Source organism: Lagenorhynchus albirostris, chromosome 17 (genome assembly GCF_949774975.1).
Source record: "Lagenorhynchus albirostris chromosome 17, mLagAlb1.1, whole genome shotgun sequence".
NCBI lineage: Eukaryota > Metazoa > Chordata > Mammalia > Artiodactyla > Delphinidae > Lagenorhynchus > Lagenorhynchus albirostris.
In genome coordinates this window covers 5,496,244-5,784,601 of record NC_083111.1, presented here as the reverse complement: position 1 = coordinate 5,784,601, position 288,358 = coordinate 5,496,244, and the positions used below count along the sequence as shown (strand labels likewise).

At 43.4% G+C, this 288,358-nt stretch overlaps 1 protein-coding gene, 1 non-coding gene and 1 pseudogene across 8 annotated transcripts; 1 reads left to right on the top strand and 2 right to left on the bottom strand.

Moving 5' to 3' along the window:
* Positions 1-6,338: 6,338 nt before the first annotated feature.
* On the bottom strand, positions 6,339-6,443 carry LOC132508456 (U6 spliceosomal RNA). Its single transcript, XR_009536595.1, has one exon. It is a non-coding gene; the product is annotated as a U6 spliceosomal RNA (small nuclear RNA).
* A 72,217-nt stretch (positions 6,444-78,660) lies between these two features.
* On the bottom strand, positions 78,661-208,006 carry FAM110B (family with sequence similarity 110 member B). 7 transcript variants are annotated; one of them, XM_060128064.1, is made up of 6 exons: positions 207,857-207,994; positions 176,013-176,108; positions 155,141-155,190; positions 140,331-140,825; positions 134,933-135,021; positions 78,661-80,482 (listed from the first exon to the last, which is right to left on the bottom strand). In XM_060128064.1, exon 6 carries the CDS (start codon positions 80,141-80,143, stop codon positions 79,031-79,033), a length of 1,113 nt encoding a protein of 370 aa, XP_059984047.1. In that variant the 5' UTR covers positions 80,144-80,482; positions 134,933-135,021; positions 140,331-140,825; positions 155,141-155,190; positions 176,013-176,108; positions 207,857-207,994; the 3' UTR covers positions 78,661-79,030. The 7 variants fall into 7 exon arrangements, 6 of the variants coding, with proteins under 6 accessions (XP_059984047.1, XP_059984046.1, XP_059984048.1 ...); XM_060128063.1 differs by lacking the exon at positions 140,331-140,825; XM_060128065.1 differs by lacking the exons at positions 140,331-140,825; positions 207,857-207,994 and adding an exon at positions 205,035-205,100.
* Positions 208,007-256,996: 48,990 nt separating this feature from the next.
* LOC132508291 (mitochondrial intermembrane space import and assembly protein 40-like) lies at positions 256,997-257,402 on the top strand (annotated as a pseudogene).
* The last annotated feature ends 30,956 nt before the right edge of the window (positions 257,403-288,358 follow it).

Below are 288,358 nucleotides of genomic sequence, written 5' to 3'. Positions count from 1 at the left end.
TCACATTCTCCTCTTTTCTTTAGGGAAACAGCCTACCGTATAAATTGAAAAATTGTTCTTACTCATTTCCCCTTTTTTCTTTGCCTCTTTTCCATCTCGTGCCTTTGGTCTCTGGTTCACTGGAATTTGAATTTAGAAAACTGACATTTTACTAGATTTTATTCTTGCGTTCACAGATGACCAAAGGAGTCTCTCTCAGTCTCTATGATTCTTTCTCAAGAAAAGTCCTCTTTTGCTGTAGCTGGCCCATTGCAGACTCTGCCAGGAGTTCAGAGAAGGCAATTTTCAACGGCCCTCTGTCAGTTCGCCTTCAGAGCACCTTGACCTTTATCACTGCTTGTACATTTTCCTCTTAAATTTGGATGGAAATTTTAAACAGCAAACTTGTTAAAGCAAACTTGTTAAAGACCCTGTGTGCAGCTTTGAGTAAAGCCCTCTAATCTTCACCTTCATAATGAGATTTTCTTTGTGAGATGAAGTTTCTACTTTTTCACAAAAGCCCCTATTTTTTATGCCAAAAAAAAAATAAAATCTAAAGAAATGTCCCAGCTAAGGAAAAGCCTCAGTGTGACCCCGTTTTCCCTTATGTGATGTAGTGTCACTTAATGCTTCAGCCCATTTCATATCTCAGATAAACAATATCCCATCTTTCAACTTTTAATCTCTTTGTTCAGCCCGGTCCGGCCCGCTGGTACCGTGTGAGAGAATCTGGCTCATCATGTTCAAAATGAGCTGAAAGAAAAGTGCTTATGACGGAATGTGCATTTTCCTACAGCAAAAATGAGAAAGGGAAAAAGCCGTAATAAAATTAATTGTACGTATGGCTAAGAATCTTGCTGCCGAAGTGCTTAGCATTAGAAATTCTTTAGACAGCTCAGCTCTGCGAGGAAGAGGGATTTTTCCCTCACATAGCTTTAAATATAATTCAGTCCCCGTCAGCCCTCTGAAGCTTCCAGAAGCACATTAAAAACGGAAGGTTCCTGGCGCGCACCTCAGCTCCGTATTTTCAAATGCTAAACTCTGCTTCGGAGCCTTTAGAGTACAGTCAGGTTAGGGGAGCTCATTATGAAAAGGTTAAATAGGTGAAAAAGTTTAAAGGTGATGGAAAAGGGAGAGGGGTACGAAACAGTGACCAATGAGATGCTAGGATTATTCATAAAGAACTTTTCAATCTCTCTCTATAAAAGGTAAATGTGGTGGCATTAAATATGAGTGACTAGCCTCACGATTAAAATAGGACCTTTCTCTATCCCGGTGATTTAAGGCCTTCCAGCCATTACCACGTGCGTCTTCCCAGTGTTTCTGCGAGGGGGACACGGGAGGTTCTACCCCCTTCTTACAGCTGGAGAAGTGAAATGCACCCCACAGGTCTGCTTGTCAGTCCATATTTTGGCTCTCACAGTTAACTCTGTCATAGCCCTGTATTTCCTAATCACTGGTTTGCAAGCAGCCCTGGTCTAAGGTAGTTTCCTCAAGACCTTGAAAGAAAAGAGTTTTCATAAAGCCAAACTCATTCCACTTGAAAAACTGACCTCTAAGTTGCACTTATGTCCTTTTCGTACTTACTTGGTTCTAGGAAACAAACAAACAAAATCTCTAAACATTACAAAAAAAATTTACCGGTCCTGAAATCCCAAAGACTATTTATTGATGCCTAATCTCCAAATTGGAATAGCAATACTGACTTACCTGACAATCGGAAGTAAATAATGAAACACATAGAAAAATACCCACACGTATTACCATAGGTAATGCTTTTCCTATGGATGTTTCTAAGGGCCTGGTTGTTACCTAGTGGACTCTTGTGCTGCCCGTGGCTACTGTATGCTAAGTCAGGTTGTGCCCCCGCTCAGAGGACTCCAGGCCCCAGGTACTCTCCCCGACTTCTCCTGTCACTCTGCCCATCTCTCTCTGCGCCTGCCCACCGCATCCCCACCCTCTTCCCCGTTGGTCCACGCGTGCTCCTCCTGTATTACCTGTTCCTCCTTCTGGAAGCTTCCTCCCCTGCGAGCTTCAGGGCTCGTTCCTTCTTTGTTTGAGGTCGCCACTCAAATGTCACATTCCTAACTGTTCTGTCTAAAACCCCAGCTGCCCTCCCAATGCGGCCGAGGCACTTCCCTCTCTCTATATTTCTCCTTGGCACTTACCCCTATCCGATTCGCTTGCATTTTCCTTATTCATTGTCTAGCGCTGCAGTAGGACGTAAGCTTTCTGAGGGCAGGGAATTGGGTTTCACTAGTGGGATGCCTGGGGTGTAATAGCACCAATCAAATATCTGTTCAGCAAATTAGTATATGAACACGGTGTATGGAATATTACAAGTAGCATGAAAGCACGAGCAAAATAAATGCATAGTGAACAGATAAATTAAGAACTGTCATTGAAAAGGTCAACAGAACTAAGGTATAATTATCACGTGAACAACATGATGATTACAAATAAGATTACAAATTGGGCTTTCACTTTAAGAAAGATCTTTGTGCCTCCCACTTGATATAAAGCCTTCACTTTCAGTATTTCACGTGTCTTCAGAATGTCTCTGGGCGGTGGACCAGGAGCTTTTTTCTTATTTCCTTTATTTAATTGTCAGAGTTCCTTAAAACGCTAATCGAGTCATCCAGATTGTGGCCTTGATTTTTCCCTTTGTTTCTGTTGCGGACACAGGCCGGTTGGTTCTTTGTAAAGTGAAAAGTGGCCTCGTCAGGGACCCAGGTGATCTTTACAACCTCTTGATCAGAAACTTGGATTCCTGTCTCAGGGTTCAAGGATGGTTTTCCTCTGCTGGGGGCTTTCCACATCATATCACTGCATCCTCTGAAATCAGGCTGATCCTTTCCGCCGGATATAAAGTTAGTGAAAGTCTCTTTGTCGACAGAAACAAGCTTCCGTTTCAGTTTTACAAAGGCCAAAGTCAGAGCGAAACAGTACAGAGGCATCTGAATGAATATTATGAGAGAAACAGAGTCTTGCCTGGGTCTCCTGAAGGTAGAAGGATGAAAATTACACTAAAACAAAGGTGCAGACGACACTGTTAGTGGACACTTCCTTTGGTGACCGTGCTAAGTGCACGTGGTCAGCGAGGGACTGAAGCAGCGTGGAGATACCAGGCAGATGACGGGGCAGCTGCGGAGTCTCCAGGCCAGAGGGAACTACTTCATCTTCAATGCTGCTAAACAGCTTTGCTCTCCGAGCATCCTTTCTGGGGCCTGTTTTCTAAAATACCCACATGAGGCCCTGGCGACTAAAGTAAAACTCAAATCATTTGACGTCACTATGTTCTATCAGAAGACACTATTTTTTTCCCAACTCGATACACATTTTCTTCTGCATTTGTTGGGTTTGTGGGACTAAAGGGTTCATTCCAAGCCACGGACACAAGAGAATGCAAACTTGACTATCTGCTGTTGCACATTTGCAAATTTTGGGGGTTTACAAGCAACTCTTTCTTTTCCAATGTACCTTTGGTTATTAGATATTAGAATAAATAGACCTGGATTGAATGTACATGATTTAATGTTCTGGGACATTATGACCTGTTACAAAGAAAGCAAGCTGGTAAGAGGTAGATCTTCAGCTCCTAAAGGGCACAAAGTGTACCCAATGCAGGCTTGTCTCTCAGAGCGAAAAACAAATAATAAAGGTGTGTCTTCAGTGAAGAATGAGTGTGATTCCCTTTGAGAACAGTGAGAGTGAGGATGGAGACTTGGAGGGAGGGAAGGAGGGAGGATATGGGGGAAACGGCCAGAGAGGAGAGGCCTGTGTCCAGGCCGGGGCTGGCCCGCCTCAGGGAGGCTGATGGAGCAGCAGCAAGATTCGACCTGATGGAATTCCATCACCCTCCATGAGTAAGGGGACAGTGCCACTTGCCACCTGGGCAGGCACGTCCTGGACCTGTTGTGTCCTGTTAGAGGAGAAACCAGAAGCCCCAGTCTGTTTCACTCGTCACTGGGGCTATTCTGGGAACCACTGGCCTCGAGGAGCCCCAAGATGAGCTTTATTCCAGGAGTCAGGACTTAGTGTTTTCAAGGTTACCAAAGGCAACTCCTTCTCCATTGGGAAAGCATAGCCCTGGTCACAGGGGCCTGAGTGGGAGGTAATGGTGCCCATACTCAGGCTTCGTCTATGAGAACTCGACGAGGGGAAAGACACATGCAGAACATGACCCACAAACGTAGAGATCTGAGCGAGCGCGTGTGTGCTTGTGCGTGTGCGTGTGTGTGTGTGTGAGATTGAGAGAGTCAGAGTCAGAGATGAAAACAGAGACACCTATAGTGCTTAAGATTTGGTTTTTGATAAACTCAAGTGTTTCAGGTTCCTGCTTCTCAGTAGTACTCAGACCAGAAGTAAGACTCAGATGCAACGCTGCCTCCAGAGGTTTACCTGTCGTTGCCTGGTGGGCTGATGTCTTCTCACTTCACACATTCATTGTCTTCCCTTGGTAGAAAAAGCAGGGCAACCAAACTGGCTTGACAAAAAGCTAAACAATGAGTTACCTGGTCACCTACAGCGGGAGGCCCAGTTTTCCTTTATCACAGCGCTTATCACTGAGGGAAACAGTGCAGATGGGCCCTTGAGAGTTTCCCATTCTGTGAATCACCGCTCACAGACATTTTACTAAGTGCCAAACTCTTCTCTAACTGCTTTACACGTGCATCCCATGATGTAGAGCCCAGGACAGCCCCAGGAGCTCTGCTTTATTATCCCTCCATTGAGGAATTTGGGATCAAATGTGGGGAACTGCCTTGTCCGAAGTTCCACAGGCGGTAACTGGAGGGTCCAGGCAGTGGGGCCCCAGACACCGTGCTCTTAGCCACCATGCTGAAGGGCTTCTCCATCTTAGTAGTGTTTAAAAAATCAGAAAGCATAACTTTGGAAAGTAAAACAACCTTGGAGTGTGTAAAGAAAATGCCAGTGTCATCCCCCAGCTATTCTAAGTTAACCTGTGACAATAGATCGGTCTGTCTCTTTCCATACCATTGTCGACGAAAAATTAATCAGTCAATCTAAGAAAGAAAAGGAAAAATTTATTTGAGCCAAATATGAGGATTGTAACCCGGGAAGAGCATCTGAGAAATCTGTAAGAACTGTTCTGCCCATTAGAAGTCAAGGCACAGTGTTTTGAGACGGAGGACTCAAAATAGTAAATGACGTATTAATGACAGTTTACGCAATCCAGATCGAAGCGTCATTGTGGCCCCTTACAAGATCAAGAAGGAATGTCATTTTTTTCCCTTGACTTAAATATCACTAATGTTTTTGTCAAATTTGCTTTTCTTTATTTTCTTTTACTTTTTTAAAATTGAAGTATAGTTGATTTACAATATTGTGCCAATCTCTGCTGTGCAGCAAAGCGACTCAGTTATATACATATAGACATTCTTTTTTGTATATTCTTTTCCATTACGGTTTATCACAGGACATTGAATATAGTTCCCTGTACTATACAGTAGGACCTTGTTGTTGATCCATTCTATGTATAATAGTTTACGTCTGCTAATCACACATTCCCAGTCCTTCCCTCCCCCATCTCCCTCCCCCTTGTCAACCACAAGTCTGTTCTCTATATCTGTGAGTCTGTTTCTGTTTTGTAGGTAGGTTCATTTGTGCCATATTTTATTTATTTATTTTTTAAAATAAATTTATATATTTATTTTTGGCTGCAATTTTTGGTTGCGGTGCACAGGCTTCTCATTGCGGTGGCTTCTCTTGTTGGGAGCACGGGCTCTAGGCGCGTGGGCTTCAGTAGTTGTGGCACGTGGCCTCAGTAGTTGTGGCTCGTGGGCTCTAGAGCACAGGCTCAGTACTTGTGGCGCACGGGCTTAGTTGCTCTGTGACATGTGGGATTGTTCCAGATCAGAGCTCAAACCCGTGTCCCCTGCGTTGGCAGGCAGATTTTTTTTTTTTTTTTTGCAGTACGTGGGCCTCTTACCGCTGTGGCCTCCCCCGTTGTGGAGCACAGGCTCCAGACGCGCAGGCTCAGCGGCCCTGGCTCACGGGCCCAGCCGCTCCGCGGCATGTGGGATCTTCCCGGACCCGGACACGAACCCGCGTCCCCTGCATCGGCAGGCGGACTCTCAACCACTGTGCCACCAGGGAAGTCCCTGCCGTATTTTAGATTCCACATATAAGCGACATCTTATGGTATTTGTCTTTTTCTTTCTGACTTCATTTAGTATGATAATCTTTAGTTGCATCCATGTGGCTGCAAATGGCATTATTTCGTTATTTTCTGTGGCTAATATTCCATTGTATATATGTTCCCCATCTTCTTTATCCATTCATCTGTTGATGGATACTTAGGTTGTTTCCATATCTTGGCTATTGTGAATAGTGCTGCTAAAAATATGGAACTCCCCGTGAATTTGCGTGTCATCCTTGCACAGGAGCCATGCCAGCCTCCTCTGTATCGTTCCAATTTTAGTGTATGTGCTGCCGAAGCTGACACAGGACTGTTATGTTTTAAGGAGTTGTCCTGTTGATGCTGGGAGAACGTTGCAGTTGAGCAGGTTATTTCTGCCGATGGAGGAGGTTTGGTTGATGTATGATGCAGATACATAATGCATAGTTGGAGGGAGAGAAGAGGCCAGAGGACAGAGAAAAATTCTTCTGTTTAAATTTTCTTGTCTTGCCATAAAATATGAATTTTATTCCACACCATCTTTACTCCATTTCTTTCTGCAGATGCCCAAATGTAAGAATTTTGTTTTCTGTCTTTGATTTTACAGAATGAGATGACATGAGACACATTAAATCAATCTTTGCCTTTTGACTTAGCAGAAATAATATGGATATTATTTCTAGTCAATAATCATAGATCCAATTCATTCTTTTGAATAGCTGAGGAACATTTTTTTAAGGACAGAGGTGTGTCATAGTATATTCAGTCACTCTTCTACTAATAGAGATTAAGGTGTGCTAGTTGGTTTTTTTTTTTGTTGGGGGTTGGCTTTTTTTTAAACCACTGGAAACAACACTGAAAAAAATTCTTTGTACATGTGTCCATAAGTACTGAAATATTTGTTTCTATATGTGGAGCCCACAAATTGAAATCATTAGGTCAAATAGTAAGAAATTATCAGGGTAAAATTTTAATAGATATTGACAAATTTATGGTAATGATGTCTATTTATTTTAGTCCTTGTTCAACTCTTCTTTCTATTTCAAAAGGTAACTGAAAGAAGTTTTGATTCTAGAAGACTCTCCCATCTTGTTCTTGGGAAATGAGCAAACAGATATGCTATTGTGAAAATATTTGGAGTATAAAAAGTATTAGTAAGTGTTGGCTAACTACTATACAAGCAACCCCAAATCTCAAAGACTTAACCAAGAACTTTTATTTCTTACTCATGTCACAATCCAATGCCGCTCAGTAGGGGACGGGAGGAAGGGAGATGTGACATGTTGTGCCCCATGTCGTCACTCAGGACCCAGTCTCCTTCTATCTAAGGCTCCACCCACTTTTAGGTCCTCTGAATTGTCTCCATTTAGTCAGTGAATAGAAAACAATAAGAATTGGGAGTAGGAAGACTTTGTGTGCTAGGCTTGGAAGTGGAACACATCATATTCCACTGGGTAAGAGTCCATTGACCCAGGGCAGCTGGAAAAGTACCCCAGCTGAGTGCCGAGAAAAAAAGTGTGCAACATGGGTATTGTACTTCATTTTCAACCGCGATGGGAGTGAAAAGAGTAGTTGTGAGAAAAGGCTGGAGAGTCGTCATGGTAATCAATAATGAAACCTGCAATAGGATGTAATTTACTAGTGGCCGAAGACAACAGAGGAGATTTTTTTTTCTTGTTTATCGTGCTTCACTTTATTGCGTTTTTTTACAAATTGTTTGTGGCAACCCTGCATTAGGTTTATTGGCGCCATTTTTTCCAACAGCATTTGCTCAGTTCATGTCTCTGTGTCACATTTTAGTAATTCTTGCAATATTTCAGACTTTTTCATTGTTATATTTGCTATGGTGATCTGTGATCAGTGATCTTTGATGTTACTGTTGCAAAAAGATTTAGACTGGCTGAAGGCTCAGAGGATGGTTAGCATGTTTTAGCCATGAAGTATTTTTTAATTAAGGCATTTGCACACTGAACAGACTACAGTATAGTGTAGACAGAGCTTTTACATGCCCTGGGAAAACAAAAAACCTGTGACTCTCTTTACTGCAGTGGTCTGGAACCAAACCTGCAACGGCCCCGCGGTCTGCCTGTATATGTAATAAAAGGAAGTGTGAAGATGTTTGTGTTGGCTGATTTAGGTGAACATGAAAGGGAAGGTGGGCTAGATGGTGCTAGTGTTGAGCTGAAAGTCTAGACATAAGCTCCACATCCTGGCTCCACCATGAGTTCTCTGGGCAAATCACTCCACTTCTTTGGGTCTCGAGTTCTTCAGCTGGATATAGACTTGGAACAGAAATAGGTAAACTCTAAGATGTCTCACTACTCTTAACAGATTGACTGCTAAAATATGTCCTTTTTACCCATTTAGGTTGTGATATTATTAGCTTTTTGAACAAATTTGGAGACATACACTCCAAAGTTACAAATAACAGTACACAGTCCAGTTTGTCATGTTTACTTCTTGTCGTTTGTAAATTTAAAACACATTAGTTCAAGGGTTAAAAGGACATTGTCTTTTCAATTTAGCTTTCTACTTTAGTTTCTGATCATAATACCTACAATTTATTGAGCACTCCCTCTGGGCCAAGCCCTTTGCTTAGAATATCCTTAGAAAAACTATCAGCGGTAAGTGCTGTCATCCCCATCCTCAAGATGAGGGAATTGAGGAGGGGAGACTGAGTGGCTTGACTTAGCGTGCCACAGAGCGGGGTTAGGGGACAGGCATGTCTAGACTCCCTTTGACTTGGAAAGAGTTTTAACAGCTAACGCGGAGTTACTGAAAGTCCAAGGTGGTCTTTCTATTTCTGAGTATATTTTCTCATACGTGTGTTTATTGTCTCTTGTATTTTTCATGAGTATTTTTTAAATCTACAAATGTTGCTATTCTCGATGCTATTGTTTATAGATGTTTATCAAGTTCCTCACTCTTCTTCATGTAATATCCAATATCAATCAATTTCAGGGATGCAAGTAATAATCTTACTTAAATCATGACTCTAGATGCAAATTTGAGAACCCTTTATAAAATCAGAACTGACTGTCTAAATGAAATTGGAACTGATCATCTTAAAAGTTTAGCAGACAAAAATTCTTGAGATAGGAATATAGATTCCATTGCTTTGCTTTTCCTAACCAAGTCATGTTTTTTTAGTACTGGTTTATTTAGTCTGATAACATTTCCAGAGGAATAATGATCCTAAAGAAAATGGAAGCTTTGGTTTTTTCTTAAGGTTTTTTTGTTTTTATGTGGACGATTTTTTTTAAAGTCTTTATCAAATTTGTTACAACACTGCTTCTGTTTTATGTTTTGATTTTTTGGCCACGAGACACGTGGGGTCTTAGCTCCCCAACCAGGGATCGAACCCGCACCCCTGCATTGGAAGGTGAAGTCTTAACCACTGGACTGCTAGCGAAGTCCTGAAGCTTTGGTCTTTATAGTTATGATTCTTTTGAGATACTCCCCATGTACATTTAAAATTGTTCTATAGGGAAAGTGAAAGTGTAGTTGAATATTTCCAATAAGTAAGAAAATGTTAGATGCTTTTTAAAGGAGTCAGTGGATTTTGCATAACCAACTAACTAACTTTTATTTGTATAGTTGGATAATAATATATTGGTATTTTGAATTCTGTTGAAACAGAGTCGCCAATATATTCATTCTTTCTAAAGAAGACCCTTGTTCATACTTTACCACATTTAAGAGGTAAATTTATGGTTAATTTTCTGTGTAACTAATTGCTTTGGCTTATTTAATTATTGATGCACAAAAGAAATGTTCATTTTTCTGCCTTTAGAGACACCCCAAGTAAATTACTCTATAAACGTTGAATTGCCCAAGTATTTATTATACGTTTTTTGTAAGTTTACTTAAAATATAAATATTAGCTACAGGAAGATGTATAGTTGACCCGTATACCCTTGAGCTCACATGTGAAGTTCATTTTCTAAAACTTTCAGAGGTTGCAGATTTAATCAGCCTTCCGCTATAACATTTTCTACGGAGATTCATAATCAGCTGTACCATAAAGTACATCACATAGTTCTTGAAACTAGGCAGAGTAAGAACAGCTTAAATTGGAATTATGTCTTTAGTTGAAATATAGTGTCCAGAGTCTAATTAGTGTCATTAGAATGTGGGGTTGGGATATACACTACGACCACTGTCTGCTGTTAGTGCCCAGACTTGCTTTCCAGGTCATACATCCCTTTGATTCAATCTCTTTCTTGCCCAAAAAGGGAGCTGGCCAAGGAGCTGTTTTTACTGTCTGTTTTCCATTATCACAATCACACAACCATAAAGAACTAAGATAAGAAACGTTTCAACCCTAACAGTGTCTCAACAGTGAGCTACTGAATTGCCATGTTCATTTGTTACCTGGCATGAGACCTTCAGATTACTTTACTATCCTTTCAAACTAGTAAGGATTGTGTTGTTGAAGGAAAAAAGGCGGTCTTGTACATTTTGTTTCCCCCTTGGTTAAAAGCACCGATACCAGCAATTTGTATCAGTTGGGAAAGAGAAGATTAAAATTATATGGGGTCATGGAGGAGACAAAATCAGCTTACAATCGAAATTGCGAATTCATGGTTCTCTCCACACATTTGTGAGGTGCCTCATTCCCAGACTTCCAGTCATCACCTCACTGCTGATGCCCACCTGGCTTCACGCTGAGGTCTGACGGGTATTTGTAAATACAGATTTAAAAACATGAATGAAGTTCTGGGTCCAATGCGAGGCACTATAAAACCTGCCAGGGCTTCCCTGGTGGCGCAGTGGTTGAGAGTCCGCCTGCCGATGCAGGGACACGGGTTCGTGCCCCAGTTCAGGAAGATCCCACGTGCCGCGTAGCGGCAGGGCCCGTGAGCCATGGCCGCTGAGCCTGCGCGTCCGGAGCCTGTGCTCCGCAACGGGAGAGGCCACAACAGTGAGAGGCCCGCGTACCGCAAAAAGAAAAAAAAAACCCTGCCACCATGTGGGAAAGCCTACATTTGTCATCAGAAAAAAAAAATAGCCCCTTCTTCAACAAGTACTCTTGGTAAGAATCTTTCTAAATACAGCCTTTTTCTTCAGCTCACCTCAGAGTGACAACTTTTGTACTTTTTTAAAATAGCATTTACTAGAAGAAGAAGAAATAATCAGGGATAGAGTTTTCGTTTGTTTGTTCTTGTCCTTCTCTCGGTCTTTGGATTTGGAAGAGCCAAGACTTGGAGAGTTAGAGATTGTCAGGTGAGGTGGGGTGATTCGCCAGAGCCTACGTAGGGCATCTGGTAGGCGCAGTTTTCAGCCGTCTGAGAAGTGGAGGGAAGTGGGAATCGTGAGCACAGTGGTTACAGAACGTCGTCCCCCGTGAGCTAGAGCCGCCTGGCATCACCGAACTCTCCCGTGCCGAGTGTCCAGAAGCCGCCGGCAGGACGAGGCCGGCAAGCACAGCCGCAGTGCCAGCTCCGTGTGACCACCTATGAGATGGGGGCGCAGGGTGCACTTTGCATCAGAGACCTTAATGCGTCTGTGTCACCAGCAAGAAGAATACGTGGGCCCGGGAAGCAGGTGGAGGAGAGTTGGCCCTGCTTACCATCACTTCCGGTGAGCCGCTCGGGAAATTTGTGCTTCCTGTTCCCGCAACTCCAGGTTACAGAAATTTAGAGAGCTTGGCTCTTAAAACTGGATTATTTCCACTGGAGGATGCAGCCTGTGTCCCATTGAATTGTAAGCTGCTGCTGCCTCCTGGACACTTCAGACTCCTTGTACCACGGGGCCAACAGGCAAGAAGATGCGTCCGTGTCCTTGGTCACCAGGAGGAGGGAGGGCTGCCGTTGCACAGCAGAACACAGAGAGACACACTGGCATCCCGTGGTCCCCTTGGGTGCCCTTTTGTACTGTTGGCCAGCTTTGCTGGTAAATGGCCAAGTGCACAGCCCTGGCCTGAGAAGTACGTGGGACCCAGGGGCTGAGGCCTCTCAGGGATGAGAGTCTTGGTCGTGCCATCAGGTAAGCCGCCGAGAGTACCAGAAGTTCTAGTTGAAGGTGATGGAGTCCAGAATGGAGGGTGGAAGAGGGAAGAGGATGAGGTTCAGTTGCAGCCCCGAGACCAGCGGTCCCGGCGGGGGCTGCAGTTCATGCAGCTGCCCTTCCTCTTCCTCCAGAACCCTGAAGGAGCTGCTTCTCAAGCTGGTGTGAAGCAGTAGATCTAATGGTGCATGTACTGCAGAGGACATGAAGGGGGACCACCCGGATTGCTTCTGGAGGGAGGACTTGCCGGCCAGTTATCGGCAGACAGCCTCCAGATGCCACAGCTCCTCCAGAGTTCGCTCAGCTCTAGAGGCGCCTCCTTCTTCTGGATTCTGCTTCCCCGCCCTCCCACCTCCAGGTGACGATCCCCAGTAAACGTCCTGCTTGCCAGTCTCCATCGCAGCATCTGCCTCTGGGGACTCCACCAGTGGCATTTAGCACATCCAAATGCTTTTAAGTGTCTCTGGGGAGGAGTTTGATTTCAAACGGCACCTGACCATTACGCCCTTCACGCTTCCATGGAAATAACCATGCAGACAAAGCAAAGAATAAAAGTGCACAACATTGATAACCAAACTCTTACCATGTTAGGAACTTGTACTGACTGCAAGGCCAATGAGACTGGATGGAAACGTTGGGTTGGTACAGTTGAGAAACCTCGCGCGGTTTCCTTGGGTAAGTGTGGCAGTGGCCGGTGCGAGTGATGCACTAGCGTGGTCGTGGCACGGTTGTGTGGCTCACTGACATCTCAGCCAACTGTTCAGGTAAATTACTAAACTGTGAAAACGAGTACCTCACTCAGCCTTGCCTTGCTGAACGCTAAGGGCTGGTTCTGCTGCGGAATTTAGGGAAGGTACATGGAGTGGGTCATTGGGTCCCAGTAAAGGCTCATTCCTGGGGGGAGGGGTGTTGTTGCAGATCCTTTTGAAGATTTAATAAATGCTTTTGAGCTCAGCCATGGACAAAAGTACACACTCACCTACTTTTACATAAAACTGAAGTTTGTCTATGATTCTGCCAGGGATCCACGGATCCTTGCTTAAAGAATGCCGGCAATAGGAATTTGATCATTTTTTAAGTGTAATTTTCCAATAACAGATATTAATAAAAGCTGATCCTGAATTAAGCAATAATCTATCAGATGCTATTTTTCATTTGATATTTTTGTCTTTTTCTTGGATTCAAATCCTGACTCTGCCATTTACTTATGGTATGACCTCGGGCAAGTCACTTAACCTCTCAATGCCTCCGTTTCCTCAGCTATAAAAGAGGTGTGATAATCCTTCCTGCTTCATAGGGAGAGTGTAAAAATAACTGACAATCCAAGCTTAAAACAACGTGGGCTCCTAAGCTCTCCCAGGCTGTCGCCTCCGTTGTGGCTGGTGGTGGGTTGTGCAGCCGGCTGCCACTCCTTCTTTGTCCAAGTGAAGATAAAATGCACTTGTAAATTTCTGGTATGTGACAATTTGTAGAGAAAAGGCAATTTTCAATTCCATACTTCACTGCAGGGTTCTGTTGTTCAGGACAGCATAGTAAATAGGACTTGGTTTCCATGGACACTGTGGAGGGAGGTTCTGCAAGGCGGTACGCGTGGTACCATAAAGTACCTCGATGCAATACCAGAAAGTCCAGACTTACTGCGCTCCGCTCGCCACGGTGCAAGTGAAATGCTTTTACACAGCGATGTTGCAGGTTTTCTGAAATCCAACTGCACGTAGGAATTAGCCTAAGTCTTCAAAGGTTACATGAGGCATTAGAAAGGATTTAGGTGGTGGCTTGTTTATTTAATACAACTTCTAAGAAAAAGAAGCCCTTTCTTAAATTTGTCCTTGGGATAATGTGGAAGGAAGCTAACACAATATAGATCTTTTTTTTTTTTTTTTTTTTTTTTGCGGTACACGGGCCTCTCCCGTTGCGGAGCACAGGCTCCGGACGCGCAGGCTCAGCGGCCATGGCTCACGGGCCCAGCCGCTCCGCGGCATGTGGGATCTTCCCGGACCGGGGCACGAACCCGCGTCCCCTGCATCGGCAGGCGGACTCTCAACCACTGCGCCACCAGGGAAGCCCCACAATATAGATCTTTTGATTGAAGAAAATCAAACAGAATCCGGTTGGTAAATGGAAAGAAGTGGAGATTGGCTATAATATTAATAAGATGTTCTTTGATTTTAATTATTTATTTAGTTCTCCTCCCCCTGAAAAGGCTTAACTAGACATGGTCTATATAGGAACATTTAGAAATAAAATGAGAGTTTCCAAGATCTTCAAGATTAAGACCACAGAGAAAGAAACGGCAAAGAATACCATACCCACATTTAACCTCCAGAGGGAAATGGAAGAGACAAAATTTCTGTAATTGGATTTTCTCCAGAACACGTCAAGAGTACTTGCTTTTACAAAAATGTTCATGGGTCATTAATCATAACCTAAGAACCGTATCACACCTGAAAACCAAAAGATCCTCCTTTGGCCGTGGCCCAAATGAATTCCAAACAGCATAGAACGTTTCGTTTTCAATTCCCCACGTGCTTATTATTGACACAGCTCTGAACATCTCCAAAAATAAATCCCATTTACCCACACGGCAAGCACTTTCACCCTAGAACATTTTTTCCTTGGCATCAATAGCAAAACCACACTCTCTTCAAGTGTTCCCAACAGATAGATCCCTTGGGACATGAAACATCAGAAGTGGACCAAGCCCTTCCAGAATGTTCTGGCACTAAAGCCCTGAGTGCCCAGAGCCATGGCAGGATATCAGCTGGAAGACACCCCTTCCCTACCTTCTGAGGTCCTGAGAGCATCCTGATGCTTTCTGAAGAGTTGTGCCTACATGTTAGGGTCTCCAAGGACCCCTCCAGAATGTTTATCCAATTCTACAAAGACATCATCTAAGCCACGGGGAGTTTGGCTCTGACCCTTTATTCTATACCCCTCGCAAGGGACAGGGATTTGGTAGAGGCAGAGGTATTTGAACCTTCCCTTGACAAGCCTGTGTGTCCAGAGTAGCAGCTTCTTACAGTCACATTTTCTGTATTTTTTAAAGCCACGTAGTTTAAGCTTGTTTCCCCAATTTTTGTCTGAGATGGTGCCTACACTCTTAAGATGGAGATAAAATAAATTACATGGAACATGAAAGTGTATATTTTAGAGAGACCTTTATATTTTAGAGTAAGAGCATAGTTTTGTAGTATTATCTTGAACTTCTAGAACTTTCTGTAGCTATTTTATAATCATAAATATTTTACAATCATCTTAATTAGTAATTCCTCTTAATAGTTGGACCAACCACTTATCATCGGCATCTTGTCCTTGTGCGAACAGCATGTAGAACCAGAAATAGAAGTTGTGCCTTTAAGCTTTCTCCTTGCAATTTATTCCGTTATGCAGGGGTACCTCAATGTGTCGCATCTGCCCACAGATCATCACAAAGCTTCTCCAAGAAGGTCTTTTCATTCCCCAAACCAGATTCCCCTATAGGGAGGCAGTGATGAGAGACAATGTCAGGACTGCCCATTTATGTTTAAATGCTATCTTCACAGGAGCCTGTAAACGAAACCTCATGGGGTTTCTGGCTGCAAGCAGCTGGAATTTACAATGCTCGGGTTCAGGTCTCTTGATAAACAAGAACTAGGTATGTGGAGCAGCCTGGCTACACTGATTTGTAAGATCAGAAAACACCCAGCCCTGCAGTTTGAAAAATGATGCAATGCTGCTCCCCCAGACAAGGGTTGTGGGTTTATGACCTGTGCTGTCTGTGCTCAGTGTATTTCCACAGATGGCACAGAGCAGCAAAGGAGGTTTCTTCTCTCCAGCCCAGACAGACAGAAGTGATTTCCTTCTCCTTTCTGGTTGGTAACCTAATGGTTACCAACTGGTAACCATTGGTCTGGTCTGGTTACGTCAGACCAGTCTCTAGCCTAGCATGTTTCACAACCTTTCACGTAAGGACGACAAACAGCACTTATTTCACTTCCCAAGTAAATGTGAATCGCCCCCTAGTCCCATCAAGGGAGGTGTTGCACTTTGGTGCCCAGTCGTATTTAAATGAGCCTTAGAATCCTCAGCTGCGTAGCTAATATGGGTCACGATATTGATTCCTTTGGTTTTGGCTGTGAGTGGCTTTTTTATGAAAAGCATTGACTCAGCTGTTCAACTCAGCTGAGCTACTTTACATGCTCAGAATGTGTTGCTGTTGCTGCTGAGTAGTGAAAATCAAAGAGGATCCTCTAGTCATTGCAAGTCTATTCAGATTACTGTGGAGGTTTGAGTTCTGGGAAAATAAAAATGATTGCTTTCATCACCGTGGGGTCTGGCCCCATGCTCCCGCTCCACCACAGAAGCACATTTTTTTTTTTTTTTTTTTTGCGGTGCACGGGCCTCTCACTGTTGTGGCCTCTCCCATTGCGGAGCACAGGCTCCGGACGCGCAGGCTCAGCGGCCATGGCTCACGGACCCAGCCGCTCCGCGGCATGTGGGATCTTCCCGGACCGGGGCACGAACCCGCGTCCCCTGCATCGGGAGGCGGACTCTCAACCACTGTGCCGCCAGGGAAGCCCAAGAAGCACATATTTTGAGGAAAGATTTTGCCATATGTGATTTATTATAAGCTTTCAGGGAGGGTGTTTATAAACCTTTCACTGACCACTTTGGGACCACCCTTCTCTTGCACAGGTAGCCAGCTCAGCCGTGAAGATGAGCTGCTGGTGACTTTCTTTGGTTGTGTCTCTTTTTGATAAAAAAGTTGATCAAAAATTACTGATTAGTCAGGGTGCAGAGATCTTGATAAACATGATTCCACGGTGTAAATAAGCAAGCAAAAAACACCAGACTATTCACTTTTGGGATGCAGATGGTGAATTCCTTAGGGTCAGAGATGGCTGGGTCAGTAATAGTTCGGTGGATACCGGAGGGTTCAATGAGCATCTTTATCCTTGACATCATGATCAAGCTATTAAGTACTAGTCTTGGGACCACTAGTACTAGTACTCTCTGAGACGCTAGTTACCATTAACCATTCTTTGGGAATCAAGCAAGGGCAGTGACTTCTTGCAAAACATGAAATGAGAGTATTCTGTAGGTGGTGTAATTGACTAAATGATATCAGGTCCTCTGGGAATTCATTCGTCTCCCTTGACTGAGCACCGGCCTTAGGTCCTCAGGGACTTAACAATAGGTAAATAGTTGGTCTTGGAGAGGCTCATTTGCTCTTTCTTATCATGGAGATCACATCCTTGAATGCCAGAAGGTTTCCCACTGACAGTTCCCAATATAAGGTTCAGAAAAGTCCAATCTCAAAAATATATACACGTTCCAAAACCTACACAGAAGTGATGTGCTTCAAATTGCCGCAGGGCTGGACGGCATAGCCTGGCATAGGTCTGGGAATGCCTTCACTTTATCTGGAATATAGCAGATGCTCCAGCGTTAGGATAATTGTTTCTAACTGACTTAAAAACAATAGCTGCGCTACAGTAATCTGCCCTGCTGCAGTCCAAATATTAGCAGCCATTTATTGGAACGACCACAGGACAGGCACTGTGGACAGTTTTACATACAGCATTTATTTTAATTGTCACAAAACTCTGGCAGTTAGATGTTATTCTATCCATTTTATAGAAAAAAAAAGAGAAAAGTTAAGTCTCTGGCCTATACATAGCTAATAAGTATACAGTCATGTTCTGAATAAAAACTGATCTGATTCCAAAAACAGGACTTTTATGCTAAACTTGTGCTGTCTGATATGGAAGCTATGTGACCAATAGCCACCAGTGGCAGCTGAGCCCTTGAACTGGGAAATGTGGCTGGTCCAAGTTCAGATGTGCTGTACACACTGGATTCAAAGACTTAGTATGAAAAATCTATATGTAGTATCTCAATAATTTTATGAATTGACATTTATTAATGTTGACATGATAATATTTTGGATATATTAGGTTAAATAAAATGCATTATTAAAATTAATTTCACGATAATCAGGGGACTTCTATGCTTTTCAGCCCTCTCCCTGACGGTGTTTTATTGTGGTCAGCTGAGTTTTTACTCCTTAAGACTGAAACCGAACCACCATTTTAAGGCATCTTCAAAAACCTCAGCGAATTTTTCAGATCAGACACCCTGCTCTGTTCAAAAAACCATAATCCTGAACCCTTGCTGATACCACCTGGGGAGACAGGCAATAAAGATCGGTGAGACACGTTCGCTTATTTCTGAGTTGGACATTCTGTCTTCAGAAGCATCTTTAAGCTGATTCTTAGAGAAAAAGACACACCCAGGATAAGGCACGGCAAAAAAGCATCACTCTCCAGATTCCAGGCCAGTTGTGTCTCTCTCTTCTGTCATTGCTTTTATTGTGCGAGGAGTTTGAGTTTCTTTATTCTCATAATGCATATTTTTGCGTGTTGTTTATTATTGTTGATCAGATAATTTAATCTTCTTCCAAATTCAACCACAGAGGATGAATCCAAGACTTCTAATAATAATGAATCCCCCAAGTTCCGTAATGGATTATTTGCTCTTTACTAACAAGGAATGTGGATGAGGCAACTGAATCTGTCGTATTGCAAACCAGTCCAGACCAGAGACTCACCAGCATGGTACAAAGGACCAAATTGCTAGGTGACTTTCTAAGTCCACGCATAGTAATCAACTATTTTCTAAATAGGAAAAGTGGTATGTAATAAATCAATAACTTAAATCTCTTCATTGCAGATACTCTACTGGGTATAACTCCTCTCTTCCCTATATTCCCCTATTATCACTGAGGAGGTTGAGAGAATCTTTCCACTGGTACAGAAGGACCAACTTGGAGTTTGCATTGATCCTTTGGTTTCCCCTTGATTACTTCCCAGGGAGACGACAGAGACACAATATGTTCCTATATGCAGCACGTTATAATCACAATCTTTACTCTTCACTTGTGTTTAAGGAGCACTGCTATCTGTTTTCCTTCTCAAATAATCTGAAGGATACCAGATACCATTAGAGTAGCTTTCTTGTCCTGGAATTTGGCAGGATGCCTTTGAGTTCCACCTGAGAAAATGTGCCGCTCACTAAGAGAGCTGTTTCCAAATATTTGAGTCCTTCAAAGTGGCTTCCGTCTTTACCTGACGCGCGTGTGCGCGCGTGTGTGTGTGGGGGGGCAGGGGGTAGTCAAGCAACAAAGCAAAATTCATCACTGAAATTTACTAGGGCACACAACCCATGCAACAATTTACAACACTTTTATAGGAGAAGGTTGACAACCAAGAAACATGACAACACAGTGTTACAATGAATATTTACAATGCGGGGTGAAGTACCTGCCTGGGAGGGACGTGGAGTTTAAGAGACACAATCTGTGAAAACCAGGAGCTGTCTTGGGCTTCTGGTGCTCACAAGAACGAGGGGAAGGGCGTAAACGTAACTGTTGTGCTTTTCAGCTCACACGTGTAGCTCAAAATGTTCAGACTTGCACAGATCAGCCCCCTGTGCTCATCCCAGTCTAAGAGATTCCACCAGAAGTTACCATTTTAAATAGTCCCTAGAATAGCTCTAACTACGCCCTCACCTAGGGATCAGAGAGCCCTCTTGGGACCAAGGCAGTGGCTCCTTCTTCTCTGTTTACTTTTCTCTCTTCTCTCCTCCTTTGGTGCTGAGGGTGCAGTTAGAGAAAGGGAGTTTTCCCAGGTATATGCTCTTAGCATTATGATATAAAGAAATTTTATAACTTTTGCAACAATATAATGTACTGCAGTAAATAAATTAGAACAATTACATTACAAGCCTTTACTTCAAAGTGTGTATATATTAAAATGATTCCATACGAGTGTACTAGTTATAACACTTTCTTAATTTCTTCCCAAATATTAGAGTTAATAAATATGTTTTTTAAGTTTGAAAGCAAAATAAAAGAAAAATTATTTTTGAGGCTATCAGGATTATCAGCTCATAGTTACATATCTTACCTTTATTTAAAGACTGGATTATTACTCCTCATAGAGGTAATGCCTATGAGGCTATCAAAAAGGTGGACTTTAAAAAAAGGTGGATGATAACCTCAAAATTACCGTCATCGTACTTCTAAACAGTATTTTCTTAATTAATACTAAAGCAACGATGGTATTTACAGAGAATGTAGTTAAAAGCATGGGAGATGGATCCAAACTGCCACATGCTGGCACTCACTTGCTTAGTTTGTGACCTCTCTTTGCCTCAGTTTCCTCATCTGTTAAGTGGGGATCATAAGAGTGTCTACCTCATAGAGTTGTTGTGAAGATTAAGCGTGTTAATACATTTTCTGAGCTTGGAACAACACGTGGTAGATGCAAAAATGCTCCGAGTATATTGCTGTGGTTACTTGTAAACCTGGTGGTAAAGTGAAAACAGTTGGAAACCTCCTAAGATTTAGTGGCAACCCATCTGCTAAAATCTGATGCTAATTCATCTGCAGTGTTACAGGCTTCTTTGTTTCTACCAAAAAGTGCTAACCAAGTACCTATCCACGGATATGCAAAGTAGACAAATATTTGGGAAAATCTGAAAAAATAAGGAGCATGAACTAACCTGAAGTTTAGTCATTGCCCTCATGTAAATATGGACCTGTATTGACTGTTACATTGGGCACCTAATGAACATCAGTGTTCTAGGTAATTTAGAAAATATAATTTCAATATTTTATTTCTGAAAATTCTTCTTCCTTGGTCTGTCTCTGATCTGACACAAAGAAAATAAGTTTGCTCAAGAGATATGATAATAATAAGTGGAAGACAGAAGAACTTTTGTTGATTAATTTAGACAACAAATAAAAATATGAAGATAATTAAAATAAAATCATAAAAGCTCTCCACTCTACAATATAAGAAAGAGTCTCTAAAGCCCTGCTTAATTTTTTCTGTCATGTAGAATATCCAGATGCAATAAAAAGAGGAAATTTTCTAGTCTCTGCTTTTGTGTACAAATTTTATACTTTCTTTTTTCTGTACTCTAAATATCATCAATTAAATCACTTTCCCCAGAGCAAATGTATACTTGCCTTAAATTCAACAGAGCTTAAGGTTTAAAATAATGAACAGCATATGTAACAATTAAAAATAAAACAGTAATTTATCATATTTTATTAATGAAGATGACTAGGAAATGGCTTCTTATGAGAGAAGAATTTTCCATTCACTGCAAAAATCATTTTTGAAGTAAGATAGATTCCCATGCTATGTCTACTGAGGAAAATTTTAGCTGTAAATGGTTAGGCATTTTATAGTTTAGTATTGTTTATGAGAAACAGAACTTTAGAGTCTTTGGGATTTGGGATGATAGAAATATATTTAAATAGAATTTTCCTTGTATGCCCCTATGGGAAGAGGAGGGATGAACCTAAGAGCAAAATACCAGTTTGTTTTTGATGCTATTTAAAGTAATAGTCAGGGACTTCCCTGGTGGTGCAGTGGGTAAAACTACACTCCCAATGCAGGGGGCCTGGGTTCGATCCCTGATCAGGGAACTAGATCCCACATGCATGCCGCAACTAAGCGTTCGCATGCCACACCTAAGGAGCCCGCCTTCCGCAACTAAGACTCGGTGCAACCAAATAAATAAATAAATATTTAAAAGAATAAAGTAATAGTCAGGGCTGTTCTATAACAAATTGTAACAGGACCTACTTCCCCAGCCCCTGGGCGCACCCAGCTTCACGACTCTTTCTTGTAGGATGGAAGGAGGTCAGTTTCCCTCTGACCATCCCAGCACTCCCCCTGTATACCCTGCCTGCCATACTGCCCCACCGCCAACGTTCTCTCTTGCTTCGCAAGGCTCCTCTCCTGCTGACAAAATTGAATTTTTGTGAGTACTTAAGCTACACTAAAAACCAACAAAAAATATTAGAATTCCATTTGCTAAATCTGTTTCTTATGTATTTTGCTTCTTTGCATATCAGCTCTAACCTTGGCTGTATTACGTTCATACTCCTGAGTGTGATGCATTAAATTTTCTGGAACAAATTGTCCAAGTTTCCTCCCCTGAGTTTACCCCCCTCCCCCCGTTTCCAGCTTTATACTATTCTTTCTCTTTCCTAAAAGAGAATTAAGTTGACTCCCAGGTTATCTTGCGGCAAACCAAGTCTTACTATCTTTACCATTTTTCTATTTATCTCACTCATTTTTCATGCCTCCACCAACCATCAGTAGCAGAGTTTTATCTCTGGGACAGAACCCTCGTGTTGACACCATCCTTTGACCCAGACCAGAGAAGTTCCTGTCGTGGACTCCATGCTTTAGGGAGCCTTTCTGCGGCTCCTCTGGAAGTGCCCCTCACCATGGGGTGAGGGATCCAGGGGGGAGCACGGAACATGCAGACTCCAATCTGTGCCGCCTTCTAGAACTTTGACAGCCGTACGCGGGCACCTAGGACCCTGGAAATCCTTGCCCAAAGCCACTTCCTGGGACTCCACAGATCTCCACACTGGGACCCTGCACCCCAAGGTAGAGCTAATCTACCGAGTGGCCGCAGTTTGCAGGGGCTGTGGGCAGTCTGGACTGAGATATCCACAGTCCAAACTGCCCACAGCAGGAGGCTCCCCTTGTATGTGGGATGAGGTCAGAGTGGGAAGGGAAGAGCTAAGGGCTGCAGACCTCCTGGGCTCTCTCATAGGCACAAATCTCATTGCAGAATTCCAAGGGGCACAAAAATTATATTTGACCGGCCTTTCCAGGTTATGAAGAAATACTTGTCAAAATAGGAGTCTAGAACAAATTTTATCTAACAATTTATTACTTTGATTTAGTTCTTCTACATATTTAATCATATGGTATCTGGTCCTCCTGTACTCTGTGTATTCTGACTTATATTCCCATTTTCTCTTTTATTTCATAGATCCTCCTTTTTTAAAAGATAATTTTTCCCTTTCTCTGCCTTTCTCTGTGCTCCATCACGATCATCCCAAATGCCATTTTTTTCCTCTTACCTCTTATCACAATGTACCTGTTCCATCTGCCTCATTCTAGAAACAGTTTCTGATAAATCTACGTACACCTGGCCAGGTCTGCAACACTGAGCCAGCTCCTTGGGTATGAAGTGGTGTCTCATTATTGTTTTGATTTACATTTCCCTAATGATTAATGATGTTGGACAGCTTTTCATTTGCTGAGTGCCATCTGTAAATTTTTGGAGAAATGTCTATTTAGATCCCTTGCCCATTTTTAAATTGGGTTGTCTTTTTATTATTGAATTATAGAAATTCTTTATAAGTTGTAGCCATAAGTCCCTTATTAGACATATGACGTGCAAACATTTTCTCCCATTATGTAGGTTTTCTTTTTACTTTCTTTATTGTGTTCTTTGAAGCACAAATTTTCAAAATTTTGATGAAGTCCAATTTATTTTTTCCTTGGTTTCTTGTGCTTTTGTTGTCATATCTATGACACCAATGCCTAATCTAAGGTCACAAAGATTGGCAACAGTTTTCTTCTAAAAGACTATAGTTTTGGCTCTTACATTTAGGTCTTTGATCCATTTTGAATTAATTTTTGTATTGGTATGAGGTAGGGCTCCAATATCATACTTTTGCATGTGGATATACAATTACACCAGCAAAAATTCCCACATTGAGTTGTTTTGGCACCTTTGTTAAGAATAAGTTCATCATAGGACTTCCCTGGTGGCAGAGTGGTTAAGAATCCACCTGCCAATGCAGGGCACATGGGTTCGAGCCCTGGTCGGGGAAGATCCCACATGCTATGGAGCAGCTAAGCCCGTGAGCCACAACTACTGAGCCTGCACTCTAGAGCCCACGAGCCACAACTACTGAGCCTGTGTGCCACAACTACTGAAGCCCGTGTGCCTAGAGCCCATGCTCTGCAACAAGAGAAGCCACCGCAATGAGAAGCCCGCGCACCGCAATGAAGAGTAGCCCCTGCTCGCTGCAACTAGAGAAAGCCCATGCGCAGCAGCAAAGACCCAACAGAGCCAAAAATAAATAAAAAGATAAATAAATTTATATAAAAAAATTAAGTACCACATGCTTAATTAAAAGAAAAGAATAAATTCGTCATAAATATGTGAGTTTAATTCTGGACTCTCAATTTTACTCCACATATCTATATCAGTACCTTATCCTGGTACCACACTGTGTTGGTTATCTTAGCTTTGCAGTAATAGGGGAAGTGTGAGTTCTTCATCTTTGTTCTTTGTCCTGATTGTTTTGGCTATTCTGGGCCTCTTACATCTCCTATCATGAATTTTAGGAGCAAATTGCCAATTTCTGCAAAAAATCTAACTGAGATTTTTTTTAATACTAAAAATTGACTTTTATTTGCCTTAAATAGTTGAATTCTTTCTGTATTTATAAGTCTATGAAACCTTCATTCTAGAAATCATAGAATAAAATTTCCTAAATTGTGACAATCATTTTAATTCATGATTTGAAAATAAAGCCATAATATTGTTTCATTTAAATATTATATATATTTCTTATCCCAGTTTTGCAAAATAATAAAATGATATTTCAGTGGCACAATATTTTATATTTTTCAATGTGTATATTTTATCATTCAAGCATGCTCTTCACAGTAGCATTTCTTTTTTATTGAAGTGTAGATGCTGTACAATATTATATTTTACAGGTATACAGTATAACGATTTGCAATTTTTAAAGGTTACCCTCCATTTATACTTATTGTAAAATATTGGCTATATTCCCCATGTTGTACAATATATCCTTGTAGCTTATTTTATACCTAATAGTTTGTACCTTTTAATCCCCTACTCCTATCTTGCCCCTTCCCCCTTCCTTCTCCCCACTGGTAACAACTAGTATGTTCTCTATATTTGTGAGTCTGCTTCTTTTTTGTTATACTCACTAATTTGTTATATTTTTAAAGATCCTACATATAAGTGATATCATACATTATTTGTCTTTCTCTATCTGACTTATTTCACTTAGCATAATGCCCTCCAAGTCCATACACATTGCTGCAAATGGCAAAATTTCATTCTTTTTTATGGCCGAGTAGTATTCCATTGTATATATATACTACTTCTTCTTTATCCATTCATCTGTTCATGGACACTTAGGTTGCTTCCATATCTTGGCAATTGTAAATAACTCTGCTATGAATATTGGGGTGCATATATCAAACCACCCAATTAAAAAATGGGCAGAAGAACTGAATAGACATTTTTCTGAAGAGGAAATACAGATGGCTAACAGACATATGAAAAGATGGTCAACATCACTAATCATCAGGGAAATGCAAATCAAAACCACCTATTGGAATGGCTATCATCAAAAAGAACACAAATAAACAAATACTGGCAAGGATGTGGAGAAAAGGGAACCCTCATACACTGTTGGGAATGTAAGTTCGTGCAGCCACTGTAGAAAACAGTATGGAGGTTTCTCAAAAAACTAAAAATAGAACTACCATATGACCCAGCAATTCCACTGCTATCTAGCCGAGATTTTGATAGGCATTACATTGAATCTATAGATCAATTTGGGATATATTGTCACCTTAACAATATTAACTGTTTTGATCTGTGAACATGGGGTATCTTTCCATTTATTACGAACTTTTAAAATTTCTTTCAATGATATTTTATAGTTTTCTAAAATACAGAAGTGTTTTATTTTTTGTTAAATTAATTTCTAAATACCTTATTTTTCTTGATGCTATAATAAATGGAATTGTTTTCTTAACTATATTTTCAGATTGCTCATTGCTAGTATATAGAAATATAATTGATTTTTGCATATTAATTTTGTATCCTACAAACTTGCTAAACCCCTTTAGTAGCTCTAATAGATTTTTGTGAATTCATGAGAATTTTCTAAATACAAAATCAAGTCATCTGGAAATATAGTTTTGCTTCTTCCTTTACAACCTGGAAGCCTTTTATTTATTTATTTATTTATTATTTATTCACTTATTTTCTTGCCTAATTTCCCTGACTAGAACCTCCAGCACAACATTGAAAAGAAATGGTGAGAGTAGACATCTTTACCTTGTTCCTGATCTTAGGGGAAAGCATTCAGTCACTCACCAATAAGCGTGTTAGCTGTGGGTTTTCATAGATGTCCATTATTGGGCTGAGGAAGTTTTCTTCAATTCTAGTTAAGTGTTTTTCTCATGAAGGGTGTTGGATTTGTCAAATGCTTTTACTACATCCATTGAGGTAGTTTTTGTCCTTTAATCTGATAATGTGATGTATCACATTGATTGATTAACTCAACCTGTGTTCCTGGGATAAATCTCAATTGGTATGGTATATTATCCTTTTTATATATTGCTGTTCAATTTGTTAGTCTTTTTTTATGAGGATTTTTGTGTTTATATTCATAAGAGATATTGGTCTGCAGTTTTCTTTTCTTGCAAAGTCTTTGTCTTTTGCTGTCAGGATAATACTGGTCTCATAGAATGAGAATAAGAATGAGACTCCTTGCTTTTCTATTTTGGGGATGAGTTTGTGAAAAATTATGTTAATTCATCTTTAAATGTGTTGTAGAATTTACCAATGAAGCCATCTGGTCCTAGGCATTTTTTTTTCTGTGGGAAAATTTTGATTACTAGTTCAATCTCTTTACTTGTGATAGGTCAATTCATACTTTTTATTTTTTAATTGAATCAGTTTTTATAGTTTATATCTTTCTAGAAAATTTCCCATTTCATGTAGTGTATCTAATTTGGTGGTATACAACTGTTCATAGTATTCCCTTAGAGTCCTTTATTTCTGTAAGGTCAGTAGTGATGTTTCCCTTTTTGATTTCTGATTTTTGTAGTTTGAGTTTTCTCTTGTTTTTGCTTAGTCAGTTCAGCTAAAATTTTGTCAATTTTGTTGATCCTTTCAAAGAACCAACTTTTAGTTTCATTGATTCTATTTTCTTCTATTCTCTATTTTGTTTATCTCCACTATACTCTTTGTTACTTCCTTCCATCACAGCTTGGGATTTCCTTTGCTCTTCTCTTACTATTTCCTTCAGATGCAAAGTTATATTATTGATTTGAGATCTTCTTTTTTTTTTTCGGCCGCACTGCACAGCATGCAGGATCTTAGTTCCCTGACCAGGGATCAAACCCAGGCCCCCTGCAGTGGAATTGCTGAGTCCCAACCATGGACCACCAGGGGATTCCTGAGATCTTCTTTTTTGAATATGTTTTAATTTCACTACTGTAAATGTCCCTATGTGCCCTGCTTTCTCTTCATATCATAACTTTTGGTATGTTATGTTTTTGTTTTCATCAATCTCCAAGTATTGTCAAATTTCTCTTACAATTTCTTCTTTGACCCTTTGGTTATTTAATAGTGAGTTGTTTATTATCCACATATTTGTGAATTTCAGTTTTCATTATACTATTGATTTTTAGCTCCATTCCACTCTGGTCAGAGAAAATACTTTGTATGATTTCAATCTTTTAAAATTTACTGAGGGTTCTTGACCTCACCCTATGAACCTCTTCATCTGGCTGTTGATTCCTGTGCTTTAATATCCTTGGTAATAAACCACTAATCTGATGTCAATTATGCAACTTCAGCCTTCAGGAGGACAATATCTAGCAAAAGCCGTGTGGCTGACAGGGTCTTGGTCTTCCGGCCTGGTGTCAGGCCTGAGCCTCTGAGGTAGGAGAGCCGAGTTCAGGACATTGGTCCACCAGAGACCTCCTGGCCCCACGTAATATCAATTGGCGAGAGGTCTCCCAGAGATCTCTGTCTCAAAGCTAAGACCCAGCGCCACCCAACGGCCAGCAAGCTCTAGTGCTGGACACCCCATAACAAACAACTAGCAAGAGAGGAACACAATACCACCTGTTAGCAGAGAGACTGTCTAAAATCATACTAAGTTCACTGACACCCCAAATCACACCACCGGATGCAGTCCTGCTCACCAGAAAGACAAGATCCAGCCTCATCCACCAGAACACAGGCACCAGTCCCCTCCACCAGGAAGCCTACATTGGCCACTGAACCAACCTTATCCACTGAGAGCAGACACCAAAAACAATGGCAACTATGAACCTGCACTCTGCAAAAAGGAGACCCCCAAAAAAGTAAGTTAAGCAACATGGGAAGACAGAGAAATACGCAGCAAATGAAGGAGCAAGGTAAAAAATGCACCAGACCTAACAAATGAAGAATAAATAGTCTACCTGAAAAAGAATTCAGAGTAATGATAGTAAAGATGATCCAAAATCTTGGAAACAGAATGGAGAAAATACAAGAAATGTTTAACAAGGTCCTAGAAGAACTAAAGAGCAAACAAACAATGATGAACAACACAATAAATGAAATTAAAAATTCTCTAGAAGAAATCAATACCAGAATAACTGAGGCAGAAGAATGGATAAGTGACCTAGAAGACAAAATAGTGGAAATAACTACCGCAGAGCAGAATAAAGAAAAAAGAATGAAAAGAATTGAGAGCAGTCTCAGAGACCTCTGGGACAACATTAAACGCACCAACATTTAAATTATAGGGGTCCCAGAAGAAGAAGAGAAAGAGAAAGCATCTGAGAAAATATTTGAAGAGATTATACTTGAAAACTTCCCTAATATGGGAAAAGAAATAGTCAGTCAAGTCCAGGAAGCACAGAGTCCCATACAGCGTAAATCCAAGGAGACACATATTAATCAAACTATCAAAAATACAAAGAAAAAATATTAAAAGCAGCAAGGGAAAAGCAACAAATAACATGCAAGGGAATCCCCATAAGGTTAACAGCTGATCTTTCAGGAGAAACACTGCAAGCCAGAAGGGAGTGGCAGGACATATTTAAAGTGGTGAAAGGGAAAAACCTACAATAAAGATTACTCTACCCAGCAAGGATCTCATTCAGATTCAATGGAGAAATTAAAACCTTTACAGACAAGCAAAAGCTAAGAGAATTCAGCACCACCAAACCAGCTTTACAACAAATGCTAAAGGAACATCGCTAGACAAGAAACACAAGAGAAGGAAAAGACCTACAATAACAAACCCAAAACAATTAAGAAAATGGTAATAGGAACATACATATTGATAACTACATTAAATGTAAATGGATTAAATGCCCCAACCAAAAGACACAGACTGGCTGAATGGATACAAACACAAGACCCATATATATGCTGTCTACAAGAGACCCACTTGAGACCTAGGGACACATACAGACTGAAAGTGAGGGGATAGAAAAAGATATTCCATGAAAATGGAAATCAAAAGAAAGCCGGAGTAGCAATTCTCATATCAGACAAAATAGAGTTTAAATTAAAGAATGTTACAAGAGACAAAGAAGGACACTGCATAATGATCAAGGGATCAATCCAAGAAGAAGATATAACAATTGTAAATATTTATGCACCCAACATAGGAGCACCTCAATACATAAGGCAAATGCTAACAGCCATAAAAGGGGAAACTGACAGTAACACAATGATAGTCGGGGACTTTAACACCCCACTTTCACCAATGGACAGATCATCCAAAATGAAAATAAATAAGGAAACACAAGCTTTAAATGATACATTAAACAAGATGGACTTAATTGATATTTATAGGACATTCCATCCAAAAACAACAGCATACACTTTCTTCTCAAGTGCTCATGGAACATTCTTCAGGATAGATTGTATCTTGGGTCACAAATCAAACCTTGGTAAATTTAAGAAAATTGAAATTATATCAAGTATCTATTCTGACCACAACCCTATGAGACTAGATATCAACTACAGGAAAAAACCTGTAAAAAATACAAACACATGGAGGCTAAACAGTACACTATTGAAAAACCAAGACATCACTGAAGAAATCAAAGAGGAAATAAAAAAATACCTAGAAACAAAAGAAAATGAAAACACAACAACCCAAAACCTATGGGATGCAGCAAAAGCAGTTCTAAGAGAGAAGTTTATAGCATTACAATCCTACCTCAAGAAACAAGAAACATCTCAAATAAACAACCTAAACTTACACCTAAAGCAATTAGAGAAAGAAGAGGAAAAAAACCCCAGTTAGCAGAAGGAAAGAAATCATAAAGATCAGATCAGAAATAAATGAAAAAGAAATGAAAGAAACGATAGCAAAGATCAATAAAACTAAAAGCTGATTCTTTGAGAAGATAAAGAAAATGGATAAACCATTAGCCAAACTCATCAAGAAAAAAAGGAAAAAGACTCAAATCAATAGAATTAGAAATGAAAAAGGAGAAGTAACAACTGACACTGCAGAAATACGAAGGATCATGAAAGATTACCACAAGCAACTGTATGCCAATAAAATGGACCACCCGGAAGAAATGGACAAATTCTTAGAAAAGCACAACCTTCGAGACAGAACCAGGAAGAAATAGAAAATATGAACAGACCAATCACAAGCACTGAAACTGAGACTGTGATTAAACATCTTCCAAAAAACAAAAGCCCAGCACTAGATGGCTTCACAGATGAATTCTATCAAACATTTAGAGAAGAGCTAACACCTATCCTTCTCAAACTCTTCCAAAATATAGCAGAGGGAGGAACACTCCCAAACTCATTCTATGAGGCCACCATCACCCTGATACCAAAACTAGACAAAGATGTCACAGGAAAGAAAACTACAGGCCAATATCACTGATGAACATAGATGCAAAAATCCTGAACAAAATACTAGCAAACAGAATCCAACAGCACATTAAAAGGATCACACACCAAAAGGATCAAGTGGTGTTTATCCCAGGAATGCAAGGATTCTTCAATATACACAAACGAAACAATGTGACACACCATATTAACAAACTGAAGGATAAAAACTATATGATCATCTCAATAGATGCAGAGAAAGCTTCTGACGAAATTCAACACGATTTATGATAAAAACCATCCAGAAAGTAGGCATAGAGGGAACTTACCTCGACAAAATAAAGGCCATATATGACAAACCCACAGCCAACATTGTTCTCAATGGTGAAAAACTGAAACCATTTCCACTAAGATCAGGAACAAGGCAAGGTTGCCCACTCTCACCACTATTATTCAACATAGTTTTGGAAATATTAGCCACAGAAATCAGAGAAGAAAAATAAATGAAAGGAATCCAAATTGGAAAAGAAGTAAAACTGTCACTGTTTGCAGGTGACATAGTACTATACATAGAGAATCCTAAAGATGCTACCAGAAAACTACTAGAGCTAATCAATGAATTTGGTAAAGTAACAGGATACAAAATTAATGGACAGAAATCTCTTGCATTCCTATACACTAATGATGAAAAATCTGAAAGATAAATTAAGGAAACACTCCCATTTACCATTGCAACAAAAAGAATAAAATACCTAGGAATAAACCTACCTAAGGAGACAAAAGACCTGTATGCAGAAAACTATAAGACTCTGATGAAAGAAATTAAAGATGATAGAAACAGATGGTGAGATATACCATGTTCTTGGATTGGAAGAATCAACATTGTGAAAATGACTGTACTACCCAAAGCAATCTGCAGATTCAATGCAATCCCTATCAAACTACCAATGGCATTTTCCACAGAAGTAGAAAAAAAATTTCACAATTTGTGTGGAAACACAAAAGACCCCAAATAGCCAAAGTAATCTTGAGAAAGAAAAATGGAGCTGGAGGAATCAGGCTCCCAGACTTCAGACTATACTACAAAGCTACAGGAATCAAGACAGTATGGTACTGGCCCAAGAACAGAAATAGATCAATGGAACAGGATGGAATCCCAGAGACAATCCCACGCACATATGGTCACCTTTTCTTTGATAAAGGAGGCAAGAATATACAATGGAGCAAAGACAGCCTCTTCACTAAGTGGTGCTGAGAAAACTGGACAGCTACATGTAAAAGAATGAAATTAAAACACTCACTAACACCATACACAAAAATAAACTCAAAGTGGATTAAAGACCTAAATGTAAGGCCAGACACTATAAAACTCTTAGAGGAAAACATAGGCAGAACACTCTATGACATAAATCACAGCAAGATCCTTTTTGACCCACCTCCTAGAGAAATGGAAATAAAAACAAAAATAAACAAATGGGACCTAATGAAACTTCAAAGCTTTTGCACAGCAAAGGAAACCATAAACAAGACATAAGATAACCCTCCGAATGGGAGAAAATATTTGCAAATGAAGCAACCGACAAAGGATTAATCTCCAAAATATAAAGGCAGCTCATGCAGCTCAATATCAAAAAAACAAACAACCCAAGCCAAAACTGGACAGAAGATCTAAATAGACATTTCTCCAAAGAAGATATACAGATTGCCAACAAACACATGAAAAGATGTTCAACATCACTAATCATTAGAGAAATGCAAATCAAAACAAAATGAGGTATCACCTCAAACCAGTCAGAATGGCCATCATCAAAAAAATCTACAATCAGTAAATGCTGGAGAGGGTGTGGAGAAAAGGGAACCCTCTTGCACTGTTGGTGGTAATGTAAATTGATACAGCCACTATGGAGAACAGTATGGAGGTTCCTTAAAAAACTAAAAATAGAAATACCATATGACCTAGCAATCCTGCTACTGGGCATATACCCTGAGAAAACCATAACTCAAAAAAGAGTCATGTACCACAATGTTCATTGCAGCACTATTTACAATAGCCAGGGCATGGAAGCAACCTAAGTGTCCATTGACAGATGAATGGATAAAGAAGATGTGGCACATATATATAATGGAATATTACTCAGCCATAGAAAGAAATGAAATTGAGTTATTTGTAGTGAGGTGGATGAGCCTAGAGTCTGTCATACAGAGTGAAGTAAGTCAGAAAGAGAAAAACAAATACCGTATGCTAGCACATATATGTGGAATCTAAAAAAAAAAAAGAGGGCTTCCCTGGTGGCGCAGTGGCTGAGAATCTGCCTGCCAATGCAGGGGACACAGGTTCGAGCCCTAGTCTGGGAAGATCCCACATGCTGCGGAGCAACTAGGCCCATGAGCCACAACTATCGAGCCTGCGCGTCTAGAGCCTGTGCTCCACAACAAGAGAGGCCGCAATAGCGAGAGGCCCGCGCACTGCAATGGAGAGTGGCCCCCGCTTGCCGCAACTAGAGAAAGCCCTCACACAGAAATGAAGACCCAGCAGAGCCAAAAATAAATAAATTAAAAAAAAAAGAGGTTCTGATGAACCTAGGTACAGGACAGGAATAAGGATGCAGATGTAGAGAATGGACTTGAGGACACAGGGATGGGGAAGGGGAAGCTGGGACGAAGTGAGAGAGTGGCATGGACATATATACACTACCAAATGTAAACTAGATAGCTAATGGGAAGCAGCTACATAACACGGGGAGATCAGCTCGGTGCTTTGTGACCACCTAGAGGGGTGGGATACGGAGGGTGGGAAGGAGACGCAAGAGGTAGGAGTTATGGTGATATATGTATATGTATAGTGGATTCACTTTGTTATACAGCAGAAACTAACCCAACATTGTAAAGCAATTATACTACAATAAAGATGTAAAAAAATAAAATAAAACTTACTGAGACTTGTTCGTAGCTTATTATATGTGCTGCCCTGGAGAATGTTTCAGGTGCACTAGAGGAGAATGTGTATTCTGCTGTTGGGTGGAGTGTTCTATAGATGTCTGTAAGTTCTAGCTGATGTATAGTTCAAGTCTTCTCTTTCCTTATTGATCTTTTGTGTGATTGTTCTATCCATTATTGAAAGTGGGACGTTGAGTCTATGTTTGATTATAATGTGTCTTAGTGGGAATCTCTTTGCACTTATCAGTCTTGAAGGTTTTTGAGCTTGTTGGATGTGTATATTTATGTTTTTCATCACATTTGGGAAGTTTTTTGCCCTTCTTTCTTCAAGTATTCTTTCTTCCCCTTTCTTTCTACCCTTTTCTTCTGGAACTGACATTAGGCATATGTTGGGGTGCTTGGTGGTTTCTCATAGGTCTGTGAGGCTCTGTTTATTTTCTGTTCAGTCTTTTTCCTTTCCTTTCCTCAGACTGGATAATCTAAATGGACATATCTTCAAGTTTGATGATTCTTTCTTCTGCCTGCTGAAATCTGCTATTGAAATCTTCTAGTGAATTTCTCATTTCAGTTGTACTTTTCAACTACAGGACTTCTAGTTGATTCTTTTTTATCATTTCTGTCTGTTTATCAGTATTCTCTATTTACTGAAACTTTGTTCTCATATTTTCCTTTATTTCTTTAGGTATTGTTTCCTTTAGTTCTTTGAACATATTTTAAATATTTGATTTAAAGACTTTGTTTATGTCCAATGTCTGGGCTTCCTCATGGGCAGTTTCTGTTGATTGATTTTTCTTCCTGTGCATGGGCCAAACTTTCCTATTTCTTTGCCAGTCTCATATTTTTTGTTTAAACTGGACATTTTAAATAATACAATGTGGTGACTCTGGAAATTAGATTCTTCCCACTTTCCCAAAATTTGTTGTTTTGGTTGTTTGCTGTTGTTTGTTTGTTTAGTGACTTCTGAACTAATTCTGTAGAGTCTATATTCTTTGGCTGTCCACTGACATATCTGCTTGGCTAGCATATTGGTCAGCTAATGATTAAACAGGAATTTCCTTTAGAACCTGGAATCAGTAATTCTTCCATTCTTTTCTGAGAGGTTCTGTTTGTGTTGGGTCTTGCCTTCAACAGTCATCCAGGCACTTTGCAACTCTGCCCTGGCTTTCACACCTTGCTTTTGCAAAAGCTCAAGGTTAACCAAGGTGAGAGCTTAGGGTTTTCTCTGGTCTTTTACGAGCATGCACACAGCTCTGTGCATGCATTTGGTGCTAAAGATATACGTGGCCTTCTAGATTCCCAGGAATATGTTTCAGCCTTTCAAAGCTCCCTATGGACATCGTATGATCCAGCTTTTCTTGTTAATCATTTTGTTCAGGATTTTGTTTCCCTCAACTATTATTTGCTGCTTCAAGCAGCCATGATGTTCAGTTGCTTCTGATTGTTTTCAACAAACGTCCATGGGGGGAAAGGCTCATGTACAGGTTGAGCTCTAAGTCAGGTCAAATAAAGGTAACCTTGCAAGTGGAATAGTACAGGGAAATACCACATAGGTTAAACAATGGTGATTCTCTGCGAATAGGTCTTAAAGGAGCTCCACCAGCCCCACACCACCTCCAGAGGCTGCCAGGTTGCTGGTTTCCACCGTGATTCCTGGCTGTTCATTTTCAAGACTCCCACAGAACTATAGAGGGGAAAACGAGGACAGGGCAAGTGAGAACACCACAAAGCTCACTATTCTCACCGAGATTTAGCTCTTTTACGTGAATAAATGCTCCTCAGATTGCTGCAAGCTTTGGTTAATTTCCAGAGTTCGGAAAAAGTTGAGTCTGACAAGTTTTGCTGGCGTTCTCATTGCTTTTATGGAGGAGAGAATTTTTGGAGATCTTTACTCTGCCTTTTCTGTTGGTGTCCTCATCTTCTCTGATTGTGATGGAAATAACACTAAATCTGGTCTTTTCTAGAAAATGTATAAGAAAAGCTCCTTCTTAGTCTTTCTTGTTTCCTCTTTTTAGGGAAATTAAAAAGTATCCTTCTTTTAAACCTCTTAACCATACTTGGGAGGTGTTCCCCTTCCTTTTCTCTTATATTTTTTCCTATGTCGTCTGAAGCCAGGGACATAATAACCCCACGTCGCACACTTTTGCTCCCTCCTGTTATTTTTCCCCATGGTACCCATTTACCTCTGGCCCTGGTTTTGCAGCTGTCTCTCCCCAGCCCCTGCCCTTCAAGGTTCCTGCCCCTGCCCTTCAAGGTGCCTGTGCTGTTTGCTGGAATTCACCAAGCCAAGGCAAGAAATACTTCCAGATTGTGTATCTCTGAAATCCTGCTGATCTCCAGCTGCTCCTGGAGTTCATAACTTTATTTCATTCTCCCTCTTCCTAATTCATCTCGGTTCTTTCTCAAGGGCAAAGGCTTTCAAACTGGAGTCTGCAGAGCTTGGGATATAGAGTATGTGGGGATGGGGGAGGGAAGGAAAGGCCACGGGGGTGAAGATTCAAGACTCAGTCACTCTGATCAGATCTGCTCAACTTTTATCTGTTTCAGTTGCTTAGAACTCCCTGGAAGACATCTTTTTAACAAAGTTCTCCCTGGCAAAAGAAAAAAATTGAAAATGATTTCGCTAAGGAACACAACCCCATGGTTGCATCGGAAACTGATAGGATTCAGAGTCTAATAACATTAAGGGAGAAACCACCATTAAACAGTCCCTATTTCATAGGACAAACTTAAAAACCACTGGATTCTCTAGAACTCCACACATGAAAGCTCAGCCTTTTATTTTATTGATGAGAAAACTAAAGCCTAGAGAAGGTTAAGTGACTTTTCCAGGGTCAGATATTGGTGTAGCTGGAGCCAGAAGCTAAGTCCACAGGGCACTGGCAGAGGTGGGGGTGTCTCTGGGTCCTCAGTGCCCTGTGTATTTCTTAGCCTCCCTAGTTATTAGCACATGAATGCGTGCTAATGCGTGCTAATTAGCACATGAATGCGACCCCCCCTCCTCCCAACGAAGGCCCTTCCCACTTTAGCTCACCATAGGGGCTCTGCTCTCCTTCCTCTCCAGTCCCCATGCCTTCTTCGGCTAGCCTCCCGTGGGTTCAGAAGTTGGCAGGAGACCCTCTTATAAGTACTTGTTTTAATCAGCAATGTGTACCTTGACTGTCTCAGTGTCTCTGAGTTCAAATCCCTAAGTGCCTATTTGCTCAGGCTAACCCACGGATTAGCCACCCTCCAACCTCCCTAGTCAGTTATCTGGTCCAGGAAATTGTAGCCATGCAGTTGGGTACCTAGATCTGCCCTTCACTGGGTTGTGAAGAAATTCAAAGAGTGGCAAATAAGCCAAAGAGTGATGACAAAGAATACCTACCAGAGCAGCCATCTTTAGTGTGGTCTCACAGACCAGTCAACATTGGTTCCGAGGTCCATAAGTCTACTGATAAACGATTGGTCTGTTGATGAATATTGTACTTATTAGGGTTCTCAAGAGAAACAGAACCAATAGGATGGGTATATATAAGAAGAGATGAGTTATAAGGTGTTGGATCACATGGTTATGGACACTGGCGAGTCAGAATCTGCAGGATGGGCCTTCGGGCTTGAGACTCAGGATAACTGATGAAGTTCCAGTCTAAGGGTCACCTGGAGACCAAGGAGAGTCGATGGTGCTGATGAGATCTGAAGGCAGTCTACTGGGGAGTTCCCCCTTACGTGGGAAGGCTGGTCTTTTTGTTCTATTCAGGCCTTCAGTAGATTGGATAAGATTCATTCACATTATAGGTCACAGTCTGCTTACTCAAAGTTCACTGATTTAAATAATCTCACCCCAAACACCCTCCAAGTTAACCCACAAAATAAGCATCACATGTACTTTCTAGGATCACGTCCAAAACAGCTCAGATGCCACAGAATGAAAGTGATTTGACAGCCTCCCTTGGTGACTCATTTCAGTTCACTTCTTATTTAGCCCAAATCATTCTTGCTTTTCTTTACCTAAATCTTATGAAACTTCACATGCATGGATGTGTCATGGAGTGCAAAGGTCCTGACGTGAAGAATGAAGATGAGACTCACGGTGGTGCCTGGGGCAGAGTAAAGTGGTTGTGTCATCTGTAGACTTCCTTGATGAAAGGTCCTCTAGGCTTTCTGGCAGTTAACCAGTGTCATATTTTGACCAGTGGCTGAGTCAGACTGATTCAGTACATTCTGTAGGGTTGGAAATTCCTGATTACTTATTAACTTTTACATGAAGAAATTCAATAATAAAGAGACTACCAACTAACGTGAAACATGGTGAGATTCCTCACTAAAGAATGCCTCATTTGGCTGTCTCCCCACTCCCCCTTGGAAAGTCACAACAACCTGTTCATCGTCAGTGATATATAAGCTATAAATATTAAATAATGCCACAAGACATAATTCATAGAAATGTGATATCTTTTAAAGCATGTGGGTCTATTATATAAGTACTAAGTGTTACTCTTGTCACTGTGAAAAGAAAAGAGTTATAGAGTTGGGGTCTTTCTTGCCCAGAGGAAGAAAAACAAATCTTCTCTGAGAATGCACCTTTGTATATGAATGCCATAAATGCAAGAGTTCTAGCATCAGGTTGTAAATGTCATGTACTCTAAGCCTGGAAAAGACACACTCATGCTTGATACCATAACCAGAGATCTCAAACCAGTAATGTTTAGGCATACTGCCCCTCCCATTCCTGCAGGGAACCCAAGGATCATTTCCTTTTGCAACCTGCAAATAGTTTATTTGTCAGCATTCTTTTAAAATAACACAACTTTCAAGATCCCACCTGCATCTTAGGGCTTCTAGGCAGAGCTGTGCTTCATCTATTCCATAGTGCTGAAGGGCATCAATATATTTTAAATTATACTAGAAAGAATATAACGTGGAATTCATTTTTGAAGTTATGTCTTATCCAGTGGCTAGTACACTACTGAAATAGTGTCATGACTACCAAGTTGTGTTAGGCAATGTTTAGGGGAAAAAATGAGCAAATAAAGTCTACTAAAATAGCTATTCTCTTGGTACAGTGGAGCAGGTGATGCGATAAAACTACAGAGATAACAATGCCTGAAGCAGCAGAGACCAATAGAGTCATAAAAAGCTGATTACCTGTGTACAAGATCATCTTCTACCTTTGCTTTTGACAATCCTTTTGAGTTAGAACCTAACTTTAGGGTTTTCTAATATCGCCTCCAAAATTGCTTTTATGTCACGTTCATGTATTGTACGATGAGGAACCATCTTAGGAAGTAAATTATAAGCAGGTTAAAAAAAAAATCTACTTTGAAGGAGTTAGAATCACATTAAACCCAGTAGATGTCCCTTTCTTTTTTCTTTTAGATTATTTAAGTTAGCAATATTAGCTAAGCTACGTTTTAGAAGTTTGAGCATGTTGCCCTGTTTCCATTGTTTGGTAAGGCCTCAGGTCACCAAGAAGATTGCTAGTAGACATTCTCCTCTCCCCACCCCGCTGCCCACCAACTCCAATTATGCGACATCTATTGATTATAAAACAATAAGTGTTTTGCTCAGTTCAGTAATCGTCGTTGAGCTTGTACAATGAGACCGTAGGCAGATGTACAGTAAGCTAAACAAGTCTTGTTCCTCAAGGAATTCCCAGTTCGGTATCAGAGAAAGACCCATATATGGATATGTGCCATGTGACCTGGTCTGTGCAGTGACGGCTCCAAGCACTGAATGCAGAGGAGGGCAGCTTAACCAGCACCGGTGAAAATGATGGAGCACCTGGCGAAGCATCGAGCTCTGAGTTTTGTGTTTCATAACTCGGCCCATTAGTGGTTATGATATCAACTTATTTGGTCATAACCAAAACAAAACGCTTTTTAAGTAAAGAAAAATAAACTAGGAACATTTCACCTCCCTTCTCACCTTCCTTTAATCCATCTCTCTGAGATGCAAATTTGATGTTTATCTTCCTGATTAAACTCTTCTGAGTCTCCCAAAGCCTGCCTGAGAAGGTCTGAATTCCTCCTTCTGGCCTCCTGTTCTCTGGCTCTCCTAACTTTCCAGCCTCATGGCCTGTTACTCACCTTTCTTGTCCCAGTTCTCCAGCCAAACTCAAACTCTACACGTTTACCAGTTGCCCTAGGATGCTCCTTTGCTCTTGACGATATCCTAATCATCTTACAAGACCCAGTTCAGGAGTTTTCTCTTTTGTGAAAGCTTTCTTCCCCTTCCATGCAAAGTGATCTTTCCCTCCTTTGTGTTATCACTGTAGCTTAGTCATACCTTTTATTGTAGCAGTAAGTGTTGTCTTGCAGTTACCTGTCTATATATCCACACCTAGCCTCTAAGCACCCTAACAGAAAAGAAAATATCTTCTTTATTTTTACCTGCCTGGCAGGTAGAGAGCAGTAAAAAAGAAACGTGTGATGCATTACAAATGATTACTCTTTTTGCTCCGCAGTAGCAATTAATTCAGTGTCTTGCAATTATTTATTTACATTATCCACTCCAATTCCAGTCTCAGTATCTTGAGGGCAGAGACTATGCCTTAAATATTTTATCTGACTAACATATAAGATGAATGAATAAACAGATGAGTTAATTTTAGAATCTATCAATAATAATATTTTATATCTGTAATGACTGTTAAATTTTCCTAATGAGAAGACTTGCAACAAAAATACTGCATTATTTGAGAAACATATAGCAAGAATGTTGCTGGGTGAAAGTTATCAACTAAGGTGATATTGCAAGAATAATAATAACCCTGTCCCCCCCCACCCCCACCCCCATAGAATATTAACAAATGATGATCTGGAATAGATGTGGTGTCACATATGCTGGAAGTAATCAACAAATGAATTAAAGTGAGAATTTAGGGCACACGGACTCTTGCAAAGTGACTTCTATTTGGTCGTGTCAGCCCTCTCAGGGTTTGGGGGACATCTGAGTCCTGGAATGTCAGGCCCATCTTGCCGGTCATGGCAATCTAGAAAGGAAACCTACGCAAACTAGGTGCCCCGATGTGAGAGCGGTTTCCTCGCTCTTGGTACGGTGTTCCTTCCCCTCACCAAGGCTCAGCCCTGGAACTTCTAAAGGATGCCCACAGAGCTCCGAGGCTCCCTGTTTCCTGTCCTCACAGGGCTCTTACCTACCAGGGCATCGCCCCAATGACTAGATGTCGAGTAGCGAACACTCCAAGCACTAAGTTCTCTCTTTCCAGTTCCTTTTCATCAGCGCACGCATTGCAGTAGTTCAATGACCCCATGGGCCCTGCAAGCCATTTACAATCCATCACCCCCTCGTACGTCCACTTCATCCATCGCCGGCTTCCAGTCCATGGCTCATCACTATAATAGATCTCCTGGATATGCTCTCAGTGCCCTGGACGATGGGTCAGTAAACTGAGCCCTCAGGCCAAATCAGCCAGGTGGGCAGGTTTTATAAACAGTGGGATCGGCACGCAGCCCCCCTTTCATTTACGTACTGCCCCTGGCTGCCTTTGCACTAAAGTGGTGAGCTGAGGAGTTGCGACAGACACTGTGTGGCCACACAGCAAGCCTGCAATGCCTAGATTTACGGTCTGACCATCTACAGGAGGAGTTTTCTAATCTATGCCCAAGACCCTCTCCATCACATTCACTTGGAAGAACCCCACTTCCCGTCCGCTCCTTACCCGCCTGTTAGCAGCAGAATGGGCTGAACAGAAACCCATGCCGAAGCCAGATGAGCTCAGCTGACATTTATGGCCAACATTTTCAAGTAAGCCTTCAACACCGCCCTGAAAATCAGCTTTAACTACCTAGTCAGCTAATTCTTCCACCCAGAGATTACTACTTCACATCTTCTCTTTCCTCAAAACTCCAATTACCCCTTTTCTCTTCTTATTCTTTTTTTTTTTTTTTTTTTTTTGCGGTACGCGGGCCTCTCACTGTTGCGGCCTCTCCCGTTGCGGAGCACAGGCTCCGGATGCGCAGGCTCAGCGGCCATGGCTCACGGGCCCAGCCGCTCCGCGGCACATGGGATCTTCCCGGACCGGGGCACGAACCCGTGTCCCCTGCATCGGCAGACGGACTCTCAACCACTGCGCCACCAGGGAAGCCCTCTTCTTATTCTTAAATGATAATGTTACTTCTTAGTTCACTTAAAAAGTAATAACTATTAGGAGAAGAACTAGCCTGTCTGTCCTCCATCAAATCTACCAGCCTACTGACATCTCTGCCCATTGTCTGTGTACCCATCTCTTACGATGCTTGAACTCTGTGTACTCCTGTCGGAGGCCAACCACTCAGCGTATGTGTTGGATGTCACCTACACGATGACGTCCATCCTGTAATTATTCCCTCTCTTTCCTAGTTCATCCGTTTATTTTTCTGTCCTAGATCATAACTATCAACAAACATACATACTAATTCCCCATTAAAAAAAAAATGCACTTCTGAGGGTCTTCATCACGTTCAGACTCAGCCCTAACCCTCTGTGGCCTTGTAACCATCCATCTCGAAAGCATTGTGTCTGCAGACCCCCCACCTCCTTGTCTTCAATTCTCTCTTCAGTTCCTTCCACTCCAGCCCCACCCATGCCTCCAGACTGAAAACATAGTTGTCAAGGTCCCAAGGTCATTGTACTCAGCCTCTGGGGAGCATATGATGTAGGGATGCCTCTTGTCCCCCGAAAGTCTTTCTTCTTTTGGCTTCAGGGCACTGTGACCTCCTCAGCTTCACTGCCAAGTCCTCTCCTCCATCGCTAAACTGCGGAGCATCTCCTAAACTGCGGAGCATCTCAGAGTTCAGTGCTCAGCCCTCATATGTCTTCTTCATCTAAGCTCATTTCCTGGAGAGTCTCGCCCTGTCCCATGGATTTGCAAACCATCAATATTCAAGTGCTTGCGAAATGCGTATCTCCAGCCCAGAACACTTCTCTGAACTCTATGTCAACGTCTCTGATACGCATCTCAAACTTCACAAGGGCATAGGAAGCCCCTCCCCAGCACACTCCTTCCTCCTGTCCCATAAATAATAACTCCATTCTTCCACTTATAATCCTACAAATATCCCCATCCCTACTATTCATCTCTCCCCTAATGTCCAGTCCCTCAGCAAATCTTATCAGCTCCTCCTTTGAAATAGATCCGAGTCTGACATCTTCTTGCCACTTCTGCCTCCGTCTTCTGGCCTGAGTCTCTGCCATCATCTCCTGCCTGGTCTTCTTTGCCCCTCCTCTTGCCCCTTGTCCCCCACTCTGCCTCGCCCTCCCCCCACATCCAGTTCTTCCCATAGCAATCAGAGGGATTTTATTTTAAATATAACTCTGCTATGTCATTTCTAGGCAGTAGATTTTCCAGTGGCTGCCCATCACGCTGAGAAGAACCCAAAGTCCTTCACATCACCCAGGATGCCCCTCGTGCTCTGACCTCTGTCTCTCTGACCTCATCAAGTCAGCCTCACTCGCTCCATCAGCATTTTTACTGTTCCTTTACATCAAGGTTCTTCCTTTCTCGAGGCTTTCACACTTGCTGTTCCCGTGGCTTGGGATACCCCTCCAGAGAGCTCCTCTGTGTGGCCTGTCACCTTAGCATCACCACATACATTCTGTGTCAAATGTCACTTCCTCAGAGACATCTTCCCTGACCACCTGTCTCTCTTCTCGCAGACCATCCTCCACTCCCCCAACTCTGCTTTGTTTTCCTTCAGAGCTTCTATCGCTGTGGCCATGGCATTACACATTTATTTTTTATTGTCTGGATTCTCCCCTAGAACATAAACGCTATGAGGTTAGTAGCTTTGTCTAATCAGCACAGTATCCTGGGCCTAGAATAGTGCTTAACACGTAGTAGGCTTATAGCAACCACTTTTTTGAATGAAGAAATACAGTTTTTTATATCTAATTTCATGTCCTTGTAATTATCATAAGGAGAGGAACGAACTTCTGAAAACTTAAAGATCAACAAGGGAAGAAATGATTCCACTCTGTGAAACAGTGAAATGCAGTTTTAATCATGACTTAATGATGTTCTATTAAAGGGCCGTTAAATCTCTACATTTTACTTTTATTTTGGTTTCCCCATTGAGCCCCCTGTGATGAGGTAGAGATCCTTTTCCTGATTATGTTTGTAGATACCAGAGGACTTGACCAGGGCTTATGTTAGGAAAGAGGAAAGAACTATTGTTGAAGGTTAGGTGAACTGACTTGTACCACATAACACAGTGGGGAGAATGTGTTCATTCAGGATGTGTGGCCACCATAGGAGAGATGTAATCTCATGACTTATCCCAGGCCTAGTGGGGATGACACGTGCTGACAGTGTGTTCCTTTTGCAAGAATGCATATTTTCTCTCAAACATCCATTGCGGGAGTGAAGAGCTCCATGGAGCTTCTAACTCCCATCACGTTGTAATTCACCGAGGTAGAGTTCCCTTCATAAGAGGCCTCCGTGGTCATCCTTTGCCCTGTATAGACCAGATATTCTAAATAGTTTTCATCTTCTGCTTCTGATAAACATATAATTGCATAACAAACAAAAGTCAACTGACAGTTTCAATAATATGAACCTTTTAATAAACACTTATTGAGCTATAACAAAGAAAAAATGATATATTCAGATGAGAAAAAAACCAGCCATCTGAAGAAAAGCATATACTAATTATGCGCATTCAAGATTTTACTTTAAAAATAGTTAAAAAACCAACATATCTAACATACCATTGTAAAGCAATTATACTCCAATAAAGATGTTTTTAAAAAAAACCAACATATACATTTGATTATCTCATATTCCTATATCCTAGGCTCCCCTTTGCATTCTTTTCCTGCACAGATACTTTTCACCATCATGATTCTGATACACACACCATCTCACCGCTTCTACATTAGCAGTGATACAGAGGTAGCCAGTATAAGGCCAATAGAAAATGAACTACAGTTCTGATTGTATCCCAACAGGAAAGAAGATATGTTTATCATTTCCCAGTAGGAAGTCAGTTCTATTTCTCTGCATAGCTTGACAAGATTATAGTATGTCTTTTCTCTCTCTATTAACTTAATATCAAAATAACGGTAACTCAGAGTTAAATAAACAGGAATAGACTGCTAATGTCAATCAAAATATATGCCAATCCCACTTCTGCTGTCAGTTGCATGGAACTCAAGTTCATTACCGAAAGTATTTATAATTTTCTTTCCTCATTGTCTAAATCAGAAAGAAAAAAAAATGCCAGGCTACAACTTTTATCATATCATTTTATTTCAAGAGTTATCTTCTTATAATTTTCCCCTTACTGTCCTCATCCAATCGACCCCCCCCGCCATTTTTAGCAGTAAAGTTACATGTGAAATAAGTGATATACTGCTTATATTTACCTGAAAATGAAAATATAAATCTATTTGTGCAAAAATGATTCCTGAACTCATATTTCCAGACTCAGAAACCTCCCATTTAATTTGCAGAGCTAGCCTCAGATTAGTTTTCCTCAGAGATACATTCTGTTGCTTTCCAAGTTGAAAAACATATTCTACATGACGAATGTTTCAGTGCTGTTACTTCCTTAGCAACATAAAATGGACTTTACAAGAGAAGGAGCCTGATTTACTGATGACAGCTGTCTCTGTGGGGGGCATTGCACCTGTACTTAAGATGCTCCTTCTAGGAGGCTTCTATCAAAACAATGAGTAAAGCAGTGACACTCCTGAGGGAGTTACTGGATAAAGACAGAAACCATAAATTGGTTCCCAAGGCCACAAGCTGGCCTGTGCTCCTATTAGGACATCTATGAATTCTTCAACTGAAAACTTTCTTCATCTGGGGTAGGGGGTCATATGGTTTGTGGTGAGTACAGGGCTGAGATTTAAAAATGGACAGGAGCAGTGGTAGCTTAGATACTTTATTGCACATTGGGCATTTATGCATGTGGGCACAGAAAGAAGAGGTTGACAGATCCTGTGCTCCTGGATCCCATAGGGAGTTGGCAAAGGGTGAAGGGAGAGAAATGGGGCCAGTTATGTATATTCGTATAAATGTATCTGACCGTCTGTCTCTGTTATCTATCTATCTATCTATTATCTATTAAAGAGCGTATACCCCCATAAGATTTGTTTATTACTGAAATATCCTTAGAGAATACATTACCTAGAAAAAAAATTTCCGCACTCAGGGCTTGCACTTCTTATATTTAAGTTACATATTTGTAACTATGAGATTAGTTAGATAATGACTTTGTTGCTTAAAGTATAGCCAGATGCTTTTTAGTTCTAATGCTGAAAAAATGTGTGGAAGAAAAGATAAAAATTCAACTGTACCCTGTGTCCAAATTGTTCTCCTGTTTTTACTGTTTCTGCCTAAGACCCTTGCCTTATCCTCCCACTTTTCATCCTTTCCGGAAGCCTCGTAAAAGGAAAGAGGAACTCCAGACTTTGTCCTGTGCACTGTGGGGGCTACAGCCATTAGCTGTAGTGAGGGCTTAAATTAAGTGGTATCTAGTAAGATCTTCTAGAATCTCATACTCTTCCTAGGCGTAGCTCCTTGAAAGCGCCCACACAGTTAACATGATGTTTTGGAAGAGTCATTAAAATCATGTCTTCCTATTTGGTTCCATAAATCTGGGGGAGGATGGAGCCTACAGACAATGGCTAAACTTAACTTATTGTATTAAATCGCATCTATGTCTTAAATAATACTACATCATAGATGCCATGTATAAATCGCTTTTCTTCTTGATCTTCCAAATTTGATACAGTAAAACCTATTATATGATTTATTAATTAAAATGCACCTCTTATGCATTCAAGCCTCCTAGAAGCCTCTCACAACAAGTAGAAGGAAAAGAAAATGAAATCAGACTTTCCAGTTGTTGTTACGTTATCCAGTCTGATAAAGAGGTCTCCATGGAATCTACACCAGCAGAAAAAAGCAACAAACAAAAAGAGCTACTGTAACGTTATAACCCAAATCAGCTGACTAGCAACTCCTTGAGATTCTGGGACAGGGAACACAGATAGCCTTGGCTTCGTTCTCCTGAGGACAGTATTGGTGCCCCTGCTGTTTAAATCTGGTCTACATTCATTGGTTAGAAAAATTAAATAGTAAGTTCATTTGCTCTGGCATGTAAATATGTTACAGCAAAACGACTGTGGTTAGAAACAAATTAATTTGGGTTTTAAAAGTAAGCTTTCTCTGTTATGTTTTTATCAAGAAAAAGAATCACCAAAGTGATAGAGCAGTAAACACAAGTGTGAAAATAATACCCGGAAGTCAAATGAGCCACGTCAGTCTGTGAGTGTACCATGAGCTTAGGAACAAGCCAGCTACCAGAAGATTGAGATTGATTGCTTATAATCCAGGAATATAGAATAAAATCTATATTTTTGAATACAGACTAGTGTCCAAGCTAAGGTTCTGTGTGGGGTTCTTTTGGTCTGAATGTATGATTACTAGAGTGAATTTTTTTTTCCCAGAGAAATATTGGTTTATAAAATGCTTTCAGCTAACTAAATGGTCAGGCAGCTCCTAAAACAGTTGCTTTGTGCAGCAAGTGCTAATATGACACTCTCCCTCCAGAGAGTTTACTTCTGAAAAGGAGTCCCATAGAAACATTTAACAACCTATTGACTATAATTCGCAATTAACAATTCCTATGATAAATGGTAAATATAAGTGCAGTTCCCTTAATTCTTATCACAAAATCTACAGATGATGGGATAGAATATATGAATATTTAACAAGCAGTTCTTGTGGTTGAGGGTTGGAGGCTTGGAGTGATTTGCAGTGTTTAGCTATGTTCTTGGTGTAAATAAACCCACCGTGGCTGATTTCAAGCTACCGACATGACCTCACAGATGGTGGAGCTGGGGAGAGGTGTACAGTGTATAGTGATCTATCAGCTTCTATCAGCTTTCCATAGATTTACATATCAAACCTGGACCAATGGCTCGATCCCTATTCCTACTGCTACTAACTCAGCTTAGGTTTTCTCTCCCGAACTGCCAAAAGTGTTTCCTAATCGCCCTCATCATCTTGCTTCTCCAGTTCATCCTATGTAGTCTCACTAGACTAACAAATCTGGAAGGAAAGGACCATATGAAAGCTGCTGTGTTGCCAGTATTTAGGGTATACCCAGTACATTGTAGGAACGCAACAACGTTTGTTGAATAAATGAATGAGTAACCATGCATTAGAGTAATCTCTCTAAACAAGTCACTGTTTGTGCCTAAGACTCATTTAAAAATATTCTTTCGGGCTTCCCTGGTGGCGTAGTGGTTGAGAGTCCACCTGCCGATGCAGGGGACGCGGGTTCGTGTCCCGGTCCGGGAAGATCCCACATGCCGCGGAGCGGCTGGGCCCGTGAGCCATGGCCGCTGAGCCTGCGCGTCCGGAGCCTGTGCTCCGCAACGGGAGAGGCCGCAACAGTGAGAGGTCCGCGTACAGCAAAAAAATATATATATATTCTTTCAGTAGCCCCGTCTATTGCCTACGAAGAAAAGTCCTGCTTTCTCTGCATCCAGGAGCCTCCATGGCTCGGCTGAGCTTCTGCCCATCACGTCTGACCATCTGGGCTCCTGTGCAAGGGTCCTGCCTGCAGAAGTGCACGCCCTTCCCTGAATGTCTCCCATGCTCTTCTGTCTTAATATTCTCGGTCCCGCCAATCATCTTCCTCCTTAACTTTCCCCACCCTCATCTCCCAAGGGTGTTACGAATCACTAAATTAAGGGAGTGATTATTGTGGCCTGCACTTAATGTTGATGCAAATCACAGTGCTCACCTCTAAGCTTTGCTGAAGACCCGTTTTCTGTTTCCGTCGGTAATCTAACTGTGCCTTTGGGGAGTGGGTGGAAACCCAGTGTTTCTATTGATACAAACACTGCATTTCATCTTTCTAAAATGAAACTAGATTCAAAAACTGTGATTTTCAAAACAATGATTTATTACCTCAGAAAATCCTCCTTTGCAGTAGCTTTTAGTCTTAAGCTTAATATAAAATACTCCAAATGATGTGTTTTATGTATTTTTTATGGTTCCATCGCTTTATAATAGATACCATGAAGAAAGTCATCACCAAAACGTAAAGTTAATATTCATAGGTAAGGCTCCTAATATTAGAATATGGGACAAATTCAAGAGGGCTTTCGTGCCTGAGGTCTTGGAATCAGGAGTCTAGATAATAAAGAAGTAGGAACAAATATCAGTAATATTTTAAACAAATGGAATACTAGCAAATATAGAATTGCTGTACTTGTGTACTTCACTCATATCTTTTAGAGTTATTTAAGAAATATTAATAATTTTAGTTCCATTTATAATTATTTAGTAGGCTTTGAGAGATAGATTTTATTCCCAATATTTTTTTTCTGTAACTTCTTTTCTAAAAACAGGAATTTTAATAATTTTAGTAGTAAGTTGAAATCTGAATTTGAAAGGGCCAATTGTAGTTCAGGATTTGGAAGATAAAATGTTTAAATGAGCCTTACGCTTAGTGTAACACGTATTCTGCTTTGATCCGTTTTGCAGTAATACCTCAGAGCAAATAAAACCAGCTGTGTAAATGGAAAATTCAAATTAGATACATTTAGAACAGCTGCTGGAACCAAAGAATCCATTTGCAACTCTATTCTGTTCCTTCCGTTACTGAATACAAGCAAATGGACTGGCAAATAAAACTTCATGAGTATCTGAAGTCAGGACACCTCTAATTCATGACAAACACTAATATAATACAAAGGTTATTATTTAGCAGAGCTAAAGGGTATCAAAAAACAAGTTGATATAGATTGATAGATAGATATGATGGGTTATTGTATAATACTATGAATATAAAATATTATCCTGAGATATACAGTAAACTACAAAGAATTTTTTAAAATTATATCTGTTTATTGTTTATATATACCTGTACGTGCATGAAAAGTATTTTGACAGTTCATTTAACATTGGCCTAAGAAGTCTTGTAATTGTTTACCAGCTAAATTGCAAATTTTATTCATTAATTCTAGCTAAATAATCTGGCTATAACAAGTAAAGGCAGGGTTAACTTAAGATTAGTACTATAATGACAGAATGATGTCATTTCCCTATGAAACATAGAATGTTTGAGAGATTAGTCTATACCCTTAGCTTTGAGAAAATCTGCATACAAGGTCACTCCTTGAAAGTAGATGAGATGTCTTGATACAGGTGAGGTCATTGGTCACAGTTGGCCCCAGGCCTGCAGGAACCCCTTTTCAGCTCACACAAAGATATATGGAGCCAACCCCAGAGAAGCCCCAGGTTCTCCCTCCTTCATCAACATCCTTTGAAGCCACAGGTATGAGCTAAGGGAGGTGGCACTCTTACTCATCTTTCTTGGGCCCTCTCCCTACTCTGGCATGATCCCCTACTGTACCATTTCCGTGGCACAATGGATCGCTCCCAGGCTCTACCTTGTCACAAATCTCAGCCTATGACGGGCAGGCTGGTCACTCTGTTACTTGATCGCCCATTGTCAAGTGCTCAGTCTCTATTGGGGCCCAGCGGCACATGGGAGTAGCTAGTCAAACAGTTCCTGCTGCAGAGGGCGGGCCTCACTTCAGAACTCTAGGGCTCTAGGCTGCAATACTTTACCTGGGTGCTGCTACACACAGGCTCCTCCAGCACTGCTGGGTCTGCTGGGCCACAGAGCCTGAGTGTCAGAACCTAAACCTACAGCGGTGGTCTCCCTTGCTTTGGGCGTCACTCAGAATAGGCCCCCTTCAAGTCATCTGATAAAGGGTGGGAGCAGCAGTCCCAAGTAAGGGGTATGTTGCCTACAGATCCAAGTGATACGGGTGCAAGATGCAGCATCTCGTCCTTTACCATAAGGGGGACGATCCGGTTTGCCCAGAACATTACGCCCCTTAAAACTTTACAATGCTGCCGGCCACTCTGTAGTAATCAGTTGTATCTCCTACTCTTTGGCACCCTGTTGCTTACTAGGGCACCCAGAGAACCTGGCCCTTCCTGTTTACCATGTTCCATCAGCACAGCACCCTCATTGTAGAGGACTAACATGCCACAGAAATGCACCTTAATATTAATTATGCTAGGTGCTAGTACAATTAACAAGATTTATAACTCAGTAGGGTTATAACTCTTGTTATAAATATATATAATATTATATATTATATATATTTATAAATATATTTATAACCCAATAATTTATGATGTAAGCTGCCTCAGGACAATAAGAAAACAATCACTGAATTATAACTACCTAATTTATGATTTTTAAGAACTCTGTGTTTTTTAAAACATTTTTCATCTACTACATACACAGTTGTCTTCCACTCTCAAAAAATAAACGGCAGTAAATTTTTTTGACATCTTATTTCTCTTGCCAAGCAAAAACAATGTCGCTTATTAATTCTTTTGTCAGAAATGGAATTCTAGCCTGTATCAATACAGCTGGTACACCAGAAAAGCTACTCACTTAAAATATAAGAAACGTGTTTTTAGGAAGTATTTTAAAATGAACACTTACATAAGGCACATGAAGCTCCGGAGACCTCATGTCTGACTATAGTTCCCAGGCTTGGAGGGAAACTGACGCAGCAAAATATCTAACTGATGCTTTCTATGAAACTGTGGACTGTTACTACATATTCTTCTGGAATTGTTCCTATGAACACATCTCAACAGCCGTTTGGGAAAACTTGATTCTTTTCTTCCAGGAAATATTTGAAGACGGTCGGTCCATTTAAAAATGCTTGCATTCACATGTGCCAGGGACCCCGGTAAGCAGTGGGAAATCATTTCGAGAATACCTTCACTACTTTGCATGTCTGAGAACACACCATTTCCTCTGTAGTCCTCACTAGCTCCCCAATTAATCTATAAATATAATAGAATTCTAATCAGAATCACTGGGAGATTTTTGGAGAGTGGAGCAGAATTCTGAAATTCAACTAAAATAAGACATGCTCAAGAAGTGAAGAAGGTTTAGAAAATAAAAGTGTGAGCTTGTCTATCAGATACTGAAATGTGAACTTGTAATTACCAGCCGCCGTTTATTAGACACGCACTATGGTCAACTGGCTGCTGACCTGCAGGGACATTGACCACTGTGAGTCCCGATAGACCGACACATCTTGGGTGGACCAGCCAGTCGTCTGTGCCTGCCATAGAGGAGCAGCAACTTGTCCCCAGTGGAATATACACGGGTGTTCTGTATTTGGAGTTATCTTCATTCCCTGTTTCTGCCAATACCACTGTCCCTGATTTGCTGAAGACTTTATTTTCTATCATGGTAGCCCGGACAACATTATTTTTGACCAAACAACTTACTCTACTTCAGTAAGATTACTTCAGTAAGACTGTTGATGTTCACGTGATTTACCAGTCTTACCACAGACCCTATGACCCAGAAGCATATTATTGATAGGGGGACCATATGTCCCATTTTGCCTAGGATGACCCTGGTTTATGCCTGTTTTTCCAGAATAATCCTTCAAAGTGCTCTCAAAATGTCCTGCTGTGGATGCTAAATTATTCAATCACTCTTCTTATTGACATTTCCGTCGTAGCTTTGTTTGGGGAACCACTGTTGCAGGTTTGTGGGGCTGTCCTTCAGGATTCAGTGTCAGGTCTGAACCCAGGTCCACATACGGTGCTGTTCTTCCTACCAGTAGAATGCCAGGGTCCAGGAACCCGTGGATGGAAGGAGGTGTGGCATCTCTCACGGTTACACTCCGTGACCCTCTTGCATCATTGTTTTGCTTCCCATACCCAAGACTTGGACTCTGCTGGGTGGAGATCTTATTGTTCAGGGGACATGGATTAGTTACCTCTTTTTGCTGTAGAAAAAGAATTCACTCCAGTACTTAGTGGCTTAAAAAAGTAATCATCATTTATTATCTAACGTGACTTCTTTGGGTAAAAAGATGGGGTGTATTTGACTGGGAGATTGTAGCTTGGGATTGCAGTCGGATGGTAGCTGGGGCTGGCTCATCTCCAGAACGTCTTCCTTCACAAATCTGGTGCCTGGAGTGGGAAGACTAGAACATCTGGGGGTCAGAACAGCTGGGGCTCCTTGGGCATCTCACTGCCCATCACGTCTTCATGTGATCTTTCCAGCATGGCAGCTTCAGGGCAGCTTGGAGTTACCAGAGTACATGGGAGGAGGGAGGAAGGGAAGGAGGGAGGGAGGGAGGGAGGGAAAGAGGGAGGGAGGGAGGGAGGGAGGGAAGGAGGGAGGGAGGGAGGTTCAAGGCAAAGAAACATAGACCTCACCTCTCAGTGGGGGAGTGTTAATGGCACATTGGAAGACGAGCATGTGGAATGGAAGACATACTGATGCAGCAATAAGATACAGTGTACCATAGGACACAATGCTTATTCCATTGAATTCAAAACTGAGACTTGGGGCTGGATCATGGACAGGTGACCACTGCAGTCACGCAGGGCCCCTTGCTTAGAAGGGCCCCATGTCTGGTTCACTGCTCTGCTGTTGCCATCTTGAAAGTCTTAATACATTTTTTTAAAGTTCTTTTTGATGTGGACCATTTTTAAAGTCTTTATTGAATTTGTTACAACATTGTTTCTGTTTTTATGTTTTGGTTTTTTGGCCGCGAGGCATGTGGGATCTTAGCTCTCAACCAGGGATCGAACCTGCATCCCCTGCATTGGAAGGCGAACTCTTAACCAGTGGACCGCCAGGGAGGTCCCATTGAAATTCTTAATACATTTTTAACAAGGGTCTCACATTTCATTTTGCACTGGGCTCTGCAAATTACATAGCTGGTCATGCTGAGATTGTTAACCGGCTATTTCAGACCCTTCATTCACTGGACAAGCGGGTAAGAAAATAGGGTTATGAAGCCTAGGGATTAGTTTAGAAACAAGAACTTGGGCATGTAATTGCATTTTATTCCTGGTATTTTCATGCATATATTTATTAACTACTATTCTTCTGTCTTCTCCTTTTATCCATTGTGTGTGTGTATTTTTTTATTGTTTATTGTCATTGCACCATTTAGTCCATAGACTACAGAATAAAAAGACAGGATTGTGACAGAACTAAAGGAGGAGTGACATTCAGGATTTTGACATTCTGAATCCTGATGACTGCAGTAATTAATGAGAATTTGGATTGATCACTTTTGGGGAAGTGGTGAGCATATTTTCAGAGGGTTAATTGCATTTTGTGTGTGTGTGTGTGTGTGTGTGTGTGTGTGTCTTAAGAGTGAGCTGTAGTGAAAATTTGTCTTTTATTTTAAGCCACATAGCATCTGTGAGGAATTGGGGGAATTTCTTATCTTATGGAACTCAATTTGGCTTCAACTATAGAAGCTGAAAATGCCAGATACTCGTTTTCTTGGCTGTCTTGTAGTGAAGGGATGTGTGCGTAGTAGGCCTTTGCCATCACGTATTGAATTGGAATTTGGGGGTGCAAAAAAAATTCATTCTGGCAATAGACTGCACGAGTGGCAATAGCGACATCCATACTTTCCAATTCTGCGGTGTCATTTTCGGTGCTTCTTTTGGCCAGTGAGCTCCAGGCCTGATTCTCCAGCCCTTTGGGTGAGTCTGTACCCTACCCAATATCCTTTTCAGAATTCCTTTTCTAATTCTAGCTAATTTTAGCCAGAGTCAACCAACTTTTGTTGCTTGCAAATAAGACCCCTGACTAATACATATGGAAAGGTGACTATAAAACATTAAGTGAAACTGGGAATTTATAAAAAGGTACAATGTAATTCCTTTTCTAAGGGTGGGGAAGGGAAATACCCATAGTAGAAAGACTGGCTGGAAAACACAAAAATTCTAACAGTGATTATTTCTGGTTTGTGGGACCACAGGTGGTTCTTTCTCTTCTTCCTGCTCCTCTTGTTTTTTCCTTCTCTTTGTCTCTCTTGCTTCCTTAGTCCTTTTTCTCTCATCTTCCTTTTCTTCTTCTTAAAACATCTTTTCTGATATTCCTTTACAGTATATAAAATTATTTTTTGAAACATCTTTGTCTGTTAAAACATGAGGCAGGAAGAGGGTTTACATTTAAAGATTTCAATAAATTGTAGAGAAGGATAGAAATTCAGAAAATTAAGTACTCCAGCTGCCTTATTTATACAGGGCAAGTTATTCAGGACCAGAAAAGTTACTGACTCAAAGTCACACAGCAAGTTTGAGGTGGGGTTAGCACTAGAGCACAGATCTTCATTCATTCAACAGATACTATGTGTCAGGCACTGTTCTAGGCATTGGTGATAGAGAAATGAGTGAGGTCACTGTTTTCCTGGAGCTTAAAGTCTATTGCAGAGCAAAAACAATAACCAGGCGAACCAATAAATAATTGTAAGTAGGAACAAAGTCAATGTTTTACGCACTAGAAAGTGGTTTGGGGTACAGCTATGAAGGTTAGAGAAGATTCTTTGTAGAGTTTACATTTCAGCTGAAAGCTGAATGATACGGAAGAGGCAGATTGGGAGCAGCTGGGGAAGAGAATTGCAGGAACGATGAACAGGCAGCGTGAGGCACAGAGGTGGAACCGAGTTTGGTGGAATCACGGAACAGAGAAGGCCAATGAGAACGGGGCACTGTGGCGGGGGCAGGATGCTCTATGAGATATGATCAGACATACAGAAAGGGACCAGGTAGAACTTTATGGACTCTACCATTTTTTAAAAAATAAATTAAAAATATTAAAAAAAATAAATAAAAAAATTTTAAAAAGAAATAAGAAGTAGAAGTGTAGCCACTGGAAGTTTTATTGCAAGAGTATAATCTAAGACGAACAGTAAGCAGAAAGACACATTAGTCTTGATCACCAGGAGGGCCTGTTAAAACAGATTTCTGGGACCCACCCCAGAGTTTTTGATTCAATATTTCAGAATTTGTATTTCTAGCAATTTCCCAGATGTGGTCCAGGAACCACACTTTGAGAACTACTGGTCTGATGCAATATTCACGGTGACAGACAACAATGTCTTAGACAAGGATGGTAGCCTTGGGGGTGAAAAGAAGTAAACAGATTGGGGAAACATCTTGACGATAACGCCAGTCGGACTGCCTTAGCGACCTGAAGTGGGGCTAGTGAAATGACGTGCACTGCAACGAGATAAGCGATGCCAGTTACTAAGGTGGGGAAGGCTGGGGGCCGGGAGACAGATGGGGAAGTTAAATCGGTGATTCAGTGCTTCAGTTGCTATTGCGTAACCCGTTTTCGGTTTTAGATTATGTAGGTAGAAATAACAAGCGGAGAGGGAGTGTCATAAGCCTGTAAGTCAGGTGAGATGCTAGAACTGAGGACATAAACCTGTAAACCGTCAGCACATCGACGGGGCCGAATGAGGAGATACAGCAGAGGAGAGAAATGGGCTCCAAAGTCAGCTCTGAGGAGCCCCACCATTTTTAAAGTTTTGGCCAAGGAAACTGAGAGAGAGTGGCCGACAAAGCAGGACGAAAAGCAGGAAAGTGTGATGCCTTGAAGTGCAAGTAGGCGAAGGCATCGGAGAGGGAGGGCCAGGAGGAATGGCAGGAATGTGCCAATTGCTGCTGCAAAGCTGAGAACAGGAGGGCGGGCTGAGAAATGCCCCTTTCACCCCGCAACCGGGGTGGGGGGGGCGAGGGGGGGCATGGGCGACGCTGACGGGCCAGATTCAGTGACCTGAAGCTGGATGCAGGCGTGAAAGGGACGGGAGAAAAGCAGAGGCAGAGAACGGGGGCGAATCTGAGAAGTTGGGCTCTGGGTAGACAGAGGACGAGACAGGGTGTCTGGGAGGCTCTGGATCATTCTTGTGCGGTGGTATTTGTAACTTCAGGGATTCCACAGGAGGAGGAAGGGCTGAGAGGCGGGACCACACGGGAGGCAGGGCCTGAAGCTGCACGGACGTGGGCCCCCGGCGGCGGGAACCACATCCTCAGGCAATGGGAGAAGCGTCGCGCCAGCTGGGGGAGAGCAGAGGCAGCACAGCACGTGCTTGGCCTGCCTGCTTTACTTCCCACGTCCGCAGAGATGTGGAGTTGTTCTTGCAGCCCCACCCGAAAAGTCACCCGAGAAACTAATTGCCCATATCTTTATCGAATAATGTGGGAAAAGCCGCTCGGAAGAAATGGATTGTTTGGAGGGAGAAGGAAGAGAATATCACTGAAAAATGGAGGTACAGCCAACATGGACACGTCCCGGGATTTTGGGAACCAATGGGCCGACTAGTTTCAGTACACAATAAAACAAGGTATTTTGAGTAACATGGAAGAAGATAAGATTCCTTTATAACGTGTGCTATGTAAATTATCAGGGAAGAAGGGGTTGGCGTAAGATTTTTTTGCCTCCTCCATCCTAAGGAATAAATAATTTTTTTCTTAAAAAGGACCTATCTTGGGCTTCCCTGGTGGCACAGTGGTTGAGAGTCCGCCTGCCGATGCAGGGCACACGGGTTCGTGCCCCGGTCCGGGAAGATCCCACATGCCGCGGAGCGGCTGGGCCCGTGAGCCATGGCCGCTGAGCCTGCGTGTCCGGAGCCTGTGCTCCGCGACGGGAGAGGCCGCAACAGTGAGAGGCCCGCGTACCGCAAAAAAAAAAAAAAAAAAAAGGACCTATCTTGCCTTATTTCTTAACTTTTCCATGATTGTGATTTCATTAGTTCATCTAGGTACAGAATTTACACATCTAATCAAGGTGGAAAGAATTATGCACTTTAAAGCATTCAAATACTCAATTTGGTATTAAAAATAAACCAAATGGCCTGGGATTCAGATGTTTTAATAAGTTCCAAGGTATTATACTATTAGCCATCTGCTTATGCAGCAGACAAATGAAAACGTGGGAATATGGATACATCAAATATTCATGGAAATCAAATAGAAATACATTCTTTAGAAAAAAATCATTGATACTTCTAGATGGGCTACACCAGGCAAATCTGCATTTTTGTCATCAGGTTTGTGTCTGCTAAGGGGACACCACGCGCTACTTACTTGGTTTTAGATGTAACCTACGTGTGCTGACGCTTTTGACTGATCTGTTCAAAATACTGTCTATTGTCCTTCCGTGGGAGCCACCAGGAGCAAGGGGGCATTTTCAGGTAAATATAATTTTTATTCATGAGCTCTCTGAGTCTTTCTTAGTCTCTTGCTTTAGATCTTTTTGTATGTGGCAGGTTCAGAGGTTCGGTCTTGATAAGCATGAGAAAGTTTGGATGTTTATTTAAACCTCTTGCATCTGCAAAAACTCCAGCCAGGATTTTTTGAGAGCAGCCTTTTTTGGGGGAACTTTGCCAGCACTGCTGGCTTTCTTTCACACTGACAATCCTAGGTACATTATCTACCTCATGGCATTTCATCACTTCTCCTTTGAGCCCTGGCTGCAAAGGAGAGATGCAGGTACTGAGTCAACATCCCTATTTTGAGAGAGAAAGGAAGGACTGTACGTTCACCATTGGCTTCATGTGACATCAATGGATGTCCAGGACAAAGGGACAGCTGTGACCATCTCAGATTTGAGACACTGAACTGTGATAAAACTTAAGGACACTGCGCTTTTAAGTTGTAAATTTTAGTAGTATTAACTTTAATCCTTTAGAGTAGAAAGTCTTTTCTAGCTCATATACATCACTTTATATGAATCTCCATTTTTAGATTTCATTCACCTAATTGATGTCAGTCCCCCACTTGGTGCTGGGCGCTGGATGAAGCCCTGGGGATTGATCCATTCTTGGATAAGCTTGCATAAATAACTATCTCAAGGAAGCGCTCCCCTGGGAGGATTCCTTTCTTTCCCCTTCCACTGAGTCAGTACCTTTTTCTGTGCCCCCAAGGCACCAGCTTCATTATTCAACAAATATTTCTTCAACATTCTGATCACCAGGTATTGCTGCAAAATGACCAGTCACAGTTATAAAGCCTCACGACAGACAACAATACGCTTTTATTTCTTATTCACTCATCTGCCCGTTAGGTGGGTGTAGGCTGACGCCGGCTGGCTGTGCTGAACTTGGTTCTCAGCTGTGAAATGGATCTGGGTCCGCCCCATTTACTTTCCATCTTCCTTAGATCACTGGATAGCCGAGACTGGCGGAAGCACAAGAGGCGCAGGACGAAACATGTGCTGCTCTTGTGATCAGAGCTGGCGCACCGGTGCATTCTATTAGCCAAACTAGTCACGGGGCCACGCCCACCGTCAGTGGTGTGGGGATGGAGGTACACATCTTCCTTGGAGTCTGGTGGGGGAGGGAGGGGATGAATACCTGCTAAACAATGGTCTCCTCTGTGCCAACCATTGTAAGCTGCTAAAGAGGCGGTGCCTTCCAGAAGTTCAGGGTCTCTCTACCCCCGCTGCCCACCCACTACACAGGCAAAGACAGCGGGATCCGTCACAGGCAGTAGAGCTGGGGTGAAGAATCTGAGCTCTGAAGTCAGGCAATCTGTGACCTCTGGTTGCTCCATTTATTAAATCTACGATCTTGAACAAGATTTATTATCCGCTCTGAGCCCCAATTTCCACATCTATAAATTGAAAGTGACAATAAGGTACCCAATCCAGAGGGTTCTTGTGGGGACTAAATAAATAATGCATATAGGGAATTCCCTGGTGGTCCAGTAGTTGGGAATCCTCACTTTCAGTGCCCAGGGCCCGGGTTCAATCCCTGATTGGGGAACTAAGATCCCGGAAGCCTCGCGGCGTGGCAAATAATAATAATAATGCATGTAAAGCTTTAAATTTAGAGTCTGCCACCATGTAAGTGCTCAATAAATGGACACTGTCGTCATCGACACCAGGCATCCCAAATGGCCAAGAAGAGCACCCTTGCTTTGGAGGTGCTGGGCGGTAAACCCCGAGAGTGAGCTCTGTCCTAGTGTCTGTCCAGTTGGGTTCTAGGCATCGGCCGAGCCGTCTGCTTTCCCGACTGCACTGAGAACTCTTCAAGGACAGTATTGAGCCCTCCCCCCCGGCTGCCGCCACACAGCTGGTACTCAAAGCAAGTTGATGACAACCCACTGAAATGCAGTCCCCTCGCCACTGTGCTCTCCACAGCACCGCTGTTAAAACGCGCTGCAGTGAAGGATCTCTTTGGCTTTTGTTTGTGTCCACTGTTGTTGCTTTCATTTCCAATCTGTCGCAGACCAGTGTTTTATCTGCCCAGCGAGACAGAGCTCTGGATCAGAGGCTTGGACATTGCAGCCACATCAAGTCGCCAGACATGTTTCTGAACGTGGACTCGTTATTTCCGAATGTATCTCTTTGTGAACTAGTAACAGGCATCCTGTAGGCCAGCACCAGTTCCCAGACCGCTCCCCGTCTCCCTTTGAATAGGGCCGCTGGACATTTTGTGAGTGTCCCCCTGACGTCCTTGCCAGGTAGAGTACGCAGATCAGCGGACGCACCCTCTGAGAGCCGTCCAGGAACTTAGAGCCAAGGGGCAAAACCATCACTTATCTCGTCACTGGTTTTCTCTCAGATGATTTGTCCTCGCTCTTCTCCATAGCCTGGTTTTCCTCTAGAAACACAACAGAAGCTGGTACATATTCAGGTACGTGAGTCTAGTGTTGGGCCAACTCCAAAGAAATCTCCGATGTGCAGCGGGGGAGCTTCTGAGAATGCTTCAAGCCTGGACACATTTCCAGCAAGGGACCGTGACCTCCAGGAAAAGAGCCTGGCCTGAGCCTGGAATGCGCGAGTACTTCCTCAGAGGCTCCCAGGACTGTTGATAGAATTCGCTGAGGACCCAGGAAGAGCTTCTGCCTGCGCATCAGGTGTTTATGCGCTGTTTTGACTCCTGTCTGCTTCCGGGTTCTCGAGTAGCTCCTGCACAACCTGAGTGGATCGTCTCAGCCGTGACTTTAGCCTCAGCTCTTCCTAACCAACCCAGGCGGGAACGGGGAGCTCCAGACCTGGAACAGGTGTCCAAGACCCAGCAGAGAGTTTCATAAAACCTCCAGTCCAGCCTGCCTGCGGCGCCACACCATGACCCTCACCGCTTCTGCCCGGCTCTGGAGCTGCTCTTATCTACCAGGGAGGGGGCAGCCCCACAGTGTGGGTCCCCCCAGCCTCCAGCGGCTAGTGGAGGGGTGCGTAACAGGGTCACCTCCCTCCCTCTCCTCCCCCCTCCCCGTCTCATTCTCCATCAGACTGGATGTGCCTTTATCCTCTAAGGCCCCCATCTCGCCCTGAACACCCCACTCTCCGCCTGTGGATGCGGGGTGCTCCTTGACCCACCCAGATTCGAGAGCTCAAGGGGACTCCCCCACTCTCCATCTTCCCATCCTGTGCCCCCTTTCTGGGGCCTCATCACTGTGGAAGACAGGGATAGTAAGGGTATAAGTGGATGGGGGTGTGGGGAGGATTTTGGAGAAGAAGCAGGGGTGTGTACGGGGGGCGGTGACAGGGTCCCCCAAGAGGGAAACCAGCCTTGTCTGGTGGCTGAGAAGCCTTGTTCATTTTTCACTGTATAGTATTTTAAAAGAGAATTAAAAATTTAAATGGAAAAGAAACCCTGTGAGACCCTTCCAACTCACTGTGCTTCAAGCACCCATTTCAATCAGAGGTTTCATTTCTGCTGCTGGGTCTGGGCTCCAGCTCCCTCCCGTGGCCTGTACTCTACAGGGGACATTCCAGACATTCCAGCACCAGTTAAACAAACAAACAAAACAACTCTGGAAGCATGGAGCTTCTGTTAAAAAAATGATCATTCTTAAGGAATCCTAAATGGCTACAAAGCAGATTCAACTTCCTTAACCCTTATCTCCCTTTCCCACGCGGATACTCATACACCGGGGCAGGTAACTGAACTGAACGACCAGCGGTATAAGCCCCATCCTTCCCACCCCTGGTTTGTGCTTGTAGGGCCCCTGCCTTCCAAATCCACATGCACAAAGTCTACCAGTCCTTTATCCCCCCCATCCCCCCCCCCGCCCATTCATGTCCTACATTAAACCTTCCTTGATACCCCGGGGCAGAATGCCCTTGCGTACAATAGATGTTCATTAAATGTCCCATGATGAAGACATTTAAGCAAGAACTCTTTCCTCTTCAGGATGGGGGCAGTGTCATTTTGTTGTTTAGTTCAGCAAATCAAGACTCAGGTTTCTAAGCGCCAGAAGATTTTTATATAATGAAGATTTTTTGGTTAGAGATGTGGCTTTGGAAAGTATGGTTCAACTAGTAAATGATTCAATGAATGAATGAATGACTTTGACCTGTTGTCGGGGGACACTGGGAGATTTGCTTGATTTTTTATCATACTTGGAAGGGTTTGCCTAGTGGGCAAAGGAAAGGAAGTAAGTTCCTTTCTTTTTTCCTGTCTCAAATCTAAGATAATGTAGTCATTTTGTCAAAACATCTGACTCTGAAGGAAATTGCTTCTCTTACAACATTCGTAGCAAGTTTCCAAATCACACTACAAATGAGTGGTTGCGAAGTCTATGGAACAAAAGTTTGGACAGAAGGATCTACTTCGTAGAATCATAGATGAGGCAGGAACTGTCTTTTCCAGAAAGGGAACTAGGGGTGCAGAGGATGCCTCCTGTGCATTCCCACCAATGGCTGGTGGCCGAGGCAGGAGAGGAAGGAGCTGGAGTCCGCAGCGTCCCTCTCTGTGCACTCACCACTAGGCCTCCTTCCCCTTGTTGGAGCCACTCGTTAACCTTTCTTGTATGTCTGAGGCCAGAGAGAGGCAGCAGGAAGTGGAGGGAAGACTTAGGCTGGAGCTGGACATCCTGCTGAGAGGTCCGACTCTGATACTTTCTAGCCTTGATGTTGCCAAGTCATCAAATTGCACTGAATCTACTTCCTCGTTGATACTATAGGGATGAGCCTTTCCTATAATCACAAGGTTCCTATGTCACTGGGCTTGTCATGAGAGCCAACTAAAAATCTTTCTGCTCCTTCCGTATTTCAATTCCTATTCCACACAGGCTCTACATAGATGATGCTCTGTCCTTTTGGAGCATCTTATCAGGTACCAAGTGCGGTTGGCTTGTCCCAACGTTAGTGATGTTAACTTGGGTCCACTGGTTAAGGTGGTCTCCACTAGGCTTTCCACTATTTGTCCCTTTATAATGAGCTAGGAATTTGTGGGGAGATTCTTGGAGGCTATGTAAATATCCTTGTTCCTCACCAAGCATGCATCCATCAGTTTTAGCATCCTCTGATGACTCTTGCCTGAATCAATTATTGCTGTGTTGGTGGTAAAATGGTAAAATCCTAATCCATCATTGCTTCTGCATTCATTCATTGCCTGAATTGAACCCTGATAGTATAACAGTGAATAAGACAAAGACTTTGCTTCAAGGAATTTACATAGTTTGTTTATTCTTTCAATAAATGTTTGTTATTAACTCTTAGCTACGTCCTGGGAACTGCGGTTAAGCACTGCGGGTACAACAGACAATAAGGCATCACCGCCCCCTCCCCGTGGAGCTTACTCTCTAATGCCAAAGATAAGACGATCAATGTGTGCGCAAATGATCGAGAGTAGACAAATCTGCAGAAAGTGCTGTGGGGTCCTGAGGGCTGTCAGGGAAGGCTGTGTAATCGCCGTAAGTGGTGTTTAATCTGAGCAGGAAGCAGGCATTTGCTAGTGAGGGGCTGGGGAGATGAAAAGCACATTCTAGGCCGAGGGGCCCTCGTGGGCAGAGACCGACACAGGCAGCTTTGAGGATGCTTTCCCTCCAACACTGTCCCGGCCACCCACCTCCAGCGGGGCTCACATGGGACCCAAAGGACACTGCCTGAATTCCTGTCACCATGAGAGGACGCTTTGGTTAGCCTGGCCTCTGTGGAGGGAAGCAGAGCTTGACCTTCTGCCTCCCGTCCCAGACAGGCCCCGTCAGAGAGATGTGCTTGTGTCTTAGAGGGAGAAAAAAACAACACACCTCCCTTCAAGTATTGGGTTAGACCTCAACATCCCATGGATTTTACTCCGGGAATTAAGGCCCTGAGATAACACTCTAGATTGAACATGCAAAATCGAAATCCTGCCCAGTGGCCTGTCTCAGTTTCCCCAGCCGGGCAGAGGGGGAATCATACACTTTTCTTTCAATGTTTCTTTGAGAATTCAGTGCCTACACCTAACTAATAAGATGAATGTACTAAAGGCTGGTTCCCGCTTTTATTTTGTGTTTTTTTTTTTTTTATCATTAGAGACAGGGTATATTTTGATGACTGTTATTAATATGGCATAAGTTGCCAACAATTAATATAATATAGTATGGCCTAATACCGAATGCCATGAATATATAATATAGCATCACATAATATATTTTATTTCAATGTAGTATTCATTAAAATAGCTACTTGATATAATTTTACATCATGTAGAAAGAAAACTAACATGGTTATTGAACTCTGTTTAATTTCCAAAATAGAATTTTAAGAGCTGAGTTTGAACTTAGCATAAAAAAACTGATGAATACGACAGATGAAGGGATAAAGAAGATGTGGCACATATATACAATGGAATATTACTCGGCCATAAAAAGAAATGAAATTGAGTTATTTGTAGTGAGGTGGGTGGACCTAGAGTCTGTCATACAGAGTGAAGTAAGTCAGGAAGAGAAAAACATATACCGTATGCTAACACATATATATGGAATCTAAAAAAAAAAAAAGGTTCTGAAGAACCTAGGGGCAGGATAGGAATAAAGACACAGACAAAGAGAATAGACTTGAGGACACGGGGAGGGGGAAGGTAAGCTGAGACGAAGTGAGAGAGTGGCATGGACATATATACACTACCAAACGTAAAATAGATAGCCAGTGGGAAGCAGCCGCATAGCACAGGGAGATCAGCTCGGTGCTTTGTGACCACCTAGAGGGGTGGGATAGGGAGGGTGGGAGGGAGACGCAAGAGGGAGGAGATATGGGGATATATGTATACGTATAGCTGATTCACTTTGTTATACAGCAGCAACTAACACCCCACTGTAAAGCAATTATACTCCAATAAAGATGTTAAAAAAAAAACCCTGATGAATATATAAGAGCGAAAAAGACACAGCCCCTTCTGTGTGTTTAAAGGGCATTGGAGGGAGAGACCAGAATTAGCAACCTCTTTACCTACATGTACAGTGAGAATTAGGGAGAAAGGTTACTTTGTTTCTTTTTATCTTATCGGTTTTTTCCAGTTTTTCTATAACTGTATCACTTGCATGATCAGAACAAACAAGTTTATGTTTGAAAGGGCCCATCATGTCAGAGGGCAGCTCACCTCCTGGGGAAGGGGCCCCCCTGACTTGGGGGGACCGAGTGGCGACCTTCGGCCCAGACCATCTTAACACCCGCGGATCCCTTCCCTCTGGAAAGTTCTGCTCTGATGCTCTAAGCAGTCTTCATATGGACAAGGTCCAAGGAGAGCAGAGGTCTAAGAAACTGCCTTCTGTTCTGAGCAAGCATCCACTGTCCTTAAACGAACACAGTCTCTCAAAAGACGCCATACAGAGGCCGGTAGTCAGAACCTCTTTGAAAGCCACAGAAAACCCCACTCAACCTGATGCAAAAAGGCGGGAGCGATTTTCTTTATTTTTTGCCCACGGAACTGAAAGTCTCCTGGGTGTGGCTGGACAGCAACCTCCCCCTTGGGGATGGCCCAGCAGCTCCAGGGGTTCCTCCCCCCCACTTCTCACTGGGGGACCTCGGGCTGGGTCAAGTGGCCCAGGAGTTGGGACCCTGAGTCACATACGAACCCTCTGCTGAGAGTGGATGGGGGGAGGCGTGGGGGGAGCCTCGGCGTCTGAAGGAAGGTAGGGGTACGTGTACTACTGCTGCCGCGAAACCAGGCGCGGCCTCTGAGGCACGTGGGCCAGGAGCGGGGCTCACACAGACCGTTTCTAGTTCCCTCTGAGTGAGTGAAGCTGAGGACAGGACACTGGGGCCCCGTGTGTGTCCTGCATCCATGGCCGTGCTCCGAGGCAGGTACCGGGGAGCCGTGTGGTCCCCGCAGGCCAGCTGCCCCTGTGCTGTGCAGACGCACTCAGTGCTGTCCTGCTGGAGCATCAGACGTAATCAACAACACCTCTGCTGGACAAAATACCTAGGTATTAATTTCGAGAGAGAAGAACGCTTGTTAGAGGTTAAGCTGCTCTGAGCACTTACGAATCAGAACAACAGCAACAAGATCAAGGCCACGATCATTACCTGACCTGCTTGGACCTTCGGTCCTGGAAGCGGCCTTGGCTCGCTGCCCTTCCCTTTTTCTGTCTCTAAATTTCTTGGGTGGGTGTGGGGTCTCTGCTCGCTTCTTCTGCCCCCGACCTTGGGACAGACTCTCCCCTCTGTCCTGCGGGGAGCACAGCGCCCCGTTGTCAGCATCCTCAGGATGTACCCGCCTCCACCGAATTGACAAACTGCCGTCATTTAAGAGATGCCGCCTCACACAGAGTCAGTGATGCTGGAGGCTTAAGGGGCTCTGCTGGACACCGTGTGCTCTTTGGAGAAAAAAGGCCATTGTTTTTGCTGGTCTCTGACTGGCCAGTGTGTAGGGAACCGTCCCGGGGAGGGTGTCTGCAGCTCCCCAGGCAGTCTTGTCTTATCTGCTGGGACATCCATCTTATCTGCAAGGTCTCAGGGTGGAAATGAGCTCAGCGTGCCTGAAATATCAGCTCAGACAGAGCAAGAAGCAGCAAACAAAGCCCACAGTGCAGAGGCTTCACCCTCTAGGCACACTTTCCAATCCCTAAATTACAGAGCACGACTTCTCTGATGAAAGTATGAACACACACACACCCCCCCTGAGAAAGGCATTCACACAAAATCCTTTGGATGTAACGCTTCTAAGCCTTCCAGTGTTCAATTTCCAACAGTATCTAGAACATCATTCAATCTCGTTTGGTGCTCTTGCAGCCCCTCAGCCCTCCTGGGCCTGCGGTAGGAGAAGGATCTCAGGTGAGCTCTGTAAATGTGGTTTTCACTCAGTTGCCACTCTTGGTCTGTTTTCCAGGCAGCTGCCTCCTTCTACTTCACGTTCAGGGCCGTAACACCATGCTGCACAGCTGAGCTCCGATCCACGGTGAGTAGGTTATAAATGCTTGTCTGCTAGGTAAGGTACGGCGTGCTGCAGAGTTGTAATACTAAATGAGTTCTACAGAAAGCTTTATTGCAGTAAGTCTAGCTCACAACTGTATACGGTGCTCAGGGAAACTTCTCTCTCTCTCTGTCCTTGGTTTCCCTACCCCCGCAACTGAAGTTCCTATTACTGTACCAGTGCAGCACAATGGAAAACAGAATTTAAAGCAATTAAATGATATTGGACTGCAGGCATTCACAATGATGCATAATGAAAGGAATGGCAACGTTCAATTCAGAGCCTGGATGGTCTATCTAGGTCTTTAATTAACTGCACGTGTGTATGCCTCTACACCCCCCCCCCCCCTTGGAACCACAGTTATTTTTAGAACTACAGTTACTTTTATAGCTAAACCCACACCGGAAAGTCTTAGGAAGTCAATTTGCATTTGAGTTAATGTCAGGGCAGCGTGTATGCAAAGTGGGTTTTCCCAGATGAAGCCGCAGTGTGAAAATTCCATGGGTGGATTTTCTCATCGCCTTCCCAGTGGGAAAAGTTAAATAGACTAAGGTAAGATTTAAACAACAATTTCTAACAACAAATTGAAACACTACAGAAGACATGCCACAAGGCCACCCATGATTTACTGCCAAATGTTCTGTGCAATGAATAACTGTCATAAGCAGAAGTGAGGCCGCTTCCTGCTGGGAAAGCAAATGTGGCAGGGGGTGGGCGGAGCTCCAGACGCGGATGCCCCGCCCTCTCCTCTGCTCACCTGTTTGACTCCTTTCTGGGTTCCAGACTCAGGCCTGCAGTGGTAATTCTTAAGTAAGTGAATGAAAACCATTTTCCCATGGCTAATCCTGTCCTGAAGTTCACCCCCTTTGTGGTGACAATACATTTGGTCTGTCCTTCCTGGGAGGAAAGAGCACAGCAGGAAGGAGGCGGGGAGGCACCGACCCCTGTGCACACAGATTTAACCCTCGCACCTGCAGAGAAGGAGGCAACAGTGTATCCCCTTCACAGGTGATGAGACTGAGGCTCAGCAGATGTGAGGGAGCTGATGAAGGTGCAGGGCAGGAAGGGAAGGCCCTGCGAGTGGGCGCCCCCACCCTCTGCTGCCTCCTGCTGGGAGTCGGGGAGGGCTTGGCCCTGCCCAGGAGCAGGTCGGAGGGTGGGGATGTCTCCGTGGGCAGGAGCTGGGAGGCTTGAGCTCTCGGAAGTGCCCCAGCCCCTGTGGTCGGCTCAGCCTAGGTCACTGCCTTTCTGGCTCTAGGAGATTTCACCCTGCTGATCGCTGGTCTCCATGGTTTTGATGGTTCCTGTTGTCTTTCTTCTCCAGGTTGGGCTGGTGGCTAATGCCTCCCCCAGCTCACTGCTGAGCTCTGAGCTCAAGCAGGGGGACCGGCTTGTACATATACATATACAAACACACATGCACGTATAGGTACATGTACACACACACATGTACGTACACACATGCACGTACATACACATATACATGGTATATGTATATACTATATATACATATATGTATAAATATATTTCTAGTACATGTGTGTATATTATATATGTACATTTAGCATAGGTTATATATGTATAATACGTTTATGTATAGTATATGTATGTATGTTACATACATATATAGGTATAGTATGTACTCATGTATATATATATATATACTCGCGTATATTTAAGGAAATGTATGTTATATATGTATATATAGTGTATGCTCACTATATATGTATATATACAATTATACACATATGTGTTATTGCTTTATTATAAAGATATGAATAAAGATGTCTATTTGAAATTATATATTTTTTAATTACTTAATTTTAATTAATTAATTTATTTATTTTTGTGGTATGCGGGCCTCTCACTGCTGCGGCCTCTCCCGTTGCGGAGCACAGGCTCCGGACACACAGGCTCAGCGGCCGTGGCTCACGGGCCCAGCCGCTCCACGGCATGTGGGATCCTCCCGGACCAGGGCACGAACCCGTGTCCCCTGCATCGGCAGGCAGACTCCCAACCATTGCGCCACCAGGGAAGCCCTGAAATTATATTATTCTGTATTATTTACTTTTCTGTTACACAAATGCTATTAACAAAGAAAATAAAAATAGGACTGGCCAGGGACTTCCCTGGTGGTGCAGTGGTTAAGGATCCGCCTGCCAATGCAGGGGACACAGATTCGAGACCTGGTCCAGGAAGATCCCACATGCCACGGAGCAACTAAGCCCATGCACCACAACTACTGAGCCTGCGCTCTAGAGCCCGCGAGCCACAACTACTGAGCCCACGCACCACAACTACTGAAGCCCACATGGCTACAACTAATGAAGCCTGTGCGCAGCAATGAAGACCCAACGCAGCCAAAAATAAAAAGATAAATAAATAAATTTATTAAAAAATATAGGACTGACCAACAGTACCAACTGGTAGTAAGGAATAGTGGGACTTAGTTCTATTCCTATGTGTAAGGAAAATGTAATATTTTTATGATGCTCTTTCTGCGGCTGACACAGCAGCTCCCTCTAGGCCTCCCCCTCTTTCTCTGATGGTTGAATGTCTCAGGCTGGTTAGGGAACGCTGGGGACACAGCTGGGGGCCCTCAGGTCAGCCAGCACAGCCACCCAGCCACCCTCCTGTCCCTCAGCTTGCTTCTGTGATCTCTACAGAACTGAGTTTCCCCAAAAGTGGTTCTGGTCTCACATTCACTTAGGAAACAGTTTGCACTAAAACTGCCTTTTGGAGATTAATGGCTCAATAAAGATCCCAGAGAACCAGCTTACGTTTGCTTAACCTGGACTTTTCCTAAGTGGCATTTGATTTCTAGAACATTTTTCTTTCTTAGACACTTACCACTAAACAGCTAATGGGCCCTACCTGATCCCCCTTCACTCCCATTCAGCCCTGTGGGCCAGCTTCCCACCATGTATTTGCTGCGTCTGCAGCCTGGATTGCTTTCCCCAGATCTCTGCAAGTTTCCTCCCTCACTTCCTGCAGTCTTTGCTCAACTGTCACCCTGAGTAAGGCCACTTCCTATCACTCGCCACTTCCTATCACTCATCCCTGTTTTATTCCTTTCTCCTAAGCATGGGCCATTGTCTAACATTCTATGTAGCTGACTTATTTAACTTACTTTCCAAGGGGACCAGACCTCTTTGTGGGTGGGCATTCTTTCTGGTGGGCTCACTGCTGTAGCGCCAGGCCTTGAGCCTAGAGCAGACCAGCGACTCACGGCAGGGGAATGAGATGGAGGCGGCCGCAGGGAAAGACAAATGGCGCGTGTGTTTGGGAGCCCAGTGAGGGGACAGGGCACAGCTGGCGGAGCCACCTGCTGAGCCTTTCTGGTCTCTCCTCTCAGATTACACTCCTAAAGTGATCCTGGCTCCTCCCTACCACACATTCCTCCAACAAGGATCAAGCACCTACGCCCAGTACGCACCAGACAGTTAACCAGACAGCGGTGACCCAGCAGTGGGGAAAATAGCGCCTGCCCATGGGGAGGCAACCTACTGGCGGGCACGTGTGCAGGGACAGAAAGAGGAAAATCCAGCAGAACTGCACCCACCGCATTAGCTGTAGGTTTGTCTTCTCACTAAGCAAGACGTTTGCTCTCCATTGTTTTCTTTTCCCCTAAAACTGAATGTGTGAAAAAGCTCAGTCAACAGGAAAAAGGGTTAAGAGCAAATCAGTGCTAAAGAAGAGAAGATGCTTAATATTTCCTTTTCAGCTTGAAATCAGCCTTACTATCTGCTGGGCTGCATAGAATTTCAAATCCCTCTGAACAGACCTCCCCAGATCACTAGGATTCTAATTTAAAGAAATAACTGGGGTGTAATGTGACCCTCCACACACTTGTCTGGAATTAAGAAATCCAATGTGTGCATGCACGTGAACACATAATCATTTACGTGCAGAAAGTACAAAAATCCATTTCAACTATTAAACTGTATTTAAACGGCATCAGGTGGTGAATCTGGGGGTGAAAACAAAACCTCGGGAACCTGAAATGCCGTCCAAATCTCAATTCGCAAATTCTTTCAAGCAAAGAATTCTTAGCAGATGGACGCAAATCCATAAACTCAGAGCAAGGCGCCTTTAGGGGAGAAGGTTGGTTTTATATGAGATGCTTGTACACTGAGATGCTCTGGGAAATTCGAAAGGTGGACAGAACACATCAAGCCTGTGCCCAGACCAAGTGGAGTGATGCTCCTGCCGCCACAGACGTGAGCCCCACATTCCTAAACCGTGTGCAGCTGTCCGTTCATTGGGAGAAAATAGGAAGAGCCTTTAGTGAAATAACCACATGCCCATGAAGTTACTAAATGAATGTTTCACCTTTTTCCACCAAAATAAAATGCTCAGTAGTTCAAGTCCTTAAAACGGTCTAGAACTCAATAGAGGAAAGGGATGTGACTGAAGCATTTGGAAGCCTGTCTGCCAGAAGGTGAGCTCGTGATGCACGTAAAGACCTCACCTGGCTGCTCTTCTCCATCTATTATAAAAGAGAAAAAAAACTGGAAAAGATTAAGGAGGCCTAGAAATCCTCGAAATCTTCAAACTTACTTACACTTATGAAGGCGAAACCTGTGAAGCCAGGCACTGTCGGCCTTTTCCTTCCCCAGTTGAAATTCCGTATGTTCTCAATTACGAGCCACCGCAGTTTGACTCGGTGGAGGGAGCAGTTGTACTCATGCGTGGCTTGCCTTTTTTTTTTCTCTACCCCAGTAAGCAGAACTGTCAGAGAACAGGATGGTGAACCCATGGCTGAGAGGTCAGCACACACACATTGAAAAGTGGGAGGTGTTTCTATGCCTTGGACACAGTCGGCTAGGAGGCCTTCAATGGTCACTACCCAGCAGCGCCATGTTGACTATGTATTTTCATGCAAGGGGTAAGCTTTTGTATTTTGGCAAAGAAAAGGTATGCATGCTACTCCTTGACCTTTGGGACAAATGAGGGAGTCAAGTTGAAAATCATGTCTGCAGACTTAGATTTTTGTTCCCCTTCCCCTGCCCATCCCAATCAGTAGAGTTGAACTGTAGTAATTAGTCCTGTTTACGGCAGGTAGTCTTGAATGTATTTTTCACTTCTGAAAATTAGACTCCAAAAGGAGTCTATGTAACTATGATTCTAAAATGTAACAAAGGTATTTTCAAATATCTGGCAACTGTAACATTTCACCAGTTTTCTAGTTAGTAACACTGAAAGTTGATTATTTGTGAAAGTAGAGACTCTGGAATTTTAACGCCTAAGAATCTTTCGGAGGGTACTTGTAAAAAAAAAAAGCAGATTCCTAGACCTGGTGTGGAGCTCAGGTTTTTACTGAGCTTTTTACTGAGAACCTCAAGGAATTCAAATGTGTTTTGGGGGCACACTTTGAGAAATAATGTGTTAAGCCTGGCCATTTGATTCTGCCCCCTGCTGGAATACCATGGTGGTGTTTTATGTATTTGCTGCCATGTCTGTATTGGTTTCCCCCTGAGGCAACAGTCAGGATGGGCGAGGTTGTGCTGCAGAAAACAAAAAACAAAAAAAACAAAAGAAAAACAAAAAAAATCCTCAGGGCTTCCCTGGTGGCCCAGTGGTTGAGAGTCCGCCTGCCGATGCAGGGGACGCGGGTTCGAGCCCCGGTCTGGGAGGATCCCACATGCCACGGAGCGGCTGGGCCCGTGAGCCATGGCCGCTGAGCCTGTGCGTCTGGAGCCTGTGCTCCGCAATGGGAGAGGCCACAACAGTGAGAGGCCTGCGTACCGCAAAAAAATAAATAAATAAATAAAATTAAAATAGTGGTAATTATTTCCAAAATTGTCCATAACGTCCCTAGAGAAATTTCTTAATCTTTTAATAGAATTTTATATCTGCTAGGATTAATTAATAGTTAATGTATGTTAACAGAAAGCCTCCTAATTGAAATTCTTTAAATATCTGATAGTTTTTGAGACGAGGAACACAGCGTAGGAACAACAGTTTGTGGTAATCACGTCGCATGATGGAATTGTCAGTGGTACCCAGTCCGCTGCTCCTTGAGCCTGGTACTCAGTGGGGGTGCCAGGGCACCAGGTTCCTCTGCTCTACCCCCATCTGCCACCTAACTGCTCTTCAGCCCTGGCTGAGACCCACCGCCTTATTTCTCTGCATCTGTTTCTTCCTCTGCGAACTGAGCTGGAGAGAGACAGTGGATCGCTAACGTCTCTCAGAAGAACCCAGAAGCTTCAGTCCTGATGTGATCAAATAGGATGAAGAGTTTTGAGTCACTCCCTGTATGGAAAATCACAAACCAGGATATGCAATGGTATTTTAAGCTTCTGAGAAATATTCTGCAAGGTGACTTACTGCAAAATGGCTCCTGCCACCCTAGATGCTAAAAATTCATTGTGGAATGAGTCCTAGGACGTGCTTTATTAACCTGGGTTTTCATTTCACTTTTTCCACTTACTGGATGTGTGGCTTGGAAAGTTGGTTAATCCTCTGATCTCTCATCAGCAAAATGGATTCTAATTTATTTCCAAAGTTCTTGTGAGAGTAACATAAGATAATGTGACAACGGGCTTAGCAGTGCGTTGAAGACATCCTGCTAGCTGTTTCATGAATGTGAAATGAATGAAATGCCCAGCTAGTGAAAGACCGTATCATTATCACCCTTGGAGCTTTGTACAGGGTGTGTACCTGGCCACGTTGAATTCTGCCAGCTTCTGCCAACCTGAAAGTTTTCAGGAGATTCCTTCCATTCAGAGAAGAATCCTTTTATAGACTTTATTTCTTTCCTCAACTAAAACTCGCTCGGGCAGCTGGTGCATGAAATGCCCGTCAGTGACGTGTTTGGCCCCCATCAGGCCTTGCCTGCTGTCCTGCTTGCCAGGACAGGAGCAGCCTAGTCTTCTCTGAATATTCATTCCTCACACCCCATCCTGATGCTCCCCAAACAGCCCTCGGTGCCGTCACAAAGCCCCGAAAAGAACACACACATCAGCTGGTTCCCTCCAATTTCACAGATGAGGGAGTGGAGGCAAACTTTAGGCAGATGGGTCTCAGTTATGGAAGGAAGGGGGTTCCAAAGGGCTGTGGAGGTCCCTCTCCCTCTGGACTTTCCTTCTGCTGGGTTTCTGCCAAAGCAAGGACGTGAGATGAACACCTGAGAAACCCTCTGTGCACCTGACTTGTCCAGAGCCAGATGCGTAGCCGCCGAGCCTCTGGCCCCTGGCGTGGCAGCGCATGGACAGCAGAGTGGAAGCCGGCAGAACTCTCTGTCATCTTCTAGGGCTAAGTGGATGAGGAGGGTGGACTTTTCACAAATCACGGTGAGGGCTTCCCTGGTAGCACCGTGGTTAAGAACCCGCTTGCCAATGCAAGGGACACAGGTTCGAGCCCAGGTCCGGGAAGATCCCACATGGGGTGGAGCAACTAAGCCCGTGCACCAAAACTACTGAGCCCGCGAGCTACAACTACTGAAGCCCGCGCGCCTAGAGCCCGTGCTCCACAACAGAGAAGCCACCACAGTGAGGAGCCAGTGAACCGCAACAAAGAGTAGCCCCCATTTGCCACAACTAGAGAAAGCCCGTGCGCAGCAACGAAGACCCAATGCAGCCATAAATAAATAAATTTATATTTAAAAAATCGTGGTGAGGTGAGTCATCTTTTCTCAGTGAAGAATCTCTTCCATTCCTCCGGAGCACCCTTCACCTATATATTCCTTCCCCAGTGCGTCTTCTGGTCGGTACACACTGTGTACATCCCCAAGGCTGGGACAGGAGAGCGACGCTGATTCACCGAATCGTCAACACGTGTTTCCTGATTGCTGAATCGTGGCCAGACCTTTCCCTCCACTGTTTGCCCTTCTCAAAGTCCTTGATCAAAAGAGAAAGGACCGGGCTTCAAAATGGCTCGTTCAAGAATGAAAGAATGCCATTCTATAGCCTTGTCTCTTTGAACTCAGTGGGCTGAAGTCTTTGTGAAAATTTTATTGGTTACCATTTGGGTAAGAGTGAAATTGCTGGAAACTGACTGTTTGAGATATGCTTGTATACACAGGCGGCAGATAAAATTATCCAGATGAATTTAAGGGCGCTTTGGTTTTTAGTACAACACAGTCAGTCTGCCTGTGCTTGTCTTGAGTTGGGCTGTAGGGAGTGCGGAGCAGCAACCACAGAATTGGGTTCAGGTTCCCTTCTGCCACTTACTTCCCCTGGGATCTTAGTTAAGGGGCTGAATCTCTATGGAACTGAGGTTCTTCATCTCTAAAATGGGTCGGTAATTATCACCTTGGGTTCAGTGTGATAACATTTATAGTGTAACTAGTATAGGACTTAAATGTGATAGCTTAAAAATATCAACACTTATTAAGCATCTACTATACACCTTGGGCTTCTGTGCCCGACTCTTGGGCCATAGTTCACATTGTAACCATCAGAGATTTGTGCATTTATTAGGACAGTTTCCCCCCTTCCTCCCTAGGGCAGACGATAAAATGTTTTGAGGAAAGTATACTGTCTCAAAATTCACACAAAGGCACCGTGCAGTCTAGCAAAGTCTGGGTCCATGGTGATCATGACAAAAATGATCATCTAACTTGAAAAGGCAATGTTGAAACTCAAAAATATCGCAGTGGTTGACAGTCGAGTCTGTGAGGCCACGGAGGGAGAAGAAAGCATTCCTCACAGAATGAAAAGCTACGGCAACTCAGCAGTAATGGGGATATTAAAACAAGTCCACAACTTCTTTGATCTTTCTTCCTTTAAAAGGTGGCGCCTCGTTCTCCTCTCCATGAGTGTGGCTGCATTTACACCCTCCTGATGAGCTGAGCACAGTGCAGGTGTGTGACTTAGGATGCCAGATCGCCAAAGGCACTGTGGCTTCCCCCCTGCTTTCTCAGGTCACTCCCTCTGGGGGAAGCCAGATGCCGTGTTGCAAGGACTCTTGCCAACACCGTGTGAGCCATCTTGGAAGCAGATCTTCTAGCCTTGGTCAAGCCTTCAGATGATGCAGCCCTGGCTGACATCTTGTCTGTAGTCTAATCAGACACCCTGAGCCAGAACCAACTGGCTAAGCCACTCCAGGATTCCTGACCCACAGAAACCAAGGTAATAAATATTTATTGCCTTAAGTTGCTGAGTACTGGGGAAATTTGTTACGCAGCCATAGGTCACTGATGCAGTGGTAAAAAGTCCCCAGTGGAAACTTCTCTTTGGTTGGAGCCTGGAGGCCTAGGCTGGGTGGCTGAAGGGGACACAGAAGATGAGGTCTGAGAGGGAAATGCCCGACTTTCTCTGTCAAAAAGTTAGGATTTATCCTATCAGCAACTTATTCAAGCTGGAGGATGTTTTTGCATAGAGGAGTGACATCATCAGAGTTGATTATGATATCTCTGGCATGAAATGGGATGGGAAGAGGCTGGTTGTGGGGAGGGGGAATTCCAGTTAGAGAGTTCTAGGAACGACAGTCCAGTTAAGGGAAGATGAGAGCCTGAACTACGGCAATGGCAGAGGCAGTGGATATGGGAGGACTGTCTTAAGACATGGTGGTTTGAAAAAAGAAACGACCAGTCTCCAGAGCCATCTAGTGCAATCCTGTGTCACTCTGCACTGTGTGGGGTAATAAAAGTGGGCTGAACTATATTACAGCCGTGTAGTCACACCAACAGTATCATCATCATCACACACACACACACACTCAAGATACTTAATCCCATGAGCTACAAAAGTGAGCATTTTGCAAAGAGGACTTCACAATTAGGAAATGTCTTCCTCTCAGGATTTAATATTAAGCATTTGAAATTGTCCTTTATAGAAACTCTAATTTCAAGAACAAAAAGAAAATAATGAACTCCCATCTTCCATATGAACCCAAAGCCTCACATTTGTCCATGGTATAAAGAGACCCCAGAAGATTAGACTGAACTATAGTGGGGTGATTTATAGCTCTGTCGGAACACAGATTAAAGGTGGTTTTGAAGTGTTGGGAGATTCAAACAAAATCAGCATAGGCAGGGATATTAAATTCGTCAAGTACTCATCTCCCCCCAAAACCAGTTACCTTAGGAAAATAACATCTATCTTTAGTATTTCAATAGCCCCAGAAAGAGATGGATATATAAATGCTAAGCCATGAATATTTTAAATGGCCACATTTCTATCCAAATGGTGAGGGAAGAAAACGTGTGTGTATATAAAAATATAAAACTTTCATCCTATTATCTTGAATGCATTGTAGTATCACCACTCATAGCAGTATTTCAAAGTCTTTCTTACGGAAAGTAGAGCTCTAGTTGAACTAGAAGTTAAGCAGAGAACCAGAAAAATTCAAAATCAGTGGAGAGTCAAGGAACCAAATTTGATTTTCAAAAGGAAAACGTTTGTGAACAGTAAGAGTTGGGAATCATATCGTTTCTGTTTCTGAAACTTTAAAAATAATCCTTTCTTTTACTTTTACATGTTATATGGAACTTTAAAAGAAATGTTAATCTTCAGATAACTTGATTCATTAAATACCTGTTGAATACTCAATGTCCTAATAACAGGAGGTAAGACATGTCCATTGAGAGGAATGATTCTTCTCTTAAAGTAAAAGTGAAAATCTAAATTCCTTGAGGCAAACACTGTGTTGTTGACCACAGCAGTCCCGGGTCAACGGTGAGGCCTGAAAAGGGAATCACTCAACGAACACCCCTTTGAAAGAGGAATGGATGAATGAATGAATGAGTGGACCAGTGTCTGAACACATGTAATGTTAATGACTTGGACTTGTACAAATAAGAACAAGGCTATAAATTTCAAAAGTATGTCTCTACCATCAGAACTCACAAATATTTACAACTGAAGAGTTTGGTGGAAGATGTGAAAAATTCTGATGTTTAAGAAAAGATGAAAATGCTGAAAGTGTGAACTAAGTAAAGCGGCAGCAGCGTATCTTAGGAACCTCGATGCAACTATTTTAGCAAAACGCGCACAATGCAGAACACGGCTGTTCAGAATAACTGTGTCATGGTGAAAATAACTTAATGAAATGCTGCTCCTTCAAGACCATCAAAAATCTGCTTCTGGCTCACGGTCCAAGGTGAAAATTCCATGGAGGGAGCAAAGGAAGGGACAAAGAAACCACCACCATGAGTGCCTGCACCAGAGCTATTTATTAGAGTAACTTTTCCTTTTTTTCTTCTTAAAGATTTCATAACAATTGAAGTATGTACAAAGTCTTACAGCATTTACACCGTAGAAAGTGTCCTATTAGCTGATGAAGCCTAAGGCAGTGCTGCTGGGAGCTCCAGAGCGTGTCTACAAGAGCAAGGAAGCTGGGCACTGTAGGTGGACCTCTCTGCTACAGCAGCTGATGGACTCCTAACTAGACCACCTGGAGGACAGGTTATGGGGGAAAAGGAACAAGCTGATATGCAGCTCTAGGGACCACAGGCTCTTAAAGCTACCTAGAGTTGTGTTTCTGGTTACCTAGAGCGTAACAAAGGTCCACAACCTGACGGATTAACATATGCGGGAGGGCACGGTAGTGCTGCTCAGATCTGGTTCAGCTACCAAAGGTATTGACTTGTGAATGGGAGGCTCTATACCGATATGGCTGGTATTTCCGTTTGTGTTCATGTCTTCAGATAGCTCCCACCTGCCCAAGCCCCACTCCCCTCTCCCTTTATCAACAACAACAACAAAGGGAGGGAAGAGAATCCGCATGGGATTAGTTCTTGACCAAAAAACAAACTTAAAAAAAGAAAAAAGACATTCAGTATCAGCTCTAGGGTGGCCATTCTGTCAAAAGATTAACAGTGGAAATTTCTGAATCAACCTAAATCAGAACAATATCAACAAACCCCGCCAACACCCAACCTCCGGATTTAATCACCTTCATTGATTGTCTTTCCTTGGGGTCAGCATTACACAGAACCACCAACATTTACACACCGAATCGGACACAAAACGTACATAGCACCGCCGCCCCAACCCTTACTTGAGTACGTGACAAGCGGATGTCAATACCTACATGATTAACACCAGGGTCCCCACTTTCTTCCTCAGAAAGCCCAGCCCGGTTCTCTCTCGGGTCAGTCACTATCTGTTTGGTAAGCAGACCCCATTTATTTCCCCACTGTTTCGGTCTCCAGTGTAGGCAGATTGGCTTTTTTTTTTTTATTTCAAAAAGATGCTACTCCCAACTTAAAAGCCAGTGGATAAAACTTTTAATTAAGACACCATAGCGCGGGATATAAAAACACAGGAACCACATAAATATTGAAGAAGTTGTATACCGTTTTCCTTGTAAACAGTTTTGCTGAAGATCGAAGCCCTAGTGTGAATCTGGCCTGGGACTTTTGGCGGATGGCGAGCGATCGGCCAGGTTCTGCAGCGATGGTGGCCGAGGACGCCAGGTCAGTCCCCACGTTGGCGGGCATGCAACTTGAAAGACATTGCACAACAAGCAACACAAAGAGAGTGGAGAAGCTCACAACACTGCAAGGAGACCTCACAACCTCCATGACTGCCGAGGCACGGACAGAGACCCCCCCCCTCCCTCCGCTGCGCGCTCTTCCTCTTACACGTGGGACACCTTCTGCGACTCTCTGGCTTGTTTGATGCTATACAACCACTTGATGATGCGAGCGTTTCTCTCGATCGCGGAGATGCCATAGGGCACCCGGTCATTGGCACTGTCATCGTTTCTAAGGTCACTGTTACTGTCCTGAGACTGTTCACAGTCCGAGCTGATCATGCTGGCGCTGCGGAAGTTGAGGGAGATGATGTCGGAGTTGGCGCGGGCGAAGTTCTCCATGCCCAGGGTTTCCAGCTCCTCGGGGTCCAGTCCGCAGTAGTTGAAGAAGCGCTCTACGTCGGCGTCCACCCGGAAGTACCTGTCGCTCAGGTCCGACTTGGACCGCTGGAGCGAGGGTCTCCGGCCCACCCCGCAGGCCGGCTCGGCCGCCTCGGCCTCGGGGGACCTGACCGCGGCCGGGGCGGCGACCTTGGGCTTGGGGGGCAGCGGCGGGGCGGAGCTGCTGCAGGGGATGGCCTTCAGGGGCTTTGCGCCCGTCACCTTGCGGATGTCCGAGGAGCTGTGCGACACGTGCAGGAAGGAGTCGGGGGCGGGCTCGAGCGGCCGCCGGCCCACGTGCGAGCCGCCCTCCTGCGGGCTGCCGCGGCCGGGCGTGGGGCGCACGCGCAGCGACTCGGCGAACGAGTGCCGGTGCAGCTCGGCCGCGTCGGCGCGCGGCGCCGGCCAGTTCCGCGCGCCGTGCTTGTGGCCCGAGCCCGCGCTCGAGCCCTCCGAGCTGTTGAGGATGTTCTTGAGGATCTCGAGCTTCAGGGTCTCGCGCGGCGCGCCGCCCTCGCTCTTGGCGCCGCCGCCGAAGCCCTTGAGCGTGGGGCTGCCGAGCGCGCGCTTGGCGCCCGGGCACACGGGGGGCTTGGCCAGCACGGCCGGCTTCACGGGCTCCTGCTTGGCGTTGATGACCTCCTGGCTCTTGACGTACTTGGCCTTGTCGGCCTCCAGCCGCTCCACGGCGCTGAGTCGCTTGGGGTTGGGCTCCGCCTGCCGGCGAAAGTAGTCGGGCCCCTTGTTGAGGATGCGCAGGGGCACGGCCGACGTGAAGGTGCCGGCGGGGCTGACCGGCTTCACCATGCTACCTGTCTGTAGGCTCTCCGTGGGCATGGCGGGCGCTCTCTCCCCGGCGGCCGTGGTGGATGCTCGTCTGCGCGCCTCCGGATGCGCCGGGCAGACACATGTGCGGGCGGCACAAAGGGCAGCGGACGGTCCGGAACCGAGTGTCAGCGGCGGCGGCGGCAGCAGCAGCAGCAGCAGCGGCGGCAGCGCCTCATCTCCCGGCTCGTTCACCGCCCCGTGGCTTTAGTTTCCTCGCCGCCTCGCCGGCCGCCCGGTGCGGAAAGGCCCCAAGCCCCAAGTTCCTTTCAGCTGCTTCGCCGCCTCCTTTCTCCTCCCCGAAGGATGTGGGAGTCTCCTCCAGGTCTTTGTGTTCGACTGCAGGCAGAGCTGAAACACACAACAACCAACCGCGGGTTAGGATGGGCGAGTGACATCACGGCTGCAGCAACGGCGGAGCCGCGCGCCCCCGCCCCAGGGCACCCCGCCGCCCGCCCGGGAGGGAGGCGATCCCGGCGGCCGCACGAGGCCCGCGCCCCGCGCTCGGAGAAAGAGCGGCAGAGGGTTCCCACGCGCCACCTCCTCCCGCCGCCTTCCCAGCGGGGAGACCCGCCTCCCGATCACGCCCGGCTGGCATCACTTATACCCAAACCCCGGAAACACTAGACGAGTGCAGAAATGCGGGTCGTTCCCAGTTCATGAAATGCCAGTGGGTTCCTGAGAATCCCTTTGCTGCTTTAGGCTACGGCACCGGTGACGTCTAATACGCCTCTTTGGCAATGAAGCAAACCTTCAGACTTCTATCAATCTCTCCTAACACTTCAACAAGCACCCAACTCTTCAAAAACTGAAAAGATGGGCAAGAAACGGCAGTAGACAGGAAAATATTTTTTAAAAAGTCAATATGTTTATCTTATTTTTGCCAACCAATATATTTGAAAACCCATTCTCCTGCGCATGGAATGTGTATGAAGTTCAACCCATTAAACACAGGCTTATTTTTTAACTAAAACAAACAAAAAGCCTAGAAATACTTCTAGATCAGCCATATAAATAGATACTCTGATTATAAATGCTCCACAAATTTTTCACACAATGAGCAGAATCAAGTTCCTTTGTGGTATGTATTTTCCCAGATCCCCTAAAGAACTAAGAACACAATCTTAAGGTGTCAGTCATACCTAAATATGTTACTTTATGGAAAACTTGTATAATACGGAAGCATTCATGGGGCTTATTTTATGGCTTTCTGAACAACTCGACTCCCTCACCCCCCACCCAAGCCCACTATAAGGAAACACCCATCAATACTCCCAATATAAATCTTGAGGGACGCTTTCTACTTAGAGCATAACACAGTGAAACATTTATCTCTGCAGCCCTCTGAAGTCCAACCACCTCTCTGCCCGTCACTGCTGGCAGAGAGCACGGATGCACGCATCAGCCTTCCAAAGCACTTTTCAGCATCTCTGGTTGTAACTAGGAGTGCTAAGACAATAATGCAGTCAACTAACTCGTCAAATAACTAATTTACAAAATAAAGTGGTATCACTATGAAATGATCTGCTCTCAGGGGAAGAAAATGAAGTGTCTTAAAATAAGCTTGGGGCGGGGGGCTCATATTTTTCCTTCACATCTTTTAAAGCTCTTAATCTCTAACTACACCCATCGTCATGTTTTGTTAGAGACCATTTTGCTAATCTGCAAAAGGATTCGTTCTAATAAAAATATTTTCTTATGCAAGATGTAAGAAGCCCCAAGGCAAGTCCTCCGTAATGATTTCTTTTAATTGTGCGGTTCTATTAATGATACTTCCATTTAATTGAAAAAAATCACCTCCTCTCATGAAGATGAAGTAAGATTGTTTCTTTGAACATATTCTGAATGAAATACCAGAGGAGGAGTGAGGATTCCTCTGCAGATCCTCGGGTCTGCTCATCCACTACCCTGGGTACATCTCACCCGGAGGACGAGCCTGGTCCTCCAGGAGGGGGCTGGAGCCCGGGCCCTGAGGCAACCCCGCTGGATCACCCCCAGGGCACCTGAGAGCCCCCAGGATAGGCCTTGTTTCTCCCGAGCGCATATAACATCTTCACTGGTTACCTCTGCAGCTTCCAAAATGTGTCCACGGAGGGGACAGTGCCAGAAGGTTCAGGGGCAGAGTGAAGGACACCACGGAAATCTGTGCCTGTGACCGTTGCGCCTAAGGACCAGGGCAAACCTCCAGCAAGTGGGAAGATCGCCCAGCGGGTGGCAGGAGGTAGAGCCTCTGCCCTTTCCCCTGGGGCCTTCGGTCCTCATCTGTGACAGGAGTGGTTGGACGAGATTCCCACTAGTCCTTCTCTCTCTAAAAGCACGTGGCCCTGAGGGGCTAAGGACCAGTGAGTTATTTCCAGTTTCACAAAAGGCCCATGGGAATACTGGCCTGTGAACTCTTCTATGCTCCCGGCATTCACTGTTCTTAGGAGAAGGCTCTTCACATGATGAGGTGTAGTTATCACGTGACGGTCACTGGCGGTAAAGCTCACGCTGGCCCGCACGACCCTGTTCTTTTCGGATTCCATCATATTCGGACCGGAAGCCCCAAATGGCCACCGCTACTGACCGGCTTTCCAGTGTGCCGAGCTGTCTGTCCAGGGGGACTTTGGTGCCGCTCAGAATGAAATGAAAGTCATCTCTCTGCACTCTCAGGACCGAGGACTCCCAGGCTACTTTCTAGGAAGCATTTCCCGGGAAGCTCGTCTTCCTTCCGCCCTGCTTTCTGTCTTCACGGAAAAGAAGGCCTGAGAATGGGTGAACAGAGGCCAGAGCCAGAGGACGGCCCCTCCAAGCACCCCCACTGTGCACGCCATCCACCTGAGGAAGCAGTTACTAGACACAGAACCAGCGTGAGAGTTTATGTTAGAAAAACAGTAATGATTTGTAACTAACTTTTTTTTTTTTTGCGGTACGCGGGCCTCTCACTGCTGTGGCCTCTCCCGTTGCGGAGCACAGGCTCCGGACGCGCAGGCTCAGTGGCCATGGCTCACGGGCCCAGCCGCTCTGCGGCACGCGGGATCCTCCCGGACCAGGGCACGAACCCACGTCCCCTGCATCGGCAGGTGGACTCTCAACCACTGCGCCACCAGGGAAGCCCAGAAAAACAGTAATCATTTGTAACTAATTTACACTCCATTTCCTTTCTGATTCTACCCCTCTTCCGTCTGTCCTTCGTTATTCCCAATTTCCCTAATAACTGTCAACACACTGATGATGTTTAGAAATGACCGTGGTCACAGCTGAAACGTCCTAATTTAAACTCCCGGAGGTGAGGAGGAAAGCGTCCTATTAGAAGGCTTGAAAGCCACGGAAAAAGCTGTAGGAACTGGTTGAGTGCTACAGGATAATAATACGGTACAGTTGATGTTTTCTACCTGTTTTAGCCAACGCACTACTTCAAAAATAATGAAGGTGGCAAAGGATGCTCCTTCTCTTAATTGTGACATAATCCTTAACTTCTGCTCTTTTAGTTGGGTTTTTTTTGTGTGTGGTACGCGGGCCTCTCACTGTTGCGGCCTCTCCTGTCGTGGAGCACAGGCTCTGGACGCGCAGGCTCAGCAGCCATGGCTCACGGGCCCAGCTGCTCCGCGGCATGTGGGATCTTCCCGGACCGGGGCACGAACCCGCGTCCCCTGCATCGGCAGGCGGACTCTCAACCACTGCGCCACCAGGGAAGCCCTGCTCTTTGGCTTTTTGATGTTCAAACAGTGTTGGCTGGGACGGAGCTGTACAGACCCGCCCAGGGTTTTGGAGTGTGGACTTCGGTGCGAGGCAGACCAGGTACATTCAAGGCACCTGGAAGCCTGGAGCTACATCGTGATGTCACACATGTGATGACCATGGCCTGTGTTCAGGGAGCACCGGGCACACGGTCCTCTGCCGATGGCAGCCTTGCCCAGGCCCCTGACATCAGGACAGGCCCGGGCATCGGTGGGAGCAGGCCTGAAGGGGCCTCTATGCCTCTTCATCTTGTTTCAGAAAACTTGGACCTCAGCCACGTGAGGTTTCATCAACAGAAGTAATTATCGGGCCCTGCTTGATCCTTGATGGAGGGCTAAGGAGAGAGAACACAAGCCTGAGGGAAGCTTCCATTCACAAACCATTTTGCCTACATTCTACCCCACTGAATATCCATTTAAAAATTTCATGAAAGCATAAAATGGATTGGAGAAAAAAATGTGGCAGGACCGACAGACCGGCCCTCTGAGTCAGGGCAACATGAACTCAACAGCAGCCCGGGGGGTCATCGTGGGCAGAGCTCCCCCAGCAGCTCCTTCCCGATGGAGGACCAGGGCCAGAGGGGTCATGTTATCTGCATGGGGAGGGCTGATGGGGCACGGAGCCAGCCAGGGGCAGAGGACACAGAGGCAAAGACACGGTGACTCCTGCTGGCTCTAGGGATGCCTCTTAAGCTTGAATGTGCCTGTGCATCCGGGGATCTGCTGGACACCCCAGACTCTGCATTTCTCACCAGACCCCAGGTGACGCCCGGGAGGCTGGTCCAGCCTTTGAGTGGCAAGAGGAAATGGAAAGAATCTCACCCCTGTACCAGCGAGCATCAGAGTCGCTGCTAGATGCTGGCATGGAGAACGTGAGCCAGGCTTTCTTGTCTCTTACATGAGTGAAAGTCTGGGGCTCTGGGGACATGGAAACAGCAATCCCAGAGAACTGAAACTTCCCAAGCCAAAGTGGCCTGGATCCGTCTAACTTCAGATCTGCCAGCTGCTCATGGGGGCAGTTAGGTAGAGACCAGGACCTGGGCTGACGGGCTGCGCTGGGGAGGCCCAGCGCGCTGGTCTCAGGGCATTTACAACCCTGGGGGCAGTGAGGGGCAGAAGGTGAGCCGCCGTACACACAGTTTATGTGAAAAAGGCTTAAAGCCAATTTCCTGTAACCCAGGCAACGTGAGCCTCGGTGCCTCTGAGGTCAGTCGGATCACGGTGACTGTGGCCTGTGTGAAGGGGCCTCCAGCTACGGGGCTGCCGCGGGGAATGGCTTTCACAGTTGACACAGCAAACCCAGATTTCTGTGTGGTGTCTCTTGATTTTAAGATTCAATCATAGAAAACACCATGGGCCATGTGCTTCTGGTAAAGAGAAACGGACGATTAACGCCTAATTGATCTTTACATTCTGGGCAGGACGAGAGTCCTGCAGTTACAGCAAGCACCCTGGGAATGAACATGGTCCCAGATTCATCCATAGAAGTTTCTCAAATATGTGAAAACTGGTCATTTCTCATGTGTTATGGCAGAAAAAAGGTGAAAATACTGCTTTAAAGAGGGAGTCTGACTAATTCCACTCTGAGTCACCTAAAATCTCGGTGTCTGGATCTCATCTATGAAAATGAATGTGTTGAATTCGGCGAGCTTGAAAATGCTTTCTGCTCAAACATTTTTATTTTTGGCTGCGTTGGGTCTTCGTTGCTGCTCACGGGCTTTTCTCTAGTTGCGGCGAGTGGGGCTACTCTTCGTTGTGGCTCTCATTGCGGTGGCTTCTCTTATTGCGGAGCACGGGCTCTAGGTGTGTGGGCTTCAGTAGCTGTGGCTCGTGGGCTTCAGTAGTTGTGGCTCGCAGGCTCAGTAGTTGTGGCTTGCAGGCTCTAGAGCGCAGGCTCAGTAGTTGTGGCGCACGGGCTTAGTTGCTCCGCGGCATGTAAGATCTTCCCAGACCAGGGCTTGAACCCGTGTCCCCTGCATTGGCAGGTGGATTCTTAACCACTGCACCACCAGGGAAGCCCCACTCAAACACTCTTGGAGACAAAGAGCAAAAGAAGCAATTTACCTTTGAGGTTAATAAGAGCTCTGGAAGAACCGATTCTTCTAGTTTCAGATCACAAAACATTTACAATCTGGGCAAACTTGTCGCATGTTGCTCTCTAATTTTGGGGGGGAACAGCATCTGTGCTTACTGACTTTAACCGTAAGATTCCAACTTGACTGGGTCCACCTTCATAACTGTATTCTTGGTTTTTCCCATTTAAGAGCAGAGAAACCTCCTTATAATTGAACAGTCTCAGGTGACACCGCTAACTTTTGAATTCTTTACAAATGTAAGAGAAAAGCACTCAAAATCGAAGAGTGCTGAATCTAATTCAGTTACTGAGTTGTGGGCTGGGTTGAATCAATCGATTAGTACCTAGTGACTGAGCAATTACGTGTAAGATGTAAAGAAACAGGAAAGTTATGGCAATTTAGAAAAAAACATTCAAAATACATACAGTGAATATTAATTAAATAATGTTGATCAGTGTGGCAGGACTGTCACAACGCACTTCCCCACCAACCACTTCTCGGGAGTCAGACGGCAGAGCGGGAGGCAAGAACCGGAGCAAAGGCACGGACACGGGGCTTCCATCCTCAGGGAAGCTCTCCACTGAGTTCGTGGTTCATTCAAGAAACCTGAAACACACCCGACAGCCGGTGCAAAGTGCTGGTGGCGGGGGGACGGGGACAGACCCACTGGGGTGACGATGGGGCAGGTGGACTTTGGATTTCATGCGGAGCAATGGGGGAGCCCTAGAGGGCGATCATGCATCAGTGACAGGGTCAGGTCTGGAGTTCTAAGAGCTCCCCTGGCTGTGGGAGGGACCAGGACGAGAGCGGCAGCAGAAGCAGCTGCAGAGAGGCTGGGCAGAGCTGCCCAGGGGAGGGAGGGGCAGTGGGCTCTGAGCGGAGGCCCCCTGGGCACGGCCCGTGGGTCCGAATCCTGGCTCTGCCCCGTAAGGGCTGAGTAGCCCTGGGCAGGTCACTTCTCCATCCTGGGCCTCAGGTTTCCCATCTCTAAAATGGGGATAATGATGCCACCTACCTATTCAGGGCACTTGAGAAGGTTAAATAAGGGCACAGAGGCACTTCTCACTCCGTCACCCTAATGAGGAGGGGGTCTTTGGGGATGGAGAGAAGTGTGGACAATTTCAAGAGATGCTTAAGACCTGCACTGGGCCGAACTTGGTGTCGGTCTGGTTGTGGAGGGTGAGGGAGCCGTTGAGGTTGATTCCGGGCTTCCTGCTTGACTGCTGACACGTGGTGTGTGGGCAAGAAGCACACACTCTAGTCTAATCTTCTCTAGCTTCCTCCTCTGCACCCCAGGCCTGAGCCAAACAGAACGACGGCAGCCCCTCCGAACCAGCTGTGCACGTTCACACATCTGTCCTCCCTCTGCCCGAGACGACTGTAACCAGCAGGGTTTCAGAGGAAACTTGTCATCTCCTTAATACGCATCGCAAATAGTTAACAATGTTGTGGCCATCGTGAAAATTATATTTAGAAGCAAGATGTATTCCTGAATTAAATGCTTAGTTCTGTAGGTTAAAGGAAGTAATGGCACTGCGTTTGGAAGACATTAACTTATCCATTTTAATTAATATGCCATGTTCTTCACCATTTTCCCTTTTCCTTCCCTTCCTAACACCATTCACTTTATTAACTCCTTTTATGCTGTGAAAATAACTTGTAAAGAGTGCAAAAGGAGAACAAAAGTGAGAAGGTCAACGGGGGAGTAACAAAAGCACGTATCCAAGAAAGACTAAATTTGCACACGATAAATTGAACGGAAACTAAGAAATGAGAGGCCCAAACATCTGGAAGCGTTAAGTCAAAACCACCGCCCTTTCAGGACCTGTTGTTTTTTTCATTTACTAAATGACGTGCCTCCTTGCTTATTGCCTGGTGAAATCCCTCAACATCTATAATCCTGATGGCTGGATCTTCTCTTTTCTGACCTCAGTGTTGCCATCAGCGGTCAGCTCCAAGCTGTAAATGAAATAATCTTCTTGCCAACAACACTCTCACTTTGTATATTCTTGGAAACCATGGACTTGTCCTAACAACATTTAAAAACTTTTGATTCTGGTATCCCAGTCATATTTTAGCTTACTCTTTCAGTTGGCTAGAGTAGGTCGTCAAATGTTACATAATAAAAAAATCTTTGCCCTGGGTTTTCATGATTTTGTTTTCATTTTCCACCTGTTGGGTAAACCATCTGTCCACTTTTCAGCAGGTCCTTTAAGCCTTGTTTCTTCTGACACATCCATTCTGTGCAGCCGGAGGAGAGAAATGCACGTTGGAGTAGCGAAGAGATGCCAAGAGGCCAGCTTTACCTTCTAGGCCTTCACGGATATGGACCAAGGAGCAATGCCCTCCCAGGGCTCTCCTAGGGTGTGCCGGACACACAGGTGAGCAGCACACACTTGCACAGGCGTTTTGATAAACGCGTGGAAATTACTGACGGTCGTGTACTGTATTACGGCAGCAGCCTCCAGGTGGCACTGTGACCTGAGCAAATCTGCAGGGAAGAACGGAGGGGGTACAACTTGTTGTTACCCACAGCGCTTCCCCGTGATGTCAGGGAGCAAAGAAGGAGTGGGAGACAATGTCACGCAAGGAGCCGGTATCGGGGCTGACTCAGCTCTCTGCTCAGAGCTGTGGTTTGGACCTTGGCGTGCGCCTACCCTCACCCCAGACGGACTGAGGTTGGCTTCAGGAGCCCTGCCCACCTCCAGAGAGCCCGACCCAGGTCTCCCGGAGCTGACGGAGACTGGCTGTAGCTGGGGTCTGAGAGGTCTAAAGAAAGAGTCTGTGCTGGACGCTCCACCCAGGACACGGGCCAGAGGAAGCTGCGTTTCCACGAGTACAAGGGTTTCCTAGGCCACACGTGAACTTGGGGAAAGGTGGTCTAGGGTTATCTTAAAAGGAACTGCGCCCAAAGAGTCGCCCGCCCCGAGAAAGCCAAGAGCCCTGCACTGAGGGGAAGGCCGTGAGCACCCCCAGCGGTGGGAGATGTGCGGCTGCCCCCAGGGAACCCAAAAGCTCCCGAAGAGAACGGGGCTCTGGACTCCCCCATGCCCAGGGGATGACGGGTGTCAGAGTCGAGAAGAGGACCCGTCATCGTCCCCCCGCACGTCCACAGACCCCCATGGACCTGCCCCCAGGTTACAAGCGATGCCTAATATGGAGCCGGAAAGGAGCTGGGAAACCCACAAGGTTTATTCAGCCTCCTCCTCCACCGAGGTTTCGAAGCCAACACAGGCCTGAGCTGGGAGTGGGGGGGCCCAGCTGAAACAGGGTGAGAGGCTGGAGGTTTTCAGTCGCTCATGCCTGAAACTGACCTGAGGACTTTGAATTATTTAAGACGAACCGAAGAGGCTACGGGTCGTGTTGAGAGGAGAATTCAGGGTGCATTCTTAGGGCCTGAGAAAAGAGGACACTCGCTTCCTGTTCATCCCCTGATGAATCCAGGCCAGACAGTAGAACTGGTCCAGGTGGCATCCTCTGGGGTTTCTGTCTGTCCGCCTGCTGACGCGGAGCCCCTCAGTCCAGAGCCAGGTCCAGGGTTCAAGGTCAACTGCGTTTACTCCGGAGCCCGGCCACTCACAGCTCTGCGACCCTGGGCACATTCCCCGAGGTCGGTGTGCCTCACTTTCCTCCTGACGGTACGCTGACCGTATGACGCCTACGTGCGCTGGGGCTGTCGTGAGAATTCCGCGAGGGAGCGCGTTGAAGGACCAGTGTGTAGCCTCGCGTCTGTGCAGGCGACGTGAGCTGTTGTTACATTTCGTCCCCCCTCATCAGGTTTCCAGCTTTACGGTCACTGAATGATCTTTTGTCTTAAAATGATTCCGCTGGTCTCAGGTGAGGGCGTGTGAGCTATTTCTGTCAAAGTGGGTCGACCACGCAGTTTCTATCTACAAGGTCACTCGTGTGACCCCATTTTTATTTGAGCTACAACAAAAATATGTGGTTTCAAATTTCAAAGCAAACAGCTGTGCGAGTGAAACGGCCTAGAGAAAATAATAAAGCCATTATTAAAAATGAAATCAAACCTAAGGTTGATAGGAGAAAAACAGCCGGTCACATCTCAGTCTGGGATGGAGTCTTGACTTGGACGTCATTCTCCAAGGTCATTTAGAAAACGCGTTCACAGGCTTCACTTTCATTTGTAAGTAAGTCCATTCTAAAAAGAGACGTCATGGGTTTCTTTTAAGATGCGCTACTCTTATTTAAGACAATTACAGGTAAAATGAAATAGAGAATCAGAAAAAAAAAAAAAATCACATTTCTGCTTCAACAGTCTTCCGCGGCCAAAGGCAGAGAAAGTTTTGCTATAACAGGTCCACCAGCTTGTGTCGATGCCGGGGAGCCCTGCCCTGCACCCGAGATCAGAAGCTGGCACCACAAATCGTCTGGAAGTACGAGGCTTGCTTGATGGACATAACGACAAGTAATAAAAGCAGGGTGACTAGAATGCCTAATGACAGAATTCCAGTAGGACTGCTTGCCTTGTCCAGACAAACATAAAGTGATCCCATGACGGCCTCTTCGTCCCCTCCTGGAGGGGGCTTCACTCGGCTCTGTGTTCGGCTTGTGAGAACGTGCAAGGCACGGCCCAACTCTAGTGAGAGCCCCGGCCCTTCACACAGGCTAGCCCCTTCAGGTCCCAGGCTTCGGGAGAACTGCTAGTTAACGTGAGGCTGAGAGTCAGCTGGCTCCCCAGTTAGGTTGACCAGGAGCGCACTTTCTGGCAGCAGCAATGACATCTCAGCAAACTCGAGGACTGTGAACGTTAGTAGCAGCTCATGGAGACACCGTGCAGGGCTCACATGCCCCACCTCATCCATCCCCCCAGTTACTCCCTTACGAGGCGTCTGATCCCCCTGTACCAGCAGGAGGGTGAGTACTTGCGGGTCTACGTGGATCTGGGGACCCGGCATCTGGTTGTCCCACTGACGTGGGTCGTAGGCACCCGCAATTTGCATTTTTCTTTGGCTGTGTAAACTTGTACATACTCTACGGCAGCCGTAGCAGGGTGGCAATATAGACAGAACCTTTATTTGTGAAAATATTTTCAATTTCTAGTGAAATAAGTATGTATTAAATATGTGTGTGAATACGCGTGTAAATACATATGTGTGTAAATACTTTGAAATAAATATGTGTTAAAACGGTGACACGGGCTTCCCTGGTGGCGCAGTGGTTGAGAGTCCGCCTGCCGATGCGGGGGACGCGAGTTCGTGCCCCGGTCCGGGAGGATCCCACATGCCGTGGAGCGGCTGGGCCCGTGAGCCATGGCCGCTGAGCCTGCGCGTCCGGAGCCTGTGCTCCGCAACGGGAGAGGCCACAGCAGTGAGAGGCCCGCGGACCGCAAAAAAAAAAAAAAAAAAAAAAAAAAGGTGACACATATCAACTTGAAAGAAGGAAAAATAAAGCAGCATTTTGGGGGGAGTGGACCCAGTTCACTGGGAGTGTATTAGGAAAACTGCTATTTAAATTATGTTTAAAAATTAACCTGTTCATACTGACCATCTCCTGTTAAGCATGTATGATGTAGTAAAGGCACAGAGAACTGTACTAATGCAGCTTAAAGGTTTAAGATTCAATCCACCAACATCTCTAAAGCAAGTGTTATTATCCCCACTTTACAGATGAGGAAAGTCATGTCCAAAGACACCAACAAAGTTGTCTAAGATACTCGGCTACCAGGTGGCTGAGGGCTCCACAACCTCACCTGCATACCTACCCCTCGGTCCACCTCTCCATGTCACACCCTCATTCCAGCTCTTAGAAAGATGGGTGTGATGTAGTTCTAAATGGTTTACATTTAAATAACGCAAGTGCATTTCCATTAGGAAGACACACTAATTGTAGTTTAGTCCCGAAGCTCGAAGATCTACTCTCTTGGCCATTCACTGCTGAGTACCGGCTTCCCCTAGCAGGAAGAGGAGGACAAGAAATCGCTTAAACTTTTTCTTACATCAGATAATCACGTTACTTGCTTACAGCTTACATGCACAAGCAGAGAAGGTGAAATGTTTATCAACTCAGTTCCATTAATTTAATTTTCTTTCTTGACACCAGTGACTGCAGATCCATCAGAGTTAGCTGAGCTCTGATGAAAATCATGAGAGATTAAGAACAACAAGCAACAGAGACTGTGTTTCATTCTGTCTACAACACGGAGCATTTGGAGAGTAGGGAGAACTCACTTTTTACTGCCGTTTCTACTAAAGCCCCCAGCCGTGTACACAGTAGGCGCTCACTAAAACGGGCACCCAGCTGAACTAAAATGTAAAATGCAAAACCCTCAGTAGACTACCTAGCACGTTATTTTAGATGATAAAAGCTCAATGATGCCCTCAGATAAAAAACCCAGGAAGCAAACCTCAGGATGCGCTGTTTATAAATTGGAAACAACACTCCAAGTGCCTCCTTTTGATTGGAGAGCGTGGGGCACCGGCCCACAAACGCACAGAAACTGTTTGTTCACAGCTTAATGAACACATTAGCCCTGAACTGTGCTTAGAACACAAATCCAGTCCAAACGGAAATCAATACAAGGTAGAATTTTAAAGCAGAACCAGTAGGTTCTGCTTTTAAAAAAAAAGAATGAATACTGTTTATGTTATTTGCCAAGCAACACCTAGAATTATTTTCCATCTCTGGAATCAATCTTAGTGCTGGAGAAGTTCAGCAGTTTTTTAAACAACTAGCTCCTTGCCTCAAGTGTACTCAGAAAAGACAAACAGTATTTTTTCACTTTTAAGAATTCACACTGAATTCTGGGACAATTCAGAGTAAGACAGGCAAGTCTGCAGACACCTATTTTTGCAGCACATATTTTAATCTTCAGCACTTGACACGTCTCACATAAACCATTTTCAAGCCTAGAACGGCATGAGGTAAGGCTTCACCACAGTCTACACTGGAAATGTCATTCTGGGGTCCAAGCGACCAGGAGCTCGGGAGTGGCTGATACGGTCACTGCACCTTGCCCGGGCCCGTTCCAGCTCTGCTCCAAGCCGGCTGGAGCGAAAGCAGCGGGCAGGTGGCCAAACTGCTATGCTCTGCGGCCACTGGCCCTCCCCTGCCTGTCCATCCTCCCCTGCCCCCAGGGCCCCCTCCTCCCGGGCACGCTCTCTGATGCCGGCTTCTTATTCTGCTCCCCGCCCTGGCATCCCCCAGCCCTCCTTTGCCTGGCCTGGACCAGAGCCTTCCAAGTGTCCCCAAACACACTGCGAAATCTTTTCTGACCTCTCGTTCTGTGTCCCATCCCTCCTCCCTGGCACTGCCCTTCCCCCAGCCACAGACACCTGGTCAGCCCCGCGTAGCAACGGACCCTGCGGGACAGCAGAGCTCAGAATCTCTTGTAGGGATCCTTGTCTGACATGAATCCAGCACAGGATGTGTGTCTGCCCCAATGCAAAAGAATAAAAAGCTAAAACTATCACAAAGGCTTTGCTTACTTCCCCACCTTCCTAGTCCCGCTGCCAAAACAAATAAACAAACAAAGCCAGCTCACTGAAGAGTCTAAGGATGATGATAATAAAAAACCTATATTAAAAGTAATCTTGATAAATACTTTAAAAGCTACAGACACTGCTGGATGGACAAAGCAAATCTTTCTTGAGATCTGAAAACTCTGCCTTCCATATTCCTTCCAACACAATACGCTTTTTTACCCTATTCCTTCATGCTTTTCTTTTAAAATGAAACTATCTGCCTCTATCTTGATTAACTGTTTCTCATTCCTGTTTACTAAAAAAAAAAAAATGACTCATCCAAAGTGAAAAAAGGGAGTTGGCTTTAGAAATAGTTTTTTTTTCCTCAGTCTCTATCATTGTTTAAATTTGTTTAGTGAGAAATGAGATTTTCTATTATTTTTTAACAAGAAAGAGGATTATTTTGCTTGGGGCGAAAGGTAGTTGTTGATGTTTACAGCTTCCTGGTATCTGAAGCTTTTGATTCTGGGCGCATCACTTAACGGCTCAGGAGAGAAACGCAACGGCAACCATTTATGGGGACTCTTCCTTCTGCAACACCTCCGGCCAGATGGGATGGACACCTTAGAATCAACAAGTATCACCTGTCCCACTTAGCAGATGGGGAAACTGAGGCTCGGAAGGTTTAAGTGAGTTGCCTGAAGCTGGTCAGTTGAAGGAGCAACCCCAGGTCCGTCTGTTTTCTAAACCTGTGCCCAGGAACAGCCCCCAACAAGCCTGGAAACGTCCCAGGTACAGCCCCCAACAGGCCTGGAAACGTTCCAGGTACAGCCCTCAACAGGCGTGGAAACGTCCCAGGTACAGCCCTCAACAGTCATGGAAACGTCCCAGGTACAGCCCTCAACAGTCATGGAAACGTCCCAGGTACAGCCCTCAACAGTCATGGAAACGTCCCAGGTACAGCCGTCAACAGGCCTGGAAGCGTCCCGGGCTCCCGGGGTGAGAGGGGCTGGATCTGGATGGGAGCCTGGAAGGAAGGGAGGAAAGAACGTTAGCTGGCCCCCCTCCCCACGCCTAGCCCGGAGGCTGCCAGGCCTTAGGCTGCTTCCAGAACAAAGCCTCTTTCCTGCCGTGGTGGCAGAATCTGTGCGCCCGCTACCAGAGAAGCTGGAGGCCGCAGTGCTTGCAGTGTCAGAGGAGAAAGCAGTGGGCGGCTAAGAGGCGGGGAGCTGCTCCGGAAACTGCGGGGAGACGGCATTCCTAAAATATAAAGCATCGGCCCACGAAATCCAGTTTGCGGCAGTGACAATAAAAGCCCTTTGGTAAGATTCTCTAAGGAGCTCTCAAAATTTCACTGCTCCCTCTGTGGGAGGAAATAATTATTCTAATATCTTGCTAAGGAAATTAGAATACCTTCTGAACAACAGAAAAATAACAATCTAGCCGTCACCTGATTCGATAAAAATCAGACTTCCCTGCACTTGCCTGGGGGATTGGGCCTGAATCCTCCAGGCCATGGAGACCCACCCAATACAACAAAGACCACTTCCTGTGACCCCCCACCCTCAAGGGACAGACCCCCAAGGGGGCATGTTTATACAGACGGAAGATCTAGAACGCACAAAGCACCAGTTATGTATCTGTGCCTTCAGAAAATAATGTTTCCCGAGCATCTACTCATGCCAGGCAGTGAACACAATGAACACAACATGGATGGAGCTCACAACTATGGCATAACTCAATGCAATTTGCAGCATGGTAAGTCCAGGTGCTATAAAGAAGGGGAGAACCAAGATTCAGCAAGGTGGAAACTACTGCTGATTTCAGTAGTGGGGAAAAGGGCTGCTGGTGCGTCCCAGGAGCTTTGAGAGGAGGCGAGGGCTGGAGGTGTCAGCAGGATGAACACAGGGGGTTTTCTTTAAGACGGTAGAACAACAGCACATTTGTATGTTGACAAGAGCGGTACAGTGGAAAGAGAAAAACCATCGCACAGGATGCAGGAGAGAGATTTCATACGGAGGCACTGAAAACGGAAATAAAAATGAGAAGCAGAACCCTTAGCACAGGGGTAAGTTCTGGCTTACAGGCGTCAGGAGGCTCTACAGGACTTTTCATACCTGGCCCGGGACATCGGAGGAGACCTCTGGAGATGATGACAGCGCTACAGCAGTGGCAGGGGCTAGCACTCCTGGGGGTGAGGGCAGTACCGGTACGGACCCTCCCCGGAGCCTGAGCTGGGCTCGGGGCACAGAGCACCTGCCGGGGCCGACGGACGAGAAGAAGGGCAGTGATGCTGCTGCAGGATACAGACCCAGTGAGTCAGCAGTTACCTTCTAGTACAGTTGCTGAGCTGTCACAGAAGCAACACTCAACAGTGCTGGGAAGCAGCAAGTCCCCATTTGCTTCTCCTCCTGCCAAAAGCAAATCATTGGATGGATTCTAATTCCATCTCCCAGCAGAGAGAGGAAGAATGTACTGCTTTTGCAAATTTAAGGTTTAACCACGGGGAATCAGAGACCCCAGGGAAAAACAACTAAGAAGTCGTAGAGTATATAATAGCCAAGGAAGGGAATGCAATCCTTCGACAAAGACCACTCAGTGCCTACCGTGGGCCAGGAGAGGCTGACGTGCCTGAGACGGAAGCAGGGTGGCCGTCACAACATTCACAGTGTGCTGGCTGCGGCCTGCGCGATGCAGTGTCAGGGCGGGGAGACTCCAGGGAAGAAGGGCAGCAGGGCACCGGAGTGGAAACGAGAGGACGGTAACCCGTAACCATTCCGATGGTGAGACAGGGGAAAGGCATCTGGGAAACAAGACAGAGGACCTAGCGGGGTAAGAAAACAGCAAGGAGAAAGGGGCCCAGAGAGCAGGTGTGACCCTGGAGGACAGCGTCCTGGCAGAGGAGGGGCTGGTGGGGCCCATCCTCCAGGGTCTGGGGTCAGAATACGAGCTCCGCGCTCCCAGCTCCACTCTTTACGCCCGTGTGATCTCGGGTCTCTCCAACCTTCGCGTTCCTCACCTGCATCACGAGGATGACAGCAGGAGCCCTTCCTGGTGTGTTGGGGGTAACACATGTTAGCCACTGTCCTTTGTAATGAGCTAGAGACAACGCCATCAGAATGTCACAGACTGTAGAGGCAATTTGTAGATCGATTTAAGGAAGAATTTTTAAAGAATTAAAACTGTCCCAAACTGGTATTAACTCCTTTGTAAAGAGTGAGCTTTACATCCCAGAATGGGCCTGTGCAGACAAAGCCTTACCATCAGCCCAAGAAACCTTAGAGGGGATTCCTGCAGTGGATGAGGGGGTGGCAGACGAATAGTAAGTCCTGTGATTCTTTGAAACTTTTTCTCACTCCTGGTATTTAATTTACTGTGTTCAAAGCAAGAAGACAGGAACACGGGGACAGAGAAAAGATGCAGACAGGAGGAAAGTTTGAAGATAAACTGTATGTAAGGTATTGATCACTGAACAAAGAGTCAAATGGAATATATTAAGAACGTGAAGTGGATTAAATCTCCCAAGAAACAGAGAGTAAAGAAGAGGAAGGTATGAGCGAGGTGGGGTGGATGAAGAGACAGCAGGACCCAACTGTGCTTGGAACGTGGTGGACCTTTCCTTCCGCTCTGTTCTAGTCGTCCCGGATCTGCAACACGGATGATCTCTTATACCCTTTATGGCCTTGAAATTCTCATACTTCTTACGCAGCCTGTTTCCGTATAGAGAACGTGCAGAGTTCTTTAAGCAGCGCACAGACTCTGAAACTGCCCATGAGTTTACAGCCTGATGGAGGGAATCACTGCCAGGAACCATTTACGGGGCTGAGGGGTGATGACCAGGGCTGAGGAAGGGGGGCTGGTACCTGGAGGTCAGAGGCAGCCTCTCCTGTTACCAAGGGCTGGATGGTCCCTGTAGTAAACATGCTAACGGCAGTTATACTGGCGTGTAACGTGTCAGTCTGTGTTTGCGATCACGTCACCCCAAATTCTTCAGAAAACATTTAGCCGGCACTGCAGCTTAGTAACCGACTTATGAAATTCTGCAGTCAGGACCTGGTATGTGTGCAAAAGGAAGCCATGGGCTCCGAACTGGGAGATGTTGCCAGAAACCACTTCGGATGCGATGCCGACGTCTCCAGTCGAACGTCTGGATTTGTGTAGTTTCTCCTCCGTTAGCTTAGAGGGGATCCGACGCTTCTGCGACATTGCTTGTTCTTTATTGATTTCTACAGAGAGGGGATTGGACTTTTCTCTTTTGTTTAACAGCCTTAAAGGTAGATGGAGGCTTTTAAGCATTCATGTTCATCTATTTTACTTACTAAGGACCTCTAGATCACTCCAATCGCTGTTTCAACAACTCAAGGAGGTTAGAGCTTTCCTGTGTTTATATCTAGAAAGACATTGCAATAAATGAAGCCAATATATATACCATAAAGACTAAATTGCTCCCTTCACCAAGCTACAATTGACCATTAAAATAAAACTTATCTTAGGGAGACACTGGGGAAAAGAAACTATATAAAAAAGCTATGGTCTATCTCAGAAAATATTTCAGCAGTCCATTTCTAGTCTTTGGAGAACTACTCAATATTCAACTTCTCATTTTTCAATGCCAGCTTTTTTCAAATATTATGATAAACACTCTAAAGTGACCTATTTCCCCTGACACCTAAGAAAAGTGATGTGTCATTCCAAAATCCATTTCTCCCACTTGCAAGGCAAGCAACAATACTTCTATAGTCATCCTTATCTGCCAGATGGGAAAGTCTCTTTTAAATAAGAATTTCAAGAAAAAAAGTTATTCTGAAAAGTATCAAATGTTCCCTTCTAGCTGGGTAATTTGGAACAGTTCTTGGGTGCATTTCTCTAGCTGGAACCGGAGTGTAGACTGGGGATACTCACAACAGAGCCTGGCAGGGAACTAGGCAGTAAAGTGATGTAAGGACTACAGAGATTCTCAAAAAGCAGGGTTATCTAAGAGGGCACTTGGCCTGAGACCCCTACAGGGACAGGAACACTGAGTGCGGAGCAGATTTTGGACCCAAGTGGGTCTACGCTTGAATCTCGCTTCTGTATCCTCTAGCTCTGTGGCCTGGAACAAGTAAATTCCCTCCAGGTACTTCCATTTTTCTGTCTGTAAAGTGAGGATCCTAGCAGCACCTTCCCCACAGGGTGGCTGTGAGATGACGGGACACAGAGAACGGAAGGCACTCAGCATGGGGCCTGGCTCACAGAAGGCAGGCACTGTATTTTTACAGTAAACGTGATTGAAAGCACTGAAAGTACCTATAGGTATCACAGGAAAACCATTTCCCTGGTCAATTTGCTGTTTTCAAGTCACACACAAGTTCCAGATGTTCTTGTCAAAAAGAAATGCATCAAAACAGAATCTGTATCTACACAAGATCTTTCTGGGATTTTGAGAGGCATCGCACTAAATCCGTTTAGCAATGGGGGAGGAACTGACGTCTTTACTGGATTGCGTCTCCCAGTTCTTCAACATGGTTATGTCTCTCCATTGATTTAGACCTTCTCTGATTTCTTTCATCAGAGTTCTAGAGTTTTCAGCATATGAGTCCTATATGGGTTTTGTTAGGTTTACACTTAAGTATTTCACTTTTTTGAGCCATTGTAAATAGTTCTGTGTTTTTAATTTTGGCTTCCATGTGCTCGTCACTACTATACAGAAATACAACTGACTTTCGCGTGTCGATTTTGTATCCTGTGATCTTGCCAAATCACTTTTGTAGTTCTAGGGTTTTTTGGTTTGTTTTGTCATATCTTACTATCGAGAAAACAACCTAAGGCTCAAACTTTGGCCTCAAAATCAGAAAGACCGGGACTAAATTTCCTAAATTGCTCCAAAATCCTAAAATGAAACTTTGCTTTGAAAAAAAGTGTTTTTCCCTTATTATGGTTCCGAATATGGCCTGGGTTGGGATGTGTCATTTAAACAGTACTGCAGACAGTAAGGCACTATCATATGAACTTACTCTTGCCCAGGCAATACCAAGGGGAAGGGGTAAGAGCAGATGAGACCAGAAACCAAAGAAAATTAATACATTCATGGTGCTTTCTGAAATAGTTTCTCAAAAATATTTTCACATAAGGATTCCATCATTCAAACAGAACAATTCCAGATTTCAATGGTTTCCTACTCCGAACTGAAGTGCTTTCAACTTGTTTTGATAAGAGATTAAGAGGTACAAGCTTCCAGTTATACAATAAATAAGCCATGGGGATGTAATATACAGCATGAGGAATATAGTCAATAGTATTGTGGTAACTTTGTATGGGGACAGATGGTTACTAGACTTACCTTTGGGATCATCTTGTAACGTAAGTAGATGTCCAATCACTACCTAGCACACCTGAAACTAGCATAATATTGCATGTCAGCTATATTTTTTAAAAAGTCAGCATCAAAGAACAGGATTTGGGGCAGAACTGACTGGTTGGTCAAACTTAAACGGAATAAATCATTTTTCTTTTAAAATTCCTCAGTTTCTCTATAGTCTACTAAGAAGAATAAGATTCAGACACATACTTGACCTTTCCTAAATCTTCTTCATTAATTCTATATTTTAAATGACCATGCTAATAAAGATGTGTATAAAGTGATTGGCCAAGTTTTAAAAACAACACTTGTTTTGTAAACTTGAGTTCTATTTAAATGTGGAAACCTGTTCTAGAATTAGTGATGCTAAATGAATAAATAAGCAAACAGGTTTCTTATCCTTTGGTAGGTCTCAAAAACGCCCCAGGCCAGTTCAGGAGGCATCCCTCTTGTTTTCTACCTCCCTTGACACAGGTCACTAGGATATGGGCTATTACGCTTTTCGGATTACGTAATTCGCTATTCGTAATTCGCTATATAGCTATTCGCTATATCGTAATGGGCTATTACGCTATTTTCGGATCCGTAATTCGCTATTACGGATTTAAAGAGTGTAAGCAAAATTAATAAAAAGTTCTAAGGAAAAAAGTGACTTGTGCAGTGTAATATGGAATCCCAATCTCTATTTAAAGCGAGCCTGTTAGATCTGTTTGGCTTTGAGGATAACTTTTTCTGGTAGACAGAGCAACCCAAGAACGGATCTATTACAAGTCCACTATGCCTCACTATCAAGGAAGCAGAGGATTTCACAGATTTCATAGTCAGAAGGGACTTAAAAGACCCCTCGAGTCCAATTCATCGTACTGCAGGGTGACTGAGTAATCCAGTTCTGAAGGTTCTGCCAGTATATATGGCGTCTAATCTGTAGAATAAGCTTAAATCTAATTATTAGACCTGTGGCCAAGAAGATGTCACTTGGAAACCCAGTCTTTTTTTTTTTTTAGGGCTGAAAGCTTCTATTTTCAATTTCTCTAGGTTGACACTTTTATTAATTAACCAGGGAGCACCCTACCCCCTCCCCAAAATAAAGAACTGAAATAGATACAAGAGAGAGAAGGTAAAGCAGATTCACAGAGACATAAAAGAAGATACAAAATTAAAAACCCTTTTCCTCTATGGCTATCAGATCCTCCCTATTTGTAAGGAGTCAGAATAACACATTTTCCATGGAAATAGAACAAAATTGAATCCCTGTCGCAAACACTATTAATTAACTTAGAAATCCGCTTTTACTCTGTCCTCCAAAGGGTGTCTGTACACCAGGAAACTGTATCTCAGAATCTATAATCAGGACAACAACAAAACCGAGTCTGGTACAACTGGCAAATTCTCTCTCAATTAATCTTTATAAAGCAGAAGTCATGTGAATGATCAAATAATTTATAATCACTAACTGTACAAAGTCTTTACCATATCATGTCGATGGGTTACAGGATTTAGCTTCTTCTGCACAATGGTTTCTAAAGACGGAAGTATCCTAGGGGGACTATTATTAGCTCACACAACAGATGTATATAATTTGAATGATGTGAAATATACATAAAGAAAGTGAAAAAACATCCCAAACGTTACTTTTGGTTCACAACAGTAGTGTGACTGCCTTTGTTTATCTCCTTTCATTCCCCGGACCCTGCTAAAATGAGAATAATAAAAAGGCAAAAAGAGCAAGAGACACAAAGCAGAAGGGTGACTAGTAACTAACCTAACGGGCCTTGGAAGTTATACTCTAAGTGTCTGGTGGAAGACTCCAGGGAAGAGCGGCTGATTTTTCTGGCATCACTCCCACCACCACAAAGTGACAGGACCTCGGAGCAGGACAGACCCAGAGCGGAGGGTTAGAAACCCAGCTGAAAATACGGATCTTATGAAACTCCAAGCACAGTACTCACTGGCTCGAGATCCCACCGTGACCTCTGCGTGGCCCACAGGACTCCCAGGTGGGCAGAAACCAGCCAAAGGCAGTGTTAGGGGAACCACTGACTGAACCCACCCCCCACCCCGGCCAGGCTCAGTAGTAGCCACTTGCATGAGTTATGTCACAACAGGAGGTCCTGGTAAGGAACACGGAACTAACAAGCTACCACCAGCCGGAAGAATTCGGGAAAGGTCAAAAGGAGAGAGGAGACGCCAGCCCATATGTCCTACCAACCTCCCAGAATCCTCCTCGCTGGAATCCACCCTGGCTGAGCACATGCCACCAGGAAGGACCCTGAGTCAGAGTGATTGGCCAGAGACAACGCGGAAACTAACCCCATCACCATAAAACCCGAGACTGCGAGCCACGTGGCAGAGCGGTCCTCCTGGGGTCCCTTACCCTGCTGCTCTCCGGGCGTCCCTTCCAATAAAGTCTTTTGTTTTGTCAGCACGTGTGTCTCCTCGGACAGTTCCTTTCTGAGTGTTAGACAAGAGCTCCCTCGGGCCCTGGAAAGGGTCCCCCTTCCTGCAATAGCAGGACTGAGTGAGTTATGGTGAAGGTGCTTGCAGCTCGCCTCCACCCCTGCAGCCTCCCAGCGCCGGCGGTGGGACAGAGGGGGCTTTCCAGGAAGGAAAGCACGTTTTCCTCTCTGAAAAAACTGATCAGCCTTGGCTAGGGGGTGTGTGTGGGGACGCGGGGACGGGGCACCTACTGAGGTTTAGGGGTTCCAGTTTGGAGAAAGCTGGCTCAGCGTGTGATCCCATCCAGCGCATCCCGCCATCAACAACCCTCACCTTCACACACCGAGCTCCCCACCCGATGCCCGATGCTCAGCAGCTCCCTTGTAAGTGTTAACGGTCAGTCAAGCATCTAACGTGAAAGCTGGAGACTCAAGTCATCAAACAGAAACAAAAAAAGAAACTGGGAAGAAAATGAGAAATTCAAAGGGCATTTGATGAAAACTTCGAAAAGTCAAGGATATCGTCTAGAAAAATAAGGGAGGCTACGGAAGCCCTAAGATAAAAACCTGATGTTCTTAAAAAAAATTTAAGAAGAGGCAAAAATAAGAGTTGGAAATGAAATATTTAATTGAAATAAAGATTTCTTCCATAGGAGGATTTGAAGGAAAATCAAGGAAATCTCTCAGAAAGTTGAGCAAAAGAACAGAGGTTAGAAAATAGGGAAGAAAAGATGACAAAGATGCGAGTCTCCATCCAGAAGGTCCAATATTCAAATAATTAAAAACTCTAGGCAAAGAGATCACAGAATATGGAAGGGGAGAGATTATTTAAGAAATAACACTAAAAAGTTAGTCAGATGGAAGGGTCCAGCAATCCAGAGGCAGAAATAGCAGAGTCCAAAGAATAAAGACGCAAATAAAAAAAGTCCACAGTAAGACTCATGTGGCTGTGAAATTTCAGGTCATTAGGATAAAGAGGTCTCACAAAGCAGGATACATAAGGCGCCCGAATGCCCTGGACTTCTTAAGGGCACACTAGATTCTAGAAAACAATGGCACAAAGTCTTCACAAGGGAGGGAAAATACTTTTTAGCCTAAAGTTTTATGTCCAGGTCATCCTTCTTCAAGCACAAGGACAGAATAAAGACACTTTTCAGACATGTAAGAATTCAAAAATAGACCTCCCAGGCACTGAGGCTTACAGAGGATGTGCTTTGTCAGATGGGGGTATAAACCTGGAAGGAAAAGATACAGCAACCCAAGAAAAGAGGCGGGGGTTCCTTCCCCCCGCCACACACCGCGTCTCAAGAAGCAGCCAAGGTCGGTTCTCGGGTTCTGTCGAAGAGAAGTTACAGCAGCTGTTGAGCAGCTCAGAGCAACTGGGCTTGGAATGGCCCCGGGAGAAAACGCTCCAATACTGTGTGAGTATTGGTGAAATACTATTCAGAGGCATATGGCAGAAATGTTGGAACATTCGGGATACAGACTGACTCTAGGTAGATTAGAAAGTAAGGTAAAAGACAGAAAGAGGCCACGAGGAACTCTACAAAACAGGACAGTGTTTGAAAAGAAAAATTCGGTTGTAGCACATCAACTAATTGTGTACATAGCGGAGTGTGTGGTTGTGTCACACCGTTCCTAATCAAGTTAACATAAAACATAAACTAATTATAAAGACTACACGTTATACAATTTCTGCTGTCTGGCTATTCCCTGGGCAATTAATTCAAGTGATAAAACAATAGAAAGTGAGCTTGAAACGCTGCACCTGCGTACAGTACAGATGAAATTTTTTAGCTTCGAAACTTTATATATAGAGCATTCTCAGATAGATGTTTGGGACCTGGGACCCTAACGGTGAATACAATTCAAATCGCTTTCTCTTGATGTGATGATCTTTACGACACTTCTCAGACCCACGTTAGGATAAACCAAAGCCTTTAGTATGTGTCTCTGTCAGTGAGACAATTTAAGCTGCATCTGCGGTGTGTGCACAGGGACAGAGGAGTCCAGGACCCACTGGCTCACCTCATTCCCGTCCCTGCTCTGATGTCACCTCTTCCCTCCAGCAGTCGCGGCACTTGGTCTCCCATCGCTCCCCATCCTCTCACAATGCTTATTTTTCTGCACAAACCTGTCACGGACTGAACTCTTACTCCTTTATCATCTGTCTCCTGCCTCAGAACGCAAGCCCCATGAGGACATCACAGCCTCTGTTATTCCCCTCAGTATCTCCAGGGGGCGTCGTTAATATTCAAATGACTGAATGGTCAAATGGGAAGAAGGGGGAGACACGTGGTTCTCACACGCCTCCAAAGCAGCTTCCACCGAGCACCCCTAACCTGGCGCTTCTCCTGGGGGGCGCTCTGAACACCAGTCCTCAGGCTCCACTCACGGGTTGTTGCCCGGATGGACGAGGCACGTGTCTGATGGACGATGACCTTGGATGATTGATCCCAGCCTGCCCTCCCGTGTTTTACAAAACTCCCCCGACTCACATCCCTTCTGTTTCCCCACCTCAGGAATTGCATGGATCCCAGAGGCGTGCACTTAAAATGCCGGATTCTTTACCACTCCGCTCTTGGGTGGGTAAGTCAAAACCGTCAACAATATGGGCTGGTAATCCCCCTTTGAGTTCTCGACCACTGAACCTGGGCTGCAACAAAGGGGCAGCTACTTCTGGGGTGGGATCCTGCCACCTGTAAGCACGTGTTCTGATTCAAAAATAAACTACAGACAATGAAGTTACCTGTTGAAATACGAGGCGTCCTTCCCGAGGTGCCCCGCCTGGGATTTCTCCTGCTAGATACTGAGTGTCACTGGGTTATTTTCTTATTCCTACATCCCCCATCACTCTTCACTAAACTGTTTAACCATCCTGTCAAACACTTAACAGGATAATTCAGACCAGGAGACCTAGGTCAGGAAGATCAAAAGGGAAGCACCCAGAAAAAGGGATGCGTAATGAAGGTTTCCCAAAGCCATGTCAGGGGGAAGGCAGCGCGTTACATTCAGGGCACCCTGCATAATGATAAAGTATTTATGGGCACAGGCAGTTTGGCTAGCTTCTTTAAACGTGCTCAGGCCACGTGCCTTGGCAAAAGGTGCCCTTGGAGTCAGGGACACAAGTATGGGAAGCAGGGTGTTTTGCTCAGTATCTCAGCGACAGCACAAATGCTGACCGGACGTAAGCATGAACTTGGCTTGACCCTGGGCTCCATCGCTCACTGGCTGTATGTCCCTGAAGCAGGTTATTTACCTATACCAGAGCCTCGGCTTTCTTGACAGTAAAAGAACGGCACACACAAGCTACCTTACCGGATGCCTGCGGGTTGAAAACGAGGTAACAGGTGCAAAGCACTTAGCAGGATGCTGAGAATGGTAAACACACACCAGAGCCAGGCCACACTCCTGCCCAAGGGCAGCCGGAGAAGCAGCACAGCCTGCGGTGTCTGCTAACGGGCCATCAGGAGGGACCAGGGCCTTTGGAGTTCTCTGAATACGTTCTATGGCCACTGCCACAAGAAGGCTACAAGGACCCCCATGAAAATTAAAGAATCTATCTCAACCCTTACCAGTGAGAAGCAAGTCATTTGCTGTGTTAGCTCTCCTATCCCAATGAGAAACTGTTTCCCCCTCAAACTCAAATTAAGAGAAACATTCACTTTCTTCAGTGAGGCTGCCCGATCCTTATTCCTCCATCCTGGGTTGAGTCCTTCTGTGGAGACAGAGGCGTGTGGATGGGCACATCTCAGAGTTTTGGGAGGATACCATTATCCCATGTGTTCAGAAAAATCATGAGTAACACATTCACTCTGAATGTTTAAAGTAACTTATGTCTGTAGGCAATGTTCAAATGAGAATTGAAAGATGAGATTGTAAGGCTAGGAGCACAACTATGGTTGAGTGGTTTTTAAAATGTTATCATTATTATTATTGTTACTTGTTTTAGAATAGCAAAGGGAAACTACTGCACCAAATTAACATCTGCATGTCTAAGCTGTAAAAAAAAGGTACTTTTCAAACCACACTTTTAAGGTTCAAGAGGGAATCTTTGGAGTTTTTAACCTAAGTGCCCTGGAAGATGTTCGCAACTGAAGCTTCTGCAGAGCTTGCTGATTTGCAGCTGGAAGTAAGAGTATGTTGAGTCAAAATCTCCTTAGTGCAGCCTCTCTGGAAGCTTCTCGGCTCCTTGTACCATGGCCACACATGCCTCCCTGAGGACCCCCTGCTTAGAAGTAATCATTTGTGATGAAGTTTTTCATCCCAGCCAGCCACCTACTAAACCTCCCAGCACAGACCTTCTGATACAGCGCCCTGGTGTCCCATTTGGTCCTGCAAAACAAGACGGCCAGTTTCAGGATGGGAAGAGTGCTTGAAATCTGAACATCCTGGAACGCGAGGCTGGTTTTATCAACCTGCATGGCCCCCACTAGTGGGATAAGCATTTCCACGACAGAATGAGCTCATTCATCAAAGGCGTGGAAATGATGTCACAGAATAAGGTCGGTGCAGAGAGGAGGAAAGAGAAAAGGAATATGTCCAATTAAGTTCCTCGGGATTATGGAAAAGGCACTGTTATCAGTAAAGAGATTGATGATAACTGGGAAACATTTTAAAAACTTAATGACATCTGTGCACGCAGGACGTATCATTTTCATATCTAAGGATCTCACTCTAGAATCTTTCTGACACTCGCATTTTGGAGGACAAGAGATTTCCCAATATTGCAGAAGTATTTATAAAGACAGATACTTTTTTTTTTTTTTTTTTTTTGCAGTACGCGGGCCTCTCACTGTTGTGGCCTCTCCCGTTGCGGAGCACAGGCTCCGGACGCGCAGGCTCAGCGGCCATGGCTCACGGACCCAGCCGCTCCGCGGCATGTGGGATCCTCCCGGACCGGGGCACGAACCCGTGTCCCCTGCATCGGCAGGCGGACTCTCAACCCCTGCGCCACCAGGGAAGCCCAAGACAGATACATTTTGACTTATTTTTTTAAAATGCTGTCCTGTACTTAATCTCTTTGTGTTTTCTAATGAAAGAGGAAACCAGAGTCTCTATTAAATTTAATGCAGATTAAATAAGGAAATTGCAAAGATGCCTTCTGGTTATAAAGACACACCATGTTTATTGATGTAAGTATTCATTAGGTACCTACTACATGCAGCAATGGTCAGAGAGATCACCCCTGGCTGGTATCACTGTGCATCAGGTCAGCTGGAAGGGGCTTTACGAATATTCACACATCAACTCCCCCCAACAGTTCTATTAGGCAGGAGCTGTCATGAGCCTTCATTTTACAAATGAAGAAACCGAGGCCCCGAGATGTTAAGATGCTCAAGAATTTGCCCAAGAAAATGCTCTCTGCCCCTCAGCTAGAAAGAAGTGGAGCTGGGACATGAATAGGACCATGCAGGGCCATGATCACGTCTGCCTGATGAAGAAACCAAGGTCCCGAGAGGTTAAGGACACCCCCAAACTTGCTCCCCCCACCTTTGGCAACAGCTCTGTCTCTCTGTACTTACACGTAAGACTGAGACCTCTGCACCTTTCCTCTCTCTAAGCTTCCCCAGCTCTTTTCCTGAATGTTGGTCCACGGGTTGTCCCGCTGGGGAGTGGACTTGAACAAACGGCTCTTTGTTCCTGGCTCTGCGTCCAGCTGCCACTAGGAAAGCCCAGCGCAGAACCCTATCGACGCTTCTCATGGCGTCGGTTTGCTTCCTGCTTTGTTAGACTCAGAGAAGTGACGTCACTTAGATTCCCTAATTGGTTTACCTACTATCGATTCTGTTTTATTTTATTTTCCCTGCTTCAGGGATTCTGGACAGAGCTGCACAAAAACGCTATAAAATAAACCTGTTACAAAAGAGGCTCTTTGCTTTAAGCCATCCCATGGGGTCATGAGACATGTGCTTTCTGGACTTCTCACTTGCTTTTGGTTAGGTCTTGAGGGAGCGGCTAGGCTTAGACTCCTAGAGGCAGCCCCCAGATGCCGTGTGCATCGCATTAAGGAGAAGCTCGAAATGGTTTTGAGTTAACAAACTATTCCGGATGCTTTCCAGTTCGTTATATCCTCCAGCCTCTGGAATCCAGAATCACAAGCCTGAAATGGAATAAATTCTGTTCTGGACAAGAATAAGGTCATTTACTTGTCTCTTCCGTATCTCTTCCTAAGAGGTTGAATGTTCACTCTTTCATAATCTCTGGGTTCACTGTCATGACACATCCAAATCTCAGTGTCTGCGAGGAAGAGGACTCCCAAGACCTGTGAAATGGGCTGATTTATTATTCTACGGCCAGGTCACAGAACGACCAGAAGTGTGAAGGCACACACATCTGGTCTGAATTTTAGGGCGCACATGTTTGTATGTTCAAGGGCTAAGTCAGTTCCTCCTACATTCCGGCAAGGTTCTACATGTCAGACAGAAGGGCCTCCCTGGAAAGGGGACATCTCGGCAAAGCTGCGAAGGAGGTGAGGGAGGGATCACAGAGACGCGGGGGGAAGACGAGTGCGGAGGCCCCCGCGTGGCTGGCAAGAGAGGAAGGAGGCGGGCGCCAGGGGCTGCTGCAGGACCACGACTCTCCCCGCGCACAGCCGGCGCCACTGGAGTGAGGGCTTGGACTCAGGAGTCGGAGGGGGCCCTCCTCCGATGCTCTGCTGAGAAGAGGCTGCAGGGGCCAGGATGGAAGCGGGGACCAGCAAACCGGCTCTCACAATGATCCCAGGGGTTTGGAGCTTGGTGACAGTAGTGGGGTGGGGAGAACTGGTCAATTTCTGGATATATATTAAAGGTGGAGCTGACAGGATTATTGTACAGTTAAGTCCCCTACATACGAACGAGTTCCGTCCTGAGAGCGCTTTGTTTAAGTCCAACAAAGTTAGCCTAGGTACCCAGCTAACACCATTGGCTATATAGTACTCTACTGTAATAGGTTTATAATACTTTTCACACAGATCATACATAAAAAACAAACACAAAAAATAAAGAAAACATTTTTAATCTTACAGTACAGTACCTTGACAAGTACAGCACAGGACCAGCTACATCACCGCTGCTTTCACGCTTGCTTCCGGACATCCTGGGCTTGAAATAAAGATTCTGTACTACTGTGCTCTACACGGTACCACACAGTAAAGTACACAAACGCACGAGCCCTTAAAGAGGATGCACGCACGTGGCAGTGAACGCCAGACACGTGAACTAACTTACGTGATTGGACCCGAGAACGCACATTTGCATCTTTGAAAGTTTGCAACTTGAAGGTTCGTAGGTAGGGGACTTGCTGTATCTTCCTTTGTTCGCTGTCTGTCTCCTACACTAGTATTCAGTTCCACTGGAGCAGCCTTTGTCTGTTCTCTGCGTCTCCAGAGCCCAGAGCAGTGCCTGGGAAACACACGTCTACAGATACCTGGTGAACCTGCCCAAGTTCCAAGCGCAACCAAATGGCCAAACTAGGTTCCAGCCCAGGCCCGTCTCGCTTCCAAATTCCAGTTCATAATCACTGTGTTGTTTTGCTTCTGCTAACGTTACATGCAGAACGTTACGAGGACATGCAGGGGAATTCCCTTCTGTAGTCCTAAAGAAAATGGAAAACGAGCCAGGAAAGTCACTTTAAGAAACTGGCTGGGATAGGGTGTGGGGCTGGGCACGAGTAGGTGAGCAATGGAATAGTTCAGAAAGTAGTGTTCGTCAAAGGTTCTGAGGAAGGTGAAGTTCCCCAGAATTCACAGCGATGCAACTACAAATTAAAACAGCAACAACACCACTTGGCCTCTCTGGGGTCTGATGCCAGTTAAGACCGTCTCTCGTGCTGCCTGAAACCCGAGGACAGCACAGCACAGGGTCTGGAGAGGCACCTGCTGGGCTTAGATACAGCCTCTACCTGACCAGCTAAATGTCCTTCGGCAAGATACTTCAATTCCCTGTGTCTCAGTTGCCTCACCTGTAAAGAGAGAGATGGCCCGTCTCCTAGGAACATGAAATTGGGATGAAATAAATTAACACGTGCAGAACGTTTAGAACAGTGCCTGACTCACATGGATAATTAACCCTTACTGAACGCTGGTTACTTCACCTGTGGCTTTGTCTCTCACCCCAGTGCCAGCAAATGCATCTAACACTTCCCCGACCCATCCAGGCAACTACGAAACCCTCTTTGTTGTGTGAGTCCGGGAGGAGAAGGCTTGCATCCCACTCCGGAGGTTCAAGAGAGATCGGCGTGAAGTCTTATTTTCAAGGACGGAAACCACGAGGCCAGTGTGAGGTTGGCTGTGATGAGGGAGGCCCCGGGGCTTAACTACAGCTTTCAAAGAAAGTCCTGAGAATTCCTGGAAATGTGTAATTTATTCTTGTCTCGTTACCAGAATAATTAATTATTAAATATTAAATCTATTTTACTTTGGGGACAGCAACTATGGCTTCTGGGAGAATCCTCCTGGGCTAATACTATCCATTGTCATGGAAAGGCGGCCAGTCCTAGACAGAATTTGTCAGGACTTCTGAGTCCATCTCACATCACGGCAATAATCTGGGAAAACGGTGTCTCCCTGTACAAATATTAGCCTTGGAGTTAGTAGTGAGTCCTTCCCTTCTTAAGGGACAGGACTTGCTCATTAAAGACCAAGAGGGCAGGCTAGAGCAAACTTATTAAGTTCGTGGATGGCTTTGAAGGCAGGGCAGGATGTGAGTTACTTTAAAACATAGAATACCAAAACAAAGAGGCCAGGAGTGAGTGTGAGCCTTTTGAAAAATGATGGAGGGCTTCCCTAGTGGCGCAGTGGTTGAGAGTCTGCCTGCCGATGCAGGGGACGCGGGTTCGTGCCCCGGTCCGGGAAGATCCCACATGCCGCGGAGCGGCTGGGCCCGTGAGCCATGGCCCCTGAGCCTGCGCGTCCCGAGCCTGCGCTCCGCAACAGGAGAGGCCACAACAGTGAGAGGTCCGCGTACCGCAAAAAAAACAAAAAAAAAATGCTGGAGAAGTCACTTATACCCTCCTCTGACATCTACCTTCTTCCTTTGCTTGCTGAGTTTTAGCCAAGACCTGAGTCCAGAGCAACTGTGGATATAGATACCTATGAAACACCGTCAAAGATCTGTACCCAGAGGACCCTGCTTTACCAGCGAATCACTCTCAGTGAGAGATCTGTTTTCTTCTTTCGCAGGAAACTTTAAAAGATCCCTTAAAGCCATAAAGCCAGATGATATTTCCTCTGGGGATGTTCCTGGGAACACATGGCTAGAAATTGTTACCAGGCTTGATGGGAACCAGCACTCATCTAGAACCAGGCTGGATCAGGCAGTCCCAGCAGTGAGGTGTAGCTGCAGGATGCATGGGGGTCCTTATGAGCGATACAAACAAATGTTCAAGGACAGACTGGGGCACTCAGACTTTGGAAGTCTAGCTTACACAGGGCGACCTTACACAAGGTCATCATTTTTCAAGCAAAAGTGAATTCGAACTTACTTGTAAAAATGACTAAGTAAGCTACTGATGGGAAGATACTAATTTTAAACTTTAATATTGTTATAATTGTAAATTGTACTAAAACCAACCCAAAACAGAGTTATATTTCTTTTACCCATGGCCTTTGGCTGTAAGTGTAACTAGTCCGAGCTATGGCCATCCGGATATCCATGGGTGAATTTGTTTCTTAGTTAGATAAGACACAGAAAGTGCCGAGCACAAGGCCAGGGACAAACCTGGCCTCAGTGAATGGCTGAGAGGATGCAGTGTTAGGCCCTCCCATAGCTCCTGGAGTCAGGGAATGAGGGGCCTATGCGGGGACACAGAAAAGAGAAGCCCTTCTGCTGACTCACCACATGTTTATTTAAGGCTCTAAACAGTTTGCTTAAAGAAGCATTTGTGATGGGACCTTTTAGAAGTAGTTTATACACTTCTACACCTGTTTATTGATAAGGCACGGCTATCACATGACTACAGTACACGTAAACACTGTCTGTAGGTGTCCGCTTTTCCAGACTTCTGGTACTTCTCACGGAACCAGGCCATTAGTTATGAACTGTCTTGTCATTACTCTTGTGTCCAGAAGTCTCCCAACCCCTTCACAATTCCTTCCTCTAATCTATTTAAGTTCAAATTTTAAAAATCCGCATTAAATATAAGTCAATTAGGCACTGGAGGGACAGTTTAGGAGGGAAGAGTGTATTTTCATGGCATTATACTGAGAGGGCCATTTTCTGAGCACAGAATTATTTTTTAAATTTACAGGTAGATGGCGGTTGGGTCTGGCAGAAAATCAATGTGTGCATTTAGAATGTTGCCTTCTGTTTGCAAAAGAGATGCAGAGAATTGCAAATAAACATAAAATTATTTTTATAAAGATTAATAAATTCACATAATTCAAAAGTCCAACCTTTTTCCTAACATAAAATTTACAAATTGCTATAATCAAGTAACATTATCCAATCAAATCCATTTTAGAGAATCAGAAATAAAGCTATCTTCAGAAAAGTAAAGTTCCAAAATAACATTTAGAAGAGATTTTCTATTTGGCCTATTATAATTTGGAATCTGTTTTCCCATAGCATCTTTCAGAGCTATTTAAAGAGGAACCTTTTATTTGGGGAACAGTAACCACCAGTGTTTCCCCTTCTGTGTCATTCCTTAAAGTGTTTGGCACAATTTACAGCACTGTTCAAGTGACACATGCAAATGCTTAATATATAACTGACTTTCTGTGGAAATTTTCACAAAAACTGAAAAAAAATGCACTTGTTTTAATCTGATTTTCTTCCCTCTGTTGGTCTGCATTTGAAATAAAAGAAGGATGTTTAATACTTGGCCAATAACACAGTCCACATCAAGTTTTGATATAATTTTTCCAGAATAAAGAGAATGCTTGGTCCAGGGGCGCTGATTTATGCTAAATAAAGAAATTATGAGAAAAATAATGCTGCCAGGTAAAATATACTTGCAATACTGTTACCTTTACTTAAAACTGAATTACATTTTCATTATACATAAACCAGTGTAACATTTCCAACTGTGATCATTTATTTATTATTTATTTCTTCACTGATTCTCCATAGGAGAAATTTACATTTTAATTGTCTTAACCAGTTCCTTTCCTTTTTGTCCTCTACAAATTAAAGTGCATAATAATGTCATAAGTACATTTCATAAATAAATAAAGATAAATTTCTTTTTTCTAATCATAGCATTTAGTAGTACTTTCTGGTTTGGGGCAAATTAGACTGCTAAGTACATTTCCTCCTCCAAACAAGTAGGTATGATAATATAAATCACCTGTGTGAAAGAGTTTCTTGAATAAATACCTCTAAACAGCCCAAATGTAAACAACGGATATTAAGAAGATAGCAAGTTCAATTCCTTCTGCATCAGTGTCTGGGCACCTTGCCACGGTCCAGGATCGCTGACCTCATTTTCCTGTCTGTCCTTCAACCGTGGCAGTGGAGGAGTATAAAGCAACTCGAGACACCGACAAGCTGTCCTCCCCAAACTGCCCTCATGCACCACCTGGCCAGTAACCAGAAAAGGGGTCCTACCCAGGCTTCCTACTGCGGAAAACGAAATCAGCATTTTTTAGCGCCCTTAACAGAAACAGCTACCGTGACTTTGTTTGAGAGCGATAAGTAAATTCAGCCCTGGGGTCTGTAACATTTCTGTTTACAAGACTCTCACCAGGGCCAAACCTGAATAGCAGAAAATGATTCCTGCACATATTAGGTTACTTTTGTTAACGTGGATTTTAGTCTTTCTTGCTGATTCTGTTCCGACCATGTGGCTCCTTGGGAACCGGCTCAAACTTCCATTCAATCCCTCATCTGGTCCTTTGATAAGCTTTATTTCTAGAACGAGGGCTTTGGGCCAATCACGGGGCTGGAGGTTTAGGGCAGAGGCGGAAGTGACAGTAAACAGATAAGACAGAGGACTTTACAGTCTAGGGGGGAAGATAAAAATGAAGCAGGCAGACTACAGTCCTGCCATGTGCAGTGTGCTATAAAAGAGGACGGCGCTGCGATCCAAAGGCCACTCTACTGGCAGCACCCAGAGCGGAGGAGTTGCTTCCACCTCTAGGAGCATCTGTCAGAGCTGAATAGGGTCACCGGGTAGTTGAGATGCTGCATATCGGGTGCCTTGGGGCATAATGGGCACCCAATAAACAGGAGGTATCAGGGTGGGAAGAATAAATTACTTCCGGCTGGACCCCGGTGAGGAAGTAATGAAGTTCCTGGGAAGGGTGAGGAAGAATTCCTCAGCATTTTCACTGGGGTTCACAAGGTGGCAAAGCGGGAAAAGGGGCAGGTGCCCCTGGCAGAAGTCATGACCCACCAAAAGCCAAACCAGGGAGGGTGGGAGGCGTTGCTTTTGGGTGGGGGGGTGAGGCGGAGCCAGGGCTGGAGCTGGAGGCCTCCTGGGATCTGTGGGGCTTCTGGGGCAGCAATGTCCCCAGGAGGGGACACTGCAGTCCAGGAGGCCAGCAAGGACCAGCAGCCGATTCCAAGTCGCCCGTTTCCCTGAGTGCACCAGAAAGCCTCACACAGGACTCAAGCCAGAGGAGAGGCTTCCTGGAATTTTTCAGGTCAAGTCTGAAGTTAAGGCCTGCCTGGAGGTGGCATCAGGGCTGCCTTCTGGGGTCCTGCACCCACTCTGAAGGTCTCCCCGCGTCAGTGCTGGTTCAGGTTTGAATAGCCCCCATTTCCCTATTCCTGAAATTGCCCTTCGACTTCCCTGGTAGCGCAGTGGTTAAGGATCTGCCTGCCAATGCATGGGACACGGGTTCAAGCCCTGGTCTGGGAAGATCCCACATGCCGCGGAACAACTCAGCCCGTGCGCCACAACTACTGAGCCTGCGCTCTAGAGGCTGCGAGCCACAACTACTGAGCCCACATGCCACAAGTACTGAGCCCACGTGCCACAACTACTGAGCCCATGTGCCACAACTACTGAGCCCACATGCCACAACTACTGAGCCCACGTGCCTAGAGCCTGTGCTCCGCAACAAGAGAAGCCACCGCAATGAGAAGCCTGCGCACCGCAACGAAGAGCAGCCCCCCTTCGCCGCAACTAGAGAAAGCCTGCACGCGGCAATGAAGACACAACACAGCCAAAAATAAATAAATTTATTTTAAAGAAAAAAGAAATTGCCCTTGTTTATGGAAGAAAATAAAATAAACGTCCACAGTCTGAGAATTAGTGAAGGATCTTCAAAATCTTCAAAATCACCGTTTCTGAAGCCTTTTCTTTACTGACACTGGCAGCTTCATGCTGCTCCTCACGGGAATCTTCACCTCAGGTTAAGGTAAAAGTGTTTTGGAGTAAACATTTTTGTTTTTTTCTCTATAGAGCTGATGAATATGATAAAATAAATCACACAAAACACTATATGAACGTTCGGGTGTATGAGAAGGGCTGACCCCTAAAAGAATGAAATCAGTGAGTTCCTTTGCCACACACGGCCGCTGAGGAGGTTACTTTAGCAACAAGTTGGAAGAGGCAGCACAGAAGTCAGTTTTCCCACCCTTAGATTTACTCTGAGCTGTGTTTAAATCAGCTTTGCTCCCTGAACACAATTAAACCAATCTTTTTTTTAACATCTTTATTGAACTATAATTGCTTTACACTGTTGTTAGTTTCTGCTGTATAACAAAGTGAATCAGCTATACGTACGTATACATATGTCCCCATATCCCCTCCCTCTTGCGACTCCCTCCCTCCCACCCTCCCTATCCCACCCCTCTAGGTGGTCACAAAGCACCGAGCTGATCTCCCTGTGTAATGCGGCTGCTTCCCACTAGCTATTTTACATTTGGTAGTGTATATATGTCCATGTCACTCTCTCATTTCATTCCAGCTTCCCCCTCCCCGTGTCCTCAAGTTCAGTCTCTACGTCTGCGTCTTTATTCCTGTCCTGCCCCTAGGTTCATCAGAACCTTTTTTTTTTTGGATACCATATATATGTGTTAGCATACAGTATTTGTTCTTCTCTTTCTGACTTACTTCACTCTGTATGACAGATTCTAGGTCCATCCACCTCACTACAAATAACTCAGTTTCGTTCCTTTTTATGGCTGAGTAATATTCCATTGTATATATGTGCCACATCTTCTTTATCCATTCATCTGTCGATGGACACTTAGGTTGCTTCCATGTCCTGGCTATTGTAAATAGTGCTGCAATCTTTAAATGTGCAAACCTTCACCACCCAAGACTTTTCATGACCATCTGTGACCCAGCACGCTGTCGGCATGCAGCCCCACAGGGACCAGCACAACGTCTTGGGCATGCTGGTGGCACTGGGGACCTTCTCCAAAACTGTAATCAAGGCCCCTTTCTCTTACAGACCATAGCACAGGATCTGACTCATTCAAACAACCCAGAGGCTCTTATTATTATTCATTAGACTAACATCTCCCCAAAGTAAACAAATGGAGCCTTTAAATTATAGGTGTTCTTTGCAAGGTTGAATGATCCAAGACGGTTTTAATTATTTTAGGCGTTTTTAAAGTCAGGAGATTCTGCCTGCAAACCACAAAACACACAATGAAGCCCCACAGACAGCTGGTTGATTTAACGAGCAAAGAAGACGGCATCTCTCACCCCCAAAGAGACGGCAGATATGAACGGTAAACCTAGCGATCATTCTGGAACTGTCAGTAGGACTCGCTCTGTGTAATCCAGCTACTTGGCAGTCTGCCTATGGAGCATACCAGCGGGGCCTTCTTTTACAATGAAAACAAACAAACAAAAACTTTTATAGTACAAAAATATTTCACTAAAAGCGCCACGAAAATACACGTCTCTCAATATTAACTTCTGGAGTCTTTGATAATTAAAAGTAACAAATAATAGAAAGTCAGAGAAGTTCTACAATCACTAAGGCATCTATGAGGATATGAATTGCCTTTAAAAGGCTAGGAAAATACTTGCAAATACATGCAAAAATAGTTGACAATATTAAACTGGATGTGTGAAACAATGTTTCAGTGACAGACATTCCAAATAGCAACAGGACTTGTTTGACTATTTTCACTACAGATGGTCCCTCGCTTTAAAAGGTTAGGACTGTCGAAAGAACCAAATACACTGAAACCGGGCAATGTGTGCTCGACGATCAATAGCAAAAAATGACGGCTCTGTGTGCTCTACCAATTTTTTGTCAAAACGTTAAGACTCTTTTTACTGTTGGTTATAAATGCATAGGGAAAGGAACACGATAACTTAATACATTTGATTTAGCAACATAAACACACCGGGGATTTGTTGTTTCTTCGTAAGAGCTTGTTAAGAGCAGTGTGAATGCTCTGTGTTTGCCTTCCTCATTTCATCCCACAGCATATGAACGGGGCGAGCATCTTCTCTATGCTCTCAGGAACTGTCACTCTCCTAAGTTTGGATCAGCTTCCAACATTTAGTACTTCGTGCTTTCAAAGTCGGAACATCTCTGAGAATTCCTTTAAAGTGAAGTTTGGAATGGTGTCATGTGCTCTGGGATGTCTTTGTTCTTGTTGTCACAATCACTCTCCTCGCTTCTCTTCGCTCGGCTTCGGTCTGCATCTCTAGAGCCTCTGGGATGACAGCGGTGTCGACCTCCCCAAAGTCAGCACGGCCTCTACCGACGTCTGATGGAAATCTCACGTCCAGCATCATCACTTTCACTGCTCTGCTGTATTTCCATCTTGGTTGATGGAAGTTCCCTTTTTAAGTATCCATGTTTCTAAAATGTCACAAGTTATCACCTTGGGACAAGGAGGAAACACAACTCCATGCTTCCCTGTCTCTGGGTGAACTGACTAGTAACTGTGCAATGACCCATCACTGTCAGATTCTGAATAAAGTGATGTGACTGGTCATTGGTCAAGATGCACAACTGCTGTTTACTTAGTGATTTATGAGCTGAAGAGCTAGCTGTGAGGTTTGTACTTCATGCAACTAAAGCTAATACACTGCAGTAACTGAAATTTGGACAGTGGCTTTAAGCAACTGGTTTTATTCAGCTAAAACGTGTAACAGAAATTGACGCAGATTGGAACCCCATAAAGCAAAGAGAAATGATGGGGCAGAATTCAAATGCACCAGTTTTCTTCCAACTCCACGGGCTACAACAGAGCATTTCCTATTTGTTTAAGCTGGGGCAGCAATCACGTTCCTAAGGTTTGCATGAACATTCAGAGTTGAAAAAGACATCTGAATCTAGGAAAAATGAAACATTCTGAAAAATAACAACCCATCAGGTAGTACAGTTATGATGAAACCCAGGTGTATCCAGCTCCAGAACTTGTTCTCCAACCTTAGGTAACATGCAGCCCAAAGCGATTTTACGGAAATGGCCAAAGTCTTTGAAACAGGCCCCTCCTCGCCCCCGTACCAGAGCACCTGGTTCTACTGCTGGTGACAGCTCTCGGCTGCAACGTGTTTGGTTACCCATTCGAGGAAGCTCTCATCTCACAGGAAAGGCAAAGAAAAGACAGACTTCTTTTTCTGTACACAACTGCTAGTACCCACTGCCTAATACGTGCCAATGATATGACAATAATGTTTTCTCCCAGAATGACTGACTTTTCTGAAGCACAAGTCTGATCATGTTACTCTCTTCTTGAACCTCTTTAATAGTTTTGAAGTTTCTAGCCTGAGCGAGCAATGTCCATCCTGGTTCATGGAATGCCCAACGTATGAGAAGCAGTGTGTGTGGGAAGGCAGTGGACTTTGTGGAGGTAGGGAGGGCGAGGTGGGGGCTTGCGGAAGTTGAGATGCCCCACTGAAAACACACGTGGAATGAGAACAGAAAAAAGCAGAGCCCGTACTGGGGGTTGTGACAAAGGCACAGCAGCAGGAAGGGAAAACAGAAGCTGAGGGCGGAGGCAGAGGAGGGAGCCGCGAGGCACCTGTATTGCCCGGACCTTGGTGGAAATCAACTCATTTAGGCAACGAATGTAACTAGCTTTATAGTCATCTTTGCCCAAACAAATACCTTTCCATAACTGAAATCATGTATTCTAGGTTTAAAGGAGTTGGCTACATTTAAAAAAATATTAGTTAATTTAGGTATAATCTGAAGCAAAAGTCAGACATGAGGAATATATAATTTTATTGAAGAGCAAATTATGTAAACAATGGTAAACCTCTAGCATTACAATCAAATTACACAAGAAGAAATTAGCACACTGTAGATAGATCATTTCCTATTTTTTTTGCTCTAAAACAGAAGTGAATTGATTTGTGGGAATATCCTTTTGCTGCTCTAGGTCATCTTTTCCAAGTTCTGTCAATCAGAGGTCCTCCTTCTGTCACTGAGGCAGGATGCCTCACTCTGAATTCCACTGAAGCGGTGGCAAAGTTATCTGCAATCTGCTTCTGTTAACATCCTCACTCTGCTTTAATGTAAACATGTTATTGAAACGTGTTGGTGAATAAGTCAGCATTGTTGAAAGAAAGGAAAAGTAAGATGGGCTGGTCTAGAAAATAACTACAAGCAGCGTTAATACAGAAGATTTCCTTCCCTTTCAAGTTTTAGATACAGGGCCTGAGCACCATTTAAACAGAATGAATACAAGTAAGCAAACGCTATAGCTCCAGCTTTCGGCTTTAGTGTCTCCCTTGGGGAATACACAAAGCACGTGGCCTGGGACTCAAACTAAGACAGTTACTACTGCCTCCTGGCTGGTGGGCACAGACCTGCAGAATCAAGGAAATAGGTACCAAGAGGTACAAATGATGGTGAGCGGCCAGAGGCCATTCGCCATTTAGAACCTGGCCGTCTTGCTGGCTGGTGATGTAAATACACCACGATTAAATTACAGTGCAGTAATGCACCATCGAGAAATTATCTCTTGAAACACGAAAAATATTCGATTTTGGAGGAAGTCAGTTTACCTAGATTGGAAATCAATACGGCTCTTAATTAATGATATCCTGTGGTTAATTCTAACTAAATACTCATTATAGTCAAGGCTATTTTGGGATTAAAATGAAATTATCATTTGATGAAAGGGTTAGAAAGATGTTTAGAGATTTCATTGCCATTGGGGAGTAACAATTGCTGGCGCAAGTTGAGACACAAATTAATTTACTCTTTAAATGAGGTTAAGCTGGTATGATTAAGAATAAATGGACCCTCCAAGGTCAAGAACAAGCAGAGCGCTCAGGAGAGCTGGTCAAGGCATGAACGCTCGGGACTCCGCTACTAAAGGCATCCACACCGCCTGTGTTTGGTTTGTATTGCGATCCAGGCACAAGACCTGATTGTTGTCAAATTGCTGAACAGACTTAGGATACGAAACAAGTTTTATTGTAACGATGGGTATTATGGGTGGAATTGTGTCCCTCTAAAATTCCTATACTGAAGTCCTCAACCCCAGGACCTCAGCATGTGACCTTACTTGGAAACAGGGTTGTGCAGATGTAATTGGTTAAGTTAAGATGATACAGAGGTGGGAGGGCTCCTAATCCAATATGACTGGTGTCCTTATGTAAAGGGGAAATTTGGGCACAGGGAGACGCCACGTGAAGATGAAGGTAGAGATCAGGGTGATGCTTCCACAAGCCAAGGAACCCCAAGAACTGCAGCAGAGACCACAGAAGCCAGGCGAGAGGCATGGAACAAGGAATGAGCCCTGGCACCCGGACCTAGACTTCTAGCGTCCTAAACTGTGAGGCGATACATTTCTGCTGTTTGAGCCACTCAGCTTGTGGTGCCACATTAAGGCAGCCCTAGCAAACGAATACAGTATGTGAAACGTACTCAACTGAGAACAGAATCAACACATGACACCTGCAGGTTGCCCTCTGTGAAGGAGTCTACCCCCCTTCAAAGGGAATAATAATCTTATGGGACTAAATGACAAGCCCCGCAAATTGAACTAATGACTATTTTCAGAGTTACGGAGGAAGAGCCAGGTTAAGTGTAATAAGTGCTATTTCACTATTTGCAGTCTGTGAACGTGTATGTGATGGGTATTACACAGCACCAGGAGAAGAGAGCTCATACTCCCTGAATTCCAAAAGATTCTCCTAGAATCTAAGCTACAAGAGGGAAAAAAAGGGACAAAGAACAGAGATCGGGGCAGGGAGAAGTTTAGCCAGACAGCATTGCCGGAGCACTTCTGGATGCAGAAAGCCTGGATAAATTCACAAAACGCAACTAGGACACTGAACAAAAGGGCGGTATTCTGAATGCTTAGAAATTAGGGAACAGGAAAGAGAATGGAGGGGCGGACGGAAATCAACAAAAAGTGTTTAAATGAAAATAAGCATGTAAAACATACAGCCTTCATCAGGCCCACCTCCATGTAACACCATACACTACATGATAGAAAAAAAACCACACATTAAGAAATGTTATCAAAAATACATACTTTTCTCAGAGTTTCAAAAATATATTTAAACACTGAAAATTACTCGTGTTTAATTTATAAACTTATTAAGTATTCATTTTAAAAACTACATTTTAGGGCTTCCCTGGTGGCACAGTTGTTGAGAGTCCGCCTGCCGATGCAGGGGACGCGAGTTCGTGCCCCGGTCTGGGAGGATCCCACGTGCCGCGGAGCGGCTGGGCCCGTGAGCCATGGCCGCTGGGCCTGCGCGTCCAGAGCCTGTGCTCCACAATGGGAGAGGCCACAGCAGTGAGAGGCCCGCGTACCGCAAAAAAACAGAAACAACTACATTTAAATATTTAAGTATATCACAGTTACCTACTATATAACCTTGAATATTTCCATACATTCCTTTAGATGTTACTCTCAGTTTAAACTAAGAAATTAGCAGGAATATAGACACTGCACACAGAATCTACTGTCCAGGAGGAACAGTGAACAATTATTCATCTTGTCTGGGTAGGGACAGTGGCCACGTCTCCGTAAGGAAGTTGAGATTTAAAAGACAGAAGGAGTACAGAAACAGCAAAGTATGATTAAATAAAATTATGTTCCCCAGATCAATCTAAAGCCAAGCCCAAAGTGATGGAAAAGGAAGGCTCAATTAGCAGCAAGAGAACATGCCGTGTCCTAGCAGGCGTTACTCTGCTTATGTGAAGTATGATCATTAATAACATCAAATGTAATACTTCTCAGATGAGAAGAGTCTATTAGTAATTTGAAATGAATGCTTTCCTTTCAATCATTATAACTATTCAAAAGCCAGATATTAATCTTAGATACTTTTTTTTAAAAATACTAGCAGAGAGTTAATGTTCCTGGAACTACCCGGAAGGGCTTAGAGACTATTAAGTGTGTTTCCATGGTAGCAGACTGCTTCACCAGGGAGAGATCATTTCACGCATTCCCTAAAACACAACGACCACAAGGGGAAAAGAGAGATCTGCATTTTCGCTTTTCAGGGTCATCATCCATGGTGATTTTTGGTAGAATTTCTATTTTTATGAGCGTGCACACGGCATTCATGCTCCGAAGTTGCCTAGGCTTCAATTTTTCCTCTTCTCCAGTGTGTGGACGACCTGGGATGTGTGCTCTGATGGGGGCCCCGGGGGTGAAAAAGTCACCCACAGATTTCCCTCTGCTTCCTGCTGTGAGTTACAGTGCCCCGTTTAATCCAGTCCTGACGCTGTGTCCCCAGAGACGAGATGGGCTGAGCTGAAACGTGGGACCTTCACAACAGCTTTCAAGTAGATGGAGCACACGGTGGCCGCTGTCTAGCAGGGGCTCACGAACACCAGCTGGACAAATGAGTCGTGACCGATGGCCAGGGGGTTACGAGAAGGAGCGAGCAGAAAGCATGGACGAGGGCAGGCTTACACCCCAACTGCAAACAGGTGCAGCGATGCTCGTGACCGGACGCTGACGGTCACCAATCCCTGAACTAGGGCGTCTCCACCAGGGATGCTGCTGGAAGGAAATGCTCCCGTTCTGCTTTGCTTCACCGGCAATTCTGGCTGGAGAGGTGAGTGTGAAAATGCCCTTCTCTTTTGTCTTACACAGCTCACCTCTAGAGGGGCATTGTTCTGACCCTCTACAGACACCTGTGGTCCACCAAAGGGCAGCATTTATTAGGGGGACAAGGGCCCGGCCAGACCTGCAGTCATGGGCCTAAGTGGAGAGCAGTCCCACGGGGACGGGACTTGTGTGCCTCAGTTTCCTCCAGGTGCAAGGATCTGGACCATGTTGAGGATCAAGTGAGAAAGTTCAGGTAAATGCTTAAAAGGGGGCGGAGTGCACAGCATGCATCCAATAAATGTCAGCTGCTGTAACTATCACTGTTCAAGTTATTAGTACTGTTAATATTAAAAATCAGGCAGTGTCCTCTGCGAGGCCACGTGGAGAAAAACTCAAGTCAATCTTTATAAATGATGAGCGGAAAACACTGACATTCTTTCAGAGTGTGCACAGACCTTAGCCTTTATTTTTAACAAAACTAGTTAACTGGAACTGAATCTTGCTAACGGGTGACACATTTGGGGAGAAGGACAGAATCATACTTCAGGGGCAACAAAGAACAAAATTTTCTAAAAGATGCCATAATGACAGGAATATGTTTTTTAAGTAAAAATTAGTTTCAATGGTATTTTACTTCTATGAAATGCTTTTTTTCCCCTAAACGATGATCTCCCGATCTGAAAGTAAAGAAGGGCTATACGAACTTTGAAAATTAATAACTTTAACTTAGAAGTAAACTTTATCATCAATGCCCCCATATTACATCTACTTCTCAAAGTCTCTGTCATATCATTACAATGCTAGGATGTTTATGGTGTTGCTGCAAGTGAGTGTCTTTTCAAATTGTCATAATTATTTTGGTCCTTATTTGTGTCGTAATCCATTTATCACACCAAATTGAATAATTGCAAAGTGAAACCACGGGTGTTGATAACAACAACAAAATGACCAGGGGAAGAAATGTACTTTGAGTAGGAGAAGGTCATGGCTTTGAGTTCAGATTCTATTACGTCTTTTTTGTGGAAAGCAAAACCCATAAAACTGAGACACCCACAAGTAAATCAAATCGCAGAACTAAATTACTGTGAGTCTAAGGCACTGTGTTTTGAGCACCCCAGCTGAGGGAAGTAGCAGTCAGATATAAGCATTAAACAACTAAATAGATTCCCCAATGCCAAGGATAAGGTTGAGAGAGATCGCTCATGTTCTCAGAACTGAAGGAATTACAGCTTAGCCACCGATGGCCTTCAAGTGACGAAATACTTTATGATCCTTGCCCAGTGAAGTCCACGGCTTCACGGGGCCGATGAAGAGAGGCGGCCTATGATGGGCAGCATCGAGACCACGGAGTTGCTGTGAAATAAAACCACTCGTCTGTGAAGGTTTTATTTCAGCTTGTCCCTGCCCTTTGTCGGACCATTTAACTGTCATCCGAAAACCTCAAAGCTTTATTGCAGAGTTTTCACCGCTGCTAAAGGAATATTCATGGCGCCAGGCTCTGCTCCTGTCAGAGACAGTATTTATGCCCATGAGAAGATAAAACTGTTGTAACCAGGGAAAATGTCGCAGATTTACAAGGGATCAAATTTACATGGTAGCAAGTGGATGTGCCTGGGTTTCACCTTGTGAGCCCTCTGACAGAAAAGCAAGCGTGAAGGCCGAAAAGTCTGTCCTTGATGGTTTTTGGACGAAATGTCACTTCCCCTCTTGCACCACCCCGTCCTCTCACTCCGAGGATAAGGGCCTAACTCTGCATTGGCGTTCAGTGTTTTCAAAACGTCCACACAAATTCTAGGGCACGCAATCAACCGAGAATCCTAAATGTTTCTAAAGTTTGGGAAATGGGAGAAATAGAAATTGGTTTATGAAGCCAGTGTTCATATTCATAGTATCCCATAAAAAGCAGCATACACGATCCCCCCTCAAATCTCTTCCAAGAACGAAGAGAACACGTTATGGAAAGAAAGAGGAATATTTCACTGAGTTCAGCACTTAACTGTGAAGGATGGAGCATTCTGTCTGTCCTTTTATTGTAGGAGTTCTAAACTAGACATATGACTTGAAAACATCATTTGGGCCCTAAAGGAACTGGGAATTCAGCAAGTCAGTAAAATAATGAAGACAGCCATGGAGTGACTGGGGAGGTGAGGAAATTCAGTGTTTCATACAGACTCACTGAATATACGTATGCATGTAGTAAAATGAGTTTTAATGGAAAAACTGAAAGTTGTGATTATTGTTTACAATTAATTATGACATTATCTGTAATCCTAGCATACTATAGCAGGTGTAAAGCAATTACATATTTTATATTCTGTGCATTGCCTGAAACAGATACCATAATACAATTTACTTTTTCATTTAATTTCATTTTGGCAAAACAGTTACTGGGCTGCTCCTAGGAGCCAGGTGCTGTTCTGACCACGAGGGATACAAAAATGACTGCAATCTGTGCTGTCGTTGAGATCACAGACCAGAGAGAAGAGACTCCGTTTGAATGGAGAGGGTCTATTTCAGTGCAGAACGAAGGCACGCGAGGGGCCGTGAAACCACCTGCAAGGGGCGGGCGAGGCTAAGTCACAGGCTCAAGGGAAACAATAAGCCGTCCCGGAAGGAAGGACGCCCGGAGCAGGCTGCCGAGGCTGTGCCAGGAGCAGGGACGGCACAAGCCCAAGGCCGAGGGCAGAGGGAGCCTGGCATTCACGGGGGCCGTGGGTCCCTTCCCCATGCTGCGGGAAACCCTGTGAGGGAGGAAGACAGAGCAGGAGAGGTGGACAGACGGTCTCAGGGAATCTTGTATCCAAGTGAGGGGGCCTGAACTTGACCTTGAAAGTGATGGGAGCCAGTGAGCAGGGAGCAACCTGATGCTTTAAGTCTGGCTGGTGCTCTTTGGAGTGTGCAGAGCAGATCCAAGGGGGCAAGGAGGGCAGCAAAACTCCAGGGAAGGAGGGACTTGGGTTTGAACGAGGTGTCCCATACTGAGCTGCGCAGGAGGGAGTTTTCCTTTGAGCGGCGTCTCTTGGCCTCATCCAACAGATATTTTTGGAAAGCTGCAAACAAATTCTGTAAGCCAAACAATATTTTCCCATTGACAATTTACCCATGTTTCTAGTAATTTCATTGATTTAAAAGAAAACTGGTACTGGGCCCGAGTGTGGCGAGAACCTTGGGGTTCGGCTGTCTTTGGGGCATGTTTCAGCTGCAGAAGCATCACCTCACGTCGAGCTCACTGGGACATCAACGTGTAAAACAGGCAGACGCAGAGGGCCTGGGCTAGAGCAGAGCCTCCAATCTCAATGCCCCTCGGCCTTGAAGTCCCTAGTACTTGAGGGGACACAGCTGGAAAATTACCGATGAAGGTGAAGTCATTCGTTCTACAGATCGGCCCACGAGGTGCCGGCCCCAGCAGAGGTCTCCTTTCAGAGCCGGGATGTAGGAGGAGACAGAAGGGCTTGTATCCTGGCTCTTCCTGTGTGAACCACACAACTTTGAAAAGTCACTGTTTCCCAGGCACCTGCTGCCTCATCGGCCAAGCTGAGATTACAGTTCCCCCACCCCTCAAGGCTGTTGAAGTGAACGCACTTTGTGAAACGTGTAAGTCTGTCATCAAAAAGCTAATCGCTACTGCTGACAGGTAGCCTCAAATCAGAGGGCTGGGAGCGAAGCCCGTGACCTGAGTCCCCGGTGACCAGGAGAACCATCACGGCCCCCAGATGAGGACAGAGGTGACGGACAGCACTGGTCTCTCCGGGGCCACCATGTGATAAACCCGCTGGAAGGGGAACCTATGGTTGGCACCTGCAGCAACTCCTGTGGTTCCAAGAAACCTTCAGTAAATCTAAACTGTCGAAAGAATACAGTTTCTAAATAGGAAAAAAAAACCCAAACACCAAAACACCAAACACTTTCCTCCAAAGTCTGAGAAACACCGGGCACACCAAACCATCACAGTCGATGCACTTTGGCAAGGTGGGTAAGGACGGATCTGCAGCCAGACAGACAAGGGCTCGAATCTCACCACGTGATTACCTGCTTTGTTCAACAACCCACTGTGAGAACTACTGGAGGTGATGCACATAAAGGACTTAGCGCCACACCTGGCCCCTGAGAAGTGCCCAGTAAATGCCAAGCAAAGCCCCAGCTCCACAATCTCCTACTTGTGCCATATCACGTGCACCCTTACCCTCTGGAGCTGTCCGTCCGTTACCACGCCAGTGTCTTCACTGGGAAATGCACAAGCCCCGAAATGCACTGTAGAGCATCACCCTCTGGTATTGACCTGGGAGGAGACTGGGAACTAAAGGAGGCGGTTTGTGAAGTATGTCACACATCACAGCAATAATGCACAAGCTGAAAACAGAAGTAGCGCTCTACGACGTATCCTCAGAAGCACACAGCCATCCTCCTTATGCATGAGGCTAAGTGCCAATAAAGTGGCTACGTATTAGTTTAAAATTTAAGAACACTTCACATAGCACTTCAGAACCGGGTTTCAATCGTCTTAAAAATAAGAGATCGATTGGATGCGAATGTCTAATTATCAAAAAGTGCTTTGAAACACAGTCGTTGTATTTAAGATTAATGAGATACACTGCAAACACACATAATGTCAAGTGTCACTAATAAAGTACAATGAGAAACCCTAAAATGCTGCAGATGTGGCATAAAATGTCTTCTTAATATCCTGGTTCTTAATCGGAACTCTAAAGTCACAGGTTAATAGAGTTTTTCTTAATTGTACTGAGCATCTCTTATTTGAATGCTTGGTGACCAAAGGGTGTTAAGAGTAAGAGGTTCTCTCCAAGGCTCTGAATGAGGCACCTGATTCTGGCTGGCCCTCCTGGAGGCCACTCAGATGAGCTGAACGTCCAGCTGTGAAGTGAGCCCAGTACACAGCTGATGGACACCAATGCTGCGCGTGCAAACCAGTGGCGCTCGAGGAATGCAGCGAGGAGTAAACAGCTCCACAAAAGCAGAATGCAGCACGTTGCATAATGGAGACAGGTCCTGGGCTGCTGGCCCTCTTAACGCCCGCGCGGCCATGTCCTGTATCCGCAAACGCTGCTGTCAGTGTATGTATGTATGTATGTATGTATGACAGCAGACGTGAAACCCACAACTGTCCTTTTCGCGTACAGGACGTCCTTCAGTCCTGTTAAAGCCCACAGACTGTTCTCAGGCCTCTGTCATGTTGGATTCTGTGCTGGATTCTAAAGACACAGAGTTAAAACATAATTCCTACCCTCATATCGCTTACAATCTACTAGAAACAGGCGCAGCAACTTCCCGTAACACAAACCAGACTAATTAGCGCCCCTTATGCCCTCAGAGAATGAAAAGAGGACGTGACTGCACGCATAGCCCGAAGGGACCACGAGTACACGGAATCTGTAAATTCTGAATAAACGCAGATTGAGGGATAAGAAGAGTCTCCACACAGGACAGGAAATCTGAACTGAGCCCCCCAACTGAGGGGGATTTTGATTGAGTTTCTACTTGTGCTTCTTGCTGTCAGTGGGTCTGTTCTACCTTCTGGAGGTGATGCTGTTACTTTCCTCTTGATTTTGTTAGTACATGTCTATTTAGATGTCACTCAATTATGGACATTTAAGAACTGACAACAGGGCTTCCCTGATGGCACAGTGGTTAAGAATCTGCCTGCCAATGCAGGGGACACAGGTTCAAGCCCTGGTCCCGGAAGATCCCACATGCCGCAGAGCAACTAAGCCTGCGTGCCACAACTACTGAGCCCACGTGCCACAACTACTGAAGCCGGTGTGCCTAGAGCCCATGCTCTGAAACAAGAGAAGCCACTGCAATGAGAAACCCGCGCACCGCAACGAAGAGTAGCCCCCACTCGCCGTAACCAGAGAAACCCGGTGCACAGCAACGAAGACCCAACGCAGCCAAAAATAAAAATAAATAAAATAAATAAATTTAAAAAAAGAAAAAAAAAAAAAAAGAACTGACAACAGCTTTCCAGTCTGGGTTGTTGAATAAAATTGTTATTTTTGTGGAGGGCTTCCCAGGTTGACAAACAGCTTCATCCCTGTCCAGTAACTTAATCAGTCCTCAGAACTCTGCTAATGTGGCAAAACACTCCACAGTTTCCTCTCGGATTTCAACTCCAGCCCACCTTCTCCTTGTGCTCCCTGTGGACGCCCGGGGTGGCTTGCGTAGTGCTGCTTGTTTATTCATTCTCTCAGACAACTGAGAGCCCGAGCAGTCTTTGCACTAAGGGAAAAATTTTACATCAACTTACCATGTAACTTGAGAATCATATAAACGCTTAAAGCAAAAAACAATTTCCAGACTACTTACAAATGTACCTAGTATGTACTGAATTGTGAAAAAATCTGAAGGAATGAAAGGTAAAAATTCTTGGATTTTGCTCAAAAGACTTTTTTTTTTTTTTTTTTGGCCACGCAGCATAGCTTGAGGGATCGTAGTTCCCCAAGACTTGTGTTTTAAAAGGAAAAAGTAACTTTTGAAATGGGCCTCAAAGGAACTCCCAGCCTCTGGGAGACAGGAATTGATAAGGAATTCCAGGCAAGGAAAAGCTCGTCCACTCTGATGAGACAGGTACGTGAAAAACAGGAGGAGACAAATGGATATTTGTGTTTTGGGGTTTTTTTTTGTTTGGGGGTTTAATTTTGGCGGGGCGGGGCCTGCTGCATGGCATGTGGGATCTTAGTTCCCCAACCAGGGATGGAACCCGTGTCCCCTGCAGTGGAAGCTCGGAGTCCTAACCACTGGACCACCAGGGAAGTCCCTGGATACTGCCTGGATGAGGGTGAGGATCCCAGTTGAGAGGTGGCTTTAACTGCCAGGCTCTGGAATTTAAATCTGACCCATAGGTAACTGACCCATAGGTAACTGGGAGGAAGCAGGATTTTGGAGCAGGGAAGTAACAAGATGGAAACAGTGCTTGCAAAAGACTTTTCTGCTTACCAAGTGGACTGGTCTGAGAGCAAAGAGTAAGGCAGGCCCGCGAACAGATGGCGAAGTCAGGAATGGAGCTGTCTGGTGACAAAGAGATGCCAGTGCCGATGCACGGGGCACACGGAGGGTCCGCCAAGCTTGACGCCTATACAGGCACGTGGGCTACAGAACCAGGAGTCACGCCATGGGGCGGCCTTCCAGAGGAAGGTCCTTCCGCTGACCGTCCTGGTCAAAGCTGCCTCTCTTTGACCTAGGATGATGCAGAGCTCAGCTCTAAGTGTGTCCTACAGAGAATCAGACCCACAAGACTCAAGTAACAGCAAGAGATCAATATTTCTGGTCACCGATGGGCCAGTGCCCCGTGAAGCATGTCCAAACACCGCCCAAAGACCAGGGGCAGAGAAAGCGGCTTCTCCCCCTCAGCTGAACAGGAGGAATTTCCCCAAGAAGAAGCGCAGATTAGGAGGATTCTCAGGTTTCTGTTGCATCTATGAACACAGGTATGTAACAAAATAACAGAAGTGAACATGGAACATACTTTTATCCTGGGGTCTTTGTAATGTTCAGGCCGCTATAGCAAAACGCCACAGACTAGGTGGCTTAGGAACAACAGACGACGTTTATTTTCCACAATTTTGGAGGCTGGACGTCCAAGGTCACGGTGCCGGCACGGTCGTGTTCTGGTGAAGGCTCCCCTCTGGGCTGCAGACTCCCTGCCCCCACCTCACGTGGCGGAAGGGGTAAGGCATCTCCCCGGAGCCTCTTCCGTAAAGGGCGCTAATCCCTTCCATTCATGAGAGCGCCACCCTCAGGACTTCAGCACCTACCAGAGGCCCCATCTCCTAATTACCTCCCCATTGGCCACCAGGAGTTCAACATATGAATTTGGGCGGGGGACACACACACTGAGACCACAGCACTGGGCTGTCGTGCGTGGACCAGCGTGGAGAGGACACTCCATGTTTCTGAACTTTGCTGCGTATTCAGAACGCATAAACGCTTTCTCAATCCGCAGGGATGCAGCAGACACGGTGCAGGCTGGAGAATGAATGTGAAGGTCTAATCCCTCAGTAGGCGTCCTCCTCTCTCTCTAATGGGCATGCTCTTATGGGCCCTCAACCAACTTTCCTGTTGCATTTATGACCCCATCACTATAAAGAAATCAACTGGTGTGAAAGGTCTGGGGTCTTACAGAAGAGGGGGACCTGGGTTCTACACCCAGTGTGTGTCTGGTCACATGGCTGCCCTTTATATGAGGTTAACCTCTTTGATTCTCGTACCCCTGTCTACACCATGAAGACTCTACACCTTCTCTGCAGGCATGTGGTGCTTCCAGCAGTGGGGTCCCAGAGCAGGTCTTCCACAGACGACGGCCTTAACCTTTCTGCTGGTCTTTGTAAAAACGCAATGCCTCCACTGACAATGAACTGACTGAAAGTGTAACAGCCATTAATAATGAACAACAACAAACTACGCACACACAGCAACCCACAGAATCTGTCTTTCATTCGATTTCAAAAAACAGCATTTTAAATACGCCAAATAACTTAAACGGTAGTTTAGTCATTTAAATTGTAATCAACAGTGGCTTCTTGAACCTCATAATACATGTGTGTTAAATCCTCACAAATAGAATCTGCATACAGGGGTGTTTATTTTATTTTATTTTTTTAATTATTTTTTTTGAAGATTTTCTGATGTGGACCATTTTTAAAGTCTTTATTGAGTTTGTTACAATATTGCTTCTGTTTTTTCTTTTGCTTTATTTTGGCCCCGAGCCTTGTGGGATCTTAGCTCCCCAACCAGGGATCGAAGCCGCACCCCCTGCATTGGAAGGCGAAGTCTTAATCACTGGACCACCAGGGAAGTCCCGTGGGGAGGGGTATTTATTTTAGAGAGGGAAATATCCTTATATCTATCCTTCCAGAAGCCTATAGGATCTCTGTGAACAAGGGGAATAAAACAACTGAAATCCCAGCTGCTTTTCCCCAAGGATGCCCCCTCCCCTCCCTCTTCTTTTTTAAAAGGCAGTGAGCCCGGTCAGGGGGTCTCGGCAGCGGCCTGCCCTCCCCGGCCCCAGGAGACCTGCTCAAGGTCAGCCGAGCCGGCCTCGGGGAGTCACCTGACGGTTCTGGTGGAACCTGAGCTCTGAGTCACTCGCTTGGCAAAGAACTGATGTGGCAAAAGGCAGAAGTCAGAGATGCTGGCGTGAAAGGCAGATGAGTCATGAAACAGATCCCTCGCTGCGGAGGACCAGCTTCAGGAAACACTGAGATGGAGAAAAGGTGTTTGTGGCAAGCTAGCAGGTGGGCTTGGTCAGGACCATTTAACACACAAACAAGACTGCAAGGCTGCTTTTGATCCCAGCAATCTCACGTTCCCAGCGCTCACACTCTAAAAGAACAAAACTCCATCCCAGAGAAGTTTTGAAAATGGCAACTTTCCGGGAGAAACTGACTTTATCAATTATTTCAGTTTGATGAAGATAATGAGCAACTAAAAACAAGGGAAACATTGTAACTTACTTCCTGAAACTGCAATCACCTGAATAATGCACAGAGGTTGGTGGTTGTGTGTCCCTTGAAAGGTGACTTACATGTACATTACATAGGACGACTGAGGTTCTAGGTTGAAACAACTCCAAAGTCTGGTTCAAAGCGCATTACGAGGTCGTTTTGTGCCTGTATTTCCTCTTTTAGTCCCCTAGAAGGGGTCACTTTTTAAAAAAGGCCCATCTTATACTTTTAAAACATAATAACCTTAAATACACGTATTGAGGAGTGGTGAAAAATGTTGATGGTGATTAATAATACATATCCTTTATAAGGCGACTTATCTGTCATTTATAAACTCAGAAAAGAACAAGTTTTAAAGAACTTTAAATGTGAAAATAGCCTAAAACAATGGAAAACGTTTGGATAACAAGACAAAAGCTATGCTTTTCACAACCATCTTTAGAGCACCTTTTTGTTTGTTTCTATCTTCTTTAGGGGAAACTGGTATAAAAACGATTTAAAGTAACCAGCACAGAGACCTGGCATTACTTGGGAATCAGACACAGGAGCCCCGATTTAGAGTCTACGTAACCCAGGTGACACTGTGTTAATGAGTGACAGGGCTGAATCCTTTCTAATCTTCCTGACGCAGGGCCTGTGGCCAAATAATAATATTGACAAAGCTCAGGACGATTATGCCTGTGAAGGTAACCCACTATCTGATCCGGGAGGGAGGAAGGAAGGAGGGGCCCCCGCTTCTCCAGGCCTACCCTCTCCCCGGCACGTGCTGTGGCTGTGTCATGTGACCTTGCCCAAACCCCTAGGAGCGTGTTGGTATTCTTACTTGGCACGTGGGAAACTGAGGCTTAGAGGTGAAGTCCACTGGCAGGGTTAGGACGCAGCGGAGCTGGGTATACACCCAGGTCTACTCAACACTGCAGTTCTTTCCTGGCCACTAGGGCTGCCAATTCACCTGCTAGCAGGAGCCAGCTGGGCGGGAGGAGGGGCGCAGGGCATCCCGAGAGGGAACAAGAGGCCCCTGATTGCTGGGGACTTGTCCTGCTTTTAGCACTTGGAAGTCCCACGTTCCAGAAAACCTCTCACTTGTGGGCAAATCGAGATGGGTGGGCTCCTAGAACGAGCAGAGTGGGGAAGACAGGCCCTGGTGGAGAAGACCCCCATTAAGCCCACCTGTGTGGAGGTGCAATTCTACGAGCTGGGGGCTGGGGATGGGAGATGCTGAGTTCCCTCCAGCCAAGAGGAGCCCAAGGCTTTCATATCAGGACTTCTTATATCTGTGGTAAGGGAACACGGTGAGAAGACTGACGGATTTCAGCGTGTCTCGCTGATACGTGCTGTTGGCTTTTTCTTCAATCCCTCTTTCCACAGATGGCAGAATTCCACCTGGTAGAGGCTGATTCTTATTTGTCAGCCTAAGTTAGATGCTAGGATTCCAGGAGACCCACACCGTCTACCCAACAAAGTTCTGCATGACGGAACGACAAACAGCTATAAAATGCCCGGCGTGCTATCCAGGTAATGGTACGTTACATATGGATGCTGGAAGAGAGGCTCGAGGATAGCTGCCAATCAAACCAAAGCACGTGGTCACTCGGGAACATGGGCGCCGAGGCTAAGATTTGGTGACCTCACAAGGGCTGCTCTTTACCACGTGTCAGGCCCTTGCACACGTGAGTTAACTGGAGAGCTAGCTGTCTGTCCATTTCCTAAACATTCTCAACTTCCTCATTTGCTGACACTGAGCTCTCAGCCCCTCTGTCAAAGGGGAGGAACCATCTGGACCTTGACCACCGCTCATCTACTTCCTCAGCTCCTTCATGGGAAGATGGGTCTGGCTAAAGGATGTCTCCAGGCTCGCCATCAGGAAGGAATCCGGTGGCGTGGACGTGGGACAAAGCACCCAGCAACGTCCTTTACGGACACACACACTCCCACATCTGCTGACTGTCCTTCAACACCTGCCCCACTCTCTTGGTCTGTCCCCTGGCTGACATCTAGGTTCTGCCCTCCTGACAGGACCTCCCTAGGGAGGCCATCCTGCAAACATCTCTGTGCCCCAGGCTCCCAGGCATTTGCTGTTGTCCCCACAGCATTAGGGCTGCCAGAAAACACCACCTCACTCCCCAAGCACAGACAGTGGACTTCGCACTGGAGTGTAAAATCGTTCATTTTTTGGATACTGTTTTCGAATCCATGCTGTTTTCTAGATACCAGGGAGATTACGAGTAAATATTATACAGCCCTTAAAAGACCAGAACTGCTGGGAGACATGCAGGCAACATAACACGGAAACCCCTGGGGAAGGAAATCATCGTCACTGTTAGTTTGGCCCTGCAGGCCCTCAAAGGTGGGACTCCTCTTTTTTTTGCCAGATAGCAAAATATCTGAAACCTCAGCCTCTTTGTCTTAGTGTAATATGACAGAGGTTTTCAGAGAGAATCAATACCTTCTGCTCAGAATGGATCAAAGCAAAGCAACACACTTACTTGAAAGAGGACTGAGTATTTTACGGATTGCTGGCAGAAGTCACAGGGAATCCTCCCTCTCTTAAAGTACTCTCTGCTGCGCGAAATATCTAAAAACAGAGAAAAGAAAAGATCGCCATTGCTTTTTTACTTGACAAAAATAGGCAGGCTATTAAATATTTACAACAACAGAAAATGAAAATTCTTTTAAAAATTGGTCAATAAATTTAAAAAACAGATAATGAACACGGAGGTAAACCAAACTGTGTTAGTTTTTACATACACATTTCAGCTAGAAGCTAAGTGTTTTGTTCACCTTGACTAGTTTTTGAAGGAGACATTTAACCGCAGATAGCAAGTATAAAGATAGAAGAATGTCAACACCAAGTTGTGGGAGGTCATACAAACGAAGGCTGACAGGGCGTCATCTCATCCTCAGAACTGCTGCTCTACACACGGGAGTCCGCGTGTGTGCAGGGAGTGACAGGCTGTCAGAGTCTCAAAGGGCCTTAGAGCCCACCTGGGACAAACCCCACTTCAGTCCACTACACAGAGCCCACTCAGGGCGAGGGCTCAGCACAGACCACCCAGCTGGCTGGGGCAGAGCTCCTGACTGCCACAGGGGCACCCTTCACAGCACTGCAGCCTGCCACGCCTGTAGCCATTCATTCATTCATTCATTCACTCTCCAGGACTGACTGGGCACTTCCTATGGACCAAGTTCTATTCTAGGCTCTGGGGGTTAAGACCAAGTCTCTGACCTCCAGAGAGGGGAGACTAAATAACAACAGATACTGTCTTAGACGGTCCCACTGCAATGGCAGTTGGGGACACTTGAGCATAATCCCGAAAGCACTGAGGGAACAAGCCTGGGGTCTACTGGGGGAAGCACCCTCCGAGCAAGGGGGCAGCCGGGGCCCCGAGCAGGGGGAGCAAGGAGGCCGATGTGGCTGAAGCGGGGGCCCTGCGGACACGCAGGAAGGCGGCTGAGTCTGTGGCCATGGATGAACCAACCGATGGAATGCAGGCAACAGGGGGGCTAACGGAGGGCAGAACCTTGGAGAACATCTGTTTAAAAGGGGGGCAGAAAAGGCAGCTGGGAAGGAACAGCCAGGGATGGGAAGCCAGCAGGGTTGGCTGCCGGCTCTGCGAGCAGCTCTGACGGAGAATACTTCCAGCTCAGCGAGGAGGGCGGGGTAAGGACAGAGGGAAAGACAGAGGCTGCTCTTCTGATGGGCTGTGCAAACGTCGGTGTGCAAGCCTGACAGGGCAGAACACTAGAGCATCTGGAGGGTGTTCTGACTGCAGGCCCCAAAGTATCGGAAATGCAGGGCCTGGTTCCATGTAGACATTTTCCTGGCGGCAAGAGCTAACGCAAGTGTGTGACCCTTAAGGGGGACTTCCCCTCCAAATCTGGCAAGATTGAAAATCTGTCTAAATTCCATCAAATGTATAAGGAGAGCAGAAGGCCTTAATCATAGGAAGGTCAAATGCAAGTGTTATATTCCAAGCCCAGAATTTACAAGCTTGTCTTTAATGAGCACATACAAAATAAATGACTGAAATAAATAAAAGAGCTAATTAAATAAATAAAACAGTCAACCGGCATCCCATCGCAAATGATAACTCCTGGCAATGCAAGCAGTTCTAAAAGCAATCCCTAAATTACTTAAGAGTACAACAGTGAGGAAGGTGTTTTGTGATGCCTTTAAGATGCATCTTTAAATTACTGGATGCATTTAAAAATTTTTTTCGAATCCCACGTGATATAAATCTATTGCAATAAAAATACTTCCAGGCAGGGCTTCCCTGGTGGCGCAGTGGTTGAGAGCCCGCCTGCCGATGCAGGGGACATGGGTTCGTGCCCCGGTCCGGGAAGATCCCACATGCCGCGGAGCGGCTGGTCCCATGAGCCATGGCCGCTGAGCCTGCGCGTCCGGAGCCTGTGCTCCGCAACGGGAGAGGCCACAACAGTGAGAGGCCTGCGTACCGCAAAAAAAAAAAACCAAAAAAAAAACCCCAAAACTTCCAGGCAGCAATCTAGTGTGCATTCTGAGGAGGGTTGGGAGGAGAAAGAAAAGACACGACAGTTCCTGTTTATGACATTTACTATTACAGGTCACACATACGGCAACAGGGAGACTGAAAGTCCCTATCAAAGAGGAACCAGGTCTGTGGCCCACGCTGACTCCTACTTGACACTAAGAGCGGTGCTTGTGGTGCAAAAACGTTCTAGATCAAGCACTACTGCCCTTGCCCTGAAGTCTTCACACCGCACCCCTGGTCACTCCTCCTCAGGATCCCCAAGCTGGCCGCCTCCCTCTGCTCCCTGCACCCCATTATTATTTATCTCACGGCCTCTCCTCCACAGTCTGCCACTGCCTGCTGAGAGGGCTGCGCCTTCTCTCCTTTTTTAAGGCTTAGCACAGAACCTAGCACATGGTAGGTGCCCGTAATTACAGAATGAATAACGAAAGAAAGACTAGACACACTTAGATGAGGCCTAACGGCTCCTCAGACATTTTTCCAACCCAGGCAGGTTCTGGAGGATCGACCCTGAAATACTTATCAGTTGGGAATGACAGGCCTCCCTCACTGCTTTTGATGCCACAGATGCCAGGGGACCAGCCAGAGAGCCGCCAGCGGGCGCCACCTGGCAACTCTTCACCGCATGCCCTGGACTGCCCCCCACTCCTTCCTTTTTACTGGAACTTTCAGGCCCTGTGCAGCCCAGTTGCTTTGTGGCACATCATATTCTACGTGGAAGGACTTTTCCTTTTTAAACTGATTATCATTTTTCCTGCTGTCATTATCAGCCCCTAGAAGAAAAAGTGAGAAAGTATCTCTTATAGCAGACAGTGTTTTAATTTTAAAATAGTATACGCTTTATGCTCTAGCTCATGCTAATAGACCTATTTTTGATTGGTCAGAAATGTCACTCATCCATGAAGAGTTATGGAATTATAAGGATGAGAGAGAACAAAATTTTAAGTGCCCAAGACATTTGTTTTTACTTTCTTATCTCAGAAATACATAAAGATTCGTGTAGTTAAAAAAAAATGTTAAGATGTGACTCATCTGAAGATAAAAGTGCAGATTTTGTTACTTTGCAAAAACATAAATAACATTTTACTTAGTGCTATTAGAAAAAGGCCCCTTTAGTGTATGTTAAAAGGCCCTCCGGGATATCATAGTAAATTACTACACAGTATTCACACACGGTTATATTTATATTTACCTCTGTAAGAAGTTCCTTCTAGACACAGAAAGTCTTTTAAGATCCAACCCTGACAGTCAGCATCGGCCAGAACCACTTCCCACGGCTTCCCGTGACACACAGCTGAACAACGATGCTTGTAGGGGAGAGTCACACAGCTTGCGTTTGAACAATAATTTACTTTTTTTTTTTTTTTTTTTTTGCGGTATGCGGGCCTCTCACTGTTGTGGCCTCTCCCGCTGCAGAGCACAGGCTCTGGACGCGCAGGCTCAGCGGCCATGGCTCACGGGCCCAGCCGCTCCACGGCACGTGGGATCTTCCCGGACCGGAGCACGAACCCGTGTCCCGTGCCTCGGCAGGCGGACTCTCAACCACTGCGCCACCAGGGAAGCCCAATAATTTACTTTTAAGGCAGCCGACTTCTTAGAATGTTCTAAGACCAGGGTAATTTAGGAAGCGTTTCACGAGATTAAGAAAAGGGAGAGGGACAGACAACGATGGGATTGCATCTGTTTATTCTTCCCCAAGTGAGGGTCTAAGCCCGTCTGTGGATAGGAGGTTATTTTCCACGTCTGCACAGGGAGCACCTCAGGCAGAGAATGAAGAGGCAGGAGGGCTCCGGGCACATGACGAAGAGCAAAGCCCAGAACTGAGCTGCGCCCTCCGCCCCTCACCACGCAACCTTGTGAAATGTGACGGGGGTGTGGTTTGCATCATCGGGGCGTCCAAAGAGGAAGTCAGTGCCCCCCGCAGGGTGACCCCTCCAGTGCCCATTTCACCAGACGCAGCATCTCAAAACCCAGATGCCGGATGACAATGAACCACACTCAACTTTCTTATTACAGGCGACACCCTATCACAGTAAAGGACAAACTTTCAGAATATTCCTTGTTCTTTTCTTCAAACTGTTGTTTGGGAGAAACAGTACACCCCAGGAATGGACGAGGGAGGGAATTCGCAGGGGCTGAGGGTGTGGATGGGGAGGGAAGCACAGTTAGGGTTCTGAAGTTTTCCTCGATCAAAGAACACGACGAACCCCTTGAACCCGATTATAGCTTCAAATCAAAGCAGCTACTTTAAGCAAATTCTGAAATGGCAATGTCTGGCTTTTCAGGAGCAGGAGGTAACTCCTGACAGCCTTCAGATACCAGCAGAGCTCTCCACGGATCCCAGACGCATGGTGGCAGCCAGCCAGCCGTGTGACTGGTGACTCAATACACAAGTTTCTGTGGTCTCCACCGTCTCATACAGCGAGGACATCAGTATTGAAGTTTGAGGGCTAAATGGTGGCAAGGGGCTCTTCCCGAATAAAACAGAACTCTACGGAGAAGGTACGCTGAGAAGCAGACGCTCGCACTGCATTTGTTTGCATTTATTTAAGCTCAGCCTTAGCCATTTAAATATTTTTCCTTCTGAATGTATCATCTTTATCACAGAATTCAAGATTATTTACTGTTTGATTTGGAAAATCATCCAGGCAACCATGAACAGAAATGTTAAAATGTTGTCAAACATAAGTCAAAGTGGTGAGAATCCCACCTTCTGTGATTTCAACTCCCTAAACAACATCCTTATTAAACAAAGCCCGAGTCAAAAATTCTGTTCAGCACAGGCCGAGTACACACCTAGAAGTGTTTCTGGCAGAGCGGGATACGCTAACATCCTCTATATGAAAAAAGCTTCCTGAAAACTACAGAAGGGGAAACAAAGAGAGCCATCCAAAATGAAGGCTGCACACATCTCTGAAGAAACAATGGACATTACTTCTGCTGAGACCCTGCGTTGACACCAGGAGACCCGCTGCTCTGTCCTAATTAAAGTGTGTTTCTCCGAACTCTCCTCCACGGCTCATTATTCAGGAGAGTCCGGACCCCATGCAAACAAAGTCGACAGGGCACTGAAACGCACCTCCAAAGACACCTAAATGGATGCAACACCGGGCTTTCCTAAACAGCAGAGAACCAATGAGAAGAGCTCCCCAGCACATGCACTCTTGAATCCAGGTAAAAACAAGATTCCTACATGAAGACGGTAGCTGTCTACCAGCCCAGCCTCCTCCGGGAGGACATATTTTACATGGAACGCCGGAGAGCGTGTGATATTAACAAAAGCAAGATCAAATTAAACAGATGACATGATGCACACACTTCATTTCATGCATGGCCGTGTTTTTCAGGCGAGATAAAGACTCAAAGTAATTACCATGAACTGAAACTTCTTCCTTGATCTCCTCTGGCAGCCGGCAGTCGGTGACTGCCGTGCTCCCTCAACAAAGACGATCACCTTCTCCTCGGTGCCTGATTCCTCCTGTAATGCTACCAGCTAAGCACCTCCACAGTGGGCAGAACGCAGCAGAGTATCTCTGTATCTGTGTCTCCAATGCAGCATAAAGAGTACTGTGGAAACCTATCAAACCGGCGAGCAGCTAGGCTGGCAGCCAATGAGGAGCGGCTCGGGCGGAATCCGGCACATGCTCTCTGAGGCTCCGGCTGTCAGCAGCGTTTAGCAGGCTGCTAATCTAATTATAGCTAGTTTGCTAGCACAGAGCGATTGGAGCAGAGCACGGGAGCAAATTAAATTTTAATAAATGAAACCCCGCAGACAGAATCATCCTGATTTCTTGTCATTTTGAGGATTAATGTGTCACCTTATAAACTAGAAGTGGTTTTTAAAGTGCATTCTTGTTTTTCTTCCGATCTGGAGAAACAAAGAGTGGTTAAATCAATGTATGGTATAGCCAGTTTCCTTAAACTTAACAGGTTCCAAAGAATATGAAAAACTATATATATATATATATGTATATATATATGTATATATATATGTTTAACTGAATATATATTCAGTTATATATATTCATATATATGTTTAACTGAATCACTTTGCTGTACAGTAGAAATTAATACAACATTGTAAATCAACTATACTTACCTAAAATAAATTAAAAAAAAAAAAAACTTCACAGATTCCAGCACTGAAGAATAAATCATAAAGTCAATAGTAGGAAGGTATTAGTGGTGGTGCTATAAAATCTGAGACTTCACTTTATTCACCCTGATTAGCAATTTGCCACTTATTTGTCCTAAAGGGCTAATTAGTCTCTCAATATAGTTTGAAATATCCATCGTGGAAATGTACTAATTTCCACCCATCATGGAAATGTACCAATCAAGGTGTCAAAAATCATCACCTTGGCTACACTGATGAATAATAATTCAGAGGTACAAGAGATGGAAAAGGAATATCGAAGTCATTGTAAAGGAAAAATTAAGGAACTCTGCCCACGGCACAATTTAATGGTAACAAGAGCTCTAGAAGCTGAATCTTGCAGGAGGCACAGGAGAAAACCATGCATTCCAATATCCTGGATCAGCTACTCCCTCCTGGGTGACTTGGGGCAAGAGACTGGATGTCTCTGAGTGTCAGAGGCAATAGCGGGAGGCACCTTGCAGCATCACTGCCAGAAGCGATGCGCACTCAGCGCTCAGCGCAGGGCCTGGCACAGAGTGAGTTCTAAATTAAGCTATTATTAATAGCAGCAATGTTTTCACAATACCATAGTGTCTCCCTTCTTTTCTGGTATCAGGCTACTCAAAAAAGAAGCATCTAAACTTCTCCAGTGTACAGCTTTGTCAGAAATATCATTTCGAAGTAATTAATGGTGACAAGCCAGGAGCAGACTTGATTCATCATGCAGAACCATTATTGGTATTCACTGTAGTCACAAACATTATTTCACCTACTTCTTTCTGGATATGCGTTAGTCACTAATTTCAGTTTATTCTATAGGAACCAATCTCAAAAGGAACTTGCAGGACATTGGGGTTTAAAATTGCATTTCGTTCATGATTTGCAATATAGATTAAATGCCATTATACATTTGAGAAAGTGTTTTCGATGGAATATAAATTGGGGCAAGTCTGTAATGAGGAGGTGGATTAAATTTAAAATGACGCATTTATGTGAAAAGGGGAGAGGAGAGAGGTCAGCTAGTCAAATGCAACTTTTGTCCCCGTATCTATTTATTTATTTGTTTTCCCTTCAAGACATTTCTTCAATAGGTTCTACAAAATTAACAGTCCTCCAATGATATTAATCAAATCTGTTAAACTTATTTTCTGTAATTTCCCCAAATCGGTATATGTTCCACCAGTCAAGTTCCAATCCAATGATAACACGCAAACTTTTCATTTCTGTAGTTATGCTGTGCTTTGGTTTTTCTCTGAAAACCTTTACAAAAAGCTGACATGCTCAACAGCCATTACGATTTGCTCTGAGGAACCAAATACTCTCAGGGGTTAATTAGTAGCTGTGGAAAAAAATACTGACTAACCGGCATCCTTCATCCTTCCATCTTTGGGTACCACAAACTGGATGGGAAATAAACTAAGGAAAGGAACAGCATGGCCCATAAACGTCAGGGGAAAGCACAGAAACTCATGGTCTATACATCCAAGAGTGAAAACGTGTGTAGAAATGTAGACACAGACACCAACTGTGAGAAAATATGATAGAGACAAACTTCCTAAAATGACCCTCACATGTGCTACCTTGAAGCAGTGTCCATGTGGATTATCAAACCACCATCGCCATTATCAGGAGCTAAAGCTTCAAGAGGAATTGGCTTCAGTGATTCGGCCTAAGGCAGCGCTCCCTGGAGGCTGCCAGGATACAGCCTGGTACCACTCGCAGGCATTCATCTGGGAAACGCTAACAGCTCTTCTTCTTCATGTAACAGACTGCTGGCTCAAAAAGGGGGCACTTTTAAAGAGCTGTTTGAGGGCTTCCCTGGTGGCGCAGTGGTTGGGAGTCCGCCTGCCGATGCTGGGGACACGGGTTTGTGCCCCGGTCCGGGAGGATCCCACATGCCGCGGAGCGGCTGGGCCCGTGAGCCATGGCCGCTGAGCCTGCGCGTCCGGAGCCTGTGCTCCGCAACGGGAGAGGCCACAGGAGTGAGAGGCCCGCGCACCGCAAAAAAAAAAAAAGCTGTTTGATTAACTTGTCTCGTTCCTGTTTTGTACAAGACATTTAAACAGACACTTTGTAAGAGAAAGAAGCAACTGATCCTTTCTTAGGTCTCAAGTTGAGAGCCCCTATATTAGTTTGAAACTGAGTAACAGTTAATTGCTAATCGTTCTTATTGCCCCTCTGCCGGGGGAGCCTAGATTTTTTTTTTTTTTTTAACCTCTGGAATGAGGGCTTTTGTCTTTGAACTTCAGTCAACTCTGCCTTGATTCTGAAAAATCAAAACTCAGTGAAGAGTTTGGGGCACCTACTCTGTGTAAGGACCGTGCTGGACATTGGGGACCCTGCAGGGAGTTGGCAGGGGCCCCGGATTCTCAGTGGAGCTTCCATTCTAATGAGGGATAAACAGTAAGTGATACATCAACACAGGGGTAATTACGATGGGAGGCAAAGTGCTGCGACAGGATACAAGTTGGGGTGAGAGTCGGGTCTGCAGTTGAAGGATGCTTTTGGCTGGAGGGTGGGTGTGACCAGGAGAGCTATGGAGTCCCGGAGAGGCGGATGGAGCCAGGGGACCCAGAGGGAAGGTAGAGGCACAGCCGCAAACAGCAGACTCGGGGCGAGGAAAGGGTTTGGTCCGAGCCTCTGGAAAGCTGCGCGTTGACTGTATCCTCAATAGGAAGGATGTATCCTCCAGCTCCCGTTCTTTCTAGTTATCTTCCAAGTCCCACCCTCACTTACCCTTCTCTGCACTAGGTGTGAAAACACGTATATTTCACACAGGCTGCCCGGGGCAGGGCGGGGGGAGAACCTAAAATACTAAGGGGACACGGCTTCATTAATTCAAGAAATACATATTGAGCACCTATGACGTGCTCATGGGTTGGGATGTGGCCCCTCCCCGAACACAGCTCACCAGTGAGGGAGACGGTTAAACACCTGGGAGCCTGCCGGAGGGGGATGGGCTTCAGAAAAAGAGCCACCACACTAGGACAACACTGAAATGCTGTCTCAGGCCTTCCTGGCAGGCTTTGTCTTTGGAATTCTGTCCTTACAGTTCCGCTGTGTTCACCACCCCGCTTGGCCAACGACAAAGCTGAGGCCTCAGAGACGCGGGCCTGGGGACACACAGCAAGACAGAAGGTTGGAAGTCAGGTCGAGACCCAACTGGGGACGGTCCTGGAGCCTCACAGCGGGAAGAGCAGAGACCGCATCTTTGTTTTCGGAAACTTACTGACGTCATCTTCTATATATGCACACAGAAGCATATGGATTTCGTTCCACAAACTATAAAAACTGACTCTTTTATATCTTCACCTCAGACTTTTCACAGAAAATGGGGCCATCTTGATATGAATGTTATTCAATGTGGTGTGTAAAGGCTCTTGGCCAAAAAGAAAAAAAAATTATGTAAAACAGAAAGGATTTCCTGAATTTATTCGGCAAACATTGGTGCTGTTTTTTGCGGGGCACTGAAACATGAAGATAAGTAGAACGGCCTTGGCCTCAAAGTGCTGAGAAGGCGGGTCCGGAGGTGGGCAGCCCTGCAGTTAGACACACTCGGAAGCAGACTGGGGCATCCAGCCCCAACACTCACGGGCGCTGTGACTGCAGTCAAGTTACTGAGCCTCATGGGTGTCGCACTGTCCTCACCCAGCAAGTAAACCGACCAGCAGAACGTCTCCCCAAGGTTCCTGTGGTGATTAGACATGAACTCACGTGGAAAGCACCGAGAAGGCTGCCAGCCACCGGGCAACACCCGGAGCTGAGAAGTTCCTATTCCTCTTCCGCTGGGGCCTGGAACTTACTCGGTTCTCAAATGGGGTTCCTTGGTATCTCGGCTCTTCCTGCATCTCGTCATAATGATGCTTAACTCGTATTTATTTAGCTCCTATCATCTGTCAGATGCTGTGCTAGGAGGCGGACATGGACCCTCCAAACCAGGGAAGGAGGCAAATAAAACAACACCAATGATCTGAACCAAGTTTTCAAACTGACAAGGAAATTTCACATTCACTTTTGCTTTGAGTCTCTCCTAAGCGCTGTCAGGGAGGTGTTCTTACAGTTTTTCTCATTTTAGAGATGAGGAAACGAGCCCAGGGCAGTTACAGGTTTGCTCAGGACTCCAGACTCAATTCCTTCCTATTTTGCTCGTCTTTTCACTAAAACCATGTTTGTTCCAACACACAAAAAATGAATTATTATAACTCATGGGTATAGAATTAAACATTATTAAATATTATTAAGTAATCTGATATATAATTATTATAATCTAATAATTAGATATAATAATAATATTTAGATATCATTACATAATAAGAGCTATGAATTAGGTGGCAGAAGTTCTCCTGCGCTTATTAGCTTCTCTTCTGTTCTCAAACCGTACCATGTCTTCTGAATGCTGTCAGGCATCTTCTAGGTCGTGAAAGTGTTTACCTCATGGGTAATCTCTGTACTACCAAAAGGACCAGGATTAGACTATCTCTACTGACCATCGCATAATTCCTACAAAACCTTAAATTATAATAAGTGGATTAATGTCCTAAATTTCAGCTCTGTCTTCTGAAGTGGAATGCCTACACATTTCAGTTAAATGCAGTTTCCTACACTTCTAAAAAGCTCTGTAAAGCATCAGTACCAGTTCTGGAATATAACTCTTCTACATGTATGGTCCAAAATCAAGGCATATCATCTTGCATGGGTAACGCATGCTGCTACTTTAAGTAAAAACTTCATGGAAGAACTTCAAGTATGCATGGCATGAATGTTCATAATTATGTTTTAACATACTAATTTTGAAAGATTAGGCTCTTATCCAAACAAATATGTAACTACAGAACACGATCTGGTATGAAATTCATCTGGGGTCCTTATGAAACTTTTCAAGTCAGTAGAGGCCAAAGAATAGCTGTCTTGAAAAATGTCATATCAGAACTTCGGAGGTTACAGTCTGCAGGACACTCCTTGAGAGAATTACGTTGCTAGGACAATATCATCATATACCTCTCACCTTCTATCCCATTATTTTTTATCCCAATCTAGCCACTTTCCAGCTGGTAACCTTGGGTAGATTACTTAACTTCCTCATGCTTGAATTTTCTCATCTGTAACATGAGTATGACGATGATGTGTAATTAAATGAGTTAATATATATAGAAAGCATTTAGGGAGCACTCAGCATTTTGTAAACGTTATCTAAGTTCTCTCCACTTGGCTGATGGCAAAATTAAAACATCCAGGCCAAATGATTTTAATGTAATTAGAAAAACTGACCCTCTGTAGAAAAAGAACTAGATAATAAAAATAAATAACTATCATGCATGCCCTGAGCACAACCCAGATGGGAAATGCTATACTGTTAAGAGTTTGTTAATAACATCTTCTGAAATAACAGTTTCAGAAATTCTGAAACTTATATAAGCGTGACTTCTTTTCTGGGACAATTTGGAAAACCTTCTTGAAAATTTTACAAATATGTATACCTTTCCCCTGGCCACTCACTTAGGGAAAATCATCCCCAGGAAACAGCTGGGATCATGTGCTAAAAATTAGAAATGATTAAGGACATGTGCCAAAAAAAAATACAAGTAAGGAATTTATCACAGTATCCTTTATAGAACCAAAAGAAAAGAACCAAAAAAAGAAACAAAAATCTTATTCAACAATAGCTACTACATACATGATGGCGTATAAATAAAATGAATGCAACAGTATGCAGCTATTCAAGTGATACTATAGAATATTTATTAAATGGAAATATAGCTGAATATTAAGTGAGAGTCAAATCGATGTATATTATGATTCTATTTTTGTTAAAATTACCTCTCTGTGTATACACGCACATATCTCTGTGACTATATACGGAGAAAAAGTCTAGGGGCAAATGTCACAATGTGAATAGTTTTTATCTTTGCATGGTCAACTCGTCCAAATTGTTTCATTTTTCTACTGTGCTACTCACGCCGAACATAAATTTTTAATTAAAACTTGATATTTTTCCCACTCCCACCCAAGGAAAAGAAAAAACTAGGGGTGGCAAGTTTTTAATGAGTGGCCCCTCTGAAGTCTCAGACTTGGAGGTTCCTGCTGCCTTCCCTGGTCATCGGCTCTGGCCTCCAGCTAGTCTACAGGATGCAGCTCAGCTTTTCTAACCAGCTAGTAAGCAGCAGCCTTAGCAAACACAATTTTGATGAACTAATCGACCCCAGCCAGAACTCAAACCGTCAGGGTGGGAACCTAAAGATCAGCCTGGATTGTCAGGCAGTCTGCTGCTGATGATTCGGCATTAGGGCCTCTGCGGACACTACAGCAAGTCCTCCCTGGAAATTACTGTTACAGCCCAGACATTCCTTCCCTGAGTTATTTGGGTAATTCTCTCCTTCTATCTAAAGGCGCTCTTAGGCACTTAAAAGATATGTCCAGGTTCAAACGCCTGGAAAGACACCAGTAAGTTTAAGTGATGGAGAAAGAAAGGAAAATAATTTCTTTGGATAAAAAGTTAGAAACATTAGCGTCACTGAAGACTGACTGGAACCTTGGCAAGTTTCGGAAGCTTATGGACTGTTACCCACTCCAGTAGGAATCGAGTTTAAAATAAGGTAAAGCAAAGCAATCCCCTTTCAGTGTGTCTGCCTAGACTGACTCTGTTTTTGCTTTCACAGTTTGAAAAGTCTTGTGAACCATAGCTCAGTATCATTAACAGATAATGGTTCCAAGGTTTTGTTAGAAAGATATTTCCATTTATATGTGTATATTTTAAAGGTAATTTTATTATATCTAGGGACCAATTTTTAAAGTTCTACAATAGAAAATAATGTGCAAATGGGATTTATTTAACAGAAATTTGCCTTGAAGCAAACTGAGCTCTGTTCTATTTATACCGTTAAGTGTCTAATTACCTGTAAAGCCAAAAGCCAAGAATTTTTTTTTTCTTACTGAAAATAATCACCCCGCCAGTTGCTTTTTTTTTTTTTTTTTCCAGTACGCGGGCCTCTCACTGTTGTGGCCTCTCCCGTTGCTGAGCACAGGCTCTGGACGCGCAGGCTCAGTGGCCATGGCTCACGGGCCCAGCCGCCCCGCGGCATGTGGGATCTTCCCGTACCAGGGCACGAACCCGTGTCCCCTGCATCGGCAGGCGGACTCTCAACCACTGCACCACCAGGGAAGCCCCCCAGTTGCTTTCTTGAATGTTAAGTTGTTCATAAACGGTTTTCTGAATCTGGATTCCCTAGATTTCTCCTGTTTCTGTTTTCATATGTAGAGATCCTTTTCTACGTTTTCTTTTACAGCAAAGAGACAATTTTTCATTATGTAATCCTGTTCAAGGCAGGGACAATGATTAGGGAAGTTTTTTCACTTAACAAATGTTATTCTCCTGGAAAGTTTACCACTCAGTGATTTGAACAGAAAAAATACCGTGTCCTTCAAGAATGAGGAAGAACTTACTGAAGAGAAAGAATCCTTTGAAACTATGAACATCTGAATAGTTTCTAAATAAAGAAGAAAATCTGTGTCACTTATTTAAGGTTCCTTCTTGGGTTAACAATGTATGCTTTATGGACACAATAAAGAAAAAAGCTGTCCCTCTAAACGGCACTGAAACAGTTTGTAAATCTCTGGTGTAGTTTGCAAGTTATTTCTGCAGACGTGGGTTCTCTCTATGTAGGGCACCTTTCCTAAGCCCAGTATCAGTGTATCAGGGAGAACAAGCACATAGAAAAGATAAGCTTCACTGCATATTCCTTTTATCGTGTGTACATTATTAGCTTTGAAACTGGAAGTGATTTGAAGGACATTAATTCACCTTAAAGGAAACTTTCTTGGGCTTGTCTTTTACTTTATTTTCAAAGTCAGATTACAAGCTAATTTAAATTTCAAGTATTTGATTACATTCCTCTTGAATGACTTCCTCCTGATCATTGCCAAGTCAGTGTTCCCATTCAGGGCGAAGCTATTTTAATTCCACTGCAGGCAGGTCTCCTAATGAAGAGGAGAGTTGAAATTCCTCTTACATGGAAGCGCACATGATGAAGGTTTTTCATCATAAAGTCTGAGTCAAGCCTAAACAAGTGGGATTTTTTGTACTAAATTATATAGGAGGCTTTTAAACGAATATCCCAGAGATGTGCTGCCATGGGAATAAATGGCATAAAGGACCTGACAGGTTACTGTAAAGGCACTGCAGGAGTCGGCAGGGCAGCGACGGAAACTGCCCACCTGACGTCTTGATGGTATTTTGCACCTTTTATAGAGTGAAGAAGCTTTTGAAGTTTTAATCATCTTCCTCCAAAGGTGTAAGCATAATCTTCCCATTTGTTTTTAGCGTTGTTTAAGAACAAAAATAATTTGAATATGTGATGTAAGTCAGTACCAGGCTTTAGAAAGGTGGTACCTCACCAGGTTATCCTGAGAGTGGGGATGGGGGAGAAGTGGGTGGTTCTTAGTTAATTTTATTTTGTCTACAATGGGCACAGCTCATCCACATAGAAGAGTGGATCCTGGCTTCCCTGGCTGAAGTAAATAGAAAATCTGATTGCTTCTCCAACGGTAGTGATGGGTGGTTCCACTGATGAGAGTAAATACTCCAACCCCTGGAGATGCTCTCGGTGAGAGCCAGGGTCCTGCAGAGATGAAGCAAGGGCCTCTTGCCCCAAGCCCAAGCCTGGGACAGGCCAGGGGAGGAAGGAGAGTGAAAAAACGTCTTTTTTGATTTGTAATTACAACTTTCCTTAAAATGGCCTCATTTTCAGCAATGGAACTTATACAGAATTTTTGCTATTATTTGTTTTCTTTTTTGAAAAATAACAATTTCTGTCTTCCCCAAAGACGCTGATGCTGTGTACTTTTTGGAAGGATGAAACAAAAAACCCCCTCTGTTGGCAACCAAGAGAAAGCAATCTTAAAGCACTGACATTTTAAACACTGGTGAGTCTTTGTTGTGTGAAATTAACTGGAATTTCAATTAACCTATGGTCCTTTTTGATTTACTAGTTTGGAGGCTGTTCTGTAGTCTGTGCTCACTCATGCCTCCATACATGTTTCTTTTCAGCATGACTCTCTGACCTAAATTGCGGTGAAATGGACTGTATGACACCAAATTTTTCATATATGAACAAACTGAAGTCATCCAACTGCAAAACTCAGTTCACCTGCAAAACTCCTGTCAGAGTCATCCATTAGCGATGTTCTGCATTTTGGGGAAATGTGTGCCACAGTGAGGAATCCAGACGGTGGTTCCCCTGAGTTCCCACGGATAAGAAAGGATTGTCCTCCCAGAAAAGGACGGGGAGCTGTTCCATGAAGACACTGAAATTCCAACACTGTGGTTTAATAAGGATAAACAAGTGAGATCAACGAGGCAGAAGGGAGAGAGAGCTCAGAAACAGATCCACAGACTTAAAGCTGACTTTTCACAAAGGAGCCCAGACAATTCAATGAAGGATGAAAAGCCCTTTCAACAAATGATGATGAACAAATGGATACCCATTTGGAAAAAATAGGAAACTTTGATCCCTACCTCACACCTAAAATATCAACCTGAGATAGATCAGAGACCTAAAAGTTAAAAACTAAAACTACAATGCTTCTAGAAAAAAAAAACAGAGGAGAATATTTTTGCAACCTTGGAGTAGGTAAAAATTCCCTAGAGTCACAAAAACACTAACTGTAAAAGAAAAAACTGACAAAATGGTCTTTAAAAAAATTTTCAACTTCTGCTCATCAAGACACTGTGAAGAAAATGAAAAGACAAACCACTAACTGAGAGAAAATATATCTTATACATAGATATGAAAAAGAACTTTTAGCCAGAAAAAATGAAGAGTGACTAATCAATAACAAAAGGACATACAATCCAACTCTAAAAAAGGGCAAAAAGTCGAACGAACACTTTGCAAAGGAAGATACACAAAAGACCTGTGAGTATATGTAAAGAGAGTCAACGTCATTCGTCATGAGGGAAATACAAATTAAACCCACAATAATACACTATTCCATAGCCACTTAAATCACTAAAGAGACAATAGCAAACGTTAGCAAGAATATGGAACAAATGGACTCTCACACACTGCTAACAAGGAAGTCTGAGTTAATCAAACATTGACCCCGTTATCTGGCAATTCCACTAAGGGGTATTATCCAAGGTAGAGGAAAACGTATATCTATAAAAAGACTCATTCAACAATGTTCATGGCAACTTTTATTCAAAATGCCCAACTGGAAACGATCCAAATGCCCAATAACAGAAGAATAAACAAATTGCAGTACACGTACATAATGAAATAAGTATTACTCAGCTACTGATACGACGAGGATGAATCTCAAAGACACGATGAATCTCGAAGACATGGTTTGGGAAGAAAGGAACCAGTACAAAGGGTATTCACTGCATGATTCCATCCATATAAATTTAAAAACACAGAAGACTAATTTATGGTGATAGAATAATCATTTTTCCCTGGGTGGAAAAGGGGGATCTGACTAGAAAGTGGCAAGAGAGAATTGGCTGGGGTGCTAGGAATGTTCCACGTCTTTATTAGGGTGGTTACATAAGTGCGTGCGTTCGTTAGAACTTACCAAACTGTGCGTCTAAGATCTGTAAACTTTACCTCAAAAAAAAAAACCCACATCGTATTAAAAAACAGTAATACCAATATAGTCTTGCTACAAAGTTTTGAAGAAGGTTGTATTACTGATTTGACATCCTAATGAAATTATTTATATCTCAAATTCTTCTGAACCTTTCAATCTCTTATTTATAGGTAGTATGCTGTGTATACGTAGAAAAGAAAAGGATAACTCAATTCTAATTCTACGTGATTTTAAACAACAGGTAAAGTTTACTCATTTGAATGTCATATTGTACCTTATGTTATTGCTTTATCAGAACCTTAGAATATTGTTTTTTGATTCATAGGCCCTCAGTTCATTTTAAACCATGAACCGCTGTTAACATCCACTTAAAACACCTTTCTTTTAAGTTATTTTTACCTCTTCAGCTTTGACCAATTTTTGGTAAGGGAGGTCAGCTTTGACCAATTTTTCTTTTGTTTGTTTCATGTTTGTCAGAAAGCAGTTTTCCAGAAGATATCAGTATATATTTTATATGAATATAATTATACAGTGGCCTTTCTTTCCCCCAGACTGACTTGTATATCACTCATAAAAGAAACTCACAACTAAACATCTTCAGGCCAAAGGAGATTTTAATAACAGTCTTGAGTTTGAATATCCTGCTTTTTCACGAGTTACATGAATTGAGGTTAAATTATTTAATTTCCTTAAGACAGTTTCTTCTTAAATAAAAATGGTTGTACCAATAGCTATTTCATAGCTTCATAAAAAGGAGGGGGGGTGGGAGCTGGGCCCCTGCAGCTGCTGAGGAGGCGCCCTGTCTGCAGAGAATGTAAACAATAATCATAAAGCCCCTTGCAGACAGCTCTAAAGCACATCGGGAATAAAATACCTGTCCCCGTGGGGCAAGCCGTCCCCAGAGTCACACAGCCTGGCAGCCCCTCTGAGGACCCAGAACAGCTTACCTTCCTTGAACACTTCCTATGAGCCTGGCCCTGAACTAAAGCCCATTAATCATTTAATCCTTGCGACGGTTCCAGGAAGCAGATACCACTGTCACCACTTTTCAGTGGAGCAAACTGGCTGAGAGGTCGGGAACCTTCTGGAGGCTCCTCGGGTGGGTGGTGGGATGCGGGTGGGGCTGGCGGTCAGTCCAACGCCCGCCTTTGACCAGGAAGCCGCACTCTTATTTCTGAGCTTCCAGGCATTCACCCTTCCGGTGATAGCGAGGGAGCCGGGGTCAGAAGGTGGGGGGATCTCGACTAAAACAGTTTTGAAGAATCTGGACCCTCCAGCGTGATGCGCAGCAGGACAGAAAAGCAGCACAGTGAACAGGGCAGAGCCTCCAGTTCTGCTCCTACACGCTAATCCCCCAGCGTCGGGAAGCAGAGGAGAGCAGCCTTGCCCCAGATGGTGCACTTAGCTACCTAAATGTGCCTCGTGCATGTGCGTGTGTATATGTCTGTGTGCACATGTGTACACGTATGCCTGTATATGTGCATGTGTGTATATGCATGTGTGTGCATGCGTGTATGTGTGTGTGTATATGTGTATGGATTTATGTGTCTGTGGATATGTGTGCATACGTATGTGTATGTGTGTATGCGTGTATGTGATTATGTGAGTGTATGTTTGTATTGTGTATGTGTGCATGGATGTATGTGTGTGCATGTGTGTATTGTGTATTATGTATGCGTATATGTATGTGTGTGCGCGCACATGTGTATATGTATATAAGTATGGGTGCATGTATATTGTGTATGTGTGTGCATGTGTGTAAGCATGCGTGCATGTGTATATACATGTGCATGTGTGTATATGTGTGTAAGTATGTATGCACATGTGTATGTATATTGTGCGTATGTGTCCATATGTATGTGTGTATATGTACATGTGTGTGCGCGGGCACCCCCAGCCCCTCTCAGGTGCTCTACCAGCAGGCCGAGCCTTTCCTCAGCCTCACTGGTGGGCCCATGGCAGGGGACCTGCGAGCTGGCCGGCGCTCTCACTGAGAAGAGCCATGACCAACCGAGGGGCCAACAGAGGAGAGCAGAGCCCTCCTGGCAGCCCACAACCGTCAGAGTGTGTTTTCAAGGTGGTGAACTCGGCCCTCAACCATGGTGTGTACGTGGCTATAAATCAAGAGGTAATTAGATTTTGCAGCATTTAACCCAACCCCTCTGTTGCCCTCACTTAGTGGCCCGGGTGGAAAAGAAAGGCTGACCCTTCCCACTGAAAACACAGGCCTCTTCACTCTGGCTTTTGCTCCGCCTTGGCCCCCAAAGCACTAGACAGCCCTGGAAAGCACATTCTCTCAGGGTCCAGGTTCAGTGACAACACCCTGCAAATGCACCGGGGATGGGGATGAAAAGAGCACTGGGAGAGAGGGGTCTGTCCTCATCATACTGGAACCCACATTAACAACCACAAGCTGGAAAATGCCACGGCAGTTCAAATAAACTACGCATCAGTGTGAAAATTTAATTAACCCATCAGAAAAGCACCGAAACCTTCACAGACATGCATACACACAGGAATCTATGCAAAAGAAGCTCTCATTTGATTTTAGTCAAAGCAAACTCAGCCTTCAGTGTAAGCTATAAACATATCGTCTTGGGCAGTTTATAAGGGAGCCCTCGGGAGACGTGTGAATTTTGCCTTCCCAAAGATTTTAGTTTTAAATGTGATCAAGCCCAGTGAAAATGTAATCTGATACTTAGGTTCACACAGAAATGTCAGTGTTCTCTTTTAGTGTGACCTGATGTTTTTATTTTACATTTCCACACATTATGCTTCTTATGTTAAATAAGTTTTGGTAACCTGTAGAAATTGAAATGGTACTAAAACACATGACAAATTAAATTTCATTTATTTTAAACCACTGGCTATTTTTCAGACAGCCTTGTCCTGAGAACTTTAAAAAGCTAGAGACATCCATTATTCCAAAATTATTTTGTGACTGAAAATTTTCAGTTTAAAAAAAAGTTATATATTTTAGACCAGAGCTTGGCAATTTTTTTTTGTAAGGGCCGGAGTGTGAATATTTGAGGCTCTGCAGGCCACACAGTCCTCACCTCACCCACTACAGCTTGAAACCAGCCGCAGTCAACACTTCAATGCAGGAGCATGACTGTGTCCCAATAAAACTTTATTTACAAAACACCAACAGCTGGACGGATTTGGCCCATGGGCCATCTTTGCCAGCCTCTGATCAAGGCTAGACTAAAATAGTGTGGAATCTGGTCTCTAATGTGTACTGGAAACTGATACTTCAGAGCAAAAAAGAACTATAGAAAGCAACCCCTTGTATCCCGCTGTATAATGTTAGATGCGGCAAATGCTTCTTGAGTCTCTGGATGTTACTAATTTACAAGGTTTGAAAGTCCACACAGCACAGTAATGGGTGTTCATGCTGATCACAGCTGGAAACAGCGTGTCCTGGGTATGATTCGAGATGGCAAACAAAGGGTTCTACTCACAAGGGAAGGCTTCATCTGACTCGGGCTGGATCCCAATAGGCCCAAGGCACCTGAAAAAGAAAAAGCCACTGCTGTCACTTAAGAGCACAACTGAATCCCTCAGCTCCCAAAGGGCACTGGAAATGCCAGGCTTTGAGAGACACACAAAACACGGAGGAGTAGGGAAGAGCATGACGTGTCCTCAGATGACACAAAAGAATTTGTGTCCACGGGTCTAAGGACAATTAACTACAATGTAATCTTTAGATCAGGAATGGTGACTATTTAAATGCCAAAAAGGAACATAACCCCCAGTGGGAAAAAAGAGACAAAAAAGCTCAAGTAGAGAACTGGGAGAAGAATGAGCCTATTCAAATGACGTGGGCTAACGCAAGACCCTCGGCAGTGCACCTGCCACCAGGGGTCAGCAAAGGCTCCCGGCAGGTAGAGGCACGGCCCTGCTGGAGTCCTACCATGGTAAACCGCGGGGCACGTGCTAAAATGCTCACTCTCCCGGGTGACAGGGGCTTCCCTGGGCTGGCATCCTCACTATGGAAGGCAAACTACTCAAAACCCAAACTCTCAAAGTTTGCCGTCTGAGTCCTTTCTGGAACAAGAGAGGGTATGAATAATGATCTCAGATTGTATATCACCATCCGTGGGAGTCGTTTTAAAAAAGTACTACTTTGAGAAGGTAGCAATTCAGTCCAAGATTCAATGGCCCATCTGATAATATGGTGTAGAAAATAGAGGAAAAACAAACAAAAAAACAAAGGACTGAGAAGGTGCTGTGAAATAATTGTTAATTTTTAAGATATATGAATAAACATGTAACCAGTCTGAAAAAGAAAACTACCAACTAAAGCTATTGTTTATATACAAACAGATGCATCCACGTGTAGAGGTCTTTCGCTTTTGAGGGACACTCCCACCGTCAAGTCCGACAGGCCTCCAGCTACAAATATCTCGGTAAATGCAGGTTACAAAACAGTCCACAGACTCCTCTCAACTGCTCTGATCTTCACAGTCTCCATCTTTTCCTATTTACTAAATCCCCAGAGTATACCCTCCTCTTCTTTATTTATTTGTTCCATTGTGTCTAAAGAAATACAGCAACTAAACCCAGCTAGCAATGGGTCTTCTGCAAATCCCGTTTTGGAAAACCACAGCGATCGCTACTGATTCTTCAGTCATGCAGTTGAGGACCAGGGCAAATTACAGAAACGATCTGCTTGTTCTCGTCAGCTGGGTTTGAAGGAGACTTGAGATGTACACATCCCTTTGCCTTCAGGAGGAAGGGATCTGGGTGTACACTGCTCCTGGCTGAAGCTAGAATCTTCCTATCAGGACATGGCAGGAGGACTTTCACACCCAGCCTCACTGCCCCACCTGCCAGGGTCTCGTATCTAATACTGTACATTGAAACCAAACAGAAAAAACTTTAAACTGAGCTGAAGTTCCAGAGAGGGAGAGAAAAATATTGTAAGTCAGGCCAAATATCAAACAAAAGCTTAGAATAAGGCATAAGTCACTGAGACACGATAACTGAAAACATCTTCCTGGAGCACCAAGGCCCAGGTCTGAACCCCTTTTCCTGCCTCTCTGCAATCACTGTTCTTGGGACCACGTGGCTCTATATCCCATATATGTGTTCCCGGCTCCCACACATCCATCTCCAGCCCATCTTCTCTCCCGACCTCCAGACTGGTATGTCCAACAGCACCTCAAGGTCTCCATGTGTCTCTCTGCTCCTAGTGAGGCCCTCCCTGGCCCCCCATCTGCATTAGTTTCTGTTGCTGTGTAACAAGCACCCCACTCGCTTACTATCGCAGTCTCTGTCAAGGCCCGGGCATGGCTTGGCTGGCTCCAACCTAGGCTCAGGTCTCACAAGGCTGCCATCACGGTGTGGTCTGGACGGCCTTCCTCTAAGAAGCTCAGGGGCCTCCTTCAGGTTCCCATGGTGGTTAGCAGAATTCAGCCCCTTAAGGCTGGAGCACTGAGGCCCCAGTTTTCCTGCTGGCTGTGAGTGAGGGTGCCACCCTCCTCTTCTAGGGGCAGCTCACAGCTCCCTTCTCCAAGGCCAGCAGGAGAATCTCCACTCCAGTCTGCTGAGACGGAGTCTTACGCGAGGTAACCTGGTAATCACAGCAGTGCTATCCATCACCCTCACCAGACGCTATTAGCCCTACCCACCCAACACAGGGGGCACCTCAGAACTCTGCCAGCCACGCCTCTAAAATGCTGCCCCTCACTCCCACAACACGCATATATACCCCCCCGCTTTATTTTCCCCTATAGTGCTTTTTACCATTTGAAATAACAAATACCTTATACACGTCCACATTTCTGCTTCATCTCACTGAAATATAAGCCTCACCAGGACAGAACGTTTTGCCTGTTCTTGTTTACTGCTATAACCCCAGCCTGTAAAAGAATCCTGCCTGGCTCAGAGCACTTATCCACAAATATTTATTGAATGAATGAATGATTCACTACCTAGGTTTGCCTAAAAACCATCAGCATCTCAACATCTCCCATTCCACTGCTAAGCACAGGTTTCTGCGACCTCTTTCCACTGTAGTGAGGTGCCTTACATCAGAACTTTGTTTGGTCACAAAAGATCAAGCTAAATGTTATCCTTCCCATGGTCGCAAAGCTATATAGTTTTAGTTTATTTATAGTTTTATCAGCCAACTATGTAGTGAGAATGCCACACTGAGTATTTGCAAAACCACTTTAAGCACACGCGAAAACAGATACGTTTAATGTCCGGTTCCCAGGCTCTGAGATGACTTCTGTTTGTTTTTTAATCTTAAAAATAATCTTCAGTCAAACAGTGGAGAAAGTAGGAAGTAAAAGCCAAGCTCCCTTTGAACAATGACTCCAAGAAAACCACGAGTATGTGACTAAGTCGGTGACTGAAACAAGAGAGAAGTATGGTTTTCAGAGGCAGCGAACATAACTGTGAAACATACACACTGGGTATCTGTTTTACCCCATGCGCTTGTGGTTAGCAACGTTCTTTTAGGCGATCAAAAAATGTACGCACATAAAACAATACTCATAAACCCAACTGCAAGTTCTATAACAAATTGATGATTACCTGACGTCCAGACTAAAAACCACGCACACGCGGCCTCCACTAAAAGTAACCGAATGCCACTCAGGTGATCACAGGTTGTAAAAGGCAGGCTGATTGTCTCTTGCATCTTGTTTAACTTTCTCCACTCGTTTATTTTACTAGCGCTACGACTACTAATGCAATTCAAGAAACACAATAAATTTCTAACTCTCCCTCACCAAAGATAAATGAGCACTCATTTCTGCCTTCCTGGCTGGTTTCTGCTTCTGGCTTTCCTCCTCTAACCATATGTACAGTGTCCAGGTTAATCTGCCAAAAACAGTGATTCTGGGAAGTCCCTCCTCTGGTTATGAACTCAGGGTGGCTCCCTATGGCCTCGCTCCTCAAGTTCACAGCCCTCTCTGGGGTCTCGCTTGTCAAGTTCCTAACCTGGGTTAGGCCTGTAGCCTGGGTCAGTCTGGTTTCTATGTTAACAGCAAGACTCTGACCACTTGACTCCATCCTCATCTGGCCACCACTGGCCTTGGAGTGACTGGCTAAAAGAACACAGATCAATGAATGAAAATCACAAACATCAAACCCTAAGCCCCACTGACGGCAGAGACATTCTTTACGTGGAGGACAGACTGCTTCTCTTTCCCTTAGAAACACAGTAAGGTTAAGAAGGAAGAAAGTCCATAAAACATGGTCTTCAGCATCTCAAAGTGAAGCACGATAAGGGTAAATTGAAAGTATTACGGAGGTAAATTTGGCATTTCCCAAGCATCTTTTTTTTTTAATGTAGTTTCATTTTTTAGAAATAAATTTATTTATTTTTGGCTGTGTTGGGTCTTCATTGCTGCACGCGGGCTTTCTCTAGTTGCAGCGAGCGGGCTCTTGGTTGCAGTGCGCGGGCTTCTCATTGCGGTGGCTTCTCTTGTTGCGGAGCACGGGCTCCAGGTGTGCAGGCTCAGTAGTTGTGGCGCACGGGCTTAGTTGCTCCACAGCATGTGGGATCTTCCCAGACCAGGGCTCGAACCCACGTCCCCTGCGTTGGCAGGCGGATTCTTAACCACTGTGCCACCAGGGCAGTCCTCCCAAGCATCTTAACTGAGCTTTCTGAGGAGGCAGTGTTCCAACAGGGGCCCCAGGAATTCCCAACCCCTCGGAGCACAGGCCTGCACAGTCCCAGGACGGTAAACACAGTGGATCTCACTCCTGTGATCAGGAATGTTACATGTCACGTTAATCTCAGCTAGGGGGTCTGTCCGGATGGATCCTGCACTCTCACGCATCCTTTAAAAGCAGAGTTTTCTCTGGCAGGTCACAGAAGAGAAAACAAAGCGGCTGAAAGCTGAGGGGGTCCAAGGCGACGCTGCTGTGATGTTATGACAGAGTCCGGGGCAAGGAACGGTGAGTGGTTTCTAGAAACTTCTAGGAACTGATGGCAGCCTTGGCCTCAGTCTTGCCTACAACCTGAATGAGCTTAGAAACTGATTCCTCCCCAGGGCCTCGATCTAGACCACGGCCTGGCCAACATCTTGACTGTGAGGCCCTGAGCAGATCCAAGTCCAACCAAGAAGTACTTGTGACCACAGGACTTATAGGAGCTGAGAAACAGCTGTTGTTTGTGGAAATGTCATGCAGAAAACTAACATGCTTTCCTCTAAGCGTAGCGTCTGCTCACATGAAACGATATCCTAAAAGCACCTCCAGGACTGTCAACTGTCCTCATGGGTAGGAATGTATAGCCAAAAGGACAAAGAGAAAGAAAAGCATAAGAGACCTCCAAGGAAATCTCTATCCTTCTTACAAAACCATGAGATCTGGGAACAAGTAGAGTATACAAATCTGTAACGACAGACAGTGCCTGCTCTAAAGATCACCATGTATAAGCAATACTTCTCAGAAGTGTTAAAATAGGAATCGTCCCTTCCACGATATTTTACTAACGTTAACATCAATAATGGCCGCATGAACATTATAATTTATTCAGGTTCCTATGACGTATATTAGGAAAGGTGTTCATCTTTTATTCATCAAAAGAATAACTGATTACCTACTATACACAGTATCCTTTGTAAGTGCTTACTGACTAATTCCAGGGAAGGTTAAGAAAAACATGCCATCTACATATTATTACAAGAAAAAGTAAATATTAGAGGATGCTTGCCCACTGTTTTTCTTAACAGTAACCATTAATCACTAAAATACAAATGTTCTGTGTTTCGTTTTGCTTTTATAAGCAATCTTAATTATTTTAATTTATAGATATTTGTTTCATTTCTACTCCATGCTAGGCTCTCTGCTAGGCACTAAGAAACATAGATAGTAAGTCAGCCCCTGATTTCCAGTTACCCAGAGTCTATTAAGAGAGAGAAACAAGGCTATTAAGAATTGAAACGAGCAGTTTCAGTCAGTACAATATTAGTGGTATGGGGATTACGTAAGATGCAGTGTAGCCTGGGAATTATATAATGTTCAGTGCAATGGTGCTGAGTAGTCAATTAAGAAAGTGTGTATCTCCACCCATCCATCCATCCGTCTGTCGGTCCGTCCACCCATCCATCCATTCATCCATCTAAGACGCTTACAAGTTAAACAGAAACATCTGCCCGAACTAAGGGCCGTTCTGACATTTGCTGTGCGCCTAAGGACTGTGATCAAGTACATTTTTTTAACGAGGGAAAACTAGCTTTTCATGAAACACGTCTATGCACTGTCGTCTACTCAAATATGAAAGGCAGCTACCAGTTCTTAATCTGTCACAACTGAGTTCACACATTTCTAATACAACAGTCTTAGTACAACAAAACTTTACCCACCCCTGGAAAGGGAACACCATTTTATTCGCTAACCTCTAAAGTTCTGATAGAAAGTGGCATTAAAATCAACTGACTCCCCAGAAAAAGAGGATATGAGAGTTTGGGACCTAAATCAAACCAAACATTTCACCCCTGACCCAGCAATGTAAAGTGACAATAATTGTATTCTTGGAGGGGTAGAGTCATTAAAGTAGAAAATACTGAGTGTTATAGTTTATGAACACATACACACACACAGACACACACACATGTGCATGGCTGCGCACACACAGTATCTATTATACCAGTCCTGCTGGGAGGAAATGAAAATCTTAATCCCCATCACTGTACCAAGGTTTTTCTTAAGTGAGAAATTTCCCCGTGATAATGCTTGTCTTACTTGGCGTTTATTTTTAAAAGGATGAGCCGTGACTTTTCACACAAGCTGTTTTCAAATTCCACCCCTTAAAATTATTCCTCAAAGAACTTTCTTAGACTCAGTTGTCAGATGTTTAACATCTGCTGTGCGCTTGACAAAGTCAGGGATGCAAAACACAGTGCTTAGAAATCACAGGCATGGAAGAACACGCTGACGGGATACAGTGCAATGGACAGTACGTGACCCCAAGCCGTCATGGAGTTTATGCGTCGGCTGTAGAGATTTGGTGAATAAACACGCAAGACATTAGAAAGCAATAATACACGAAGCAACAAGAGAGGCAGAAGGGGGATACTTCCAACAGATGATCCCTGCTCTGTCCCGAAAGGCAGGGAACCCACCTGCCACGAGGTCCCGCAGCTGCTCTGTTGTGCGACATCCCACAGGGGGTGAGATGGGGCCTCTTCAGTTTATGAATACCAAAGTTTAGTTATTTTAACTTAGTGACTAAGGAGTAACCATTTATTCCCAACTGAAAACAAAGGTCTAAAGGCTGCTCAAAGAAGGCGCTCAGAGCCAGGCTTGGGGAGATGCCGGCACAGCACGGGGGAGCCTGGAGCCATGGTCACACATGACGCGCCCCCAGCCCCGCCACAGACATTGCATCTTGGTGTCCTGTCTGCCCGACGCGGATAATGAAAGGGACGGTGACCGTCTGTGTGAAGGGCACCTCGGGCCCAGCACTGCACCAGCGCTTGTGAGGAGTGTCGCGTGTAATTCTCACCAGAACCTTTCGAAGCAGGTACCGGGAGAACAATCTAGAAATAATAACAGAATGGGGCCAGCAGGACAGGGTCGTCGTGAGGATTAGGTGACAACAATATTTTATGATCATGAGCGTTTTGCCAGGCACGCAGTCCCTCAAAAATGACACGCATCACCATTACTCGGCTGAGCGAAGAAATGGGGCAGGGATTTCAAGCAAAGGAAAAGAGCAGGTTTTGCAGAAAGTCTTCGAGAAAAGAGCCTTCGAGATGGCAAGTAGATCAGCACAGCTGAGAAGAGTTCCAAGGAGGAGAGCGGGAATGGCTGGGGAGGTAAATCTGAACTCGACTACGGCGGCAGCTGAGCGCCCAGGGTCCACATGCGTACCTTTTACCCCCGTGGCCCAGGGCGGTTGGCACAAGGCTTCTAAAAATGAAGATACTATTTCACTGAGATCCACCTACAGGCAACATGCAGGGAAGACTGAAAAGGGAACAGCTAAGGGACAGAGGGACTGATCGGAGGCAAAACTACGTGGTAAGAGAAGATGGGGGTTACCTTGGAACACGAAAGGTAGAAAGAAAAGGGCAAACGTGAAAGAACAAAAATACTTAATGAGCGGACGCTCCAAGGTCTTCCGAAGATGGTTTCTTGGTAAGGGAAGCTCAGTGGTACTAGAATAACAGTCAGGAGAGGACGCTGGCTTCACAGGAAGATCAGGGAGCCTTCGTGACGTCGCGCATTTGAGTCCGGACTGGAATATTGATGACGTGGGTCTAGCAAGTGGCATAAAGGTTGGGATAATCAATGGGGAAGCACAGGTGTGGTGTGATGTTCCTGGGCGTAGGGTGAACCACTGGGCCGCAGTGCCTGGAACCACATCCCAGGCCCCGCAGCCTCCAGGCATAACGCGAGGCGATGAGAGAAAAAAGTGTGGCCTCCAGGTCCACCCACATGAGGCTCCAGCCATGAGTACACTCCCTCGTCCTCAAACCTCACTACGAGCATCCTATCCAAACACAGACCATGACGCCAAAGCTCAGGTCATCCATATTTACCTCTTCCCTGCAGATCGGCCGGGACGCCTGGGCTAGGGCCTAAGAGTGATGTCACCACTCGGAGTCCTGCAGAAGGTTCAGGTCGCTGCTTCCCCGAAACATAAAGCAGCTCACTCTTCTTGTATCTTCTTCAGTTCTCATAGCAGGGAAGTCGACTGAGTTCCCACTTTCCACCTAATTAGGTTCACACGGGGAACACTATTTCAGTACATTGTCTGAAAACACTCCCTGCCATCACCAATATTTTCTCTTCGTGATGTCCATCCAACTTTCTTGTGCTTTGAAAGTGCATTAACGTGATGGTCGTCACCAGCTTCAGCTCTAGAAATCTGAACAGGCTCCTTGGTTCAAGCCGTAAGACCTAAGACCCTACGTACTATTCTCTCCGGCACGTGTAAGGCCACTTGGCGTTGTATATTCAATTGGACCATGATCAATCCGGGGAATGTGACCCACAGCCGTCCTCGGGCACACAGCACACACCCAGCGCGGTCTAGCGTAAGCAAGGAGATGGAGAGTTTAAAACTTACAACTAGTGCCTGCCTGACTTGGCATCAATCACTCTTGCAGGTGGTACACGTTGAAGACTAAGAAACGGTAAGATGTGCTCGCACATCTCCTTCAAATCCCTGACCTGAGGGGTTCCCAAAGCTGAGCCAGACAGGAAGAAGTTATACATGGAGAAGTGGTACTGAGACATTCTGTTTATCTCGGGCTCCTTAAAGGGTAACTTGCACTTAGTGAGGCTTCTTGGTATATACAGTATAACAGGAAGAACACAATGCATGGAATGGCAAGGCTTCAGGTTATACCTGACAGTTAATGTCTGGGCTCCTACAACCTCTCCGTGCCTCAGTTTCCTCATCTACGAAATGGGCACTCCAGAATTGCCACAAAACAACAAATGGCTTCTGAGAATCTTGAAGACTGAATTACTAATATTTTATTTTAAAGTCTACATTGTGTATTAATATATAGTAGAGACTAGTTCTGATAAGTTAGTTGCATAAAATATAAAAATTCAACATAGTTAATGTGACCATGCTAATTTGGTCATCGTGCCCAGGGGGTATCACATTTTACTTTTCTGATGTGAATAAGTGCTCTTAGCTGAAAGAAAAATTCTCATTAAAGAAACGCCTGCCTTTTGGTATGACAATCTTAATACAATTTCTTTCTTTTTTCAAAAATTTTTTTTATTTATTTTTGGCTGCGTTGGGTCTTTGTTGCTGTGCGCGGGCTTTCTCTAGTTGCGGTGAGCGGGGGCTACTCTTCGTTGCGGTGCGCGGGCTTCTCACTGCGGTGGCTTCTCTTGTTGCGGAGCACGGGCTCTAGGTGCACGGGCTTCAGTAGTTGTGGCACGTGGGCTCAGTAGTTGTGGCTCACGGGCTCTAGAGCACAGGCTCAGTAGTTGTGGCACACGGGCTTAGTTGCTCCGCGGCATGTGGGATCTTCCCGGACCAGGGCCCGAACCCGTGTCCCCCCTGCATTGGCAGGCGGATTCTTAACGACTGTGCCACTAGGGAAGTCCCTCTTTTTGTTTTATAAGATGAAAATACTCCTTGGTTTGTGTGCTCCACCACTGCAATGGTTTGCACAGGTGGTCACTGAATAGATGAATAAATGAAGAGATGAAACTGGAATTGCATTAAAAGGCAGCACATGAAGTACAGCTGGTCATGGAAACATGCAAGACCCAGGCCTCCTGAGCACAGAGGGTACCCGGGCAAGGCAGCAAGCGGGTCAGTTCATACACTGGAGCATCCACTGGGGTCAGGCACTGCTCCAGACCCTGGGGACGGAGCTGTCAACAAACATACAAAATGCTCTCACGGCACTTATTACCTCCTAGCTCTACTTGTCAACTTCCTGACTGAACAGCAACACAGCAGCTAGGGAGAGTGTGATCACAGTGTCAGAGACGTGACACACCCAGTGCCGCTCTGAGGGGCTAAGAGAGCACAGTTCCATGGATTAACAACAAGATCCTACCGTAGAGCACAGGGAACTATATTCAGTATCCTGGGATAAACCATAATGGAAAAGAATATAAAAAATAATGTATATATATGTATAACTGAATCACTTTGTATACAGCAGAAACTAACACAAACATTGTAAATCAACTATACTTCAATAAAAAAAAAATTACCACCAACATATGGAAAAAGAACACATTAAAAAAAAGAGAGAGAGAGACAGAACGCAGTCCTAGTGCCCTGAACCACACATGTGGGAGACCCAGTGCTGGGTCTCCTCCTGCAATAAACATGGCAACAGATGGCCCACTGCACAGACCTGCACTCACCCACTTACTGTCAGATGACGATTCATGTCACTTCACTAATTTTTAAAACAACTCTTTAACAGACTATTACACTTTGACTTTTAACGAATTAAAGCTGCTTTAAAAAAAAAAAGAGCTTTTTATTTTGGCCAGTTAACTCATTATTTCCTAGAACTAAGGAGTACACATGCTCTACGTCCTATTTCATGTTGAACATATTTAATTCGCAAAGCAGCTTGCAGGCTTCATTTCAATTCATCCACACAGTCTTTTGTCCTTGTTTTATGAGAATTTCCAAGTGCCGCCAGGTTTTAACCACAACTAGCACTTTCCTAGAGCACCCGCGCATCCCCGAATTCCAACGCTAAGTGAGTTCTGTTGGCCCGCAGCTGAAGACGGCCAAGTGACTTCACACTGGCTTTTATTTTGCGATTCTATTGCGTGAGGTCTATAACTTGCAAAATGACTAAGCTGATTATTTTGTAAGTGTAATATCCACAGCCTGGCCAACTCCATCTACTTTAGAAATTAGCACAGGGGTTTATTTTGATTCTTCTGTTGCAGTCCTAGCAGTTTTACTTTCCTAGTAGCTGCTGCTCTCATATAGGAGTTTTAGCGTATGGAAGTTTGCTACATAAAACATTTATTTTTTTCATTCACACATTTTTAACTGAAAGGGAACTTTAATGCACTAAGGTGAGTTTATAAAGCATGAACTCTTTTCATAGGTACAGTATATTCATTTTCTATATGTTCATGAGAGTTTTCTAAACAAAGCAGACAGTGGTACAGCTGTGTTATACTACTCATCCTTGGAGATGTCACGACCACTGTGGTCCATGTGAGTGGCGCCCTAGGACCGCACGCCATTCACTTGGTAAGTGCACATGGTGCCTCTGACCACCCAAATGTCTCCACGTGTACCTGTGCTGCTACAGAAAGCAATTCTCAAGCAGCACAGACAGGGCTTTATGCAAGCCCCCCAAAGGTATGTCAGAACAGGACTAAGAGTAGTCATATTCATTGGTTCAAATACCTCCGATGAACGGGTTCATGTATATTCACACAATCAAACCAAACACAAAGGAATCAGGTAGCAGTATATTAATTTTTTTTGGAAAGACAGAGAGGCAGGTCATTTGAGAACGGAATTCTAGAGCCAGTCTGATTGGGTTCAAATCCTATTTCACTACTTATTAGCTGGGTAACCTGGACAAACTATTTCACCTCTCTATGCCTCAGTTTCTTCATCTATAAAATGGGGATAAAGCAGAACTGAGCCCAGAGCTGGGATGAGGATTGAATGAGGCAAAACATGTAAAGTAGCTAGAACAGGGCCTGGCAATAGTAACCACTATTCAACTATTCAGATTTGGTGTTAGTATTATTGGGTAAGAAAATCAAAGCAGAAAGAGATTAAATAACTTGTCATGGGTGTGAGAATTAGTCAGTGATTTATTCCAGAATGAAAATGAAAGCTCTTGGTTTAGAAGAAAGAGTTTCCCTGAGACCACGTTTTACATTCCAACTTTTTGAAAAGGTAAAACCTACGACTTGAAGTAATACTTAGGTCTGAAAAGCAAACTCCCATGCACTTCATGGCTTTGATGATGACACAGGTCATCCCTAACGGGCCACCGGGGCTGACACTTACTGGCTGCCTCTCCTCGTGGGGAGGGGCACACCCAGTGGACAAACAAGTCCAGTGTACATTATCAGCCGTCGACGAGACTTTAAATCCTAGAAGAGAATCATTCTCAGAGAGCTCTTGCGTCTTGGCCGGGTGAGGTGCCTACTGTTTTCATTCATGTTTTTTAAATATCAGCCAATCCCCGGTGCGTTCCACTCGCACCTTGGAAAATCATCTCATTCATTTCAGTGCAAACAGTGTCCCTTCCTGGCGCCCCGAGGGAGCCAGGTTTATTTCCACAATGTGAAGTGGGACAGCTAGAAACCAGAAAAGGTCCGGGTGCGTTAAAGAGCGGATGCTTTTTATCTATTTCAAATTTGAAACGAGGGTCCAGGGAGATTTGATCACTGATTCTGATGATGCAGATTACAGCTCTTAGATAATGGAGAACAACATGCACAGGAAAGCAGCTCTTCCCTGGCACCTCCGTCGAGTGCACGAGAAAAGTGCAGTCTTGCCTAGAGCACTGTACACGGGCCATGCACACACTGTCCAGCTGTTCCAAAATCGTCCAGAACACCCACCTCTTAGACTGCTCTCCAGGGGCTGCGTTAACATCAACTAACTAGCTCCCCTCTCTTAAGAAATGAGATCGGGAGATTGCACTGGGCAAAATTTAAATTTGTATAGTAAAAACTCCAGATAAACCAGAAGTCTGAACAAGCCAGGAACAGGTATGCTGTGTAAGACAATCTGTGTAAAAGGGCCAAAACCCAAATGGGTCACATGACATCATCTCTGAGTGACATTAGCATTTCACCCACAGTTCTCATCACTGTTGCATTGAGCTAGAAAATGAGGAAAAAGCACCCAAAACCTGTTTCTCAACAGCTTAATCAAAATGCATATATATATATATATATATATATTTTTTTTTTTTTTTTTTTTGCGGTACGCGGGCCTCTCACCGTTGTGGCCTCTCCCGTTGCAGAGCACAGGCTCCATACGCGCAGGCTCAGCGGCCATGGCTCACGGGCCCAGCCGCTCCGTGGCATGTGGGATCTTCCCGGACCGGGGCACGAACCCGGGTCCCCTGCATCGGCAGGCGGACTCTCAACCACTGCGCCACCAGGGAAGCCCCATATGTTCTATTTTTAAATCAACGAACATCTGTGATTTTCAAATGTCTTCATCATAAATGTAATTAGTGTAATATCCTGGATCAAACATAGCATATGGTATCTAAAAAGAAGGAATAACATTATTTTCAGTCTAATAGCATTACCTGTTCTAACTTACTGCTTTATTATAACAGTCAAATAAAAAATGATGTCTTATGGAAGCAGAGAAATCCGAATCAATCTCTCTTCAAGATAAATATGAGGAAATTAAGGCTTGGAGAGTTTATACTGCTTATCTGAGGCCAAATCCTGCCAAGGGCTGAAGCCAGACCCCTGCTTATTCTCTACAAGAAAGACCTGGGTACCAGGAAATAAGTGCAATGCTTAGTGCTGCTTCCTGACTTACAGCAGCACTGTTTAAGTGCTGGTGGTCAGGTCCCTACAGGTTCGTCGAGTCCTGTAGCTGAAAGTGAGAGAGGGGTGACGTGTGCACACTTACCGGTCGGGTCACACCAGGAAGTGTTGTCGACCTGAAGTCCTTCCTCCATCAAAACCCCAATGCCACATGTTTGTGACATTCGGTGACCACCCTGATGAGTGAATTTCCCTACTTGGCAGCAATACTCCCCAGCTCACGGCTCACCTACTGGGGCTTCCTCTGACTGGCCTCCCCCGCAAGCAGGCAGAAGTGACAGAACAATGTCACATCACTATGGGGGGCAGGGAGACACTGCATCATGAAAGAACACTTTCATGCGTTCTGTGGTTGTTGGTTGAAATGTTACCACCAGTTAAGTGATGGGGAACACCAAAATACATAATCAGGACAGGACGTCTTAAGTTTGAGTGAAAGCGTAGAATAGGAGAAGAGTGGGAAACAGCACCATGGTTTAGAATTAAAGGGTGGTCCTACCATTTCCACTTAATGTTTATTCACATGGTTAAGTTATTGTGTGGTGCCCTAGCAATGGAGATATTCCCATGTCTAAACCTCTCTTTAAAAAAACAAAACCAAAAACATGTGCATTTGTCACTAAAATGTGTTTTAGCAATAAATCCTATGCCAACAAAGTTGCTGAAATAAGGACGGTAGAGAAAGGAAAAATCGTAAGTGGACATTTAAAGCCTCATTAAAACTGAGTTTACGAAACGCTGGTCCTGATCTGAGGGAGACACTAGAGCACCTAGGGCCCGGGAGCACCTGGTCTGGGCCTCTGAGTGTGTGTACATCAGTTTCTCTTTGAGTGTATCATTTTGGATGTTGGTAAAATGAAATGCTCAGAGAAAAGCAAACTGCTTCTGCTTGCCAGACAGTCAATAAATTGTCACAGAACACAGATGAATTTGCTCTGGGGACAATAATTTGTGCCCCAATCACGAGTAAGGAAAGGTAAATGTTTTGCAGGGAAAAAAAAAAAAAAAAGGAAAGGGACAACCCAAGGAGAGCTGAGGCAAGTCAAAGAAGAGGCGACCTTCAGAGAAGGAGACAGACTTCTCTCCAGGCCGCTTGGACCACGGTTAGAGGGCAGAGCAGGACCCAGTTCTGAAATCCCTGGTGTGCTTCCCTCGGCCCAGCAGACAGGCCTGGCTGCGCAGAGTCCATGACATAGAAATAACTTAATTATTATTTTAAAAACTGTGCAGAAAGAGTTCCAGGTAGTAAAATGCAAGACCAAGCAAACCCAACGTGAGCCCACATTGACAAGGCTTTCTCCAGGGATGGCGGGAAGTTCGAAAGGGAACAAGGAGCTGGTGACAAAGGCTTCTGTGCTCGTGGGGACACTGCCCGAGGTTCCCCGGGCACGCTTGGCCCCTGCCAACCAGCAAAGCAGTTGTTGAACACACCACATTCACTCAATTTCAGAATGACGAAAGCCTCTGCACTTTTAACCCGCCCCACTCGCAGGCAGCTCTCACAAGGAGTCATCCTCCCACCATTCCCAGGGCTCGTCTTCCCTTCCTGAAGCCAGGCCAGCGAGGAGGGGTCCTGGCATCGTTAACTGTTAACACAGCCAGGTGAACTGTGTCACCAAACTGGATGTGGGTCCACTTGCCCAAGGAGCAGCAAAGCCAGTCTACTGACACCAGGGTGCGATGAAGGAAAGTACAGCATTTATTGTAGGGCCAAGCAAGGAGAACGGGCAGCTAGTGCTGAAAAGCCCTAAAAGCCCTGATAGCTTTCAGGGGAGAGTTCTGAAAGACAGGGCGAGGGAGACAGTCACAGGGTGTGTGAGCAGCTCATGCTCAATTCTCTGAATGGTTGGTGGTGAGGTAACAGGGAGGTGTTTTGGGAAACTCGACCTTCTGGTTCCAACTGGTCTGGGGTCTGGGTGTTGGTGGTCAGCATGCAGTTACTTCTTCCACCTGGTGGGAGTTTTAGTCTCTGAAAAACAACTCAAGAATATGGCTCAGGATATTATCTATAAGCCCTTGAGGAGGAACTAAAGGTCCCTGACTTTGCTTTATGGCCAAACTATTATTATTTTGTCCTGCTTGACTGCTTTCCTTTGTTTCTGTGTTTTTAAAACTTCCTGATTAAATTTGTTCTTTGGAACTCAGGGAAAGTCTAGGAGGCTAAAGCTTTTTTACAAGTAAGAGACGGGGGCATGGGGGGTTCTGCCCCTGGGAAGGCCCTGCAGGGTCCTGCTCGGTTTCAAATGGACCCTAATCCCAGGCCCTGCAGGCAACACCCTGCAGGATTACCCCAGAAGGACACAGGGAAAACGCCAGTTCGTCAACACTAATGCAGGGCCGGTACGCTTTTTTCAGCTCCATCAGGGAACTTCTATCAGAAAATCTTAGTGGCTCTGTCGAATGTGAAATTTATAGAAATACGGGATCAGGTAACAACCCTGGCAGATTAGATTAACTGTGCACTTCTTAAGAGCAGGAGCCCTGCCTTCTCACATGGTACTGTGGATGCCCAGGACACATCTGCTAAGTGAACTATTCAAGGGGCAGACGCAACCACACGGCCACTTAGGAAACTCCTGGGTGTCAGCTCTGCTCCCAGAGCCCCCAGGTGAAGCACAGCTGTCCCTTACCGGGGTGCATATTGAAGGCTGATCACTTTCAGTATGATTTAATGCACTAGTTACTTTCCGTAAATATTTTAATTACATGAAGAATACCTATATTAATAACAATAGAAAAAGACATCTTTGTTGCATTCTTATAAATACATTAAATGAGGGCAACTGTCAAATGGTCTCAATTTTCTCCCCTGTAAAATAAGGAGTTAAAGTTAAACCTGCAACATCTTAAACACTCCAGGATTTCATATGGAAAATACAACACAGCTCTGAGTAAACAGCACAGACATCAGTGATGTCCTAGGGTTGATGGAGGGAGTGATGGCAGCTGTGCCACCTGATCCAGAGTGAGCAACACCTGAGATTTAAAATTTAAGTGAGAAGGGACTTCCCTGGCAGTCCAGTGGTTGGGACTCCGTGCTTCCACTTCAGGGAGCCCGGGTTCGATGCCTGGTCGGGTAACTAAGATCCTGCAAGCTGTGCGGTATGACCAAAAAAAAAAAAAAATTAAAAAACAAAATAAAATTTAAGTGAGAAAAAGCTATGACACATTTATGTGTCATCAGCAATCACAGAAAGAAGAATGACACGCTTTTTCAATACAATCGCCCTCCTAAAAGGACCTTTTGAAGATTAAGAAAGAAAAATTGGGTGAGTTACTAGGTCAGAACAATCTAGAATTCATTGGGTCCCATACAGCCTGCATCTCAAACCCAGACAGTCCCTGTCTGTGTCATGTTTTGGTGATGCCTATCTGCTCAGACAGAGACCAAAGAAAGAAGCATCCTTTGAGATAAAATGCAAACTGCAGGGTGGACACAGGGGAGGAAAATCAAGATAATGACACTTGGTGGCCCTGAATGACAGTGAAAAAGAGAGAAAAGAAATGTCTGCTTTCCAATTCTAATTAACTTAGGAAACAAGTCAGAACACATAGCCAAGAACAGTACTCATTGAAAAGAGACGCTACTAAAAAAATTTAAAAGACTATAAACTGCACTCCTCCTTAAAATGGAACATCATCTTTATGAATGAAGTGTGCATCTTAAATTGGAAACATTTTCGGTCAATAAAATAAACAAATTTTCCTTCAGAGAAGGAAAGCCAAATTACACTTTTGTGTACAAAAACCTGAAAAAGTGCTAAGTATTGGGTTTCTTTGCAAAGTATCATATGTACCAATTAGAAACATTTACTGTAGATAACAGGCTTTGCAGAAGGTTAATCAGAGCCTAGGATTAGAGACCAAGTTGGAGAAAAAAATTTTAACATACTTGTACCTTTATGCCGTGAATACATGAGAGGTCTATCAATTAAAATTAGCTTAATGATCTCAAAAAACCCTCAGAAAGCAAAACCTACCATCAGATGTTTTTCTCCTTTAACTCAACCGTAAAACAAGGTAAAAATAAATAAATAAAAGTATGGTTGGATATTAATCAGGGAAATCCAGTCAAGGAAAACCTAAATTTATATTACAGAAATTCAAAGACAGGACACTCAGTACTTGGAGAAAAAAAATTCAAAGTCTTAGGGTTTGAAGAACCGTATATAACTACATATTGAAATATACTCCTGCTTGAATGGTTTGCTCTTTGATGGTACTCAGGTCAGATCAATGCCAAAAGCAAATAAGGAGGCAAACTCAATGAGAGTTCAGACCAAATGTCACCTCTGGGGGTTGTGCGTCTGCAGGGGAGGGACCCACTCATCTATGCCACTCAGAGCAGCAACTCAACTACTCCAAGATTTGCAGAAACTTTCATTAAGCGCTGCTACAAATTTTGAGAAGTAGCTGTATTGTTTTTACTTGTTTATTCTCAGGACAAATCATAACCTATGTGCAACCATGTAACCAACTCGAATTTTTTAAGTTGTGCAGATTTCGAAAACAACAAAACCCAACCAACCTAATCAAAGAGGTTAATGTGTCCTGTTGGGAAGAGCACTAAGTAAGATCAGGAGTCACAGTGTGCGATTTCTATCGTAGGAATGAGCGCTGCAGATAAAAGACTAAGTCTTGATTTCAAAGAGAACATAAAACTTCTGCCTGAACCTGGGTCTCTACTGCGAAACACAATGGTTAGACTGTTCACTGCCACAAAGCAGTGATGCTAATAGAGCAGAATGTTTTCCTCCCAAGTTAGCTGAGAAAAGATAGAGCAAAGAACATCGACAAAACCCTCAAAGAGGTGGGTCTGAGTCAATATCAGAGATGCCTCACCACGGATCGGAACGGAGAGGCAGACTGGCCCTCCCCTGGGTGTGTTACATATGGAGAGCGTCATCGATCAGAATACAAGTCAGCAGCAGAAAGGGCAGGGGTGGCATTATTGCTCCAGCCTCCTTACTGATGGTAGCTGGACTTCTCATCAGGACCCCGGAAGAAGCCCAGGACTGCTCGGGAGCCACTGAGAGAGCAGGGACTGATGGGGCCTCAGTCAAGGTCTTTCTCCTAAGCAGGCAGGAGGCGGGGGTAGGGGAGAGGGCAGATGGGGAGGGAGGGCAGGAAGAAAGAAGAGACAGACTCCAGCCCACCAGCATCCTAAGCTCAGGACAGAACACGTGCTAGTTTCATTGCATTCAAAAACACACGAAATATCACCGCCCCACGGAAACGTCTTTATTTACGGTTTAAACTGTGTTACAGTAACATTTGAGGCAAATTTGAAAAGTCATCCTGTTCTCAGCATTCTAACAAAGGAGTTCCTGTGCTCCCATCCATCCCCTTGCCACTCCCAGCTTCACTGAGCAACCCGATGTCAGGCACAGGTGCAAAGATAACAAGGCAGGTCTCCACCTCCAGAAGGGCTCAAAAACCTTTGCTTTCTGAGGTGACTCACCGTCAGAAAAGAGAACATAATGTTCTCTTTTCTTTAAAAGATATTCTTAAGCCAAGTAATATCACTTGTTTCAAGTGTACAGAAAGGAAATGTGTAAAACAAATGGTAAGAAATTCTCCAATACACCATGGCTCAAATGTTTTTGGGGTTCAAAGTACAGGGAAAAGAATGTCAAAGTGTTTCCTACAAGCATCATTTAATTTAGCTATTGTAGAATCAACTGTTATTAGATTCCATTGGCTTCCCTTTTTATAGTTTTGGAACAACCATACAGCATGGGTGATAAAACACTAGGATTCTTCACGTTTAAAAGTGATGGAAGAAAGGTATCATCACCATCTAAAGAGAGAAACCGGAACAACTACACGTATGTATCATGATCACAGACAGGTGCTAATGGATTCTAATGCTATTCAACATCTATCATCTTCATTCTGAAGTTACTTTTAAAATTTCATATAAACCCCCAAAACACTGCCCTTTATATTTAAAAGATAAGAATATTGCTAAGAATAAAAGGATTATGGGCGTATGTAACTCTTAACTACTCACTCCAATGGCCAATCACAACCAAAACATTTATGAATTAACTTTTGTGACCAAAGTGTAGACAATGGTCTGATAAACTAAGGATGAGATTTTAGTTCATAACATAACTTGATATACATGCACCGCCTGGTTGACAAGCTGAACGGACAGCTGTCTGGGCCCCTCTACCCTTAGATGTTCGCCACACTTGGGGTCACAACGTCTGCCCTGTTCTGATCACATCTGCTGACAATGTTGTTGTTATTTTACCTTTTCACTGAGGACTGCCACAGGCGGAGAGTGCTGTGTGCCCAGCACCGCCTGTTTTGCACGCACCACCTCATTTAACACTTATAGTAACCACGAGAAATAGATATTATCACCTCTGTTCTGCAGAAGACGATAGAACAAAAGCTACTAACACGTATTAAATGTTTCCCACGTGCCACTCTACACAGCAACTCATCCTTCAATGCTCGCAACGATCCCATGATGTGGGCACTGCCATCATCCTGATGTGGCAGGTGGAGAAACCGAGGCATGGACTGTGAACAGCTTTCCAACATCACGTACATTACACACGGCCGAGTCCAGACGCGGACCCAGAGCCTCCTGTCACCAAAGCCACCAGCCCCAGGGAGTCTGGCTGTGTCCCACCTACGAGAAGAGCTCCAACAGCAGGTAGGAAGGGGGCAAGGGGTGGGTTGGCCAGAGCTGGACCCCCCCATCCACAAGCCAACTCATAAATCTGGCTGGGACCGTCCTCCCAAGTTTCCCTGGAAAAACTCGCTGTAAGGAAAATATGCCTGCCTCAAAGCTGGTACGGCTCCACTGTCCCTGGAGCTTCTGAGCGGCGTGCAAGCTGTCCCAGGATAGAGGCCTGGTCTGGACGATGCCCTATGTCCACCCAACGCTCATCGATCGCTTGGCTCCTATGGCCCACCAGGTGCCGGACCTCCCCAGGCTCTCAGTTATTGAGCAGAACGGGCCATGCATTTCATCAGAAGTGCATGTGTTTCACAGCCCAGGGGGAGCACTCTGGGGACAGCAAGGGGACAGGCGGAAGCCAGGCCAGCCTCAGCCAGGCCTGTTGGCACAGAGCTGGCGGGACGGCCCTTTTCAGAGGTGGTCCCTCCCATTCCTAACAGTGACCCCACAGGGCACACTCCACAAACGTTCGCTGAGTGAATACATGCAAATAAGGGGGAGGAGGGAGGAGAGGAGGGAAAGGCGGCAGCGAGGGAGGGGGTAAACAGGAGAGAAAAGGTGGGAAAACGAGGGAGGGGGACACCCGAATTCCGCTCAACAAATAAGGGGCTGTCGTTACTTTATGATCATCAGATGTATACACGAATGTAATAATACACTTTTTAACATGTAATTACCTCTGATTTCCCTTTCAGGCCGTAGAGTCTTGTTAACTTCCAAGTGAAGACTCAGAAAGGGCAGGAGAGGTGCCCTGGATGTCCAGTTGGAGATGGCTAAAATAAAAGAGCACAGATTATTATTATTCCGGAGAAGAGAAGTGATGAATTTTTCAAGTATCATTAACAAGAAACCGATTTTCACTGAGTAACAGGGACAGGGTATTTCCTAACATACCTGGGAAAGAACTGGGTCCAAAGCCTCTTTCCAATATAGCTGCTCTAGTAAACTTTAAATCGATTCAGAAAGAAGACAAAAATCAACTATAAGGTAGGCTATGTTTGTGCATTTAATGGAAAACGACCAAACGGGCCTGTGGGCTGCCACTAGCCCGGAGACCCCCGCAAGGCTCCGCCTCGCTCCAAGCTCGACATCCCCAGTGCAGCAGGGCATCCTTCCAATTCACAAAACCGCGCAGGAAATGATGCAGCCCTCTCAAAAGCAACTGCACAACTGCGGTGACAAAGAATATATTGTTTGTATTGCAGAAATTTTGTTCATGTTTGCAAGGGAATAAAATATTACAAGTTAGCATTTTCTCTTATCATGTCCTCCAAATGCAGTTCCTACCCGAGCTCACAAATACGTGCCTTGTTGTCCCGACTTTCTTTCTCCTGAAGCAAGGACAGCCCTGGGAGGTGACACTGCCCCACTTTTTGAGTATTTCATTTTTAGGAAGGAAATAATTAACACTGACCGGACACATACTCAGGTCCAGAAACAATGTGACTCCACTTTACAAAGGGGGCAAGAAACTGAGGTTTTTTGAGGAAAGTCGTGTCCCCAGGTCTGAGTGACACGTAGGTGTTCTCACTCTATTTGGAGATACTTAGATATGAAATCATGAAAGTGATTGTTACCTGGACATCTAGCAACTCAAGAAAATATGTTGGAAAACTTAACGTCTTAATGTCTTCTCCTCTAGCATCTGCTTTCGTTGGATGCCACGAGCCCGGATAACGACATCTTTTTTTACTTGACAGTGGAAGCCAGCAGACAGGGATGGGAGTTGCTCTGACTGTAAAAGTTGTGTGTTTTGTTGAGAGTTATTCATGTTTTGCATGGGTGTAGGAGTAACCAACAGTAAAATTCTTAAGGAGGCACTTGGGACTTCAACAGATGACGCCTGAGAACCACTTCATTAAGGTCGACACCAGCTTCCCAACCACCAGTAGCTCCTTTCTGGAGAGATGTGTAATGAACAGTGTGCAGGGGTGTAGGAGTCAGGAGGCAAATCTCGACCTAGATTTTGAATAGCTTCAAAAAAATAAAAAGCGAGCCTGAAAATGTCTACTTAAATAACCACTAAGACTGATAATTCCCACTCTCACGTTTAAAACTTTCAAAATAATCTACTTTCTCTTATTACCTAATGTTCAGCAAGAACGTGAAGCCAGAACTGGGGCTAAATTAAAATGAAATATAAACTCCAAGTTCTACGGCTCTTTTTGATTGTTTACTGCCTGCAATTTAAGATTGTATTTTATTTGCCTGATGAAATACGTGGGATTCCAGGAATTCAAATGAATAACATCATAGACATTTATAAGGACGTTAGAGAAATTTTAATCCAAAATATCTCTGGGCCCCATTTAAATTGGTTGTGAAAGGTTTGTATCTTACTACCTTGAAAACAGTATTTTTTGTTTTGTCCTAAAATTGTATGAAAAATTCCTTTTCATCTTTATCATTATTTTTGCCTTTTCCATCTCATACTTTGGAAGAGACAAAGTAACAAAGTGCTGAACTTTTACCCTAACAATTCAGAGACAGGAACGTTACACAATTATGATCGCGATGGGGAGTAACACCATATATGAAGAACTTCAGGGCTGGAATTATCTTCAAAGTTGTCATGTGACCTCAAAGCCATCCTAATAGAAATAATTCATAGCACATATTCTTTCAGTTGACTCATTTCAGAGCTGAAATGAAATGAAACCCCAGAGTGGTCAAGTGACCTCTCCAAGATCACACAGCGAAGCTGGTCCTAGATCTCAGATCTGCTAGGTGCCAATCCAGTGCTCTATTAGATCATAGTCTCCATATATAACTTCTTCAGGGCTCATAATTTCATCTATCTTTCTACACATCCATTATCCTACACAGCATGGACCCCCCTTGATGAGCCAACTCAACTTTATGTTAATACAAGACGCGGCTCAAAATGTTCTAGAACATACTCTGCCCTTGGCTCTATGCATACAGCTAGATTAAACCATTAAGGCCCATGAGAAATCTGAAACCAAATTTGGGATTCTCTTAGGATATCTAACCTAGAAACATCTACTCTACAAATAGATGTACCCCATCTTACTCATAGCCAAATCATCATCATAGCTTTGCTACAATATATTTTTTCAAGTGGATTTTTATAGATAGTTCTCAAGCAAAATGTAGGTATTCTACAGCTTACATTAGCAGTTTCTAAAGTAAGGATTTCAAGATAATTTACTATTAGATCCATCAGTTTAGACAGACTCTTATTCTCTAAAACTCTGGAATCATTCAATAGCCCTTAATTTACCCAGATCAGCAGCTTATCATCACCAACAGTCACTTGTTGACAATAATTTACAGTGTACAGTGGTAGGTGCAAGGGAACCAAAAAGCACGGAAGGATGTCCTTGCCTACTACAGGCAGCCGACTGGGGTCAATTAAGGGGCCTTCACAGTGGCACGGGAGTCGAGGCTTACGCACAATGGAAGCACACGTGTGACAGTAGGTTTAGAGAGGCAAGTAGTACCTTCACATGTGGTTTTCCCAGAGATTATGAGTTGACAGATTCAGTAAAAAGTACATGTAGCGAAGCAGGCAAGAAAAATTAAAATAGGCCAACAGATGACAAGAGATTTCCCTCTACACGCCCAAAAGAAGAAAGAAAAATGGTGCAGGACACAAAATACCCATTAAAAAGATTCCTTTCCTGAAAATATGTCAGCAACAAAATACCTCCCTTATAATTTTTCGTATTAACTCATTAATGGTATTAAAACTCAGTGCCCCAAAACAGCATCATGAAAAGAAAAAAAAAAAAGACAATCTGAATGAACACTTTCAACAAAGAAAACAAACAAATGCCAAGTAAGCACGAGGGCTCATCAACATAATTAGTCAGCAGGGAAATGCAAAATAAAACCTTAATGAGGGCCTCCCTGGCGGCGCAGTGGTTGAGAGTCCGCCTGCCGATGCAGGGGACACGGGTTCGTGCCCCGGTCCGGGAAGATCCCACATGCCGTGGAGCATCTGGGCTCGTGAGCCATGGCCGCTGAGCCTGCGCGTCTGGAGCCTGTGCTCCGCAACGGGAGAGGCCACAACAGTGAGAGGCCCGTGTACCGCAAAAAAAAAAAAAAAAAAAAAAAAACTCTTTGATACATTAATTGGGAAATACTTCTTAAACATCCACAAGACTACCTCCTAGTCCACTGGACATGCTTAGCTATGATGTAAATAAAGATATAAAACAGGCTTATCACAGTTACAGCTAATCCGAGGTTTAAAATGACTAAAATGTTATATAAAAGAATCATGACTCCAAACGTGTGACGATGGAACAATTTCCTAATACTAATGTCAAATATAGGTCAAAAGAACCCAAATTGCATTCATTCAACAACTATTTCCTGAAGGGCTACCGTGTATTAGTCACTAAGCTAGATGGAAAAAGGCACCAGGATTGAGTAGGAAAGAGCCCTTGACCTTACAAAGTTCATCATCCAAAAAATGTAAGTAATGCGCTCCACGGAAGTTATGAACTCATCAGTCTGGAAAAGACCTACCAGTTTATTTTCCAGCTCTTAGCTACAGCATAAATTCTAGTGAAGTTACAGGCTGAACTACGAGAAGTACTGAATTCCGTGCAGATATACACAAGTACTACTCTGCTCTACACTGGTCAGCTGGTGCAGGGGTGTGGGTAATGTTCTATCGTGCTCTGGACGTACTCCTCACAAACCCCCTTCCGAAGGCCAGCTTAGGTGCCTGAATCTTCTGTAGTGTTGCCCCCCACCCCAGAACCCCGCCACACGTCGAAGATGATGCCTGAGCCTGGAACTACCCAGTACCTATGACACAATCCAGGCTGGTAAGAGTGTTGAGTACTCCCAGACCTGGACAGCTGAGGCTCAGACAGTTAGGGAGGGGACCTAGAAATATTTCAGTTAACTGAGGAAGTGCCTGGCGGGGGGTGGAGGGTGGAAGGCAGACCGTCCTACAGGAGAAGAGACATCATTCTGAGTGGCAGGGGTTACAGAGGCAAATGTGGTTCATGATAAAAGCATTCCAGCCTTGAACAACCTCAAATTTGAACAGAGTGCCTCCTAAGTTAGGGAGACCCGGCAGCAGCAAGTTTGCTGGACTGAAAATGTAGCCACACTCTCGTCCTCATACTTCCTCATGATGAGGCACCTGGATCGCTATCAGCACCTCACAACCCGTCTCCCAAAGCCCAGATTGTCAGCCTTCCACGTGGCAGCAAAAATGATCTTTTAATATCAGATTAGGACCATGCCGTTCCATCCTCCCACCCCTGCCCGCTCCCTCAGCGGCTCTCCATCACCCCCACTCAGCCTTAGCAGCTCAGACCACCCCTCCTTCGAGAAGCATTTTCTGGACCTCTCCATGCTTTTACTACTTTGTCCTCTCCATGCCCATGGTGCCTCACCCACCTCCATGCAAACGTTCACCCCAGGTAGAAAGATGAGTCATGGCTGTATCTCCCTGATAAACCATAAACTCTGCCTGGTTATCTCAATCCCTAAGACTTAAACCCTAGGCTCCCAGGATGTGACACTTCATAGATATTTCTGAATGAGTCAGGGATTTTAAGGTAATCCAGTTCTGCATGTCCTGTCCGATCTTATACCCACTGGCAGCATATCAATGTGGGTTATTCCGCTGGTATAGAGTAAGTCAGGGCAAATGTTCCATCATCTTGGGGCTACAGAAGATGGAGATGGGCTCCTCTCTAAGGAATCCAGGCAGCCTTAGTCGGGATACATCACTGGAACCAAAGTGATTACCTGACGGATTCTCTTGAGTATTCTTCAATTGGCTGGGTTCAATCCTGCTTTCACACCTTCACTAATCATGTGACCCTGAGTAAGTAAACCTCTCAAAGCCCAGATTTCCTGGTCTGAAAATGGAGATAACTGTGGCCCTTACCTCAAAGGGTCACTGCAAAGATGAAATGCCGGAGTATCACAGAGGAGTTAACAAAGGCGTCAGTACATGGCGCTCACCTCACTAAATGGGGGCTGATCGCTAAGCAACCTCTTTCTGCCCACTTTTCGTCAACAAATGGAAATAATACCTACTTTGGAGTAAGATGTTTCAGCAAAAATGTGTAAAAACACCAGGCACAGGGGAGTCACTTGATTATGAATCACTGATTTTCAAACAGTCTAGAAATTTACCTTTTACTTCCAAAAAGGCAGGATTATACAACTAGAGACATCTTCTTGAGGTTCATACTAAAAAGACCATAATCACCTCACTGTCATGCTCTTCACGTGCTGTGAATTCACCTTGAAAAGAGGGCTTTCATGTGCTCCAATAATTCATTTATTTGGACTGAGTTGAAACAGATCCTCTATTTCTCTAGGCTTTTTTTTTACAAAAAGAAGTATACTGAAGTTTCATTAAATTCACTCAGATGTATCCCATCACTTTTGTTCATTGATTCTTCAGACACAGTAACACTTAGCAAACCCACATATATCCAAGATAGAAATTTCTGGAGAATGTCATAATGGAAAAACCTGTAAAACGCTTACGCTGGTGTCATGACGTTTTTATTTTCAAGAATAAATTCACCTGGTTCTAAATAATACATTTTTAAAAAGAGTGTTGCACACCTCAAATGTTCATTTTTAACACTCTTCAAAATGGGACTCTGACACACAGCTTATTATACAAATACATGTTTTTTTTAAATTTTGGATTATATTGTACATACTGGGTTTTTTATTTTATTTTATCTATTTTTGGCTGTGTTGGGTCTTCGTTGGTGCGCGTGGGCTTTCCCTAGTTGCAGCGAGCGGGGTCTACTCTTTGTTGCGGTACACAGGCTTTTCATTGCAGTGGCTTCTCTTTGTTGCGGAGCACAGGCTCTAGGCGAGCGGGCTTCAGTAGTTGTGGCACGCGGGCTCAGCAGTTGTGGCTTGAGGGCTCTAGAGCGCAGGCTCAGTAGTTGTGGAGCACGGGCTTAGTTGCTCCGTGGCATGTGGGATCTTCCTGGGCCAGGGCTCGAACCCGTGTCCCCTGCATTGGCAGGCGGACTCTTAAGCACTGCACCACCAGGGAAGCCCCAAATACATGTTTTTTTGTTGTTGTTGTTGTTGTTTTTTGCGGTACGCGGGCCTCTCACTGTTGTGGCCTCTCCCGTTGCGGAGCACAGGCTCCAGACGCGCAGGCTCAGCGGCCATGGTTCACGGGCCCAGCCGCTCCGCGGCATGTGGGATCTTCCCGGACCAGGGCACGAACCCGCGTCCCCTGCATCGGCAGACGGACTCTCAACCACTGTGCCACCAGGGAAGCCCAAATACATGTTTTTAAACCTAGCATGGTATTAACTGGTTACAACCCAATTACGAATATTGTCATTTTCCAGGGTTTTAATGATTCTGAGTCAGTAGCTGGAAATAATATCTCATGTAGAAGAGATTAGTAAAATAACAAAGCAAACGGAGTTTATAGTGGTTCCAGACTAAATACCAGCAGCAGCTGGGCGGGACTGTTATTTAGATGCAGGAACCTGAATGTAAACAAGAGTGATCTTGCCATATTCTGTGGGACTAATACGCTACTCTGGGAAGAAAGAACAGAGGAGCTTCCTTCCTTAAAAATTTTCAAACCTGTACAACACCAGAGATTTCCCAAATCCAAAATATATTAAGAGAGATTTTCTTTTTGGTCAGCACGGTTCTTCCAAAGTCACTGTACTTCTCATACCATTTACAAAAACAAACTCAAATTGGATTAAAGACCTAAATGCGAGACCGGAAACCATAAAACTCCTGGAAGAAAGTCTAAGCAGAACACTCACTGACATGAGTTGTAGCAATATTTTTTGATCTGTCTCCTTGGGCAAAGGAAACAAAAGCAAAAATAAACAAATGAGACCTAATCAAATTTAAAAGCTTTTGCACAGCAAAGGAAACCACCGAAGAAACAAAAAAGACAACTTCCTGAATGGGAGATAATATTTGCAAATGATAATCTGATAAGGGGTTAATATCCAAAATACATAAGTAGCTCATACAACTCAATATCAGAATAACAGACAACCCAATTAAAAAGCGGGTAGAAGAACTGAATAAACATTTTTCCAAAGAAGACATACAGATGGCCAACAGGTACATGAAAAGGTGCTCAACATCACTAATCAACAGGCAAAGACAAAGCAAAACCACAGTGAGATGTCACCTCACACCTGTCAGAGTGGCTATCATCAAACAGACCGTAAATAACAAATGCTGGCAAGGATGTGGAAAAAAGGGAACCCTTGTGCACTGCTGGTGGGAATGTCAACTGGTGCAGTCACTATGGAAAACAGTATGGAGGTTGCTCAAAAAACTAACAAAACAAAGTTACTATTCTTCTTTACCCAGCAGACACCATTGTAGAAAACATGTATTTTGTAGTTACTCAAATTTTGATGTGCAAAATCCCTTACTAACCTACATTATGAAAAATATTTCTTTCAAGAAAAAAACATCAGAATAAGGAACTCACGACAACCTAAGGCAGAAAGCATTTATCTCATCTGGAGGCTGATCTTTCATTTTTTTTTCAATTTTTCTATTGCGCTAAATACATAGAACACAAAATTTACCATCTTAACCATTCGTAAGTGTACAGTTCAGTGGTATTAAAGACATCACAATGCTATACAACTATCACCACCATCCATTTCCAGAACACTTTTTATCTTGCAGAACTGAAACTCTAGACCCATTAAACAATAACTCCCCATTCCCCCTCCCCCAGCCCCTGGCAACCACCATTTTAATTTCTGCCTCAGTAGTTCATATTAGTGGAATCATATGGTATATCTTTTTGTGATTGGTTTATTTCACTTAGCATGAAGGCTTCAAGGTTCATCCACGTTGTAGCACAGGTCAGAATTTCTTTCCTTTTTAAGGCTAAATGTTATTGCATCATGTGTATCGACCACGTTTTGATTAGTCATTCATCCTTTGATGGACACTTGAGTTGCCTCCATATTTTAGCTTTTGTGAATAATGCTGCTATGAACGTGGGTGTACAAATATTTCTTCAAGACCCTGCTTTAGATTCTTTTGGGTATATACCCAGCAGTGGGATTACTGGGTCCTATGATAATTCTACTTTTATCAATTACATTTTTTAAATGACTATCTATTAAATAAATCACTATGTTCCTTGAAAAACAAAAATAGAAATTACGTGATATTATTTAAATACCCCTAGAATATCATGCCAAGAAATTTTGTCAACAAATTTCTGTTTCTCTGCTATGATTATAAACTGGCAATTTTCCATCCTCCTGGGCATCTCTAAATACCAAATAAGAGAGAGCGTTGATGAGATTAAAGTTTTCTCTTTTTTTTTTTCTTAAAAAATTAGCCTCTATAGTATAGTCAATGTTGGACTACAGGGGCTCCAAGTATCACTTAAGCTGTTTGAAAGACACACACTCCTTATGCTCACTGAGCACATGGGCACAGCTTTCCCACATTATTTTTTGGTCCTCAAGAGAACAAACCTGTTTCACAGCCCTGAGGTTGGGGGCTCTCCTGTCTAGGTGAGACATGGAACTGGAGTCCCCTTCAAGCGCTTTCCAGAGCACGTGGCAATGATTTCAGGCCGAAGATTCTCTACTTGTAGCTTTCTCTAAAAACAAAGCTATTCATCTCATTAACAAGCAAGTGGAGAACACTGCCAACATCAACACTGGTATCTTCTGCTCTCCTACAAAAATTCAGCATAATATCAATACAATGTAATACAATCTATGGGCGCTTTTTTGTGAACACTTAAGCAGGGCTTTACTGAGGCATCCTGTTTTATAGTATTACACTTCTTTAATCTGGGAAAATACATATAACATAAAATTTACCACTGTAACCATTTTTAAGGATATAGTTCAGTGGCATTAGGTACATTCACACTGTTGTGTGACCGTCACCACCATCCGTCTCCAGAACCCTTCATCTCGAAAAATGGAAATTCTGTACCGGTTAAGTACTAACTTCCCATTCCCCTGTCCCCCAGTCCCTAGCAACCACCACTCTACTGTCTGCCCCTAGGAATTGGACTATTCTAAGTACTTCCTGTAAGCGGGATGGTACAGTAGTGGTCCTTCTGTGACCGGCTCACTCCGGTCAGCGCCATACCCTCCGGGTTCATCCATGGGGTAGCGGGTGTCTAATGGGCACCTCTTTACTTTTCATGTCACAGGAAAACAGCTTCAGGATAGAAAGGCAGAGTCAGGTGCTCTTCACCTGTGAAGCCCTAAGAATGGACGGGCTAAATGTACACCACTGTGGTTATGACAAGAAGAGCCTGACCGCAAAGGCCCCCTCCCGAACGACGAGTGTCGCCAGCCCTGCAGAAGGCTGCTGTCAGCCCCCTTCTCCCTGGTGCAACCCTCAAACCTTCAGCACTGCCCCCCAGCATGTGAGCAAGGGGAGGTGTGAGCCAGGCTACCGGCACGGCTGTAAAATAAGTCAGGGTGAAGTTTCACCGAGGACCGAACTTTTCGTCTTCAGTGTCTGCTATAGGCTACCTTTAGGGCTTTGAGAAATGAACGTCAACAGGAAGGACTGGCAGGTAAAGTGGGACGCTATGAGTAAACATCACACTAATGGCTCCGTTACATTTAAGGCAGTTCTGCTATCTTAATGGCAATACTAAATGGCATGGTAAGAAATACGGCTTGCTCCATAAAATAGGGCATTTAGTATGTGATCGTTTGTAGCATTTTTTGGCTGTTTGGCTCTTTTATGTAAGCCTTACTTTTCTAACTAAATTGTATGTTTCACAAACAGTCTTTGAATTCTTTTATGTCCATCATGTTCTACTCTCAAATCAATGTCCACAATAAAGTAGGTGTTAGATTAAAATATTATGGGCTGATCAAAAGGAACTGATAGGACAATCTAAAACATAAAAAATAAATTGATTAATCATCAAATAAAGTGGTTAAACCAGGTAGTATTTATATCTTGGTGGTTAAAGGTATACTTGTTCTGAATTAAATGGCAATATGTTTAACACCACTGACTTGGAACCTGAAACATGGTAAATAATCCATCACCTTTAAACCATTAGTAGTAGGACCATTATTGCAATGGACTGAATGTGTTCCCCCCAAATTAAAATGTTAAAATCCTAAACCCCAATGCGATGGCATTGGCAGGTGATTAGGTCGTGAGGATGGAGCCCTCAGGAATGGGATTAGTGCCCTTATAAAAGAGACCCCAGAGAGCTTCCTTGCCCCTTCTGCCAAGAAAGGACTCAGAAACAAGATTGTTGTCTATGAACGAGGAAGCCAGCCTTCATGATACACGGAATCTGCTTGCACCTTGATCTTGGACTTCCCAGTTGCCAGAACTGTGAGAAGTAAATGTCTGCTGGGCAAGCCACCCAGTCTGGGAAGCCCCCCAAAGAGACCACGACAGCTATGAATGCACTTTATGCCCATATCTTTAACTCTTCCTGTTCTCTGACCTACATTTGATTAGGCAATTTCATAACTGAAAAGGAGTTTGTCTCAGGGCAAGTCCTAGAGAACAATGCTTGATTTTATTTTTTATTCCCTTTCAGATATCCTGTTCTGTTGGCAGTTATCTGTAACCAGCAGTGGCCCATTAGAATAACACAGATATCACAAATTTTAGTCTCCAGAAAAGGAAAAATTAGAAGAATGTCACTCAATACATTCAATTGGGTACTGATCTTCTGCCACTGCTTTCCATGGGTCAACCCAGGGCCACAGGGCAAGGGAACTCACTGATGGACTTCATACTTTCAGGCATTTACAGCCATAAAAGGAAACGAAATCGAGTTATTTGTAGTGACGTGGATGGACCTAGAGTCTATCATACAGAGTGAAGTAAGTCAGAAAGAGAAAAACAAACACCATATGCTAATACATATATATGGAATCTGAAAAAAAGAAAAAAAAGGTTCTGAAGAACGTAGAGGCAGGACAGGAATAAAGAAACAGACATAGAGAATGGACTTGAGGACACGGGGAGGGGGATGGGTAAGCTGGGATGAAGTGAGAGAGTAGCATGGACATATACACACTACCAAACGTAAAATAGATAGCTAGTGGGAAGCAGCCGCATAGCACAGGGAGATCAGCTCGGTGCTTTGTGACCACCTAGAGGGGTGGGCTACGGAGGGTGGGAGGGAGACGCAAGAGGGAGGATCTATGGGGATATATGTATATGTATAGCTGATTCACTTTGTCATAAAGCGGAAACTAACACACCACTGTAAAGCAATTATACTCCAATAAAGATGTTAAAAAAATGCATGTATGACTTCCATTTCCAGTTAAGATACAGGACACATGAAAGGCCTTTGATCTCATGGTAACAAGAAATTTCACCTGGACAAAATGAAAACATACTTTTCTATGAGTCTAGGAAAGAGGAATAAATATAAAGGAGACTTAATGATCCTAATTTCAACAAGAAAAAAAGGCCTTCGCTGGCGAGCTGAAAGCCCATGGAGGTTCCGTATCTGAGGGCTGTGCCCTGCCAGCCTGGATCAGGGGAGGAGGAGCCCTCAGAGAGACTTGGCAGGTACAGGAGGGACAGACAAGCCTGACACAACAGTGGGAACTGCAAGGAGAGACTGGAATCTGCAAGAACAACAAGTGAAAAGCAAATCACCTTTCCTAGTAAGTCTGCCCCAACCCCCAAAATTATCTGAGAAAGTAACGGTATAAAGTTTAGAAAACAGAGAGAAACCACACAGCCTATACATTCTTATAATGCTTCCATCTCTGAAACCAAAGGCAAATCAAAAATAGCTAAAACTGTAGTCCTACCCTCTCCAAGCTGAAATACTGACAAAGATGAAAAAAGCAGATTAGGTGAACTCAAACTAGTTAGAAGTGTAACTCTGACTTTAGCTCGATTCTGAGGGATCTGAATGTCCACTTCTCACTCCACCCTTGCACTCTCCGACAAGTGAAACAAAATATTATACTTCAATCTATTACTTTATTCACAACCCCGGGCATTCAAGTTTTAAAATTACAAAACATATAAGTAAATAGGAAGCTGTGATCGATAATTAAGAATTAACACAGTTAATAAGAACAGACTCTCAGATGACCCCATTAATGAAATTAATAGTTAGTACTTTAAAAGAACTATAATAAATATGTTAAAGAATTTATAGGAAACTAAGTATATAATGGGAAAAGAGACTGATTATTTTAGGATACAAAAGAAACTCTAACATAGAACTAAATAAAAATCTAGGACTAAAAATACAATATTTGAAATTAAAAATGTACTGGATAGACTTGCTAATTGGACATTGCAAAAGAACAAGTCAGTAACCTTACATTTTCCAAATTAAACAGAGAAAAAGAAAAGGAGAAAATGGACTAAGTATCAGTGACTTGGGAATCAGTATCATTTATTGTGATAAAAAATATGGTAATTAGAGAAGAAGAAAGAGAACAATAGGATTACAAATATTTGAAGAAATGTGAATAAAATGTACCAAATTTGATAAAATCATCCCACCAACCCAAGAAGCTCAATGAATCCCAGGTAAATACAAGGAAAACCAGACCTAGGTACATCATAGTCTAACTGTTGAAAATAAAACACAGAAAGAAAAAACTTTTAAAAAGCGGCAGGGGTGGGGTGAAGACACACTAGGAACAAAGATAATGGTGGCCAACTTCTCATCAGGGACAAGGGAAGCAGAATGGAACAGCATAGTTAAAATGCTAAGAGGAAAAAAAAAGCTACCATCCTAGAATCCTATACGTGGCAGAATTACCCCCCCAAAAATGAAGGCAAATTAAAGAAGTTTCCTGTTAAATGAAAGCTGAACACTTTGTTACTAGCAGACCCACATTACAATAAATGATTGAAAAAGTTCTTCAGGTTGAAGGGAAATAGTACCAAATGGAAAAACTCACATATACAGGAAGGAATGAAGAACACAGAAATGATAAATGTGGGGATAGATGTAAAAAGGTATCTTTTTTAAAACTTTTTTTAAAAAAGGTAATTGGCTGTAAAGCAAAGCATAATAATATATTGTGGAGTTTATAGCATATGTAGAAGTAAAATATATAACAACAGCACAAAGTAGGGGAAGAAAGTAAATGGAAATATATAGTAGCAATATTCTTAGATTAAATGTTAAGTAGTAATATTAATTCAGTGTAGACAATGATTTTATATGTATGTATATATACCCCTTGAGCAGCCAGTAAAATATAAAACCAAACCTTGGCTAAAAAGCCAAGGAGGTAAAATAAAATACTAAAAAATACTTGATTAATTCAAAATGAGGCAGGAAAGAAGAAAAACACACATCAGACAAACAGAATACAAATAATGAGAGCAGACTTAAAATCAGCCATATCAATAATTATATTAAATGTAAATGGAGAAAATCCTCAATTAAAAGGGAGAGTTTGTCAAGACTGGATAAAAAAGCAACATCTAACTATATGCAATTTATAAGAAACATCCTTTAAGTATAAAAACCAGGTAAGTCAAAAATAAAAGAATACAACATATATATTTATAAAATATAGTAATGTGATATATACTATATCATGATATATATCATGGTGCATGACTATGTGTATATCCATAGGTATCTGTGTCTATATATCTAGAGATACACAGATAGATATAGATAGATATCATGCACCACGAATCATAAAAACTGGTATGGCTACGTTAAGATCAGAAAAAGTAGACTCCAAGACAAGAAGCCTCCCCAGAGATAAGGAGGGCACATTACATAACGATGAATCAATTCAACGCAAAGACATTAAGATTTCTAAATGTATATGCACCTAATATAGAACCTCAAACTAAATAAAGCAAAAATTTACAGAACTAAGGAGAGAAATAGACAAATCCACAATCATAGTTGGATAGCTGGAGATTTTCAGCTCTCATACAATGACTGATAGAAGTAGACCAAAAAAAATTGATAAGGGTATAAAAATATGAATATATTGGTTTGAGCATTTAGAAACATAATCATTAACTAGTGTTCTTTTCTAAATAAACTTGAAATACAGAGCAATCCTTAACACCAAAGTACCTTTTAAAAACAATTCTTAGGAATTTACTCTTTACCGTTTTCTCTAGTTCTAAGGAAACCCAGGACATTAATGCTGGTCTGGGCTCTTGTGTTCAGGTATTTCTCAGCTTTTGGTTCCAGTATACGTATCAAATACCTCATTAGCACCTTTCAGCTATTCACTCAAATGAAATATCAAATCAAACCAAACGACAAATACCAAATCAAATCAATTATCAAAAATCAAATGGTGTGTTGCTTTCCACGATACTGAAGCTTATGGGTATCTTCTTTCACAATTTATTTTTTAGAAACTTTAGAAATCTTTTGGAAGAAAATACTCCTGTAATGTCACTCAGAATTTTCCCAATAAATCCTTTGGTCTTCATGCCTCTCAACCCATATATAACTTCCCCTCTCCCTCAATTCTCCCACCCACACTGAGACAAAGTCCCAGCCTAAAGCATAGCTAGGCTCTCGACTCCACCAATTCTCAGTGCCCCCCAAGGCCTTTCCCCTACAGATAAGTAACTCTAAGGTGGAGCTGGAACTCTTTGTTTTAAACATGTGCCTCGTGTGATTCTTATGAAAAATCAGTTTGCATTTAACTCTACGTTTTCACATGGAGGCATAGGAACCCTCAGCCGGTGCTCACCAGCCACGCGAACGGGTGCAAGTCTATTCACCTCCCTCAACCAGCCTCTCCTCTGCAAGATGGAGACATGTCCACCTCGCGGGAGTAAGGGGCACGGTGCAAAGCCTTCAACCTTGTAGGTGCTCAGTCCTTAGTCAAAGGAATGACGAGACAATGCACACGATGAACAATGTGACCACGCATCCACGCTGTGCGGCTCGGAAGCGCGGAATTACAGGATGAGGTGCAAGCCCTGCACCTGCCGTGCTAGGTTCCTCCGTTCCCCGACTCCTTCTGCAGCTCGAGCATTTCACCTCACACAGCAAATCTAGACTACCGGAAGCACCTCAGGCTTGCTCTGCCATTTCACGCCTTAACCCCTTGACTTGGTCCTACCTACCTGGCTAGAATTTCCCTCTGAGTCTCTCCCCGACCAATGGCCTTCCGCCAGCCCATCCCTTCATCTACCGAACACCCACCTTTCCCTAAGAGGTAGGAAGATCTGACTGGGCCCAGATGGGACCCTCTTCAGGAAAGCCTCCCTGAGCTGGATCCCTCCCACACCTGCGCATCTGCTCAGGGCATCGCCTCATCGGGGGCACGGAACGTGGTGCCTGGCACTTCCTGGCACAAGGTGGCACCTCAGGACAAACACGTGGAGATGGGCAGCGAACCAGTCTGGGACACTGCGAAGGACCACCCGTCTGGCGTTTCCCTGGCCAAGAGGTGGACCTCTAACCAAAACAGTTCAGAGAGTGCTGGGAAAGGTCCCAGGTGAGGGTGAACCCAGCTCTCCCGACCCACCTAGAGCAGCATCAACCCACCTGCCACCCAGCTGGGCCACCTCGGATGCAGCTCCTCCGGGCCCTGTCCCACCTCCAGGTGACTGTGGACCCGGCAACCCCCTAGACACCCGAATGCCACAGAAATGTGAAGATGGGAAACCTTTATCATTTGGGGACGCTACGTTTTGGGGTCACTCATTATGCAACAGTAGATAATACAGATTTCACTTCAACTCCTAGTGTTCTTTTTGCCCAGTGTAATCATTTATCTAAAAGTATCTATTTCATAGATAAAAAGATCATCAAAGGGACACAGAGAATACGTGTTCTGGTTCCCTCTGGCCACACTCACCAAAGAGACAGCCGATTGCTCGGATTCTAAAATAGTTTAAAAGATACCCTAGTTTCTGTTTTGTGAGATACTCAGATTAAATGGGTCAACTCTATAATTAAACCATAAAAATAGAATGCATTGAATGATATAATAAGAAATAGTTCAACATTCTATCTGTGAGTCAAATTTGTTTCCAAATGGGACTTATTTTAATTATAGAATATACATTTCACTTGATGTCATTTTAAATCCCTGTAACTAAAAAAAAAAAAAAAAAAGTTTCAGCTCACTGAGGGCAATTTTACTTAAGGGGCCTAAGACTAAATTTAGAAATTATCTTCACTATATTCATTTAAATATAATCCATTTAATAGTACCTACATTAATTTTTGTTGAAATAAGAAAAAGTGTTCCGAGAATGTAAATTTGATGTACTCTAAAACAATTAGAAAAAAAAGCAAGCTGTCTGAGAGCAGGAACAGAACTAACTCAGCTGAAAAAACGAAAATTCCCAAGACAAGGATATTATTTCATAAAAACATTTTTTTCAGTCTAGGGAAATAAAGTACATTTTCACAGTCCAAAGTCTTGATGTTAATTAACAAAGATATCTTATACTCACTTCATTTTAAAATATGTTATAGAAGTTGAATACGCTCCAAGAACAGAGTTCCATTAAAATTATTTTCTTTTAAAATAGAATATGAAGCTGATAGTTTTGCTTCCAGATGTCTTAAAATGCTTAATAAATGGTACCCGCCCAAAGCAAACCATAAAGGAACTGATACGTTAACGATGAAAATGCACACGGACTAAAGACAAAGGCAAAGTGGCTACAGGAAAACATACACATCCCTGGCTTATTAAGCAGAAGTGTTACATTAAAAATTATCCACTCTGTTTCAGATTCTTGGTGAGAAAGTTAAAACCTGTGACACACAGCTCATCTCCTCAGGGTGAGCGCTTATAACCCTTTCTGTCTTCCCAACATTTTGCCTATAAGACATGCACCCTCAATCACCCTCCCTCCAGCCCAGGATCCTGCCAAGTTTTCTGGTGCCTGGGGGCTCTCAAAGCAAGCACCAGGCATCTTTAAGAATGAGGACTTCCCCCAGATCAGGTTCAACATCACCAGGGAATCCATTAAAATGCACATTCTCAGGCCCTCCAGGACCCAGTGAATCAGAAACTCTGGGAACAGACCAGCAATTCGTGTTTCACCCTCCAGGTTAACGCTGATGTGCTAGAGTCTGGGAATCAATGGCCCAGATCAAGGGCTCCTAAAGCCACCTGTGCATCACTGGCCCCCCCAGAGGCAACCTGGGTGCTCCCCCGGCTCCCACTCGGATGCTACAGAATCCCAGGTGTCCTTAAGGGGTCCACGGTGGGGACCACTGGAGCAGGTAATCTTGAAGGGCCTTTTGAGGAAGAACTGTGACACCAAGTTCACCCTAAGAGTTCCCATTTTGCTTGGCCCTTTGCCAAGCCAGAGAGAACAGAGGGCAGAAGCGTAACGCTGCACACGAGAGGCCCGGATCTCAGTGCACAGAAAACCCCCATCCCCAGGAGACAGGTCGGGTCCCGACCTCCTTCCCAGCACGGGAACAAACACTCCAGAGCTGAAGGCCGCTACTTTGCTCCTCTTACAAGCATTTATCAGTTTGTCTTGGTGTTAAAGGGAGACGTGACCTTGTTTTCCAGCAATGTGCCCCTGAGACAGCGCCCTGAATAGACTGTTAAATCTACTGTGGAGCCAACTCAGAGCTTCTAAACGAGATGGAATAAACCCAAAATGGGAAGTAAAAAAAACATGGTGCTAGAAATGGCAACAGCAACAGCAGGTTATGGGTGAAGCGGACACGTGTCAGGATGGAAATCATCTGGGCCTCGGCGTGGGAGACAGAGAGCTGACTGTCCAGCCCCTTCTGGACCCCAGCCCTGCCATCCCATCAACAGCCCCTCTAGGCCTGGGGAGGGCGGGTGGGCAGAAGGGACAGCCCAGGGTAGAGTGGACCTCAGGGCCTCTGGGAGCAGCCCCAGGCAGGGAGCTCCAGCTGGGGAAGACAAAGGTGGGGATGTTTACTCCACCTTCTGCCAGCCCAGGTCGGGGGTGGTGAGATGCACCATCCCAGGAAAGGGAAGGCCAGGCCAGGAGGGCAGTGAGGGCCTCTCTTTCCGCTCACGGCCAAGGCCACAGCCCTGGCTCCCTGAGTGCAGGCACTAGACCAGCTCTGCCCCTCGCCAGCACCTTGCAGATTCCACCTCAGCTCTCGGCACCAAGTTCGGTGGGACAGTAGAAACACCAGCCCTGCAGGCTTTTCTGAGAAATGTATGGCTAACCCCAGGGGACCCCGAGCATCCCCGCACAAGCGCAGGAGCCCAGAAGCCTGCCTGCCAGGTACTGCGACCACACAAACACGCCCAGAGAGGGCCCCGTTCATGGCCCAGAAACGTAACCAAACTTCTCTTGGAGATTTTCTACCCAAGAGATAACTAAGTTGTAAGAATCCTGCCCCACCTTTCCTCCACACAAAGGTATCAATAAGTCTTGTAATTTTGAATGGAAAAACAAAATGTAACCTCTAAATATTTTTCTCATCTACAAAAAAATACATAAATAAAAAATTGGAAAGCTGCCCACTGCTGATCTAAATAGGTAATATGAAAGCTCTGATACAGTCAAATATAAAACTCCTACCTTCCCAATGTAAAGACTTTAAATAACCATTAAGAAAGCGTCTAGTTTTACTTTAAGCCTTGCTTTCTTTCACAAAAAGATGTGAGATACCTTCAAGAAAAAAGAAAATAAAATCAGAGACAAACAGAAAATTAAAATTTCAGGACTTAGAGAAAATTAAAGCATAGAAACAGGACAAGATAGAGAAGAAACCAGCCATAATTTCCTACTAAGTTGTTATAGTCGAGCTTCAATTTTGCCTAAAGTTTACCGTTTATCATCAAATGATTTGCCTTGCATGTTTTTGACAAATTTGTAAGTGTGTAAATTGTTGAGCGCACTGAGTAATAACAACGCAGGACATACTGACAACATCTCCACCAAAATACAGGCAAAGGTGTCACGTGGCCGCTTCTGGAATATCCTCCAACCACAGTAGAGCGCAGGATGGACCAGAGGGCTTCTCGGTCAGGAAGGTGATTCTAGGAGGGTCTAAGATAACTCCTTGCCACCTAAACTCTGCCTACAGCTACTTCCTACACACGTGGAAGATGAACTCTGAGGGAAGCAGAGCAGTGGATGGGCTGCATAAACATGAGAAAGAACTTCCCACAAGCTTCAGATTGCTAAGAGCTCAGAAGGTCCATAACTTTCAACTGGAGTTCAAAAACCCTGACCAGATACAGAACGATCCACTTCTGTACGGATGCAGCCAAACAGGTACCTAGTGGGCAAAGCCAGAATGTTCTTTCAGAAACAACAGTCTGAAGGTCACTCTAGAGGTCGGGGACAATACATCCTTAGTCCTCACTCCCAGCACCCAACCAACGAGGTGCCTGGGCACACGTGCCCTCAACACACGTGCTCAGTGAATGAGTTCCAGACCGCAGCTGGCATGGGTAACCTTCTCCAGACTACCAAAACCTGGTCAAACTTGACATCTTCATAAATGACCTTCGTTTACGAAACAAGCTCTTTGGGAAGCCTGAGAGCATCCCCCAGCCTGTTCCCGACACCACCATCAATATACGACATTCTGGGAACTGAGTTCAGTCAGCCACAGACACAGCCATGCCATCAACCACAACTCTACGTTCCCTAAATTGTCCTCGAGCTCATCAGAGGAGGCGTTTCAAATAGGAACCTACAGAACCGTTCTGATCTTCTAGCCTCGTAACCTTACGAAAAACAAATGAGGTTGGCTTGGCATGATTTGTTCTTCGGGAAACTATCCTGCTTTGAGCTCTGACTACTTCCTTTCCTACGAGTGCTCAGCCATCTGTTCCACACTGTGCCGTAGGATGTTGCCAAGGACGTGAAGGAAAAGCAATGAATCGTAGAGTCTAAAACAGCACCCTCCCGGGGAAACAGAATGCAAGCCGCAAACGTGAACCGTGTACGTTCTTGTAAGTTTTCTTGTAGCTGTAGTAAAAATTAAAAAAAAAACAGGTGAAATTATCGTGATGATACATTTTACCCAATCCGTCCAAAATAGTATCATGTCAACATGCAACGTAAAAGATTATTCATGAGCCATTTTACATTCTCCTTTCAAGCAAATCTTCAATATCTGGTACTTCACGCTTAGAGGATATAGCAATTCAGGCCAGTCACATAACCAGCGGCCAGCACACTGGACAGTGCAGGGCTAGGATCTCTTGGCGTTTTCTGAAAATTCAGGGCATTTATTTTAAGTCTGACACGCCCTGTCTTCTCCACGATCTCTCAGGATATTATCAATAGTGCTACCTTGATCCCATCTGCAAACTCCCTCCGCACCTGAGAGGCCCTTCACCTCAATCGTGAGATGCAAACCACTCTCAGGGTAGCAGAGTAGACTAAGACTCAAGCAGATTCTCACAAGAGGCTACTGGTTTGGATATGATTCCCGTCCCTCTATCGAATGACAAGGCAGAGACATACTTTCACGCCTTTGCATTCACATTACTTGAGCATCACAAAAGACGTGACTGTCTCCTCTGTTCTTTTTATTCAGACCACATGAAGTCAAGGAAAAGAATCAGAGAGGAGGCATGACGGAGCCTTTTAGGATGACCAGGACTTCACGGAGCAGAGAGAGAGGAAACACCAGGTGTAGTGGATGGGAGGCGCCCAGGGAAGGGGCTGGAGGGGCCCTGGGGCCAAGTCAGGGAAGCCTGGACGGTGGGTTAACAAGACTTTGTCCTGGGCACCTGGGCGGGGCCTGGAGCAGCTGAGCAACATGACAGACCGGCGATGCGGCTAATTCCCGAGAAAGTGCAATAGAGGCAGGAAAGGGAAGAAGGCCGAGGCGGGGGTATCAGCCAGAAAAGAAGAGAGGATGGAGGCCTGGGGGTCGGTCTCAGTTGACCGAGGGTCATGGAAGGTACGCCAGGAAAGCAGAGCTGGGCCGGGCAGGAGAGACATTTCAGAATCAGATGGAGGGGAAAACCCAGAGAGGATGTCAAAGGGGACGAGGGTCCTCCCTTCAGGATGGGGTGACGGTGAGCCGCTAAGCATCAGCTGGCAGAGCACAGGCTGAAGAACATCGACCTGCCTTCTGCCATCAGCCTGGAGGCTTCTCCCACTCACAGGGTGGCAGCGTCAGTTCAGATGCAGGGGCGGGTGGAGAAGTCACCCCTTCCCAACGGCAAGCTTTCCACGGCTCCTACACTGTCGCTTCATTAGACCACAAAGCATGTAACATCTACGAGCACAGACAAAAGTTGTCTTGCTTGCTACTAAGTTTGCTCTTTTAGGTTTGAGGAATTCACGCTCTTATCGGTAGAAGGAAGTTTCTTACAGGAGCTTTGCTGCTACTTCTCAAGATGCAAGAAAAAAATACTTTTGAATAATATTCTCTCGGTATTACTTTTTGTTCAAAGTGGGGATAGAGGGGCCAAAAAGTAACGGTAAAAAGAAAAAGGGACGAAGCTTTATTTTTCTCCTAGAATAAAAAGAAGACTCTTCGCTTCACTGATGCTGCCGTCCCCAGGTGAGTGTGCAACACTGTGGATCACGTGACCCCACTCACAAGGAACACTGACAATTTCAACAGGAGCAACAGGACATTTCAGAGGATGGACGCGTTTGGAAGCACCCTGAGGTCACGTCAATGCTCCATGACAGGCAGGGTCTTGGGGTCAGAACTGAAGAAATGAAGGTCTAAGAGATGGCTGAGATGAGGATGAAGTTCTGAGGGAGGTGGCCCATAGGCCCGGAGCCACGCAGAGCTTCAAGACGAGTGAAGATGTGACGTCCACGCGACCCGGTGGCAGCACGGTCCCTGGCCAACGGCAGGCACTCAAGCATGTATGTGCTGAAATGGAAGTGGTACCAGTGACTAGGGACACCACTAGTCCCTGCATCAGCTGACCCAAATCTGAACACTGCTTTCGGAAAACAGCTCAGTGAAGCCATGGCGTCCGTGGCCTAACGGTGAAACGTGGCAGGTGAGAAGATTTTAGCTCTACGTACCTTGGCCTCAGCCAGTTTTATCTAAGGAGATCAGGATACTAGATAAAACTCTCCTCTGGGGTCTAGTACAGACCTGAAAGTCAGCCTTCTGGAACCTGCCAAGGTCACCCACCACTGTCAAGGTCACCAGGCCCTGTACCAAACCGCTGCCTGTGGTTGCTTCTCGTCTCAAACCAACTCATAATCCAAACACGGCCAGACAAGGAACCTCAGGAAAGCCCAGACCATTCTAAACAAGTCAACCTAAAAGTGACCTCCGGGAGAAATTAAAGTTTTAGTTATAGGCAACTGATCAGTTACTTACCTCTTAAAGCTCAATGTCACTGAAGAAAAGAAGCATAAATGCATCAACTATTTCAACTAGAAGATGGCAGAGCCATCACGCAAGTACCAAGACTATAGGTAAAGTGCAGAAAAGAGTGATGGAACGTACTAAACACTGTATAAGGGCCTGACGTGATAATGATATCGTTATCATTGATTACACAGGCTAAGGCAGGGAAAAATCAGAGGTATGAATAATCCTATAGAAAACCAATACTGCACTCAATTCCTTCCTATATGCACTAGGTTATGCGATAATAAATAGTATCTACCATCAAATCTGAAAACTACCTTCTGTTGAAACCAGAAAAAATGTATGTTTTCAAGTTTCTTCTTTCCATTTTTTTTTAATTGGAGCACAGCTGCTTTCCAATGGTGGGTTAGTTTCTGCTGTACAACGAAGTGAATCAGCTCTACGTGTACATACGTCCCCTCCCATCTCGGACCTCCTTCCCCCCCAGCCTCCCGCCCCCATCCTACCAATCGAGCTCATCACAGAGCACCAAGTTTTGAGACATTTCCCTAACAGGTTGAAATCTTAAGACCAAATAAGAGTGAGGGGAACTCTCTTAACAAAAGGCACCTATCTTTCATTCAAAAAAAAAAAAAAGGGAGGCAGTTCCCCGGTGGCCTAGTGGTTAGGATTCCAGGCTTTCACTGCTGTGGCCTGGGTTCAGTCCCTGGCTGGGGAACTGAGATCTCGCAAGCTGCGGCCCAAAACAAACAAACTGGAAATCAGACATAATTATACAAGGTAACTGCTTTAAACTTGAACGTAAATTGTGTCGGGGATCCACCATAAGGTGGAGACTTAGGCCTCCGTGCTCATGGCTGTGAAGGTCATCTCCATGGGTGTGGGCTACACCAGGACCACACAGAGTAGGGAGAAGAAGGGGTGTCAGTGACACGACCGTGTTTTCCTCACGCAGGCGACACTCATGCGGAGAAATACACCCAGTGCCTCCACCCCTGATGAACTCACTGTCTCACTAAAGGAACCAGGAACCAAGAACACATCATAAAATACAGCGATCAACTGAATGAGTGCAGGAAGTGCTGGCCGGCAAGGCACAGGTGCAACGTTGCAGGTCCTTCTGGGAGAGCCTTCACGGAGGCGGGTCCATGGCCTTAGCCCTCCGGGGGGCAGTTCATTTAAACAGGCTTGGGAAACAGTAGTTCTACAAAATGTTTTCACAACAGCTCATCTAGTTCCTGAAATGCTTTGATTATACTGCCCACGTGTCAGGGTCAATTTTACGCATCAACTGGACTGGGACTCGAGGTGCCCAGGTATTTGGTGAAACGTGGCTCTGGGTGTGTCTGTAAGGACGTTTCTGGATGCGATTAACATTCAAACTGGTGCACTGAGTAAAGCAGGTGGCCCTCCCCGGTGTGGGCGGCCTCGTCTCATCCGAGGAGGACCTGAACCCAATAAGAGGTGGGAGAGGGAGAGGGAGATCTCTCCGCCCAGCTGAGCTGAGACCCGGGTCTCCACCCGCCCTCACACCGGAGCTGAGCCCTCGTCTCTCTGGGGTCTCCCGCCTGCAGACGACAGATCCTGGGGCTTCTCCGCCTCCAAAACCACACACGCCTATCAACTCCTTACAATAAACTTCCTTGAGATCAAGACTGAGATCCTATTGGTTCTGCTTCTCTGGCGTACCCTAACACCAGGTATATGTGAGTAATAAATACTACCTGGTAACATGAAAAATCCAAATTCAAATGAAGATCCTTAGGTATTTCTGACACAAAACGTATAAGGATGTTTGATAACGTCTTGGCGCGCTGAATTAAAAGGCTTTGGGACGCAGTCTCTTTATCATTAACTGAACTCACCTAAACGCTTTTGGGGAAAGATCCGAGGAAAGGACAGAGCTTTTCAACAGCTGAGTGCTTCGTGCTGAAATCCCTCTGGAAAAAGCATGTGGAAATAGCAATGGGCGACTAAGAACCAAAGCGGTTCGGTCCCGTGCCAGTGGATTCTGAAAGGAAAAATACCTGTGGGAGAAACCCGATAAGCAGATCAGGCCACGTGAGCTGGAACCCTTCAATGCTGGAGCGAGGGCAGGGCGGCATCTAACCGGGGAATCGTGGCCCGTGGGAAGCTCACACTGAACACAGGGCTTAGAGCTGGAGAAGTGAAGTTCTCACATACATACACACACACACACACACACACACCCCCCAACTATGTGACATGTGTGGGACTCCCATCACTTATATGGAAAGTTCTCTTAAAACCAAATTCCAGACTCTACAGATAAAGCCCAAATCTCCTCTAGCACGACCTAACAGAATGTTCCAACTTCCCACAGAATATAGATCTATATGACTCTATAATACGCTCCCCCTATAAGAACTGTGAATATAAATTCACTAACAAGGATTAAAAAAAAAATCTCCGTTAAATTAAATAACTAAGTTACTAGACAGCCAGTCTATCCCCTAAAATACGGTGGCCACTTTGACCAAAAACTGTCAGAAGGTTTGTAGTTACACACCCGAGTCCTGCTGTAAGTTAAAACAAAGCTTACAGAAGCTGGGAGGAGCACCCAGGACTTGTCAAATTCCAAACCAACACAATGATTTCTCTTCTTCCTTCATGGTCACTGAACAAGAACAAACTTTACTGGGAAGAAAAACATCTGATTCTTAAAAATCACAACATTCCAATCAGTGATCATTTGAATGAGCAACGGCCAGGGATAGATTCAAAGGATTTGAAAAATCCCCAACTCAAGTTAAGTGTACAGGGAAACTCCCAATTCACCTTGTTCTAACGATGCAGTCAAAACACAGAAGTGCTGTCAGGATTCACTGGTACTTCCCAACACCACTGAGTTTCCCGTTTCCACCTGTCCGTTTCTGACCCCTAGTGGAAACGGTGCCCCCCCACCCCCGGTAGCCAGGGATCAGAAGATGATAGCTTGCATGTGTGCAAATAAACAGGCTCACACCTCTAGGATGGTGGAGTGTCTGCACAAGGATTTGAAAATACGTCTTTACATTTCATTCACTAAACTTCACCCAAAGACTACAGTCAACAAGCAAGTACTGGGAAAGATTAAAGTCTGGAGAAGAACATATAAATATTCTTATTTGTAAAATGGGTATGATTTCCTTTTGAAAAATACAAAAATATAGAATCAAAATCAGTGCACCAACAAACGTCATTATAATGGGACACAGTATCATTAGTGACAAGATATAACTTGGAAACGGGGGGGAATAACCCACGGTCCCGAGTGCTGACTACGCAGGTCCACCAGGTTGCCAGCTCTGGTCCTGATTTCAGTGCCCGCTTCCGGGGGCAGGGGGGAGGCAAGCATGGGCCCTTTCACAGCGGGTGCACTTCCCCACCATGTTTCCTCTTGTGGTTTATAGAAGGAGGTGGGTGCCTGAGCTGGCATCTCAGGTATTAGGCAAGGCCCCGCTGACATTTATGGAAGATGAAGCAGGTGACACCCTCTGAAGGGCCGGGGTAAAGCCATAAGCATGTCCCACTACCCCGATACCAGATACCAACTCTCCCTCTCCTCTGACCCCCATCCCCAAAATGCTCTCTCAAGGCCGGCTTGGAGCCTGCCCACTGGACCCCGGGTTTATACACCTGGGCTGGAAGGCCCATCATTTCAGCACAAAAAACAGAGTCAGAGAAGAACCCTGCCTGAGAACAGGCCTTTCTGCTGTGCCTTTGGCTCCCGTAGGAAGGACCCCATAGTCGGCAGTGTCACCTGCACAGTTGGTTGGTAACTAAGTCCCATCCCAGGCCCTGCGGATACAGCAGCTGACACGACAGTGACCCTCTCAACCAGGAGAAATGTACTAATAACAATGTGTAAACAAAGTATACAATTTCCCTTAGGAATGAGGGCTGTGAATAAAATAACATAGGACTGGGGGACACAGAGTGGCTGGAGGAGGGGCAACCTTAGCTTCAGCAGGCAGGGTGAGTCTCTGAAAAAGTGCCTTTCACCCTGTTACCCGTGTGATAAGAATATATAAGACGGATGGAGGGACGGATGACATCCACGAGACAGTAACACCCAATAGCAATCAAACTCCATGGAGTGCCCGGCACTTGGCAAGCATCATCCTCCTAAAACCTCACGACGATCCCATGACGTAGTTCCTGCAGTTTTCCCCATTTTACAAATCAGGATACTGAGGTTCCACAAGCCTGGGTAACCTGTTCAACCTACAGAGCCGATCTTTGCGCCCAGACAGGCTCAACTAGAAATGCTCCCCCTCCCAGCCCCTTGGGCACCGACTTACCTATTTGCTGGGACAGCTAAGTGTTTGGCCTGGAATCCCCTCGGCTCAAGCCCTCACCCTGCCCCGCCCCCAATGGAGTAAGAGAGACGAACAAAGCTAGAACTCCCAAGGGATCTACCACCCATTCTGAATGTGCTCATGGTGTCTGTGACTCCCCATGAACCTGACAAATCCAGGCTGTCCCAGTCTCCTTAATCTCTGACACCATCAGCCTTCAGTGCACCTGGAAGCAACGGCATCTGCAAATACTTTCTCATGTGGTTTGTAAGAATCAGTAAGACCACTTGCACAGGACGCAGGTTTCCACTGCAGCTTCCAATGCAGAGGTGGCCTACAAGGAAGGCCCTGCTGACCTGGTTCTTCTGCCACTGTTGCCTGTTCCTCACAGAGGCCACGGGGCCTTTGCACAGGCTGTCTGTCCTCTCTGCCCAGAGGCCTTCCAGAGGTTGCCCCTTTTTTTCACATATGTCTCAGCTCAAACATCCTCCATGAGGCCCTCCCAGACCGCCCAGCCCAGACTAGAACACCACCCTCACTCTTGACTGCAATTATTACTGCTTCAAGTTAGCTTTTCATTTGCTTGTTTACTTTATCATCTATTTTGCCCCACTTGACACTAAGATGCCTCAGAGAGGCAGGGACCTTGTCTTTCCTGGGCACTGCTTATCCCCAGCACCTGGCACACAATCAATATATAAATATCTGTTTAACGCAACAATCATTGGAACTTCCCTGGTGGCGCAGTGGTTAAGAGTCTGCCTGCCAATGCAGGGGACACGGGTTCGAGCCCTGGTCCAGGAAGATCCCACATGCCGCGGAGCAACTAAGCCCGTGCGCCACAACTACTGAGCCTGAGCTCTAGAGCCCACGTGCCACAACTACTGAGGCCCACGGGCCTAGAGCCCGTGCTCTGCAACGGGAGAGGCCACCACAATGAGAGGCCCGTGCACTACAACAAATGGCAGCCCCCGCTCGCCGCAGCTAGAGAAAGCCTGCGCACAGCAGTGAATACCCAATGCAGCCAAAAAATAAAGAAAAAATATATAACAATCATAAGAGAAGAAATTACTAAATTACATGATTTCACATAATTACTTCCTTTTCATCACAGTCCAGTCAATGGGACAAAAAACTTGCTGTCAAGAATGACCGTTTTGAAGGATACCAGTGATTCTTCCTGAAAAAGACAAAAAGATGCAACTAACTTCTAAAGGGGCCCTGAGGGGTAAAATGCTTTGCATTACAACATAACGACTCCAAAATTTCCCATATGCTTCCGAATTGTATTTTGAAAAGCTTTATCCGGAACTGGACAATTTCGAAACCCACTGATCTCGCCCTGATGTATAAAATACAGCACAGAATTCTTATCGTTCTTCTAGAAACCTGTCTGCCAAATGACGTGTTGTTTCCTTGGGCTGAGGATTCACCTCTGAACTTCTCCCTAAAGTGTTTACAATTTTAAAAATCCCATCTTTAGTGCCAGTTCCACTTTAGAATTGTTTAATCATACTGGAAAAAGGAAGTAATTTGTTTCACCTACTAACATTTCCTTAAAATTTTTTTTTAAATTTTTTAATAAACAAGACTGATGACTTCAAATGCTGTGTTCTTATGTGATTCTCCTTGTGAGACTCAAACCACAAAAAGTTAAAAATGTGAAAATCACATGCAGGCCCTTCTCCCAAGCAGGAGGGAACCAAACATGTCAGAATAGGAGTGAATATGCATGACTTAAGTTCATTAATGTTGTATTACAAAAGATCATCCAGAAACTAACCCCAGTTTAAAAACAGGATGAAAATGTATTCTGCAATACACTTCCTTGCCAGTAACTAATTACCTGCAATTAATTATTTGGACCATGACATCCATGAACAATGAAACACTAAATTTCTTAACTACTATTCTCCAAAATCTTCCATGCAAATCACCCCGTAACTTATCCTGACGAAGTTCAGAATCAATGTTACATTTAGCTTCTTCGATGAACATTTCTGGGCATAATCTGTGTTCTCCTCTGAAAAATTCTCAAGCATTACTTTTGTGTGTTTCTATAATGCTTTCAATACCAAACAAGATCACCATTACAACATGAAATCGGCTTTGCTTCTTCTGAGCTCCGTGACTCAGCCGAGTCACCTGCCTCACCTGCAGCAAGGAGATAAGAGCAAGGACCCCACGCTGGAGGAGTTAAGGGAACGCACCGTCATCTGTCTGGGACTGGACCGGTCCCCGCGCCGGCCGCAGAGATAACTCCCATCACAATCCACAAAACCTTTGTTCCGAGCGCACCTCCTCTCCTTGGTGCTGTGCTAAGTAGAATGAATATGTGTTTTCGTGGATGCGTCATGGCTTTGCAGAGCTCCAGAGCCTTCAGCCTGAATTGCAATTCTCACTGCATCATACTGGGAGGCAGAATGGTGGTAAAAACCAGAATAAATGAGAATTCACCCTAGGAAGTTGTTGTCTTAAATAAAGTCAACAAGCAAGTAGGTTTCTTATCATTTGTTTCTCTCTCCTAGAAGTTAAATACCGAAAAAAAAAAAAAAGTCCAGGATTGTTGGAGATCCCCAACGCTCAGAACAGTCAATCTTACTCTATTATGGGAAAATAAGAGTAAAGGGTACAGTCGACTAAATAATATTTTGACAATGTTTTAACACCTGGAATACCCTGGTTTTCAGAGAGAAAAATCTGGCCAATATTCTTTAAAAGTTGAAAAGACAAAGGACAAACTTTTTTAAAAGTTTATTCCTAAGAAGACTGTTAGGATGTGTCAGTGCAGACAGAGTATATTTTGCGGAGAGGGCAAGCAATGATATTGCTAAAGGAATCCCTGCAGCTTTCCCTGAGCACACGTCTGTCCACCAGCATTATCCTCAGCACCATCTACTGCCCAACTGTCCGCACAGCAGCCCTGGCTCTGCAGGGCCCCCAAGAATTAACGCCAAGCCTCGGCTTAGCTAAATTAACTGTTTAGGAATGAAAAAGATGTCACTTCAAAGTTAAAAGCGGGGGCGACCTCAGAATGAAGGTAAACTCCTGACAATCTTTTCAAATACCTAGACAACAAACATAATCTTTTGGTTACTAACATACAACAATTAAGTAGTTTTAATTTTTCTTGGCTAGTTACGCTATAAACTCTGCTCTGCAGATGTTAAAGCACGGGTCAGATTTATATGCGCTGGTTGATGCGTGTGTATACAGTACCTATATTTATCTTTTATTACCTTTTGACATGGTAGGAGTTACCTAACGGCTGTTGCTAGCAGCAACGCGGAATGGAAAGTATGATTTTCAACCTATAGAACAAGGGGATTCGGGGAGGGGTTCAGAGCCCAGGTTTCTCCTAATGTCTAGGCTTTTCCTTAGACAGGTAGGCCCTTCAGGATAATGAAGTCTCGCGAAACGTACCGGCATACGACCTGATGCAGGACTGTGTTCTCGTCCTCACAAACCTGCTATACTTCATACATGAGGATACACAGAACAGCTCGTCCGTCATAAGCAAAACAACAGCCCAACCTCAATTCTGATCTAAAATTAAACTGCAGACTTAAAATAGACCGTGATTTAAAAGATCTGGGACTTAAAAAACCAAAACAACCATTTTCCAAAGAGAAAAAACACATGACCCGGTGATACAAATGAAAACTAAAACCAGCTGGCATCTAGCACCGTGTTCCGGAGGGAGGGCACTGTTCTAAGCTCTTTACGGATTATCAGGCTGTCAAAATACCATCCACAGTAATACCATAAATTAAGTACCATAGGGTAAGGCAATGGAATGTTAACCCGAGGAAGAAGTCTGGCTTACCATTAACTCACCCTTATGTTAAAAAAAAAAACTATGCTTAATAAATAGCTCATTGGAACGACCAGGGGTGGTGATGTCACAAAACAAGTACAAGTTAATATAGGCATTTTCCATGGAATGACTCTAAGTGTAAATTGGGGGGAAAAGGCTAAATAAACATCTTCACGGCCAACAGGGGAAAGGAAGAAAATGGAAGTCATTTACAGTCATTTACTATTTATGCTGCAAAAATGCTTAGTCTACTATCATATTCCCCTTCTCAGAATCACACCCCTGTGTAGTCCTCACCACGCCAGCCATGCAGTTGTTGTCACAGATGTGAGCCAGATTTTGCACAGGACGTGGCCGGGAGGAAAAGTGCAAAGTTAGCTTGCATCTATCTCCTGCGGGAAATAAAGCCTGCTTACATTTGTGGCTCAGTACATCTGAATACCAACTCGAAAGGGTTAAAAAGCCGGGCACCTGGTGTTTGCTTTCCCCTCTCCAGAGTGATTTAAGCTTACAGCGAAGTTCTCTCCGCTTCCCTGCCCGGCCTGCACCCTGCACGGAGAGAGAGCTGTCACCACCGTCTACACCCTGCCGCATGGGTTCTCACCACCAGCGGGGCCCCCGGGCTGGGCAGCGGGCTCGGCGGCTTCCCCCAACCTGCAAGCGCTGGGCGGCCGAGTTCCGAGCTCCGCGGCGTGACGGGGCACGAGTGCGCCAGGGGTCACTTAATTCCATTTCAAATCTGTACGCTTTCAAATAAAGTCGAGACAACGGAGACCACGGATGGAGCTGGAGGGGGCCACCAAAAACAAACTTTCGTTGCCTCCGAATCTGCATTTCTTGCAGGAATTCCCAGCCCGCGACGGGGAGAGCCCGATGCTCCCAAAGCACCCAGCCCCCAAGACGAGAGGCCCTGCGAGGAGCCCTGGCCGAGGGGGGTCCACTCGCCGCCCCCCGCCCCGCGCACCCCGCCCCCGCCCCCGCCCCGGCCTCCGCCCGGTCTCCCGCCGACCCTGGGCGCGCGGCGAGCTCGCGGCCCGGAACGCCGGCCGGCGTCGGTCCGGGCCATGCGGCCCCCAGGCCCGGCTGGACCGAGCCCCAGGCAGGGCCGGAGCGGCAGAGACGGACCCGGCGGCTCCGCGGCCGCGCGCGGCTTCCGCATTGTCCGCGATCGGGGCGCGGCGCGGTCCCCCGACCCGGCCCCCGGCCCAGCCTTACCTCGGCCGCGCTCCCCGGCCGCAAGCGGTGCGGCCCGAGCCGGGCTCCGGGCTCCGGGGGCTGCGGGGACAAGGAGTCGGGGCCCGCGAGGGACGGGGGCCGGGCCGCCGGGGCCGCGGGAGGGCGGAGCGTGGACGGGGCCGACCGAGGGGCCCTGGGGCGCGGGGCGGCTGAGGGCCCGGCTGGCGGCGGCGGCCGCGGCGGCTCGGTCTGCGCCGAGTGGGAGGGCTCGGGCAGCCTTCGCCAGGGCGCGAGGGAGGGAACTTGGAGGGAGTCGCCGCGGCCCCGAGCGCGTGGCTCCGCCGAGTGTGCACGCCCCCGAGCGCCCCGCCCCGGCCCCACCCCCTCCCCTCACTCCCGCCCCTAAACCCCCGCCCCGCCTCCAAACCCCCCGCGCTCGACCCCCGCTCCCTCCCCGGTGGAGAACCGCCCGACCTCCACCGCCAGGAAACCCCAGACCCGGAGCCTGTTCTGTGAGCGTGATAACCCGCCAGTCAGCCCATCCAGATCCCGGTGCCTGACAACATTCTCTGTTGACTAACTTTCATACATAAGACGGACCGCCTTAGTATTTGTAGACTAAACTTCTGAAGGCACTTTTAAGACTCCAAAAAAGATTTGAAGAAGACAGTAGAGAATATAGAAAAAAAAATCTCTGAGCACAAGGTACTGGCCCTAGAGAATGGGCCAGCTGATGTTTCAAAATCAAGTAAGCGTTTTGGGGTGCATCCTTATTCATCTCATATTGCATGGTTTGGTAATGCTTTTTCTTTAGATTTGCTTAATAACTTGATTGGGGTTTTGAGGGTTTTACTGTTTTAGGAAGATTAAACCCATTCCGGTTGAGTGTTTGCTACTGGGAATTCTAAAAGGCAAAAATCTATATTTATCAAAACGGTTGATTTTGAATGCGACACGAATTCACAACGTGATTACGTCTCTAAAATATGTAGCAAATATGTATTTTGTATTTTTAGTACATTTGAAATACAGTTGCATTCATCCCATTTTCTCAGAAAGATCATCTATATTTGAATTGTATGACTCTTATTTCACTCTAGTTCAGAAATTATCAAATAAATAAAACTCAGGCTCCCATAATAAATTTTTGGTCATTTACAAGAGAACCGTTTTAAGAAAGTGACATGATACTGGGTTTTCAATGGAACTTTCCTTTGGCATACTAATGCATTCCATGTGATCACAGATTATGTTGTGGTCTCCATTAACTCCAAAAGTCCTGTAACAGTAGAATGAAGTTATTTTTCATCATTCCCATAGCAAATGAACCAACTTCTCTCACTCCAAAGTAGTCTATTAAAAAAAATAAATAATAACTTCTTTGCCCCAACAAGTTCCTTCTGGGAATTGCTCCGTGCTGTTGTGTGTGACACCCTCCCCCCTGCCATTTCAGGGGCTCAAGAACCAGGTCTGCCCACCGGAGTGCATCTCATAGCCCCCGTCCAAGGGGAGAGGGCTGGCATATGTTCAAAGGCGGGAGGGTCCTTTTTCTGAACTGATATGGCAGCTTCAGAGACCATGCCATGAAAGCCTACAGCAGCTGGAGGTAGCCTATTAGAGAAGAAAGCCAAACCAGAAGAAAGCCACCTGCGCCACGGAAGCAGGCAGAGTCCTGATGACATTAACAAGCCCCTCCAGGCGGCCATCTCTGAAACCGGTCAAGACTCCTGGACATCTGAGGAAATGCACCAATAAATTGTCTTTTTAGCTTATTCTATTTTGAGCTAGGTTGCTTTTCAAAATACTCACTTAAAAAGCCGTGGAAGTTCCTAGATGACCCACGCTCTGAAAATCAGGAATATAACCAATGAGTTGTAGCTTCCTTGTCACTAAAATTGCATCTTCATAATAAAGTAGATACCAAGAAGTCCACTTACCAGGAAGACCTACCTTGCGGCAGGACTAAGGGTCTCATTTAGAGAATTACTGTTGCCCAGGGTAGATTTCATATTTTCACATTGTCCTTCCCAAAACCAAAAATTAATAAAAGACGTGGTTAGAAAATGAGAGAGAAGAGAAAAACACATCGAAACTAGAATATCCCAGTAAATGTTTTTGTCTTATCAATTATTCCAATAAAAGTTGCTTTCATAATCCCGAATATGTGCTGATATGAGACCTTTCTTCTTTTCTGGACTCACAATTGTAGGGTCAGCTACAGACTTTTGGGGACTGGTGAGATTGGTTTGTTGTTGTTTTACTGTTGAGGAGAAGTAGGCCATTGGCTTATGCCTGGAATTCTTTTGTCTCACAGAGACTTTTGTCTCTAAAAGTATGTAAAAATATTTGACTAGTACCCTAACGAGCATTCCCACACTAATCAGTGTGTTGCTTAACCATGACTCACAGGTCACCGTGAACAGTAGGAGTGTTGAGGGCAAGGGAGTGGGCTGGATGCACCCAAAGGCATTGCTTTGAGCCTTTGATTCCAAGAGTTTTTTCTTACGGGAACTCTGATCTCAGTTCACATGGATATGTACCCAGTTGTGTGGACAACTAGTGAAATGTCATGTATAAAAGCCCACGAGCCAAATAATAATATATCATAAACCGATCTGAGTCCCAGAAAAGAACAGTACACGACGGTGAACCATCTCCAGAAACATGACAGGGCAGCCTAGGAGGAAAAGTAAAGAAAAAGTAGTTCTGGAATCCTAGCCCGGCTCTGAATGACACCTCCAAATGACTGGCTGTGACTCTCCAGGGAAAATGTCTATCAAATATGCAGAGTCTGCCCCCATCCCTGTACCAGATCTAAGTAATGTCTGTGCCATGTCCTTACCCAAGAGTGAAAAGAGCAATCTTCCAGTTCACCTGGGCTCCGACAACCTCATCTGTCTGTGCAGAACCCACCCCGGGGCATACACCACTGGATTTCAAACCCTGAAACAGAATCACCTGAGTACTCTTGAATTCCAGGTCTCCAGGTTGTGGGGAGGAGGGACAGACGTGTATTTTTTTTAAAAATTCCCCTAAGAGATTGTGATGATCAGCCAGGGTGAAAGTAAATAAGGTCTGTGAATACCTGCTCTTAATCCCACAGGAAGAGACTTGAGAAACCCTCTGATCAGACTCCACTGATTTAAGATTGTATGTAAAATTAAAGTTGTTGATTGAACAAGCTCAATTTATCTTTTCCTCTGAACAGCCTTTAGTTCCTCCAAGGTTATAGAAAAAACAGAGAGGAATGCTCCTTAGGAGGAGGAGGGTTTGCTAGAAGCAATCACGCTGAAAAAGGACAGCTCACAGCAAGGCGGAGATAAGAGAATCTCTAAGTAGAAAAGCATGGCCAGTTGCTTCGGGAAGAGGTGACTCCGCCAGGGACAGTCGCCCGGGGGATCTCTTATTGCATATTTCACTGTTTATTACGTGTTCATGCTAATGACCAGAGGAGTCAAAGCAGTTGAGTTATGTTCATGAATACAGACTCACATCATTTAATACCAGTAATAGCTCTCATTTATTGAATGTTTGGTCTGTGCTAGGCTGTATACCTGCCTAACCTTCAGCCATCACAATGGCCCTAAACATAAATATTTTGACCCCATTTTATAAAGAAGAAATTCAGGCCCAGGGAAGGTGAGTGACACATCCAAGGTCATAGAGTTAGTAATTAGGGGATTTAAAGGCTGGTCCACATGGTGCCAAAGCCTATGTGTCTTTTACTCTAAACCAAACTTGTCTATGACTCATACGAATCATCTACCCAATAAGACAGTCCCTGACCATGTGAGCTATTTAAATTTAAATAACTTAAAATTAGATTGGATGAAGACTTCAGTTTCTCAGGCACACTAGCCCCTTTTCAAGTGCCACTAGCCACACATTGGAGGCGCAGATAAAAAACATTATCCCAGAAATCCCTGTTAGCAGCAGTGACATTTCACATGTTTGTCTATTTCATCAATGAAGGCCGTGTTCTCTGTGACTGGATTTTTCAAGTAAATTATTCCAACTTTATGTTAACTGTTTGGATGGAATTTTTTCTAAAATATGTCATACATTTATGTGCCTGTGTCTGTTTGGGCTGCTGTAACACAAATACCGTAGACTGGGTTACTTATGAACCACAGAAATTTATTTTCTCACAGTTTTGGAGGCCAGGAAGTCCAAGATAAAGGAACCAGCAGATCTGGTGTCTATTGAGAGCCCAGCTTCTCCTTGTGCCCTCAAATGCCCTCAGGGAGCTCTCTGGGGTCTCCTTTATGAGGGCACTAATCCCATTCCTGAGAGTCCCACCCTCATGACCTAATAACCTCCAAAGGCCTCAGCTACGAATATCATCACTTTGAGGGGGGACAAGATTTCAATGAATGAATTTTGGGGGTGCACAAACACTGCAGCTTGCCTTAATCAGCAGAGCACACTGAACGAAATGTCTCTTTGAAGCATTCAGGGCAAGGCACCCACCTCACTGGACCCAAATGGCCAACCCCAAGCCCATGCTTCTCTGTCCACTGGCCCCTCTGTTTTCTACCTTTACTCCTTGTTTTTCTCAGACTGTCTACTTGCTTTTGGCCACATTCTGGTGCTCGCTGATGTTCCGCCCTCAGCCTGCTTCTACTTTTATCCATGCACGCTTCCTATGGGTTTTTTCCCAGTTCCGTCTCTCCAACTACCACCAGTTTGCCAGTGACTGCAGAATTTTCATCTCTAACTCCCACCCCAGTTTCTGATCTTCAGAACAGTTTCTTTTTCTACCCCTTTACCAGACCGGTGCTACTCAGAGTGCTGTCTCTGGACCACAGCAGTGGTCTGTGAATTGTTGATACTGCTCTAGGACAAGATGGGTTTAGAAGGTGGAAGCCTGTGTTTAGACACTTTTCTAGCAATCTGACACTGCTGGGACATGATTTGTCGTATTCTATAGTATATACGTAAATAGCAAACCGCCATGGATTGGAAATTTAAAACAAACAGACAAACAAACACTGCACTTGACTCCACATGACTGTCTCCCGGGTCCCTACTGCTCTTTACCTATACTTGTCAATACTGACGTTATTATTATCCCCCGAGCATGAGTCAGGATCCAGGCAGGAAACAGGGAAGTGAATACAGGGAACCACTTACAAAAATGCTGGAGAAGCTGAAAAGACAAACAAGAGAAGTTGAGCCAACCTAGATTTTAGCAGGAGCAGGAAACCCTCCCATAAAGAGAGCAGATAAAGGAGAAGGTGGTGTTATTGGGCCCTGGGATTTGGAGCTGATGAACTGATCAGTTACCAGGAATAACGAGTTTTGCCCCCAGGAGCTGAGACGGTACAGGGCAGACAGATGATCTCTGTTTAACTGAACTGAACTGAATTTCCTATTCTGTTATTGACACTGAGCACATATAGAAATTTCCTGGGGAACTCTTGATTGCTAAATATTGCACATAACAAGTTAGTGATGCAGAAGTTTTGAAGCTGTTCAGGTCCCCTTTCCAGCTCTAAAACTGATCTAGGCTTCAGCACTGAGATGCTGTGTCTGCTTCTATGAAATAAATGCATGAACTCTTATTTTCATTTGGCTCGGAACTTTCACTTACTTCAAGATTTTCAACTATTTCAAAAGGATTAAATTGTCAGAATTTGCTTGCATAGTACATGGAATATTAGGTTTATTATGTGCCCTCTGTATTCTCATAGACAGGGTGAAATAATGTACTAAGGATAGTTAAACTATGTGTGACAAGGTGAACTTAGAATGTTCGTCTACTTCACAGAACTCTCATCCAGCTATTTTGTGCAGAGCTCACCAATTCTCGTCTTCCCTGGAATCAAAAATCAGAGGTGACACAAATAGCTGGAATCTCTAATTTCATTCCAACCTCTTCCTAATCAAATATTAAAGCAGTTCATTAGTAGCCAGAAAAATGAACTAATTTGGATTTTTCTCCGCTTTCTACCATTATATCATAGAGCAACTAACGAGCAAAATAGATAATAAGCAGGAGAGAACAAGGAGAAAAGGACGAGTAAGGGAATAGGAGGTCTCTGAGCCACAGATGGTAACGATGCTTAATCACCAGTTTCTTCTCTTTAAAACACGTGTGAGTAGGTACACAGACCTCTGAGTCTTAGGGTTCAATGTGTATCTTTTTCCTGAACTCTTTTTAAAATGGATGTTCTGGTTTCTCAACGTTTGATAAAGATATATTCAGAATTTCATGTAGGCATTCTATTGTTCAGTCACCTGGTATTAATCGTAAGGATGAGAATGCTATAACTGACATTTGTAGAAATCACCTGCAAATTATCGGGAAATTTTAGCAAAATGTCAGAATGCTTTGGGGAGGGATGTGCATCTTAGCTAATCCACCCACTCATTCTTCCCTCACTTATCTGTCACCGAATCTCTCATTGTCAGTGTTTTCACTTGTGCATCGAATCATTCACATCTTACCTGCCCTTAGTACAATAGCTTCCCTGTTCATTGTGTAATCACACAACCAGTCAGATGGATTCTTTGTTACCTCTTCTATGACTATTCTTCCTTTCTCGAAATTGGTAAAAATCGATCTTTTGAGCAGCCACTCAATGATTCCAACTTGTTTTATTTACTCACAAATTCCACATACCCTTAATTTTCTGCTAGTTTCACCACCAGCAGCCAATACTTCTAAGTAGATATCCTTTTGGAATATCAACATTTGCGAATTGCCAGCCAGTTTGTCACAGGAGAGGGATGAGGTAGAGGAATGCAGGAAGGGCGGTTGGGAGAAAACAAAACGGGCTGACGGAGGGGGTGTCTCTACTCCCCAGCTCACCATTCCACCCAATCAGAAAAGCTCTGTCCAAACTCAGCTGGAGAACGAAATCAGAGTCTGTTTTGAAATCTTTGGGGAAAACAAATCAGCGTAGGTTGCCATTTTGATGCTTCTGATAGAAGTATGGAAACACACACATCAGCATCGACTACAAAAATGTCCATGTGTAATTATGTCATTTTATCAATTTGCACTTGTCTTCCTCTGACAGCCTGTACTTCCTATTATTTGTTAGCTGAGAGTTTTATGCAAAGTGGTAGGTAATTTAAATACCAGCACAGTTTTCTCATAATCATAAAGAAGAAGGGTTCCTTATGAATTTTGCGTTGGCTGGGTTCGCAAACTCTGAGTGAACATCTTACTCACGCTGTTCTTAGAAGGTCTTTCTAAGTTACGTTGGATTGGATTGCAGAGTGGAACTCAGATCTCACTACACACTAATAAGTTGTCCAGCTCAACAGATGGTATCCGTGTGTCTCTTCCTTAACCTCTCCAGACTGTGAGCTACATGAAAACAGGGGATGGAGCTGACCCCACTGGTGCCATTTCTCACACTACCTAGCAAAAGCAGAGGCAACTGACAGAATTTCATCAGACACTCACTGAGGTACATAGATCCTCCAATAGTGGCATAATTATGATGTCACTTTATAGTCAACAACTTCCAGTCCCCAGGAACTGGTACAAATTCTGGACATGGTAACATTTCTTGCACAGTCCTGAGCACAGGAAGTGTTGTCATTCTGGAGAAGGGCCAAGTCTGAGTGCAGCTACTGAGAGCCAGCAGGGCACCTTTCCCAGCTGGCGACACCCACCAGAATCCAGGAAAGAATGAGAATGGGGCATTCCAGGAAGATCTAACTCTTTCTTGGATCTGAAAAGATGCATAAAGTCACACATTTAAGAATATGAATTGCAAAATATTCTTGTTACTCTCCTACGAATAAGGTGTTATTTTTCTCTAGAAGTAAATATTATATTGGAGAAAATAGAATTGTGATGCGAGTTCTCGTACCAAACAAGATACGAGAATCACCCGGGCAGGGTTATGGGGGTGATGGAGGGCCTGCAGGAGAACGGGCTTTTCAGAATGTTGGCAACCTGGGGGCAGGGGTATCCTCTGGGCATGCCTGCCTGTCACCTGACTCGGCTCTCTCCCTCTAGGAGCATATGGCTGTGCTAATATTTTCTGTCCCTCCCCCTCAATTTTATTGAGGTATAACTGACATATTGTATAAATTTAAGGTGTACAGCATAGTAATATGGTCCATGTATATATTGTGAAGTGATCACCACACTAGGTTTAGCCAACACGTTTAGTCCAGACTTTACAGCATGCATCTCTATACCCTCTGGTTTCTGCAGGGCTGCCACACAAAACCACACAGCTTCCACTGCCCAACTCCACAGGCCGCACTCCAGACAGTGCCCTACGGAGGAACTGCACACACCCGCTCTGGTGCTAGAAAATGTTATTTTGTAAATTGTTCTGTCTTTCCCCACCACAGACTCTGATTTCCGCCCTGGCACAACAGACCCAATGCTGTAACTATAAATGCTGTACTATAAATCATTTTGCAAAGTGTTTTGTGACTTACAGTGACATTAGGCAATAACTGTATTGTTCATAAGCTTCCAATGTTCTATGTGTACACTAGCATCTCTCTGCCTATCTCTATATATGTACACGTACTAATAATTTCACTAAGAAAGTCTTTGCTGTTCTTAAGGAGAGAGTCATTTAAACAAGGACAAAACTACTTAAATGTTGGAGGTTATTGCATTTTAATAAACCATTGCATGAGGAATAGATTGGTATATACAGGTTGCGATCTTCTGCCCTGTCCCACCAGAATAAAGCGATTACGTAATTTACGGAGGTGAACCTCATCGGTAATTGTGTCCTGTCATAACAAGAGGTTTTACAATGATCACTCACTAAATTGTAGAACATCCATTGTGCATATGATGTAGGAGGGCTGCGAGGAGTCATAGCAAATTATAAGATGGGATTTCTATCCATAAGTAATTTTCAGTTTCTTTAAGTAACATAATACACCCATGAAAAAAACTGAGCAGACGAAAAAGGTCTAATAAATATAATGCAGGATCAGTTTCAAATAAGTGCAAACAGATGCTTTATAGAGAAATCAGATGGAGGAAGATTATAAAAGTTTCTTTAAGGAAGTGAAGTTTTAATAGGACTTTATATAATGAGAGGGTTAAAAAGAGGAGGGTCATGTTTTTCTTACAGAGAAATTGCAATTATAAATTAAATAAGGCACAAATTAGAAAAAAATTGATAACTACTCTGAAGAGTCTATGGTAGATAGATTTATTAAAGGAAGATAGTTTGGAAGTAGAGAGGGTAAGAATCACCAGTGAATGACCAGTAGCATGCCAGCCATTTATTGCTTCTACACAGTGTTTCCAAAGATTCTAGATAGTCACAAGAGGGTCACTGTTCCTTTATCTCTAACTTTAATATAGAATATTGTTGTTGAGTATTTTTTTTTTTTTTGCGGTACACAGGCCTCTCACCGTTGTGGCCTCTCCCTTTGCGGAGCACAGGCTCCGGATGCACAGGCTCAGCGGCCACGGCTCACGGGCCCAGCCACTCCGTGGCATGTGGGATCCTCCCGGACCAGGGCACGAACCCGCGTCCCCTGCATCGGCAGGTGGACTCTCAACCACTGCGCCACCAGGGAAGCCCTGTTGTTGGGTATTTTTGACCTCTATAGACAGGCATGACTAATTGGTAAAATAAGACTTTCTAATGTACAAATAAAGACAGGATTAGTTGAAGTATACAGTAATATGAGTCATAATTATATGATTTACTATTCAACAAATTTTAATATAAAACAGATGTTTTGAAATTGTACATAAAAAAACAACTGTGAGCATTTGGAATAAGAAAGAGTTTTAGTTTATGCTTTTGAAATCACCTTAATTTTATATTCAGATTAGAATGTCTAAATCAGAATATTACAGATATAGCAAAATAACATTAAGTCCCCATAATTCTCAAGATTGCAATGAAAAATAAAGCAGTAGATCTTGAAGACCCTCTTAATTTTCAAGGCTAAATACAGAAAAGAGTGTTTCTTTTTCTTGTTAGTGAAATTGATAACACTATTGAGAGTGTCAGGAACTAAGCCAAATATTTTGATGATTTTACTTTTAAATAGTTCATATTGAAGAATGCAAAACATGGAACATAAAACTCTGTAAACACTATACACATTAATTTACACACCCTCCCCAAACAATAGTAGAGAAATGTTGTTAACTGGAATAGAAAAGTTGTAAATTTCCCATTGTAAGCAAGTCTGGAATAGTTATAACTCAGAATTCTTCCTTTATTTCTTTCTTGATGGGCAGGTCTTACTAATTCCATATATTCCCATGCATAAATGACTTCAGTAAACCCAAAGACATTTTTTCTCCCACATTTGTGGGGTTGGAATGTTTTCAGTGAAGGTTTTTAGTAAAGGTAAAGGTAAAGCAGGCAGAAACATACTTTTTAAAAAGAGCCTTTATAGATAACAATTAGGTTTCTTTAAGTAAGTAGACGTTAATTATTCAGAAAAAACTTCAGCATATTGTGTGTTTATCATAAAATATTTCCAAGAAAGAATAAACCATCTAAGTTACACGATACTGTAACTACACCCCATACAATGAAGCACTTACTGTATTTTTCCACACATTGAGGTAAACCACGTAATGTACAAGTAGTGGAATAACTCCAGCCACAAATATGCCTGCATATTTCCAGCTTCTGTTCCTTTTAATTTATTTGGACTTTTTCTCTGCAGTGATAAGAAAAGCTTCAAAACTCTTAAAAGAGAAGCTAAGACTAGTATTTTATATAAGAGAAATTCCAGGTATGTATAAGGTTACTTGGACCGCAGCAATAGTATGAAGTATCTTTGTTGCTTCTCCAGATGAGAGGCAAAGCCTTCCAATCATTTACAACCTGACCAACCAAAGATTAAAGAATCTAGAACACTTATAAGCTGAAGATAATGGTTGTCTGATTGTATGTACGTAGACTTATAGAATTCACCAAGCAAGATGAGACCTTAGCAGTTATATACTCTACAAACTATAAACATAAATTACATTATGTTGTTTTTACAATAGCAAGTCAATTAGGAGGAAGATAGTAAAGGAAAATGCAGAAAGGATGGGTACATCATAAAAAGAGTTCACTCATTCATTTATTCATTAATTCACTTGTTTATTCAACCAACATATATTGCTAAGTTTCTGTCTCTGGTAATACAACAGGAGGCAAGTAGACAAGGTGCTTGTACCGTTTTCTCATGGTGGAAGAGCAAAAATCATCAAATAATAATAAGTGAATAAGATAAGTTCAGATGATGGTGAGTGTGTTTGTTTTAAATAGGATAAAAAGGGAGTGGCTATGGAGGTGTGGAGTTGTTAGACCAGGTAGTCAGGAAGGTCTCACTGGGGAGATGGCATCTGAGCTGAGAGCTAAGGAAATAGAAGGAACCAGCCATGCAGAAATAAGGAGAAAGTGCATTCCAGGCAGAAGGAATAACTATTGCAAATGCCCTGCGGTAGGAAGGAGCTAGCTGTGTTTGAGAAAAAGAAAGCCTAGTATAGCTGGATTTTTATTGAGCAAGGAGGAATTGGAGGTGAGGCTGGGGAAGAGGCAAGGTCATGATAAGGAATGTACATTTTATTTTGCATGTGGTGAGAACCTTTGGAAGCTGTATAACTTGCCTGTGTTCCTGCAAGACTAATCTAGCTGAGGTGTCACACATTCGCTGGGGTTGCGAGGGGCAGGTGAGGGGAGGTGGATGGTGTTAAGAATGGAAACTGAGAGACCAGTCTGGAAGTTTCTCAGGGGTCTAGGGAAGCAGATGGAGGCAGCTTGCTACGTGGTGGCCGTAACGAAGACGGAGGAATGTGTAATGAACGTTCAATCAATCGAACTTGAAGATGGATTGTATAATGTATTGAATTAGATATAGATACCGAATTTTAAAAAATGGTAACCCTTAATGATAAATACTGACAATAGAAAATACAATATAGGGCTTCCCTGGTGGCACAGTGGTTAAGAATCCGCCTGCCAGTGCAGGGGACACAGGTTCAAGCCCTGGTCTGGGAAGATCCAGACCAGGGCAGAGCAACTAAGCCCATGCACCACAACTACTGAGCCTGCGCTCTACAGCCCGCAAGCCACGACTACTGAGCCCGCGTGCCTAGAGCCCGTACTCCGCAACAAGAGAAGGAACCGCGATGAGAAGCCCGTGCACAGCAAAGAAGACCCAATGCAGCCAAAAATAAAATAAATAAATAAATAAATAAAAGAAAATACAATATAATGCAGGCTAAGGAAGTACTAATAGGAACAGTTTCAGGGGTCAAATAATCTTAGCCTTAGCTCTTATGGGATGTATAGTCCAGTCTCAAGCCCCAGCTACCTACTTCATTGTGGGCGGTGGTCACAGAGCTTCTGCTTAAACACTCCAGTGATGAGACCCCGTCTGGAAACCACGGTTTCATTAGCCTCATTCAGCTAATCATAAGTTGCATATGAGACAATTTTGAGACTTTGTTTTACAAAAGTCAGTATGATAGTGGAAATGTATATTTGGAAAAAAATGTTAATTTCGAAGTCTGAGAAATAGCCTTTCCCTCACTTTCTGTTTTGTCTAGTTTTTATTATCACATTTTAAAGGTAGCAAAGATAATTTTTTCAGGGAATTAGAAATAGGTCATAGATGGACTGAGGAGAGAGACGACCCTTAAAATTTTTGACAGTTCGAGTAGTGGGGAGGACAGCGGATTCAGCAATTCCGTATTTCTGTAAAGGACTAGGCATGAAAAAGTGACATCAATTAGTAATGGAAAATAGTCCATTTTGAGGTCAGGAAGAATTTTGTAGATTTAAGAAACAAAGTATACTTCACAATTCTTTTGAGTCTTGTATCCCTAGGAGACTAAGAAAACAATTAGTTCAGGGTAATTAAGACCATCTATTGAAAGCAGAGGAACATATGATTCTCTAATGTCAAAACCGGGTTATGTGTCTTCTGAGTGAATTAAAACTCTCCCGGTTGCTTGATATGACTGAGGATAAGCCAAAGTACAACAGAAACACTGTTGATCCCATTTTGGGGTCAGCAAGGATTTTAATCTAGTTTACAGAAAAGAACAGAGGGATAGAGATTTTTATCACACAGATGTGAAACTTTCACAATTTGTAAATCATTTTCCTAGGAAAAATGATGATCTGCCTTTTAGTAACTTATAACCTATTGGATTAAAAAATGCACAAAAGAATAATTAAATAACATTTCAACAATTTTATTCAAGACTACCTTGAAAAAGAACAAAGTTGGAGGAATTTTACTGCTAAATACCAAGATTTGTTATAAAGGTATAGTAATTAAAACATAAAAGATTATTGAAATGAACTACATTAAAATTATGAAGTTCAGTTCATCCAAAGGTAAAGCATGAAGTAAGAGAAGACATTTGTAACACACATGAGTGACACAAGGGTCGTATGCAAAGTATGTAAAGAACTCACGGACAACAAAGAAAACTGGGCAAAACATTTGAACAGGATTCACAAACAAGGATGTCCATATGGCCAGAAAACGTATAAGAAAAGTGTGTTCAGCCTCATTAACAATCAGGGGAATGAAAATTAAAACCACAATAAATTATCATTACACAACTATCAGAATGGGTAAACTTAAAAAACAAAAAAACTGACTAGTTGTGGAAAAACTGCAACTCTGATACATAGCTGAGAGGTGTGTAAGTTTGTGCAAGCACTGTGTTAGTGTCCACCAAAGCTGACCATACTCATACGCTAAGACCCAGCAATTCTGCTTTTAGATATATGCCCCCAACAAATATGTACACACATGAACCAAAAGACATGCACAAAAATGTTCACAGTAGTAGTATTTACAAGAGCCAAGCACTGGACAAGCCAATGTCCTTCAACAAAATGGATAAGTTGATTGTGGTATGCTCATACAATGGTATACTACACAGCACGAAAATAATTTAGCTACTGATCTATGCAACCACAAGGGAGAAATTCACAAACACATCATGAAATAAAAGGAGCCAGATATAAAAGAATCAGTACCACATGATTCCATTTATAAAATGTTTAATAATAGGCAAAACTAATTGATTATTTCTTTATTTTTTAAAAAATTGAAGTATAGTTGATTTGCAATGATTCAGGTGTACAGCAAAGTGATTATATATGTATATAATATATATATATCTCTCCTTTTTCAGATTCTTTCCATTATAGGTTATTACAAGATATTGAATATAGTTGCCTGTGCTATACAGTAGGTCCTTTTTGTCTACCTATTTTATATATAGTAGCGTGTATCTGTTAATGCCAAATTATCAATTTATCCCTTCCCCCTTTCCCCTTTGGTAACCATAAGTGTGTTTTCTATGTCTATGAGTCTATTTCTGTTTTGTAAATAAGTTCATTTGTATTATTTTTTTAGATTCCATATATAAGTGATATCATATGATACTTGTCTTTCCCTTTCTGACTTACCTCACTTAGTATGATAATCTCTAGATCCATCCATGTTGCTGTAAATGGTATTATTTCATTCTTTTTTTATGGATGAGTGGTCGTCCATTCCACATATATATGACATATATATATATGACACATCTTCTTTATCCGTTCATCTGTTGATGGACATTTAGGTTCCTTCCATGTCTCGGCTACTGTAATTAGTGTTGCTATGAACATAGGGGTGCATGTATCTTTTCAAATTACAGTTTTCATCTTTTCCAGATATATGCCCAGGAGTAGGATTGCTGGATCATATGGTAATTCTATTTTTAGTTTCATAAGGAACCTCCATACTGTTCTCCATAGTGGCTGTATCAATTTACATTCCCACCAACAGTGCAAGAGGGTTCCCTTTTCTCCACACTCTCTCCAGCACTTATTGTCTGTAGACTTTTTGATGATGGTCATTCTGACCGACGTGAGGTGGTATCTCACTGTAGTTTTGATTTGCATTTCTTTAATAATTAACAATGTTGAGTATCTTTTCATATTAGGCAAAACTAATTTATAGTTTTAGAAGTCAGAATAAAGGTTACTTCTGGGCAACAGGGTGGTGTTAGTAATTTGGAAGCAGCACAAGAGGGGCTTAAGAGTTGATAGTAGGGCTTCCCTGGTGGTGCAGTGGTTGAGAGTCCGCCTGCCGATGCAGGGGACACGGGTTCGTGCCCCAGTCCGGGAAGATCCCACATGCCGCAGAGCGCCTGGGCCCGTGAGCCATGGCCGCTGAGCGTGTGCGTCTGGAGCCCATGCTCCGCACGGGAGAGGGGAGAGGCCACAACAGTGAGAGGCCCGCGTACAGCCAAAAAAAAAAAGAGTTGATAGTAATTCGATGTTTATTTAATGGGCTGTGGCTACGTGGGGATTCACTTTGTGATAATTCAGCAAGTTTACATTCAAGATTTGTATACTAAGCTATACTCATTAAATATATAGATATGTAAATCTGTATTGTTACATTTTAACTAAATATGTGTAAATAATATCTGCATGTCAGTTACGTTTCAGTTAAAATTGTACTAAAAACGCACAAAGAAAGGAGTTAAAATAACACTGATAAATTACTAACAATGAACATAACCTATTATATCTCAAGAAACACAAAGTTGCATCTAATTAAGGGAAAAAACTGACAGAAAGAGATTTTTAAAAGATTGCAACAGGTTGGGACAATAAACCAAATCTACAAGGTGGAGCTCAATAGGTGTAAGTATGAAGTCATTCTCATCTGTTTAAAAGAACCACAAATAACCTCTTCTTACGCAGTCAACAGAACATGTAAAAGTTGTCCAAGGGGTATGAATGGGGGGTTGAAGTGGTTAAAATGTTGTTTAGATAGTAGTCCCCAAGCCCCTGTTAACCCTTCTCTAAAACAGCAAAAGAGATGCTGATAATAGAATGAAAAGACCAAAATGTCAGTCAACCTATTGCAAAAATCAGACAATTTTCTGGGACAATTTTCCAGAAGGTATTTTTTTTTAAAAATCAGTGGAGTTTTAAGAATTTCTATAAGGTATTTTTTTAAAAAATCAGTGGAGTTTTAAGAATTTCTATAAGGTATTTTTTTTTAAAAATCAGTGGCGTTTTAAGAATTTCTATCACTAGCCTGAAGCTATGTGGTCAGATAAAATGGAGCAAAGCTCCAAGCAAGAATAAATGTTGGAATCCAGCAATTCCTTCCCTCGCTTCCTGCCAACCCAAACAGAAAACAAGAGTTGGCCCTATTCAGAGAGAAGACAATGGCCTCCCTATTTGTTCTCCCCACTGTTACCAGTAGCTCTTTTTCTAGCTTGGAGACTGCAGCTCCCTAAAGAGATGATGGAAGGCAGTTGACTATGGGACCAGCAGCGCCCACTCTGAGTCTAGGCAGTGCCTAGATGTGAAGAGTCCTGGATGTGTAGGATTTTGGATTTGTAAATGCCTTGAAGAAGAATCTTGTCAGAGAAATAAGCATTAGACAAAGGGAAGAACCTGCCATATTCCAACTGAGCTTCATGAAATGAAAACCTGTTAGACTTGGATAAATGAAATGACAGCAATGATACAAAATGATAAGATAACTTGCCGGTAGGAAGAGGATATTCTGTCCAAGACGGGGTCAAGGAAGCCACTCCAAAGAGGTGATCCTTTGAGTTGCGATCTGAATGACACTGTGGAGCCAGCCAAGTGAGTGGAACATTTCTGGCAAGAAAAAAACTAGCACAAAGGCCGTAATGCAAGAATTAACTCCGTATGTTTTCGTGTTTGAACAATAAAAAGAAAATTTATGCAGGTTTATTCTTTTTGAAAAAAGTCTCTGGGCTTCCCTGGTGGCACAGTGGTTGAGAGTCCGCCTGCCGATGCAGGGGATGCGGGTTTGTGCCCCGGTCCGGGAAGATCCCACATGCCGCGGAGCGGCTGGGCCCGTGAGCCATGGCCGCTGAGCCTGCGCGTCCGGAGCCTGTGCTCCGCAACGGGAGAGGCCACAGCAGTGAGAGGCCTGCGTAGCACAAAAAACCAAACCAAACCAAACAAAGAAATCTCTGCTAATTGCATCTAATGATCTACCATGACACCATTTTTGCTTCCTTCTTGAATTCTAGTTTGCTATCAAACCTACTTTTTCTCCCAGCTTGATGTCATTTGTAAATTTAATAAACTTATATTCTATTTTTCATTGAAGCAATTGCTAATATTTTGAATAGGACCAAATCAAGAATAACCCAAAGAGAGAATCAATTCAAAATCCTATTTCAGGATAACATCCAGTAACCAATGGATCAGTTTTGGGGAGGGATTCACAGATTTACATAACTATACATTTCTTCAAGTTGCCATTATTAATAATTGTGATAGTAATAACTACCATTTGTGAGCAATTAAGGCACAAGGGCATGGAGTTAAATTTTTCACAGTTCTCCAAACAACCTTCAGAGTATTGTGCATAAGACAAACCTGGGCGTGAGAGAGGTTAAATGAATTAATTGTCTGAGGACCACGACAGGAAATAGGACAGTTAGTACTCAGATAGATATGTGCGTGTCATTGCGTGCACTAGAATTTCTCAGAGTTTGATGAAAAAAGTGACTTCTTCCCTAGGGGCTGATGTTCCCCGACATTATCTTGTCCGGGGCCATATTAACAACTCTGTACATATCCTGATAATTCTTAAACTAGATCCCTATCATCAACTCACTTTTTACCTAGAATTTGATTTCCCCTTTTTCTCATCTCTTTGTTATCTACACATTTTTCTAAGACTCCGTAAGTATTATCTCATCTTTACAACTTCTCTGTTTCTCCTACTCCAATAATACCCCTACCCTCACCCCTAGACTAGGCTAGCATGAGAACTGACCGCTACTTCTTTTCTTATCAACTTTTTTGAGGTGTAATGACCACCATTTCTTTTAAGCTTATTCAGGAAAAACACATGTCCTCCTCGTTTGCAATCTGGTCCACACTGCGATCAGAGAGACTTCTATGAATACCACAACTCTAATGACACCTGTCATTTTCCATAAGCTTAAATCTCTTTGATAACTCCCTATTATTTTCAGCATAAAGTCCAAACTGCCCAGCCTGACATGCTCTAGAGGTTATGTAAAGAGATGCATGAGTCGATAGCTTCCAGAATTTCTGGGCAGGATTGGTCAATAATTCTTCCTCTTCAGTCTTCTGGCAGCTTTTCCATTTTCCTCAATTTCTAAAAAATTAGACACTAGAAGTTCTAAAATAGAATGTGCTTGGTCTTTCAGTAACGTGGACTTGGAGATATGAACCTGGGTCAGCATGACGGTGAGACAAGTGAGGTGCTTAGAGCACAAGAGTTAAGGAGGTTCTTGCTCTCAGGATAGTGTAAGTGCCAGTCACAAGGGGAAGGGGAGAAGGGATAGGCCTGAGGACTGGAAAATAAATGTGACTCTATTTGTGCTCCATGTGAATGCTTACTAAAGGGTGATCTCAGCAGAGGAGGAGTTTAATACACAGGTGGAGAGGATGACCCATTCTGTAGATACCAGTCAGCCTCATTCCCCAGGCCCCCGTGTCATCACCCAGTGGGCTCATGAACAAAATGGCCCTAGTGGCAGGGATGGAAGTTCTGCCTGGGCTCAGCAACATGGACTTCTACACACCAAGACCGGTGTGACTACAGCCACTATGAGTGCCCAGCCTGCAGTGGAGACTAACCCGGAGCACCAGCTACGGCACATTCCCCACAGTGGTCAGCCAGTTACCTGGTGGCAGGTTGATTCCTTGGACGACTTCCATCATGGAAGGGGCAGTGCTTTGTGCTCACTTCAATAGTCAGTTACTCTGGGTATGGAATTTCCTTCTCTGCCCGCAATGCCTCTGTCAAAACCACCGTCCGTGGACTTACAGAATGCCTTTTCCACCATCATGGTATTTCAGATATCATTGTTTCTGATAAGAAACTCACTTCATAGCAAATGCAGTGCACCTCTGGGCCCCGGTTTTACCGTGTCCCCCAGCATCCTGAAGCAACTGATACACTGACCTTGGGGACTCACGTAGAGCATCATTTCTACAGCAGCACTTTGGGGAGCTGGGGAAATTTCCTCCAGGATACGGTAATACTCCTAATCAGTTGCTTCTCTCGTACCCTGGCTTCAGGCATCTGGGAATCAGGGATTGGAAATGTCTGACTCTTGGTGATCCATGAGAAAAAATGTGCACTTCCTGTTCCTTCAAATTTAGACTCTTTATCTGGAGATCTAAATTCCAGTGGGAGGAATGCTTCCATCAGGGAAAACAGCAGTCATTCCATGAAAATGGAAGTAGAGATTATCACCTGGCCACTTTGGGATGCTGTAGCCGCTGAACCAACAGGCAAAGAAGGTAGTTACTATACTGGCTGGGATGATTAATCATGACCATAAGGAAAAATTGGGTTCTACTCTGCAGTGGGGTGAGAAGCAGTGTGACTGGAATGCACACAGTCCCCTGGGGGCACGTCTTAGTACTTCTCTGTCCTGAGAGTAAATTCAATGGAAACTACAAAAACCCAATTCAGGCAGGATTGCTAATGACCAGACCATTCAGGAATGAAGGTTTGGGTCACCTGCGAGAGCCCAGCCACCATCAACTGTGCACTTCCTGAAGACAAAGGGAATTTTGAATGGGTGGTGGAAGAACTTATTTATAATTCCCACCTATGACCGTGTACCCTTTAGAGAACCGAGTATTGTAATAGTTGAGCATTTTTCCTGACTTTAATACGAATGTTTTTTAATACCAATGTTTTTCTCTTCCCCTTTTCCCAATCTTCTAACATAAGATATGTTAATAGTGGTTTATTTACGGCTCAGTATTTAAGTTACAAGATAGCAAATGAGGAGTTCATCTAGAAGAAGAATAAACATCAACCTAAGACAAAGAAGGGTTTTTGCATTCACTTTTGGGCAAAGGGTTACCCTGTTTTTGTTGTATGCCTCATGTTTTGGAGAAATGTGACTTTGCTATTATTTCTACTTGGAAATTAAGCATGGCTTAAAGACATGTGTATGAGTGGCAAGTTGACAAGGTGTGGACTGGTGTGGTTTTGTAATGTGTCAACTCGTCCAAGATCATCGTTTCCAGGAATTCCCTTTCCTGAATATTTCCAGTCCAGGAGGGCCACAAGAGATATTTTCTTTTTTTTTTAATCAATTAATTAATTTATATTTTTAATTTTTGGCCGTGCTGGGTCTTCATTGCTGTGCGCGGGCTTTCTCTAATTGCGGCGAGCAGGGGCTACTATGTGTTGCGGTGTGTGGGCTTCTTATTGCCGTGGCTTCTTGTTGCAGAGCACGGGCTCTAGGCACGTGGGCTCAGTAGTTGTGGCTTGCAGGCTTAGTTGCTCCGCGGCATGTGGGATCTTTGAACCAGGGCGCGAACCTGTGTCCCCTGCATTGGCAGGTGGATTCTTAACCACTGTGCCACCAGGGAAGTCCCTACGAGAGATATTTTTAACTGAGATTTGGAACGCAGAAGTAAAGAAGGAGCCATTTTGTGTATTTACCTGAGAAGCTGGAGCAGACACCTTCTGTAGCTCACTCATGCTGGTGTTTATCTGCCGGCTCAGCTCGCTGGTCTGGGGCAACGCCTGGGCCTGCAAATGCTCCACTTTCCCATGAGTCATCCTTCAGCTTCTGCAGGTGTGTGTTTATCTCCATGACTGAGGTTTTCACTTCTGCTGCAGGACATGCAGTTCATCAGGGCGAAGGCAGTGAGAACTGACAGGGACCCAGTATGTCCTTGTGGGTTCCAAGCAGCTCGTACTCATAAGTTCCAGTTCGGACTCATGGGTTGCTGTTCCTCACTTTGCAACTATCTTGCATTCAGGATTGCCTGCTCTGTGTCTTCAGGTTTCAGCATTAAACACAAAGACAACAGTTTTAGAGATTCCCACAACTGCATTAGATCAAATTCCTGTTACAAATGTATATATGTATATAACGTCTCTGCTTCTCTGATTGAACTGTAACTGATACAGATACACAGGAATAAATATAACAAAAGAAGTTGAAGCACCCACCCCTTACACTGGAAGCTATATAATACGGCACAGAGGAATTAAAGATGACCTAGATAAATAAATGAAATGATATATACAATGCTCATGGATTGGAAGACTCAATATTGTAAAAATGCAAGTTTCCCCAAATTGATCTATAGATTTAGTACACTCCCAACGTATATTCCATTTATTTCTTATACAAATTTGAAGAGCTGATAATAAAATATATATTAAAATGCAATGGACCTATGATAGATGAAACAATTTTGAGACAGGTTATCAATCTCTCACAAGTAGGGCTTACTCTACTCTTTGATTTTAGTCTTACCTTACAGTAAATGGAAATATTTTGAAATTAGTGAAAAGATTAACTATAGATCAGTGGAACAGAATATATAAACAGTGTATCTGGAATGCAGGAGATTTGCTGGGGCACTTATTGCTCCCATTTTCTGTGAATAAACCCACACATAGGTATCAATTAATCTTAGACAAAGATGCCAAGGAAATTTAATGTGGAAAAGGTAAGACTTTTTAACAAATGGTGGTGGATTAACTGGATCTTTGCATTAAGAAAAGAACCTCAACTCTTCACATAAACAAAAATTAACTTGAAATGGATCATAGAGTTAAATATAAAATGTAAAACTATAGAAATTTCTAGAAGAAAACATAGGGAGAAAATCTTTGAGACCTTAGATTAGGCAAAAAATATGTTACCTAGATCACCAAAAGCATGAAAGACAAAGGAAAAATTGAGAAATTGGACTGTATCATGTGAAAGACACCATTAAGCAAATGAAAAGGCAAGTTTGGGTGTTTTTCAACACCAATAATCAGCTCTGATTCTCCAACAACCCTACTGGTTGTTCAACAATTCAATGCAATTCAGTTCTGATGCTACCTACTCAGGGTTAGCACAGACCTCACAGCTGAAGGGCTCAGCCCCATGAGACCAGCCCCCATCTCAGATGCAGCTGTAGGTCCGAGGCCTCCCACACTTCTGACCACTTGGCTATAAGTTGGAGGTTCCCATGACACCTTCCTAAGGTTTGATAATTTTCTAGAATGGCTCACAGAACTCAGGAAAGCACTTTACTTATGTTTACTGGTTTACTGTGAAGGATACAAATGAATAGCCAGATAGAGAGATACATAAGGCAAAGGTCTGGAAGGATCCTGGTTCAGAAGCTTCTCACCTCATGCAGTTGAGGCATGGCACCTCCCAGCACGTGGATGTGTTCACCTCAGAAGCTCCCCAAATCTCCATGTTCAAGAGCTTCTATAGAGCTCAGTTTCCAGGTGACTCCCTCCCGTAAGATAGGTGGGTGGGACATAAAGTTCCAACAATGCTCTAATTATTTGGTCTTTCTGGGGACCCCATTCTGAAGCTATTTACTGGCCTCACCTTAAGCCACCTCATTAGTAAAACTCAGGTGTGGTTGAAAGGGACCTGTTATGAGTAACAAAAGACTTTCCTATCACTCAGGAAATCCCAAGGGTTTTAGGAGCTCTGTGCCAAGAACAGGGTACAAGCACCAAATATTTATTTGTTATTATACCTCAGCAAGCCGTAGACTGGGAGAAAATATTTACAGCATATATATTAGACAAAGAACTTACAAGGAGAACATAAAAAGAACTCTTACAGCTAATAACGAGAAGGGAAACAGCCCAATTTAAAAAGATTTGAGTGTACAGTTCAAAAATGGACAGTATACACGTTAAAAGATGCTCACCATCATTAATCATTAGGTTTAAATGCAACTTGAAATAAAAATGAGATACCACTGTAGATCAAATAGAATGGCTAAAATTTAAAAGACCTATCATACTAAGTGCTGGCAAGGATGTAGAGCAACTGGAATGCTCATATCCTGCTGATGGGAAAGGGAGAAGGCACAACCACTTTGGAAACAATTTGGAAGTTCCTTTAAAAGTTAAACATACATCACCTATATGAGCTAGTCATTCAATTTTTAGGTAATTATGCAAGAAAGACAAAAAAATATGTTCACACAAAGACCTGTACACAAGTATATATAATGACTTTATTTGTAATAGCCTCCAATTGAAAACAGCCCAAAGGTCTACCAACAGTTTAATGGATAAAGAAATTATTGGACTTCCATCTAATGGAATACAACTCAGCCATAAAAAGAACTCCCCACTGATGTACACAGCAACGTTGATGATTCTCAGACACATTATCTTGAGTAAAAGAAGTCAGGCCACAAAGGAGCCTTTACTGTATGATTCTGCTTAGGCACGATTCTAGAACGTGCCAACTAATCTATCGTAATAGCAAGCAGGTCTGTTGTTGCCTAGGTGAGAGAAGGATACATTGCAAAGAAGCGTGATGGAGTTTTTGTGGGTGATAGAAATGTTCATTATCTTGATTGTGGTGGTGATTTCAAGGGTGTACACATATGTCAAAATTGATCAAATTGTACATTTTAATATGTGAAGTTTAATGTGCTCCAATGGTGCTACAATAAAGTTGTGAAAAAAAAAAATCTATACCTGGAGAGGAGGTTAGCACTGACCTAGCAAAAATTCCAATGCTTTGCAGGCATTTGCAGTAAAAACATAATGTGAATTTTTCACCCTTTCTTCTAAAGCATTTCCCTTTCCTTCAGGTGACTTTCCTCCCAGTCCAGCCATGGTGATGGGGACATGTGATCCTGGCCATGCTGGTCATGTTACTGTCTCTCCTGTCACGGAGATGGGCCTGTAACCCAAGCCAAGCCTCTCGGTGTCTTTCAAGATTAAAATGGAGCTAACAGGGAAGACACCTTTTCTTTCTGCTGTTAGAGCCCTGGGGATGAGCCCAGGGCAGCTGGAAGCCTGTGTTCCCACTACGTGGAGTTGCCTGTCTGCACTTAGAATAAAGCTGAGGTGAAGAAAGGAAAGATGAAGAAAGGGGCAGAGAGAAGAGGGTTGGGAGGAAAGGAGACAGGAAGAGAGGGAGGGAGGGAGGGACTGGGAAGGAAGGAAGGAAGGAAGGATGGAAAGAAGGAAGGGAGAGGGAGGTAATTAGATGTGGTATCAGGCCTCCCCTGAGGCCAGCTTCACCTCTGCCACTGCTGGAGTGTAGATAAACTCTGAGCCAATAAACTTCCCTCTGGCTAACGATGATCCAGGTTTCTGTCACTGCCAACAGAAAGAGTCTTGACTGATCCAATATTTATTCAGTACCATCTTTTAGACCGAGGTGAGAGGTGAGATTTGTATTATTCTCTTTTACCCGCTGCCTTCTTATTGCTTAGAAAGCAGTTCTTTTTGGTCCGGGCTAGGTACACAAGGGACAATGTCTGTTAGCATACATTTCTTTGAGGAATCTTCTCTCTTCTCTTGCCTATAATGTTCGTTTTTTTTCCCCCTTAATGTTTCTTTGCTTTCTGGGATGCTCTCTGTATTTTGTACTTGAAGTTTCAGTTTCTGGTGGGTGGGAGGAATGGATGTTTAAAATGAATCGTGAGCAGAAATCATCATGTCTTCCTTCTCCCAGCTATGCTGTACTGGTTTGAGTGTAGGGTGACCCACTCTCCTTTTTCTCAGCTGAGCCCTAATACTAGTGAGTAAAAGCTTGCCTAGAATCTTGGCATATCATGTTCTCTCATTCTGAGTTTAAAATGCAGCTATAAGCTTTCACGGTTTTGTTTGTGTATTGCCTTGGGATATTAATGGAAATTTGGGAAAAGGTGAGCCAAGTGGTGCTCAGACCCTTCCTTGTTCAATGGGAAGTCTGACAACTTGGGCTTTTAACCTATGAGTTAGTCCCTTTGTCTATTGGATTTGCAAGTCTTAGAAACATTATTAACCTTCCAGTGGTGTTTCTTTTTCTGGAAACCCAAATAAGTGAAGTTTTCTTTGATGGTGAAATGTCAGTTGTCTTAAGGGGATGAAGAAGAGCTATTTCTGGAGAAAGAGCCTGCCTAATATCCCCCAAGGGGCAGTATCTATTCAGTGTATTAACTGTGGAGTTGGCCCTGCTTCCAAAAGGTCAGAGAGCAGAGAACAGAGGAATAATACCTGAGGACACTCTGGAAGTCGGGGCACACACCTCAGCAACAGAAAGCTGTGGAAACCTTCCCCAAACTAGACTCGGAGTGTTCTCTCCACGTTTGCTTCTTAGATGCTCTGTGTCAGTTAGTGGCCTCCCATGACAGAGCTAGTTGGGGAGGCAAAAAGCTACGGTCAGATAGAGGCCGAGAGGCTGGGAGAAAAGTCGTGGAGCAGGCAACTTGCTCTTGGGATATTTATATGTGGGGTCTTAACATACTTTCTCCCCAGAAGTTCTTGGCTTTATAAATTGAACCTCCCAGTAAGACAATCTTCTTACCTGAATCTAGAATTGTTGGCGGGGCATTGTCTGTGTTTTACACCGTACTTCTGTCAGTGTCTCATATACCTCCCCAAAAGGAGCAAATGGACTTATTTATGGGCAAAGGAGCCTACAGATGGTGTTCTTAGAGCTCAGCTAGGCAGAGTGAGCAGTGAAAACCGCCTCTGAAAACCTGCTGACATCACACCAACCACAGGGCTCTGAGAATCATGGTAAAATTCCACCCATGGTCTTAAAACTCATAAAGAAAAAAACAATGTCATAAAATTTGAAGTCAGAATAGTTGTGATAAGTGCTGAAATATTTCTCCCATTATATTGTGTCAGAAAAATCTGCTTTTCATAATGGACGTTTAGTCCATTGTCCTGCTGCTGGCTGGCTCCCTTTGTCTTTATACCATTAGGAATCTCTTTTTTTATGCTCAGAAAGATGATCCTTGAAGAGCAGATTTCTAAACGAACAACATTTACACTCTGTTGAACAGGACATGGAAGAACACACAGCAAACTTTTACTCTTTGTTTGTTCTCGCTGTTTCCATATACCTTTCAACTGGAGGGGGAGAATATGACATAGTGATTAATAATCTATGTAGATCTTCTTAAAATTTTGAACATATGTGCATAAAATACATCAAGTGGTAATTAAATTCAGGTCAGCAAGATGGAAACCTTCACAGACCTCTAAAATAATTATAGGTAAATTTACTAGGGAATTTTGAAGATAAGTTTTAATTGGTTTAGTAATATTTCCAGTCACTATGTATTATGTAACTTAAACATTATACAGTACCGGTTGATGTTTTACAAAACTATTATTAATATGATTTATTTATTAAAGAAAGTGAGAAAATTGTACTGTTAATCTTCATGACTCAGTCATAAATCTTTACCATTTTGCAATAAAATTCTTTTCAAGTAACGCTGAATATACTTTCCATGATATTTCATTCTCTTGGGCTTTGGCCACTCCACGTTCTTAAGGTTATGAAATATGTCCCCACATGAACCAAATGTTCTTTAGACTCTGAAATGGAAGGTCTCGTGAAAATGTGTGTACGTGTGTGTGTGCGTGTGTGTGTGGTGTTTTCTGCTATATATCTCGAAAAACACAATTTTTGGCTATGCTGATCTTCATTATATAATTGCTGTCTTTGATTTCTGCTCTTATTTTTATCATCTCATTACTTTCATTTTCTTTGGATCAATTCTTCTTGTTTTTCTCTGTCTTACCTTTGACAATTAGCTCATTAAATTTCAACCTTTCTCTTTGCCTAAGAAAAGAATTTATGGCTATAAATTTCTCCTTAAGTACTGTTGAAGTTATATCCTACAAGTTTCAATATATAGTATTTTTGTTCAGTTCTAGGTATTTTCGAATTCCCCCTGCTATATAATAAATTAATTATTTAGAAGTATAATTTAAAATTTCCAAACATAACTCTAGTTTTTAAATATTTTCTTCTCATAGACATATCCTGTAACTCATATGATACTGAACGTGATGAATATCTATAAATGCCCCATGTGAAAAAATATATATATATATATTCTCTAAAAGTTGGGTAAATCTTTCTAATTATATCCATTAAATAAAACATTTTTCCTAACTTGTAAACTAAACTGCTTACTCCTTTAAGTGATAAGACGCCATATTCTCTATGAATTCTTTTCACTTCTTAGAGCTGTGTTTCTCTATGAGTTTTCCCTCGACTAACTGCACCAGAATCTCCAGGGTTTTTATTAAATATTCAGATATATGGGACCTACCTTCCAGAGATTCTGATTCAATAGGGCAAGGATTCTAGGACAGGTAATCTGCATTTTAACATGATTCTTAAGGTTTGAGAATCAAGGTTATAGAAACTAGTCAACTGGAAGTTGGCTATATAATACTGTTAACCCTAATATTTTCTCCTTGTTTAATTAACCTCTTTTATTCATCAAAACAGTAAGATTTGCTTCCTCAAGAGTACTTTATTAACTACATTAAAGTTTTTTAAAGACAAAAATTATTATATAATGAACCATGAGAGTATAATTTCCTACGGCCTGTAACTGAGGTTCAGAATCACTTTTTCTCATACCATTAGTCTGATTCAGGACCTATTTCTTTTAGTCTTATGGATTTCTTTTTTTTTCCTTAGTGAGATTCTCCTGTTTTAAAAAGTGGCAAAGAATGCTAAATTTTCATTTATACTTGTTTATTTGAAGTCATATTAATTTTAGTCTGGATCATGGCATTTAGTACTACATTAATCTCTATTTTGTACACATTAGTTTTCATCTGCTTAAACAAATTGTATATTTGAGGTTAGGAGCTGTCTTTTATGCGTATTTGTATCTTCACACCAACGTCTAGTGTGATGTGGGCAGGTAATGCCAATGGTGAATAATGCTTTTAAGTTGATAGTTTCCAAAAGTTACGAATTTTTTTCTACATCCTTTTGTCAAGTTAATGAATTTCAGCCTCTACTTCAAAAGTAAGAAGTATTTTAAATCCATAAGTGTTTTCACAAAGTCTACTACTGAAGTATTAATTTTTCTTTCTCCTCATGATATAATCTACGGAAAAATACAGTAAATGCATTTATATACTATAATAATAATAAACAACATTTGTAAATACTTTTTCTAATTTACAAACTGTTTCTGTGTTTTTAATCCATTTAGTCATAATGACAATCCTGTGAATATTTACCTCTATTTATATTGGAGAAATGGTTCAGAGGTTTTTTGGTTTTTTTTTTTAAATTGTTATTATTTTTTTGCGGTACGCGGGCCTCTCACTGTTGTGGCCTCTCCCGTTGCGGAGCACAGGCTCCGGACGCGCAGGCTCACCGGCCATGGCTCACGGGCCCAGCCGCTCTGCGGCACGCGGGATCTTCCAGCACCAGGACACGAACTCGCGTCCCCTGCATCGGCAGGCGGACTTTTAACCACTGCGCCACCAGGGAAGCCCGGTTCAGAGGCTTAAGAGCAAACAGGTATCAAGTTTTTTGTCTACATCGCAATTATACATGAACATAAAAGTCTGATCAGACAAATGCGTTTAGTAGAGTAAGTGTTAATAAGAATACAAAACAGCTAACAGAGAAAACTGAATTTATTACTCTTGCTGGGCAAGAAAGACCTGCATTTGGAAACACCACTCACCAATATAGGAGCAGATCGTACACATACCATGTTGGGTGAATGAACAGGGTGTTGACTAGTTCTAATAGAAGTGGGAAAATTACCATGGGACCTATCAGAGACGGAAAAGAATTTCATTGTCCCCAGACTGAAGTGAGGCTGTGTCACCATGCTCACCATTCTGATTCGACCCAGCTTAGTTATTTTGTTTTTGTAGTCCCAGATATGGTTTTAAACACAAAGTTCTCAAGGTCTTTAACTTTAAAGAATAAGGCTTTTCAGTATAGGTCCTTGAAGCAGACATGACTGAATAGAACAGCGCTTATTAGTGTGCTACTCTAAGACTCATTAACCGGAAGTTTCTACATATTTACATAGCATATACATGTGCCTATACTATCTTGCCCTTAAGTGCAGTCACTTTATCAAAGTATTCAGGAATCACTGAATATGCTGTTGAAGAACGGACATCAAACAATAATGACCCACAAAAGCAAGTTACTTTTTGTTTCTCAGGTTGTAAATGAGAGTAGATATTCACAAGTGCACACTGGTACCTACTGTTATTCTTTGATTTAACCTAACACTATTGGATCTGCATGGTGGTGGAGTTATAATAAGCTATTTAGGAAACTCTCTACAACTGTGTCTGAATTCAGAATGTGGCGAGGCCCATCCTGGAGGTTATTCAGCTCACTTGGAGGTCATTCATTTCCCCATTTCCTAGGGACAGTTCTGAAATGGAAAAATTTGTAACGACCCTTCCCAAGCTGAACTTTAGCTATAGATCGGGGAATCACAGAAGCTCCACAATTGCACTGAGCTACACCAAGTTTCCTGGGAAAGGTTTGTAAGTTCAAGCTGACATCTGCAGAGTATGTGTACAGTATCCATGTATGATATCGGATTTAGGACATATCCCTATATTTGAATTCCTAATTTTCACCAGACTATATAAATGACTCGTCAGGTTGGAAAACATTATTTGGTAGATATTAATCAGGCTGTGTTTGTGGCATCCATTTCAAAAATTGCATCGTCTTTAAATGCATCAAATTTGAGATTTGTGACTCTGGAGAGGAATTTAAAACTTTAACCTCACCACAACATGCTTGGTTTGTAAGAGGAAGTCTCATGACTCACTTTTTCATTATCTACTTTTGGTAGGTTTGGAAATGACATTCAGATATGAAAATCAAGATTCAGTCCCGGGAATGCATTATTACCCAGGGAAACTTCTTTCTTCTTTATGTAGAAATATTGATTTGAAGGTCAGCACAATAGCAATCATATAAATGAAGTTAGGCATTGCAATCTGATGCTTCAATTTTTACCCAAGAGTGCTCTCCTGAATTTAATGTTGTTCCGTAGACCACTAAGAATATTTTCATAAGTGGATTCTTCTTAGCTAAGAACCAGTACATCAACATTTCTACAAAGAAATCCCTGGAAAATATTTTTTTCCTGTTATTTGAGTGTAACTCAAGATATCTCAACTTATTTTTCTTTTCCACTAAATGATTGAAATGAAAACAGAAGAGGAGTGTATGTTTAACTCACTGATATTTCTAGTGAATAGCAATTATTAGCATCATTAAGCAAAGTGACATAAACTTTGTAAGCAAACAAATGATTGTATTACCTATTCTATCTAATTAAGAAATCCAAATTAGTTTTTTAAATGTCATGATTTGAGACAAAAGAATTTGTGACTTCTATCAGTGAAAATTCATGAATTTGGTTCAACGCGATTTTGGAGACGTCTGCTAAGAATAAGAGCTCTGATTTGAAAATTTTCCAAGTTCCACTGTGCCTGAATTGCTTCCTTGGGGTGAGGAAGTTATTACTAGATGCATTCCTGAGGATGTAGGATAGATGATACTCCCTCAGAACTTTCCAAGTCCTAAATCGTGAGTCCAAGGGGGGTAGGGATTTGGCCAAGGGGGTGTGTGTGGAGGGGAATGATTCTATGTGCAGATAAACTTGCACAGAAGCTACCAGTTCTGCTTGGGGACAAGATTGAGTTTGTCTCTCTCGACGTTCACTGAAAGTTCCTTGCACCAGAATGAGCTTCAGAAGCAGCCTAGGTTTCTGGGGAGAAAATTGGAGCCATGATCTCTCTGTTCATGGGGTGGATGAGAAATGAAGGGGGAGGAATCCAATGTCCTTCTCTCCTGGCCGAGTCTGGAGGAAGCACGGTGAGCTCCTTAGGGCACTTATGAGAAAGAGACTTCGAAACACTGAGGGAAATGTATAATGACTAAATAATTTAGGAACAAAATACAGTAAGTCCCCTACATACGAACCTTCAAAATGCCAACTTTCAAAGATTTGAACGTGCATCTGGTTCCAGCAAGGAGCCAGAACCTGTGCCATCAGCGTCAGGTGTGAGTGAAATTGCAGCTCGCCCTCCGTCTCCTACCATCGCCCACCTCCTCTCCCTCCTCCAGCCCGCAACTCTTCCTGCCTGTTCACTCGATGCCAGCCCCTGGATGCCCGCTGTTATACCGTGCTACTGTACTTTCCAAGGTACTGTACTGAAAGATTAAAAATGTTTTCTTTCTTTTTTGTGTGCAAAGTATTATAAACCTATTACAGTACAGTACTATATAGCCGATTGTGTTAGCTGGGTACCTAGGCTAACACTGTTGGACTTTGGAACATATTGGACTTACAAATGCACTCTCGGAACGGAACTCATCTGTATGTAGGGGACTTGCTGTAATTTAGACTTGGGATGAAGTTGGGCAGAGGAGGAACCAAAGGGCAAGAAGAAGGAAAAGAGAGAGAAGGAGAAATGCAGGAGAAAACCCTGAATGGCTGTTTCAGCTCATGCACTTATAAACTAAGATTTGACTCTCAAAAAAAAATTTCACTTCAAGTAAGGAAGGAAAAGGAAGGAGAGAATCAGGGAATCTGGAGAACAATTTGAATCAAGTTTCCAATTTAGGTACCTTCCTCCTCCTCCCCCAGCCTTTATCTTAAATTCAAGGGGAACGAAACCTTTCTTTGATGATTTTTTTCCAGAATTAAGTACTTTTAAGAACGGTAGATTCAAGAGAGTTGCAAAGGTCTGGGATTCGTCAACTGGAGATCTAAGAATGTGGGGTTTTATTTTGTTTTCCTTTGTTTTTAAGTTTCCACAAACAGCTCTCTTCCATTTTTCAGTTTGGATTGTATACAAAGAGGTACAAAACATTACAGTAAGGGTTTTCCCACTAATTCTTCTATCTCGGTGGAAAATAGGAAATCTTAGAAAGTTGGCAGGAAAACGGGGCTGATTTAAGCTCCCTCCCATAACTTAGTTTCCACTTTTACAGACCAAACTTTGAGAAGATGTTTGGAGGAAGGAGTCCAGTAAAGGGCCAGCCTGGGAATTTTTCATATTTCCAAAATAGGTGGAAACCTGGGTAGACAGTGGTTTGCTTTCTCCCCTGAGTTAAAAATCGCATCCATGAACCAAAGCAGGCACTTGTTGAGCAGGTATCTCTGACCTACTAGAAGGTACTGTGAACTCAAGGTGGGTCCCACATGAGCCAGAGCCCCCTTCTGTGTCTACTCCATGTAGCACTTACAGTTCCAGGGAAAATTCAGTACCACCAGAATTCACCAGGCTCCTGCTGGCAAAAGTGCTCAACTGGGTTGACTGGTACAAAAGCAAACCCAAGAAATTCTCAGTGAGCAGGGTCACCGGCTGTTTCCACAAGTTCGGCCCTGAGACAGATTGTCACCAGAGTCCTGACGCTCTTTAGCCATAACTAACCTTTCCCTTCCTAATAACGGGTGCCAATAAATCCCACAATAACTACTTATTATACACTCAGAATGAAGACATAAATTTGATGAAAACGATGCATTTAAGTTGTCAACCTATCAAGCCTATTTGTCTCATGAGTTTGATGAACAAATTCAAATATTCTTCAGTTTTTTTCAGGAATACACAAATCATAGTACTTCAAAAGCACAATTTTATTTTTATTTCTCAGGGAAGAGTGCTGGAGAACACCTTACTGTATTTTATACCCCCCCCCCATAAATAAATTTGACCAAAATAGAAAAGTTGGTAATACATAGATTTTGATTTTGATTTTACTTTCATGTAATGACATTGTAATCGATCTTGAGAATAACCTTATTGTGAGCCTGCTTTACAGAAATACTAAGAAAACATTTTGGTCAGCAAAAATGCATTAAAAATTTGTTTTTGAATTTTAAAATTTATATGAGTCTGTATTTCTCTCCTTTTTAGAATAAATGAATTTCCTGTTCTGGAGTAAATGAAGATCATGACAATATTTTATTTAGTTACTAAAGCCATAGATTGCAGGCAAAATGGGCGTTTTCAGACGAATGAGTAGCTCCTTCTATCTTATACTTAATTAAGAATTTAGGAGGGTAATCTCATTGACCCCACTTACTGACTGTGTGTCCCTTCTGTTCAGACCAAAGAGCACTGAACTGAAAGGGAAGAACTCACACCAGGTCTCAAAGAGTTCTAGTTAGCAACTGTTTAACTTAAGGACTCCTACTCTTGCCTGTTATACTGATAATAGACAGGGCACGTTAAAAAGCCTGCCCTTTAAGTGAAATAGGACATAACAAGGGAAAGAGGAAAGGTTTGTATTTTTCAAACCTTTGGATTATTTTGTATCTCTCTCCCATTAACCCTCTGTTCAGCCCTGAACACTCATTCACGGAGACTACCCCGTGCAGGGCTCAAGGGTTTATTTCTCCACCAAATACCCCTCTTCATCCTTCACAGACGCTCTTATCAACTATTGAATATGACAGTGACCTTGCTAGGTCTGTGGCATTTCCAACACCACAGATTTCCCCATTAGAATTAAATCAGTTTTATCGTTTTCTATAAGAACTAAAATAACTGAAAATTATTTAGCAAAGGATCTATCTGCAACTCCATGAGTCCTACAGAGATGACTATATTTCCTTGTCTTCCTTCTACAGAAAAGTAAACATTTAGAGTCAGGAAGGTGGAACATTATATTGGAGGAGACACGGAATCCATATAACCATGCCCTCCAGTTACGCACGTGTCTGGGTCACTCCTCAGGCACCTGGACTAGAGTCTCCACAGCCCAGGGCTCAATCACAGCTGTCAGTCCTGTCTGCACCAGTGGCTCAGTGCCACCAGGACTCTGTGCCCTCTGTGAGGCCCCCTGCACATCCCGGGAGCAGAAGCACAGCTGGGCAGGGCTGCAAGTCTCCTGATTACATTCTCTGAAAGTGGCACCTTTTCAGCAATTCTTTGAGATGATTTGTTGACATCGTGGTTAAAAGACTATGATTAAAAAAACCCAACATTAGAGGAAGCGCTGCGAAGCAAGACGGTAAGACACACAGGAACCTTCGACAGCTTGCTGCCTCCTGTCGGGCTGGCTTCCTGGTGTGTTAGAGGTTTACTTCCTCTGCCTGGGAATTCACCCGTTGTCCCTGATTCAATTAATCAGGTCTGTCACCCCCGCCCAGGGGAGCCCCTTGTGCTGTACAGGACAGACTAGATACTTTCTTTGTCTTCTCTTGGAGGAGGCAAAAGCCAGAGGGCTGTGATGTAAGTGCAGGCTGCTCTCCCTGCCTGAGGAATGAGAAGGGAAAAAAAGACGATTTCCAGGAGTGAAGGGACCAGGAGGAGGGAACGGCACAAGTGATTCTCCCCACATTGGGGGAGGGGGGAGCCCTCTTACTAGCAGGAAGTGGGCTCAGGGCCAGGGAAGGGCAACAGCCCTGCTCTGGGAGGAGGTTGTCACGGCAGCCAGGGACTCCCTCCAGGGACTGCTACCTGCCTGGGTCTTACAAGGGAAGGAGGGCCTGCCGACACAGGGCAGATACCTGAAATTTGGAGTGGGAAGAGAAAAGACACCTGGCAAAGACCACACCTGAATCAGGCTTCTCTGAGCCCTTCTTCCCCTGGGTCATCTTGAGACCCAGAGCAAGAATCCTACTAAGTCCGTTTAGTGAGAATCGCTACCCTCGGTATCTGATCAAATTCCTCATCCTCCAGGTCCCCCAGATGATATGTGATCTCAGTTTAGCCAGAATCCCCTTCACTCTCGATGTTTTGTCTTAGTAATTCTCACCCTGCTTCTTGGCTGTAAATCCTCACTTTTCCTTGTTGTCTTTGGAGTTGAGCCTAGTTTTATACTGAGATTTCTTTTCCCCCATTGCAATAGTTCTTGAGTAAAATTTTTTTACCGCTTTAATTCCCGCCCATCTCTAGCTTTTCATTGATACACTCTGTAGAGCTATAAAACTAGGTGGAGGACAATAGTTAAGAAAGAGAGCATTGATGGAGAAAGTTCTAAATGATTCTCAAGAAGCAGCAGGCCAGGCAGTAGGTATGGATGAATCTAAAGTGAATCTAACACTTCAATTCAATTCACCAAATACAAAGGGCTGCTCTGCTCAGGCACCTGGACTAGAGTTTCTACAGTTGGATTAAGGAGATTAAGAGATGAATAAGCCTGTCCTTGCTCTCATGAGAAGATAAGACAATTACTCTGGGGGATGAGAAAAACACATACATGGCTTTTCCTCTTTTAATGAATAGATACCATTTTTATTTTAATCTTTTTTAATCACTAACATTATATATAATAGTGGAAATGCTAGATTACACAGAAAAGCAAAATAAAGGGAGTAAAAATCACCCATAATTCCACCACCTAATTATGTACTTCTGGATTTTTTTTTCTATTTCTGTATGGACACTTTTAAGAAATCAACTTTACTGAGGTATAATTTACATACAATAAAATACACCCATTCTAAGTGCACAGTTCTGACAAGTATATTCAACTGTGTAATTTCCACCATTATCAGGTCTAGGAACGGTTCCATCTTGCCCCACCTGTACTGCAGACCTTAGGAATGCCCTGATCTGCTTTCGGTTCCTATGCATTGCTTCCACCTTTCTAGAATCTCATACAATGAGGTTATACAGCATCACTCTTCTGTGTCTGACAACTCTTGCTGAGCCTAATTATTTTAGCTTCATCCATGTTGCTGCATTTATCCGTTGTTCTTTGTTTTCACTGCCAAATAGCATTCTGTTGCATAAGTACACCATAATTTGTTTATGCATTCAGGTATTACTGAACGATTTTGGTTATTATAATGAGCTGCTGAACATTCAAGGACAAATCTTTGTGGGAACATACATTTTCATTTCTTTGGGTAAATACCTAGGAATTGAACTGCCGAGTCATGGTGAGTATATGCCAAACTTTTTAAGGAACTACCAAACTGTTTGCAAAGTGTTTGTACCGCTCTGCAGTCCTCACAGAAATGTACAACTGTCCTGATGGTTCCACATCGTTGTCAACACTTGACAGAGTCAATCTTTTTCATTTTAGCCATTTTAGTGGGTGTGTAGTGGTATCTCTTTGTGACTTTAATTTGGATTATCCTGATGACTAATGATTCTGAATGACAAACACCTTGGACTCTGTCTTGGTTAACCATCTGCTTCTTTTAGACTAGCTTCCATGAAAAACACTGCTAGAATACCCAGAGAACCATAAAGTTAGGGTTTCTGAAAACCATGAAAAATATTTTTAATCATTTTAGTTAGTACCCATGATGTCAGCAAAGCATTTGACAATGTTTCTAATGATATAAATGCAGGTAAGATGGAATCACAGAGGCTCGGAATTGGAAGAGATAATTTCCAATGGGTAACATTTGCATAAACAAAGGTATTCAGATTTTTCTACTGCAGGAATTTTCAAAATCTTTCATGTGCTAACATATTGGTAATCTCCAAGAGGGAGAACTTAGTAAACGGTATTTGACAAACTTGTAGCATTAATCCTTTTTTTCTTCCACAGGTCTAATATTCCTTAGAACCCATTTTGAGAGTTCCGAGAATCCCTTAGAATTCCACGTTCCTTAGAATCCCATGCACAGGGTTAGGGATATGTACCCAAATCCCATGCACAGGGTTAGGGATATGTACCCAAATATGTTTCTACAGTGATTCTTTTGTGTTTGAATGTTATCACTACTTAAATGCAAGGAGAAAGGGGATTTCTTATAAGACTATACATTCAGTTTAAGGTCAGCATTAAATTTTAAGTGTTTACCTTATATAATTGATATGTATAATCTAAAAACCATGCAGTTAAGTAGGCTTACTGCTCGTCGTCTAGCTGTCCTGGTTAATTAATCAATGTCCGCCGACAGGGAGGTTAGTGCCTCACTTAATGGGATTAGATCCAGTCTTGTCATATTTAATATGTTTTATCAATAACTTAAAGCAGGGGTTGGCCAACTTCATCTTAAAGGGCCAAAGAGTAAGTATTTTAGGCTTTACAAATCATATGCTGTCTGTTGCAAGTGTTCAACTCTGCCATAAACAATATGTAGACAAATGAGCTCCCATGAAACTATTTACAAAAACAGGCAGCAGGCCAGGTTGGGGCCATGGCTGTAGTTTCCCAGCCCATGACTTAAATGAAGACAAAGAACGTAGCTATCAGATGTGCAGATAACACACATTTATGAGGGATACATATTACTTTCACCTAGTAGAGTGCTGTATACACATAAAATAGTAGCTCTCTTTATTGTTATTGTCATTTCTACCACAGGATTGAGTTTCCAAATTACCTTTAAATGGTGAAAAACGAGCAAAAAAACACAAGGCTAAAATTTGAAAGTATACATGTCTACTTTTTTTTTTTTTCAGGGAGTAGATTGGAACATATAAAATACGGAAAAACTTGTAATGAGAGAAGTTCATATGACAAAGCATATGGGTAGTTTCCAATTAAGATGGCGAATTAGACACACGTGTTTATCCATGCACATTGCCAAATCCCTAATAAACTGGATTATTAAAAAAAATATATGTATACTGTCCAGGGCAAAGAAAAGGGAGAGAAGATAACTGGAAGCTAGAAAGCAGATGGATGAATCGTTACTGGTCTAGCAGACTTAAGAAACCTGAATCTCTGTCGGCTGCGGGAAAGCTGGGAAGCACCTGATTTATGTTGGACAAAATCCCCAAAGCTGAGGATTGACAGCACCAAGTACCCCTGGAAGATGGCTGAGAGAGGAGCTAGAAACTGAAAGACTCCATGAAAGTGTTTTTAAGAAATTGGTACTCCCAGTTTCCCCTCCTGTTTTGGGAAAGACTGGACGTTAGTATCTGGGGTGGGTCTGGCTGAACTGGAGGACTCCTGGGAGAGTTGAAAGCTGGTGTTCTCTACTGAAAACAGGGGGATTATGTGACAGCATGCACATATCGACACTGAGACCCCCTTACCACCAAGTCTTCTTCCCCCCGCTAGACCTAGGATGCTGGCCTCTTCACTCTAGGCGTGATGCTGAAAACTCAGACTCTGTGCATGGGTGCCGAATTGAATCTCAGGGACAGAGTTTTGGGTAAAGTAGAAAAGAATAGCTTTATTGCTCTGCCAGGCAAAGAGGGACGCAGCGAGCTCGAGCTCTTGCCCTCAAAAACTGTGCTTCCCAGCCCAGGAGAATTTGGTGAGGAGTTTTATAGCAGGGGTTCAAGGATGGGGTTGCTGATAAGATTAGGGTGTGCGCAGGGCCTGTGCTCCTTTAATCTGGCCTCAGGTGATCTTCTCTGGAATGAAGAATGCTGACATCTTCCATTGTTGGGGATTTTAGTTCTGTAAAGAGCTCAAAGATATTGTTATGTGTATCCCTTGAGGGGGAACCAGGTCTCTGCCCTAAGGCTGCACTATTGTTTTTTGCTGTTCCTCCCTTGTCTCTGTATCCCCTCCCTTCCCTGATTAGAGGCTGTTCAAATCTGCCCTTTGGGATTCAGGGGAGGTCATGGAGGCTGGAGTCTGTTCTCTACATACAAGAAATGGGGAACACGGAAAGTCTTCCGTACCCAGGAGCCCCACAGGGTCCTGCTTGGTTTCAGGCAGAGATTAGAAAATTCCTCTCTGCCAAGCCAAGTAACTCCAGGAAGAAAGATCTAAAGGTATGAACATTGGAGATTCTCCAGCTAATTGGCTCAGCCAGATGACCTTACAGTGACACCCATAATTGACAAGCCCTTTTCTCTTTTGTAGAGTTTCTAATCAGCTTTTTGGTATCCAGCCAAGAATCACAGAAAATAAGAGATCAAAACAAGGGGGTAGAAAGAAAAGCCATTTGGAAGAAACAGAGACAATACAACAGGAAGATAATCATAATAATAAAAAAGAAACTATTATCAGAGAGATAAGGGAAGCTATTTCATTGATGAGCTAAGAACAGGGTACTATCAAAAAAAAAAAAACAAAAAAGAGCATTCAGAGATCAAAATAAGTGCTCTTAGAAATTAAAAATGTAATAGCAGAAATGGAAACCTCAATAGAATGATTGGGAGATAAATTCGAACAAAGCTCTCAGAAAGCAGAGGAAAAGACAAAGTATGGAAAATGGATAAAAAAGACAAGAAAATTAAGGCTCTTCCAGAAGTTTCAACATCTGGATAAGAGTGGACTCAGGAGGAAAGAAGTATGAAAATGGAGGTGAAAAAATTATTAAAGAAAGAATTCAAGACAGTTCCAAAACTGAAGAACTCAAGATTACCTGTAAAAATTCAAGAATCTAACTGGCATCAGACTTTGCAACACTGGAAACTGGAAGACAGGGAGAAATGCTTTCCAAATTCTGAGAGAAAACGGTTCCAGCTTAGAGTTCTGTACTTACAGAAATCATCAATTAAGTGAAAAGGTAGAATAAAGACTTTTGGGACATTTGAAATAACAAAAGAAATGACTTTCCATGCAGGTCTGTTTAGGAAGCGACAAAGGAATGTGTTCCACCAAAATATGGGAGGAAACATTTCAAGAAGGAGGATGTCACAGGATCCAGGACACAGGTCAACACAAGAGAGAAGGGAAAGGAAGACCCAGGATGACAAAAGAGGTCGACGTGAGCATTCAGGTCTATGAGAGACAGTCAGGAGCTCTGGGAAAGATTTCTTTAAAAAAAAAATTGTTAACCTGATCAATAGAGAATGTATTGAATGAGCTGAGAGGAGGTTTATACAACTGGGGATGAGTTTGGGGTTTGTACAACTGAGGAAGATAAGAACATTGAAAACCAAGCAAATAAACGGAAACAATTACTAACGCCAAGGCAAACAAAAAGGTTTTCAGTGATGACTGCTACATGACTCAGCTGTGTTGCATCTTGTCATGATGATGTAAACACTAAATATTTATAAGCTAAATTGTGATCTTGTGAAGTTGGGAGGACAGGAATGTGCATCTGTGTAATAGTGAAAAGAGATAAATCTTTACCTCCTGTAGTGGGAAATCAATAGATAATGCTTCAAGCTACAAGATGGAGACATATCCACCTGTTGTTTAGAATAGGGAGGCAGGTACTACAAGAATCAGCAGAACGGTTTGAAATTGTTGCATCTGGGAAGTGGAAAAAAGGGGAAGAGAGGAGCCTGGCGCTTGCTTTTCTCCTACCGAGGCTTTGACAAGACTACTTGACTCTTTATGCTGTTAAATAAATTTGATTTTAAAAACCTAAATTTTAAAAGGTGTGGTTTGAATTCAGCTGATCTTGTATTTCACTTGACTATTCCCATTTCTTTTCTCACACAGTGTCCTATAGCTGCTTCTACAAACGCTGTGCAAAACTGGCTGCACGTGGGCTCTATGTAGGAGGCAAGTCACCAGGATCCACAACACATTTAGAGTATTATGTCCACGAGGTCCATTATATTTTTATTTTTAATAATACTTGTATTACAAAATTGTACTGTGCACACATCATTATAGAATAATCTAAAAACAGAGATGGAAAAGAGGAAGAAAATAAAAATAAACCATATTAAACCTCTGAGAGATGATCTTAATATTTCATTGAAGTCCTTTTCAGATTTTCTAAAGATGTAATTATACAGGTTTTTATCTTCTTTTTTATATTTAGCAAAAAAAATCGTAACTTTTTCTATCAATACATACATATATCATAAATAACTCAATCTAACTTTGGGTATTTAATTTACTCTGGGCCTTTTTTTTTTTTTTGCCTATTATAATCATTACTGCATTAAACATACACTGAGCTACATTTTGTGCATATTCTTAATTATTTGCCTGGGACAATTTTCTAGAAAGTGAATTGTTCAGTCAAAATATATGCACCCACATTTTTAGAGAAAAATGCTAATAACTAACTGGGCACAGATGTGAAATATACATTCAGAAAAATACATACAACGTACATGCACAATTTTTTTCTCTTTTTTAACATCTTTATTAGAGTATAATTGCTTTACAATGGTGTGTCAGTTTCTCCTTTATAACAAAGTTAATCAGTTATACGTATGTCCCCATATCTCTTCCCTCTTGCATCTCCCTCCCTCCCACCCTCCCTAGCCCACCCATCTAGGTGGTCACAAAGCACCGAGCTGATCTCCCTGTGCTATGCGGCTGCTTCCCACTAGCTATCTATTTTACGTTTGGTAGTGTATATATGTCCATGCAACTCTCTCACTTTGTCCCAGCTTACCCTTCCCCCTCCCCGTATCCTCAAGTCCATTCTCTAGTAGGTCTGCATCTTTATTCCCATCTTGCCCTTAGGTTCTTCTGACCTCAGAATGGGAGAAAATATTTGCAAATGAAGCAACTGACAAAGGATTAATCTCCAAAACATACAAGCAACTCATGCAGCTCAATATCAAAAAAACAAACAACCCAATCGAAAAATGGGCAGAAGACCTAAACAGACATTTCTCCAAAGAAGATATACAGATTGCTAACAAACACATGAAAGAATGCTCAACATCATTAATCATTAGAGAAATGCAAATCAAAACTACAATGAGATATCATCTCACACTGGTCAGAATGGCCATCATCAAAAAATCTAGAAACAATAAATGCTGGAGAGGGTGTGGAGAAAAGGGAACACTCTTGCACTGTTGGTGGGAATGTGAATTGATACAGCCACTATGGAGAACAGTATGGAGGTTCCTTAAAAAGCTAAAAATAGAACTATCATATGACCCAGCAATCCCACTACTGGGCATATACCCTGAGAAAACCATAATTCAAAAAGAGTCATGTACCAAAATGTTCATTGCAGCTCTATTTACAATAGCCAGGACATGGAAGCAACCTAAGTGTCCATCAACAGATGAATGGATAAAGAAGATGTGGCACATATATACAATGGAATATTACTCAGCCATGAAAAGGAACGAAACTGAGTTATTTGTAGTGAAGTGGATGGACCTAGAAACTCATACAGAGTGAAGTAAGTCAGAAAGAGAAAAACAAATACTGTATGCTAACACATATATATGGAATCTAAAAAAAAAAGTATATGCACAATTAATGAAACTGTAAGGTGAATATCATGAAATCACCACTAGGGTCAGGAAATAAAGCACTGTTGAGAGGAATTCCCTGGTGGTCCAGTGGTTAGGGACTCCCCAATTCCACTGCTGGGGGCACAGATTTGACCCCTGGTTGGGGACCTAAGGTCCCACAAACTGCACAACATGGCCAAAATCAAAACAAACAAGCAAACAAACAAACAAAAACACTGCTGATACTGTAAAACATTCCCTAAACCCAACCCCATGGGCTTCCCTATTCACACCTCATTCTGTCTCAAGAATTAAGCACTATAGTGACTTTTATAATAATTGTTAACTGGCTTTTCTTTATAATAATATTATCTATATATGCAACTGTAAACAAGATAGATTTTGAATTTATAAGAATGGAAATATACTATCTTCTTTTGAGCCTTCCTTATGCTACTGAGTATTCTGTTTTTTAAATGTCAATCATATTTTTGACTGTAACTGTGGGTCACTTATTTCATTATTTGGATATGTTTTTAAAAGAGGGGCATTCACAAAATAAAGAGCATACAGAAATTAATAAAATGGATAAGATGAATGTAAACAATTTCACATGAAGAAATGATAAAGTTTAAATAAACCACGTAAGGGAACAGGAGACCTCTTCATATAGGTGAACTACTGTGTAAAAGAAAATGCATGAATGCATTCTCATAAGGTTCTGTAGAAATGACAGTCAGATTCCAGTTAAATATAAGAATAACGTTTCTATTCTCTTTGGGAAAAGCATCTTAGGAACTTGTGTATAAATCAGCGATTTTTAGAAGATGGCTGCTCGTCTACCTACGCTGGGCTTCAGCTACAACATTTCCAGCCTCCAGCCAACCCTGCTCGCTTCATACTGGACCCCGCAGTCTGAATTGGCTGTGGCCAATCTATCCTATTACTGTTCTGAAATCAGTGGTTTTTGTATGCTGACAGACTCCCTAGGTTTGTCTCAAGTCTGAAGTCAAGGGGACATTCTGTCAGCAACCAGGGACCTCTGTTCTGTCCCGAATGGTTTTCCCTCCAATTCCATGGCTTATCCCTATATTTTCTGTGCTCCTAAGTGTATAGTTATGCCACCCCCTAGATTGTCTAGTTGAATATATTATGCAGTGTTAAGTACATTGCACCCTTAAAGCTGTTTTTCCATTTTATCTTTATTTCAAAAATCTGAACATATGGCTACCATGTACTTGAGTTCATTCTTGGTGAAATTTAAGCGATAATAAAATAGTATAGCCATAAAAAAAAAAAGAATAACGTTTCTAACAATTCAAGTCATCTAAACGAGAAATATGTTGCTTTAGGGATCACGAATTTCCTGTTCTGGAAGTGTTTGTGCAGAGGCCAGAGGATGGCTGGGGGATGGAAGTTACAGATGGGACCCCGGCCTTGGGTGGAAATTGGATTACATGATTACAAAGACCACTTTCAACTTCAAAACTCTCCACCTCTGTGACCTCTTCAGGTATTGGAGGTGACTTTAAAGACTTGGTAACCCGATGTACACAGAGAACCTATTATCCAAAGGATTGGGGAGCAGCTGTTTTCAATTTTCACTGTTGACAGGCCAAGAGGAAATGGCCTTTGGTTGCCGCAGTGGAAATGTCAGAGGAGAGGAAACGTGAACACTGAGAGGCTGATGCAGTAGGGTAACTGGGGAGATTTTTGAGAAAGATCGACACTGTCTTTCTGGAATGTTCTAGGCATACAACACCTAGAGGCTATGTGCCATCAACTTGCCAAGATCTTCCCTGTAAGCATCACTGTGCTGCATGTAAAACCTGAAGCAAAATTTAATCACCACGTTGAAATTATTTTTATAGAGAGTTTTATTGATAGTAAAAAATCCCGGATATTAATACACATGTTCATATATTTCATATCGTTCAATTCAATTGGTATATTTACACATCATAAAGGGATGTTATAGAAAGTAATCCACCCACTGGTAAAAACGTCTTTTTATTAGAATTCTAACTAAATTCCTAGTTTCAGTGTATTTGTTGTTAACAGGTACCATAGCTAGTAAGTTGGAAAATATGTGGAGTAAAAAAATGAAAACACGGGAATTCCCTGGGGGCGCAGTGGTTATGAAACCACCTGCCAATGTAGGAGACACGGGTTCGAGCCCTGGTCCGGGAAGATCCCACGTGCCGCAGAGCAACTGAGTCTGTGCGCCACAACTACTGAGCCTGCGCTCTAGAGCCTGCGAGTCACAACTACTGAGCCCACATGCCTAGAGCCCGTGCGCCGCAACAAGAGAAGCCACTGCAATGAGAAGCCTGCGCACCAAAACGAAGAGCAGCCCCCACTCACGGCAACTAGAGAAAGCCTGCGCACAGCAATGAAGACCCAATGCAGCCAAAAATAAATAAATAAATAAATTTATTAAAAAAAAAATGAAAACACATGAGCATTCTTAACTTGTGGTCAAGGAAACATTTTCATGTTTACACTTTGAGGGTCAACAGGGTGTGGCTGGCAGAATTCTAAAGATGCCCCCAGGACCCCTGTCCTCCAGTTATTCAGTCAAATGCTAATTTAGATACTGCTGTGAAGGGACTTTTCAGATGGAATTAAGGTAATTTATCAGTTAATCTTAAAATAGGGAGATTATCCCGGATGACGGGTTTGGGCCCAGTGTAATCCCATGAGACCTTAAGTGACAAAAAGGAAAGCAAAGGGTCAGAATGAGGATGTCCAGGGGGAGGTCAGAGAGATTCCAAGTGGAAGAGGGACACTTGCTGGCTTTCAGATGGAGGAAGGGGGCCGTGAGCTAAGGAGTGTAGAGGCTTCCAGAAGCTGACAGACGTCAGCGCTACAGCTGCAAAAAACGGCCTTCGGCCAACATCTGAGTGAGCCTGGAAACAGATCCGTCTCTGAGCCTCCCTCCAAACAGGGAGGCTGACACCTTGATTCCTGCTCTGTGCAGCCTGGAACAGAAAAACAAGCTGAGCCCACTGGGGCTTCTGCCCTACAAACTGCGAGCCAATGTTATTTAAGTTCGTATGTATTTAAGTTTGTGGTGATTTGTTCAGACAAAGCGCACAAAAATATAACTATTTTGCTACCCTGTAAATAAAAGGAACCAATATGTGCAAAGAAAAAAAAAGAAAAGAAAAATGAAGAAAAAGAAAAGGAACTAAGAAAGTTACTTTTTTTCCTGAGAACACACATCCACAGCCACACGGACTGGCAGCTTTTCTGTCGGGATTGGAGGAAACCAGGACCTGGGCTTAGTCCCAGCCCTGTATCGCTAAGCAAAAGGCAGGCGGCCCCAGGCTTCTATCCCAGGCCCTGGGAGGCTGCCACAATGGAATTAGTATGGTACTAAGTCTTAACACTCAAAATAAATTTGCATTTTATGAGACTAAAAAGGTTTAGATTTTACACACACACACACACACACACACACACATGCACGCGCACACACACACGCACGCACGCACACACACACCCTGAAAGAATAAATTGTTAAGGGTGTGGAAAGGACTTTAGGAAACTCTCCATGGATGATTTTGGGTAGTTGGTCAAATACAAAATCTAGGCACGTTCACGGAGTGCCGTTGTCTGGTGCATGACAGAGGTGAGGTCATTTAGCATGTGCACGCTCTGCGATCTGGGGTGACCTACCTATCAGTTCTGTGCTTCAGAGTCCTCACTTGAAAGATGGGGATCAGAGTACTACCTACATGAGGGCTGCTATGAGAAAAGACGTGAGTTGATAAACACGCAGTGCTTAGAACAGTGCCTGGCACACGCTGATCGCTGCGTATTAGTTACCGTTACGGTTAACTTCCGAAAGGTTGAGAATTCAAATATGAAGAGTCAGTCTTTGTTCTGCATGCACAAGCCTGCTGGGATGTGTGCCAAAAAGTGTAGGAAAAACAGACAACAGCGAACTTTCAGAGTTGGGAAAATTCAGGAAAGTTTTCCTGGAGGAAATGACGTTTAGCTAGACATTCCCAGGGTTCTCAAAGAAATGGAAGGATTGGGTGAGAAGAGCCTAAAACACAGACCTCCCAGCTTCCTCGAATCTGGCCTCGAGCCTACAAATTCTGATCTCACTTAACTTTTTTTGAGTGTGTGTGGTACGCGGGCCTCTCACTGCTGTGGCCTCTCCCGTTGCGGAGCACAGGCTCCGGACCCGCAGGCTCAGCGGCCATGGCTCACGGGCCCAGCCGCTCCGCGGCATGTGGGATCTTCCCGGACCGGGGCACGAACCCGTGTCCCCTGCATCGGCAGGCGGACTCCCAACCACTGCGCCACCAGGGAAGCCCTCTCTTAACTTTGAGCAGGCAATTAACAACAAAGCGTGATTTCTCAATAACCTACATCAGGGTACTGAAACAGGAGGGAAAGGGGTAGGGCACAACCTTTAGAAGAATGACGTAGCCTGAGGACATGACATAAACTGATTAGAACCAAATGGGTCCAAGATGGCGGACAAGTCAACTTCCACTAGACTTTGAGCCTCAGTATACGCTCACTGCAACACATCAGCAGGTGAAATGACGCACCCACAGGCACCATGACAGTTCCAAGGCCGATCAGAAGGATCAAAAAGTGGGTGGTGGCCCAATTCCTGGAAATCCCCGCCCCTTCCAGAAAAAGCAGGAATACTCCTCCCCCTCATTAGCCTATGAAATTACCCAGCCCTATAAAAACTGACAACCTCCATACCCTGGTGCTGCCCTCGCCTTCTGAGATGGCCCACACTCTGTCTGTGGAGTGTGTTTCTCTCTAAATCCACTTCTTATCTATCACTTTCTTTCTCACTGAATTCTTTCTATGATGAGACATCGAGAACCTGAGTTTCATTAAGTTCTGAAACTAGGTGTGTGATCTCAGTTGGAAGACTGTGGGTTTTGGCTGGGTTTGAGTCTGGGCACGTGGGTTCAAGTCCCAACCTGAGGTGCACGGTTTCAGTACCAGTCCTAATGCTGACTCCTTATGGCGTTATTATTATTCCATGACAAATTAGAGCTTTAAGAGATCATTTAACATTTTCAGTCGTTTTTACAGCTCATTTTATTAGTCTAGGCAATTACCTGCACCTGTTTCAACAGTCAAATTGAATTTGTGCTTTACTAAATTAACTCACTTCTGAGTAAACTTTTAAAAATGCATGTATTTTGAGAAGCAAACAGAAAAATTTTGGTGTGTGTCTTCTGTACCATAGAAGCTATTGTGGAAATGTGTGTCAGAATGTTGTCGCTAATGCCTTAAATGTGCTATTTCCTTTTCCTCCTCTTCTGGCCCTGTGTGATGGATCTGGGTGGTAGGTTACTGTTTAATCCTCTTGTTCTTCTCTACACTGTGTCACAGACTCTGTCATTATTTAGTTCCTAATTTATCAGAGTTTTTTTTTTTTAAAAACTGAAGTAATAGTTGACTTACAATGTTGTGTTAGTTTCAGGTGTACAGCAAAGTGATTCAGATCTTTTTCAGATTCTTTTCCATTATAGGTTATTACGAGATAGTGACTATAGTTCCCTGTGCTATACAGTAGGTCTTTGTTGTTTATCTATTTTATATACAGTAGTGTATAGCTATTGTATTAATCCCAAACTCCTAATTTATCCCTCCCCTGCCCTTTCCCTTTATGGTAACCATACATTTGTTTTCTATGTCTGTTTGTTTTCAGAGTGTTTTTGGTTGGAACATTTTCCATCACCCACATCTTAGATCTCTTAATGACTAATTTATTTTTCATAATCCATGGGCTCTTCAGAAACCTAAAATCATATTTAACTGGCTTTAGCTGAGAGTCTGTTGACACAGACGGTCTCAAATCGAATTATACTTCAATTCCTTGATCCTCAGTATTCATACGAGATTAATAATAAGGACAAATAAAATTATAATGGTGAGATTTATGAGGCTAATGGATATTAATGTTTTTTAAACACAAATATATATTAGGAATATATATTAGAACAAAAGTGTCCTTGAGCCAGAACTTGTGTTGGAGATCTTTGAATACTCTGTTTTTTTGGTAAGGCTAAGAGAATCCAAAAAAGAATCACGTTTTATTACCAAGGGGAATGAATGCTGTCAAATTATTATATTGATGATCCTAATTCAAAGTTTCAAAGTGGTTTTTAAGTCAAGTGATAAGATACCAAGCACACACTCAGGCACTGTGTTAGAGAATCCTATCACGCAGTTCCCAAAGTAGTGTTTCCCATCTTCCCTTCATGATGTGCTAAAGCAGACTGACAGCATGGGGCCAGGCTCAAAGCCACAGATCTAGGAAATGTTGGGGAAAAACAGCACTACCGTTAAAATTGTGTGCAGAAAGTTTATCTTCATTGCTGCACCTTTAAAAGACATTTCCATCCATTACTGGTTTTATTGATTTTGGATTTTTCCCTTATAGTTTCTAAGGCTGATAAAAATATGATTGAACGCCGAGAGAAACTGGAGTTCTAATTCTCTTTCTATTTCTGTGCCACAATTAGTTTTTATTAATCTTTCTCTTCAAATCTGGGTTGCTGTGTGAATAACAAGCATGTCTTAATACATATGGGTTTTCATTCTATATTTTAAATAATACGGCTATAGTGTTGGGAAGGAGAAAACCGGCTGATAAACCTGAAAAAGTACAAAAGCTATTTCCTTCCTTCTATTCCTTTTTCTACATTCTTTAACTTTATTTCATGATCATTAGTAGTTTGACACTGAAGTTAAGGAGAAAGTGATTACATATTTAGTCTTGCTCCTGAAATCATTGTTTATACTTAAAATATCTCTACCCGGATGATTTGCTGTTCTTTCTAAAGTGTCCCTTTTGGGGGGGACTTCCCTGGTGGCACAGTGGTTAGGAATCCACCTGCCAATGCAGGGGACACGGGTTCGAGCCCTGGTCAGGGAAGATCCCACATGCCATGGAGCAACTAAGCCCGTGAGCCACAACTACTGAGCCTGCGCTCTAGAGCCCGTGAGCCACAACTACTGAGCCCACGAGCCACAACTACTGAAGCCCGCGCACCTAGAGCTCGTGCTCCACAACAAGAGAAGCCACCGCAATGAGAAGCTCGCGCACCGCAACGAAGAGTAGACCCTGCTCGCCGCAACTAGAGAAAGCCCACATGCAGCAACGAAGACCCAACACAGCCAAAAAATAAATAAAGTGTCCCTTTTTTCTTGCCACTAATGCAACCAAGAAAGAATTACTTTAATTGAAAAATTGTAAACTGGCCTCTAAGTACTACACCAGGCATTCAAAGAGATACCATTTATCTGTAGTAGTTTTTAAAGTGGGATTTGCTGTTCCAAACAGTCTTGTTACCAGGACAAGACTTGAGTCTTGTCTCTCATTATCAGTTATTCAACATCAGCCTTGAACAGATGGGACCGACGGCGTGAGGCCGCCGCCGCAATCGCCGCGAGGTCGGAGCGCCGGGCTGCACCATGGCCTACTGCCGGCACGAAGGGAAGGATAGAATCACATTGGTGACCAGAGAAGACCGTGAAACTCCAAGCAACGCGGAGCTGGTGGCCGACGACCCCAATGATCCGTACGAGGAGCACGGACCGATCCTACCCAACCGAGACGACATCAACTGCAACTGCCCGTGCCTGGGGGGGTGGGGGGGGTGGCTGGAGGCCCGTGTGGGGAACAGTTCAAGGCGGCCTTCTCCCGCTTCCATTGCAGCACAGAGGATGTCAAGGGGTCGGACTGTGTAGACCAATCCGGGCCATGCAGGAGTGCATGCAGAAGTACCCGGACCTCTATCCCCAGGAGGAGGAGGATCGATTAGAGGAAACGGCTGTCTCGGAGGCCATCGCAACCAAAGAAGAGGAGAGGTCCAGCTAAGGAGGGTCCTGGGCGCTGGGCTCCAGCTTCCTTCAGAGAGATTGAACCCTTCCAAGAAAGTGTCTCTCCCTCTGTTGTTCTGTGCACTGTAATGTACAAAATAACTTATTGAGCTGATCAGGGGTCTTGGCCCCTTGACATGTACACTGAAACATGGGTTGTATGTGTGTCTCACATGAACCTATCAGCGAATGTAGCTGCCACTTTTGAATTCTCTTCTCAGATTGTCCTGAATTTTGCCACTTTGAAATAATGTGCTGAATAATCTCAGAAACCAAAAGTCATTACCTGGGAGTGTCTTGTGAGTGAGCGGACTTATTCTGATTCATTGCATCCCTTTTAGTAGATTTTATACCCAGTTGGAAAGAGAAATCGAAACAAAACATCTTCCTTTAGAAATGCTGGAGGGGGGCCATTCCTTGTAGAAGAGGCGGGATGATCAGACCTGGAGTATTTGACGAAGCCCTCTGCTTCATTTCTGATATATTTTGGTTTCCAGTTGCATTGAGCTCCAGGTTTTCTATATTTGGAAAACAGAGCTTTGGACCCTCTGAGTGACTCCCTTTGTAAGTGAAGAGAAAGGCTGTTTTTTCCTGTTCTTTTTATTCCAAAAGCCCTGCTTTGCGGTCTGTGTTCACACTGGCTGTGTCTCAGCCTGTTCAGATGCAACGTTCTTGAGAGGTGGGCGCCTAATCATTACCAAAGTAGCACCCGAGAGAGGAAACCGTGTCAATTAAAAGGAAAACATGATTTAAAAAAACCCCAAAAAAACAGATGGGACCACACATCCTACCCCAGAGGCATGCTCATTCTGGTCTAGTTCATCACCAAAACCCAGCTCAAGTGCAGCTGTCAAGGGCATTTATTCCCCAAATGCTGGTAAACTAGAAACGTCAGACAGTGAAATTTGAAGATCACACACTAAGTGTTCAGTAACCACACAGACACACACAAGCGGAGAGCGTTAGGGCTGTTTTGCTGGTTCCAGAGGTGAAGCAACTAAAGCCATTGTTAAACTATTGATAGAAGGAATTCCACGATGGCTGCCGCGAAGCCAAAATTGTAAATGCTTTAAAGGTTTGACTTTGCCAAGGAAAGAAAGTGACACAGGTGGGCAGATACACCGTGCAGGCATCCAGCCCCCTGATGCAGTCTCTCCTTGATCTCCCTGTGGGGAATTCAGCCCCTGCCCTGGAAAGGTTCACAGTCTAGTGTGAGGAAGGCGGACACATAAAGAGATGATTGTTATGGGACTGAAATAAGAAAGCATTTCTCCTTCCCTGGAAAGAGTGGCCTGGGGGCCAGAAACAAAGCTTTTCCCTTCTCTCCCAGGGCTGACCTCCAATGCAGATGACTTAGCTGATAGTCATAACTAGAAAAAGCAGACTGAGCTAGAATTTCAAAACTACACCTGAACCATTACCACTCACCCATTCAACTGAGCTACAGCGCAAATACTATCGCGAGAATTAAGATGTGTATTGAGTGTGTGTGTGTTCATGTTGCTTAATTCACTATTATCTTTCTAACACCAGGCATATAGGAATTTCTTATTTTCATTTTTATGGCAGCAGAAGAGAGAAAGAAAAATTGTTTTAGAAGCACTTTTAGAAGACAATATGCCGAACTATTTCCTAAGGCATAGTATTCGAACCGGCAGCTGGGCTAATGCAATGCTGAATTCCGAACTTGTTTCCCTTTTAAGACCCCATTTAAATCATAGTTCGGAGTGGCAGGAAGTACAGCTTGAAAGTTGACGTCAAGTTAAGTAGCAGTGGGTAGGTGAGTTATCTTGCCCACCTAGGGTGTGTAGAACATATTTAAAATACTCTACAATATATATTTATTATCATAAATGCTTCTGCCAGTTCAAGAATTGGCTAAAGACTGGCCTCTTCTGGGAAGCTTTATTCACTAATGTTCCCACTCCTGGCCCACATGCATATGATCCCATTCCAGTACTTTGCATTTCCCTCTTTCCACTCTACCTGGGCTGGTGGTTTCGGTGTGTTTACTTAGGACTGTGACGCTTGACTAGATCAGAACTTCTTGAAAACCAGGTCAGCTTCCATGTCCTTCGGTTTACTCAGTAGCACAAAGGGTTGCCTGCTAATTAATTCTAATTTTTAAGAATGCTAATTTTTAAAAAGATTCTTAGTTTACCTTTTTCCTGAGAAAACTGCTTTTTTTTTTTTTTTTTTGGATGAGCATACGCTGACTTGTCCCTAATTTTCAGGTAACAGGTAATGGCACAATTCTAAATAATGAAGTACTGTATTCTCTTGGACCCAGGACTAAAGCTTTGAATAAAACCAGTTGTAATTTCCAACCCAGTATGAGCTGCATAAAGAGAATTGGAGGGACTTCCCTGGTGGTCCAGTGGTTAAGAATCCACCTTCCAACAGAGGGGACGTGGGTTCGATCCCTGATCGGGGAACTAAGATCCCACATGCCGCGGGGAAACTAAACTCATGCGCGGCAGAGAGAAGCCTGCTACGAAGACTCAGTGTGGCCAAAAAAAAGAAAGAGAGAGAGAATTGGAGAAATTGGCTTGTGATTCAGTGAAATGAGCATCAAAAAAGATAAGTGTCTCAGAGAATAAAGTCCTTCAAAACCTGGATTTGACAAAACTAGTTGACAAAAATTCAAATAAGTTGGGTATAGAGTTGCTATCATGAAAAAATATGATACCTAATAGGATTTTTTTTTTTTGACTTAACATTTCTTTTTAGAGCAGTTTTGCTCTTACAGCAAAATTGAGAAGAAGGCACAACGGTTTCCCGTATAACCCTTGCCCCAGTACGTGTATTATCTTGTAGGATTCTTGCCTTTTGTATTTTAGGTACTTTCAGAAACAAGCTAGGCAGAATCTTGTAAAAGTGGGAGAAAAAAACCCCAACAACTGTACAAATGTCAAAACCTTCAGAGATTTAAAATAGTGCTGAGTGTGGTTATGGGAGAGGGTTCACTGTAATCTATACTGAAACCAGGCCAATGTCCTTATTTATAACCTATGGCTGCTGGAATAACATTCTTTGTTAGCACTAGAATTTCCCTGAGTGCTTTATGTAGGAAAAGTGACGCTTGTAGTCATCTTCTGATTTAATTGCTTCTTCATACTTTTTTTTGGGAGAAAAGCTTATTTTTTAAGAAATGAGGAGCCTCTATAGAAAATTGCATTTCCCAAGAAAGCAATTTATTAACCCAATAAACTTAAGTCTTTGGAAACAAATCAAGTTGGATTTCTATAATAACCAATAGAAGCAGGACTCCAAATACCTGCAAAATATAAATTAGGATAAAACGTGGCTCAGAGTTAAATGTGAGAGAGTGAATAAACCAACGGACAATGGCCAGGACAATGGATCTCTGATCCACAGTCTCTGCAGCAAGTGGCCCAGAAAGGTCAGAACTTGGTCAGTGACCGCCAGCTTTCCTAGTTTTGTCAATCCCACCTCCATTTCAACTCAGGGCCAAACACAGAAAGGTACATATGCTCCCCAAACCCATCCCATGAGCTACCCTCTCTGGTTAGCTCGACTCCACGTCCCTCAGGCCAACAACTTCCAATCAGGGCGTTCCTGAAGCCTTGCCTTTTTACAACATAAAGCTTTCCCACTTCCCTGCTGCCTGCCAAACACAAGTGATGGTGGCTGACTCCCATTGCTATTACAAGCTCTGAATAAATAGCATCCCTTTGTTCTCATCTGGGTAGCCTTTGTGCGTTTCCCCAAGTGGAAAATGTGTAGTAGAACTCCAAGTTTTTGAAAATAAGCTGAAAGAATTCTCAGTGGTGTTGGAAAATGTAGTCATGTGCTCTCTTCATCACTGAAATGCTAAGAGCTTATTAGGCTAATTACATGACTTTTGCCTATAGTCAATCAACCAACAAGTATTTACTGAGATTTGAAACACTGCTCTGCCCCGTTCCGTGGTGGGGAAGTTACTGAAGTTGTATACATTAGGGCAGGCGGGTATTAAAGATCCTTCACCCGTCAACTTTGTGTTCAGTACGTGCCACAGTCAAGACTCAAGCATCAGTTTTTCCCGGAATTAACTCGTGGTTTTGCTGTTTAGTAGCTCTGTGACCTTGGGCAAATCACTTTGTTTTCAGATCTCAGAATATTTATCTTTATAATAAATATCTACCGTATAGGATTGCTGTTATATTAAATTAAATAACTCAGCTAAAATGCCTCGTAATTTGCTCATAGTAATTACTGTATGCTATGTGATAACTCATTATATTACATGCTCACTATTTTAAAATGCAGGAGCTGAATAAAGCATACTTTCCATCCTTGGGGAAATTATCTATTGGAAAGGAAATGATGATTTACAGGAAGTTTATACAGAGTGGTTCAAGAACTTTGTGAGACAATGCATAATTAATTTATTATGTATACAGTGTTGAATTGGGTGGGTGGCACAGTATTTAAGTGCTTTGAGGGTTGGTTGATGGGAAATGAAAGTGGGCTGGAGTGGTTTGGAAAGAACGTTTGGAAGAGGAGGCAGAGAGTGTGGATCGTGACTGGCGAGACTGGGAGAGGTGGAGGGAAGATCTCCACCTATCTACAATTAAAACTCCACCTACTTCCCACTCCTGGATTCCCAGTAGACCTTGTGAATCTGTGAAGTGCTTGGCTTGCTGGGAAGGGAGAATTTTTATCAACAAACTGTGGGAATTAAGGATAGCTGGATGGGAAGGGCAGATTACGGATGGTGGTCTTAAGAATCAGACACGTCAATGTGTTTAGATTTAGATATCTTAAGAAAGTGAATGCTACTCTCAAGTGGTATTTCAGGGAGTTTGATTTAGCTGTAGGGTGGATTAGCAGAAGGGGCAGGGAGCCTAAAGTTAGTAGGAAAGTATCAAACTGTGAGATGATGCCAGCCTGGGTTAAGGTGGTTATGGTAGAAGTGGAGAGAGAAACTTTTTGGAGGAAGAATATCTAGGACTTGGCAAGTGAATGGTTATGGGGAATTAAATAACAGTAATAATTACTACTTATTAGCACTTGTATGTGGGAAATATTATATAAAAGAAATATCCTTTACATAAGTATCTGGCAAAAACACGGAGATTGGAACTTTCTTGAGAAATGTAGGCATTTGAACTCTATAGGTGTGCATGGTATGAGCTTTACAATTTATAAACAAATGGATGCACTCACTTTATGCATGATTATTTATGAATAAGAATAATGAATAATATTAATCTTTAACAACTCACGTAGTAGGTTACTAATACAGAGCCTGCCGTGAAATGTGAAATTAAAAAAACTGTGGGCGTGGACATTGCATTTCCCTGAGAGCCTTTCATTGCCCACTGGTTGGTCCTTCGCAACCAGCCGGTTGCCCCCAAACGTCCTACTTTGAGAAATTCTGCTCTGGGTCATGTAATCATTTCTCCTCTCAGCCTGGTTGACCAGAAGGTAGTGGGTATAAACCAAGCTGTTTTCTTGTTACTGAGTATTTCTGTTGAGTCCTTCCTCTGTTAATTTCCATTGTTCTGTGGCAGCTTACTGGTGCAATTTCAAATTGGCTTACTAACCCCATGGCTTGATTAAAAAAGCAGGCAATGTTTTCAAGCGCCCCTCTTTTCTATCTTTAAGATTGAGAATCTAATTATAATACTTTGGACTCTTAATATGCATCAGGCCCTGATGTTCTATTTACTTTATCTCATTTAACCCTCACAATAGTGCTGCAAGGGCGACTTTTATGCTCCTGGTATCACCAAGGAGTAAACCAAAGGGGAAATTGGTTAAAATAACTTGGTCAGTGGCATGTAACCAACAGGAGGTAGACTCAGGGTAGGAGCCCAGGTTGATCTGACTTCAAAGCCCAGTTGCTCAGCACTGTACTTCCTCTTAAAGAAGATGTAAAACTGGAGATGACTCCAAGTTCAACATGAGAATGGTAAGGCTGCTGCCAGGGCGAGGTAACCCAAGGAAGAGAAATGGCCAGAGACGAAATGGGAGGAGGGAACTAGTAAGTTCAGTTTAGAACATGATTAGTTTGGGGTGACGAGTAAATATCCAAATAAAAACTTACTCTGGAATATTACTTCCATAACACCAATTTTCAAATAATATGTATCAAGACAATGGCAATATTCACTGACAATCACTATCAAGAGATTTTGCATAACTCCGTGTTGAGATCCTAAGGGGGAAATATGTATACCAGGAAGGGTTTCTTTTCTTGGCAGACAGACTTAATTTGCAATTAACTACAAAGAATGTCTGCCTACTCCTTCCCTCTTTGCCTTAGTTCTGGTACCTCTTTCTACCTTGGCTTCTGTTACCTACATTGGAGGTATTTATTACTGTGCTAAGTCACATGGGCTTTGAAGGTTTTGTTCAAATCCAGGAATGATGTAGGTCTCATTAGATGGGCTATTCTCCTCTGAAAAGAACCAAGGAAGTCAGAAGAGAGATCCAGTTCAATACTTGCTATAAGGAAATAAGCCGACTGGAGAAGTTCTCAGATTAAATCTAATTCAACATTATTTAGAAAAAAACCCAGTGGAGACATAATTCATCAGTAAGGCTCAGACTAGGATGCCTTGCTATGCCAGATGAATTCAAGGTACAGTGCCACTTTGAAAAGAAAGAATTGTTGCCCAGACTCACGCATAAGAACACGGATCAGGGCTGGTTTTATACAGATTGTAGAAAACCTTTCTTCTTACTCACACACTTAGGATGAGTCCATCAGGATAAGATAGATGAAAATTCCTTTTGTGAGGAGAGAGTTTTATGGGAGGATGGGGCTCACTCTTCAGTTTTAAAGGTAAAGACTTATCATGGAGAAATTAAGCATGTGAAGCCAGCTTTGGAGCTAGTAAAACAAGTAAAAATCGCTTGATTGTAAACTGTAAAACGAAGTATCTTATTAGCTGGTATGTGGTTACAGGAGAATTAGCATGGGCTTGAGTGTTAGAAAAATCTGGCTTCAACCCTGTGTTTGCCACTTAGTAGCTGTGGAACACTGAGCAGAATGCAAAAACAGAACAACTCGAGTAAGAAATAAGTAACAATACTTTTGGATTATAGACCAAAAATATTTATTTCTATCAATATGAACTCATGGATATCTATTTTATCTTTGTCCCATGACATGAAATTATTGTTACTGATTTGCTGCTTAAGTTGTTCTAATGTTGGCCACCAGGAGCTTTTTCAGTTTGGTTCCTATGACTTTTGCAAAGTCCCCATCTTTTCTTTCTTTTTTTCCTTCTTTCCTTCCTTCCCTCCTTCCTTCCTTCTCTTCTTTCTCCCTGCCATTTTCTCTTTCTTTCTTTTTCAATTCTTTCTTACTTTCTGTAACCATAAGATGCTCCAGGCTCACCTTGTATTTTTCCAGCCTCATCCCTGGAATCAACCATTTCTCCAAGAATCCCTGGTTTCTTTTATTGGAGAATCAACTTACCTGTGTGTGTGTGTGTGAAGGTAATAAACTATGACTCCATATTGATATGTCCAATCTGGTACCAAGAGTTCATTCTAGCCTTTCCCCTTTCCTTATTTGTGTCTTATTTCTCTAACAATAAGAAATCTGGTTCTCCTTATCTACACTGTATTTACTTATTTGATCAAACTTAGTATGCAAATAAAGAAGTTTTAGAATTCTTAACGCATTCTTTTTTTTTTTTGCGGTATGCGGGCCTCTCACCATTGTGGCCTCTCCTGTTGCAGAGCACAGGCTCCGGACACGCAGGCCCAGCAACCATGGCTCACGGGCCCAGCCGCTCCATGGCATGTGGGATCTTCCCAGACCGGGGCACGAACCTGCGTCCCCTGCATCGACAGGCGGACTCTCAACCACTGCGCCACCAGGGAAGCCCTAGTTAATTTTTTTATGCACCAGTAAGAGAGCTTTCAAAAAACATCAAACAAAACTGGTAAAACTGAAAGGATAAATAAAAAATTCACAACTAGAGTAGATTTCAAAACTTTCAACGATTGATAGAATGAGTTGACAAAAAATTAGTAAAGACACAAAAGACTTGAAGAACACTACTGATTTGACCTAATTGATATTTGGGTTTTTTTAAGACATAATATTTATTTACTTATTATTTATACATATACATGTATCTATTCTTCTTCAAATTCTTTTCCCATTTAGTTTATTACAGAATATTGAGCAGAGTTCCCTGTGCTATACAGCATAGGTCCTTGTTGGTTATATATTTTATATATAGTAGTGTGTACATGCCATTCCCAAACTCCTAATCCATTCCTACCCTCCACCTTCCCCCCAGTAACTATAAGTTTGTTCTCAATAATCTAATGATTTTATGTTTTAAAACAAATGTTGGCAAACTTTTTCTGTAAAGAGCCGGATACTAAATATCTTAGCCACATGTGGTCACTGTCACATATTTGTCTTCCTTTTTACCCAGTCATTTAAAACTGTAAAAACCTTTCTTAGCCTAAGACCATATAAAAATAGGTGGGGTATGGGGTGGAGCATGGCCTGTGGACTGTAGTTTGCCAACTCTGTTTTAGTCTTACTTATAAACAATGTGTAGTAACTTAAAAGAGAATTTCTAGATTAATTTTTGTCCTTTAACTCAATGGTTTAATCCATTTACTTCTGTGAATTCTCATACATTTATGTTTATTTCCCATTATTACATATTTTTCTGTTTCTTTTCTTCTCTGCTGTCCACCCCCCCCACCTTGTATTTGCCTTTTTAAAAAGAAGTTACAGTTATTGTTTGTTTTTGGTCACACTGCAGGGCTTGCAGGATCTTAGTCCCTGACCAGGGATTGAACCCGGCCCTCCACAGTGAGAGCACATAGTCCTAACCACTGGACAACCAGGAACTTCCCTGCCTTCTTTTGGACTGAGACTTTTTTACCTTTTTTTTTTTTTAATCAAAACCTGCTGGGAAATTATATGCTTTATGTCTATGTAGTTGTTATTCTAGCTATTTTTAATATGCATTCAATCTGTTACGCTATCACATTATGTAGCCTCTGGCAAACTCCATTGCACACTTAAGGGAAAATAAGAGTGAAAAGGCAAATAACATCGTAGTATTCTTATGAAAGTGGTTTTGACCTGTGCAGCTCTCTTACAGTGTCTCAGGGTTCTCCAAGGGTACCTAGAACATACTTTGGGAACCTGAAGTTTCAGGAACTGTATTTATTTTGTAAGCACTGTAGGTTATTCTGCTGGACATGCCTGGTTGAGACCTACTGTGGAATCCTGAGCAGCTTCAAAGTATTAGGTATTTAAAAACAGAGGGGCCTGGGGAGATTGGTTCAAGATGGTGGAGTAGAAGGACATGTGCTCACTCCCTCTTGTGAGAGCACCAGAATCACAACTAACTGCTGAATAATCATAAACAGGAAAACAGTAGAACTCACCAAAAAAGATCTCCCACATTCAAAGACAAAAGGAGAAGCTGCAATGAGATGGTAGGAGGGGCACAATCACAATAAAATCAAATCCCAGTTTGTGGGTGGCTCACAAACTGGAGAACAATTATACTACAGAAGTCCACCCCCTGGAGTGAAGGTTCTGAGCCCCATGTCATGCTTCCCAACCTGGAGGTCAGGCAATGGGAGGAGGATTTCCCAGAGAGTCAGACTTTGAAGGTTAGCGGGATTTAATTGCAGACAGGACTGGGGGAAACAGAGACTCCACTCTTGGAGGGCACACACAAAGTAGTGTGCACATCAGGACCCAGGGAGAGGGAGCAGTGACCTCATAGGAGACTGAAATAGACCTACCTGCTAGTGTTGGAGGGTCTCCTGAAGAGGTGGGGGGCAGCTGTGGCTCACTGTGGGGACAAGGATACTGGCAGCAGAAGTTCTGGGAAGAACTCCTTGGCGTGAGCCCTCCTAGAGTCTGCCATTAGCCCCACCAAAGAGCCTGCAGGCTCCAGTGTTGGGTCGCCTCAGGTCAAATAACCTACAGGGAGGGAACTTAGCCTCACCCATCAGCAGACAAGAGGATTAAAGTTTTACTGAGCTCTGCACACCAGATCTACCCACCACCAGTCCCTCCCATCAGGAAGCTTGCACAAGCCTCTTAGATAGTCTCGTCCACCAGAGGGCAGACAACAGAAGCAAGAAGAACTACAGTCCTGCAGCCTGTGGAATGAAAACCACATTCACAGAAAGATAGACAAAATGAAAAGGCAGAGGACTATGTACCAGATGAAGGAACAAGATAAAACCCCAGAAAAACAACTAAATGAAGTGGAGATAGGCAACTTTCCAGAAAAAGAACTCAGAATAATGATAGTGAAGATGAGCCAGGACCTTGGAAAAAGAATGGAGGCAAAGATCAAGAAGATGCAAGAAATGTCTAACAAAGACCTAGAAGAATTAAAGAACAAACGAACAGAGATGAGCAATACAATAACTGAAACGAAAAATACACTAGAAGGAATCAGTAGCAGAATAACTGAGGCAGAAGAATGGATAAGTACCTGGAAGACAGAATGGTGGAATTCACTGCCATAGAACAGAATAAAGAAAAAAGAATGAAAAGAAATGAAGACAGCCTAAGAGACCTCTGGGGACATTAAACACACCAACATTCGCATTATAGGGGTCCAAGAAGGAGAAGAGAGAGAAAGGACCCAAGAAAATATTTGAAGAGATTGTAATCAAAAACTTCCCTAACATGGGAAAGGAAATAGCCACTCAAGTCCAAGAAGCACAGAGAGTCCCAGGCAGGATAAACACTAGGAGAAACACGCCAAGACACATAGTAATCAAACTGACAAAAATTAAAGACAAAGAAAAATTATTAAAAGCAACAAATAACATACAATGGAACTCCCATAAGGTTAACAGCTGATTTTTCAGCAGAAACACTATAAGCCAGAAGGGAGTTGCACGATATACTTAAAGTGATGAAAGGGAAGAACCTACAATCAAGATTACTCTACCCGGCAAGGATCTCATTCAGATTCGACAGAGAAATCAAAAGCTTTACAGACAAGCAAAAGCTAAGAGAATTCAGCACCACAAAACCAATGCTACAACAAATGCTAAAGGAACTTCTCTGAGTGGGAAATACAAGATAAGAAAAGGACCTACAAAAACAAACCCAAAACAATTAAGAAAATGGTAATAGGAACGTACATATCGATAATTACCTTAAATGTGAATGGATTAAATGCTCCAAGCAAAAGACACAGGCTTACTGAATGGATACCAAAACAAGACCCATATATATGCTGTCTACAGGAGACCCACTTCAGATCTAGGGACACATACAGACTGAAAGTGAGGGGATGGAAAAAGATATTTCATGCAAATGGAAATCAAAAGAAAGCTGGAGTAGCAATACTCATATTAGATAAAATAGACTTTAAAATGAAGAATGTTGCAAGAGACAGGGAAGGACACTACATAATTATCAAGGGATCAAAACAAGAAGAAGATATAACAATTATAAATATATATGCACCTAACATAGGAGTACCCCAATACACAAGGGAAATGCTAGCATCTACAAAAGAGGAAACTGACAGTAACACAATAATAGTGGGGGACTTTAACACCTCACTTACACCAATGGATAGATCATCCAGACAGAAAATTAAAAAGGAAACACAACTTTAAATGACACAATAGACCAGGTAGATTTAACAGATATTTACAGGACATTCCATCCAAAAACAGCAGATTACACTTTCTTCTCAAGTGCACACGGAACATTCTCTAGGACAGATCACATCTTGGGTCATAAATCAAGCCTTTGTAAATTTAAGCAATTTGAAATCATCTCAAGCATCTTTTCTGACCACAACACTATGAGATTAGAAATCAATTACAGGGAAAAAAACCCCATGAAAAACACAAACACATGCAGGCTAAACAATACGTTACTAAATAACCAAAAAATCATTGAAAAAATCAAAGAGGAAATTAAAAAATACCTAGAGACAAATGACAACAAAAACACGATCATCCAAAACCTGTGGGATGCAGCAAAAGCAGTTCTAAGAGGGAAGTTTATGGCAATACAATCCTACCTCAAGATACAAGAAAAATCTCAAATAAATAATCTAACCTTACACCTAAAGGAACTAGAGAAAGAAGAACAAACAAAATCCAGTTAGTAGAAGGAAAGAAATCATGAAGATCGGAGCAGAAATAAATGAAATAGAAACAAAGAAAACAGTAGAAAGGATCAATAAAACTAAAAGCTGGTTCTTTGAGAAGAAAAACAAAATTGATAAACCTTTAGCCAGACTCATCAAGAAAAAGAGGGAGAGGACTCAAATCAATAAAATCAGAAGTGAAAAAGGAGATGTTACAATGGACACCACAGAAATACAAAGCATCTTAAGAGCCTACTACAAGCAACTCTATGCCAATAAAATGGACAGTCTGAAAGAAATGGACAAGTTCTTAGAAAGATATAACCTTCCAACATTGAACCAGGAAGAAATAGAAGATATGAACAGACCAATTACAAGTAATGAAGTTGAAACTGTGATTAAAAGTCTTCCAACAAACAAAAGTCCAGGACCAGATGGCTTCACAGGTGAATTCTATCAAACATTTAGAGAAGAGCTAACAGCCATCCTTCTCAAACTCTTCCAAAAAATTGCAGATGAAGGAACACTCCCAGACTCATTCTACGAGGCCACCATCACCCTGATACCAAAACCAGACAGAGATACTACAAAAAAAGAAAATTACAGACCAGTATCACTGATGAATATAGATGCAAAAATCTTCAACAGAATACTAGCAAACAGAATGCACAACATGTTAAAAGGATCATACACCATGATCAAGTGGGATTTATCCCAGGTGTGCAAGGATTCTTCCATATATGCAAATCAATCAATGTGATACACCAGAGTAACAAATTGAAGAATAAAATCCATATGATCATCTCAATAGATGCAGAAAAAGCTTTTGACAAAATTCAACACCCGTTTATGATTAAAAAAACTCGCTGGAAAATGGGCATAGAGGGAACCTGCCTCAACATAATAAAGGCTATATATTACAAACCCACAACAAACATCATTCTCAATGGTGAAGAACTGAAAGCATTTCCTCTAAGATCAGGAACAAGAGAAGGATGTCCACTCTTGCCACTATTATTCAACATAGTTTTGGAATTCCTAGCCACAGCAATCAGAGAAGAAAAAGAAATAAAAGGAATACAAATTGGAAAAGAAGTAAAACTGTCACTGTTTGCAGATGACATGATACTATAGAGAATCCTAAAGATGCCACCAGAAAACTACTAGAGCTAATCAATGAATTTGGTAAAGTTGCAGGATACGGAATTAATGCACAGAAGTCTCTTGCATTCCTATACACTAACAATGAAAGATCAGAAGGAGAAATTAAGGAAACAATCCCATTCACCATTGCAACAAAAAGAATAAAATACCTAGGAATAAACCTACCTGGGGAGGTAAAAGACCTGTACTCAGAAAACTATAAGACACTGATGAAAGAAATCAAAGATGACACAAAAAGATGGAGAGATATACCATGTTCTTGGATTGGAAGAATCAATATTGTGAAAATGACTATACTACCCAAAGCAATCTACAGATTCAGTGTAATCCCTATTAAATTCCCAAAGGCATTTTTTACAGAACTAGAACAAAAAAATCTTAAAATTTGTATGGAGACACAAAGGACCCCGAATAGCGAAAACAATCTTGAGGGAAAAAAACAGAGCTTGAGGAATCAGACTCCATGGCTTCAGACTATACTACAAAGCTACAGTAATCAAGACAGTATGGTACTGGCACAAAAACAGAAATATAGATCAATGGAACAGGATGGAAAGCCCAGAGATAAACCCACACACCTATGGTTAATTAATCTATGACAAATGAGGCAAGGATATACAATGGAGAAAAGACAGTCTCTTCAATAAGTGGTGCTGGGAAAACTGGACAGGTACATGTAAAAGAATGAAATTAAAACAGTCCCTAACATCACACATAAAAATAAACTGAAAATGGATTAAAGACCTCAATGTAAAACCGGACACCATAAAACTCTTAGAGGAAAGCATAGGAAAAACACCCTTTGACATAAATCACAAGAAGATCTTTTTTCACCCACCTCCTAGAGTAATGGAAATAAAAACAAAAATAAGCAAATAGGATCTAATGAAAGTTAAAAGCTTTTGCACAGCAAAGGAAACTATAAACAAGACAAAAAGACAACCCTCAGAATGGGAGAAAATATTTGCAAATCAAAAGATTAATCTCCAAAATATATAAACAGCTCATGCAGCTGAGTATAAATAAATAAACAACCCAATCCAAAAATGGGCAGAAGACCTAAATAGACATCTCTTCAAAGAAGACAAACAGATGGCCAAGAGGCACATGAAAAGCTGGTCAACATCACTAATTATTAGAGACATGCAATCAAAACTACAGTGAGGTAGCCGGTCAGAATGGGCATCATCAGAAAATCTACAAACAACAAATGCTAGAGAGGGTGTGGAGAAAAGGGAACCCTCATGCACTGTTGGTGTGAATGTAAATTGATATAGCCACTATGTACAACTGTATGGGGGTTACTTAAAAAAACTAAAAATAGAATTACCATATGACCCAGCAATCCCACTACTGGGCATATACGCAGAGAAAACCATAATTCAAAAAGACACATGCACACCAATGTTCATTGCAGCACTATTTACAATAGCCAGGTCATGGAAGCAACCTAAGTGTCCATTGACAGATGAATGGATAAAGAAGATATAAATATATATATATAAATGGATATATACAATGGCATATTACTCAGCCATAAAAAGGAATGAAATTGGGTCATTTGTAGAGATGTGGATGGACTTAGAGATTGTCCTACAGAGTGAAGTCAGAAAGAGAAAAACAAATCTCATATGTTAACGCATATATGTGGAATTTAGAAAAATGGTACACGTGAACCGGTTTGCAAGGCAGAAATAAAGACACAGATGTAGAGAACAAATGTGTGGACACCAAGGGGGGAAGCAGGGGTGGTGGTGGTGGGATGAATTGGGAGATTGGGATTGACACTTATACACCAATATGCATAAAATAGATAACGAATAAGAACCTGCTATATAAAAAATAAATAAAATAAATTAAAAAAAAATTAAAAACAAACAAACAGAGGGGCCTGAAGTGGGAGACAAAGGGCTCACTTTTGCTTCTTCATTATTTCTCTTGGGATTGACCTTTCTGATCTGCTCCTCTCTTCAATTTCATCCTTGTTTCCTTCCAGATTCTACAAACTGCTGTGCTAGGCCCTTTATAAAATTTCAGGTTAGGATTCCAGATAATCTGTATTAAAAGAAAAAAAGCAGGTACAATTCTGATTACTTATGAGAAATAACAGTCTCAGACCGAGTCATGCTGGTAGGAACGAGCCTGCCTGCCTGTGCTCTGGTTTCAAAATGATGATTTGTTTGCATGAAACTTCAGCTTCATACAACACATAAGTGATGAATGAATTTCTGACTTTTGTCAGTGGAAGTCAATATCTTTGACTTAAAGAATAATTCTTTAATTACTAAAGCCAAGTTGAAGTCATGAAAGGTCTCTGAAGTCACTTTGTCTTTTAAAAATATGGGCATACGGTATCTGAAAACATCAGTCTGTTGGATATTTATGTACAAGGCAAGCTGCTGGCTGAGATTTTTACATTCAGTTGTCTTTTAAACAAACATACACCCTAGCTAAACACATGGTTTTCTCACAAGAAGTCTTACTATCCAAAATTACTGTGTGTGATTATCTCTAAAAAAACGATAAAGCCTTGATTTTTTATGGTTGATTAACTAGGTTATTGCAAATCACGTCAGCTTGGAGTTTGGCATGCCTCCCAGAAAGCAAACTTCCCAGGCTAAACTCAAAGTTCCTTTTTCCATAACAAAGATCTGACTCCGTAAAATCCCTTGAGATTTCTTGCATCCAAAACAGACATTTCCCAGGGTTTCATCTGGTTTTCTGGAAAGCTCTTGACCCAACTAGTTCCATATGGAGGCATCTGAGTTAATGAAGGTTCATTTCCTGTGAATTCATCTTACTCTAGGTATTCTATTCCAGTCCTTCCTTCAGCCGTCATTGGTCCTTCTGCTTCGGTCCCAGCCTGCGTTTTGCTGAGGGAAGCCATAGTCGCATTAGTGACCTGACAAAATATGTTCCTTATTTTTTTTCAGCCGTCAAGTTAGCAGGGCTTGTTATTTTATCTTTGGGGATTTATTAGGTGTCTTTGGTAGCTTTGTAACAGAGGCTGCACAGAATGAGTGGCAATTAGGTCTTCAGTATATGCCATGATAGGAATATCAAAGAACGTTCTGAAAAAGTGTGAGTTTTAGACAAGGGAAGACTCAGTGCAGTAGTGATATTTTAAATTTGAAGATCTATTTTTAATTTCAAATTTGCCTGGGAAAATCACTTAGTCTTTTTGTAGCTGATTCTGTCAATGTTCTATCCAAATCCCTCGGAATCCTTTTGACCATATCTTGCGCTCTACCCGTAGCATCCGTGAGCTTTTGCTTCTAATGGTTGGCGACTGTGGCTGTCTTTGCATAACTGTAATCGGGCTCCTGGACACGATTTGCCCAAAGTGCCTGGGAGTCTGTATTCCTAACCCTCACCACCCATTGCCCAGGGGCAGCTCACTGCCAGGGACAAATCAGGGAGACAAAGGGTGTGATGTGTGGATGCGCAAGGGGTATAAAAGCCTGCTCCCTTGCGGAGTTCTGCTGAATCAGGTTAAGGCTGGGGCTTTGCCTGAAATCACATCGTTGCTCGGTTCTACCCCTTCTAAACTGGGGTACCAGTTCTTACCTAACAGTCCTGCTGTAAAAATAAGGTGAAGTAGCATTTGTAGAAGGATTGATAAATAGTAAAAGAACTTGTCCTGAACCCAAGGCAGGGATGATACGCAAGTAGGGTGACCTGAAGCACTGAGTTGAGAATTTAAACCCTAGTCTGGGCCTCGGGGGTTTAGAGGAAAGGCTTGGTCATTTTGGGGACAGATCATCAGTGACTCTTTCACAAAACCTAGAAGAAACGAAAAGCGATAGTGCTTGGTTTTAGAAACTGGGTGTCAGTCCAGAGAGAAGGGGATCTTTTTTGGATTCTCACTGTGAGAACCTGGTGGGGCTTCTGAAAAGGAAAAACCCATGAGAGTGAGGGAGTCTCCCTAAGACTCTGGCCTCGAAGAGTTTCTCACTCTCATGATAGCCATGTTCAGGCCCCAGCAATTTGTCAACACTACCTAACTGTTCCTACTTGTTTATGGCTCTAGTAGCTTCTGCTCTGGGTCAGCAGACCTTTGTTTCTGTATCTGTCTAGACGCACCTGACTCAGGATTCCTGGGTAACGGTTTGTACCATGACTTCAGTTCTCTGACAGGTCCAAGAAAATTTATTTTAGTTTGTCCAGATTTTTCTTGTTGTAAGGACAGTTGTTGTTGACGATTTCCAGGTTCTTTATATTTTGAAGTTGATTAATTGTTTACAGAGATGGGGTCAGGTCGTCTCATCCTGTGCCATTATCCTTGGTCACTCCCACCAATGTCAATACTGGGTGCCTCCTGTAGGCTCCCCCATCCTCTTAATTTCCATATGCTCTAGGTTCTTGCTCTAAGGCTCAACCTCCTATTTCTCCCCTTCCTTCCAAATGTTTTCAGTGTGCCCTTTCAAACTTCTGCTCCCAGCTCGAGAGACTCCATTGCATCCTAACCACTGATACAGCTTTCCAGGAACTCTCATATAAGATTGTTGCCTTTTTCCTGGAGATGAAGTGAAGACACAGTGCTTGTGGATTCTGAGTGCTGCTTTCAGCCTGATATGCAAAGCCTTCCACCCTGTCCAAGGCTTAACCCTCCTCTTGGGCTCAGAATGCATCCTCTCCCCCTGCCTGGGAGCATCACTCATCTCACTTTCCTGCATCCTCAACTTCTCCCTCTCCGTTGGATCCTCCATTAGCATTTTAATGTACTAAGTCTCTTCTACCTTAAAAAAGTCGTCTTTAGACTCTGCTTCCTTCCCCCAGCTGCTGCCCTGCATCTCTCCTGGGCACAGCTAACCTTTCTGAAAGAATTGAAATGTTCCTTTTCCCTGGATGCTGTGAACTCTTGTTTCTCCTTCTTAGTTTCCTTCAAAGCTCTTCCTCCTCTGCCCATCCTTACATTTGGCGTTTCTTTTGATTTTTTTTTCCTCTTTCATCTGCCTCTTCCCTCCTCACTCTACGTATCTTGCAAAAATTTTATCTTCTCTCAAAGCTGAAATTAAAGCCATACACTGATGTCGGCACTGTCTGTATCTCCTGGACAGATCTCACTTTTGAGATACAGACTGATGTAAGTCCAACTGATTAATGGCCATCTGCATTCGGATGCCTGTGCTTTTATTTTCAGTGTGGAAGCTGCCAGTGCATACCTGTCGATGCGTAGCTTGCTAACTCCACTTTACTATAAGGTAGCAGTATTACGCCAGAGAAGGAAGCAAAGTACTTCTGGGAAGCTGGCTTAGTCAGGGCCCCTTATAGCACACTGTCTGGTCCCTGACAACAACCTACAGGGTCTGCCTCATTAACAACAGATCTCAACCTGTTGTACAATCACATGACCCACAAAGAATCCCCAATACACGTCTGGCAGGTGAGTCCCATCATTGATCTGTCTACCCATCAGGAATAACCGCTATTGGTTTCTTAACTCAACCTTTTGGATTTGGAGTCTGCTTAACTTAGCTGCCTCTCTTTATGAAGTGGTAAAGAGATTTGTAAGTTCCTTTTGCCTGAAATATCCATCCTGCATCCCATATAGAGTTCCTGGTCCCCAGTGTCCCCTCCTCAGAAAACACATATTCCTGAGGGTCCCATTTGGGTTTCAGGGTCCATTTTTCTATAGATACAAAGTTGAAAATGGGCTTCAGCATGATGGAAATGGTGCGTTAACGTGTTAATTTTGGTTCATTATGAATTAGACAGTCTTTGTGGTCTTGCCTGAAAACCTAAATACCATTTGTGACACAATTTCCTTGGGGAAATATATTCCAGGTCTAAATGACTGCCTTAACCCATTAGCTTGTTAACTAGATAACTGTTCCCAAATGGGACGCTGCCCACACGGGAAGAGAGTACCAATGCGTCTGTAGAACAGACCAGCTCCACGGCAGCTCCACTTCCACTCCTCCACAGGCTCAGGAAATCTTGAGTGGAAGCTCCAGATACAGCCAAGGAGTAGAGTGAAGACGACAGAATCTGATACACTGGCCTAGAGTCGATTTTGAATAATAGCTCCCTTGTTATTCGGTGACTGTCCATGTGGAAGATGTTAAAGTTGTTTCCTATATTAGTAAAGGCCAGAGTGTAAACAATATGACTACAAGATTTGCCCATTTCCACGTCACAAGTGGGTGATGAGAACTGATAAAATATGGAAGGTGGAGAACCTTGGACCAAGCACTGAACTTCTCTCCCTTCATTATTTCCATCTGAAAATTGGAGATTAAAATGAAGTGTTACTGTAAAATTAGCTGGAAGGCCTGGATGATTGGCGTATGAAGTTATATCAGTTAGAAAATTTTAAGGTAGGGAAAAATGCTACTTCCCTCTTGGGCTTACTTACATTCCCTCCATCCCACACACTTGACTTTTAAAATCTTATTTACACTGGTTGCAACGTCTGAAATCACCATGATTGTAGTCCAGTCCCATCTGTACATTTTCTACTGCTGGATGTCTATTGTCACAGTGGCTTTCTTGAGCTCTCATTTAAACACACACATTCTTATTCTGCAGACTCCTTGTTTTCTGTCCTCTCAGAAGATGGAAACGGATTATTCATGGTTTATTTTCAGCTGAAAAAGTAGCAAACTGTATGATAATATTTTCATGAATATTTAAAAATTGTTGCTATAAGGGCTCTGTATCAATTGCATCCTAAAACCTTATTAAATGTAAAGAATTCCTGTCTCAAGTACAAATACATTTAGAAATATATAATTCTTAGTGAAAATACTTACCTTCTTATTAAGGGCACATGTGCTCTAGTTAGTGTACCAGCTAGAGAAAAGGGCAATAGTCCACATTCTGCCCCTGAGAAACTTGATGCAGTAAAGTGTAGTCTGCAGTTACCCTGTGAAATCTAACGATATGCTTCAGGTCAGCGGCTCTGTGATTCAAGGCTCAAGAATAAGAGAGGGTAAACCACCCGTGTTGCTACCGTGGACAGCAGGCTGTGTCCAGAACATGGTGTACAGATGCCCAGACTCAGCAGGCGGAAGCTGGGAGGGGTCTGTGGAAATCTGAGAGCTGGAAGGTCTTGGAGAGATGCCTTTGTGGCCCCTTCAAGGAAGAAAATGAGTGTTCTGGGCTGCTCTACCTTTGACTGGGCCAGCGTGACTTTTTTTTTTAAACTGTTTTATATATTTAAGATTCTATATCTGTGACTATGTGTGAAAGAGGGGTTTTGTTGCAAAAAAAAGTTGAAATGGAAACTCCTCAACCCAGGTCTTGACTGGTGGGGATTTAGCTCTTTCCCTCACTGCTAAAGCATCTGGGGTCTAGGCAGAGCTTGTGACACAGGGTTGACCTCTAGGAGAAGCTCTTTCTAACAGTTTTTATTCATCAATTAATCCATTTATTGAGCATCTACTATGTGTCATCTAGTGTTCTAGGTGCTGGGACTCTAGCAGTGAACAAAAATGATACATTGCCTGCCCTGTAGAGTTTACCTTCCAGTGGTAGAAAGATATAATGTACCTAAGTATGTAATATAATAATGAGACAGTGATAAGTACTGGAGAAAAACAAAAGAGGTGGAGGGGGACGGGTCAGAGTTTGAGGCTATTTCTCCCAGGGGAGGTGACGTCAGAGCAGACCTAAACGTAGCGAGGGAGTAGGTGGGCCATGCCAGGGCCTAGGGGCAGTGTGGCAGTCACAGGAACTAGTACAAAGACTCCTGCGTGGGATTGGGTTTAACCCCTAAGAAGCCCTGCACTGAGGTCGGAAAGGCTGCATTGATGTGAGGGGAAGGGGGTGGGAGAAGGTCAGAGAAGGGGTCAGAAGGTGGATCATGTAGGGACGGGAGGTCACGGTAAGGACTTTGGACTCTTCCTCATTAGTGGGGTGGGAAGCAGGGGTCATGTAAGAGTCATCACTGTAAATTCTGAGTTATGGCATTGCGGGAAGTTAAGAGATGAATAGGGCTTTATTTCTGCCCTCATGGAGTGTATAATCCATAATGTGGATTTTAGGAAGAATCACTTAGAAAAATTATACTTTGTGTGGCTTAATGTAATATATTTGATAGTCTTTGGTTCTCAGGAGTGGGACAAATTTCTATGGATGGAGCACAGAAATGGAATCAGTTTTGTGAAAAATGAAAAAGTCATAAATGCTTACCTGATAAAGTATGAACTTGATTATAAAACATGAGTCAATTCCATCACAAACAGTCAGTTTTATAGACTAGAAAAGGTAAATACAGAGAATTTTTGCCACTCATTTCCTTGCTGGTCACTCACAGCAGGCTTCTCTGATCATGCATGTGTTTTTAGAATCCTTTTCAACCCAGAAATCTAAGTAGCAACTAACTATCAACTGGAGTTCAGCATAGGAGACATATTTGCAGACTGACTGTCTGACAAAGTAAGGGGAGACAGGAATGAGACTGATCACGTTTCAAGCAGTGGTAACGCCTCTGTGTAATAAAGATAGCCTTTGGTATTTCAACAAATCAATCAGTGAAAAAGTTCCGCCGATTGTTTGGTGTTCAATGTAGAAAAGTGGTTAATTTTCTTTTGTGTCTTCTGTACATAAAAAGAAAAGTTGATAAAATTTGAAGATGAGAGAAAGAGAGAAGATTTTTTTTCAGAGTCAATGCTAGCATCCCCAAACTTAATTCCAAATAAAGAAACTACCTTTAAATTCTTACTACGATTCCAAATGCAATATTCCAAGAAGGCTACAAAATTTTGTCTTGATCACATGAACTTCAGCGAGGAAAGCATTGTCTCTTTTAGAAATTAGACTTTTTTGTTGTTATTGGTTAGTATTCTACCTTGAGCTAGGACAATATATATATTATTAATATATTTAATGTACCACTTTCATAATCATGATAAATACACTCAGCTACATAACTGACTTATTTATCCATCTTTGTTCAAAAATAGGCTCTCAGGTTATTAGACATCATACAACTAAGAAGAAAGGAAAATTAATTTGGAGAAACACTATTTAAAGTAGGTGCTACAGAGCCTGAGGTAGGTGCCCAGTAATTAAAGAGATGTTAAGTCCACGATTATCTGTCTTTATGTTTCGGTAATAAGAACCTTCATTTCCAATCAATACTGTGCTCAAATATTTGGGTTAGTTTGAGAGTTGAACTTACAAAGAAAATATTTCCTTAAAGATTGGCAGCTTAAAGAGGTTTTAAGCTATTGTTTCACAATCCTACTACTAATAACAAAGAGCATGTTAAAAGAATATATTTATATATGAGACTATGTTGAATTTAAAAGATAAATTGCACAGCTGTGCTTTCTATCCTGGGGATCCTGAAGGAGCCTTGCAAAATTCTTCCATCATGAGGATCCTGTCTTATCTCCTTTCCTATGTTATGCTTTTTCTTTGTGTAGCTGGCCTGTTGACACAAAGGGACAGCTGGGTAGTTAAACTTAAATAAAATCAATGTCCTGAACTGCTGTGTTCTATATTTCTCTCTGGAAAAAGAATGCTTTCCTTCAGAACCTATCTAATTCTTGTTCTAAAGGCTTTTTCTTTTCACATAAAATATTAGAACTGAGATCTGCATGGCGAGTTATTCATTCCTGCTTCAGTTTTCTAATTTGTAAGTGGAAATACCAAAGTGTCAAAGTTTACCACTTGATTATTTCCTGCTTCCTTTCTCTTGCAAAAATAAAGCCAGTTGGGGGTGAAAGGGAAGCAGGTCCTGACCTAAGTAATTTCAGAAATGAGTGGAACCTGTAAGACTCAGGCAAAAGAAACTAGATTAGCACTGGACTCAAGTTGATAAAGATGATTCCCATGGAGATGCCAGTTACCAATTCTGACACTGCTGCACACGTGTACTGGAATTGAGCCATTAAGAAAACTGCATGATGGATGGTCCCCTCCCTGTTGGAGTGGGAGGTTATTGTATGTAAAAAGGAGAGGCTAGAATGATCCATAGCATAATGGATAAGAGTTGAAGACATCAGGATGAACCCCTGTTTAGCTTAATATAGAGATAGATGGTTACATATTAGAAATACTTATAGATATATGTATATACACAGATTACTATACACATATATATTTCCTTCCTCTGTTAGCTGAGATGGCCTAAAAGAAATGATATCTCAGTAGCAACAGACAGGCCTAGTGCCCAGATCTGGGTTTCTAATACCATTCTATAACAAAAGGAATTAGGGCTTTATGGAGAAATGGCTGATTCCAGGATTGAGGCAGGAAATAAACAAGATGATCCTGGAGCATCTTAGAGTGCAAGAAAATAAGACAGTGCTAAAAAATAAAACAGAACCCCAAAACCCCATACACATAATGTTAGGGGTATATCAAAGGGACAAGAGTCGACTTGAAAGAGCTTTGATGGGTCAAAGCTGGAACAATTTGAACAATAAAATAAATAAAGGAGTATTAGGATTATAACCCAAAATACAAAATAAATATCCATGAGTCCATATTGATATTGATATAAATATAAATACAAGAATAAATAAATAGATTTTCTCCTGTGTAGAAAATCTCCTGCCCACAGCCCCCTGCCAACAGTGTGCAGGTGATACATCTTGGAAGTGGTTTCCCCAATCTTAGCTGAGCCTTTAGGTCACTGTAGTCCTAGCTGACATTGTGATGCAAACCTCATCCACATGCACTCAGCTACAGCACTCTTTGTTTCACACTAAATTTCAGGGTAATTTGTTATGCAGCTGTAGATAACTAATACACCCTTCCATTCATAAATCAGAAGACTGAGGCAGGAACATGTGCTTCAGTTTCCTCATTGGTACAATGGGGATTAGAATAGAACTTACCTCATGTGCACCGTCTAAGTCTGATCCTCCTGGAGAAACACTGACAGCATTATGCAAAACAGCCATTCATTCACCAGGAATCCCTTCAAAACTAAGTTACATTTGGAAGAAAACAGAAGATAGCTCAATTTAAAATCTCTCCATAGTTCCTTAAAAACTACTGTGATCTAATCATTTCTTGATTTCAGATTCTAAGGTCATAACATGTATCTGGAAAATAAACAACCCAATAATATAGCATTGAAATCTCAGGCAACAGTGATCTTGGAGGGGTGTAGGGTGAGGGAGAGACAAGACATTCTATTCAGACCAGACCTCATCTATAAAATATAATCACATCTTTGGACAAAGATAAAATCTTTATTAATGTAGTTAAAAGGTTAAACATTGTTCTCCCAAATTTTAAATTCCATCTGTCTTCTGAAGCACACATCCATAAAGTTATGGTGGCCTTTATTTATACTTCTTTCCCTAGATAAAGATTTTAGTCCCAACTCTTAATGATAGCAAAGTGAGACACAGCTGTCTTACATTAGGTGAATTTGGATAAAATATTAAAGGTAAAAGCAAGATACTGCTTGATGAAATTAATGTAAGAGGATTCCTATTATCCTCTTAAATTGAATAAATCCTCTTAAATTAAACAAAAGATACATGGAAATAAGTCAAGGAGAAAAACACAATGTCCCCCAAACATGCTAATAGGAATAATTTATTTAAAATATGCTTCAATTTTTTTCCTGTCAGAATGTATTTATTACCATTTCTTATATTAAGTTCTATAGAGATTTCAAATTCTTCCATCCACTTAAACTTGGTTAGTATTTTTCAATTTTTGCATTGAAACTTTTTTCCTATATCTTTTAACATGGGTAAAATACTTAGATTCTACTTTTGGAGTATAAAATGGTTAATACTAGATAGTCCGAGAATTCTTCTGGCTAATGCAGATGTACTCATCTTCCATTTTGTCTTCTATTTGTGCCTGAGCTCAAGTTTGAAATACAAGCCATTAAGAAGGAAGTCAGCATCCATGAGATATGAGAACAGCTTTGATTATAGTTATTTCTGTGAAAGATAAAGGCGATTTATCTTGTGCTGATTATAGGTTTACTTTCCTCTCAGGACAAGACGTAAAATCATTTACGTTACCAGAGGTGTTAAATGAAATCCTGTTTGCATTTATTCTCCCTGGTAAAAATCAACTGAAGATAGAGTAATTTTAAAAAGCATATATGCTGAGATGGAAAGAATATTTGGAGTCAGGTCTTCAGTTAAAATCTTCTTTTGCCCTTTATTGTGTTCCTCAGATCTGTTACTTGCTTTGAGAGCTTCCATTTTCCATTGGTTAAATGGGGCTCATGAGAATCACTTCGTTGGATTCTGAGGATTAAAAAAAAACCCAACCTTTGCAAATCTTACAGTGCAGGGTTTGACTAATACTACGTGTTCAGTAACCAGTTTCTATAATCATTAATATTTTAAACTATTGTTATTATTATTTTTTATTACTACTACTATTTCTGTTATATCAGTTCCCATCCCCACCCCAAATACGATAGTGGTCATTTACTTATCAGAAATCATTTTTCTGTCGTTTGGCTTTTCCTCAGTAAACACTTTTCATGTACACGTGTGGGTAAAGGGGAATGAATGCACATGTTGCCCTAGGGTGGGGATGGTGTCTGCTCACTTCCAGGTCCACCCCAGTTGTGACACGCACATACTTCTCCTCTCATGTACCTCTGTGTTGGTTTGCTAGGGCTGAAGTAACAAAGTACTACAGACAGGGCAGCTTAAACTGGGTGTGAGCATTTATTTCCTCAAAGCTCTGGAGGCTACATGTCTGAGGTCAAGTTCTCAGCAGGGTTGGCTTCTTCTGAAGGCTTTCTCCTCAACTTACAGGTGACCGTCTTCCCAAGATGTCCTCACGTGTCTTGCCTCTGTGCGTGTCTGCATCCTAATCTCCTCCTCCTATAAGGACACCAGTCATATTAAATTTAGGCCCACCTTTGACCTTATTTTAACTTAATTACCTCTTTAAAGACCCTAGCTTCAAATACAATCACATTCTGACATACCAGGGGTTAGGACTTCAACATAGGAGTTTTGGGGGGGAACCCAATTCAGCCATAACAATTTACTAGGACTGAATGCATGTGAGCAGTAGGAAGCTCACGATGGCAGTCCAAAGAAATTTGGTCCATCAATAGAGGAAGCTTGTTTTCAGGTGGAATTCTGTTCATTGGTAGGGTGAGGGTGTGGAATAGGGAAGGGTTAGCACATTGGGGAAGCCTTTGCCAGGCTGGGTTTGGCTGCAGAGGCTGATAAGGAAGAGCTGCTGGGCTGTCCCAGGCAGCCTTGTCCAAGGAGCACAGAAGCTTAGACATGACTCAGGTAATCAGACGTAGCAGGAGGATGCCATCATTGTAAACGAAATAGTAGGTAACCAAATGATTTGATGATTCAATAGCAGAAGAATTACCAGTATAATCTCTATACTAATAGACTAAAAAAGACAAAGCGTATGATTATTTCAAATGATGCAGAAGAAATATTTGACAAAATGTAATATCTGCTTATTATTTTAAAAACACTTTCAGAAAACTAGCCATGGAAGGAGATTTATCAACCCTATAACGGCTCTACCTTTTATCCAACTTTCCAAGGGTCTAACCAGAAAAACAGAAAGCACTTTAATATTTACAACAGAGGAAATTTAATGCAGGGAATTCGTTACACAGATAAAGGTTGAAATGTCAAGCACAGATAGCGAGGAGACCAGCAAGCAGGAAGCCACTAATACCCCAACCCTGGGGGTCACAGGGAGGAGACGGAGCTGAGGTCACCTGGCAGAACGAAATCGCAGTAGGACTGTTGGCTGGGAGCCAAAGGAGGCTAGACCCAGCTGGGAACGAGCCGCCGCGGGCACCAGGATATGCAACTGCTGCGGGCTTTTTTTTCTGAATTAAGAGCTTACTTAGCAGGGGAAAGGCAAGGAGTGGATTCAAGGGCAAACAGGTCTTGCCTGGCACAAGGGCTATATCCCAAACCAAAGCAGCATCATACTTTGTGGAGAAGCTAGAAAGGCAGTGCCGTTAAGATTAGAACATGACACTGATGTTCAATATCACCGTTACTGATTAATGTGGCTGAAGGTGATGTTAATTTTGTATAAGAAAACCACATAAGAAGTGCAATATTTGGAAATGTCATAATGAGATAAGGTTGACAAAATACCATCTTTGGCAGGCGATATGATTATCTAAGTTAAAAAGCAATGGAATGAACAGAAGAACAGTGAAAGCTAGTGAAAATCCAGCAAGTTTGTGTATTCAAGATAAATGCATCCAATCAACAGTATTCGTCCATTCTGCAAAAGTTAACGAGAAAAAAAAAATAGAAAATAAGTTTTATTTGCAAAACCAACCAAAAAGTGATGTATCTAAGAAACAAACTAACAAGGGATGAATAAGAACTTTATAGGAAAAATTAAAAACATTATTAAAGGATGCAAAATTTGATTAAATTAAAATGTACACTTTGTTCATGGGTGGGACAACTCAACAGTATTTGGTAAATTTTCTCAAAGTTAATATACAAATTCAATGCAATTTCAATAAGACTTCTGGCAGGATTTGTTATGGAACTCGACAGATATTCTAAACTGCATTTAGGATATTAAATATGCATAAACAGCTAAGAGAGCTCTGAAAAAGAAGAGCAAAGAGGTGAAACTCACCAGATCAAGTATCACTGTAAAAACTGTGATAGGGCTTCCCTGGTGGCGCAGTGGTTGAGAGTCCGCCTGCCGATGCAGGGGACGTGGGTTCGTGCCCCGGTCCGGGAGGATCTCACGTGCCGCGGAGCGGCTGGGCCCGTGGGCCATGGCCGCTGAGCCTGTGCGTCTGGAGCCTGTGCTCCACGGCGGGAGAGGCCACAACAGTGAGAGGCCCACGTACCGCAGAAAAAAAAACAAAACAAACAAAAAAAAAACTGTGATAATATAAAACTTAAACCGTGGGTACAAGAACATGCAAGAGGACCAGTGAAACAAAATAGAAAGCTTATAAATGTATCTAAGGGAATTTGATGTGTGATAAAAACAGGGCCTCAAACATTGGGGAAATGGTGGATTTTTCAGTCGGGTGGTATTGAGAACACTAACTCGCTAGGACAAATAAAACTTAATGTCTTTGTTACACTATTTACAAAGGAGAAATCTTGATGGATTAAAGACCTTAATAAGGACAAGATTACAAAGTCAATAGTTTGTTCCTACCAATAACTTGTGCCGTAATTTAACTCTTCACCTCATGAAGGACATCTGGGTTGTTTCCATTTGGGCTATATTATGAATAAAGTGGCCATGAACATTTGTGTACAGATTTTTGCACGAACATAAGTTTTCATTTCTCTGGGATAAATGCCCACAAGCAAAATTAGTGGGTCACAGAGCTATTACAGGTTTAGTTTTATAAGAAACTGTCCAACTGCTTTCCAGAGTGGCTATACCGTTTTTCCACCAAAAAAGATGTGAGTAATTCAGTTTCTCTGCATCTTTGCCAGCGTTTGGTGTTGTCACGATTCCTTATTTCAGCCACACTGATGAGTGTGTAGAAGTATTTCATTGTGGTTCTCACTTGCGTTTCCCTGAATACTAATGACGTTAAACATCTTTTTATGTGCTTATTTGCCATGAGATGAACTTCTAGGGTTGAGAAAATGGTTCATCTGAAGAATCTTGAAGCAATAAATCCTGGAATGGGGAAAGGATACAATTAACTTAGTTGATTAGGGAGCTAGAAGCATTTAGAAAGAAGCCAGAGAATAAAATCTTGCTAGAAAAGTCAGAGGAAGAGGATAGAGAAAAAAGATTCTTGAAGTCAAAGACAGTCTGATTTTTTTTTTTCTTTAAGTTTCTATAACCAAGATCTGCTTTTAACTTCTAGTGACCGCAGAGCGCTGGCTGATGTTATAAGTGTGTTGTTTCCGCCTGTCCGCCAACTTTCTTTTAAGTCCTGAACCTCTGCTCTCTGTCCCCTGGAGCAGCAGGAATTTTCTGTTACTGAAAACTTCACTTGTCAGATTCTGCCCCTTTCTCTCTTATTCAACTGAAATTTTTATAGATCACAGTCTTCAGCTGGGGACTTGAGGACCTGATTCGGCATATAGGTGTGTCATCTGTGCAGTATCTTTTTTGGGGGAGAGCAACCAAACTTTTAAAAAGTCATAATATTAAAAAAAAAAAAAAACCCTGGAGGATTTCTTTTAGTTATCTCCTGGCTTCTCTCAAAAAATTCAAAAGCTGTAGTAACACTGGGCCTTCTTTCTGCACTTGAATTACTGGAGTCCGTCAGCTGCCTTTAGTTGGGCATGTCTGTTTCCCTTTGCTACAGTCCTCACCTTTCTCTATTACCCTCCAGCCCAGAGGTGAAAGACAGAAAATCAAAACCAGTATGTCAACAGATACATTGAGGCATATTTAAAAAGTTAAGAGTTTATCTGAGCAAAAATCAATTCGAATCAGTCAGCATCCAATCTAGCAGATGGAAAGGAGCTCTGAGGAGCTGAATAAAAGACTCTATAGGCAGAAGGAAGTAGGAACAAGGAAGTTATCCTGGCAAAAAAGCAGGTTAGTTATTGCAAGGTTATTTTACTTTCAGGGAAGGCAGGGGTCTCTCAGGAAGATGACCTAACTGATCAGGTGATTCCTGATTGACTGGTTTAAGATTCCATTTCTGGGAAAACTGAAACTGTAATTAAATAAGTCTCAGTTTGGTTAGGTGGGGCTTAGCATAAGCAACTCCATTTGGGGCTTATTGTCTTGCTTTTAAAAAGTAGGATGCCGTAGAATGTCCCAAATTTTAAAATCTCTTTTGCTTTATTCTTTTACTTTACTTGCTTTGCTCCTGCACGTTTGGCATTTGTTTTGTCCACCCTGCAGAGCATACGCTTTCAAACGATAGCCTGGTGTGTGATCCCCACCTAAATCCTGAGTCAGCCTTGGTCGGATCAGATTGTAAGGTGGGAGCGCCAGGCCCAATGGGGACTGGGCTGAACTGCTGTGCTGGAAAACGTCTGCTGTGCCCAGGCCCCAGGCTGCTGCTCTCCTAACACCATCAGGGATGCCCAGGCCTTCAGAAGCCTGAGCTGCTACCAGCAGAATCAGTCTTTGGTGGAGGTTGAAGCCTGGCCTGCGTACACTAGCTGAGCTCACCCTTTCCTTCCCACTGGACACTCACATTTTGTCTGTAGGGTTGATCCCCAGATGCTGTTGCCACTTTTCTTTTCTTTTCACCCTCCGCCATGACTTACATGTGCTGAGCCTGCACATTTTGCAATGTCTTTATTTTCCATTTTTCTGGGGTACTTCCTTCCCCACCTTTTACTGCTCTTCAGTATTCACAGGTCAAGTGAATAACTGAAATTATGAAAGTGTAAGATGGTCTCAGCACATAAACCATGGTATTGACTTTAGTCAAAGTTAAACTTTCATTTTGATTTGCATTAATGTTATTTATTTTTATTTGGTTGTCCCACTAGGTGGAGGCCATTTTATCATTCTTCTTCTTTTTTAAATTTTTATTGAAATATAGTTGATTTACAATGTGGTATTAGTTTCAGGTGTACAGTAAAGTGATTCAGTTATACGTGTCTATATCTGTATCTATTCTTTTTTAAAATTCTTTTCCATTATAGTTTATTACAAGATACGGAGTATAGTTCCCAGTGCTATACAGTAGGTCCTTGTTGGTTATCTGTTTTATATATAGTAGTGTATATATTTTAATCCCAAACTCCTAATTTATCCCTCCACCCCACCTTTCCCCTTTGGTAACCGTAAGTTATTTTTCTATGTCTGTGAGTCTATTTGTGTTTTGTACATAAGTTCTTTTGTATCATTTTTTTTAGAT

Bases quoted from the DNA above. Each gene is read 5' to 3' on its own strand.
- FAM110B (XM_060128064.1), bottom strand. From the start codon at position 80,143: ATGCCCACGGAGAGCCTACAGACAGGTAGCATGGTGAAGCCGGTCAGC.